Source organism: Agelaius tricolor, unplaced genomic scaffold, assembly GCF_023055355.1.
Source record: "Agelaius tricolor isolate 1412-34295 unplaced genomic scaffold, bAgeTri1.0.p SCAF_5, whole genome shotgun sequence".
NCBI lineage: Eukaryota > Metazoa > Chordata > Aves > Passeriformes > Icteridae > Agelaius > Agelaius tricolor.
This window is the reverse complement of record NW_027269265.1, coordinates 7,625,864-7,914,221: the sequence shown is the minus strand read 5'-3', so window position 1 is coordinate 7,914,221 and position 288,358 is coordinate 7,625,864. Positions and strand designations below refer to the sequence as shown.

At 43.1% G+C, this 288,358-nt stretch overlaps 2 protein-coding genes across 2 annotated transcripts; one reads left to right on the top strand and one right to left on the bottom strand.

The window, feature by feature from the left end:
• Window positions 1-110,765: 110,765 nt before the first annotated feature.
• On the bottom strand, window positions 110,766-284,529 carry BRF1 (BRF1 general transcription factor IIIB subunit). Its single transcript, XM_071426280.1, has 18 exons — window positions 284,192-284,529; window positions 270,459-270,539; window positions 241,405-241,578; window positions 215,202-215,233; window positions 206,286-206,358; window positions 197,086-197,235; window positions 195,473-195,566; window positions 185,612-185,738; window positions 184,602-184,641; window positions 184,420-184,512; window positions 183,456-183,734; window positions 159,089-159,150; window positions 156,876-156,957; window positions 156,722-156,777; window positions 154,658-154,914; window positions 119,861-119,912; window positions 116,602-116,770; window positions 110,766-114,436 (listed from the first exon to the last, which is right to left on the bottom strand). Exons 1-18 carry the CDS (start codon window positions 284,376-284,378, stop codon window positions 114,399-114,401), a joined length of 2,046 nt encoding a protein of 681 aa, XP_071282381.1. The 5' UTR covers window positions 284,379-284,529; the 3' UTR covers window positions 110,766-114,398.
• Window positions 201,727-204,421, top strand: BTBD6 (BTB domain containing 6). Its single transcript, XM_071426281.1, has 4 exons — window positions 201,727-202,094; window positions 202,306-202,396; window positions 202,679-202,797; window positions 203,031-204,421. Exons 1-4 carry the CDS (start codon window positions 201,727-201,729, stop codon window positions 204,061-204,063), a joined length of 1,611 nt encoding a protein of 536 aa, XP_071282382.1. The 3' UTR covers window positions 204,064-204,421.
• Window positions 284,530-288,358: the final 3,829 nt, after the last annotated feature.

Genomic DNA, 288,358 nt, shown 5'->3' with positions numbered 1-288,358 from the left:
CCAGTGCTGCTGGACCACAGACAGCCCTTGTGCTGCCCAAGCTCTTCCAGAGCTTCAGCAAGAAGATGTGGAAGACCTGAACACTCAAAATGCTAAAGGTTTCTCTAGTGGTGTGAGTGAGCAGAGCACCATCCACAAAATGAATCTGTCCTGAAAGCAAGGCCCATGTTGGGTCAAATACTGCCTGTCTGTCCACTGAGGGACTCAGAAATTCCAGGAAATCCCTGTCTTACCACACCAGGAAGGGGAAGAGCATGAAGGTTTGCTCTGGACTGGAGACTGATGTTTGCAACATTCATTTCTGCTAACTGCTGCTCCAGCAATCAGACAGACTTTCTTTTACTTTCAAATCAGCTAAAGAAGAAACTGAGAGAAATGTTCAGGTTTGGTGGGTAATGGGCACTTGACATCCACTCACTCAGGTGTTCTGTAACTAGCCAAGGTTCTTAGCACAGAGTGAATCAGAGTAAAATCACAGTCAATGTGAAAATTTTACAATAGGACAGCAGACATTCATATATTTTATTTAGCTTCTGCTGAAGGGAACAAGGCCAACCATTTCAGACAGCTCTCTGAGTTAGACCATGGACATAACTTGCAGACCCATGTGCATTTGTGACTGTAAAGACAGGGACAGGAGCAGAAAGGTCTGCAGCAAAGCACAGCCTTGGACATATTTCTTCCAGCTGGAAGCTTTGAATTGCTTAAATGCAGAACTATATTCCAGTCTGTTAAAGAAAATTTTAGAATCCACGTAATAAAAAATCTGTCTCCAAGCCAGGCTGTCACAACACAGTGGGAGGACAAACCCATAGTGAACAGAGCAGACTTTGCAGGCACTTCTCTTTGCCCACAATATACATAGTTACAAAGGAAGAGACCGAATCCTGTCCCTCTTCCCAGAGCTTCTCCAAATAGGCCAACAGAGTGGAAACTTTCACATTGCAAAGTGCTAAATCAGCTAAATCAGGGTTTTGTCAGGCACCAGATGTGCCAGGGAGGCAAATTCTCTTTCCAACTCTAGCTCCTAGCCTTGCTGGGTAAATCTCAGAACTCTCTCCTTGCCTTTAAGGGCTGTACAGTCCCTATGAGGGGCTTTATACAGCCAAGAAAGCAGTGTACAAACAAACATTGGCAGACTCCCTTTCTGGGAGGTGTTATCTGCCAGCCCAGGAGCAGAGACCCAGGATCTCCTTGATCTGGTACCAGCTCACCTCAAATGTCCTGAGATATCTGCAAATTTGCCCATTTAGACACACGCTGTTGGCCTGCAGCATCGTGCAGTGGGCTTAATAAAATCATACTCCAACAGAGAAGGCTCCAGAGTTCAGTACATTAAAGTAATGATCAGATAAACCTGGTGATCAGCTGCACACTATTTATCAGCACCTATTTGCATCAATGAGCTGTTGGCCAGGCTGGCTGGCCTGGCACAATGACACACGGCATCCCTGAGCTGCACTGTGCTGTCCCCCTCCTTCACAGGCAGTGCTGTGACAAAGGGGGACCCTAATGGCTCCAAAGGGCCTGCAGTGCACAGAGCAGATGATTTCTCCTCATTTTACCCTGCCAGAGGCAAAGCTAACTACAAGCCTTCCTGGGAAAATAGTTTACCCTCACTCACACAGGGTTTTATGCAATGCAGTCCTCTTGCAGTCACCCGTGGCTGGCTCTCTCTTGGGACAACAGAGGCAGCCTTTGCTGCTGGTAAAATTCTCCCACATAAAATGATGGAGAAATGAAATATCTAATAAATGAAATATCTAAAACCCATCTCCATTCCCATTTCCAACATCAGGAATGACTGCCCAGGTAAATCCTTTGGCTTTCAGATAACTTGTGCTCAGCCTAGCAAAACTCCATTCCTAACTAGTTAGGAGGACACCAACCAGACTTCTACTTCAGAATATCATTTTCAGGAGTTGATCCTGTGCTGATGAGAGGCTGTAAGACCTTTCCCAAGGCTTTTAGCAGATAAAATCTGTCCCTCTGGTAGCACAAAGACCAGAATGTAATTGCAGGATGACTACCATCCCCTGAGGAGAGAAAAAAATATCAGGATGCAGCAGAGCAGGAATTCTCCCAAGGAGCAAGGAAGAAAACATTTGTCATGATTTTAGGCAGGAGCACTCTCACCATTCTTTCAACCATTTTATGACTTTAATGACTGGCTTCTCATTGTCTCAGCAGCTTGCAGAATTTTCTTCTCCCTTCCCCTCATCTGCAGCCTGAAGATTTCATCTGCAGCTGCTCACAGAGGTATTGTCCATCTGAAAGGCAGTGGCTGCTAAACCCAAAGTTTCTTGTGGAGCTGCTGCTCTTAGCAAACTGCTTCTCACAAGCCTCGTGTTCCTCACCAGTTCCCTGGGACTCTTCCTAGTGGCATCTGGCAGCCCCTCCAGCCATAAGAGATCACACAGGGTCTCATTAGCAGCACAAGGCACTGCACAGCGGGGGCTCTGTGCATCACTTGCAGTGATGTCCTTAGCATTTATGTCCTGAAAGAAAGTGCAGAAATACAGGCAGTGGTGACACAGAACACTTCTTGCATGGGACTCTAAAATCTACAGCAACAGTCTCACCTACTGCACAACAAGGAAGAACCCCAAATCTCTCCTGTGTTTGAGTGTATGTCTATGTTTTTGTCAGCACATTTAATGCAACCCTCAGAACTGTTCTTAATGCACCTACCTCTGCACAGAAGGTGCAAAGTTTGACTGTTTCCACAGCAAAAGATTAAAAGCTTTTTTCTAGTGAAAGGGGACAAGGGGGGTTGAAACTAGATGATCTTAAAGGTCCCTTTCCACCCAAACCATTCTATGATTCTATGAAAAGCCAAATATAAGAGAGACTTCAAATGTCTACATCAGGTGGCTAATTTCTGCATGTGTCCAAAACTGTGACTTGGGTGTCCTTCCCACCCAGTCAGAAGTCATTGGCCACCTCCTTATCTTAGCCAAAGTTTCATTGGGCCCTCTGTTCTTCACGCTGTCTCCTTTGAAGAGAGACAAAAATGGATACATTACAAATCATATGTTTTTCAAACAAAAACTATTTATTAAAATATTCACTTCAGAACAGGACTTCTAGGTTTGAGGTTCTCTACAGCCTGAGACTACAAGCTCAGTTCCTCTCTTTACTCTGAGTCTCTTCTCCATTAAGCTGGTGTTTCTTCCTGGCTATACATCTTACCTGTCTTGCCAGAACCCACAAGAATAACAAATAGGGCCAACCTACAAGCCAGGAAGCACAAAGAGCTGTGACAGAGAAGCCTTGCCATCCCAGACATCATTCACACCAGTAGCAAAGAAACCCCTTGATGCTCAGATTACACCTCTTCAGCACTAGAAGATGTCTTTTCTATCATTTCAAACCAATTCATCTGTACAATTGCACACACTCTAAAGGATCCATTGAAGAAAATGTGTGTAATCTGGCTTTTGCTTCAGCATTTTCCCCAATACACAGGAGAAGAAGGTTCTCTGGCATTGGCCTCTCATTGGTAGAAAAGTCAGAAGGTTAAATGGCTTGAGTTCTCTGGACATATCAGACATTCCTCTTGGAAGGGAGCACAAGCATCCTGAAGCAAAGTTTCTCCTTCAAAAATTCAACCCACCAGTTCTGCCTCCTCCAAAAATACTTGCCCTATGAGTTGTATTCTGCTATAGAGAGTGAGAAAAGACCATCCACAATTTGTTACATCTTTTGCTCAAAGATCACTGCATAATGAAGAGAGAGACCAAATCAGACAGCAGGTCTTCCATAAACTGAGCATTTGCTTACACACCAGAAAAGGAGCTCATAAGACTATGTTTAACACCATCTGGGGATCCTTCCATACAATATTACCATCAATAATAACAGAAGCCTAGCTACAGATTGTTGTACTCTGTGACAGCTAAATATATCAGGCCTAATTAGATAACACAGGCCAAAAAGCAAAAATCTTCAAACACAAGGGAATGCAACCACAAGGACCAGGGAGATGAAAGAAACCCTGCAAATTAAGTGAAGGGATGAACCTGGATTGAAACCACCAGCCTCAACACTATAACTGAAATTTAGGAAAGGTCAGCTCTAAATAAGGAGCCTGGTTTGAACTGCACAGCTGGGGTCTCTCTGTGACTCAAACCAGAGAGCAGGCTCCAAACACTCCTTAGAGCTAGAAAGAATGCACTAGGGAATTTACCTCAGCTGGTGAATATCAGCCTGGCTCCATTGACTTCAATTAGTGTGATGTTAAATCTCCAGTGTTGACTTCAGTGGGATTACAGTGATTTACATCAGCTGAGGAGCTAGCATTTCACTTTGAGGCAGACTCTTCTGTAGCATCTTCATTAGTGGAAATTCCATATAAAGAGAAGAAAAGGAGCCATGCTCTGTTCTTACACCTCCAACTACCTCCTGTAATGGGTATATCACAAATGCAAGACATAGACTGGCAGCTGACCATAATTAGCCCTGTTTTGTTGCAGTTCAGTCTGTGGTTACAATTACCCTTTCTTTGCTATAAAGATCCAGCTAAGAATTGCTGGAGCCACTCCTTCCCCTTCCTGCCTCTCCCCTTTATTTAACAGCTCTAAAAGCAGGTTTTCATAAAGGCACAAGGTTCTTGCCCTTTCCTGTGCGTGCACAGCTGGCAATTATTGCTAGCAGCCAGCCTTCCCACTTCCCAGCTCCATCTTCCTGCCTGTTTTCCCTAAACCTGTAAACACAGGAATAACTATAATTTTGCTGGATATCACACATGTGATATTCAGGTTTGATTTCTCCAAGATACTTAAATCCAGTGCACTGTGAAACATGCAGCAAGGCACCGTGGTCCTCCCACAGGCTGCAGTGCCAGATGTTGCTGGAAAACAACATGCTGGTTCCTCCCAGATCCTAGATGAGCCATTGCTCGTTAAACATTGAAAATATTATCTGAAACACACAAATATGGCCTTTTGAGGAGTCCAGGGAAGGCATCCATGACTCCTAGGTACCCAATCTCAGCGGTGTGCTTAGGCTGCCTTACAGCCAGTGGAGACTTCAGAGACAATTTAAGAGCTAAACCAGGAGTTTACCTCTCCCCATGGAACATATAACATGCCTAAGCTCATAAATTAGGTGCCTTTATTAGAAAGCCTTAAGATGGCATGAATATTCTCAAAATACCTGTAAGATCCATTTCCCCCCTGAACTCTTTTTATCACCTGACAACACAAATCAGACAAAGTGAGGAGCTTTGCTCAGTCCAGGATTCTCTTAAAATATGAACTCCTTGAGATTTGCACAGCTGTTCAGCATCAGGTCCTGCTGCCCAGCACCAAAACTGTATTTTGGGTGGAATTGCATAAATCATGGACTTCACATTTCCCAGGCAAATTGCAGTGGTTTCAGACTGATCTAAAATGGAAGCTTGAATGTCTCAGTGAAATTGGCTATTTTAAATACTTTTTTCAGCTTGAAACAAAGGATTTCTCTTCAATGTTGTTTTGAATTTACATTTTGCTACAATTTGTCACAATGTTCCAAGGTTTAACTCAAAAATGCAGCATTTTAACTTAAAAAGAGTTCTCTTATGACTCATTTTTAATCTGAAACTATGAGACTCAACCCAGCTCTAACATGTCTAGTTTTCTCAAAAATTCATTTTCAGTAAATAAACAGGATGTTTAAAAGAAAAACATGCCACTCTGATTTGTGTATCAGTGAAAAATGCACACATAAAAGTACCAAAATCTTGTCCTTAATGTGTGCACAAATAGGGATGATTTCCGACCAGCTACTGGTCCTCTAAGGACTTCTTTGAAGAACAAAGTTTCTCTATGACCCAGGCAAATGCCCCTCAGAAGAAGAGTTGATTTCACAGAGAATGGCAAAATTCATAATCTGTCACCTTTTCATACCTTTTTTATATTCTTGACTGTCTAAGTATGGAACAAAGTCACATGCAGGCTCTAGTATAAAAATACTTCCCTTACTGGGACAGGCTGTGACTTGGCTACAGGAAAGGTGCAATAATTTCTCCTTGCACACACACTTTGCAAGCTATGATGCCTCAGATTCTCCTGTTTCCTCGTTTCCTCTTCTATCTTCCTGCCCTCAAGGGCCTAATACCCAGCCACTCATTCCTGGAAAATAACAAAAATCATACTCTCCATGGATACAAAGCTCTCCTTTCTGGTAATTAAACATATTTTCAATTTAATGGAATGTGAAGGATGGATTAAAACTGACTGCAGAAGGAAATAAAAGTGCACACACTACTTAGAACTTTTTAAAGCATAGTTCTATATGAAAAGGTTCATTTTCCCTCAGACGAAGTTTATTCCTTCCTTATGTATTTGTACAGCAGTTGTCATCTCACAATATTGGAGTTTAAGACTCTCTCCCCAGTTATTGGTCATCATCTCCTACAGAGAGGTTAAGCCCAAGAAAATGCCTTTTTGTGTCAAGAATAACTTTTGTCTGGAGTGTTTCCTGGGTAGTTGATGGGAGGATGAATTTACTTTTCTAGGAAAATGTCACTGAAACATCAGACATGCTGCCCACTTTGGTTGTTATTATCTCATTGTTTCTGGTTTTTTATTTCCCCTGGAAGCTTCCCATTTTCAGGACTTTTCCTCCTTCCCTCCTCCTCCTCCCACAGAGCTCACAGATTTTTCCTCTGGTTTTGCATCATGCCACTTTCCAGTCCTGGTGTGCATAACACATTCCTACTCTGCTGTGTTTCTAAGCCTCAAACTAAAGTAATTTTAATTTGAACCATACAACTGAATTTAGCTCTTCTGAAGGTCTCTTTAGTTTGATCCAATGGAAGTGGGACATTTTGACCTTCTTGCAAGACAGCTGCAAATGACATCAGGAACTGCCATTCAGCAGCTGCATCTGAAAAAAAAAAGAATATGGAATTATGACTAAAATTGCCAGAGATCAGAGAGAGAGGAGGCACGGATGACAGAGAGTCCCCAGTTTGTTAAAAATCACAGGAGAGGATAGGAAATGTTCTGGGCAGCTGCTCTGAAGTGAGATACTGACCTTCAGGAGCAGCTTAAAAATCATGCAGATTTTGTAATTCTAGTTCCTCTTACTTGTCCTTACAGTTCTAGTTCCTCTTACTTGCCTTTGAGTAGCTAAATACAGATTCTATTTCCAGGTTTTGAGACAGAGAAAGAAATCAGACTCTTGGCTGGTCACACGACCCCAGGAAGCTGGGATTCAATAAAAAACATTTGATCTTTTGACAAATCACGTGGATAATGGCTCAAGTACAGGTTCAATGGTGCCCTGAGCAACCTGATCTAGTGGGTGATGGAGATGTTCCTGACCATGGTGGGGAAAGCCTGGATCTACAGGACTGATGGCCCAACCATTCTAGGATTCTGTGATACCATGACTCACTGGAAGTGCAGCCAAGCAAAGCTCTGAAAGAGCTACACTCTAACAGCAATTAGGCAAAGAAAAATATTCTGCTCTTCATGTTTTCTAACCTGAAAAGGAGTGAAGGAAGCCCCAGAGCTTCTCCCCTTAAAAATGACTTGTTCTTTAAGCTGTTCTCTCTTTCTCAATCTTGCATCTCCCCTCTTTTGACTCCTCCTTTCTTAATTTCTCTGTTTCTTCCTCTTTTCTCAGTGATCTCACTCCAAGTTCAAATGTGATGCTTTTCCTGTTCTCCCTCTGCCCCAGGGCCCATCCCAGGGAGCCAAGGACAACTCCTGCTGCCATCACCAGACATTCCCAACAACCCTGGTACAGACTGGGGCTGTGCCCTTAACCTTCCTCTCCATGTAATACAATTTAATGACCTTTTGAGTTTACTTTGACAGAGAAATAAGGGATCCCCATCATTATAAATAATTTGCAAATATTACCTTTGTCTTATTGACAGCTTTATGTGTATTTGGCAGGCCTGTAAATACACAATAAATTAATATAAACTCTGTTTTAAGGTTATATATTGAAGATTTACCATGGAGCTGGAGAGTGGTAATCCAATTAATTACATGAAACCAATAACAACACTAAGATTTTGTACACATCTCAAATATCTCTTTTTGTCATGTCAAATGTTTTAAAATTCTTGATCTTTTTTTTAAAGACTGCCCATTCAAAAAAATCTTTTTTCTTTCTTTAATCCTTACCTCTGTGTTCCCTATTCAACATTTTAATGGCCTTTTTTCTAATACTGCATTCACCTCAAGTGACATTAAGCTGATGTAATAGAACCATTTTAATCAGTAACAATCAATTTTATTACTACAAAAACCTTAGGGACAGAACATTAAATACATACCATGTAATTAGTTTTGATAAAACAAGCCTTCATTTTAGCAAATCAAATATAATGAAAAGGAAATTTAACAACTATAAAAATCTATGGCATAAAGGAGGAGTGAATATGCATTCTATATGCACAGCAGTACAGCAGCACATTTCATTTCATCCACACACATAATCCATGTGAGGGCAAAGATGAATTCTGGAAAGTCTTTGGAAATGAAGGAATGCCCCAAATGTTCTTTTATTGGTAATATCTACTTTAATTGCTTTGTTTATAAGCTACACCAGTGATTGAATCATGGAATAGAGCTCAGCCTGCAAGGAGGCTGCAGAAGCACTCATTGACTGCACTTATTGATGCAATGATGCCAAGATGAGAAGCAGCACTGAGGAAAGCAGAGTAAATATCCACTGCCTAGCTAGTGATAAAGCCAGAGTTTCTACCTCTGTATTTATTCACAGGGTAATTAATACCTGACATGATCCTGCATCCTCTGTGCCACTAAGGCTGGAGGTGTTTACAAACAACCATTAGTGCTGTGTCAGGGGAGCAGCCTGGGCACATCACAGCCTCCCCTGGAGGCACAGACCAATATTTCTCCAGCAACCAGGAGTTCCAGCTGAGGTCACTAGCAGCATGAAGGCACTTTATTCTGTTTCTTACAAGGACCATGTTCTTGTGCAGCTCATGCTATTCCTCGAGCAGGACCACTTAATAGCACTGAGGGGATTTGGTGACGAATTTGTCTTTTTCATTAGGTAGGAGTTGCTTTGTTTTAAATTATTTGGAAAATATAAATAATGTTTTCACACTTAGTAATGGTCCACTGGGGGCATATTTAAGTTGCAATTCTTCAGCCTGGAGTTCTACCACACAGAGTGTAACACAAGCTACAGTCATGGAGACACCATCTTTCCAGGCAGGATTCAGCAGTCTCCTACTCCAGCCCTCTCTCCTTCATTCCTTGGCCAGGTGACCTCCTGGTCCTTGGGAAAGACTCAATTCAGTTTTCAGATAACCATTAAGATTACTTTATACTATTCCACCCCAGGGGAACTGAAGAGCTGCACCAGAATCGAGAACAATTGACACTATTTTCTTCTCAACAGAAAATTGGATTTTCTACTAAGCTTAAAATCTCTTCAAGGAAACCAGATTGTTTCAGAAAGTCTTCTGATTCTAAATCAGTTTTCCCAGAGCAGATTTTGATTCAATATTTTCGAGGGGTTCTCATCAAACAACCCAGAGCTTCAAAACAAAAAAAGTCCTTGCAACTTCCCAGGAGAAGTTCTTCACCAAATTCTGTCTATAAAAATTACTTTACTACTTTCCTTAATTCTTGCAACATGAAAACAAGGCATGTCCTAAGTAGTTCTACTGAAGCATTTTCAGGGCCTGGTTTTTCTCACTCTTCCCCACATAAATCAGGAGCCACACCACAGCCAAGAGGCTGTAACTACATCTCAGGAAACCCTTCACACTTTGCCAAAAATATCCTCTGCAGAAACCAAGGAATCTGATGCAATGGAAACCCTGTGGCCCAAGAACTGAGGAAATACACCTGAGTTTGGGGAACTGCAGTTTGGGGAACTGAAAAGCTTGGAGAACTGTGGAGTTCTAGGTTTGGGAAGGACCCATGAGATGGGTGATGTCAGGGCTGAGGATGGGATTTCCTGGGTCTCTGGATCTGGGGCATGGCACCCAGCACATCACTCCAGGGCAGAAGAGCCTTGGTCTCCAACTCTTGGCCATGGGATGGGATCTGGGACCTTTGGAGGTTCCAAACAGCCTCACAGGCTGCTGGCCCAGCCCTGGGCTAGATGCCCTCTGCAGGTTGCCCCAGGTCAGTGGTGCTGGGACAGCAGAGCAGCAGCCCCAGGGCATTGGTCTCTGGCAGAGAGCTGGGGCTGTGAGAGCCTGGCTGGCACTGGCACCAGCCCAGCCACAATTCCTGAGACACAGAGCAGCTGCTACCAGCAGCAAAACTGACAAGATCATCGATTTCTCTGAGAAGCTGCAGCATCTGGGGAGCAGATTTCATTACAGAAACGCTGTGTGTTGATGTGACAAAAACAGTCTTTCCTTGGCTTTTCTGGTTCATGTGAAATAAAGAGGAAGGCTTGTTTTAGACTGAGAGGGAAAAAAACCCGCCACAGTTTTCTGCCACCTGGAAACCCTGGGGGTTTAGCTGTCTATATTTGGCACAGTTTATGTCTGATGAAGGAATAGAATTGGGCTGAGAATCCTGCAGGATCAGCCTGAACCCATCCCTTTGCTGTGCCTTATTATCCTTCCGTCTGGGGCTGCTCAGAGCCTCGTGTGGGCCAGGTCAGCTCCACCAAGTGGGATGTGCAGTCACATCCTCAGCCTTATGTTCCTCTGAACTGCTGGTGACTCATGCACAGGGACAAAATTTTCCCAAGTCATTGCAAGCCCCACAAGCCAAAAATAAATGCTCGAAAGAAATGTTTGACACTCAAAACTGAATCCTTGATTCAAGGTGACCTGCAGTTTTTATTAATGCTTTGATCACCTCTGTGTCTATGAAATGACATGATTCGATTACCATGTGTTACATCCTCACATTTACTCATACCTCAGAGGGCCTAATTTGTGCCTCTGATGTATTTCTGAAGCAATTTCTATGGAAATATATTTTTTAAATTCCTTTAAGTGTATAAATTGTATTATTAATTCAACATACTACTTTTGCTTCATTGTTCTTTTTTTTTTTTCCTTTCCTAGCTGTTAGAATATGTGAGAGGAAATTTAAGCTGATGAGCCAGTAGGAATGTATCACCTCTTTTTATGACTGAAAGAAACATTCTGGTTCCAATCTGGAGCATGTGAAAATAATTCATGGGCTTAAATTCCTGCAGTTTGATAATTCAGGATGAAAATCCTGGTTTTGCCAAAGTCAGTAGCAAAATTCTTACTGATTTGAATGGGGTAGAATCAAACCTAGAGAGTGACGACAAGGCACCTCTGTTCAGCACGTTGGTCTCTCCTGTTATCTGTGCAACACATGGAGTTTGTTGATAACTTAATAGGAATAAAATATTCAGTGACATTTTTTATGTGTGTCTGCATATGCACTGCAGCTGGATGAAGAAGTCATCATTCCAGGATCCTAACTTTTTGTCTGATCACAAATTACCAGCCAAGGCAGTGGTTTTCATCACTTTTACTCTATTTTTCCTAAACGTGCAATGGATCAGTTTAGGAATGCAAGCTGCATTTTGTAACTAGCTCACAAATAGCCTGCACATGCCTGCCTTGATCCAAGAGAGAACTTAAACCTGTCCCCAGAAGGGGTTACATAAGATTTAAAATATTTCCTTGCATAGTGACCTGTGTGTGCTGGCTGGCCACAACAGTTCACTCATCCCAGCTTCACTAACAGACCTCACAGTTCCTCACAGGATCCAAGAATGGAAAGGTTGTACAGGGAAGAGTGGTAACTTGTCTCCATCAATGGACTACAGCAGATATATAGGAGAGGGCTCTAAAACAGGGCATTGAAACACTTCAAGAACACTCCCCTCATCACCAGCAGCCTGAGGCTCAGACTTCCAGCAGCAGAGGAGCTGGAGGTGCTTTGTTGGTGTTTACTAAATCTGCATGAATTCTTCTCCAATAACTTGTCCATTAACTGCCCATAATCATATATGGACTCCCAACAACCAGAATATCCTGCATCAAGGAGTTCCTCAGCTTCATGCCATGACACAAAAGACACTGACTTTTGCTACACCATCACCCACACAGGATGTGAACAGACAAGGCCTTAAAAAAATCTAAGGAAATATTTCAGACTTTTGAATAGAAAAGGTTATTGTTTCTTTGCCAGAGCAGTGGAAATCACACACTGTCAAAGGTGAGGGACACTGCATGATCCCAGCTTTGTCACTGCCCATGGGTAGATCCGTGCTCTTACATTTTCCTTGTGAGTTCCCCACATTACAAGTAAATTTCAGAAAGGACATGGCACCATTTGTTGTACAAACACTCTCATGGATAATTATTTGCTATATATTTCTGCTTTCTGCAGAAATTACGGAGGGATGAAATCTCACTTTCTCATCTGTTCACAAACAAACCAATAAGCAAGGCTGCAATTGCAGCCACTAGAAAATCAATCACTGACATTTCAGTTGGTTTAGCTCATTTGGAAGGACACACATGGATATATTTGTGCTGTATTTGCCCAATTCTAATATACATTCACGTGCCTGTATACATTCCCATGTAAAGATGCAGTAATTAGATCTGTGAAATACAAACAGCCAGGGTTTTATAGTGTTCTTCCTCCCTTCCTCCCCAACACTCCTACACTAGTAACTAGAAATAAATACACAGCAACATGAGGAAAATGGGGGAAGGGAAGGCTTTAAAAATGATCAACTGATTTCTGCATGGAGGGGGTGGTTAGGGTAGTACCAAACCCTGTCAGGGAAAACTTGCTAAGTGGATTTACTGCACCAAGGTGACCCAACACGCTACTCCTTAATTCCCAGTACAGGATGTGACATGTCACAGCACAGCTGTGGTGGCACTGTAATATACATCTGTCTCCAGCCAGCACCACCCTACAAGAGCAGTTTTCACAATGGATGTTACCTCCCTCTGGAAATAGGATTCAAAGGAACAATGGTTTTGGCTTCATCCTGGGTGAAGGCAGGGAAAGGGTAATACCTACACAGCCCCTTTATTATGTGGGATTTAGCTAGGACTTATGAAATATGATGAGCTAAACACTTCTGATAGCTGAAGCGCTTAGACTTTCAAATTAGCCATGTTTGTTTTAGAAAGATCTTCAAATAAAACTGGGATGAATTACCTTCTCCTGAGCAGAATCCAGTGTCATTTATTTTCCCTTAAAACAAAGAGAATCAGCAGGATTGGAGGGAATTGCTGTAAGCACGTCCAAAACCCAGGTATGCCTGTTTGTGTGTCTGTGTGTTTATTAGTAGACCAAGGAATTATTATTGGAAAACAGCTCTTGCTTTTTAAAGGCAATCTGACTTGTGAACCCTTCCACCAGGAATCAATATGCAAACCCTGATACAGATGTTACCTGAGGTACAAGCCAGATCAAAGCAATGCTTGCAAAACCTGACTCCTCTTTTTGGGAAAGGTGCTGATGGTGGAGAGGGATTAAAAATAAGTAGGGCATAACAATTCCAGCATGAAACTGCACTCCTTACAGGTAATGCACCAACCCACATAGAAGATTGCTGAAATGCTGAAACCAGCTAGACTGGCAGGGCTGATAGGGGAAATGGAGTCCATCACACTGAGACTTCAAACAGGGTCAGATAGCACAGGGATCTGCAGGCTGGGGCAGGAAAGGTAAGAGGATAGCAGAGGATCAGATACCAGGGACTTTATAGCTGGCCTGCTGCCAGCAGACAGGTCAGAGGCAGAAAATGACACAGTAAAGGAGAAGAGGGAAGGCATTGTCCAGCAGGAAAATGCATTATTGGGTTCTTTCTGTTCTCTGGAGGCTGTCATTCAAGCTGCTTCAATACCTGCAGAATGCAAAAGAAAAGGTGTCACCAGTGTTTTGGTTGTTTGGTTGGTCTAGCTATAGTTAAGGCTTCTTTGCCTGATATTTAGTAAGTCTGGTCTGAATCCTCAGTGCTTTTAACATGATAGACCTGATATGGTTGGACTAGATGATCTTGAAGGTCTCTTCCAGCCTTGACAACTCTGTGATTTCTGATAGCTGCACACAAACTGTATCAAAGAAACCATACACCATCGACCTTCATTAGAAGATTGTTTGCATCCCAGCAGATTCCAGATTCTCAGTCAAAAGATGGATTCTGAAGATGTTCCCCCCATTAAAGTATCCTGTAGAGGTCTTCTCTTACAGCCTCAGAGGTGCGAGAATGAGGCAGATTTTCAGGAAGAGATGTCTTTTAAAAGATAAAATTAAATTAATAAATGTCACACACAGAAAAGCAGCTGGAAAAGGCCCTGCAGATCATCCTCAGGTCTGAGACAGAAGCAAAAAACTTCAGGCTAAGAAGATTCTGAGACAAATATCCCAAGATTCACTTAATTGTACGAATTGCCTTGCCATCTGCTTTTGATAAATGCACAACAGTACTCAAAGCTGCCTGAATAACAAGGTGTATTAAAAGGTGGAAGGTGAGAAAAATTTAGTGTACTAAGAAAAATACATCTCAGTCATATTAAGCAATCCTCCTTTTGAGCTGGAGGTCTCTTACAGTAAAGTATTCTCAGCAGCTCTTACAGGGAGTAAGAATTGGGCCCATTGCCTTTTTTAAACAAGGTGTCAGGAAATAAATGTACATTGCACCTTTTATGTTTCTCCTCTCATTGTTCATATAATAATGAGCAGACCCTGTCACAGGACCCAGAAGATTACATTTCCCATCTGTTACAGAAAGCACAGAGCAATGGTTTTACATTACCATGTAGGGTTCAGGACCTGTGTTCACAAAAGTCTATTAAGAATGCACACTGTCAGGAGATTCCAATTAAGCAGCAGAGGAAAGGGGGAAAAAAGCTGGAAAAGAGACTGCAAAAGTTTGGCTTTGAGTCTTAATTTCCTGGAAAACTACAATGCTTTGGGCTGGTTCTTCTCCAGGTGAAAATGCAGAGCTCTCTGCACAGTAAGAGAAGCAACAAGAATGAGGCTGGCCACGTGGCCATGCACTATTGTCCAAGAGAAATAAAAATCAGCCTCTCGTGTGACTTTGCACAGAAAAGTCAATGAAACTTATTGACTGACTTACTTCACCCAAACAGGAAGGTCAGGGACTCTGCTCGAGGATGGCTGAGTTTGGATCACACCTGGTAAACAGGAAGGGCAGGGACCAGTGTGACAAGCCCAGACTGGGTATGCTGAAACCAGAGAACAAAATAGCAACAGGATGGGTCTGTCACTGCTTTGCAGGATACCTCATCCAACACAAGTCCCTGAGGACAGGTGACCTGGACAGCATGAACTCTAGCACACAGCCTATGATACTTGTCTCCTCCTTTAGTCTCTAGGCCACCATGGCAAGGCTGACCCTTTGTCCTGTTCTTGAAAAGAAACTGTCTCAGGAAGAGCCTCTGACATTAGCTGGTGTTTGTGAATAAAGTTGACACAGAGCTAAAGATCAAACCCCCCTCCCCCTTTTTATTCCCTTTTTCCATGCATCTTCTCCTTTTCACTTTTAATGTGTTTTCTAGCTTTTCTTTTATGTTCTGTTTAGCAAATAAAATAAAAAGCATCTAGTTTAGATGGCCACTACTGGTCATTCTCCAAAGCTACTGTGAGTTTGGGAGATGCAGGCAACATCTGGACATAGCACTTAAAGACATGATTTAATAGTGATTTAATGGTTGTGGGTTGATACTTGGATTTGGTCATCTTAAAGGTCTTTTCTAACCTTAAAAATTTTAGGATTCTGTGGTCTTTTATATTCTGTATATTTTATATTGCAAATACATTTGGTTTTGTCTGCCTTTAAAAAAAAGTCTGAAAGTGAACTGAGCAAGGTGAAGCCTTACATTCAAACCCATACCTGATGGAGGTGTTTAATGTGGCACAAGTGGCAGAATCTACATTCTGAGACTCTGAGTCCTTTCCAAACCTTAAAATCAAGCATGTGCAAGTGCACCTCTCCATGAACTGTGGCTGAGACTGAAAGCCACGTTCACAAAATAAAGCTGCTCCTGCCAACCCTTTGTGTCCAAGCAGAGCAGATAGGGCTCTAGATGTTTGTCTCTGCAGGGGCATCACTTGTCAAAGACCACGAAAGCCCCAGGGCAGCAAAAGCCTTGCCCCCAGGGCAGTGCAGGACTCAGAAGCCCCAGATCCCAACCCTGCCCCACTCTGCTCTGCAAACACAAACTTTGTGGCTGGTTGACTGTGGCCCAGCAGAGCAGTGTTGTAAGTAGGACACCCTGCAGCACAGAAATGGCAATGAGAGCACCATGCATGACCAGCATCAATCTGGGCACACACCAACCTCCCAGCCCTTTTTACAGGCTGGGGAGAGCACAGGGGGCTTGGAGGTTTGCTTGCAACCCTCTGCAAAACATGCTGTGAGCATCCCAGGGCTGGAGAGAGGAGCAGTGCAATAGTGTATTTACTCCCCAGCCATCGTGCGATGCAGAGAGTCTGAACATCAAAAAGAGAAGAGGTCATAGCCTTTAAATCATCCTCCCTAAAGCTTCACTTGATGGGCAATCAACAGCAGTGCTTTTGAAGAGAGCTGCAGGGCCAGAGAAGTTATGAAGCGAGGCAGCTGCTATTCCATTGCAGAACAAACGTCACAGATGAGCAGGCTCTGGGCTTCACCCTCCTGTGCCAGCCAGGGGAGGGACCTTGCAAGGGAGGCTTGCAGGATTTAAACTTTAAACTGCTACTCCATCTGCATACAAACCTGCTCCAGGCTTCAAAGCAAGGGCTACACATGGCCTGACTACACAATCAGGCTTTGTACACAAAAGAGGAGTTAAAAATTAACTGCGCCGGAAAGAAGGAAAGAAAGGAGGTCACCTGGCCAAGCTGTGAGCACAGGAGCAAAACACTCACAAGCAAACTTATTACACATAATGTGGTCACATATGTCACTAGCCAGAGCAGCCCCATGCCCTCCTAGAGCAGGAGAACAGATGTCTCTGAAATGAGATCACCTCAGCAACCTGTATTTTTTGGGCATCACCTTTTTTCCCTTGCTGCCAGATTTGAAAGTCCAATTTGCCAGGATAATATCCCCTGCATGGATGGAGGCTTTCAAAGTTGAAGCATTCGTCTCTTAGCAACTGGAGAGGCTTGAAGGATCTTTTTTTTTTTTTCCCTTTCCCTTGATCCCCACTGAGATATGTCAATTATTTAAATCTTCCCAAATAAAGATAAAGGACCAGATGTCCTCATCACACTCCCCATCCAAACAACATAATGCAAAGAAGAGAACTCCATGAAAGGGTTAACAAAACACCATTACCTAGTAAAGAAGGAAAAACCCAGTCTGTATCCTTCTGTTGGGTGGCAGAGGCCAGGGCAAGTGATTCCCACAGGTGCTTGGTCTATTGGAGAAGTGGCAATGCCAGGAGAGAAGGGACAAACCATGTGCTGAGATCTGAGACTCACACTCCCTGTAAATCTGATGGACATGGTCTGGATACTAAAGCACAGAGGTCCTGCTCTATGGTAGGTGTTCCTCAGGGGACAGCTCAAGGCTGGCAGGAGCAGCACTTTGGTGAGGGCATGGGCACTGGGAAGGGCCACACTACCCACTGGGGAGGAGCAGCAATATATTCATTGATATAAATCACCAATTTAATGAAGTGTGATAGCAAATGAGGCGGTTGTTTAACAAGATTTGATGGCAAGTATTTCCTTCATAGGGGAAACAAAACTGTCAGGGAGACCCTCCTGTTATGAGATGGGAAAAGTCATGAGGTTCAGAAAAGACCCCCCCCATGTGTCCTAAACATCTTTTCAAAGGACAGTTCAGGTGCAGCTGGATCCAGACTCAGTCCTAGACTTGGTCAATAATTTAAGACTAAGGGATTATATGTGCACAATCAATCCTTTATATGATTTAGCTAAGATTTCAAAGTTTATCATGCTAATAATCACTTACCAAGAATCTGCCGTGGCAAGAAACCTCTCATCCTCAAGGAGAGAGGTGTTCCCTCAAGGAGAGATCTGGTGTGCAGCCTACTGCTGTGCAGGAGAGCTCAAGAGGCCCTGGGCTGTCAGCTATTCATGGAGTAAGAAGGTTAAATTATGGAGATATTGACAAACAGCAAGAAATGTGGTTCACCATTCCAGCCAGTCCTTAGTTCCCACATTGCCCTCCATCCCCCCTGAGCTCCAGAGTAAGCTGGATGCAGCTGTCACAGCCCCACTGGTGGTTATGGCACGCGGGGAGGCAGCTGGGAAGGTCACAGGAGCAGAGAGCTCTGCAGAGCAGGGATGGCTGCTCCCCAGGCAGGAACACCCAGGAGCAAGGGGGACCCAGCCCTGGCAGTGCTCTCACCAGCTGGCACAGCCCCAGAGAGTCTGGACATGGTGAGCAGAGATGGATCCTGGTGTCTCTCCATGGTCCAAGCCCAGGCAGCTGGTGCAGCACATCCAGGGGAAAACCAGGGAGTCTAATGAGGAATAAATGGAATAAAGCCAAAGGAAGGACTGGAAACAGGGCTACTGTGCTGGTGTTCACAGGGGTCCCAGGATGAGGGAAGAGACGAGAATGTTGACTCCATGTTTCAGAAGGCTGATTTATTATTTTATGATATATATTATTGTGGGAACTCAGCACATCGTTCCCGATGTCCAGAGATGCCAGGAGAACCCTTGGGGGTCTCGGAAATCCTGGAATGTTGCCAAGAGTGTTTGGTGGCTTGATTTTGATCCATCCACAGAAGTGACAGCAGTCTGAGGACATGAGAATCACTTTAGAGTGAAGGGTGTAAAAGGGACACATTTAGAGGGTGAAATATAAACTTTAAGGTTTTTGGTACAGGGGGGTTATGGAGACAAGATGGAGGGATCAGGGCGTGTCTTGTCCTTCTTCTTTCTTCTTCTTGTCTTCCATCTCCTGTGGTGATGTTGGCACTTGGGGATTGGTTTATGGTGAAGGTGCACTTGCCAACATGGGTGAAAAGTATTGGAAAATAAAGGTAAATATCATGTACGTAGATTTTAGTATAAAAAGACATGACCGCCCTGTGGGTGGTCAGAGTGCCCTTGGCTGCCTTGCAGATCAGACCTCTGTTGGGCAGACAGAAAATTTTGTAGATAAGAAACAATAAACAATCTGAAGACCGAAAAGCTGAAGAGTCCAGACTCGTCCTTTGAATCGCGTGCCACCCAAGAACCACCCTGCCCGTGTCGGGGCAGAGACAGACAGACGGACCCAACATATTATATTAAAACTATACTAAAAGAATAGAAGAAAGGATTTCATCAGAAGGATAGCTAAGAATAGAAAAAGAATGAATAACAAAGGCTTGTGACTGACCGAGACAGTCTGGACAGCTGGACTGTGATTGGCCATTAATTAGAAACATCCAACATGGGCCAATCACAGATGCACCTGTTGCATTCCACAGCAGCAGATAATCATTGTTTACATTTTGTTCCTGAGGTCTCTCAGCCTCTCAGGAGAAAAACTCCTAAGGAAAGGATTTTTCATAAAACATGGCTGTGACAGGCTACAACATGGGTCCAAAGCCCATCTGGAAACAGAGGTGAAATACAAGCCTAGAAACAGCCTACAAGGAACATTCAGGATGTCCACACCCAAAAGCAGATCCCTACAGCCCAGCACCAAGGAGGTGGGTTCACCTACAGCAGAGTTCATGCAGAGACTGAAGGCATAGGCTTGAGCTCAAGCAGAGGCTCTGGCAGAGCCATTAAGATTCATTTATGCCCTCAGAGCCTTGACAACGTGTCTGGAAGCACTGGGGTATGGACAGCAGAAATCAGCTATGGACAGTATTTGAAATTTCTTCCTCCATGAATGCCTCTCTGCTAAATAACACCCTGCAGCACCATCCAGGTCATGCTGTTCCTTCTTCTTCACAGGCAGCTTGTGGCATCAGGAGAGGACCCACCTCACACAAATCACTGAGATTTGTGCCACAGAGCATCTTCTGCACTGAGTCATGGGACTGGAATCCCAAATTGACCCCCAAAATAACCCCAGTTTGGCCAAACCATGAGCATCCTCACCAGCCTTCGCTTCATATGGCCCAGGTAGCAACATGGGAAGCTCCTTCCCTGCTGCAGGTACAGCACTAGCAAAGGCCCTCACCATCTCCCTATTCCCTTAAAGCTAAAAATCAGTGTAAACTCACAGACTAGCATATGGTGTGTCTGACACCACAAAAACAGTTAAATTTGTCAGCATAATTTCAAGAGCTTTGCAGGGATCTTCAGTGTAAATAGCAGGGATCTCCAATGCAAGCAAGGGGAAGGTGGAACCTGAGGCAGCTGAGTCAAGCCTGGCATGAGGCAGGATTCAACACTGAATAACAGAAAATGGAGACATTTCCTCCTCTGCCTCACCCTCAATTGTGCTTTTAAATATCCCAGAGTGAAGGGATCAAGGGGGTCACATTCCTGGCTGGATTCCCAGCTCTGACTCAAGTGTAGCACTGTCCTCTACAGAGATTTTTAATGGTGCAAAATACACTTGAAATAATTTGTACTCTAATTAGAAACCTTGCCTGCAATTCTAATTGGAAAAAAAAAATTCATATCTAATAAACAGAACCTATTATATCCTCACTGCTGTGCCAAGGTTTTGTTATGCTGTATTTGCTATCTCTCTTCAACCCGTGGAAGCTTTAACAAGAGTGAAAATACAAGAGACAAAAATAAATCCATATCTACTTGTGTCCTTCTTTACACACACACAAGCACAGTAAAATGCAACTAACCTCAGCAACCAAACCTGACTTAATATCTTCTTGTAATAAAGAGGGTGAAAAGCAAAGAAGCATTTGCTTGCATGGGAAGAAGAATACATTTTTGGACATTTCTCCCTGAAAGCAATAGGACAGGCCAGAATTTTCTAGTTTAAGTTAGGAGATAGAAATAATTCAATGGTACTAGTGGAAACAGGTCTCCTCTGCTGCATTTACATCTCACAGTAACTCAACATGTGAGCACACATATTTGATGATGAAGTAAAGCCCAAGAACCTGCATGTGAAAAGAGACAAGGTCAGTGTTCAAAAGTGCTTCAAAACCCCATAATGTCAAGTGATCTGCTCAGGCAGGCTCAGCCAGCAGCCTGGAAGCACAGTAAGGTGTCAGCATCTCTGGCCAGTGAGCCATTGCCCTGCTGAATTCCCAGCAAGCAGCAAATGGGCAGGGCAGTCCCAGCCAAGACCTTATGGAGAGTGACAGGTTCAGCCTAATGCACCTCTCTGCTTTTAGCAGCACTGGTGATTCCTCCAAGGTCACCTCAGCCTTGGGTTAACAGCAGCAGCTGTCTCAGAGCTTGTCTCACACCCCCCAGTCCTTCTCTTATGGCTGGGCAGTGGCATTTGGCATGGTCACCCCACAACAAATGGACCTCCCTTCCCAGAGCAGGCAGTGAGCACACCAGGATGCTCTGCAGGCCCTGCCCTCTGCCTGAGCACCCTCTGGGGCTGAGGAGTCTCCAGAAAAGTTCTTGAGCTGCTCTTGCACAAGAAGCTCATGTGCTTTATCCCTCACTCCAAAGCTTTATCAGAGCCCTGTAGCTGCACACGTGGGAAGGACACCTGGACATAAAGAAGAGCAGGATGAAGGTTTGTCCACACCTAAAGAGTCACTGTGAACTCAAACAGATCTATTTTATGGGAAACAGAACAGAATACAAGGTGCAGTGAAAGCACACAATGTAGGACTGGTCTACTGGAATATGTACAAAATTAGAACACAAACCAAGTGTCTTTCCATTGTGTGCACCCCAGCAGAAATAAAAAGGCAAAAGTCCCAATCATCACCTGCCCTTTTTAAAATTATTTTTGACTCCTGTTTAAAACTGTGCAAGTTTACTATTGTGTATACTAGCTGCTGGAAAGATATAGGTTTTGGACTTGTAATTATTTGTGAAACTCAGAGAATATCAGCAATAAAAAGGGTGGCATTGTTTTGAGGTTATTTTTATTATTTCGTCAAAGGAACACAGCCCACCAAGGCTACGCAGTACCCATAAATCTTGTAATTTTTTTCTTACAAATGTGTACAGAAATATTTCCCAGTGTCTGCTGAACATGGTGATAGCAAATACATGTAGGCACAGCATGTAATTTAGAGAATAGTTTTGTTTTATTTATAACATGGAAGTGAACAGGACAGTCTGTTTGCAGTTGCCATGGAAATTGCTGGCATTAGCTCACTTCTTACCAAAGAGGAAGCAAAGAGCTTTTGACTTTTTTGCTATTTAACCTCTTTTAATATTAAAATTCTATATACTGCAGTAGTACAAATTTCTCCTCCTTGGAAGGTCAAGGGCATTCTAGAGCTATCATTGCTTAAAAGTAATTAGCTAATTTGAGTACTGTGCATATGCTTGGTGAACATGATATTTCTTGAAACAGACTGAGCTCCTCTGCTTAGAAGCATTTCCCTTTTTTTTTTTTTTTGCTTTGTAATATTTAAGAGAAGTCTTTGGATTGAGATTTGGAAAGCTACAAAAACTGGCAAAAGATGTGCAGAGGAAGTTAAAGCAAAGCACCTCCACATAATTTTTACTAACTTCTCCCTACCCTCTTGCTCACTAATACAATCCCAAAGGATTCTCACCAGTGACACACATTTGTATTTCATTGACCACCTTCTCCCCTCTTCAGGTTTAAATAACAAAAGTAACACAAAATCCTTCCTCCCTTGCAGAATTTTGACCTTGAAGAGGCAGAAGTAATTCTACCAAGTCTGTGGTATTTCACTTTTGCCTGTGCAGGTAATGGCAGGTAAAAAGTTCCCAGTTAATACAAAATTAGTTAACAACACAAAACCCCACTTGGACACGACAGCAAAATTCACTTTCTGTGAAGACCCATTCTACCTGTATCTGCACAATCCTGGAGTAGCAGAACTGAATCTTACACAGCCTCAAGCTCAGTGTTGTGAAGGCTGAGTGTCCTCAGGATGCAGCAAGGGACAGAGGAGAAGCATCCACCTTGTCTCAACCACTCGTATTTTATTGTTAGCAAAGATTAAAAGGCCTGGAGCATCCACTTTTTCCTGTAAGTCTGACCACTGGGGGAAAAAACACACAGAAAACAAACAAACATTTATTTAATCCCCAACTTGTCTTTTAGGAAAAGATTTGAAAGTTTCTGGTGATGGAAAATCCACCAGCCCCTTGGAGACTGGAAGAGGGGTTAATCCCTTTTTGGGGCAGAGAGGCTCATTTTGCCTATTTGGAGCAGGAAGGAAAGAGGTCAGCCCAGGGGAAGTAGGGAGGATAATTATTTGTTAAAACTTACAGTTCCTCCTCTCTCTCAGTATGGCCCAGATATCAAGGATGTAAAACTTTATCGTTCTAAAAAAAAAAAAAAAAGAAACAAGAAAGAGCATCAACAGCTTTAATGCCAAACCTAGTTTCCTTTTTATAACCAATCACAAGAAAGAACATCAACAGCTTTAATGCCAAACCTAGTTTCCTTTTTATAACCAATCACAGAAACTGAAAATATTTTTAAATACAGATTAAAAAAGGAACATCTCCAGCTAAGAAGTCAAAAAGTCATTCACCCACCCTGGTTTCATTAGTTGATGCACTTTAACACATTTCAACCATTCCCTGCACCTCTTTCTCCTGCTAAGCCCCCTGCCACTCATTTTTCAGCTGGCACCACGCTGTTTCCTGCAGGCCCTGCAGTAACACTCCGTGGTGCAGGGTGTGTGATGCTCCCTGATCCACCTCCAGCAGGCTGGGAGCGAGCTGAGCTCTGGAGTGCAGGGCTCAGAGCTGCTGCCTCTGGCCACAGAGCACCTCCTGCAACCCCTTCTGGGAAACACAGGAGACACCACTGGGCAGGGCAGGGCAGCCAGGACACTACAGACATCGCTGGTTCCAATTTTAGGTGAGGAAATAAAAAAGATATAGGAGAAAACAGGCTGGACTCATGTCATCCAGTTTAGAGGTGAGCCACAAATCATCTGTCACTAATGCAGGTGATGTGAGGCCATGTGTCAGGTGCCCTTCCCAGCACCTGCCCGTGCTTCCACCTCACTTCTCAAAGCAGTCACGTGTGTAAATGTGGATAAAAAGGGCAGTTTGTCTTTAATGGGGAATTCTTCAAGTCAATATATTGCTTAACTGGCAAATAACACAGAGCCTTGGACAGAGGTGAAATGTGGAGCTCATCTCTCTATTACAGGAGCCTGGCAGCAGCATTCAGCACCAGCTGGAAATTGTGCAGGGTCTTATCAGGCCAGGCTGTCAGGAGGCAGTGGCAATAATCTAATCTTGATGTGAGAAATGCACAGGTAACCAATTCAAGGTCAGGAGAGCCAGAGACCATAGATATTTGTTAAAAGATAAGGGAGCCTCTGGAATAACTTTTAAGATCTTGATTTGCTGAGGTAGGAAAAGTATCTAAAAAAAAAAAAATTAAAATCTGCTTTGCAGCAAGGAAAAGTGCAGGTAGCCATGATGGACAAAGAGCACTTCACCTCAGACAGAGCTGCCTTTCAGCACTGCTTCAGTCAGTGATCCATCTGCATCATTTGTAAGGAGCAGTAATAGGCTGCCAATATTTTAATAAGAAGCTGCCACAGAATTCCCTCTCAGCTGTGATAAATCTGCAGGCTCGAAGGAAGGCTTGTTTGTGGAAGGAACAGGCAAGAAATTAGAAATCTATCTATTTGTCTTCCCTTTCCCACTGAAACGTGCACTTCAGCAAGCCCAGCCCAGCAGAGGGGACACTGATACCCTGAGATACAGCCCTCCACCCACCCTGTGAGCTGGAAAGGCACGAGCTCCCTCCAGAAGCTATTTAGAGTCATCAGCACACAGTGTTCGGTGATAATGAGCCCTGTCCTGCAGCAGGGCTCCCCCAGGTACAGGGGTTTAAGCAGGAGGCAGCTGATGCCTGTGTGGCTGAGAGGGGCAGAGCTAACCTGCATCCCTGAGCCCAGCTGCACTGCCAACCCCCAGGAGACCAAAGCAGAAAATGGCAGGGGCTAGAGAGACCAGGAATGTACAGGCAAGTGGAAGGAAAGGTAAGCAGGATGTCAATCAGAAATGCAGGATTCAATGTCCTGAGCAACCTGGGCTGGTGCAAGGTGTCCCTCCCCACAGCAGTGAGGTTGGAATTAAGTCTTTAAGGTCCCTTCCAAACACTCCACAATTCTGTGGTTTCAGGACACTAATTGTTTGCTGGCACACCCTGCACTATCACTGCTCCTCTGGGGTTTTTTCCATATAGAAATCCCATGTCTCACAAAAATGAGCACACAACCACAAAACCATCTCTGCTCTGAGTTTAGAGTATAGATGTGCATCAGACCTTCAGGGCTTTGGGTCACCCCACTAGCAGCCCCCTAAAGCAATACCCTTGGCTTACCATCTGCTTTTGAATAAGTAGTTTGCATAGTGGGCAAGACTTCCTTGGGTTGGAATTAAAGGTCACAATTATCTATGCCAAGGAAGACAGGGACAGAGTGGAGGAAGTCAGAGCATCCATCCCAACCCAGATATCTGGAACAGAAAGTAAAAGCAATTCTTGGCAGCTGGCTAAATTAAGAGGGACAAAATGGGCCTCAAACAGACAATTAGTCAGTACTTTGCTGCTGCTGCTGACTGTCCCTGGTTGCAATGCATTACCACTATCTGCTATTATTATTATTATTATTATTAAGCTTCTGCAGTCAGATGCATACTAATATTTTATTTCTGAGGGACAATCAACTACTATAATGACAGTGCACAACCCTGTAAAATGCACCACTGATCAAGCTCACCAGCTGACACACAGCAGTTAGCTAATGGCTTTTTTATTTCTTCTTTCTTTTCCCTCTTTTAAAGGGATGATTGTTGGCATTTCAAGCTTTTCTTCCCAAATATTCAGTAAAAATGCAGGTATATAGAACGAGTCAGTGTTTGTTGAGAAATTTGTTTCTGAACATGATTCAAGACCTTTTTTTTAACCAAGTCATCCTATTCTCCCTGCTTCGAGTTTTTAGTCTAACACAAGAAGTCAGGTCATTCCACTTCTTTTAATTCTTTTACTTAGGTAAAAAAAAATATCTATAGAGGATGTTTTTCTTTCTAGCCATAGTAATGAAACACATTTGCTGGCTTCACACCAAGGATTGTAAACAGGTATCTGTCCTTGTTTAATTTCACAGTAAATAAGGGCTTCTGTACATTCTTACAGCTGAAGTAGTTAAAAGTAGATTTATTTCTATCTCTAGTTCTTATGGCTTGGTTTATACCCATAGAAAACTATGTTGGACTGCTACAAGGTAATCAGATCCCTGGTGGAAAAGCAAGAAGGGTTACAGAAACATATTGTTAAGTAAAAATGAAATAAAAAAAACTACCTAGAGAGAAGTGAAAATGCATTAACTTTGTCCCCTGTCCTCAACTCTCTGAGAGCCATGGGGATTCAGAGTTTATAGAGACTACCTTTCTTCAGCAAATGGTAGAAAAATTGAATTAGATGTATTTGCATGACGATGCTATCGAGTGGAAGGAGAGGAATGGGCAGAATATGGGAACAGCAACGAGCTCCCCTCTCTTTTTTTGTGGCAGAACAGAGAAAAGGCTGCTAGAAAAGGCCAGCGTGATCTGGTCCAAGGTCTATGGCCAGCATGGGGCAGGCATGATGATTTTTATGATTCACATTCTACAGCTGCAGTGCTCCATGTACTTCCAGCGAAGGTAATGATGCTTTATTAGTTTCCACAAAGTCCCTTTCCACTCTGTGGTCAGTTCTGTTCTGTAACTTCCATTTTTCCATTATTTCCTCCTTTCCATTTAGTTTGTAATTGCCGTTTTCCCCCTCCAAAGCCCCTGCCAGTCAACCATCATATTGGTGATTGGGGCTGAAGTGGCTCTGAGTGAGCTCTAATGACAGGCTGGGGCCCTGCTGCGCTCAGCAGCCTGCAGGCAGGGGAGGAAAGAGTCCTTTGCTGCAGCCTTGCAGTCCCAGCCCCTCCAGCCTATAAGGCTTTGTCTTCTGACTCTTCAAACCTTATTTAACAGCATCCAGACAAGGCATTGCTAAGGGCTGTGTAGCCCCCATGGGCACACACTCCTCAGGAGACCCACAGGTAGGGGACACTTCCAAACCAGTAACCACGTAGCCTCGCTTCATTCACAGCTCTCTTCATCCCTGCTTCTCTGAAGATGCATTCACCTCCCACAGGCTGGCTTTTCCATGAAACAACCTCTCCTCTGGAGTCTCCCAGCACCACCTTTTCTGTGCTGGGGCCTGTTTTATAACAGGCTCCTTGTTCTCCTGGCACTGTCCTGCACCTCAGGATTGCTTCCTGCCACTGCTGGCCAAACCCACTGCCTTAAAGGAATCTGGAGCTCCCCTGCATGCCTGGCTGCACCTCAGTGCTTCTGGGCATGGACAGCACAATCCAGGGCTTTATCCTCCCCAGCCCAGAGCTGGATGCATGGGACTTTTGTGTGTGTGTGTGGAGCTGAGTTTACTCGCTCCAGCCCCTAAAGTAAACGTGGCTGTGCAGCAGCACGCTGGAAGAGAGGAGAACACCCCACAGACATCAGCTGTGAGGCCCCAGTGATGAAGGCCCCCTGTGTTTTCATCACATCATAGGAACACAAAATCCTAGAATGCTTTGGGCTGGAAAGGACCTTAAAAAGCATCTGTTTCCAACCCCTCCTCTAGATGAAGTTGCCACCCACTGGATCAAGTTGCTCAGGGCCCCATCCAACTTGGCCTTGAACACTTTCTTCCTGATATCTATCCCAAACCTCTTCTAGTTTAAAGCCATTCCCACTTTTCCTATCACTCCGTGCCCATGGGCACAACAATTTAAACAGCCAGATAAGAAATGACAGAAAGCCTCTTCCCAACAGCATAATGATATTCTGTTGGATATCATCATATCAACAGGAAGCTTATCAATCCTGAGGTAGGACAGGAGAGATGGTGACCAAAGGTGACAGGGCCTAATGGCTTCTGAGGCTGAGAGCCAGTGCTGAAGACTCCAGCTCTGTGTATCAATTTCCAGTCACTAACATTAAACCACAGTGACCACAAAGATAAGTGCCCACACAGGAGCTAAATTAAATAGGGTCAAGAAGGGCAACATGGATACAGGGAGATAATCAATAAGCTGTGCTACCAACACAGATGGGACAGACTGGTGAATATTTTATGAAACAGTTACTTAAAAATGAAAAGGCCTTTGGTTTTCTCAGTGTTCAGGAGCTTTCTGATTAAATTCTGGAACTCTAATTTCATATCTTTATCTCCTTCTGAATAACCTGGTTTTTCCCTATTGTCCTTATATTGGCCCATATCAAGGTTAGCAGATACAAAAAATTTTCAACACTATTTTTAAAGGATAATTTTCAGCATTCTCCATTTCACCACTCTCTATGCAGTGATTTTTGTAGAGCACAACCCAAAGTCTGTAAATACCAGTAACAGCCACATATACCAACAGCACACTTTTGGGAAGGTATAGATCACCCAACATTATCAAGCTAGGGAAGAAAGCACAAAAAAATGTTTTCCAAAGGAAAAGATAACTAAGCCTTATATTGGAATCTATATTATGAGAATTTATATAAAACATTCCTAAAGGTAAAACTAATTACAGTCTGGAATAAATTTTTGCTGATGCTTGTATTGAAAACCGTACATTCAGATATGATGGAGAGCAAAAAAAAAAAATAGGGATGTTCCTTAGTCTGAAAACAAGTAACTCAGTTCTAATTACATAAACAATAAAACCAGGAGAAACCTTCCAAAGGCTTCAATATGTCTCTGGGCAAAACTCTGCAAGTTAACTAACAGTGGCAGAGCTTCAGGCTGACCAAGATCAAGGATTCACTGAGAACATTAAGCCCAGCAGAGCACCCCAACATCTTATCACAGAAACAAACTGACAGAAAAATGGATCTTTCAAAAGTCATGAGATTAATGGATTCCCAGCAGTCTGTGTCTTGTAAAGCAGGCAAAATCACCTGGTCAAGTTCAGCTAATTCTGACCTAAAAAATTCAGGATGGAAATGAGAATTAACTAGAAGACAAGGCCAAAGTGGAAAAGAAAGCATAATTCCAATCAGAACTGTTCATAACTTAGAATTTCTCTCCTACTGAAAAGCCCAACAATTCACAGTTTTTATTCAGAGTATAAATGAAAACTTGACATCTTGGTTCCCTGTAGGAAATAAAATATCCTAGCTATTTTTTTTCTGAAACATATTTTTCATCATTTTTTTTCTCCAAACCAGATGAAAAAGTTTGTTGCCCTGACTCCCAAAAATCCTCCAAACAGCCAGAAAACTGAGAGAGAACAAAATTGCCCACTGCTATCAAGACATCTCCCCCTGTCACAGCTGGGATGGCCACAATACACAGAGTATCACCATACAACTTCAGAAAGCTTCAAACCATACAGAAAAACACCAAATCATTTCAGAAGGCTTCGAGCATCTGCTCTTCTTGTTCTTTAGCCCAACCTTTTATGTCCTCATGTTCATGCATTGCACCTGTGTGCCCTCTGTTCCCTTGGGTGGTTGGTCAGTGCCCCTGGGCACTCCATGGCTCATTGCTGTCACTGCTGCTCACAGCTGCACCCACTGGGGATGAGGCTGGGCACAGCCCCACTCCCAATCACCACAAACTGTGTAACCCACATCCCACCATGAAACTAGAGTCTTTCTTTCAGCCCAGCATTCAGGTCTGCAGCCTCTGGCCCCAGTGCAGCTCTGCACACTGGTGCTGTTGATATTGACTGCTCTGGGTGAGTCCCTCTAGGTGCACGAGAAGCCCCTGCCCAAGACAACTTCACCTCTGTTTCAGTCAAGTCCACTGAAACATGGAAAGGGCAGGAGGTTCATCACAGACTTTAGTGCTGAGGAGCAAAGTGGGAGCAGTCCTGGCCAAAGGTCTGGGCTTGGAGCCAGCACACACAACGACGGACGGACACACAGCCACAGCCTTCTATTGCTGGCCAAGCAAGGAGCAGCTGCAGATGCTGCACTAAAGAAAGCTCGTGCTCCCCGCAGCTGTTTGCAGAGAAAGCACTCCCAGGACAGCCACAGCCCACATGAAAGAACCTAAATGTGCTTCAGCTGCAGAGGAGAGAGTCCAGAGCGAATCGCCCTTGTGTCGTCACAGCTCCAAACTGGTGGGTCCTGACCTTCTGTTGCAGGGTGCAGATGGTCCTCTGGAGATGTCAGTGGAGAGAAGGGACTGCTGAGAAGGTGGGAAGCATTGTCTTTACAGTGTTCTGCCCTCCAATCTCTGTAGTCCATGCCTTGCCCCAAACACTCACTCCATGCCTCTCTCATGAGATGAGGGCACCTGGTTCCCAGGTATTTCTTGCCTCACTGCTCTCTGAAGGGAGATATGTGCATCATCAGCTGCCAAAGCACTGGGTTGCTCTTCTCCTTGTTCTCCCAAAAGTGAGCTTCCAGCTTTTCCAGGGCCTGGCAGTGACGTGCTCCCCACTCTTCCAGGAGCTGTGCCATTACATGGTGGCGGTTGTTGGCCAGTGCTACCTTTAGCAAGAAGGGCCTGAAGGACATGAGCCAGCTCTGATCCAGCTTGACAGAACCCACACCAGAACCTCCAAACTACCTTCAGCTTATTTCTGAAGATGAATGTTTATCAGGACAAACACTGTATTTTCAGGAAAACCTGGTTACTTAGAGTAAAAGCAGAGGCCCTGTAGCAGATGAAGTAAAAGCTCACAAGCCTTTCCAGCACCATTAATACCAATTTAACAGGCTGGCTTCTTTTAAAGACAGTAATAGCAAATTCCCTCCCACCTCTCTAACTAAAAATTATTGTTTGAAACAAATGGTGCATTTGAAATCTCTTTTGATTTTAGAATCCCACACATCTTTACGCACAATGTTGGGATGCCCTAAAGTGTTAAATACTTCCCCACCATCCTCTTCCTTGCAGAAATATCTTCCCTGTATTCTTCCCTCCTCCTCCTCCTCCTTTGACATTAATGACTATAATTGACATTATTGTGCTGGCCTAGAACTCAGGCTGTCTTGTGCTAGGTCTTATCTTTGCCACAGATTTTTGTATGATTTTTTTGTATGAAAAGTCATTTCATATCCATGCATTGGCTTCCACGTGGATGGATGTAAGAAGTTTTATTTTGTCTAATCCTTCCCCTCTTTGGCACAGAAGATGCACAGTGCTTAAGAGAATGGGGCCCCACTCTAGGTTATCACCAATGGCCATTCCTGCTAAATAAACCCTGCTGTGCACCTTTCCCACAAGCACTGCCAAAAAGCCAACACAAAACCAAGTGAGCCATAACTTAAGCCTTCTGGAGGGAGAGACAAGGATGATTTTAGGACTCAGTTTCAAAGGGGTTTTCTCTTATAAAAGAGCTCCACGCTGAGTACTGGAAGACCTAATCATAAGATCCTCCAACAGATCACTGCTACAATCAGTTAAAAAACAGCACCTAAAGTAGTAAAATAGCCAAATGCTGCTGAATATCAGTTGGAACTCAGTGTCCAATTCCCTTCCTGCTGCTCTGAAAGGCTGGGGCGGAAGAACAGCTGAGAGCTCTTAGAGTTTCCATTATCCCTGCTCTCCATTGCCCCTTTTTTTGTATACTGGGCCCTTGTCAGTGATATCCATTTAACAGCACTCTCCTCAGCAAAGGCCAATAGCTGCACCTAAAATAAATTGCTCTACTAATCAGCACAAGCTGAAGTTAAAGGGCTGAGTGGCTCTGTGAATATCAAGAGTGGCATTCCATCTGTGGGATGCCATCTGTGGCTTAGGCTCAACCAGAGTGCCTATGTTTAATTAATGTGGCTGTAATTTGCTCAGATCTTAATAGATCATGGACAATTCCACTTAATCACAACACAAAATTTGGCATATTTGAGCCATCCCACATGATATTCTGTGGGCTAAGAGCTGATGTGATGCAGAGTTTGAACTAACTCTTACCCTTCATGGAAGTTTGGGTCATTGCAGAGGTCAGGGATGTGTAAAGCAGCACAGGAAATCTGAGATTGCTGTTGCCTGTCCTGTACCTGACCTGTAAATAAACAGAGGATTGATGTGTCTAACTTGGCCAGTGCCTTCACACTTAAAAAAAGCAGAGGTCTCTCACTTGAAACGTGAGAGCAAAGCCTGAAAGTGAGGAAGAGCTGCCAAAGGCCAGGAGCAAAGAGAACTCAGGGATAAACTCATTCCTTCTGGAGTGGCAAGTACAAGGTGAGAGTGGTGCTTGCAGCAGGGAAGAGGAGACCCCAGGCTGAGGGAGATGGATGTGACAGAACAGAGGATACAGAGAGGATCAAAAGCAGCATGAGGATGGATGGGATACAGTGAGAAGAAAGGAGATATATTCTTGCCCAGTACTTTTTTCATCAAGCATCTTCCTATACCTAAATTATTTTCTTGATTATGTGTGTGGTGAGACAGTGGAACAGGTTGCTCAGGAGAAGTTGTGTATGCCACATCCCTAGAAGTGTGAATTGCAGCAAATGGTTGCATTTCACCCTCTTAATCAGTAATGAAAAGGTGCCTATTTATAGGGATACTGAAAGTTTGATTTCCTTAAAGAAGTTTAATGAAAGCTGAGGAAGCGCAGAAGAAAAGTGTAGGGGGTGGTCAGATCAGAATAGTCTGTGAGGGCCTTTATTTTGTGGCATGAAACCCATGATGAGAAAATCAGAAATTGCTGGCCAGCATTTAAGCAATTTCTGACACAGAGAAAGGTCTCATTTGATTTCAGGGTCACCCAGCCCTGATTTCCCCAGGGAAAACCTCAAAGCACCCTGGTTTGTGCACAAACAGGAGGGTCTGCTGAAAAGCATAACAGGCTCCAAATCCACAGATATTACCTCTCCTCTGCTGACATATCAGGAGCCCTAAACAGCCAAAGTCAAGTATAAAGAAGAAATAAAGAAACTGCCATTTCCCTCCAGAGGCTGCATCCAAAGCAGAGATGGTGACTGAATGCATCTTTCCAGAGGTCTACACCTGAACTATTGGGAGGTCTTCCCTCAGTTTTTCATTTAAAACAAATTCAGGAAAAAGCCCACCCCATCTCAAATTGCCAGGATGCCCCTGCAGTAAGAATGCTTGACAGAGAAATGCAACACCCAATGCAACTGAAGGCTGCCTTCAAAGACCTGAATATCTTCATGTGATACAAAGATTTCTTTTCATCCAGCTGAGAAGACTCCAACACGAGGAGAGCTAGTGATACATAAACTCTGCCAGAAAATAAGCACTGAATAGTCCTTTGCTGCTGCTGCTGCTGTTTTACAAAAATAACACCTACCAGCAACACGGGAGATCTGCCATCACTTGAAGTCCAAATTCTTTCCTGAAGTGCTATTTCTGAGGTGTTTTCTCAAGTGCTGGTGTCTGTGCCACTGGTGGGAAGTGATGCAGCACAGAAGAGGGAGGGAGTCACAGAAAGCTGTGCCAGCTGCTGACCATGGCATCCTCAGCCCCACAGCCTCATCAGCTCTATGTCCCCAAAGGCAGAGCACAACGCAGGTTTGTAAGCAGCTCTGGAGGGCAGGGAGGCACTCAGAACACACCTCCAACTCTGCCTTCCTCAGACTACATTAAATTATTCTCTCTGGCCCCTCTAGCATGTGCCCACAGATCACCCTGTGCTGTCAGCACAAATGCTTCCCAGCAGCAGTAAATCCATCAGTTCTGCCCATGCCATGGCTGAGCTCCAGCCACTCCAGCTTGCTACAGCTGTTGGATTTGACACTTTCTCAGTGCTCCTTTTCACCACTCTTCCTGGGATTTGGAGATGTTTCCCTTTACTCTGAATGTGTGCCTTTCTAAATGGCAATAACACCCAGATACAGGGACAGTTTCATAACACTGCTGTCGTTTGCAGTTGTTGTTTCCAATTTGAGACACTTAAAGCCTCATTCTTATAAAGTACTCCATGAGCATGGCTCTGCACTGCACTGAGTGTAATGCAGAGCTTATCTCCCTTGCTATACCTGGCACTTCACACAGATGCCACTGACTTTCAGTGCCTAACATTCCTGTTTTCAGCAAGTGACAGCTTGTGCTGCACTAGTGGTGCTTCACCAAGCTACAACCAGGCCAGAAACCCATTCTGTAACCCTCCTTAGCAGATCATTCACAGGACTGGCATTGGTCCTTTCCACTCCACTGAATTACAGATAATTGAAATTAGTGGCAATATGCACTCACTGCAAACTGCTTAAATTTATGCCATGAAATTCTGGATCACTGTCAGAGCTAATATGACTATTGGAAGTAGATGTGACAGGACTCATCTCAGACTTTGCTGATCTTCTAGTAGGACAGTGTGATGATCTGCAGCACATTCAGCTTAGTGTGTCACTTTTTGTGGTGCATCACTTTGAACATCCCTTTTCTTACTCAGTCTCCTTTCCCAGAGAGTTCTGGATATCTGTGTGCTTTATGTATTTCATTTTAAGCTTGATAACTCCCTTTGCTTGTAAAATGCCAATTTTCACTGTTTAATGCTTTCCAGTTTATTTTGGCCCCATGCCTCAGTGAGGATATATGAGGGTCTCAAAGACCTAATCCTTCTGCTAAAACAGCAAAGTCCCAGATCAGTACCAGATCTGCCACAAACTCCAGATCTCCAATTTCTGTGCTTCATTTTTGCCCTCCTGAGTTACGGGGAAAAGATAAAAAACAAACAAACTAAAACCCAAAACCAACCAAACAAACAAACAAAAAACCCCAGCATAACTAGTGAAAACATCAAATGCTTGAGAAAAAGCTGTTATCAAAATCAGGTCACCTTCTGCCACATTCCTGCTTGCTGGCACTTGTACCTTGCAAATACAGAGTGAAATGGCTTTTATCTCCCAAATAACCTCTATAAAATGTTTAGCTCTAGCAGGACTTTTGGTTGTTTTGGTTTTTTGCTTAGTGTGATTTCTTGTTCCCTGGGTGGTTTCTTTTCCACCCCTGAACCCACAGGTTGTTCAGAACCACTCAGAGCAGAGGTGTTTGAGGCCATTCTGTTTGAACTGTTTCATCTCAAAGATCAGATCCCTGTGGCTCTGACCCTTCTGTGCATCAACATATGCCATAGAGGAGAGCAGTTTAGACAAAAAATGGATGGAAAAAAACTTGAACACTAAACACGGATAAATGTAGAGGGGGGAATGGAAAAATACAAGTGTTTAACAACAGAATTGTAATTTCCTAATGAAACAATCAGCAGAACAAAGAGCTTCTCTCCCAGCACAGGGAGAGGCAAATGGAGAGGGAGAGCCTTGGGGTGCCAGAGATAAGACAATCACATCTGTTGGACTCTCCTGATGGTGCTGGCCACCAGCCCTTAATGATCCCTAGCAAAGCTGTGTACATGTCACTAACCCAGTGTCCAAGCTTTACCAGCTGGAACAGTGAGCAGCAAAGTTCAAAATGAGCCAATTTTATCCCAGAACATCAACACTAAATTGTTCATGCCCAGCCATCAAAAGGATTTCATCCTAAACAGATGGAGTTTAAAGATGTAACAAATGGTCAGTATAACACAGTAGGGTCGCTGGAGTTTCTGCTCCTGGACACAAAGCCCTGGTGGTAGCTGTGCCCATGCTTGAACTTGCCATGGAGGCAGGGGGGTTTTCCCCTTCCCCCAGGCTCACCACTTGCTGTGAACACAAAGGGGAGCTGCAGGGTACAAGTCAAAGGGGCCACAGGGAATTACATATCTGCAGCACCCACGTCACACTGCCTGTAAGGAGAACATCCCAAAGACAGAGGGCTCAGGGGCACACAGCAAAGCTGACAAACCTGCCAGCCTGGCAGTGCTCATGGCAATGAAAGGGACACCACGGGTAGAGAAAAGGTTAAAAACACAGCAGACCAAGGGATGAGTTGGAAGGGATGCAGAGAGGGAAAGCAGAGATGTAAAGGCAAACCAGGACCCCAGATGATGTCGCGTTTACAGCAGCCAGGCAGCAACACTCCCACCCCTTTAGCAGCTGGAGCATCGGTCAGCTGAACTCTAATGGAGTCAATTTGCTGCTGGAAATAATGACTAAATTACTCCCATTTGACCACTGAAGAGGCTGAAGTCTAAGCAGATGAACATCAGGAGGTAACTGTTAGTGTCACCAAAACTGCAGGAAAAACAAAAACCCTCCAACAACATTTTTTAAAGTTAGAGAGCCAAGGCATTACTTTATTATCTGGGCCAGGATGTACCACAGAAATCATCTCATCCATATATAGCCTGGGTATGCAGAGAGAATCATTCCACGACACATGACTTTTACTAGATTTTTCAGATCTTTTATACAGTCAACACTCATAGAAACTAATTGGGTCAGTGTTTGTTGGTCCCAAGTTGTGTAGTTCTTAGTATTTGGTCCCCTATTAGATCTGAATTTCTTTGCTTCTGATGTTAGTTGGATCTTCATTCCTTGATTTTCTTATCAGTCACTTCCAGAGGAGATGTGTCCAACTCTGCCAGTAGCAGAGTCTGGGGTAGATGTTCATAGATGGGCACTGGTGTCCCTTTGTCTTTTGGGCTGCTCCCAGTCTGTTGATGTGTTGAATTCATCAGACCCCACCTGGTGGAACAAGGCCCTGGAAAGAAAGTTAAAATTCTTTTTTCCCCGGGGAAAAGGCAAACAAAACCCCTTGACTAAAGTTCTACAAAAATTTTTAAGCAGGTGTGTTTTCCAACATTAGGAGCAGGCTGATGTATTGTGAGGGTTTCTTTGCCTGCAAAGGGAATCCCCAGCACCCTTCAGCAGCACCAAACTTCTCTTCCTGCAGAGCCCTTCTTCAAGCTAAAGTTTCTATCTCAGTTCCTGCCAAGCCCCAAGGAAAGACAGCTGGGCCAAAATGCCAGCTGACAAATGAAAGGGTTTATTTGAGGAATAAACAAGGACAAGCCCTGCAGCAGCAGCAGCAGCACTTCCAACCCTGCCCTGGCCCACCCCCTGTTGACAGTGGGGGGAGAGGATCAGTCACTACAGAGGAGTGGGAGAGGGCTGTGTATTTATTGTTTCTGCTCAGGCAATGGCAGTCACAATCTTTGCTCTCACCCCTGGTGGGTGAAGCTGCTGAGGGTACAGCAGCTCCTGGGCAGTTCCTAGACCAGTGGCACAGCAGCCCTGTAAGAACTCGTGTGTCAGAAGATGTGTCCAATACAGCACTGCTGGAAGGTCTGAACAGCATGGGAGAACCAATTTGTTTCATGAGAGACCCCTACAAAATCCTGGTCCAGATGGATTCAGTTCAGCCATTTCACCTGGCTGCCTCTGCCCATTGCAGGGTGAAGGCAGGAGCCCAAAATGGAAACTAATGAAAAGGGCAGATGAATTCCCAAGTGCTCTAAAATAAGCAGAAGTTTTGCCAAGAGGCAGATCCAGAAAACCACTTAGGCACCAAAGCCCTCAGTATTTCCCTTGCAGGCTCTGACAGCAGGTGGGAGACATCTCCTGGCTAAGCCCCAGGGGCTGACCTGCCTCAGGCCCCACAGCCTGCTCTCACCAAATGCTGAATGGCAACAGGGGCCAAGCTCTTCTTATTTAGATGCTGCAATGCCTGGCTTTTAGAAGCTCTTTTTTTTATATTTTTTTAGGGGTCTTCTTTGAATCTTTTCCCAAGAGGCATCAAGGTGTTTATTTCCTTATCCTATATAGGCAATTATTCTGTTACTGCTCCCAGGATAAAACCAAGAGTGAGGCCCTGGCTATACAAGCCTTGTGTGACAAGCCCTGGGAGACCTGTCAAAAGAGAAATGAGACTGAAAGAGATGGTTGCCCACCCCACACACCCCTCCCCACCTCACTTCAGTACCAGTTGATGATTCATATGCTGCCTGTCACTCAGTGGGAAAGATATTGCAACACTCCATCAGCATCACCCAGCCCTGATCCACACAGACATCCCTCAGAGAGGCAAGCTTCAGAGTTAAAAGCAGCAGCACTCACAAGGGAGGGAGCCAAGATATTCCACAGTGAGCCTGCACCACCTGAAGATGTCTGAGTATACTCCTGTGGGTATACAGCAGTTCAATAGCAGGTCCCAGTCTGTGAATCCACTTGTCTCCCTTGTTCCTGTCATCTCTTCCACTCCATCTTCCCCATGCAACTGTCTGAGTGAAGGATCCCTGAACCCCCCTGCCAGTGACCAGCTTTGGTACTTTGCCATTTCAAGAGAGAGTGTTCATTTGATTTCTTACAGGAGCTCAGTAGCCCTAGGCCTCCCTAGTGATTTGGCAGGTTTGAACTCTTTTGAAAGGAGCCAGAAGAGAGTTGCAGCAATTCCCCACTCCTGAAGATGATGAGGAGCAAATCCTTGCACCTTGCAATAGCCAGGGCTGTGCACACAGAAATGGCCCTGGTACAGATTGCATTCACTGGGAGCCTCTCAGCTGCTTGGACCTGCTCCTTCAAATTAACAAAGCTCAGCCTGGAGAAGGAAGGGATCTCTCAGCCCTTACACGCTCTTAATGCAGTTGCATTTCCAAAGCACACTGCAGCTGGCAGCTGAAATGCTCCCTCCAGGCTCCAGGGCTCCCAGTCACCCACCAGGAGCCAGGAGCAGAGCCCCAGCAGGAGACAGTGACAGTGACAGTGACCTCACCACAGTGCTGCCCTGCCATAGCAGCAGAGATGCCCCAAGCACTGGGGCTGCAGCATCATCACTGGCTCAGAGGCTCAGCCCCAGGACCAGGGGCCACCATTGCTCAGAGGGGACTTCTCAGCCCCAGCATTCAGATCTGCCTTCATCATCTTTTGGCACGGGCCTGATGTGTGAGTCATGCCTTTAAACTGATTAGGGATACAGATTAGGTGCTCTGCACATTATTCATGGCAGAGCTGCAGGTAGTGCATGAGCAGAGCTGGTTTTGGTCATCTTCCTAACTGGAATGATCTTTGCCTGCTCATGGCCCAGCCTCCTGCCCTGCAGCATTAGTATGCAGGTCCCAGTGACACCAGGGTGAGTCACCAAGTGTAACACATCACAGTGCAACCCAAGCTTTAATAAACAGGGCTCTGGATTTTTAACTTTATCTCTATTTCCATTAGAAAAGCTTTCTGTTATTATCTGTGCACGTAGTTGTACTTGTCAAATCAGAATATTCACAGGGATATTTTTAATTCCCAACCACTCAATAACTTATAAGGAATGCAGAGCAGGCACGAAAGCCAGGACACCTGGGGTCCTGTGTCTTGGAGCACAAGCACAGCAATGTAACTCCAAGTGAATGTACTGCATATCTGCCCAGGAAGATTTTCCAGCCTGCTTCAGACTTATCCTTGCTGAGATTAAACCCTCCCAGCACCGGGCAGCTCTGCACTTGCACTGCACAAGGCTCAGTGGTACTTGGCACCACATTTGGGTAACTGGCATTCCCCAAGTTCATCTGTCAGACCCAAAGAAGGAGGAACAGCATCTTCTCAAAGGGAGAAAAAAAATCCATTCTGAGCTTTGTAGGAAAGTTGCCTTGAAGACATCTGCTTGTATTCCCCAAGGACTGTGCCACCTTTCTCACTGAGCAACAGCCACAGCATCCCAGAGTCCAGACCCTGCTGCAATCTGTGCTGTGCCACTGCTCCCAGGGTAACAGCCCCTAAAGCAGGGACTCTCTGCAGTCTCCTCACGTCTCCAGCTGTTCATTCAGTGTAGCCTGGCTCACCTTGGCATGGAGACAGACAAAAATCAATACCTGACCTATCTTTCTATGTCTCTGACATATTTCTCTTCAAGACTTCTCTCATATTTGTTTACCTCCAATGAACTAATGTTTTCCAGATTTTCTAATCAATATCAGCCAGGACTTGAAAAAGGTGCTGAGCAAGATTATTCAAAAATGATCCAAATGAATCAATGAAGACAGCTAGACTACAAAGTTATTGCTGTCATTGTATTGGAGAGACAGTGGGGGATGCTGGGCCAGGCTGGTGGTTTTGGGAGTTTGTTGTGTGACTGTGCAACAAAAGTCCTCAGGGCTGGGCTTTAGTGATACCTCCATAAATTCCTAATGCTCACAGTCATGGGATAGATAAGATAGGCAGTGGAGATCCATGAGAAAAGATTCACATTTAGAGCTGATTTGAAAATTGGTTTCAGGAAGTGCTGGAAGAATGAAAGGGTGAAGGGACTGGAGGGGCTGATGCTGGGATCTGTTCCAGAAACCCAGAGAGAGGAGAAATGAGGAAGAGAAGAAATGAGGACAGGAGGACATGGACAATTCAGGGTGAAATCCAGAGAGGGTCAGAGGGCCCAGAATGGAGTCAGGTCCCAAGGGGCATCTCCAGCAATTATTAGACTAATTGCCTCCTGACAACAAGCTGTTCCAGGAGGCTGCAGCTGTGCCCCTGGAACCTTGGCAGCCTGGTCCTGCCCCTGCTTTAGCCTTGGAGAGGTGCAGGGTGCCCTTCAGGGAACAGCACGGTGCCACAAGGGCAGGGGGCTCCTGACAGTGCCACCAGGCTGGAAAGTTCCAGGGCTCCTGCAGGTCCCACAGGTGCTGCAGGGCAGAGGAGAGAGGGTTTCTGCACTGCCAGAGGGTGTAATCACCTCTGTAATGCCACAGGAGTCCACTCAGAGGGAGCAGGGTACATTCAAACCATCTCACTACCTTTGAGAACTAAGGGCTTTTGCATTGCTTTCAAGGAGAGTTCTTTCCACAGGGTGAAAGGGAACACCCCAAGGACAGAAGGAGCTGCAGACTGGCCAAGGCCTGCTCCAACCCACAAAGCTGAGATGCAGAGATCCACAGATAAGGCTCAGGGCATGCTCTGACATCCTGGCACCGTGTGGAGTCTGTGCTGCTGCCTGCTGCCACAAACAATTTCCATGCCAGCTTTGTCCCTGCCCCCTTCTAGCCTCTGCCCCAGCCCTACTCCTTCTGCCATAATCCCACATATGTGCCCAACTCTGAAACTCTGCCTTTGCACTGTGTTTTTTCCCCTCTGCAGTCGAAATTTCTACAGCTTAACCTCAAGAGGGTGAATGTCCCAAAGAAGCAGAGAGGCACTGCCCTGCCTGCTAAACCCAGCCTGAGTCACCCCCAGCATCCCTGACACTGCACACCAGCTCACAGCCCTCAGATGTCTCACCCTAGGTGTCACAAACATTTCCTTCCGTCTCCTCCATCAAGCAGAGGCAAGTTCTGACTCTGTGACTCATTAAGGACTTTGTCTAATTATGTCTGGGATTGGTTTTCTGTCTGGACTTCAAAATTTCCAGAGGCAGGACCCCTGGAGATCTGACCCAAAGCTCTCTCTGACTGCACTGGATGTCCTCTTCCCTTGCAAAAGGTGAGCAGTAAGGATATCTCACTTTTTGGATGATGAAGGCCTCTGGCAACAGCACATAATCCTTTCAGGCATCCTAAATCTGGGGAGCTACAACTACACGAGGAAGTGAGCGCTTCAGGCTCAGGCTTCTCTCTCCAGCAAATCCCGGTTCAAGTTCTGAGAAATCCAGGCTTAGGGAAGCGATTTAGGAATGAGCTGCCCCTCAAGGGCACATGCAGGGAGAGGCTGGGTAGATGAGGAGTGAATTCAGAGACAAGGTAACTGCAGGGACTGCCTGTAGGGAACAGCCCCTGCAGCAAGGGTTCCCGAACAATGCTGGGATTTACATTCGAAGAGAAATAGCTGATTGCCTCCGAGGGCCTTTTTGACATTCATGGGGTGCTGGCAATCAAGAGATCAGGATGTGAGAGCAAACCATGGCACTGGTTTGTTGGACAATGCAGATAAAACCTCTGGGAGAAGGGTGACTTGTGGAAAATGCTGTTGCTTCTTAGAAAAGAAAGGGAGTGGAGGACCTGGCTTCTCCTTTGGCAAGACATCTATAAAAGGATGAAAATAGACCGTGACCATCCCCCCTGCCTTGGCCAAAGTCGTGCCCTGACCAGACTGACCCACAAGAAAGAGCAATTTCTATATTTCCTTCTGCTGTACCAATGGGAAAGTCCTTCACCTTTTTTGGATTCAGCTTGGGCATCTGCACAAGGCACTGTGACACACTGACAAGACATTCCTAAAGAGTCTTTTTATGTCCCTACTAATTACCTATATTTTTAATTGCAGAGGGGAAGTTTTGAAAGCCACACAAAGAGCAAAATCTAAAAGCAGATTAGTGAGGTGAAAGAGAAATGCCCTGAAAGTATAGATTCAGGTAGCAGTAAAAAGACTTTTTGTCATTGCTTAGAGGCATACACTAAAAGTATATTTTCAGTGCCTGGCTGCCACAAATAACTGTACTACAATTAGATGTGTGTATTATAAAATTGTGTGGGTGTGGTAATTATCACCCTTTGCAGCAGAATATATTTATACAGATCCTAAATTACAGCAGAAAGAAACATCATTTGCAAAGGTTTAAAAAAAAAAAGTGTTGAGAGGGAGGATTAAACTTTCCATTTTATTTTTGGGAAGTATTCTATGAAAAAGTAGAGTGCACCACATGTTGTGTTGGGCTAGGAATGGGTAACTGTGCAGTCAGAGGGAGGGGCAGCCTGTGCAGGTCTCTATTCATCACAGGAGTGTCTAAGTGTGCTTGTGTGTGTGCACACACCAGGAGGACCATTACAGAGGTGCTCTGCTGCTGCTGCTCTCTGCCTAAAATTCTCCTTGCAGCAAACTGTGTGTGATGTAGAAATCCAGACCTCTCATGGGTGCACAGCAGCCCATGCCTGCATACCCAGGATGAGGGTCAGGCCCTGTGTGTGCAGCAGAATCTCAGCTTTTGGTAGGAGTGCACCTGCAAATGCCCCTTCAGCACGTGGAAAGGTCACAGGTGCAGCTGTGGAGAGCAGCTGGATCCTAAGCCCACAGGATATTTTCTGCAAGAATCTTCCTTTTTCAGTTCTAACTTTTCAGTTCTAACCTTGCATTGGGTTTTCAAATGCAAAACATCCTTGATCCTCTAATCTACTCACTATCCAGCCTGAGATTGTTTTCTTATGCTGTAGTTCTTGCAGCAGACACAGATGAATCCATCACAGCTTCCACCTTTGCCTCTAGTGTGATTTTATGGGAAATTCTTTTTATCCCAAAAGTGTTTCTATTACACGTGGATCCATCACATTTATCTCTTATGTAAGACTGCTTAAGCACTTTCTTGCAACCTCTTAGCATCTGCCTAAAGCCACTACAGCTCATTGCAATGAGATGGAGCTTGACTGGGAGCTTTTCATTATTTGGAATCCAATATTCCCAGCTTGCATATTATATTTGCAGAAGCCTTGTGAAGCTTTATAAAAATTCTGTCACATATATTCTATTTTGATAGGGCTATTTTCATTGTGTTTCCAACTCTATTATTTAAAAATTGTCTAACTCTGTCTCCCAAATGCCATTTTCAGGCAATTTCTTCTCCTAATTTGATGAGCATCTCCTCTGTCTCTCTCTCACTTTTTACATAGCTCTGTTCAAATTTTCTAAGAGGTCAACTTAGAGGGCAGAACATGTTTTTTATAACTGGTGTATTCTGGGTTTTCCTGGCTGTTTAAACGAAATCAATATATTATCCTTCAGTGCTGTTGTATTGACTCTCCATCTGTTGAAGGCTGTAGCCTGATTTGGTCACAGTATTGTTTGTGTGAGCTGGGGGCCAGAGGTCAGCAAGGTCGTGACTCCACCACAATAGCACAGTCTTGGTGTGCCTCATTTCCTCCCTCAGCCATCAGCTTCTCAAAGGCCTGGCAGGCTGGGCTGATGAAACAGAGTTGGGCTGGTAAAACAGAGTTTTCTGCAAATTCAGGATGGAGCAAGACAAATCATTGGCTGCTCTTTGTGCTGATGCCACACAGCAGGATGGTGGAAGTTTTTTAGGGCATCCTTGAAGTAATTCCCAAAGTTACTGCCCTCTGCTGCTAGAGGAGCTCCCTCAAGGAGTGCTTTTATAGGATCCCCACAGCAAAGAACCAGAGGACACAGTCTCAAACTACATCAGGGAAGGTATAGGTTGGATATTAGGGAGAAATTTTTCACCAAAAGAATAATAAAGTACTGGAATGCCCTTCCCAGGGGGGTGGTAGAATCACCATCTCTGGATGTGTTTAATAAAAGTCTGGACATGGCACTTGGTGCTATAGTCTGGTTGAGGTGTTAGGGCATAGGTTGGACTCAATGATCTTAGAGGTCTCTTCCAACCTCATTATTCTGTGATTCTGTGATTCTGTGATTCTGTGAAAGCTGTAGTAGAAGGATCCAGAGCAGTGCACATCTGTGACAGCCCCACCAGCAGCAGAAGCCCCTGCTGCACCAGTGCCTGTCTCAGAGGCTGCAAGGAGGCTTACAAGACATGCAGGGGTGTTTGTGCTCTCAGCCTTCCTCGGGCTACAGGTCCCGTGTTACACAGGACAGACCTGGCTGAGGAGGTTCCAGGTGAGGTGTGTGGGCTGCAGGTACCATCTAGAACAGTAAATCTGTGTTTCCAGCCACATTTCTCAACAGAAATTTGTCAAGGCAGCTTTTCCAGCGTGCTTAGGAAAGATTTTCTTCCCTACCCTCAATGAACACCTGGTTTCTTACAGTGACACTGATCAGCAGGAGCCAGACCAACACTGTCCACACAGCTCTGGTCAGATCCAGCAAGTCTATGGACTTTTTTTTGTTAGATATGTATTGGAAGAAGCAGTAGTGCTGTGAAAGGTGTGTGAATGCTGTAGACACAAGGAAGGAAAGGAAACCAAACAATATCATCAGCCCATTCAGCTTGCACAAGAGCAGCTATAGCAATAAAGTCTGGGCCCACAAACTGGTGCTGCAGTGAAGCATCACTTCCAAATCTATCAGAGAAGTTGCACTGTTGATCAGACTTGAATGAACAGACAGACAAATATCCCAACATGGAAACACCAGGGACTCCTGAGCCCAGTGGAAAGGGCCAGCACTAGAGTCAGGCATCTGAGTTTGCTCACCAGCCATGGCATATCCTTTAAATCAGTGAACAGAGAGCCAGCAGGCTGGCAGAAACAGATAAACAGAATTTCAAATGGAAAATGTTAATGGCACTACCACTCATTCGAATTTTACGGTCAATGACATTTTTTCCCCTAAAAACTTCTTTTTAAAAAGTATTTGGGCAAAAAAAAAAAATAGAAGCTGTAGATCCTGATAGGAAGTCTAGTTCCCTTTTCTTTTTTTCCTGCTCATTCATCTACAGTGCCATGTCCTCAAATGTGTTGTATTTCCCATAAAGCATCAAAGCTCTGGGAGAGGATTTGTGAGTAGATTCAAGTATTGAAAAGGAGGGGGCACATCTGAGAAGCACAGAAGGACAGAGATTCAAGAAATACCTAAAACTCAAGCAAAGAACCACTGCCCTACTTGGGTCCCTTGACTGAACAGTTTAATAAAACCCACAATTTTCTCAAATTGTCTACACAAAAACCACCTAGATGCCTTCAAGGATTTAAGGTCAGAAGTTCATCCAGTCTGGATGAAGACTCACAGAAAGGGGCCCCAGGAGGAGCAGCACAGCACACAGCACTCTGCCTCTAGAGCCTTTTGGGAATCATGGAATCATTAAGGTTGGAAAACACCTTGAATATCACCAAGTTATGAGGCTGGGTGTCTCCCTACAGAGCAAAGGAGATTATTGCTGTGCTCCCCATGCCAGAGCCCTGCTCCACATCCAGTCTGGTGGCAGTGCAGTTGGGTCCCTGCCTCTAGGTTTCCTGAGTTATTTCAAGACCAATGAAGATATATTTTCCTTAGTGAGATGATACTGATTTATAAGATATTCTTCTGGAATGTATTTACATTTTTTAGTGAAGATGTTTTCCTTTGTGATGTAACACAGATTTATAAGATATTCTTCTGGAATATATTTACCTTTTTCACCCAGGAGGAAAAAAAAAGGCTAACAGCAATATTGATATGCTCTACAAACAACTATGGCAAAAATTAAAAAAAAACCAACAACAACAAACAAAATACAAACAAAACTTGAAAAGTTGTAGAAGTTTCATCTCAGAAGTTTTCCCTTTTTTGCTCAAACTTGAGGTTTGATGAAAGGAAGAAATTAAAAACCACTTCAGAAGAGAGCAAGACCATTCAGCCAAAACCCTTGAGATTTTTCATTGAAGATTTCAGGACTCTTATTATCATTGTTTCTATGTTGATGAAAAATCAAGCAAGAATGCTTTCCCCAGTGGGTTTTAAAAATTAAAATTAGAAGTTCCTTCTTCTTTTATTGCATTTTTTTTTCTCCTATGAGCCCTTCTCACCCAGGTTTACTATTTTTATATTGAGTCCCAGCTGCTAACTAAGCCTTGGCTTAGTGCTCTTACTGCAATGATGAGGCATTTCCATTTCTGATTTCTAGCATATGTTGCACTTAATATAACACTGCCCTTGTGCACCAGTTACCCTGGAATAATGGCTGTACCAGCAATAGAACAGGGGTACAGCCCCTCGAGAGCAGCCAGGGCATGAAACCTGTGCCAATATGCAGATGTCACAGTTAATAGAACAGTGATACATCCTTGAACTATACAGAGAGGTATTTTTGTGATGTATACAGAAATATGTTTGATACTGCAATGAAAGCTTCTTTTTTTAGATTTCTCTTAAATGAACTTGGAAAAAAATATCTGCAAAAGAGCCAAGAGATAATGACAAAAACCTGAACAATTAATTCTGGGGATGAGGCATCCACAGCCTGAGCTGATTATTTTTTGTTTCTTAGGTCTGGACTAGATGATTGCAAAGACCAAGCTCTTGTGCAGGATTTATGGGACTTGATCCTTTTCAAAGAGGAAGAGACATTACACTGCAAGATCTGCCTTTTGCAAGGCTTTTTACAGCTTCTCCTTCGGGAAACCAGAGCAGAACCTCTGAAAAGAGAAAACAAGCAATGGATTTGAAACCACTATTGGACACAACTAGCAAAGATTATTTGCTGATGGCTGGTGCTTTGTATGATGCTATGAGCAGTGTCACAGGAGGTTTTTGAAGCTGCCCTGTGCAAGATGCTGAGCCTCCTTCCCTTCTGGAGATGACAGTGGAGGCCACACCAGTCCCACCAGTGACCTGGCTGGGCTCTGCACCAGCCAGGCTTTGTGACCCAGATCCATTTTTGCTTTATTCTAGGAAAGACTTAGCTGAGCAAACATCTTCAGGACCACAAGGTGAAGTTTTCAGCTGCAGCTGAAGCAGAGCATCTCCTTGCCCTGGGACTCAGCCCAGGCAGCCTTTGGGAAGGTGCAAACTGGAATTTCTGGGTGGTTTGGCTAAATCTGCACACCAGACCTAGCACAACTTAAAGCCCAGCTTTTGGCTGGTGTAGAAGCCTTTGAGACCAGTGCTTACCTCCCATCCACACAGAGCAGCAGAGGCAAGCACAGGGCTGGGAGCACTTGCAGAAGGAGCAGCTTTCCCTGCTGCAGGAGTAATTGTTTCTGCTTCCAACTAAGTCAGAAGTCAAAAAGAAATTCTATCCAGGAGATAAACAGTGCATTACATAAGACTTAATAAAAAGTAAATTGTCATCAGATTTATTGCAGTTAGAAAAAGGCTCTTCTGTCTGTTGGCATAAAATGAGTACTAGGTTTTAAGAGGCTAGTGAGAATGAATGAAACAGTATATTTGGAGTTCCATGTCCTAAGGCTTTCTGTGCAGGGACCTGTCAAGCTTTTGGAGCAGAAATGTTTGAAAATAGTTTTTGAAAAGTCATAAAATTGTATAAGATATAACTCAGGAGCATCAGGTCTTGATCAATTTTGCTTGTATGTGTAGTATTAAAACAAAACAATAAAATCAGATTTAATATTCCATAGTGAATTCTGATCACTGGATGTTTGTTTTCCTCTCCAGGCTGGAGAAAAAGCTAAAATATCAAAGTTCTTTTCAGAATTTAAGTTCAAAGATTATTTAAATTATGAAAGATCTTATTTTAACATCATTAGAAACAGCTTGCTTCAAGGCTGCTTGGCACAACTGCATCAGCTTATGGTCCTTGGTGCCTACTACAAGTGGATGTTTGAGAGTTCATTGCTCTTATCCTTTCTGTGAGTTGGGCTCCATACCAAGCATATATCTCCTATGATGCCTCTGTAGGAACAAAACCCAGTCAAAGCAGAAAGATCAGTAAAGGAGCCAAGTCTGTGCTGTGGGCAGTGATTTTAGGACACAGACAGACCCAATCTAATAATGTTCAAAACAAGAAGCTTCAGTTCAACAAACTAAATATTTTTATTTGGATAAAAAAATACCACTTTAGGGATTTTTTTTCCCTCATGGATTTTTTTTTTTAAGAAACTATGTGTCCAACCAAAACCAAAATGCACAAGATTTTACCATTTGTTATAGACAGGAATATTGCATTTAATCTAAGGATCACTTAAAAACCCACCACTGTACAAAATTGTAATCTCAATTCTTTGTCCTTTAAGCTGATACTTTCCAGTAAATCCCACAAAAGTCTCAACAGGCAGGAAAGACAATGACTCTTGATTGGGAAGAGAAGGAAGCCAGTCAGTAACTCAGATCCCAATTAGCCCCAGCTTTAAGCCAAGCAAACTCCCCAGTTTAATGGTTCACAGAGGAATAAATCTATACAGTAAAAGCTACCAACCAAATAAATTCCATTGCCTTCCCCCAGACTCCTCTACTCCCATAGGTCCTTCAGACAAAAGTCTATTTTCCTCCTTAGTTGTTAAAAATATTTTTAGTGCTCTTCAAATACGGAAGGCAGAAAAGGAAATAAAAAAACCAATAGAATTTGACACAAAAGCACCCTTCTCATTAGGACTTTTTAAATAGCATTAGAGCTCATTGAATTTCATACACTATTAACATTCTTACTCAATCCAAGGCAAACCAGTCAAATCCAAATCTATCAGATTTTACAAGCAAAGGAATATTGCCAAGTTCTAATATTTCTCCTGTGTTCAATGTCAGAATGGGGTATGGAGTCTCTTCCAAACTCCAGATTTCCTCTTTTAAAAATCCTTTTTAAATCTACTACTCCATGGTGTTTTAAAAAACCCAAAAACTACAACAACAAAAAAACCAACCAACCAAAAAACAAAGGAAAAAAAAAAAAACACAGCAGCACAAAACCAGAGTTAAAAGGGAAGTTAAATCTTGAAAGCAACATCTATGGAGGATTCTCAGATAAACAATGTTTTGGGAGTGAAGCTGGCTTTAGCACAGCAATCAGCCAGGATTTGAGATTAAAAAGTAGCTAAGACCCTACCAGACAAAGCCTTTGCACAGATAAAGCTGACTGTGACAATAATAAAGCCCCCAAAGACACAGAGGCACGTCTGAATCCTTGGCCAGTCAGCACCAAGCTGCCTCTTCAACTGGGAAAAAGCAGCCAGGGATCCTGGTGCCACTGAAATCAGTGAGACCAGGCTTGGAGCCCAACAGGAGATGCTGCTGGGCTGGCTCCTTGCTGCACAGGCTCTGAAGGCTCACACAGATAACTGCAGGGATCTGCAGTCTCAGCCACCTCCACACAGCCTTGCTGGAAGTGCAGCCACTTGCTAAACCTTGGCGAGGTGCTGTGGCTGCAGGAACAGCTGCCTGGGGTGAGAATGTGTGTGTGTGTGTGTGTGTTTGATACATTTCCATTGAATGGCTGGCAAATAGAAGTGATAAGGAAGAATAAAGTCTGTAGTTAGAGCTCATTTTGTATGGTATGGGATGTCTTGGGGGTTTTATGGGTTTAATATATTCGCTGCTCCTGCTGGATCTCAGCACAGACCTCCAGATGAGAATGTCTACTTGAGATGCAGGTTGCACTACAACTCATTTATAATGAATATAACAACTTGTGAAGTGGATTTAGAAGTCATTGAGTTATAGATTATTTGGGTAAACGGGGCACAAGCGCTGCAGCAAGAAACCCATTTAAATATTAAGGCAAGCTATAAACTGAGAAAAGAACCGATGACAGGGTAATATCATGTCAGAACATGCCCTCCAGAGAGGGACCTCTACTGTGTATTGATCTGAAAGAGCTCCAGAAATCATTCTGCAAGCCCATAAAGCTCAGCAGTAAATGCAGAAAGGTGAGCTGCAAAGGCCAGCAGAGAGATGGGATGCACAAGCTGGACCAAACCCTGCCAGCCTCATCTCATGAGGAGTTTCTCTCCCCTGGTCTGTAGCACGCTCGCCAACCCAGTGTTAATCAGTGAGTAGGAGTAGGAAGAGTCACTCCCTTGAACTGAAAAGCCATTTCTGGGAGGATTTTCACCATCTGTGCATCAATTCTGTTACTGTTCACAGGCACCTTATTAAAATTATTGATAACAACTTGTCGTCCAAACGTTCCCGTATCAGAAGCAACAAACGGGGTTTTCAGACTTGCCTGGCACTCTGCTTAGTTCAGAATAGTTTCAGTGCAGTTTCAGAGACCCCCTTGAACCCAGCATTGTTCCTCCCTGCTGCATCACACACACAGCACATCCAGGTGAGGTTGTGTGATTCAGCAGGAAGGGCTCAGCAAGAGAGGTGAGCACAGTCAATTCAAGGACACGCAGCTCCTGAAAAACAAGAGGTTCCTGTTTGGCATGCAGTTTGCAACACAAGAGCACTGTTACACTTGTTTGTCGTCATCTTCCCTGCCTCCTGCCCTTGTTTAGAGAATGCTCTCCCGTTTTTTGCCGCATCAGGGGAAACACCACCTGGCTGATGGGCCAGGGGCACCCAGCATCACCCACACAAGGCTGGAGTGTTGCTTTTAGTGAGCACTCAAGCAGGCTCCTTGGATGGTGGAGCACTCTACACAACATTAAAAACGCCGAGGAGCACAATTCAGGGAGAAGTGCAGGAAACTGTGAAGGTGTGAGCTGTTGTGCAGTGAGCACAAAGAGAAACGTGGTCCCGGTGAGATGGGGACTGGGGAGAAGGAATGAACCCAGCCTCACTGCTACACCCAGTCTCATCCAATTTATAGCAGGACATTATAACCCGTAATAACAATCTAATAGGAGGGCATAGCTGGCACTTCTGAAACCCTCTGATCTGAAGGTCACTCATTTTATCATCGAGACAATCTTTTAAAAGCCCCGTTGGCGTGAAGCATTAACGGGAGGTGATCAAGGCTTTTAATCTAAAGCCTTTTATCCACAGCAGGCTGCGGTGGCGCATCGTGCACCTGGAGGCTGGGACACACCACCGAGCACACACAGCGTGGTGATGGCCCCCAAATTGGACTGCCCAGACATGCAGGAAGGGGTTCCACACCACATTTCCCCTTGTAACCCAGGAAGGGTCACAGCACATTTCCCCTTGCCATCCGCCCTGGCAAATTCCTGCACAGAATTCCATGGGAGCGCCGGGTCAGGCTGCGCTGGGGGCACCACGCCAAAGGGGGTGGCTTATATCGGGGCCAGACCTCTCCTACAGCAATTAGTGGCAAAGCCTAATAACAGGATTAATTAGGATATTGCCAGAAGAGACTAATTGTCTACTGCAAAACTGGCTCTTTAACCCATTTCTTGGCTGAAAAGCTTCCCAGGGACCTGGGTGAGAGCTCTGCAAGCCAAATGCAGGCACAGACCTGAAATGAAGCTGAGAAGGGAAAAGCATGGTGAAGGGCTGTGAAGAGAGAGAGGGAAAATATCTCCATTCATAGGGCTTCTTTATAAAGTATATGGGCAATGTCCCACTGAACCTTCTGATTAAAGACATTCCAACATTAATGGGTGACAGAGTTTCTTCTCTGATAATATTTCATGAGTTCCAGAACTCACAGTTTCCTAATGGATATCAGGGAGCAATTTATTTCTAATCATCACTGAACAACAACAAAACAGGACCCCTATTTTTCCCTCAGCTGTTACACTAATTTCTTTCAGGCCAAAATTAGAATCATGTTAATTACAGCTAATCTAATGGCTTGTATTCTGTGTTTTACCTTTACAGCCACCTTAACAGGAGACACATCACTGCCTTATTAAAAACCAAAACAAAACAAACAAAAAAAAAAAAAAACCAAAACAAAACCCACATTACTTTCTGCAGTACTTTTTGCATGTAAAGATGCAGAGATGTATATACACACACCAAATTCATGTCACTCTTACACTTTATAAAAATCTAGGGATTGGAAATCATATTACAGTTTAGAAATATGAACTATTGGATATTCCTTTTTCCCAAGACAATAAGAATGAGATATTCAGTTAGAGTTACATCCTGAAAATCTGGTGCCTAGTATTTTGCTGTTGCCCTGGGGTTGTGAATTAGAGGTGTCCTAAGACAGTAATACAATTCCATGGTACATCCGTCTCAGTCCTGCCTGGGATTGCATGGGAAAAATGCACTCCAGTTCCACACAGATCTGTGAAGGTTTTCAGAAACATTCCTCATCCTAAACTGTGGCAAGAGGCCAGCACTTCAAACATTTTTGGTTACAGTGAAATCCCCCAGGACCACAATTTGGAAACATCAAAGCTCAACATGCTCCCCAGCATTCTCCAGCTGCTAGTCTGGCACCCAACAGTAAAACCGGAGCTGCTGTGGATTAAAACTGGCATGGTTCCTCTCTCACCTATTCCTTGAAAACAGTTCAAAATCCATTGTTGTTGCTTCTTCAAAGGCCTGTACCTCTGAAAAGCACATTGCAATCCACAAGTGTGAATCAATGTCTTTGAATTTTGGTGATTCTGCCTTGTAGGGTGCTTAATCCCACCTGGGATTCCCAGCTCAGCAGCAGATAAGCAGCCAGACAGGTGATCTGTCAAATAGCTATCAGGAGTTCCTTAGATGAGTCTAGCCTTGAGAAAGACCTTCAAGAAAAGTCCAGGCCCTTGAGGAAATGTGATTAGTCACCAACAGCTCATCCTATCCTCGCCCACACCAAGTGACTGCAGTAAATCCACCAGTGGGAATTGCACACTATCCAGTTTCCTGGTATTGTGCCACTGCAAGAGCTCAGATCACACTAATTGCTACTTAATGTTCAGGACAAGGCAGAAAAGGGAAGAGGAAAAGGAGAAAACAAGGAGAGAGTCGTGGAAACTGGTAAGAGCTCAATGTGAGAGGGAAACATCTAGAATAGTCATGAGAACATTCTTCCAAATGGCTGTGAGTTGTCATTCCCTCCTAAGGGACCCATGAAAAAGGAACTGTGTGCAAGGGCAGCACTCACCCTGGCTTCCACCATGCAGAATCAGCTTTTAGAAAAAATTCTCTTTCAGACTTTGGAAAGAGAACTTGCCACTCTCTCTGCCCGAGCCTGACACTAGGACCTGATTCCCTGGCTCACAGGGAAGCTGCTGAATAAATAGGAAATTCTCGCTCCATCACCTGAGCAGTGAGGCTTCCCAGCAGGCTGAGCAATTGCTCTTAATCCTGACAGACCAAGCCAATTGCTAACCATCTCTCTTGACATGAAAAGTTTTGTTAACACTGCACATTTGGGATGCTGGATAATCACATATTCTCTCTCCCTTTTATTCCTTCTTTCACTTATCCATGTCAATATTTCATTGAGTTAGTTACTCTATTCTCCTTCACCTTTTCCCCCCTGCCACCACTATGATTTTACTAAAATTACTTACTTGTTTATTCCAGTAAAAATTTCCCCCACTCTGAAGCCAAACAAGAAGAAGAAAAGTTGAATTTAGAAAGATTTGAAATTCCCGAAATAGATGACAGCTGAGAAAAGACTGGTATGTTAAATCATTCAACTTCACAAACACCCTACTCTCATTTAGGCTTGACAGATGTAAATGCCAGCCAGGTACTACCTGCTAGTAATGCTATCTCTACTTAAATTAAGCAAATACATAATAGAAAATCCTTTTCATGTATGTTAGCCATCTGCAGAAGAGTGGCTCTCTAGCTGCTTTTTTCCCCCCAATTTTTCATTTATGTCATGTACAGTGGTGGGAGGACAGGCTTAACACTTTCTTCAGGTTAAATAACTAAGAAATCATCAAATGCTCCTAAATCATGTCAAAGTTCTGCCAGTGTCCTGTCCTGAATAGCATTTTTTTTTTTATGCAACCATGAATCAAAAATACTGACTAGGCCTGCAGTAACTGCAGTGATGAGATAGCAAGAGAAGGGCAATCTATAAGAAAGCCAGTCTTCACAAATGTACACAGTACAAAAATGCCTACCAGACAAAATAAGAAAATGAAGGATTTGATCCATTTAGAAACCAGGCAAAAAAACCCCCACATTCAATGCCAGATTGAAATTCAGATTGAACAGGAGGTTTCAAACCAATTGCCAGGTCCACCTAGAAGCAACACCTTCTGCTGTGCAGAGCAGACTCCTGGTGATATTGGCAGGTGCAGAGAGATCTGCTCGGGGCACGGCTCCCTGAAGGTCACTCTGAACACAATATACTCCAGAGACCTGGCTTATCTCTGCTGAAATTGCAAGGGGTGGAAGGATGGGATGCTGATAGGCTTCAAATAAAAAGATCCCCATGTTTGAGGTTTTTCACTAAAATAAGATTTTCTATCAGGAGAATTGCCAGTTGCAGTCTGAGACCCAGTGGCCCTTACTCACAAGGTGATTCATTCAAACAAGAGGCTCACAGACCATGATATTTTCTTGTTCAGTGTGTGAATGCCAAGCAAATACTCAGTCAAAACTGGTTGGTTTAGAGGTGGGAAATTGGATGATTGTAATGCTCACCCCTTTGTGGATGATGCCTTGCACTGGGAGGAGGGAATGGAAGCTTCTGAATAATGCTTTACACTGGGAGGAGGGAACAGAGCCTCTTCTCATTTTTATACTGTCCAGGCAAAGGAACAATCAAAAATGCAGGGACAAGAGATTCAACAGTGAAAAATCAGATAGTACCTTCCATCTGACAGTCCCCATGCCCAAGGAGGAAATCTTGGACATCCACCCTGGGGGCTCCAGGATTTATCAGGATCTGAGCCCCTCTGTGCCAGGCACTGTGCAGATTACAATAGCATCCATAAAACCAGCCCATACCCCAAAACACGTGCAGAATGTTTTTAAGATGCTGTCATTAAGTAGCAAGAAGGGGAAAGGCAAACAGGGGTCAGTATCTTGGGTTTGCTATCTGGAGTGAGACAGCCCCACCCAGTCACCCTCACACCAAAACCTTTATCTCCCACCTCTCCCCTTTCTTTAGCCTCATGTGCCAGGTGACACCAGTTATCCTGTTTGAGGCTGACAGAGACCCTTTCCCCATCATATCAGATCACTCAAAGTGCTTGGGAGAGAGAAAACACATCCCCAGGTCTGCACCTGATTTTCATTCTGATTCTCCCTGTACAACCCCCTCTGGAAAAAAACCTTGGGATTTGGCATAGGTAAATGCCTCCTAAAAAAAAGCCAAGGACCTCAGGATATGTCATAGGGATGACAGAAACCTGTGGCACAAACAAGTGGGCAGATCCAGTTCCCTGTCTTTAGCTCTATCTGCAGTGGTGCAGTTTTAACAGAATTGTTCAAGCTCCTTCTCAAGGTATACACTGACAACGAGAGATGAGTTCAACTCTTGTTAATTTTATCACTCACTGGTGGAATGTCCCAATGCCCAGACATCTTCCAAAAAACTTCAGGAAGGAAACCAAACACTTGCTTTCTCCACTTTCTCCTTAATTCAAATCAGTCACATTTTTTCTTCAGCTCTGTTTCTGTGTGGGTAAGAGAAACTCTTGTAAAGGGACAGAAAGAGGCTTGATGTGTCCTGAGAACTGCAGGTAGTTACCATGCAGCCAAAAATCCTGGGGGCAGCCATAGGAGAACAGCAGGTTTATGCCTACAGCAAGCTGTGGCAGCTCCATCCCAGGAGCCTTAGACATGCCAAGACTGAGCCAATATAAAAATCAGCTCAATAGAAATGTGTCTCAGAGCAGCAGCTCCAGTGCTCCACAGGGGCAAGCAGGGCAGCCACCAAATCCAAAATCCCCTGCAGGACCTATCCAAATGTCCTGCTGGGACAGGACCTGAGGATGTGTAATCTCTGGTGAGTTGCTGCTTGTGTGGCCCCTAGTGAGACCCCCAGATCCTCATCCCTGCCCAGGGGGTTCTTGTATACTGGTAAGGTCAAGACTTGGGCAAGCAGGAGCAGGGGCACTCAGTATCCAGCACAATTATGGCTGCAGCAAGTAAGAGCAAATGTTAGTGTGCTAGACACTGTACATAAACATCTCCAATAAAAAAAAAAATCTGAATATATAGGTTGTAAAACTGTATATAGGACATTATATACGTAGAATACCAAATTCTGCACTAGAGTTCCCCTTAGATTGCTGAAATGTGTCAGCTCCACTGTGTTTCAGACACACTCAGATGTGAGCTCAGGCTGGGATGTTTCCCTCCTACTCGGCAGTGTAGCCTATCCTCAGGGAAGAGTTCAGAGAGAGGTATTCCTCACTGCAGGGAAAACAGCAGTGCATTTTAAACCCACCTCTAAATAACCCTGACAGGCTCTCAGAAAAAAAGGATTTGGTTTTCTTTGGCAGCAACGTCTGCTGCACACCCAGATGCTTTCTGTGCCCACCCCAGCAGGCTCAGCCCAGCCCAAAATCTGTCAGAGTCTCTGACAGAAGCAAACACCAAAGAACAGCCCTTCACTTCTCCTGGAGATGCACAGAAAAATCCCTTCCTCTGCAATGCAAATTCCAGTTCTCTCCACACCTTTCACACGCCCTCCTCTCCGCTACCGTCCCTGAGCTCAGCTGCCACCAAATCTGACTGATGAAAGGTGGCAGCTCTATTATATTAATTCCTTCCAGAAGACAGAAAAAAAAGCCTCACATGCTTTTCATATCAAGCACATAGCACATTTCAGAGTTTCTCTGCCTGCTCTGGCTTTTCTTCTGCACAAAACGTGGCCATCGAGGGGAGTGCTCCCCAGACTGGGAGATGCTCTTGTCAAACAAATGGCAGATTTTCACTTACTGCTATTTTCATATTAGATTAAGATTAAGTATGCTTTTTGGCTGATCCAGTATGATAGCTGCCTGCAGCTGCTCCAGTCTGATGGACCCAAGCCCTGTCTGGGTGGCCTGAAAGGTGTGCTTGTAGAAGGCAGCCTAAGTAGTCCAGTACATGAACTCACACCAGAGGCAAAGTCTTAACAGAAAATTAACAAAAGACATACTCCCACATTTTCCCAAAGTAGGAATTTTTTACATACAAATTCTCATGCTGCATAAACTCAAATTGAAACACCTCCTGTAATTGCATCTTTATTTTAATGACAGCCTGCTTTCATCCTCATAATCTGCTGCCCATCGTACCACTATGGATGGTTTTTACAGCTTAAGCACCATCTTGACATCAGGTAATTGCACCAATCTGTGAAAAGTTTCCCCACACAACAGTAATTCCCAATAAACAGTCATTTGATCATCTGTATCTGTATCATTTTCTTTAGTTCCCTTTTACAAAGCCTGTGCTATCTTTTGTCCCAATACTGGGTGTTGGCAAAACCCCTTCACCACAAGATTAATCACAAGGAAAGGATCTGGACCAAAGAACCCATCTTGCCTGATAAAAAGGTAATTTATGGGCAATATTCACAATTTATTCAAGCCAAAACGCACTCTAGTGTCTTTAGGATTTAGTGTTTCCCCACACTACATTTGCTTTCTAAGCAAGGCAGCTCACTCACCCCCTCACCCTGGACTGGGTCTTTCTTGGAGGGCATCCTCAAGCTCAGAGCCATCTTTTCAAAACCTTCCCCACATTTTTGACCAAGCCTTCTGTCCCCAGAACAAGCTCAGCCCCAGCAGAAGCAAAGCAAATGTCCCCAGGACACCCAACCCACGTCAGAAAACTGGCCCAGGCAGCCAGCTTTGTAATGAGCACAAATCAGCCAGAAAAGCTGAAAACACTTGACCGTTGTCTTCTCCACCCTGCATAAAGGAAGGAGCAGAGCTCCCAGACTCCGGTCACAGCCGGGGGACTTGGAGGCACAGCAGGTCCCAGACGAGCCCCAGAGAACACAAGGCAGCAGGATATGGAAACTTCCCTTGGCATCCAGACATGCCTTTTACAAAGGCAGGGGAACTAAGTGCATTTTGCCACTCCTCAGTTTTGGGCCAGTTCCCAAAGGCTCTTTGTGCCCTGCCGGGCGGAGGAAGCCGACCACCCCCAGGAACAAAGGCTGGGGGACAGCCCCGGCTTCAGGCTGGTGCCGCTCTCCTTGGCAGCAGACTGTCCCCTGAAAATCCCCACCAAGCCTTTTCCTTTAAGACTTTGTCCAAAATCCTCTGCACACCATTCAATGGCCTCGGAGCCAGACCCTCCTTTGCATTACTCTACTGGCCACAGCAGTAGGGAATGGCTCTACAGCAATTCCTGGGAAACTGAGAGGAAAAGCAATGGGTGGCCAGACATGCATCACCTCCTTCACAGTTTTCTGGTGCAGGGTCCAGCCCTGCTGCTGGATGTAGGAGTCAGACTCTGACAGAAGAGGATTATTTTGAAATCTAACAATGAAAGACTGTTCTTCTCCTTGCAAAGTGAAAAAGAGAGTGAGAGAGGGAAAATCCCTTCTGCAGTAGTTTCTCAGGCAGAGAGAGAATATGAACAGGTTTTGCAGGAGCAAAAGGGGAATTGGGGTCACCCCGTTACTCTTGTACAGTACTTTGCCATGGAGAACAGCTGCACATTTAAGGAGTGATTAAAGTGGATGCACATATAGACATGCCCATTTATTCAGCACTGCTCCTGGGGGCACTGCAGCCTCAAAGCCCACACAGGAGTGTCTCTCCCTCCCAGCATGGTCCCCACACCCAGATGGGCTGGTTTGGGTCCCCAAGCACACAGGAAAGTAGGGCTCACCAAAATGAGCACTCTCTCTCTCTCTCTCTGTCAGACTGTATCTCCAGTTTCCACTCCCCAGCACAGCAACACCTCCCAGCCCACCCAAGTAGCCCTTTGACTGTGTCAATGAGACCAAAAACCTAGAAAAGGACAAGGGGAACACATTAGGTTGTTTTTACAGCAAGGAAAGACCCTCCCAAGTAACTTCACATTGCCAAGATGGCCAGTCAGAGAACAGAATTCACCCATTAGCCAGCTCTGCTGGCCTCAGAGGAGAGAAAAAATCCCAAAGCTTTTGGATGACAAACTGGAACATAACTGGAACATCTGCATCTAAGCCAAGCACAGGAGGCAGTGTGGGTGAGCAAAGGACAGGGAAGCACTTGGGGACAAATGTTTCTGCCATGGCTCCAGCACTGCTGTACCAGGCAGGCACTCCTGTTCCCAGGCTGCTCCATCCCAGGCTGCTCCATCCCAGGCTGCTCTAGCAGGGATGTGTTCTGCTGGAAGCTGGGAGTGATCTCAGCTGGAGTGGGTGCTCACATGAATTTACTGGTTCAGGAAACTCATTCACCAATGGGTTTGCTGAGGAAGAAGCTGCCACACTCTCAGGTCATCCAAACTCCTTTGTCAGGCCACTGCAGCATCACATGTCCTACCAAACCCAAATCTAAACAACATGGAAAAAAATTTATCGACAGCCACAAAAGTAAGAGGATGGTAAAGTCATTCACTTTGCCCAGTGCACTTTGAGTTTGGGAGGTTATTTCCTTGTTCCTGGGGAGATGTGGCTGTGCTTGGGATGGGGATTTTCTCCCTGTCACCCTCCTGCCCCAGGCCACACAGCTACACCAGGCAGTGATTACGGAGGGGTGAGACTTTGCAGCCCTCTCTGGGAAACCTTGATCTGATTTATTCAGTGTATCCTCTCTGTTTTCTATGTTAGGTGCCTGGCATTACTCTGTATTAGGAGTAGCAGTTCAGCCTCTGACTTGGAAGAAGTGGGGAAGACCAGGGTGGTGTTTTTTCCACAGCTGAGAGATCCCACATGCCTGAGGAATTTCCCTCTCCCTCTCTATTAGTAGCAGTAGGAGTGAGTGATGGGGGCAAAGCTGTTATCACATTACACTCTGAAGTGCCTGTGCTCTCTCCCAGCTTTCCCAGTGGATGAGAAGTGTAAACACCTCTCCCTCCCAGCCCTGCCCAGCACAGGGAGAGCAGCAGCTCCAGCGTGGAGGTGGCCAAGGACCAGGGCAGCAGGGGCTGGGTCTCCTGCCAAGGGAGTGCAGGGACAATCCAGCACAGTGAAAAATGATCTGAGGGGCTGCACTTCAAACTCCCCCTGCTCTGTCTCTGTCAACTCATTCCTCATCCAGCTGCTAGGAAAATACTCCTGGAGTGCTCAGAGGTTATGTACTATGGTTTGGCCATTTGCCAATTCCATGAGGCCTTTTTTTTTTTTTTTTTTTTTTAATATTACAGCCTTAAAACTACTATTAGGACTGGGTCCTACAGCACAAACCTTCATTGCTACAGCTTAGCTGCCAAAACATTGCATCAGCCATCACAATAGCCTGGCACCAACCAAAGAAATACAGCATCTTCTCCTTGTGCTCAGCTCAGAGCACAGATGTCAAAGTCATCGATGGCTGGAGCTGCTTGGAGATTTTGGGATGAGACTAAAGTTTTGTCAAAACATTCTTGTTCCCTGGAACAGGAATTGTTTTATTCAAAGCCTCTTCAGTCTGATAAACATTAGCTTGGTGCAAGGCAGAGGTTTCCAGTAGGTCAGCAATGAGAACTGGGACCAGTTCAAAAGCAGGTGATGGATGCAGGCAAAAGTGCAGGGCCCCAGCCAGCTGTATAATGTCATTGCAATGTTGGCCACCATCCTGATAACAAAGCTGCTTTACTGAGCAGCTGCATGGTCTAGGGACATCCACTTGCCAGAAAAATGGAAATATTTTACTAATGTTCATAGTGAGATCAAAAGCAGACATACAGAAACCAACATTTCTGGCCAAAGAGACAGCCTAGTTTCCAGACAACTGTCTTCACAATCTCAGATCCAACCTTCTGCCTCCAGTCTCTTTGCATTCCCTGCATCCTCACTCAGACATCTCACCTTCCTGAGGATTAATTTTCCTTTGGCTTCCATGCTACTCTTCTGTCCTGTTTCTACTCATACCTCTCACAATGTGTCTGAAGATCCTCCTCACCTCCCTTGTCTCCTGATGAGAGGACCCTGCTCTCAACACTGCCTTTTCCAAGACCACTCCCTTCCCAGACACAAGTTCAGCAACCCCATCCATGCAGGTGGCTCCTGGTCCAGCCCTGACCCCAGACTGCTCAAACAAAGCCATGCTCTGTCCTACAGCTGCAAGCTTAGACCACAGCACTGAGACAGGCTCCAGCCTGCCTCTTCTTTCCACACCAGAGCCAGCAAGGTCACCCTCACAGGGCATTTCCAGCTATAGATTCCCCCAGGATCATCACTGCCAAGCTGAACCTTCCAGGTTTAGTCCTAATACTGCTACACAGGCATGGCCTTTTCTGCCATTCTGAACAGCCAAGAACCTGGCCAAATTCTCAGCTTCTCAGTTACTGCAGCATCATCTCTTCCATCCCTCACAAATGCAATCCTCTCCCCTCCAGAGCCACTCTGAAGGCTGCTGCAGAGACACCCAATTTGCATCTCTGTGCCCTCAAAAACTCACCCCAGAGCACCAACTCCAACAGAGCCCACTTTCCTTTCTTTTCCACCCATTCTCCCCCACTACCTATTATCCCTGGGCCAAGACACCACCTCCTAAGAGCTCAGCCTGAGATACAGCTTTCCACAGCCACTCTTTCTGATGGGTACCCTGGTGCTTTACACTTCTGAGCTGATCCTTCAAGTTCCTCTTTGCTTCCTTTGAAGGAAGCTGGATCCTTCAAAGGTTTCTGCTGGCTGGCATCATGGCACTGATCCTTTCTGCTGCCTGATCTGTCTGTCCCCACCCACTGCTGCTAATGCTGTATTTAGGCTGCAAACTCTGATCCTGACACCAGCAAGTCCTGACTGAGTTAGGAAAATCAACTGATAATAATATCATCATACACCTATTCTGACTACTGGGCTTAATTCAGTTTTTCAAAAAGCTTTAAGGCACCTTGTATTTTATCAGCTCCATGGCCTCCCTAAAGCACTTTATCCTGAACACACCACTCTGGTCCCAGGGCAGCTTCCTGGAGCCCATCAGCAGTGGAATCACAGCAGAAACTGTGGACATGCCCACCTGCACTGCACTCAAATCAGGGAGAGGCAAAGATCCTGTACCCTGATAGCAGTTCCCAAGTACCCAAGAAAGTCCTACAAGGGAATCCAGCCTGCTTGAGAAAAGTGTTATTGTCCTACAGCTAAAGTAACATTTTATGGGCTTTGATGGTGTGCTGGGCATGGAGTTTCATGAGTCACCACACTTGCAGCAATGTCATTCCTGGGCAGGAAATAATTTGGACACTGCTTTAGGCTGTGTCCAAAACACTGTTGCTCATATTTATGATGCACAGTGTGTTAGTACAACAACACCAGGCATTTTTCAATGCACACAGAGTTGAGCAGAGACCAAGCTCTAAACTGAATTTTTTTGGGGTTGGCACAATTTGGATCTTGCCAAGCTGTCCAAGCTCAGGGTTGGCCAGTAGCTGTCCCCCATTTTGTGTCCAGGAAGGCCAGAGGTAGCTGTTCATTCTGGCTTTGCATGGCCAACCCACTGCTCCCTGCTCCATCCACTCACCATCAGACATTGTCAGCTTGGTTTCTGTGGGACCCACAGGGGCAGGAATTGGTCTGGAGGATGACTGGGGTGGCTGCAATGGCTACACAGTGCCAAGCTCTCTGCTCCTCATTGGAACAAACCAGCAGGAGCTGCAGTGCAGAGCTGCACCAGGCAGAACAGTTTTGCTACTGAGCAGGTCCTGGCCCTCAGCATGACCCATCCATCCCCTTCCAGGACCAGGCTGAGTTGCTGTGCAGCCCTGTGCCAAACAGCTGTGTCATCCTGCCCAAAGGCACCTGGTGAGCTCTGACTCACATCAGTTTGTCTGATGCAGACGTGCTCTCAGCCAGCCACAGCCATGATCCTGCCTGGAAGGGCTTTCAATGCCATCAGTCAGACAAGCAAATATGAATTTGGGTCACCTCTGCCTGTAGTATTTTTTCCTCATTCCAAATGCCCTTCTTCTCTCCTTCTCTCAGTCCCAAGGACTCTCCCTCCTTGTTGTTTTAGCAGGACAGGGAGTGCTGGAGCTGCCAAGCTGGGTATGTACCTTGGCTGCATCCTGACCTTGTGTTGGAATGAAACTTGTTTATCCAACTTCCTGCAACACCCATGTTTCCACCAGAAAAAGCCATCCAGACGTGGAAAATTGATTTACAAGTCCAAACCCCAAGTTTGTTTCCTGTGCAGGGCTAGTTTGCCTTAGCTCTAACAGGGTTGCCTGCTAGACCACGACAGAATGACAGTAAAAGCTGTGCCCTTAGAGTGGCCAGCAAACACTGACTTGTATCAGAAATAAATAAATAGATAGATAAATAAATAAATAAATAAAAGACACCTCAACCTGCTTCTAATTGGGAGAGTTGCAGAATGGAAAGAACTTGTGAGAAGCATTAGGAGCAAAGCAGGGCAGAACAAATGCCTTCTCCAGACACATTTTGGAAAAAAATCTGCTAATAAAGAACCCATGTTATTGTACAAGAGAGTCTCTGTCATATTATTCCCCAGCACCTGATGCACAGAACAGCAAAGGGCCTCCTGTATAAGCAACAACTCTGCCCAGACCATTTTTAGATCATGAAGTTGTTGCTGCTTCTGAGCCTGAACTTCAAAGCGGCCAGGACAAACAAGGTTCACACAAATGTACGTGAAGAGAAGGTAAACTGCCTAGGAAGCCAAAAAGTAAAGTCCAGGGAAAGGAAAATACTTTATGAGTTTTCTTGTAAAAAGAAACTTGCATGGATGGAGGAAACAATTTGGCATTTAGCTGAAAGACAGCACCAGATAAATGAGAGAGTCCCATAAAGACTTCACCCAAAGAGAAATGACTGCAGAAGGCTGATAAATCACCTCGGAGAAATGAGCTGGGGTGCAAACAAACAGGCAGTGCCACTGAAAGGAGATCAGCATCTGAGTGTGAAAGAAAAAGGCCCTGCACTCCTCAGCTTTTAGACAAGAGCAGAGTGTGCAGCCACTCTCAGGCAGAGGAGGTGACCATGCCCAGACCCAGGGACACCAGAGCAGGGCCCACATCCATGTATATACACACAGGTGTATTTCCATACCTGAGGAAAACTCACTGCTTTAATCAATGGCACCCAAAATCTGGCAATGACAACCTGGTGGGTGTGCAAAGAGGGGCACCAGGTTATCCTTTGGGTTTCACAGTAAACACACAAAGAAAATATTGCACAAGAGCCTTCATCCAGCTACTGCATGGAAATTGCCCACAGCTGACACCACAGCTTCTCCACCAGGACAGTCTGAGATGGCCCTTTTATAAAATATTGTCAACGTGCATCAACAGTTGTTCAGATCCCCAAGGCCTTCCACAAACACATTAAGGCTGGACAAATGATGCAAGGTAGATCTCCAACATCCCACCTGCACACCAATACTCCATCTAATGCTTTTTACCACATCCAGATAACATCTCTCCTGAATCAGGTTTGGCCAGTGTTTCCCCCTTTTTGCTGGAAAGGGGAGGAAGTCTGTCCCCACTGCTCTCAAGTTGACTTTGAGAAATACAATAGTTTTGTCTCAAATCTCCTCAATGTGTTGTATCAATTCACCTCCACTGCCATAAACCCCGTGAATGGGCCTCGGTGTGTGGGAGACAGACAAATACAGAAGGAGCAATTCTCAGGCTATGAAAGGAAAAGGCTTGGAAAGCTCCCAAAAAAAGGTCTCGTGCAGGTCAGTACAGGAGGCTCAGCTCTGCACCATTGAGGGAGGAAGCAGCTTCATGTTACTGATAGGTGAGGTGTGTGAAAGAACAATAAAATGCTTCAGTTGTGGGACACCTCAGGTTACACTGGGACGTTTCATGTCACACCTAAATTAGCAGACGTCAGAAGTGACATTTTCAATGGCACTAATGCCACTGAGCTGCTGCAGCAAAAGCTCAGGGTTTTATTACCCAGGGTTTTATGGAGCTCTCGCTTACAGAGAGGCCCCTTTACGCCTGTCTGGCACTGGAGAATGGCCCTACAGTGGGTGCAAACAACATCACATTCATCCTTGTGCCCTCCTCACTGGCAGAGGGCTGCAAAGGGGCCCTGTAGCAAAAACAAGACCTCAGTCCAACCTATTGTCTCAAGGAATTATATAGCCTAAATCGCCAGAGTACATATTTTCTTCCATTAAAAACTAGTTCAGAGCATGGTTTCACAAGAGACAAAACTTTAGTATGTATAAGCTGTAAGATGCTATGTCAGTTTTTTCGTTGGGTCATCACAAAAATTTCCATCCCTTTGTGCATCTTTGCTTTGTTAGCATGTTTTTAACATTGCTGATGAATCCATAGAGCACCTTCCAGATGTGCAGCTTGGTATTTCAGTTTAGGGGCATCAATATAGGTGGAGTCTTCCAGCTGAACTTGCTTTCCTCCAAATCAGAAAAATAAAATATACATACACATATATAAATAAATGCAGTAGTCTTCCCTGAGCTTAGGGCATTTCAGATCTAGGTTGCTTCTGAAAAATCAGTCATATTCATTCACACATATACATTCAAGTTCTGCTTTCCCAGATACTTCAATAAGAATCTTCCACCACCAGCCCCAAACTGCCCTTCCTTCCAGGCAGCACAGTCTGCTTTTGGGTAAGGCATACTACCACAGGCAGAGAAGATGTTTTTAGTGTAGCTCCCCCTCCCTCCACACACTCCTGCAGCCCCAGCAGTGCTGCTGCCAGCCTGTGCCTTCAGATCCAGATCTGTGAGGACACCAGGAGCAGGACAGGGTGCCCAGCAGCGTCTGGCTCACAGACACAGCCACGTTTGCACCAGCGCTGGGCTCGGGAATTGGGTTAGCGCTGATTGGGGCAGGCTGGCAGGAGCATCCTTTGCTTTACCCATAGACAGGCTGGTCACATGAGGAACAGCTGGAGTGCACACAGAGCCTTCTTTAATTAAAGTGCTACTCACCATTTTTCTGGCAGCATTCCCAGAAAAGCAATAAAATGGCAGCAGAGAAAACAAATACTACATAACACACTTCCACTCTCCTTTATGTTCCCAAGACCCCCCCTTCTCCCCCAAGCCTAATCTCCTTACTTTCTTTTTCTTTGTTTTTTTTTTTTTTTATTTTTAATTTTTATTTCAGTTAATAACCATTCCTCATTTGTGACAAGCTAGGAAAGGAAAAGGTCAAGAGGGAAGAAAAAAAGGGTCAGGAGAATTGAAGCAGCCATTCACTGCTGTTCATGATTAAACATGTGGAACAATGTACCTGCTTATTAGGACATCTCCTGCTCCCAGAGAACATCTGCAGAGCACACACACCCTTCTCGGAGCCGCGAACACCTCACGGGAACATCACAGCCTTCACGTGCCACTCATTATGGAAACATTCTCCTCTCCCCCCTTTCCTCCCTTGGATCCACTGTTTAAACAAGCTTGGGGTTGTCAACACACCAATAGCTGTTGTCTTATCCCAAATTAGCCAAAGTTGGTTGCGTTTCTCCAGCGCAACCCAAGGAGAGAGGAGCGGTGCCTGTCCTGCAGCACACGGACATTTCACAGGTGGATCTGCTCCCAGTGAGAAACCTGTGCAAGGATAATAATAGCCACAATGCTATTTTTGTTGTTGCTCTTGTATTATTAGGCTGTCTCCAGCACAGGGCACGGAAAGAAAAACACAGGGACGCACAGAACAAAAATGTGAAAGCAAAGACAGGTACACGTTGCTCCCACGATAGAGGAAATGCATAATCATCTTCTGAAGGGGACCAAGGTTATCAGGGACAGAGGTGCTGAAACACAAAGGGTGTTTCACTGCAGGAAAGCATGTTTGAGTTGAGAGAAATCAGGAGCTAACCCAGTCCATGAAGTTTAACTGGAGTGCAGTGGGAGATGGGGTGTGAGAGCCAATCCTCTCTGAAGGCAAGGAGAGAAGCTGGACCTAAATGAAAAACCAGTCCCAAATCCTCAAACCCAAAGCCCACAATGGAGCTGATCTGAAACAGAGAATGTCGGAAATCTGGATTTGAGGTTTTCAGCTTGAGCCCATCTCTGTGTCTGAGATTTACAGTTTGACATGTTTATATTGAAACAAGATGGCTATAAATACAGTATAAATACAGTATATTTTTCTCCCAGTAGATTCTAAGGAGAGGAATGTTTAAAGCACTCAGCAGGGGACTAGCACAGCTCCCAGTGAATTTAATTATAAACTCTCCCTGCTTTTGCTCCAACTAGTTTAGGCTGGGAGTAGTTAGACTGCTTTTGAAAATCCCGCTTTTATTTTTGAATAGCTGCAAATCATCTATATTTATATAGCTGGATGTGCATCCTAAGAACATACACAAGAACATATTTTTTATTAGCACAAATCAGAAATTTTCCAAGCAGAACTTTTTTAATTTAGAGGGTAAGGAAGAGAGGACAAAATTAATTCTGTGCATAGGGGGAAAAATAGCAATTTTGACAAAGCAAATTGATATTGTGACTAACCAAAGGAATTATTTCACTTTATAACAATTGGCCTGAACCATTACCCCTCAGAACTGCTGGCATAGCCTCAGGTGCTGTGGATGGAGGGATGGACCTATTCTCTGCCATGGGCTGGGATTTCTGGCCAGACCACATGCCCAGTCATGCACAAGTTTCATTAGTGCTTTAAAATCAGCCAGGTATCATTTCTGAATAAAAGCAACATGGCTATTAACTTATTGGGCAACACTGGCCTACTAAAGAGTTTTATCAGATCTGTCTGATGATCCATGGCAGGGACAAGAACCTCTTGCAAAATTTTATCTGTGGCCATGTAATCCTGTGTGATTATTTTTTCTCATTGTCTGAGCAGAATTATTTTGTCTCATAAGCATTTCTGGCATTTCACTCTGCCCAGAATGAACCAGTTTCAAAAATGGAAAAAGGTGGAAGGCAAAAAAGCTATTGTTGATGTACAGAGTCTTTAATTATAATACTTTACCTTTGGAGAAAACTATTTTTCATTAACTGAACGGGTGGTGGTATATGATGGTGATTAAGTTTAATGGAGCAGAGTCCAAGGTGGGGAAGATAAAGTTACAACTGAGAATCCACTTTAAGTGCAAAGCCAGCTTCTGTTTGGAGAGGTGTTTGATGGAAAACTGCACTGCTTCTAACTAAATGAGGCTTAGATAGGTATAATTTTGTATGTATTAAAATTAAGATTCCTCTAGGTATAAACTAGGAAAGTTTCCACACAATTACCACTCTTGAGGAGCACAGAGAGCACACAGCATAAAGAAAATGTCACTTTTTGATTTAATAAATGAGACCAAACACATGTTTTTCCATTGGGAGAAGAAAATAGAGCCATCAATGAGCCAGGTTTAACCAAAATAACAGAATAAACTTCAAAACCATTCACTCCAGTGAATTATGCCGGTTCCAGTCTAAGGGAAATGTTTTTCTTCCTCACCCTGGTTTTCCTGACTTGGGCTGTCTCTCCTCCTGCCTCCTGTGGACCCTCCAGCCCCTAAGCCCTGGATGGAGACTCAGGGCTGTGTATGAGCATGGCCTTTTCACCCCCTCTGCTCCCTGATTTAATCCAGAGGTTTATCTCCGGGAGGATAAGTGCAAGTGGGAATTTCTCCACCCCAGGCTCATCTGGAGCCAGCCCCCTCCAGCCAGGCAGTGACCTGCCCCCATCTCTCAAGCACCATGAAACACAGAGAAAAAGGCTCCAACTTCTCCATTAACCATTGTCAGCACAGGGAGCAGAATAATGCAGGAAAAAGGTGGGGAGGTAATAAACAGACACCATCTCCCAGGGATGTCTTGACGAGACAAATATCAGACACCGAACAAAATGCATCCCCTCTTAAGTGGCATTTCTATATTTAACACCATCTAAAATGTGATAATTTACACTGTCACAACATGTCTCTTAGAAACAGTCCCATTTTACTTGCAGTCAGCCAAAGTCTGGAACTCAAATTCCGACCTCCTTTCTCGTAGGAAAAAAATAGAAGGAAAGGAAAGAAAAGGAATAAAAAATAAAAGGAAAAGCTAACATCTGGCAGAGCTGGGTATTTATTAGACTTTATAAAACTCCACGCTTCTGTTGTACATAAGACAGGCACAAAAGGGGCCCCCAAAGTGTTATTTCCCCACCAGTGTGAAACAAGTGGCTTATTCAGTAAGTTTTCAAAGAACAGAGGCAAATGGATTATCTCAAGGAGAAGTTAAACACAGAGAAATGCACTGTAGCTCACTGTTGGGTTTAGCTGCCTGCTGGATGTGGAGGAAAGGGGGAAATCTATAAAATCTATCATCGTGGTGTCCAGCTGAGACTTTACACTTCTCAGGGAAATCTGAGCTGTGAAGCACCAACAGCTGCTTTTCTCCCAACTTGTGAAATCACCCACAGAACGAAAGTGTTTTCTTAAGAAATTCTCAAAACACAGCAAAGAGGAGCTCACTAAATCCTCTGGCTCCTGAGGCCGGGTCAGGATGACAAGGTTTTTCCAGCCTAGCTGTGACTGTCAGGCTCAATGAGGTGTGATTTGTGACCAGTGTAGCTGGGCTGGTGAAAGCCCCAATCCTGGGAGAATTACACAGGCTTTTGCTTGTTTTCCTTCATCCACCCTCTCCAAAACACAGGTTACCTGCTCAAAGCCAAGTTCTTCTCCAGGGGTGCTTGACCAGCTCCAATCCAGGGAGAATTACACAGGCTTTTGCTTGTTTTCCTTCATCCAGCCCCACCAAAACACAGGTTACCTGCTCAAAGCCAAGTCGCTCTCCAGGGGTGCTTGACCAGTTCCCCACTCCCAGCTTTCCAAACAGGGGCAGATCCAAGGTAGGATTGAGAGTCCTCTTCACTTTGCAGCCTGGCTCCTTCCTGGGATCTGCTCCCAGAGGTGTGCCCAGCACCCAGATCACACACAATCCCAATGTTTTCTTTGGTCTGTGGGGTGAAAGAAGCACCTTTTAGGTAAAAGTGTTCAGCTGCAAAGTCCAGGCAGTGAGAGCCAGGACCCAAGAGTGACCTTGTAACAAGAGCAATAATGTTCCTACCTAATTCAAAAGCAAAAAAAACTGTTAAAAATTTGGATTTGTGACTTATCTTTTGTCTTGCTGAGACTGAGATGTTTCTGATCTCTTCAGGATGAGGGATGCAAGGGAAGGCTGAGGATGATGGATAAAAGTGAAGGATGAGCAGTCCCATGGGATGATCAACACAGTACTTGGTCCAGATGCTGTTTACAGGGCACAAAAGTAAGAGAGTGGTACCAGAGCAAGGCAGAGCTGCTGGAGAGTGAGGGACAAAGTCCAGCCTGACCATGACACAAGTTCCCCAAGCCCTGGGGTCAGCTCAGGGAGCTTAGCTGAGCCTTTCCTGGCAGAACCCAGCAACTCTGTGCACTGTCTGGGCTAATTAGTTTTTCTTTAGACCAGAGAAATTCTGGCTGCCATTTTCCAAACCAAGCAGGTCCTTAACACAGAGATACCATCAACCAGTAAAATGAGTTTGAGGATTTCTGCTTGGCACAGCAGTGCAACAGGCTGGAGGAGGGAGACCTGATATGTGAGAAAGCAATTTTTTTTTTTCAAGTATACAGGGAAGCTACTAAAATATCCTGCTTCAGCCAACCTGAAACAGTTTGGGTTGCACTTACTGAGTACTCTTAAATGTATAAATAGTTTCAGGGCATTTGGCACCTTTCACAGATTGAGAGACACAGCTGATGTCTCTTCTGCTGCAGCATCTCAGGCATTAATCTCAGTTCAAATCGCATCCCTGTTGAATTCAAAGTCTTTCTCCTCCAAAAATAGCCTGATCATGCAGCTCCAGGGCATGTCCAGGGGTGGGCACAGCAGGGTATTCCCACACAGGGTAATCAGAGTTTCTTTCCTGAGCTTGGCTCACCAGACAGAGAGATGATCTGCCTCTTCACCCTTCTGCCCATTCATGTTTCACACAAATGGTAAAAGAGATGGAAATCAGCCCAATGCTTCATGGAGGGCAATGACTGAGACCCAAGCCCTCCTCCCAGGGTATGGTAAGAAAGGAGAGGGTCATGACAGGTATTAGTATCTGTTCTGAATGTCCAACCTTTCACTCTTATTTATAGGACTCAATTTTGGTCAAATAAAGCATCCATTTAACCCTGAAACACCTTTTTTTTCTTTTACTCCGCAAATCCCAAACCAGTCAATTTGGGGCCAATCTAAGTAATTACAATAATTGGTTTAATGTTGAACTATTCACTCAACCTAAAGTAATTTGTTCATTCCCCTTCACCTAGACTCCAGGTTTTACAGCACCCAGCAGGGGCGACACCCAGCCCAGGGTGCCTCTGTAGGGTCCCACCCCCGCTGAGGATGGTCCCCACAGGGAGCACCTTTGCTCTGCATCGAGTCGTGTCAAAACATCCAAAGAAAAAGACCAAAATAGCACCCTCAGTCCTTGTCTTACCCTGTCTGCAGCAGAGATGTGCCAGTTACCTAATGGCATCAAATTAACAAATGAACAGGTCTGGTAGACCAATTAGCAGAGAGTGCAAGCAATTTTCAAACAGGCTGCAATTGTCAGCTAATGACCTTGGAAAAAGCTTTTATTTTTCTGGCTCCCTCAGAAAAGCCCATATTTAAATTGTTGATAGCTGCTGAGTGTCACTTTTTGGGCTTTCATGTCATGGAAGTGAGCTGGGTAAAAAAAATTATCAAAAAAAGGGGAGGCCAAGTAGGTGTAATTCAAGCATCATCTCACTGCCTTGCCAGTCACTTAAGAGCACTGCATCTTTGCTCAGCAGGCATATCAGCTTCTCTCTAGGCCATTAACTTCTCAACACCCAGTAATGCACCATGCATCTGCTGGAGCACCACAGGACCAGCTGAAAAATCATCTCAGCAGCACCCTGCTCTTCCAGGCATCACTGGGGCTTTCCTTAGGGAAAGGCAGCTCCCTTCTTATGCTTCTCAAGGAAAAGCCTCAAACTGAGTCTTTCCCTCTGCCCCTCCTATTTCTTAAATAAAATCAAGCCAGTGTGTTGACCCACAGATGTCCATCCCCATCCAGGAATTGATAACTTGTGTGTTCCAAAGTTTGGTAACACCTCAGTGCCTCCCAGGAGAATGCAGTGCTGATCACAAGGTGGGATAAGACAGATTTCTGCATTTCACCAGAGCATTTCATGTGGGACCATGCTGATGTGTCACTTCATCTTACTTCAGCTTCCCAGGAGCTGCCATCAGTCCTGGGGCAGCCCAGGAATTAACAGCCAGTATCACAGGAGCCCTCTGGGCTGGAGAGGGAAGGTTTCCTCACCCAGAGGAAGCTGCTGTGGCTCTGTTGAAGCCAGCTGAGCCCCAATGGTTTGCAACAGGGAAGGGACATGACCTCATGAGGAAGCAAAATCCCAAGTGCCCAAGGCATGCAGGTTTTGGTCCTCATTCACATTCCTCCAAGGTGGCCCAGCAAAGTCTCAGTAAGATGGCCAGAAACACAGAGCATATCTTTGGTTGGCTTGGAACTCCCCAATCCTCAGGCAACTGGAGCCCATGACTCCCAGAGAGATCCCTCTAAAAAGGAGAGTGTAGAGAGGCAACAAAACAGTCCAGGAGAGCAGAACCACTGCTGGTTATTTTTCTTGATTTTGCCTGTGATTTTGATATATTCCTTTGCAACACACCCATGATATTTCAGGTGCTCCCCTCTCTAGCGCCGAACTTTGGCACACCTGGGAAGGTGACACTGGAGTCTCTGGTGATGATCCCTCAAGGGCTTCCTCGTGCTGCCAGTTCCACAAAACTGCCAAGATCTGAGTGTCTTGAGACCTCCATGCCTCTGTCAGCTGCAGTTGGAATCAACTGAGAGGCTCACCCTTATTAAAGGTCAAGAAGAAAGACTGTAGGTAGATAACTCCTGCAATTGTGTGTGCCTTGTTCCCTTAGGAAAGCAGGTTAAAGATGGAGTGGAAGGGATTAAATTCTCTGAAAATGCTTCAGAACATGCTTTTCTAAGAAATATACTGCATATCCACAACTCCTCACAGCAAAGAGCAAGATGAAAAGATTTTAATGGTAATTTGCCTCGGAGGAACAAATTATGAATTACTTCTGGCTCAGATGCTCCTGAGTAAGGGATCAGACCAAAATGAGCCTGACAAAGCCTTTGTAATTTCTCCCTACTATGAGGTAGTAATAGCATCATCTGTCCTGCAGCATCAGGGTCACAGATGATTGTGTAAATCTATAAAGTAGACAAGCATCTTTCATCTGAATCAGCTACTCTGTGTGCTCTGTTTATTGGGTACCACTGTGACTCAGAAAGCTTAATTCCTATTCTGTTACTGGACCTGGCCCAATACCTCAGCAAGCTCCTGTTCCTTAGCACAAGCCTCAGTTTCCCCACTATAAAATGGGGATATCAGCATCAACACAGTTTCAGAGAGGGCTTGAAAACAGACACTGATATTAAAAGGTGACCATGACAAATCCCCTGCTGTCACACAGCCTTCATTGTTCCACAATTTGCTATTGCAATGAAAAAAAACAGCAATTCAGTACATCTCCACACACAGGTGTTGACAACCTGTCCTTTAGGCACCCTGGGCACTTCCAGAAGCAAGAAGAGATCAAGATAAAGAGCAAAAATGGGCTGCTACCCCCTCCTTTAACTCTGCTGTCTTGCAGTAGGAGACTTGAAGGTGCCTGATGCCCTGGGCATCATTCCCAGCCTGCCTTAATCCCTCTCTGAGGGTGTTGGGATGGATCCAAAGCTTGGCTTTGGTCTGTCCCTCTTCTCTTACCGAAGAGTTATCAGGGTTGTAATGAAATTTCCACAGGCATGGCACAGAAATTGCCAGTCCTGGCTCACAGCCTGGGAATCAACACCAAAACTTCATAAAGACCCTCCCAGACTCGTTTTCTCGGGTCTGTTTTGGGCCAGGCATTTTCATACAGGCTCCATCCCCACATCACATCTGATAAGTAAAGGGCCAAATCATTCACCTAAATAAGAAGTGCAAGCCAAGAAGTTTCAAGTAAGAGAGAGGACGTTTTCTGCTGAGATAGGAAGAGAGATGATGAGCTGATAAGTAGGAGAGATTTCACGTGGCTATGAATGCGTTGTGTTTACATGGCCTTACACCATAAGGATGAGTTAATAAACAAGATGTGCTTATAGGGCTATCTCTCACGTCCAGGTGCTGATAAGTACATTGTGATGGCTAAACTCTACATCCCATATAACCAGATTAAAAGGCATTGCTTCTTTTAGCAACACACTGTACTCTTTCTGGACATAAATTTACTTTCTATTTACTATTTATTTATCATTTACTTGGTATTTATTTGGCATTCACCGCGTGTGTGTGTGCGACAACGATCACATTTCATCAATTTCTCTCTGTTTGCATGCATGTACTTATACTCCTATTGCAGACTTATTCAAACCTTTCAGGAGTCAAACATTCCCTGCTCCCGCTGCTGGAAATTTCACCTGCACACCTCACCAAAAACGCTGGGTTCAGAGCACTGCCAGACTGGCTTCACCACGTCAGGGAAATGAATACCCTGATTTAAGCTCATCATTTTCCAATCACACTTAGCACAAGCCAGGTTAAATTAAGCAAACAAACAACGTGTTACAAAATTAACCATAACATTTCAGAAGTCCATAGAAACATCCACCACCCCTAAAAATAAATAAATAAATAAATAAATAAATAGTCACTTCTAATAGTCACAAGACGCAAACTGAGAATGCAGAAGTGCATTCACACAGCAAGGGTGAGGGGAACAATCAAGAATTGGTGCAGCCTGTTGCTCCCCCTCCTTAAACTCCAGCTCCCTTTGGTCCCAGCACCAGTGATGCCCCACCAAGAGGAGGCAATTCCGCCAATTTTCCCGCGGGGCTGGGGAGAGCTCTGCTCTCTTTGGAAATGCAAATACGCGCTTGGGTGGCCAGGTGCAGCCATCTCCTGTGCTGGGAAGCCTTTAGCAGGTGATTTAAGCGCTGGAGGAGAAGCTGCTCATTCCCATCCGGCGGGAAGCCTTCCCCACCCTTTGTCCCGGGACAGCAAACTCGGGCTCAGCTCTGTCCCCGGCCATGCACATATGCTAATGCTCCCAAATGCTTCTCCTCCGGGCTGGACCCACCAGGAATCTGTCCCTTTGGCATGCAAATGGCCCTTGGAGGGGGCTGATACCCCCATTCTTATCTGGGACAAATTCTCCTGCTCTGTTGGAGATGAATCGCTTGTGCTGGGAAATGTGTTGCAGGTGTGAACACCTGCAGAAGGGTGCCCGCCTGTATTTTCCTTTGAAGTCTATCTCAAACAGCATTTGTCATTCATTTACAATGAAAAAACGATTTTTTTTTTTTTTTTTAATTGAAGTCCGCTCGAAATTTCCTGCAAATCGTGGTTTTATTCCTCCTGGCACAAGAAGGGGATCTGCAAAGGGGATGAAGGGGAATTTGCAAAACTGTGCTCATTTTCAACTTTCTTTCCTCAAAAATCTCAAAACTCCTGGCACGTTCTCCTTAGGTGTAATTCTGAAATAAGTGTTCTGGTTTAGAATTCAATAACAGTAAGTTTTGTTTTCTTTTAAGAGCATTAGCCAGGGGTTAAAATGACAAAAAGATCCCTTAAGCAACAGCTTTCAAATTTCCTTTTTTTGCAAGGAAGTATAACTAACCAACCCATTTCAGATAGTGGAATATTATAAATGATGGAGGGAAAATGCACACTTGGGTATGTACATGAAAGCAGTGAGTTGCCCCAAGGACAGCACTGCAAAAGCCCTTATTTTATACTGCCTTTGGCAGGGGGAGAAAATGTTTAAACACATTAACCAATTTAAATAGGCAAAAGGAAGGGAAGTTATTTCCCTTAGAAACGGTAATGCACTGTAAATCAAAGAAACTTTCTGGAAAATGTAGTAGACATGAGATAACAGATAAAAGACAAACCAAAAGAAACTCAACTAATTGCTACAGAAAACAAAAAAAAGTACATTCAAACTCTGTTGTGTTAGATCCCTGTTCCCTGGGAGCATGATTTTCCTTCAAAAAGAGAAAATAAAGAGGCATGTAGATCTGGTTTCTGTCTGCCTCAGTTCATCCAATGTGTGCCCAAAAGATAACCAAGAGAGTTTGGTCTGTGCTGTCATCCATCTTTAGCATCTCGACTAGCCAAGGGGATGCTGAGGATGTCAGGGAAAAGAGCAGCCCTGCTGGCCCACCTTTGATCTTTCATATGTGACTTACACAAATAAAACACTGCACATTAAAACTGGTTTATCTTTCCATTTTCTGTGATGGAGAGGCAGTGCTGAAGCACAGAGATGGCTGAAAGGAGAGAGGGTGCTGGGTCAGAGGATGCAGAGCTCGCCTGGAGAGATTTAAAGACCATTTTATGAACCAGGCTACAGCTGAACTTCATAGACCAATTTTACTGCAGTACTGCCCACTGAGCCACAATTAGCAGAACTCCTGTGTGGGGTGTAGGTTTCTGTGTCTGCCAGGTTACAGCCCATGATATCCCTGAAAATTGTTGTTCCTCTTTGTTAATGTTTTCATTATTGAAGAAATCCCTGAGAAATATGGTAGCTCAGGGACTAACAACCTGTTCAGCCAGCCCTGATTCAGAAGGGTCACACCAGGCAGAGGAGCTGTGTGGATAACTGTGGGTAGAACCTGCTTTGCCTCCCTCAGCCCACCCTGACAGGTTGCATGTATCACAGCTTCGTTTTGCCTGTCTTCACCTGCTTTTATCTACAATGTGGGAGAAGGATTTGTGATTTAAATGTCTGAGACCATTCAAATCGCACTTACCCCTGCTGAGAGCCTGAGACAGGTGCCAAGGATGCTGTTTGATAGTCAGCAACATCAAGGCTGACTCAGATGATGAGAGAAACCTGTCCTCTGCTGAAATCAATGAGATGCCTTTGCAAAGTGCCCTACAGTTCTGCTTGTGAAGCATGAGACCCTGGGAATACTGTGGGGTATATATATTTTGTTGGCATGTTTCATTATGTAGCCACTTGACATTTCCTCCAGAACAGCATTGCTCACCAGAACAAAGGTGTCTGAGCACTGAGTCAATGCCAGCCAGCCAAGAAGAGCATTTACTGCCTCCTCTGTCTGCAAGGTTAGAAAGCTGGGAGGAGAAGAGAAATCTATTTGTTCTAGCTGGGATCGTGGTGTGATCACCACTGGGGATGTGCTCAGCACAGTCCAGTCCCCAGAGGTCTATCTAAGGTTAGAAAGCTGGGAGGACAAGAGAAACCCATTTATTCTAGCTGGGACTGTGGTGTGATCACCACTGGGGATGTGCTCAGCACAGTCCAGTCCCCAGAGGTCTATCTAAGGTTAGAAAGCTGGGAGGACAAGAGAAACCCATTTATTCTAGCTGGGATTGTGGTGTGATCACCACTGGGGATGTGCTCAGCACAGCCCAGTCCCCAGAGGTCTGCAGGGGATGAGGGCTGAACTCTCTTGGGTACCACAGGACAGCAGGAGCTGTGGCAGGTGAAGTCCTGTGGCAGTTCAGGTGCACTGCAGGGAGGAACTGAGGCTCCTTGCAAACCTCTCAACATCTCTCCATCCCTCCATCGCTCACCTGGCAGCAACAGGCCCAAGAAAAACCCAAGAGAGTCAAAGCCAGCAGGAGCTCATGCCTGGGGCTGTGTGTGGAGCAATAAGGAGCCAAGTGTCTGCAATAGCTGCTCAGTAAGTGAGCACCACCTCTCCTCAGCTGAGACAGGCTGCAGTGGAAGAAATAGGTTGTGACAGAGCAAGTGGAGATGATATCATGGGCAATTAGGGTTGCATGAGCAACCCTGAACCTGGCCCTCCCTAATGCTGAGACCTGAGCAAGGCTCTGGGAGCAGCAGTGGGATTTCTGGGGAAGCAGCAGCCCACACTTAGTGTAAGAGTAATCATATGGTGAATAAAATACCCAAATTTTCTGGGTTTTGAAACCTCCTTATTTTCCTCAAAGACAGAAGGGATATAGGACCTTCATAGCACCATGTTGCCACATATATTACACAATTCCTCCCAAAAAATACTGCATTACACCAGGTCACATAGTCCTACAACATGCCAGATAACATCTAAGGTATGGGGCAAGCTGGATATCTCTGCTTTTTCAGCCAAAAAATATGCATTCACTGTTGTCTTAGGGCTTCTTCATCTGCTTGACTTTCCTATTCTTGTCTCAGCCCATTGTCTTCCAGAAAAGTGAAGGTTTCTGGTTAGAGGGGAAGGTTAGTTTGAGGTGTCATGCCCTGGTCTTAGTGCCCCTGGGATAACCCTGCCATGGCCCAGTGCACAGCCCTTCCCAAGCACACCCAGCTCATCCAGCAGTGGGATTAAAACCCAGAGGTATCTGTTGCCAATAGGACCTTTCAACTCCAAGCCTCAGCTCTGAACAGTTGTCTAAGACTATCTGGGTCTGTGAGTCCTCACCTTTACCCTTCCTCTGGAATGAGGTTTCAAATCAGCTCAGGTTTGCTCTCTCTGCAGACACCAGAGGACCCTCCTCTGCCACAGTGCATCAGGAAAAAAGAGATCAGTGAAATGGCTGAGACAAATCTAAATACAGCATCCTTCTCCATAAGTTAAATATTTTTAATAGCAGTCAAAAAGTCTAGTGCAAGTCCAGATTGTCTGGCCACCTCTTCCTGTTCTCCAGGCTGTTAAAGCAATGCCTGTGCTGAGTTGAGTTTTACTTTGTTAGCAGTAGCTCTTTCTTTTTTTCCAGACCACTGCTTCTCTTCTTCTTGGGGACATTTGCCATCTGTTCTATAATTTCACCATTATCTGATGGTAGGACTCAATGACCTTTCTAGACTTTAATTAAAGTTTCTTTCTTTTTAAATCATCTTCATCAAATTCATGTTTCCAAGCCACCTCTCTTGTGAATATTTTATCATCCTGACTGGAAGGATTACATGACAGAAATATATTAATTACTTTTTATTTTATCAAACTGATGAATTAATCTGTGATTGGGTATGAAAAGGGTAGAAAATGTCTCCTGAAGTCTACACAGATGTCATGTTAGTCATTCTATGAGTCACTTTACAATTTTTACACTATTTGAGTTTTCAACTGCAAATGCAGGCTTTAGCAGTTCAAACCCAACATGTGAGCACCCAGTTCAGCCTTGTTAAGCATTTACCACACTGAACCTGCATCCTGCACAGAGCAGGGGCATCACTCTCCCCTGCAGAACGTGCTGAAGGTGGTAGAAAGGAGCCAAGGAGGTCATTGCCTACCCCAGGTGGAGGGACCAGGATGGGAGCACCTGTGTTGTAGACATCTTTTATGAAAAATCCTTTCTTTAGGATTTTTCCTCCTGAGAAGCTGAGAGGCCTCAGGAACAAAATACAAACAATGATTATCTGCTGCTGTGGAATGCAACAGGTGCATCTGTGATTGGTCCATGTTGGATGTTTCTAATTAATGGCCAATCACAGCCCAGCTGGCTCAGACAGAGAGTCCGAGACAGCTGCCTTTGTTCTCATTCTTTCCTATTCTATTCTTAGCCAGCCTTCTGATGAAATCCTTTCTTCTATTCTTTTAGTATAGTTTTAATGTAATATATATCATAAAATAATAAATCAAGCATTCTGAAACATGGAGTCAGATCCTCCTCTCTTCCCTCAACCTGAGACCCCTGTGAACACAGTCACACACCTGGACATGAACTCCAAGTGGGTGACCTCTGAGCAGGGAGATGCTTGCCCAGAGCCAGATGGAGCCTTTCCTGGTGCTCACTGAGGCCCTTTGGCCAGTGCTGCAGGGCTTCTCTGCATGGAGCAGAAATACTCAGTGACAGGCTCCTTCCTCCACTGTGGAATTCTTTGATGGCTGCTGTCAAGACAGTCAGGCTGAGCTTTAGCATCTCTGCTCCACTCCTCATCCATAAAACAGAAGGAGAAGAGAGGAGCACACTCCTGTACGTCCCAGGGAGCTGTGGATAAACACATCAAACTCTGCTGTGCTGTCAGGCGCGGTGGCTGTGCGGGGACATCCAAAATCACAAGCTTAGAAAGTCAGCCTCTGCTTTTGAGTAATCAGCAGGACAGGAGTGATTAGTTTCCCCCTCTGCTAGCTGCAGACACAGACACTTCCCTCCAGGCTGGGGAGGAAGGGAGGAACCTTGGTTGCTCTGTTTCCTCTGCTGAAGGCAGCAGAGCCCCAGCGATGAGCTGTGAGTGCAGGCTGGGCTGCATCTGTTCACCTGCTCTCTCTGCCAGGGCTGCTGCTGCCCCAGTGCTTCCAGGGCACACAGCTGGAAGGGAAAACCTCTGCAGGGGCTGAGAGGTGTTACTCAAATCAGGAGCCACATTTATCACTGAACCACCTGGAATACATTGATCTCTTTATTGTGCTTCCACAGTAGCATCGCACAGAAGTGTCACAAGTCTGTTTGTTTAGTATTTTGTATTGCAGAGTGTGAGGTTTTACAAGAGTATGGCCAGAATGGAATTAGAGAAATAAGTAGCCTAATGTTCAGACTGATAGCTAAATCATGAAAAAAAGGAACTATTACTCAACAAATCTCTTAGGAAAGCAAGGAGCAGGTGAGATGAGTCCATCCCTCTCTGATCCCAAAGTATTCCATGGTCTCATGCAGCCCATCCCTGCCAGCAATGAGGGAAGGACTCTGAAGGCAGGTCTGGAGCAGTTTAACATCAGATGACACTGCATTTGTTCTGTGCCTTTCTGTCCCCCAGAAAAATCCCTATGGCAAGGGAACTCCACCTTGAGTTAATAGAGGTTTCCAGGTTCACCTGAGGGAAAGAGAAAAAGAAACTAGGAGATTAAGCCCTGGATATTAAAAATGGGGCCCTGGAACATCACAGCAAGTGTCCAGCTCCCTTACACATTCAAACACCACTAACAGAGTACATGCACACCTTGGCATGAAAATGGTCAGAACAGAGCTCAGGGAAGGAAGAAATGTCTTTCTCTGGCAGGGAGGAGCACACCTGAACCCCAAGGAGTTTGTGAAGGACACCAGTCATTTCTAACAACCAAAAGACCACCCACTGCTGGTACACCCATAGAATGCTGGGGTTTGGGCTGTACTGAGCCCCAGCACTGCACTCCTCTGTCTCTGTATCAGCTCTCCTTGGAGAAATCTGCCTTTGTCCGGAGGTACAACTGTACAACTGTGTACAGCTCTGAACAGCTGTGCAGAGGATACCTCAGTTATGCATGAAATGTGCATAAATTGATGCTTCAGTTGGGAGTTTTGGCACAGAAGGAGAGCCCTGGCTTTATGAGAGGCCTAGACCAGCAAGGGAACAGAGCATGGGCTGTCTCTCCTCAAAGGCATTGGCCTCTCAGGGTGAGTGAGAGCACCAGTAGTGCTGGAATACCTGGAATACCTGGTGGTGAGAGGATCCATGGAGGCATTCTGTGCCATCTGGAAGCCAGACTGATGCTAACTTCCAGTACACAACCCTCAGGGACACTTATGTCTTGGAAAATGTAGATGTGAAACTGACTTTAAAATTGAGGGAGCAAAGGGACACTGTTTTCACTAGAGCAGGACAGGGAGCAAGGATTCCTCTGCTCTCTTCTGTGGTTTCCTCTAAACCATCTGTGCTAATTGCTGAATTGTTTTGTGCCTTGGTTTCCCCTCCACCCCTGAGAAGTGTCCTAGAAGTTCACAGACCCTCAATAGGGACACGATGTTTTCTGAACTCTTCTGGCACTCTAACCAGACAGTGCTGTGCCTGTCCATCTGTCCATCCATCCCTCCATCTGCAGGAGGCATCACTCAGGTCTGCCCCTTGCTCTGGCAGGCTGTCTCTCTCCATGCACCCTACTGTGCCTCTGCTACTTCCAATTCCCTGTTTCCCTGCCCTGACTGCAGAGCAAAGGATTCCCTTTGGGACTGTGAGCTGCTCTGGAAACAAACCCTTCCCCTCCCATGCTGGAGTCTGCCTCACATCCCAGCACCTGGGGAAATAGCTCCAGTGCCTGCTGCTCACCTCCTGACCAGCTGACCCCACTGATGGTTCCCTTTCTGCTGAATTTATGGCACACTCCAAACATGTTGCACTTGGGTTTTTCCCCTCTTGCGGCTGCAGAAGGAGGAGTAATTGCGTTTGTCACCTCTGAGGGCACACCCAGAGCCCGGGGAAAGTGAGCCATTATTCTCATTTACAAACAGGTAGGTAATCTCTTCTCACACGGCTTCAAAAATCTTTGTGCTATCGGAGCAGGCTGTGCAGATCAGCCGATACTGGGAGATTGTCTTCAGCAAAGCAGTAAAAGCCTTAAGTGCACTAGATTGGTTTTTGATTGACTTTTGGAGGAATAGTATATCAGAAGAATCCCAATATGCTCTCCCTGTGGTACTTTAAGTGGATATAATGGTCAGAACTGACAGACAGTAATGAGCCTTGTAGACAGGGGCAACTGTATGTTATTTAATTTCCACTAAAGAACATATCTCAGCATGGAACCTCAGGTCTAAGACAACACACAAACACTCAACAGCCAGATTTTGTTTCTAACACTGCTGAAGCACAGGCTGGTGCAGTTCCCTCTACTGCTTAAAATTTGGGGGCAAAAATCCTATATGACACCAGGCAAGGAATGCAAATAAAAAATTACTTCCTCTTTGGAAAGGCTGAGTGAGAACTCTCTCATACACCCCACTTCCTACCATCTAATGGCTTTCACACAGATCATTTCAAGCTGAAAATGTGAGCTCACTGATTAGTATCTGGGGAATTTCAGCTTGGATGTGGGAGAATGAATCCCCTTTGCATCAAATGTCAGACAACAAGACACGGACACCCTGCAGCCAGGGATACGGTGGGGTTTTCTTTGAAGTTGTGAGACTTAAGTAGAGTTTCTTGGAGAACATGGGTTAATTACCTTGTTAGACACTCCACACCAGGTCTCAGGAGGGTCTCCTTGGCTTTCCACTATCTCCTGATTCAGAAAGAGGAGAAGCAAATTTTTAAATAACACTTTAATGAAAATTCCGGACGATCCATAAAACATTTGCTAAAATAAACAGCCTTGGTTGGGTGCTTTCATCCACTCTACCAAGATGTAAACAGACTCCTTTCTGACTCACAGCACTGCTGTTTTCTCATGGTTTCTTCCCAATGGACAGCAGGACACTGAATTTCAGCTCTCTCTGGCAGGGTCAGACGGGGCTGAAGGCAGAGCAGGCAGCTGAGAGGAGCCACTGCCCTGTGCATCCCCATCCCCATTCCCAGGAAAGAAGTGAAGCCAGCCCAAAATGCCTGCACTGCTCCAGCTCCCAGCCCATGGCAGGGTCTGTGTGAGCTCTGCTCCCAGCAGTGCTGCAGTCAGCACAGTGTCACCATCATATTTTCTGGAAAAATCCCCTTTCCCAGAATTTCTCTCCTGGGAAGCTGAGAAGCCTCAGAGAAAAAGGAAAACAATATTATCTCATTGCCTCTCCTCTGTTTTGCTCGTGTGGAATGTGTTTGGAGATCGTTTACCACAGGTGATTGTTTCATTGCATTCTGGTGTGAGTTGTTTTCACTCATTGGCCAATCGGGGCCAAGCTGTGTCAGGGCTCTGGAAGGAGTCAGGAGTTTTCATTATTAGCTTTTTAGCTTTCTGTAAGTGTCCTTTCTGTATTCTTTAGTACAGTTTGGTATAGTTTGGTTTAGTATTCTTTAATATAATATAGTATCATAAAATAATAAATTACCCTTCTAAGAATATGGAGTCAGATGCATCATTCCTTCCTTCATCTGGGAACCCCACAAATACAAGAGCACAGCAAACCCCTCTCTCCTGAGTCCCCTCCCAACACCTCATCCCACTGTCTGGCAGACCCCATCCACCATCCATCGCTTTTTCTCATGACAGGGCCTTTGAAGTGGCAGGGGAAAATATTACACTGCCCCTGTTCTCATAGTGTTGTAAATAGTTTTAATGGATTTATGACCTTCCCTTCAATTTCTATAGAGTTTGCCTTATGTGGCCCTAAAAGCTGGAGCTATTTTTGATGTTTCTTCCTGGTTTTCTCATATTCCTCTTGGTTGTCTCAGCAGTCACCCCATCGGTCTGTGCTGCAGCCCATCCACTTACTTCCCTGTCCTCTCATGTCCTCTTTTTAATTACATGCAGACAAAGATGTTAAATCTCTGACAGATTTGGATAAAATGAGCCCAAGCCTGGAGGTTTTCCTTTATGGCAGCTACAGCTTGTCCCCTCACCTAAGGTCAGTGCCAGCCAGCAGCCACCACGCCCTGCAAATGTGCTCAAAGTCCTGACACTGTTTGCCACTCGGATGGGGACCAGACTCATCCAGCCTGCTGTGGGAGGCACAGCAGATAAGAGGCTAATGCAAAATCTATAGGAAATTAGAAGGCAGTAAATCTGCTTGTTTAATGAGAGATTCGGGTGCTGAGGCTTGGTCTGCTTTCAAGAAAAGAGGAATTAGTCGCTGCTCAATCCGTCTGCTGCTGAAGCAGAAAGACCAATATTGAGAAAATGCTGTTTGTGTGCTCAAGATGTGTGTCCAAGGGGTTCTAGCTGAAATGCACTGAAATGTGTGGAGCCCTGTGCCAGTGACTGCCTGTGAGTCCCTGACAGCCCTGCCTGGAGCCACACACAGGGACACACTGTCCCACAGCAACCCTCAGCCCTCGTGGATTGGGTGGATAAATGATTCTGCATGTCCCCAAGGGAAGGGGGACATATGCCATATATCATTCTATATGTTCCCCAAGGGAAAACATCCTGTCAAGGAACTCCAGTGGAATTCAGGGCAGGCCTCAGCATGGCTCTGTGGAGTGGCCTTTTACTGTGCTGTTTTCCTCACACAGGTGTGAGAAACAACCACTCACTTTGAAAATTTAAAAAGGTTTATTAAATTTTAACAAAAATACAACAAAGGACTGCATAAGGAAAAAGCTGCAGTGCTGGGAACTGCCCACATGCATACCACAGTGGCTGGTTCATCTTCAAGATGGATGCTCAGTCTTTTATACCCCTGGGGGTTGCATCAGCCAGCCTGACCCCTCCCAAAGTCTGTCAGTCAGCTCTTCTGTGCCATTTATCAGTGGAGACTGCTTTCTTGGAACTGGGTTGGAGCTCAGGTGTTGCCATGCTGCACCCCCTAAGCACCCCCAAGCTTTTCCATTCCCCACTGCCCCATGCCAGGGACACATGTGCAGATTCTTTGTACCTGTCCTAGACAGCCCCAGCTGTCTGATGGTCACAGGGGGGGAAAGGAACTATGGGGAGAACAGAGGACATCTAAACTACAATAACATAGCTATACATCACTAAAGCTTTTATTAATATTCACACAATAGTTATCTTTTAATTGCGAGAGCCAATAATCTCATTATCCATCTATAACACAGGCAGGAAGAAGCCAGGTTTGGCCAGGGCTGGCCATCACCTCAAGGCTCTGCTGCTTCTGCAAGGGCTGAAACCACCCCTGCTCAGCTACAGCTGCTCTGAGGGGTGATGGCAACACCCCAGCATTTCACCCCCTAGTGCCATGTTTCTCCATGTCCTTCTTTCTGCTCATGTGCAAGTTCTGAGTAAATTAATTCACTGGTAGTGAATTAAGGGGTTAAAGGCTGCCTAAGAAGTGTATTTCTAATCCCACAAAGCCATCACAAGCTATTATTTTTCTTCAGTTTAATGTTTTACTTAATTTCTTTGATTTTTTTTTCCCCCTCAGATTTTGCAGCATTCTTTTCTCTCTAGAGATGGTTTGAGACTTGCTGCTTGTATGCCTGGGGATGCACTGCATATCTGTGACCCCACTCAACACAACCCCATCCTCCAGCCCACATAAAAACCCAAATCACATTTGCTGAACTGAGCCAGAGGTGGTAGAGAGACTTTTCTGGTTCTCTGGGGTAGCAGGGGGCTGTGGCAGCTGGGAGACCCAAGAGTCTCCATGATTTAAATGGGTTTCACTGATCAGACAAGAGCTGCAAAGCCAGCACGGGCAGTTCCAGAGCTTGCTATGACTGTATGTAGAATATTTAAATAACAAAAGACACATACATAAAACCCCTGGTTGTCCTGCCTCCTAATTACAATCCCAATATCCTAATACCTGCCACAGCATTCAGAAACAAAAATTCACACAGGAGCAGTAATTCAAGACACTGAGCTAGCTACAAAAATCTCCTTTCCACACTCATCTCCTGGTGCCTCCCCTTCCCCTCCCAGCAGGATGGGAGCTCTCACCTTCCCAGAGGCTTTGCAGAAAACCTCACGGTTTGTAAATTCATTTTTACCACGCTCTGCATCCCTCAGCACTGGCTCAATGGGCCTTGTCCTTAGAGGAAAGTTCAGGGAAATTAACCCACACAGGAAACAGCTAAGCAGGATTTGTCTTGCCTCTCACAGCTCTTGTTGGGAGTTGAATGACAGAGGAGATGTGATAAGGCTCTGAAAGCTCAGGAGTCTGGAGAGGGAGAGCAGGGACTGATGTCTCATTGCCTTCCACAGCACAGGAACAGGATGGCAGCAAACCAGTGGATGGCAGGTTAAAAACAAACAAAAAAGAGGGCTTAAAAAAAAAAAACCAACAAAGAAAAAGAATAAAACCAAAAAACCCAACCAACCAACCAAATAAAGAAACAACAACAACAAAAAAAAATTAAACCAGCTCTGGGAGTTTCTTGCAGCACTGCCCTGGGGATGCTGAGGATTTACCTGGCTTCAAGGAGAGAATGAAAGAATGAACACATCCACAGCAAATAAATCTGGGGGTGGTTAATCAGGCTTGGGAAGTGCCTGGTAGGGGCTGGGGGTTGTTGAGGGGAGCCCCTCTCTCACCTTTGCTCTGCTCTTACCCTTCTGCTGGTGTGACCAGGATCCAGGCACCCCTGGGGGACCCTGGGGCTGCTGCTGTGTCAGACCCAGCCATTCCATGGGCTGAGCTGGAGCAGCCCCCCCAGAGCAGGCCCTGAGACACTGCAGCAGCAGAGGCTGCAGGCACGGGCTGGTTCTTCAGGAGTGTCCTCAGGAAGCAGGAAAGGCACAGATCCATCAGATGGACTGAGCAGGGCACAGCCAGGCTGGGCTGGGGCTGCCCCCACACCCAGACACATCCCATGGCACCATCTCTGGCTGCCTCCATCTCCAGCTGCACACTCAAACGAAAAACAGCATCGAGTGCTTAGATAGTGGTTTTCACTTTCCACCACTTTTTAATCAGTGACTAATTAATTCTCAATGCCCCAGTGAGGTAAATATATCTGTTTCATGCATTAATACATATATATATTATGTTTGATCTTTCCTTAACAAGTCCCTATAGCCCTGGAAATCCACACTGAAAACTGAGAGAGGGGGGTAAAAACAGCACCAGCTTTGAAATCCAAAAGATCTTCATTTGTATGTGAGATTGAAAGGAAAAAGAAAATAGTTATTTGGCAGGTCTGTTTCCACTGAGGGATTGGTTTGCCTCAATTTGTATTTAATAAGTGTACCACCAAAAAGTATTTAATGCATAATGTATAATATAATACAACTAGCACTACACTAAATAATATCCTCTGACTTTAAACATTAATGACTGTGTGTGACTATTTCTTTTGAATTCCAAACTACACAGAAAATATTTGTCAGCAGTAAAAATAAGCTTGTGATGGATAAATAAAATATTGGTGCAATAAACCCGAGCCATGATGTGCCTATTTAAATGCATATATACCTCTGTTTAATGCACAACAGTGAATGCTGTTTTTGGATAATATTCTACTAATGTGTACACTACAATATAGTAATATTCAACATCTTTTTCCCTTCAGCTGCAGAAGGATTGCCAATTCAGTACAACACTTGCTGCTGAAGGATATGTTTATACCTTCTCATTTTTATAACTTCTTGGTTTTATGCAAAGATGAAAGAAATTGTTTCACCCACATACAGACGGGAGATTTCACACCAAAGAGTATTTAGATGACATAAATCCAATTATTGCCATTTTATTTAACTGTAGTTTTTACATTTCTGGGAACTGTGCACTAGGCTCATTCTCTTTACCCAGGGAGGCAACAGCTTTCATGGGAGCCTTTGGGACAGCAACAAACTGAGCTCTGGAAAACACATGGGCATTTTTAGAGCCATGCTTAGATCCAGTTTAAGTGCATTCCTAAGGCTGGGAACACATTTAAGTGCTGTCCTAGCTTGGGCTGAGTTCTTTCAACTTCACAACTGTTATCTGAGCTGGGACTTGAGCTCTTCTATTTTTATTTTTATTTTTTTCCAATTGGATCTGATATCACACTTGGCTGGCAAAATAAGATGCAGGACTACAGCAACACACAGGCTTGTCACTCTGGTGGTTATGTAGATCAGAGCCTCAAAGTTTGTCCCTCCCAACATTTTTTAGTCCTTCTGTTGTTCAGAAAATTCCTGGTCTCTGGGAAGCTGCCCTGAGCTGTCACAGGAGACCATCCTGAAGGACCTGATGCTTTTCAAGCCAAAGTCACACTTGACAGCACAAATGTCAGCTCACCCACAGCTTTCACATGGGGCATGGTGCCAGGGGCAAGACTTCAGGGTGTAAGATTGGGAGCTCCACACAGGAAAACCAGCCAGAAATATTAAGGTGCAAAAAAAAATTTTTTTTTTTTTTAATGAAGTTCTTAAGATGGCCAGATTTTATTAGCTTGGACTGAACTTCTTGGGTATGTTCCAAATTAAAAAAAAATAAAAATGAGGGGAGTGGAATTCTTGGAAATTCAAGCATGAAATACATGGCTTTGTTTCAAGCTTCATAATGAAAAAATAACAAAGTCAAGTACCAGAGCAGTCAGACTTTATGTTCTCAGTAAAACAAAATATTTTGCTTAATATTTCACCTTGCAAAAATACTTTTAAAAATCTACTTTGAACTGATCTAACCTGAGCTTCCTTCACATTTTGGCCAAAGAACAAAAAAATAGAAATCCAGTATTTGTACAGTTCCCTTGTGTTCATGTGGGTGTTCTATTTTGTTCTGACCCAAAAAAGATCTTTCAGTCCTCTGATACTTGGTGAAAGGGAGCACCTGTGCCTCCCACCTTGCTCTGCTCAGGATATGGGCACAGGCAAGTGTCTCAAATGTCTTAAAATGCCTCTAGAAATTCTGTTTCCAAAGAAAAGTTAAAAGTGTGGAACACTGGTGATGCAGAAATATTTCCTTGAGTGTGCTGAGAGGCTGGAACAAAGATCTGTGGGGTGCCTCTCTCAGCTGATGGAGAGATGGTTCTTTCTCCAGCTCATCAAGGCAGCATAGGAATAAATAACTAAATGTATAATCTGGCAATCCCTGTAAATAGCATTAGGTCAAGGACATGCTCGTTTTGGTACAAGGAGGCCTTTACAAGGCACTCAAGTTCTGAATGCTGTGAAAGTGCTGAGTTAACCTATCTGCTGGTAAGTGCAATTTTAAGCCAGGGTGCAGGCATTCTTGTGGCACACAGTTGTCAGGGTGGGGTCAAAGTCAGGAAAAGATGGTTTCTGAGGCATTCAGGTCTGTGCCACTGCTTTATTACATGAGAACCAGTGATAGCTCTGAAGTATGGGCCACATGCTGCTCTCTGTTAGACTGGATTAAATCTGTAACCCATAGGGTGCTAAATCTGGGTTTACACTTGCTTTGAAAATGCAGAGTCTGGTCTCTGCCCCTGCAGAGTGTCAGGAGGTGCAAACACTCAGACAGTCACTGCAGCATCCCTGGACTGCACTGAATGCAGCATCCTCTGCAACTCAATCCTCATTCATGAGCACCCAGCCCATTTTCCAACCAGCCTATCAGAAAAAAATGGCCACAGAAGAGCAGAAGTATTCCCAAACCATGAACCACTCAGTGTTTTCATTTGCTGCTGGGTTGATTTTAATGAGGTTTCTTCAAAGAGCTGCAGTGGACACTCCGTGCTTTTACAAAGAGCTGTGCAACCTCCATCACCTGAACTTCAATTATCCAATTTCCCTGGTACCTGGAAAGGCAATGCATGGTAATTACACTGAAAGTTATTTTAGTAACTCAATCATTCAAATTTTGCCAAGCTCCTCATAAATTCAGAGAAGCCAAGGTTATGCTATAGACATGGGTGTGTTCACATGTCAGCTTTAGGTATCTAAAAAATTAAAGACTTGACAGCAATTTAGAAAATGAGTTGCTGGGTTTTTTCAAACCCCAAGCAGATCAAAGGACTGATGCAATTTGGGGAGATGTTGTAATCGTTTACTATTTCAGAAGGGATCTCCCAGCCAAGTGCTCAGCTTGAGGAATTGTTTGGAAATGTACAGGATAGCTCTGCATCTCCCAGCCTCAGAACCAGCACAGAAATATGCATGGGATTTACTGTGACAGGGAAAAAAACCCTTCTCATTTGGAGTTGGGCTAATCTCAGAGCAGGACAGCTGAGGCAGGAAAAGCCATTTCAGTAATGTCGTGTTTAAAAGGCCTGCTCTGACCTTCATCTCTATCTGCTTTCTTGCAGGGCTGCCTCTGAAGTGCTGTACAACATAAATAGCATCTGCCCTGGGATTTTAGCCTGAGCTTAGCAGAAATGGCTCTGGTGGCTGTGCTGCACCTCTCACAGTGATTAGTCACCAAAGTTTTCCAGTTCTTCTGCCATTTGGGGCATATGTTACACTTCTATTTATCCAGACATGATTGGGGAGGCTGCTGATTAGTAGTGACTGAGGGCACTCTTACTCAGCAAACCTGTGTGCCAGATAAAAATAGCAGAAAGCACATAAAGGGGGAGGATGAGAAAGGGCCCAGAGAAGGCAGCTTTAGGACACAAAGTTTTCCTTCAGCCCCCAAGTCTGTTGGAGTTCAACTTGTCTGCAGAGCCCAGTGATCAGACTGGCAGGGACTGCAAGGACTTTGTTGCTCCCTCTGTAGCACAGGCAGCTTCCTAGGCTGAGTTACACAAGAAATTGCTGTTGCAGGCACTTCAGCATTGCTGATTTGCTCAACCTCCTCTGCACCTTTTCTGATGCATTTACTCTTTTTTAAAAAAGAAAGTCCTGGGTCCTGGAGGGTGTCAAGAAGTTTCTGTAACCTATGGCAGGGTATTATGTGGCTCCTCAAGGTGACTGCCTGGTTCAGGAAGAGGCCAGATGCAGGATCCCTGCAAACTTTTATGCACAGCTCAATCTGCAGCTGCTGCAGTTTTCATAATGCTTCTCCTCAGTTCATCACCTCCTGTCTGATCATGTTTGCACCATCATCCTTTCTCTGCTCTCTGAGTGATGTGGTTGTCACTGTCATATTTTTTGAAAAATCCCTTCTCCAGGATTTCTTCTCCTGGGAAGCTGAGAAGCCTCAGAGAAAAATGTAAATAATAATTATCTGATTTGCTTCTCCTGTGTTTGGCTGCTTTGGAATGTGGTCTGGAGATTGTTTACCAACAGGTGCATGTTTGATTGGTTTCATGTGAATTGTTTTAGCTTAATGACCAATCACCATCAGCTGTGTCAGACTCTGAGGAGTCAGTCACAGCTTTCATTATCATTCTTGTTACACCTTCTGATGTATCCTTTCTCTTTCTTCAGTATAGTTTTAGTATAGCATTTTAAAATATAACAATATAATAATATGATATAATATGATATAATATGATATAATATGATATGATATGATATAATATAATATAATATAATATAATATAATATAATATAATATAATATAATAATAAATCAGCCTTCTGAGAACATGGAGTCAGATTCTCATTTCCTCCTTCATCCTTGGCACCCCAGCAAACTCAGCAATGTGGTCACTGAGTGGAGCTGGGGAGCAGCAGGGGTGATGCTCACTCTTCCCTTGCACTGCACAAAATGTCCTGCAGCAAGGAAGGCAGAGGGGGACCTGCTGCTGATGGAGAGAGGGAGGCAGGGAGGGATGCAGAGCCCTCCAGGGATGCCCACATGGACATCAGGGCTTAGTGCAGACACAGGAGCAGGGATGAGTCTGCAGAAGCACAAAGGGAGGCTGATAAAACATCAAACCCTACCTGAAAGCAGAGCATAAAACAAACGGAGTGCCAGGCACATGGATGTCCTTATTGGCTTTAACAATATTATTCATTCATTTAAAAGCAAGCACACACACACTTTCCAGCCAAGGACCTCAGAGGGGCTGGCAGGCAGCTACAGAGCCTTCTTGGACGGGGCCTGGAACCAGAGGAGCAGCTCTAATTCCAGCAAAGATTTTGGGACAAATATTTCATGACATTTCCAAGCTTTGTCTGACCTTCTGGGAACCTCACAAAGTTTCTCAGAGCACTGGCAAGGACAGACTATATATTAAAGGCCTTTTAAAAGCCCAGCAATTCTTAGCACATCCAGCAAGCTGCCAGCACCTGATGGAGCAGAATCAACAGTCCTGACTGGACAGTGAAATCACTCAGAAACATTCAGCCTCAGGCACTCACTTGTAACAGCAATCTGGGCACTGAACAATTCAAGCATTTCTTCTCACCACATCTCACATGTTGTACAGGGGGAAAAAAAACAAACCACCAAACCATGAGACATCTTCTTAGTGCAAATCTACCTTGCCAGGTTCCTGATCCAGAGCTCTGGATAGCCAGGGGCATAATTTCTCCATAGGGTTACCTGATACACCAGGGGGTGGGATGATCCCACATGTATCCTCTGGGAAATCTTGGGATCCCCATTAGATATTTGTAAATCCATGTTTGAGGTTTCTCTTATCGTTCCTGCCTGGACATAGCAGGGTTTCTAAATGCTCCACACAAGTCCACAGGCCCCTCCTATGATACCTCATCCAGTCCCCTGGGTTTACAGTCTCCATCACCCAGACAATGAAGGAGGGGTGAGGAAAATTGCAGAAGTGAGGATTGAGTGAAGATTAAGCGCCCAGTTTTGAAATCCAGTTTCAAAAGTTCCTCCTTCCCATCGGACCCCACAGCTCCAGCTGCAAACGGGGCACTGAAATTACCCCAGGTTTGATCTGGTTTTAACCTGGGGTTAAAAGAACATGTATCCAAAAAGGATATCTTTAACCTGGATCAGGTCAGAGATTCAGTGCTCAATCATTGTCAGGGCAGAGCAGGGCATTGTGATCTGACCCTGACATGTCCCTGTTTCTGCCCCATCTAGACCTGGCCAGCTGAGCTCCCCCCTGGAGAAACCATTGGTCCCACAAAGGCACCTGGTGAGCAGAAAGGGTTTGCAGAGCTAGCAGAGACACTGAAGAGCATGAAAGTACTTTGGATTTCCCTAAAAATCAAAACACTGCTCAGCCTGGTGAGAACATAGGTTTGGTTGCTTCCTTCTGCCAAGATGGAAGTTCACATCCCTCTACAGAAAGACCTGGAGCAATGTGTGCCTCATCCAAAGTCAACTGTCATGAATGGGAGCTGGGTATTTACTGCCAAGGCCAAAAGTTCCAGTCCTTAAGCAAACAGAATATGAAATACAGACAGAAAGTGCTCACCATCTCCAGCATGTTTTCAAAGAGCAGCGTTCACTCCCTGAAATTGAGGAGAAATCTCACAAATAATAAAGTTTTTCCATGTGATTTTTATTTGGTGTCAAGTATCAGCCAGTTTGCCCATCTGGGATATTAATAATGCAAATAGTGCTAAAGGTTGCTTTGCTCAGAAAAAGCCACAGGAACTTATAGAGTTCATTAGACTCCCATATTTCCTCTCCTCCCATTTAAATAAAGAGAGGGGACGCCATGCCGTTTCCTTTCACACAAAAGTGTTGGGCTTTGGCAAGGTTTTTACATTATTTAATTAGCCCACTCAAATTTCACTGAATTGGGAATATTCTAGTGACAATAATGTCCCTCTCCAGCTGAGTATCAGAAGGTGGAAAATGAAAAGCTCTGTCATGCAAATGCAGCCTCAGCAAAGTGCCTAAGGTGGTTGGAAAATACCGTTTAGTCCAATTATTCTTCCTGCAATTCTTGTGAATTTGGGGAAATGAAACGAACCCGAGATGTTCCTTTCTCTGAAACCTGCTGCTGCCTCACCCCATGAAAAAAGCCACTCCACAGATCAGCCTTACCCACTGTTGGTGCAGTGCCCCAGGAACCCCTGCAAACACACCTTGCAGTCACCAAAAAGAAAAACAACCAACACAACAGGACCCAAAATATGATTAGCAGACAAAAGCCCTATCCAGAGCCTAATGTAAAATATCCTCCTGCCGTTCATGGGAGTTAGCAACAGACAGATGACTCACTGATTGATATATTATCCTGCCCTGCCAACACATCTGGGTACATGGCAAAGTGGAAAACAGTGCATTAATCTCTGTCAGAGGGAAATCAATGGGAATCAGGCACCTAATTCCCTTAGCTTCTTTGGGAAGTCCCGCCCTTTCTCCACTTATCATAAATCAAATTTAGAAGAAAATCTTTCTCTGCCTGTGAACATACTGCATCTGCCCAGCCATCATCTCTTCCCTCTGAAATTCATCCCTCAGCATCTGCTCCTGGGGCCTGAGGACCAGGTGCCTCCATGGTTCTTTCCAAGGTCCATGGATGATGCTGCAAGAGGCTGTTATGGTTTTGTTCCCTGAGTGAGAGGAGAGAGTCACCTCCTCTGCACCCAGTTTTCCCCGAGCTGGCAGGTACAGGGAAAGCAAAATGAAGGTGACACCTTAAAATAAATATAGACCTGAGAATCAATCATTAATTTTGCAGTCAGGTACCTGCTGGCTGAGCTGTTCTGCTCCTCCAAGCGCTGGAGCTTCTGCCTGCGGTAGGAGCATTAGTCAAAATCACTTTTGTTATTGGCCTGGTATCAGTTCAGGAATTTAGATACATATCTATGAGCAATCACTTCCTCATTCCATGTTCTGGGCAGGATTTTCATAAGAAAAGCTGATTAATCACAGGAATTTGAGGGTAACAGAAGGGCTGAGCAAGATGCACACCAGGTGGATTTGTCTTCTGCACAATATGGAGCTGGGTCCACAGAGTGGCAAAATGTATTCCCTGCAGCCAGGCTGCTGAAGTTCACTCCCAAATCTGTGTGTGGTGGGCTGAGCACATGCACATCCCCCTACATTTCCCACAGAGGGAAGAGTTACACATGGAGGAGGTTTCCTGAAGAAGAGGTGGTGTTGCCTTCAGACAAAGAGGAAAGAGATGATCATCTGTCCACCCCCCTTTCCCACACCTCTAGAAAGCATCTCAAACCAAACTCTGAAAGCACAAGGCAGCCAGTCTGGGGCCAAGTGGGTTTTACACCCAGCTCAGCCATGTCTACAGAACCCCCCTAGCCCTGCTTCTGCTCAGATCCCTCCACCAGAGAAGATGTGGGTCACTTCCAGCCTGGGCAGCAAAATCAGTCTCCAGTATCCACTGCTGAACAGCAGTACCACCACCATGCTAAAAGCAAACACATTTTCTTTTTTTTGGGTCCTCAGGTGGTGGTGTTTTGTTGTGGTGGGTTTTTTTTTCATCTTCAAAAGACATAAAGACATTGATTCATGTTAAATTGTATAGAAATAATTCTCCTTTCACAGCACTGCCAAAGTCCCTTTCTGTCACAAAGTCCCACCTCTATAAAACTGTTGGCTCCCTGCCTATTAATTTTCTCCTTCAGAAATCAGGAGATTTCTGAATCAGGAGGACAGGCAGAAGTTATCCCTGCAGAGATGTGAGCTCAGCCAGGAGCAGAGAGCACTTTAAGGCCCCAGCTGCACCCCAAAACCACAAGTGCTTCGACACAGAACAGTGATTTCTTATTTTACACTCTGATATTGCTGCTGCACCAAAGGAGCAGCAAAAACTTCCCAGACAAGAACAAAAGGCAGGAGAGGAGCAGGGGCATCTGGTGGTGTTGGGGGCAGAGGATGCAGAGCAGCTTTCTCAGTGCAGGAAGGAAATGCTTTGTTCAGAGCTTATGCAATTGAAAATGCAGATTCAGACAGACCCAAAGAGTTCACAGATGCATGTCAGGCTGGCTAAAGCAAAAGGGAGCTGGAAGGGTTGGCTGACAAAGGGGAGTTTGACTACAGTATAATCGATTTTTTTAAATTAAGTTTTCTTTGTGAAGCAGTGTTTTAAAAGTTTACACATGATCCCTTACTATAAATACTAGAGCAAGTGTGCATTAAATGAAACTTACATTTCAGGTGTGTGTGTGTGTAGTAAATATTAAAAATTACACAGTTTCTCTGAAGTGAAATCAGATATCTGGACTGAGATCAAAGGAAATGTTTAGAACAGCTTTTCTTTTTCTTTCCCCTTCAGTGTTTTAGCTCAGCTGGCAAATCTGAGCATCCATCATCGCCCTGCTTATTCTTCCGTCCTGTCTGATAATGCATCTCCACATGGGGATCAGAAGCTGTGGCTTCCCATAAAGCCCACCTTCCAAAAGTACAAGTAAATCAGCCTCAACAAGCCCCACAAGAGCTGCCAAGGAGCAGAAAAAACACACACATGAAAATGAACTAGATCAAATCAGGAGCTGTGCATTCGTTTGACAGGTTGTGTCCTCTGTAGTTAAAATAAACCTTCTGTAGCAGGGATGTTTTCTCTGTAGTGCACAAACATCAAGTGCTAAGAGCATTTCAGTTTATTGCAAAGAATCTGTTTCCCAGCAGCTGCTCCAAATCCAATTGCATTTTTCTCTGATCTTGCTATTTTTGCTTCTATCAGAGACTTTAGTCTCCTGCTACTTCTACAGGATCTTAAACCTGGCTCTGACAGGCTTCAGGAAGCAGGACAGCCCTGAGAAACCCCTGGCAGAGCAGGCCCTCCTCCTGCAAGCTGCTTTCCAGTTTGTTTGTGCTGTTGCTGAGTTAATGAGGGTTTGCAGGCATGTAAAAACCAGTGCATCATAGAACCAGAGAATCACAGATTGGTTTGTGTTGGAAGGGAACTTAAGGATTCTTCTAGTGCCAACCCCCCTGCTGTGTGCAGGGACATCTTCCACCAGACCAGGTTGCTCAGGGTCACATCCAGCCTGGCCTTGAGCACTGCCAGAGATGCAGCATCCACAGCTCTCCTGGGCAACCTGTTCCACAGGCTCACCACCCTCACAGTAAAGAATTTCTTCCTGCTATCCAATCTAAACTTATCCTCTCTCAGATTGAAGCCATTTCCCCTTGTTCTGTCACTCCATGCCCTTGTAAAAAGTCCCTCTGCAGCTCCCCTTATTTAGGCACTGGAAGGTGCTGTAAGGTCTCTCCAAACCCTTCTCTCCTCCAGGCTGAACAATCCCAACTCTCTCAGCCTTCCCTCACAGGAATGGTGCTGCAGCAGAGCAGTGTCCTGAGGGGATCCCAGCTCATCCACACCTCATCTTCACGGCAGAGCTGATAGCCCCTCCATCTTCACAGCCTTTCCTGAGTGTGCAGTTCATAAATTCAGGAGAAAACATGAAATCTAGCACTGTTTTGTTTCCTCGAGCCTCTGTGCTGGCCCAGCCCCAGGCCAGTCCTGTCCCACTTGCTGGCAGAACAGCATCATGGCAAAATAAGGATAAAATGCTTCCCCCAGCCATCTGAGCCTCCTCTGGCTGCTTTCCTGGGGGCAAAGGGATGAGCTCCATCAGAATAACAGTGCTGCCTGCATAATCCTACAGCAGGAGTAAACATTCAGGCTTAACTGTTTTGCAGGCACAAACTGAGCTGGCACAGCAGGAAGATGCTACCCCAGTGCATCAAGACTGCAGGTGGCAGGGCTTATCCCCAAGAACCTGAGCTCCTACAAAAGGAAGATAACCTCATTTAGTGTGAGGATCTTATTGCAAGTTGGGAAACTCCTGTTTCATTCATTCCAGCAAAGTCCCTTTGTCCTCATCCCTTGCAGAGCCTGTGGCAGCACAGGGAGGGAGAGTTCTGGCTGGGATATCACTGCTGGCAGGGTTTGAACCAAAGCTGGGGACACAGCTGCAAAATCAGATGGTGGCTTGGCAAACAGAATTAACTGAGTGTTATCACCTTCCTGGCCTCAGAGTGGCTTCCACAGCACATCAGCATTCCTGAGTTTTATCCCTGCCCATCCACAGCATCTCACCTTGCCTTTGTTTGCCAGCTCTGCTGCCATGGCACCCTGGCACACACCTGGAAATGCCATCAGAACTGAGGAAGCAAGGAAAAGTTTTTGCTTGAAAAAGAAATAAATGCAAAATAGGTCAAGTTCTTTTTAGGGAGGCTTTTGCCCAGGCCCCATCAGTGGCTCCTTCACCAAGTGATTGGTGTGAGGCTGCAATATGATGTGTGCTAGCAAGTGGTAGGTGGGAAAAGAGCTGGCAGGGAAAAAGCCAAGAGCTATAAAGGTGCAGGGGGAAAAAAAGGAGGTGAGATTTCAGCTGTTAACACGCAGTTTCATGTGTGCAAGCAGCACTTGGCACCCACAGTGTGAGGGGTGGGAGTCGTGCTCATTGCTTTCACAGGTCACCCCACCAGCCCTGCCCCTCCACTGGGGCCACAATCAAGGCAAAACTCCATGTACAGTCAAGGCAAAGCTCCATGTAGAGCCCATGGATTGGGTGCTGCAGGAGATCTGCAGGCCAGAGACCTCCATCTCCCAGGGGCTGGAGCCACCTGGGGTCCCACTCCCCTGCTGGATGGGCCCTGTGGGGACTGGATGCTGCTCCACAGGAGGACAGCTGGCTGAGAACCCTGTGCCCACCACAGAGCAAAACCAGTATTTGATCTAATTAATGCCAAGAGTGATCATGAAAATCAGTGCAATCACATCCCTCTTCCTGTGACATTGCTGCATCCACTTTAATTGGCTTTTCTGTTGGCCCAACATATCTTGGCTTCTAGGCAGGAGAGGTTTTGCATCACCAGTGCTTGACCCTATTGAAGACACTTCCAGGAGCCAGCCCCAGGCAGCCCTGGAGGTGGGATGGAGGGATGGTGATGCCTATCAGGGGTGCAGGGCAGGACCCAGGATTGTTCATAAGCACTTTCATTTTATGTTGCTGCCAGAAGCAATCAGCAGCAGGACAGTCAGAGATGTTGGCATGAACATGTTGGTCATTACATTCCAGACTCATCCTCTGGGATTCAGAGAGAGCAGCCTTTATCTCCCTCTCCTGAATAAACAGAACATAAAACCAGGAGAAACTCCCCAGAATACCAAAAAACCTTCCTGTTTTCAGCCTAGATTACTTCATGGTTAATTTATTCTTATTTATTCTTATGCAACCTTGGGGTTTTTTTGCTTTCTATTTTCCCTGGTGCCTACCCCTTTGAAGTATTTTTAGACTGAACTCAGATCCCCTCTTTGCCTTTGCTGGGTAAGACAAGACACACTCTTCTGAGTCTCTCCTAAGATAAATGCTCTATTTTCCTACCAGTCTGCTCTCATTAACAGCCACATCTCAGGAGTGACCAGGACATGAGATCTGCTAGTCCAGGGTCAGTCTCACACAACCAACTCCTTCTCCTTTGGGGCTGCACTTCATGGTGACTCTCCCTTGCTCAGCATCCCATGGGCCAGACATCCCTTTTGCAAAAGGGTCCCAGGCACTGGAGTGAGGATAAGGACACAATTTCTGTTCTGCAATGTGGTCCTGTCACAGAGCCACAGCATGGTTTGGACTGGGACAATAAAGATCATTTAGTTCCAAACCCCCTGCCATGGACAGGACACCTTCCACTTGTCCAGGTTGCTCCAAGCCCCATCCAGCCTGGCTGAGAACACTTGCAGGGATGGGGCACCCACAGCTTCTGTGGGCACCCTGTGCCAGGGCCTCACCACCCTCACAGCAAGGAGTTTCTTCCCAATATCTGCTCTAAATCTGTCCCCTTTCATTTTAAATCCATTCCCTCTTGTCCTATCAAGATGCCCTTGTGGAAGGTCCCTGTCCAGTTCTCTTGTAGCCCCTTTAGGGTGCTGTAAGCTCAGCTCAGTGCCTTCTCTTCTGCAGGCTGGACAGCCCCAGCTCTCCCAGCCTGTCTCCATCAGCAGAGGTGCCTCAGCCCTCCCTCTGAGCATCTTTGTGCCCTCCTCTAGACTGGCTCCAACAGCTCCATGTCCTTCTGTGTTGGGGCACTGTCCTGGTTCAGGGCAAATTTAGGAGAGAACCCCCAAAAGGGCTCCTCTAGGAAAGCAGATTCAATCGGCCCCTCCCCACAATGGTCCGGGAGAAAAATACCTCCTTGGAGAAAAGCGGAAAAAAACTCTTTATTAAACAACAAAACCTAAACAATATTAAACAATAAAACCCCTTGCTGCTCCAAAAGAGATGACAAACTGAGAAGGTCCCTCCCCAGGTTGCAGCTGAGCTCACTCAGTCTCTTGATGAATGGAAATGCCGTGGCCCAGGCCTGGCCTAGTGGGCCTCAGGTGGAGCTGTGGGTGTTCCTCTGAGTGTTCAGGCCAGAGCAGGTTTGAACAGGCCCAAAGAAAAGGGAAAAAACCCACAGTCCAGGGAACTTCTTTGCCTCAGCTAGCTAAACTAACTAAAACAAAGGAGAACTCTGTCCCTCTGTCTGTCCATCCACAGACAACACAGTCCAGGAGCAGGAATGTGGAGGAGTGAGTGCAGTGTCTGAAAACAAACTGCAGCTTCTTCTCTCCTCCCTTCACTCTCTGGAACAAGTCTTAAAGGTGCAAAACTTATTATTCAGCATCAACAGGACAAGATGATGGGGGATAAAAGCATCATAGAGTCAGCCCAGGACAGGGCACTCCAGAGCTGGGCCCAGTGCTGCAGGTGGGCAGAGCAGAGGGGCAGAACCCCCCCTCACCCTGCTGCCCACACTGCTCTTGAGCCAGCCCAGTTCATGTTTGCCCTTCTGGGCTGGGAGCACACATTGCTGGGTCACAGTGAGCTCCTTGTCAGCCAAGACCCCAAATCCCTCTCCTCAGGGCTGCTCTCTGTCCATTCTCTGCCCAGACTGAATTTGTCCCTGGGATTTTCCTGACCTTGCACTTGGCCTTGTTGAACTGTGCCCACAGCCCAGCAGGTGACTGGGAGCTCCTGAACCAACACCAAAGCTGAGGAAGGGAAGATGCAGAAGATCCAGGGATGCAACCAGGAACACCCAGCCCTCCTTTCTGCCAGCTGCTGTGAGAATCAGTGGTGGATGTCACCAAATGCCCTCTTGCTGCCCCTCAGGATCCAGTCCCTCCCAGCAGGATGCCCCAGGGTTTGCACAAAACTCCTCACCCAGAACCTTTTAGTGGCTGCCCCACTGAAACCCCAGCAGCTCTCAGCTCTGTGGTCCTGTCCCTACACATCTCATCTTTTCCTCTCTGTCAGGAGCATTTTTGAGAATTTCACAGTGAGGCAGCTCCATGGTGCTCAGCAGTGTTTGCCTGGGAAAGAGCAAGCAGCAGAAATGGTCTAAATACTTTCAGGCTTCTGGCCGTTCACAGAGCAATACCCCAGGCAAAGAAAAAGATATCTTGATTAGAATAATTATAATTGTCTTTTCCTTCGTTCTTTCTACAGAAATTCCAGTCTAAATTATCATCTAATTTCAGAGAGCTCCATGACCAAGATTATCTATGAGTCATTTGTAATTATGTGCCAGATTGTATTAAAGCATGAAAATACAAAGGTTTCTCATCAAATACTAAGGGGGTTGGGGAAAGAGAATCAAATTACATTGGAGCAAGATAACTGTTCCAGCCACTTTCTGATTCATGGCATCCAGCAAATGCAGAGGAAAAACATGGAGAAAATTGTCATTTTAATAATTGTATAATTGTGAAAACCGACAAATTACAGGAAATCTCAGTTTAAGGCTGACATGCCATTCCCTTCCAGTGCTGCTCTAGAAAACACTGCAAGGAGCTTTAGGACTCTCCTATTCTGACTCTGCACTAAATCCCATAGGAATTCCTGCAGCAGCTTCGCCTTGGGCCTGAGTTTAGTGTTAAAAAGTGGATAAAAACTGCCCGTTTAGAAATGCAGCCTGCATCTATTCCAAACAGCTTTAGCTGGGGGCAGCAAACACAGCAGCTGTCTTTCTGCACAAAAGAGAACACTCCAGCAGCAGGAAACATCCTGGGACTTCTGCATCTCTCTTTGGAGCCTCCCCAGCCCAGCTCTCCTGGGACAGGAGCTGGAAAACTGGGACTCCTCTCCCACATCCAGGCCCCAGCTCTGCAGCACCAGTGAGGAGCCCCAGGGTCAATCCAGGCATGCTGCAATTGAAATACCCAGAGGGAAGCAAAGGAGAAAATGTTCTCCATGTGGGAGGAGAGGAAGGAGGAGAGGGGATATTGGAATGAGGGTCATTGGCTGCAGGGGCAGAGTTTGGGGTTATGTGTCAAGGGAGACCCAGATGATGGCCTTGACAAGGCTCTAATGTGTTTGCTTCATAAACAAATGCACGCATGAATTATAAAAGAAATATTAACATACTGTAGAACTTGAATGGGACCAATTGTCCTTCCTGAGAGAACTGAGTCCTGTTTTCCCCATATAACTGAGCAGTCCTAAACAGGGAAAAGTCTCAAATCCCAACAGCCATGTCAAAAGAAAGCACAAGATGATGAGAGCTTCCATGTGACACAAAGGCCTGGGATGAGTGTCCCCACAGATTTTCACACCTTTGGTTAACTTGGATGCTGCCCATCCAGCCAGGGCTCCTGCACCTGCCTGCCACTTTCCATCCAGGGCAGCTCACACCTTCCTCTGCTCTCCACAGCCACAAACGTGGCAGGGAACTCATCCTCACCATCACAGGCACAGCTCTTCCAGAGAGCTGCTTGGGGAGGAAATGAACTTCTCTTGTTTTCCTTGACTTTGCTGATGGCCTCTCACAAACCTGCAGTCAGAGCTGTGCCACAACCCACAGGAATTCCCCATCACCCTGGGAAGGTGTTGCACTGGGATTCCTGCCCTGGAGCCCTGCTCACAGGTTTGCCCAGCTCCAGGGAGAGATCAGCTGTAGGGTTACACAGGTGCCTTCAACCATGCTTGGCTCACACAAGCCAGATGAAGCAAAGTGCCAATAACAGCACTTGTTTACTCAAGCAGCATCATCACAAATCTGTTTGTAAAATCCAGGGAGCAATTAAATTAAAAAAATATTGCCATCTAGCATCCCTAGCTTGCCATGGGAACCATCTCCCTCATTCCTGGGGGTTGCCCTGTGCCTTAAGCCACCCCTGCCAGCTGACCCCATGACACACCTCACTGTGGAAAGGAGAACTCTCCACATGTGCCCATAGCACAGCTTTGAAGCCTTCCAGGGGACCTGAAAACTTTGTCTTTTACTCAGAAACTCAGTCTCTTCCAGCTGCCAGGAGATATCCTGTTGTTTTACTCCACTGAAATGAGGACAGCTTGTTCTCTGTGGGATCAAGTGTTTCCTGGAGCCTCAGGTACCTGCCCTGCCCTTCAGTGACCCCCTGGCCCAGGGAAGGGCACTGACTCTCCTTTCCCTTCCCCATCACTCTGGTGTGCCTGAAAACAATGAGATCTTTCAGGTGAAGCATCATTTAAAAAAAGAGTTCCAGAGGCAGATGGAGCAGTCACTTCTGGAGGGATCAGAGCATCCTGGGGATCTCCCTGGATGGCTCCTGATGAGTCCAAGCTGCAGCACATGGACCCAGGCACCACAGCAGAGAGCCAAGGGACAGGCTGAATGCTGATCCACAGCATTCAGGATGTGGCTTAACTTGGCACACATGAACTTCAGATTTCACTGATGGAGCCCACATTAAACAAGCACAGGCACCAGGATGTGACACAACTTGAGTAATAAAGCTTCAGTGTGGGAACTGGCAGAGGAAGGAGCCAGCAGCAGCATCAATAAATGTGCAGGGCAAACGGGCCAGCTGCAATTTATTCTGCATGTGCTTCAGACATTTCACATTGTCTTCATTCCTCACAAAGTTTTTGTGATGCCTGTCTCATGAGCATGTTCTAAATGCCAAATTTAGCTGCAATGAGCATTGCTTAGCAGCCTTGTGAATGCTCCCCCTGCCTATTGTGGTGGGGAAAATAAACAAATTATTAATCTGAGATATTTATGGTGCAACATTTTACAATGACTAGTCAGCCTGGCTATACATTAAAAGCTCTTTTGTTTTGTTTTGTGGCTGGTTAATAGCAGGAGGGAGGCACTCCAGCCTTTCCTTTCCTCAGAACTATTAGGACCATAAAGAAAAGGTGAGGCAGGTGGGAATGGGATTTCCTCACCTCATTCCTGGTGCCTACAAGATTGACACTCTGTCCCAACAACTCACCAGCAGTTCCTTTACATTCAGTGGAGAGCAACAGGCAGCCCAGGGAGTCACCAAGCTAAGATGGATGGCTTTAAATGAAGGAAAATGTTCCTAGAGAGTAGACTGCCATATGTATACCTGTGGGTGTGGCTGGCACTGCCACACCTGAGAACACAGAATGGTGAATTTGGAAGCCAGTGAGATAAAAAGGCCACATCAATGGTGCACAGTCAAAACAGAGCAAGAACATGAGTCCCTGTATGTTTCTGTGTGACCATGGAGACACAGGTGTGCTTCTTCCCAGAACACCCTGGCATGGAAGCCTTCCCAACTGCAAAGGTGTTTCTTCACTCACCTGAATGCAGTGCTCCTTCCTGCCCCTTTGTCCCCTTGGCCACCACACAAGCCAGCACTGCAATCTGAGAGTTGGAAACTGCAACCTCTGCAGTGCCAAGCCTGGCAGAGATGTCAGGAGTGGGTTGACTGGAATTCTGCAGGAATCACAGAGCTGTGGGGGGCAATTTGCTGCTCATCAGCCCCGTGGCCACTTGAAGGCTGTATGCCAGGGCTGAGAGAAGCCCTCATCATGTAGGGCCTCTGCTGCAGGGGGCAGAGATGCTTCTTGTCTGTCCCTGGCAAAGGGAGGGGTTGTGTTTCTCTTGGCAAGTGACCCTTCTTTCAGGACAGGGCTCCACAGAAACACCCTCTGTTGGACAGAGAAAGCAGCAGAACATGACAAGTTTTGGTCTGTGTTACCAAAGAGCTGCTCAGGAGCTAATGGGGATGACTGCAGGGATAGTGACAAAATGACAGAGGATGCTTGCTATTTGGTATTAATATCACAAAGCAGGGGAGAAGATGAAGAGCTGGTGCTTCCCTTGATACATCCCTTCACTACTGGGATCCTGAAGGGCAGCTCACCCTGATCTCCACTTCCCAAGCTCCTCCTGAGCAGCTGGCAGGGAAACATTGCTTTTTGAGGAAGGAAACTTCATGACAAGTCTTTGAAGATCACAGGGCTTTTCAGACCCACTATTATTTTCCTCAGGTCTCATAAGTAGATAAATTCTCCTCTGCTGAGTGTTAATATCCCAGCAAACTGTCCTGTTTTCCCTTCTATGCATTGGTCAGGACATTTCTTACAAGTCTATCACTAGAGCTCCTACACACATTAGAGATGCTATTTCTTGCTGGTGTATAGTTGATCCTACACACTCTATCTGGAGAGAAAGTGGAAGGATTTCCTTGAGGACCTGTGCTTAGCTGTGAGGCTCTTCCAAATCTGAAAATAAAGCTTCTGAGATCAGATCAGCCAGATCTAGAAAAACCTGAAGGACAAAGGTCCCCAGCAGTGCAAAAAGCTGACACTGAAGCTTGGCCAGGTGTGACACGGTCAGCAGTGCAGGGGAGGAACAAAGGGTTGGACAGCCTAAGGAGGTAGCCAGGCAATTACTCATTTAGGAGGCATTTTTAATTGCTTTTGTGAAGCATGATTCATCTCTCAGTATGTGCATGGACAGTGGATCCTCTGGCTGCACAAATGAATCAGCACACGCTCCCCTCTCCCTGCTCCCATGAGGCTGAGACCCTGCACAGCCCAAACCAACCCTGGGAAGAAGCAGTTCTGAGAGACAGCAGCTGCTCACAACACCACAGACAAGAATTCACATGTTTAAAGGGATAGAAACCCCTCTTGTCATGGACTGGGTGTTGTGGATGTGAACATATTCCTGTGAGGCAGCTCACACATCCTAAGAACGTGGCCCTGGTTGCTCAAGAGGGAAATACAGAACTGGAAGAACCATCAAGGCTTTGAAAGGGCTTTTTGTCAGCCATGTTCCTACCTGCTTTCAGCACAAGCATCTTATGCCTCAGGAAATTTAGCCAGAGTGGGATAAGGAGGACAGGTTTTCATGGACAGGGTCTCAGTGCTCTCCAGCCTCATTTATCTCATCCCCACATGCTGCTGGTGCTGACAGCCAGAGATGTCCAGAGGGAGTTGGCACACTGCTGCACTGCCTGTCAGGGGGCTGCCTCTAAGCTTCCCAAAAAATGCCTTGGCTGCAGCAAGGGAATGAGGTGAATATACAAGAAATGTACTGTTTTTCCTGAATTGCATCAAGTTAATGATATTTTCCTCCCCCCTTGCACCTCTGTAAATCAGCACGTGACTGTGGGACTCAGCAATGTTACACTGATGTAGAACCACACTTGGGAGGGGACTGGTTGGTGTAAATCATCCCTTTCTATTTCCTAGTACATAATCTGGTGCCAAGTTCTGTCAAAAACACACAGAAAACATTCACTAGATTTTTCCAGTGGCAATAGTCTGTCTAAACACAACTTTAAATGCCTGCCATTAAAGTTTTCTTCATCTCATTAAAGAGACTTGCAAAACCATCTGCTAGCTAATGAAGAGTTTTTAAAGCTTTAATATTTTATTTTATAATGAAATATACAAAGGGGAAAACAGGACAGGTATTTAGAAAGACAATGGCAACAATCTGCTCTTCTTCCACAGAAAGCTGATGATGTTCACTCCCATGGCTAATTAAAGTGACAGAACACTTCAGCCCCTTGAATATTCCTTGTACAAATAATGCAATTCCTATTCTCAGGATACTTGCCTAACACACAGCAACTGAAAGCAGCACTTCCAGGAACTATTTCTCAGCATCCTTCTCTTCCAAAAATACCAGTGACTGGTACATTACAGAGAAGGGCAGTCAACATTTCTGCTCAGGGTCTACGTGCCCTTGCCAAAATCCCTTGGTGCTTCTGGATTCCCTCAGCCCTCCCATTCACTTCCCTGAGTTACTCAGAAATTGAACAAGGGATGAGAAATCCTGGTGAGATCATCAAGGACAGTGATCAGCCAGACTCAGAGCAGAGGCTGGGCCAAACCCAAGGGACAGCACTGCTCTTCCCAGGATCTGGCTGTGACCACCAGTAGGAGGAGAACAAACTGGGTTCATGGCCCTGTGAGCAATTAATGGCAAGGAGTAAGGGAAGTCATGGGGAGCCATCTGAGATGGTTCCACCACCCTCCTTAGCAATATTAGGGAACAGAGAGCCCATCTCAGAGCTGAAATGAGGAGGAATTTCAGGTCACAGCCTACCAGACCAGGTCTCCTCCACTTGCTGCTTGCTTCTTCACCTCTGATGTGGGACATCCCTGGCTCTGATACCTGGACCAACTGATACTTTCACACTTCATGTCTCACCATCATTCTCTGTGCTGCTTTCCCCTGCTTTTTGTCTCCTTTAACATCTCTGCTCCTCAGCAGTGATTGCTTACTCCTGCTGGGCACCAAGGACTCTGCTCAGAAGGAAAGTTGCAGTCCTAAGCATGGTCCTTGCAAAATATGGCAATAAAGGGAGTAACTTAAAAAAACAACATACATCCCACCCCAACCCCCCCCCCCCCCAAGCACTTTCTTGGATAGCAAGCTACCCCATTGCCCTATCAACCAAAGATATATCCAAGAATTTAATGACAGCTAAGCCTGACTGTGAAAGTAGGCTTGAAATTAACTGGCAGAGCTACAGCCTGCCTCCCAAAGCTCTGCTAAGTCCTGTAATGGCTGATTCTTCATCCTGTCTACTGCTGATCTTCACTTGAGGTGTCAGAGATAGCCTTAATTGCTTATCTCCTTCTGAGCTTCATACCTGCTGTGGTAGATTAACAGATGGGACTGATCAATGGGCTGAATGCAGCCCTTGGGACCCCCAAACTACCTCCCCACACAGTGAGTAGTGCAATGGTTCTCCCCACTCAAACAAATCTTGTAATCTTCTAACTGAGGTACTGTCACATCCCACCTTTGGTGCAGCCCCCTTCACTCTGTGCCACTTCCACAGGCAGTGACAATAGCTGGGGCTGTGCTGGGCAGCTTTACAGGGCTGGCACTACCCCTGCTGACAGAGACCTTTTGCCCACCAAGAGGCCAGGGGAGATCACAAAGTCCACACTTGCACGTGTGCCAAGAGCCCTGGCCAAAAGTTCTTCAGATGGCATCTTATTCATGCAGTGCAGCCAGCAACTCTGAACCAACATAAATTATACAGGGAAGATGAACAAGATGAAAGATCACTCATCTTACCATAGGCAGAAAATACACTCAGACTCTTCCTCATGGTGCCTGATGGCCCAGAAAGAAACACAATGATTCACATTGTGCTGATTTGCTGTTGGAGACCTCAGAGCTTATGGTAGATCCTCCTGATTTAATGCACCATGCAGCAGTAACTAACAGCTTCTCAGTGGCCTTGTGTAAGTTTGTTTGAAAGCAGAGAGCAGAGTTTTGAGAACATTTGCTTTAGCTGTATTTTATGCCATGCCAAGCCATGAATCTTACCTGAATGGTGCTGGTGTGTGTTGGACTCTCCTCTGCTGAGCTCCCAGAGCGTGGCAGGAATCACAGCCAAAACAAGGATTAATCTCTTTCCCACGATGCTGTGCTGAGGAACTCTTGTTCAATTACAGCACATCCACCTCAGAGTAAGGCTGTGACCACCTAGAAGGTTCTGACAACCTCAGCCATCCCCATTTATATCAAAAGCAGCACAACAGATAACTTCTCTTTGCTGTTTATTTAGGCATGGCTTGACAGAGTAAGAAGGAGACTTAGCACAGTATCTGATTTACAGCAGGACTGGTTTTACCCACAGTACTCTGGTTTTACCCCAGAGCACTTTTATCCCCTCCTTCACTACTGCTACCACCTCTAGAGACTGCTGGTAACAGCACAGATCCTGGAGAGATGGAGCAAAAACAGCAAAGCTCTTCCTGCCTCCTGCTCACTGCTCATTGCACAGCCCAGTGCACATCATAACAAAGAATATTCCGTCATCTTTCTGGTTTTAATGCAGCTTTTCTCCTTAACATCAAACTACAACCCTTAAACTCACTCTAAATAATTAATTCTTTTTTTTTTCACTTGAGAAACAATGATAGCTCACCATCTCTTCTTCCTCATCTGCCTTGGTGTCCTACCTCTTTCAGTACCCTCCAGTGGACTGCTCAGGCTGTAAATGATGAATATCATGCAGGATACACCATGAAACAGAAGAGTCTGGAACTCTTTTGTGGAAAAGGGACAACACTGCCTCACCTCTGCTGCTGCCAAGATGCAGCTTTTGCCCCTCTTAGTCTCTGTGTACAAATCCCTTCTACTTTTCCCACAGAAGAGCACTGAAGAAAAATTACCTGGAAATCAGAGTGCTGGTGCTGTTTCTTTTCATTGCTCTGTTCAAATTACTTTAATTTGCTGTATTTTTCTGCTTTTAAAGAATTGAGAAACTTTACTAGGAGCACTGAGAGCACTGAGAAAGCATTCTTGCTGCAATTTGGCAATAGAAATGGATAACACAGTGATTGCCATCCCTGTGCCCAGTACTGGGTGACTTACTGCACTCCCACACAATAAAAAATGTACATTTCAGGCTACAAGTTGTTAAATCCTGTGCTCCTGGAGTCCCACAGCAAGAAGGGAATTTCATTTTGCATTTTTATGAACTGTATGTGCCTCCCTAATTTCCATAAGAATGCACAACAGGTCTTGTAAGAAAAAAATAATTACAACAAAGCAACTCACCAAGTAAATTTGTTATGCCCTAAGTCCTGAATTCTCACTGAACCTCCTTTCTCCTGTACTTAACTCCTTTTGTTAAACAACCACCACTCACCAAGATCACTGCCAGGTATCAGGGTGGGCAAAAAACCCTGAATAATGTGCTGTAACTCTTTTTATAGACAAGACAGGAGTAGAAAACTGCAACAGCCTCTTCTGTATTACAAAACACGAACAAAAGAACAAATGTGCTATGACCTACTGGTGACAAATGAAGGTAAAAGAAAGCCTTGTAAGATTTCAGCTTTATTAGCATTATTTAACTTCTGAGACCATTAAAGGAGGCATATTTGATGAATGCAGCTGTAGGGACAGAATGGTTTTGGTTATGAAAGCCTGGTGTGGCACAGAAGAGAAAAATGAGAGGACAAAGCCAAGAGCTGTACAGCTTGGGAAGAGCAGAAAAGATGGGGCCAAGGTGGTCAGTACTTATTGACAGCTCAGATGTTAGCAGGGAGAGGGCAGCTGTGATGGACACTGCTGGAGAAGTTCCCAGCTCCCAGTGGAAATGGCTGGAAAAGCTGAAGAGAAATTCAGATAAAAACATCCCAATGTCAAAGAGAGCAGAAGTGTGCCTTGATCACACTATGGGAACATAGTGAAATGCTGGAATGACACACACTACCTTATCAAATCTACTGTTAATCATCCTTTTATAGGCTAAAACTTTGCAGGAGACACTCCTGAGGATCCAGCAGTACCTCTTTTTCCAGCAAAAACTAAAAGGAGCAAACACCCATCTGTACAAAGGGCAGATGAGGATTTTTGTCTCCAAACTGTGGCAGCCAGATGTTGATAAAATAACATGATTTTTAACTCAGCACACACCTTATTTATCAAGATACAGCTTTGAGAAACAAGCACTGGAACAGTTCCACTAAATACACACACCATATATTGTTCCCACAGTCAGTTAATTACACAGCTTAGTGGAAAAGCCTCGTTAATGTTATGCACTTTACAGAAAGCATCTACATCTATCAGTGGAACAGTATCTTGTAAAAAACACTTGCCTGATTGCTGTGTCTTCCCTTTCAGAGACAAAAGAAAGCTCTAAATGACAAATTTTGGCCATGACCAACCAATCATGCAGCAATCAAAACTGAACATTTTTAAGAACTAAGAAAAAATCAGAAATCATCAAGAGAGCATCACAGTAACAGATGGGCTATGTAAAGGTTTTATTTTTTATTTACAGCAAATATATTACAGTAAAAAAGGTTAACATGACTCGTGGTTGTGGAAGGATGGTACATATGCATACATCAAAAAGGTTTCATTTTCTTGGCACTAACTGAACTGAATACGAGGATTCAACACAAAAATAAGAAACAGAACTTTTATTAGGCAAACTCTAACTGTACACATCTGCAACTGGGGTTTCAATGCAATCCAAAGAACACAAACAAGTCATCAGGATGGCAAAGATGAACTTTTTTGATGAACATGTTGAACCCTCAAGACAAGGCTGTCTGGCACCATTTAAAAGCTGCTGTACTGAACACACTGAATTTAAAGAAATGTCACAGATGATTAAGACACTGAAAATGCACTCAGCACAGTGAAGAAGCCCATTATTTTCCTTATTTCTTTTTCTACTCCCACAGTACCAGAGTGTTAAAAGGCTGCATGGCAGACAAGCTGGATGCAACAGCTGGAGAATTTTGCCTGTCAAGCAAAGTGACTTGCAGCAAGAGATGTGCTTTCTGCAACAAACCCAATGATACACAGCTTGTGTGGCTTCAAGGAAGAAGATCTAAGAATACCAAATGTTGAAGCCTTATAAGCTCTTTACATCATAATCAGAATCCTGAGAAAAGCAGGATCCAAATTACTCCAAGTGAATTCGGGCTTACTTATACACAACAAAATTGTCCAGATATACCAACAGTAGTAAACAGAGTTAATGCAGTGTTAATCCTTTTACATTTTAATGACTAGCTATAAAAACAGCAACTAGCATGTTCAAATCTGTTTACATTTCCTGAGCTTAGTTAAATGAAGAAGGAATGAACGTTACAAAAATCCCGGTAAGTCACCAATAAATTAAAAATGTACATAAACACTACAGCTTAAGAAGCTCAGAGTGAAGTCTGCCTATCCAATATCCCTTCTTTAGGAATCCTGTACAGAAGCCATGCCATTAACTTCACCAGCAATATTGAGATGCTATGGAATTGTAGGTCTTTTTTTTTTCCCTTGCTCTTCCAGCAGATTGCCTGATGGCCTTTCCTAATCAAATCATATGAGAGCATTCAAAAACTGCAACCCTCTACTTGCAGTGCACAAAACAATGTTCTCAGCAACACAATGTACTACTGAAATTCAGATTTCCTAGCTGCAGTTATTGGGGTGGGCTCTCAGCTCTCACACACACCACCACCACCCTGGCAGCAGGTTTGGTACCCTTTGGGAGAACAAAGCAGGAGACTGGAGGAAAGACCCTCAGCAATATCCATCTTATTAGCCCATCTTAGAGGTTTCTTTAAGAGCCAACATCTTGCATTTGAGAAAAGCACTCGACCTACATGAGTCATACACATGTTTATTTATGCATGTTTATTTCCTGCATAGAGAATACTGTGTACCTTGGAATAAAACCCAAGTCTTGAGAATATACTGAGAGTATATTTGTAGCAGTGCTATGGAAGATTAATTCAAACCCAAACAATCAAACTCAACGGTCTCAAAGACTTGCAGAGCACAAACTTTGATAAAACAAACCACTTTTTAGAAAACTGTCTGCTTATAGCATACTTCTATTTTATGGTGTAGATAAAAGAGAGGTAGAAAGGTTTATCTCCTCAGTATCAGTTTCTGTGCAGTATTTATAAAATGTCAGAAAAAAAATCTATAGCTTTTCAGTGAAAATGCCAGCTTTTCTCCTAAGAATTATAAGGAATCTCTTCTTTCCACTTAAGTGCTGTAAACTAAGTAACTGGAATCTGGTTCAGAAGAGCTATTCTTTCCAGTAGCCTTACCACACCAATTTTGTTACCAAGTTCTGCTTCTAAGAAGTTATTACAGAAATACTCCTATACAGGGCTCAAAAATCCCTCACAGATACAACCCACCAAGCCATATTTACCAGCCAAATAGCATCAAGTCTGCTCCTTAAAAAATCACTCAACTCTTGCTCAACTTGCATGATCCAAGCCACCAGGAGGGACAGAGAAGAATGGAAGTATGGAAGGCTGTGTGGCCCTTCCCTCTTTAGTGATGATCTCATATGTGAGCACCATCATCACCCTGTCTGGCAGAGCATCCTGAAGCAGCTTCTCTTCCTGTCACAATCCAATCTCTGTAGCAGGAGGATGGATGGTGCTTTAGTAACCAGTGCTCCTGAAAAAAGGTAGGAAGGAAGACCGGACCAGGAGACACAGCTGAACAGAAACTGTGCTGGTAAGATAAATATCCATCTTTCCCTGGTGTTAAGAGAAGCCTACAGCACTACAGTTTTCATGATTGTCACCAGATAAGGGAGAGAGATGGAAACATCCAGAGTGTGATCCAGAGTGCCGTGCATTTCCCACGGAGCCGAGAGCCTCGGGCCCAGCAGTGCCAGGGGAAGGCAGGTCAGAGGCACCAGGGTGGGATGTGCCCACAGGGGCTCCACTCCTGACCCCTGCTCTCATGGCACTGCCAGAACTGATCCAGCTGTGACAGAGGACCTGCCTGCTGACATTTCAGGGCACACAGGGCTGGAGCTCCAGCTTTATTCACATAGCAACGACTGTTCAAGGATGGGATTTGAGCCATGAAAGTCAGGCTGCTGCATGGTGACCTTTAATTTACCCAGTGAATGCTAAGCAAATTACATTAAATTAAATTCAGTCAAAGCAGATGCTAGCTTATTTATTAAAAAGCTCAGCTTTCTCTTTCTTTCAACTGGTTTTAGAGACCAGCAGCTCTTGGGAACAGACCCTCACTCTAACTAAGTCAGGCAAGAGCAGCTCCACAGAGATGGCCTGAGTGACTCTCCTGCAGCAACACCAGCCTAAAGAAGACCTGGCTTTCCCTAAGGATGCCCAGCAACAGCTCATGAGCACAGCATGTTTGCCTCCTTGCTCCCTGCACTTCCTACCCAACCCAGGTGTTCTGCCTCCTTCCACAAAAACCACACTGGACTCACAATGGAAGACAATTCTTCATTGCCTTCTACTGTCAGATATTTTAAGAAATCTATGAATTTACTAATATAAAGAAGTATTTACTCTGTTTCAGAAAACCAGTACTGCTCTGCAAATATATAACTTGTCATTAACTTTTGACAGGGTTGGGTAAGGGAACTCGTATACAGTAACATGGTCACATTCACAATCCAGGTTGAAAACATTTCTTTCTGTCAGTTGTAGCATGATGAGACTGACTAATTTTCCTGTACTCAAATAATCAACAGGCCCTGTCCTTCAACCTGCTCCCTTTCAGCAGTATGCCTAAAAGCAGTCACATAAATAAGAGATGTGCTGCTTTCAGCCACACAGGCTTCATGCACAGTCTGTTTTGTCTCTTCTCTTTTGTTCTCTGGAAACATTACTCTCATTAATTTAATTCTCCAACTATGATCCACCAAAATAAAAATAAATTCAAGTAGGAATCCAAACTGGTTATTGCTGGGTTATGGGTCAATGTAAACTGACCAGACCCAATGCCAACCTTGAATTCACTTTACAAAAGTAAGGATTGTTCGATTACATTTGCTGACCATAGACAGCTTCTTTCACTATTCATACAGCTTGAAGACAGAAGATTTGCTGAGAACAAGACACAGTCCATGTCCCCTGGAAGTAAATGGAGCTAATAGCCATCATCTTCATCCATATCACAGCCATAATCTGAAACACACAAAGACAAGGGCATATAAAAATGCAAATATTCTGGGTAGATGGAAGACACAATAGAAGTATTGCTTCTTTAAGGTTGTTTTCTTGCTATGTAACTACAGGATAAGTTTTGCCTTAGGCAAGCATTTTAAAAATCATCTATTTTCTTAGGCCTAAATAAGTTCTTGCATGTACTTCCCTCAATGAAATAAAATTATTTTTAAGCATGTATGTGTAAATATCTCCTCTCACTTGTCACTAGACTCTCCTTTAGGAATACTTGGCACATGTATATGTGAAATACTTGGTTTAATTTAGAGGCAAAGGTGATCAAGCCTGATTGTCACAAGTGACTTGGCACACAGTGGCTGATAAGCAGTTTACAAGTAGGCACGTTTTTCACTAGATATAGGCACCAAGGAAAAAGCTGGTTTGTTTATATTATTCATGGATTTATGAGCTGAAATTACAAGGGTTCAGAGATAGCTCAGAGTTCCCATCAACATCAAAAGAGGCATGGAATGAATCCTGACCAATGCATCTGACTCAGATCTCCCTTATCTTCTTACTTCTAGACTTAAAATTTTTGCCCAGATTTTTCAATCCAGTTTTGTTTTCTTAAACAATGCTGAGTGCAAAGACTGTGTGCTGTGTGTCAGAAGGCAAGTCTGTATGTTTCTAATGCACCTCTTTCTCTTCTGTGTGCTTCTGAATGCACTGACACAGATACTTTCTGTTGTGTAGATGAACCTATGGATAATTATTGCATATGAGCACTGAGGAAAGTTAAACTTCATATTCCAAATCCAATACAGGGCAACATCTCACCCAAAGAGACAAGCAAATGCTCAGAAGCAGAATTAAGTGTAATCTATAATGATTTGTGTAGAATGGGTGACGTTCACCATCTGTAATTCAAGTTGTTATTCCAGGCAGGCAGGTCTAAAATCCACAGAGAAAGCACCAGGAAAGAGTTATTTGCTGTGGTGAGCAGCTCTGTACACCTGCATCTGAATTCTGGGAATACTCCTTTCCTTTTCCTTTTTATTTTTATTTTTTAACTCTAATTTTTCAGCTGTTGTCCAGGCCAGACAGGGAGTAGTGGAATGTTCTCAGAATGGTTCAAAATTAGTAACATTTACAAAGAAAAAAAACTCAGTGACCTTTATTCTATTTTTGTGGGGGGTTTATTAATAAACATAGACCCACCCTCCCCCACATGGATGCCTTTTCTTGGGAACGTTATTCTAATAATAAATGCAGGCAACAAACTGTTTTTCCTACAGTTCAGCAATTATTTTCCAGCAGAGAAATAAATTTAAAAGCAACAGACACTTTTGTGAAATGTATACAAATTGTCCATGAAAGCTAAATGAATAGTGATGGAAAGATTTTTGCAGTAAATAACATTTCACTAGGAAATTTATTCCCATCTTGAGTCTTCACAACCCATAATTAGCAGCTCCCATTTTAAAAATAATTTTGTGTATTTTCAAAGCTTAACTTCTAAAGGGAAATTTTTAATAAAGGATAAATGTGGATGTGTCCAGCTAGGAAAAACCACAGTGGAGAGGAGACTGCCTTTTCCTGCCAACAAAGAAATCTAATTAAACCAGTGGCTTTGCTGGGTAACCCAAAGAAATTAGCACACATCTGTGTACCATACATGCACCACCAATGCCATTCCTGCACTTGGGGAACAACTGCTTCCTCCTAACACCTTCCCCAGAAACAGAGTGTGATGATTTGTTGTGTTTTGAGCTGGACAGACACATCCCCAGCGCTCACGGACAGCCTGGACATCACTGCAGCTTCCACTGAGGAGGCACAAGGAGAAGGGAGGGGACGCTCAGGGGGCCCCAGGCACTGCTAATGGAGGGGTTACTGACCTCCTAACTCCTCAGATCCCCCTAAATAAACCTAATTCTGGAAAACACCCCACACTTCAGTTTGCTCTTGAGAAGATCTCTTAGCCTACAGCTCGAGATGCAAAGGTTACTCAGGAGGAGCCACCAAGGTCAGGTTTCAGACAAGGGTGATTCCAGGCTTCCCACAGGAACAGGCAATGCTGAAAAGGCAGCAGGAGCTCTGGGACAGGGACAAGCAGGGGAACCCTGTGTGTCCCCAGCCCTGGAAGAACAAAGCCCACAGCAGCAGAGATGGGAACCCCAGCTCACCATTTCCTCCCATTAACTGCAAGGCGCTCATGCAGTGATCTTCATCTTCTTCCACCTCTTCCTCTTCCACCTCTTCATCGGGGTTGTAAGCTACTGGGCCACTCTCCACAAGCACAGCTGCTGGTTTTTCTACATCAGAGGCTTCAGCCTGTGCATTTGGAAAGGTAACCTGCACAAAAGAAGAGAGAACAGTAGAGCAGCCCTTCCTTTGGTCCAATATTTGTACAGAACTTTAGCAGCTTCCAAACAATAAGGACAGGAGAGATGGAAGCTCATGTCCAGTGCTACAGCTTCAGCTGTTCTAATGGAAGTCTGAATGAAAGTCAGGCAAAACCACTCAGTTTTCATTTAGTCCAGAACCAGGCAACTGAAATACGCTGTAATGGTAACAGCAGAACAAGGATTCTCTGGCAAGCCCAAGAGAAGGAGAAATTTGGGAGCGAAGGCTCCTCTGTAGAGTTTTGTGTGAAAACAGTAGAGCTCTGTGGGAAAACTTAAACCTCTCCCACGGTGTGCTCAACTCACATCAGGCCTATTACAAAATAACAACGTTATTGACAATTTAATGGTAGCAAAAATGTACCCTTCAAATCAGAAAAAGCCCAACATGTATTAGTTTTGACAGCTCTGGTTGGATTTATTTGGCGGCGCAATGAGCTGTGGAACAAATAGCACTCTGAAGACAGCACTTAATGTGATGGCAGAGCACTCAGTTGATAATACACACTGGCACCTGTGCCATTACCTGTGGAACTCAGCAGAATAATGATCTCCAAACACTACCTTGGGCATCAATCATGGATGGGACCTGTTCTGTACGTGGTCCTCTCCAGCTGCTCCAAGGTTAGGCAGGACACAGCATGGAGGGAGAGAAAGGGCAACACCACAAGGGAACAGAGGTGAATTTGGAGTAGGTAATGCTGTCTTTGGTTCACTAAGGAGAGATCTGGGAACAGGGCAGGAAGCAGCAACAAAGCCCGTGCCAGCACAGCTTAGGCTCTGCTCTTTCTGTGTAAGCTTTCTTCTCATTTTCATGGTGTGCTCACTTTGGAGCTCCACCTCCTTCTCTCATCCAGGGAAGAAACATCGCAGGAGCTTTACCTCCATCAGCTCTGTAATAGGGCACTTTCCACACCCATTCTGTACTTGGACTGTTGGTTCATACATTAGAGCCCATGGCACACAAAACCAGCCAATTAGCAACTGGATGAACCTTAAAGATTATCCATGAATGCTGTGTTGTCATGTGAGGAATTCTGAGAAGGGAATATTGACAGTACCTGTCACCAGTCAGCTGTTACCAGCACCAAGTCATCTTCCCTAGTAAGAAAGATGGAAAAGACTGGGACCTCTTCCTTGGAAGGATCAGTGGTGAAGTGCTTCTAAAAATGAATGGTCCAAAGGAGACCAAAAATCCTCAACTCCTCTGGTCCATACCATGGGAAAAGTGCCACAGTGCTCTAGGTTTTAAATTACAGTACACAATTATGTACTGCTGCATGTTCTCCAATTCCACTGGCAGTAAGCTCTGATAAAATGCTGCAGTTCATTTTTTTTTATTTATTTATTTATTTACAAATGTATTTACTTGGGATGCAGTAGCTCCCAGAATCCCTGTAACTCCAGGCACTTCAGAGATACACTGTAAGAGAAAATCCCTGTACCAGAAAGTTGATAGTCTAATTATTCAAACATCAAAGCTGCTCCTGAACTTGTCATACACCATGACAGTCAACCTAAAGAATCTGCCTGAGTTTTTCAAAGTCACCTCAGGGTTTGCTGCAACAGCTCATTAATAGGGCAAAAGACACCCATTAATTTTAACAGAAAATCAAGTATTTAGATATTCGGATCAGTCAAAGACAGGTTTTCATTATTTTTTAATGCTCAAATTAATCATATTATTTAGAGGAACTTCCCTCCAGTTTATATTTCCTACCACTGCTTTTACCTCTGTGATCAAATTGAGTCTATCTTGGTATAAGCAGAAATAGACACAAGAGTTTGAAATAAATCAGCATCATAATATACATCAATTTATATGTTTAAAAGTATCCATCTGCTCTGAAAAAGTGGGTGAATATAAAGGAGCTACAATTGAGTCATTATTTTTTAAAATTGCTCCATGCTAATTAAAATGTGACCTTCTTCTAATTACCATGTCCACTTCCAGACTGCTGTACTTCTAAAAATGTGCAGAGTTTTCTAATGAGCATAGAATAAAAAGTGAAAATGTATTTCCCTAGGCAGGATATCAAACTGTTTCTGAAAATCAATGACTTTTAGTCATGTTAAAAAAAAAGGCAGTCAAACAACACCTTTAAATAGAACTTCCTGAATTCACTTCCAGACATCCTGGACTGGAGTTTGGCACTTAGCTTTATGTATGGATGGGCAATTGTCAAAGGTGTTAAACTACCTAAGGGACCTGGTTCACTTTCAGAAGCACACAGAAGAGAAATAGGTGCATTAGAAACATACAGTCACACATTGATGGGCAAGAGGGACAAATACCTTTGATATACTGAATTTTTAGATATGCAGTAGACATTTTGTTGTATACAAAATGCCTGTGAACACTCTGTATAGTGTGAAATTAATAGTGAAAGAGAGCAGCCATTATTGTCACCTGGTTTCACTGAAAATAGTAATGATCTGAAAATAATCATGATCCCTTTGGGAGGTGCACAAAGGCACACAAGAAGGGCTTCTGGCAGCGGCCAGGTACCAGCACCAACTTTTCTGTGGCATTATTACATTTTCAAACTAGACAAACCAAGAGTAAGTCAGGCTGCACAGGATAAGCTCCTTCCACACTGGCCTCTGACAGAAGCCCAGCCCATCCCTGGGGTCAGCTCTGGCTGCACAAAAGTGGAGTTTGCAAAGTCCCTCTCTGAGGACAGTCCAGGTGCTGGGAAACAGGCATGAGCTCTGCCCTCTCCTCCTCCTCCTGACCATTGATTTGACATGGACCTTTTTAGATGCTTGCAGGGAGTTTTCTCTTTTTTGCTGTCCAATGAAGCATCATGAGGCTGTGCTAATGTTCTTATGGATAAGTAAGGCAAGCCTGGGTTAGAAAACAGGCAATCTCAGCTTTGCAGTGTTCACAGTAACCAATTTCTGGCCTGATCAGACAAACAAGACTCATTTTTTTTTACCCTTATCTACCACATGACCAGAGCCAGGCTGAAAATAGCTTGTGGGAATTTCCAAACTCAACCTCTTGCACCAGGTTAGAGAAGTGCTGGACTTTTCTTACCTCTTCAGTGGCAGCCTTCTTAGCAAACTGGGTTGAAATCAAGGGTCTCAATCTGCAAAGAAAGAAAGAAAAAATGCTGAACATCAGAAAAGTTGCACAAGAGTATAACACAGAGTATTCATTCTCCAAACAGTGAAAGCACTTTGCTAGTGTTATGTTGTGCAATTACTTTTTTAATGATTTAAAATAAAGAGCAGAGAGCCACAAATGCCACGATAATTAACACACGCATTCCCTTGGAAGAGTCTGTCCCAGATCAAGGTAATAATAAAAGATGCCAGAACAGTAGCAAAACCTCATCTCAAAGTGCAGCCCCAGCTTCTCCCCAAGGTCTTTGAAATAGCTGTGTTTGTCACATTTTACAAAAATCAAAAGAAAACTGGTTTTTGGAAGAATGCAAACATGGCAAGACTGGGCCATGCTCTGATTACTGGTCTGCAACTGCTTCTCTGCATCTGATGATACATAGAGGATACCAGTAAGATTATGCATGCAGGATACCATAACCATCACAGGCAAGAAGTGAACATCCAGCTACAGAAATCATAAAAAAAACCCTGGGGACCCTGAACACCTTGAATGAGAAATGACAGAAATTGAACATAAACATTTTTAAAAACCCTGCATCAGATGTGAAAGAGACCTGTATGTTTGGGGGAGAAGAGCTGGATCAGTATAACTTTACAGCTAAGTGTTAAATATTATTACTTCTGAAAAGCATTTCATAGTCTGTTGTTTCCACACTGCCAAGGAGGCTGTTCTCAATCCATCATTTAGTGTTACTTTCTGGTCTCTCCTGCTCATCTAGATGGATCTAGTCACGAAGAGGATGACTTGCTTTCCACAGAAACACTGCTCAGACAGCTCCTCAAGCACGTCTTTTAACCAAGTCTAGGCAAACAACTTAATGAATACCAATTTATGCCTCCAGAGATACAGTCTTTTATGAGAAGCAGTATTTTACTCTCATTTTTCTCTTAGTCATTCCTCCTTGTTAACACACAGAAACTCGTTGTTTTCCTACTTATTTATTTATTTCAAATAATCAGCAGGAGGAAACAAAACCCCAGAGAATGAGCAGGGGAGACTCAGATCATTATCTCTGATGGTGGAGACAATATTAAAATACAAGATATTAGCTAAACTCCAGAAAGGTTCAAAAACTGGTCATCTCTGAAATGCTTTGCAGCACCCAAAAGGCATTTCAACAACTCAAGTAGCTGAAGGTGCCTCCTTCCAGCAGATCAAAACAAAAAGAAGCTAAGGGAATGTTTCAGGAGCAGTGCCACTGAAGAATCCAGAACACATTATTCTGCTACAGATACTTCTTGTCATATTACATAATTACAAAGAATTTAAAGAAAGAGAGTCACTTGACCTACATAAATATCTATTACTTACAAATCCTGGTCGACTTCTGGGCTCAAAGAGATTATATTTGAAGACATGGACACACTCCTCCCTATATGCTCAGCCTCGTCTTTCCATTATCTAACCCCAGCTGTAGAGTTTTCACCTTTAAATGCTGTCAAGTCCCACCTGCTGCAAGGAGCAGGGATACCTTCAACCTCACCAGGTTGCTCAGAGTCTGTCCAACCTGACCCTGAATGTTTCCAGGGACAGGGAATCCACCACCTCTCTGGGCCTGTGCCATTGCCTCACCACCCTCATAACAAAAAAGTTTCTTCCTTAATTCCCAAGATTTGAGAGTACCTACCTACTTTCAATCACTGTTTTCCTAAAAATCACCCAGTTTGGATGCTTATAAACTCATGGATGCAGCAAAGCCAAAAGGTTGCATAGCTGAAGGATTCTAATTATCAAACAGGTTGTGTTTCATTGACATGACTGAAAAACACCCAACATTGGTAAGAAATGAAAGACTTTTATTTTAAATTCATAGCCATGATTATTGCAATTAACATTGTACCAAAGATAGCACCTTTTCCCTCCTGCTACCCAAAGACATCAGACCTCCCTGGAGCACCCTGAAAATATTTCCTCCCCCCAATTAAAATCAAGCTGTTGAGTAAGACTCACAAGGTAATCAGAAACTGCTGACATTTCTTTTAGAGCAAATTATACATGTGCTCACACAGTGAAGAAAACAATCACAGCTACAGGAAGCAGAGTAAACATTCCAGTTTCATTTTAATTAAAATGGTCCCCTAATGAAAATAAAAAGATTCACATTTATGAAAAGCCTATTTGGAAGAACTTTAGTGCTACATCCAAGAGCCCTTCTATACCATTCCTCAGCAGCAAGGGATCCTCACACCCAAACTGAAATTAAAGCTGTATTTCTGTTCCACGAGAGCCACTCACAACGTGCACATCTTCACTTCCTTACAACAAATACAGCACTGCCATCTGATTTGACAATACAGTTTCTCTCTCAGCATAGTGTAAAATGCATCCAGAAGCAGTGGTGTGGATCCTGCTCCTGCCATGGATGGTCAGCACCTGCTGCAGGCCAGATCCAAGGGTGGATCTCATCACCTGGGTGGAATGGCTCAGCCCACTGCCCCTCCATACTACCTGCTTCCTAAAACGCTAACCACGACACTGGAAAAAGGTAAAACCATCACAAAAACTTATTTCCCTGCTGAAATAATGGCTTTGATTCAAACTACAGCTATAAAAGTTATAAATACATAACCCCCTTGGCTCTCCTTATGCCTAGGGAGAGCCTTACTATTACTGTACAAAACCATTTAAGAAGGTTTTATAGTCGGGGGTGTTGTTTTGTTTCTTAAATGCCCCAATGTCCTGACCTCCTTAAACCAGAGCAGCTGCTGCCACACCAGCCATATGGAGCAATAAATTACTGGCTGCCATGGCTACAGATACAGGCTCCTTCTGCTGTCTGGCTGCACCTCAGAGGGTGGAAAAAAGTGTCTTCATGGAGAAGCACGACCCCTTTTGAGGCTGGGACAGGTCTGAGTATTAATGATCAAAAAGCACCTTGAAAAAATAAGTAATTGAAGTATCTTATCCAACTTTCACTGGGCATGACTCAACCTCTATAGAAGGCTACCAAGGGACACACATGCACAGAAGAAAGATCCTGTCCATCAAAGTCCAGACTGAATTAGAGGTTCACTAATTCAATAAATAGCTCAATAAATAATAACAGCCTGCATTAAAGTACAATTCCATATATCCTGAAGTGACAACAGCATCCATTTAAAATGTAATGTTGTGACTGGGAAATAATGGGGCTCCTGGTCTTCCAAAGTGTGTCAGTTGTCGTTCACTATTTATGACGACTTTTAGTTTGGGGTATTTTCCTTTTGAACTTTGCAAATTAACACAGTACCTTGTGGGAGGGAAAAACAGAACAAGCAACTTTCTGAACAGCAATGTGATGCGTAAAAGGGGATAAAAAAATTTCACACAGCCCCAAGTGTGTTACATCCACACTTCAAACTACTTCAAAAATTATGCAGATCTACTAATGCTCATGTCAGCCAACACACATAACACTGGAAGCAGATTATCTTGACATGTTTGTGACAAAAACTAATGGCATGGTACAAGGCATCAGAGGCTGCTCCCTGCCGAATCTGCTCTGCTCTCAGCTGAGATGTGCATGATAACGTCTGGGTTTGTCCTCCAGCTTAACAATTTAAAAGAAGATTCAATATAATAGCTCCTGACAGGGCTGGAGATCACACAGACTGAACTTTCAAAGTGTTTTTCTCTGCAAAACAAGCTGGCTGTGACAAACAACAGTTTTTATTTTGCTTATTATTTAATAACAAAAGATTACACAGCATAGTACGTAAAAGAGAAAGAGCAGCGAGAGGTAATAAACCCACCTCACTTGCATCAGACTGTTCATCCACCAAAAAGTTTGACAATACCATAACAATCTCCTCAGTGCAATCCTACAAGTAATTTGGAAACTCACCCAAAGCTCTTTCCTTACTGAATTTTAATTTAATCCACCCATGTAGGGAACATCTTATTGCTGCTTACCGCCCATACTAATTTTATACACGGATGGTCCCAGAATACACAATGGGAAGCAGAGATCGAGCAGAGCCCACAGCCACAAGCCTGCAGTGTAATTATGCAGGTCATCCAAGACAACTGCCCATGAAACCTATATATCCATGCACAGGCCTTTCATGTGCAGGGACAGAAAAAACTATTGAGAAATGACTCAACAAGAGACAGGTCAGGTTCTTCACGCTGGCCGAGATCCTCCTCCCACCTGAGGCCAGATGGTTTTGCCTCAGGAGGTCAGTTTACTAGACATCTGTGTGAGAAGGAAATTAATACAAATGTTTACACAGGCTAAGAGTGCCCTTTAATTAGGTACCATCAATGTTATCCTTACCGGAAAGCTGGGAATTACCTCTCTGCAAGGATTTAAATCTCTTCTTGGAAACACAACAGCATCAGGAGACATTGCCTGCTGTCCTGAGATTGGGTCAGGACAAAGGGGTGACCCTCCCATACTTGGATGACTGCTGTTTTCCAGGGGGCAAAACCAAGGCTGCAATGATAACCATAACCCTGGAGCACTTCAGGGTTTGCACATCCAGCTGTGGATCCCACCATCTTCTACCTCTGCTTCTGCCTGAGAGCCAGATGCTCACAAGAGCCATTCCCTCTGCTCGAGAGGAAGTGGAGGCACCCAGCCAAGGCCAGGGCTGGCTGTGACACCCATGGACAGCAGCATGATGCCCTGAAGACAGGGGCTGGGGGTCAGGGTGCACTGCACCACCTCAGAAGTTCAGATGTAACCACAGACACCATCATGCTCTGCAGAATGACAAAGCACCTGTGATGCTCACACCTTGAAACCATGTGTGCCTGAATGTGAGGTAGGCAGGTGGTTTTGGCTTTCTCAAGACCAGGCTCTTTACCCTGTCCAGCTCACCATCGCTGTGAAAGCCCCAAGGAGTTTTCCTAAATTGTTCCCCCAAGTGCCAGGACTGCAGAGACCCCAGCTAATGGCAGAAAGAGCATGTCCAAACTGCAATGAGCTCAGCTCCCACACAGCTGGTCCCTTTGGAGATGGCTCAGTGCTGCCAGCTGTACAGATGTGACTGATGGGCAGCAGGCAGGGTGTGAACCCTCCTGGATACCAGCAGACAGCTGAGCCAGTCCCTGTTAACTCTGCTCCAACATCCCTGTGTGAACTCCAACTCCACCAACAGTCAGTGCCTTCATCCTGTTTCTGAGCAAGCAACACCATGGAAAGAGCCATTTCAAGCAGGAAAAAAGCAAACTGAAGTTGACACCAAAAACTAAAGTGAAATGAGGAATTGTTCCCACTTCTGATTCCCACTCAGTCCTCTTTCATGCTGGATCAGAGGAGCTTGGCTTTCATCAGTGCAGCACCAGACAACAGGGCACTGAGAACATCTTCAGTGCTAATGAGAGCAGCCTCTCCCAGCAAATGCCTGGAACTGAGCACTGAGGGACCAAAACTCACAGGAGGAAAATGGAAAAAACAGTAAGAACCTCTATCATTCACTAAGGAATAGATTTTCCACTGAGGAACTAAGCACCTACATCAGTCACCAACAGGCTTTTGAAAAGCAGGAACTTTGCTAGTGTGTCGTGAGTTAAACACCTACTCCAGGCTTTTCAGAGAGGGGCAGGGGTTGTAACATCTGTCTTCAGTAACCCAGCTCTGAGTGGGCAATATTTTTCTGCATAGCTGCAACACTTTTTCCTCAGTTAGATGCTGGAAAACAGCAACTTGCTATTCTTCCCACTGACTAAACCAACCAGCCTTTCAACAGCAAAAATGAAAAGAATGACATCTAAGGCCACCTCACTGGGACCAAATGAAATTATGCTCCTGCAGCAGATCCCAAACAATATCTCCACATATCTGCTTCTAAAGGAAATTGCTGCAGACCATGGGAAATTACAATTGCTTCAGGACAAGACAAGCTGACTGATCTAATATTTCTGGTTGACACACCTTCTTCCTGGGTTTGTCAATAAAGACACTGATGAGCTCATCTCTCCACAGGTCAGGAAAATATTAGTTGAAAATATGTTATTCCTTTCACCATGTAAGTTTTTCCAGATGAAATGATGGCAGCAAGGCAAATCTGCACCTTGCTGAGAAAAGCTACTTAAAATAAGGAAGCTATGAAGCATTTTAATGAAGGTAAATGAGTAATCATAATGGTCTCAGTTAAGCAAGTCTAATGGCAGTGTCACTTTTAAAACATGGGCGTGAGACAACTCATGTGGTGACAATCCATATGCCTTAACTATCGTGTAGTGCAGTCTTTCAAATGGCAACACTGCAGAATGCAACTGCTAGGGCAGAAAGAGCCATTATTAGCAGATAAGACAAATAAAAATAAATTTCAAACGGTGCTTGAAACTATAGTAACAAGAAGTGAAATTTAAAAAGTTAAATGAACACATTATCATCTCAACAGAAGGATTATGCTATTGAAAAAGTCTCAGCAGTAGCACTGCCGTCTGTTTCTGGTGCAAATGTATTTTTCTAGACTCAAGCAAGGAGGATTACAGATATTTGCTTTTGGACAAGTGTTTTGATCAATCTTAACCTCATGAAAGCTTCAAATGAGGCAAAAGATAAAAAGAAAACACCTTAGTAACCTGCAGTCTCTGGGAACAATTCATTGAGGTTGTTATACCCAGAGGTGATGCGAGATCGATCGCTGGATCTTCCCTGTTGACATTACAAGGACAAAAATCATGCCAGACAAAAGAGGAACTCACTTCTTCCACACCTCTAGCAGCCTATACCATGGGGCAAATTCAGCTTCTCTCATCCAATTATGGAGGCAAAACTAATACTTCAGAATTCAGGCAACTATAGATTCATACAAGTAGTCCATCAAGGAATAAAGATGGATGACTGATTTTTTTTTCCTTGTGTCTAGTCTATTATACATTAAAGAACAACTTCACTGGCAGCCATCTGGAAACCAATGTATTACAAGCTTTATTTTATGATTACCAACATTCCCCTTCGTAGCTCATTTCTAATTATAAGCAATAAATCATTCCTTCTTGCTTGTAATTTATAACAGCCAATTATGGCAAACCTCTTATTTAAATAGCAAATCTCACTGTAAAACATCACATATTTTGAGGTATGCACAGAACATCTAATCAGGCCAAATGGTAGAATGATTTAATGTGGGTTTTGCAACCACCAAGAAGGCACAAGTGGAAGAATCCACCCTCCCCTGTGACCTGTACACACCAGAACTTTTCAAAACTGAAACCACAGGCCTCATCTGCCTGACTTGATGTAGAGGAGAACTACATGCAGCAATAAGAGAGCCAGAACACAACTCAGAGAAGGCTGGTGTCAAGGATTCCCTTTACATGTCGGGAAATGAATGAAGAGGCTGTGGCACAAGAAGCTGTAGGTTGGTTAAGTAAGAACTTCTGGGCAATGTCTAGTTTCATTTTAGGAATGAATAGTGAAAGAACACAGCTCTAAATTTAATATTTAAAAAAAAACAACTCAAGTAGCTTTTCCCATGTCTGGATTTGTGTTTGAAATGGGCTGGCCCCCTCCTCCCAAGCCAAAGGACTCCCCCATGCACTGCCCAGGTGCTCAACATCACACCTACTCCCTGTTACAGAGGTTTTGTAGGTGTTAACATGGAGCATGAGCAAGGCACTCAGTCAGATCACTTCTCCCCATCCCTCCCAGCCAGGAGAGAATCAGGCAGAACAAAGGAATGAAACAGTAGGCAGAGAAAAAGTGTCACCAAATAAATCCAGATTCTTCCTTTGGGGAGAAGCCTTTAATGGTGGTTTGATATGGCAACCTTTACCAACAGAACACCAGCAAAGAAATGTTGAGGAGGATGTCAGATAAGACCAAACAGGGTCAGTCCAAAAGCACAGGCAAGGACACAGAAAAAAATTTAGTTATATTTGTTCTTCAGTGTAGGTCTGAGTAACAGGCATGTGAGTGCAAACACAAGAGAGAGGCTTCTTATAAATAGCTCTGCTGGGATTTGTCCGTTAGGAAAAAAACCTCACTCTTGTCAGAAAAGTATTTGATACAATTCTGGATACAGAATTTATTACATGAGAAACTGATCTCAGGAACGTGGAAGTGGTTCCCACTGAGATTTTATTCGGTCATCACACAGCCCGAGTCTGTTCCAGCTTCACATTGTGTCATCTGGTAAGCGTTTACAGTAGGAATCTAGGGAACTGGATTTGGAAAAAATCCATCACAACTGACCTAAATCTGATCTGACCTGAATAATCAAACTAAATACCAAATTCAAAAATGGCTAGACAAGAGAGAGGAGCGGGAATTCTTCAGCTGCAGGAGTTATCTCACGCTCTCCTCAGCCACACACTGGGTTAGGCACTCCACCTTTCCCAAACAGCCATGGTGATGGAGGCTATGGGAGCATCCCCTTGTTCCAAAGGTGTCAAAGACAAATGCACAAGTGCTGCAGGCTCCAATGTGTTCCCTTTCCTTTTGAGATACCATCCACTCATGAGAGAATGTGGTGGTGCATTCCTCCCTGCCAGGCTGCATATGATCTAAGTGAAGCACCTGGAAATGGGGAATGGAAAAGAGCAAGAGAGTAAGAAAATCCAAAGAGAATGCTTTGGAAGGGCAGTGGTGACCATGTCAGTACCATCTGGCTGTGTCTTTGCCACAGAGTCACCCCAGAGGGTGGCCTTGGCTGATGAGGTGCTGCAACATCCACTGGGGAATGTTTTGTTAGAGCCATGGTCACACCAGCCCATCCTACAACCACATGTCAGAGTCACAACCTGCCTTGTCACCAAGCCCTGCCTGTATTGCTGCTCCAGGGAGTTACACTACCAGCACTGCTTTATTGCAACACACTGAGCTGAGGATGTACAGGTGCAGCACCACCTAAGCAACACACAGCAACTCTCCATAGATGGATCATTATTCACAGAGACCTTGCAGTGATGTGTTCAACAAAAGGTTTCACCACTTTCAGGATTCCTTATCTTCTTTTTATGAGAGATCTAAGTATTATTTGTTAGTCTTCTCCGCACACAAAGCTCAAAGGCATTTTAACATCTGGTTTACTCTCTCAGCAGTGAGAACAAAAACACTCTGAAGGAAACTAAAAAATCACTGGCTTGATGTCGGTGAAACTTGGGTAGTATTTCTGGCAAAAACTTTGAACAAGGATGCAAAAAACAGCCTGTAGAAATCTGAAGGGAGGGAGAAACAGACACCAAAGCCTATAAATTTCATTTTGAAAATAAGGCGTCATTCTTATTATGCCTGTGGATGTGTATCTTCCCCATACAAAGTTTGAAAAGCTTTATATAAACTACACTTCTAAGCAAGCTTGTAATTAGCTAGGGGCAGGCTTGGCTTTAATTACAGCTTGGAGAGGCACACATTATGGAAATACTTAGCTAATAACCACAGCCATGCTCTGCTGATGGCTGAGGTCAGGCCAGCGTGTGATTGCCGTGGAAGCACCTGAGTACTTTGTGTCCTGTGTCAAGTGAGCAGGACCGGTCTGTCAGGTCTCCCTCCCTGCTCTGGCACACAGGCTAAGCCAGGCTTTGCTGGCAGCAGTGCTGAGCTGTCCTGAGTGCCTGCATCTGGCCTGCCTGCTCCTCACAAGAATCCTGTGGGATACTTGCTCTCACCTCACCTGGAGATGCTGTGCAAAAGGAACCTGACAGAGAGAGATGAGACTGCACCATTTCAGCATCAGGCAAGAACAGCCTGCAGCCAGTGCATGAACTGGTCAGGTATCAGCATACACTGTGAATACATGCACATTAACCTGTACAGCTTTGTTCAAAGTTAATATGAGGTTGATCCCACATCCCATCCCAAAAACCCAACAGGACAGTCAACAGGAAGAACAGACCTCTAACATACAAAATTCCTGCAAGATCATACAGCTCTCTCACAATTTTGGATCCAACCTTTACTGGCATAAGAAAGGACCAGAAAGCAAACTGTTCTTTATTCCAACCTCAGAAACTGCTTGCCTGGCAATCTCTACTTGGGTATAAGTATGCATGGATAATGAAGTGCAAAACCAATACAAATCACTGGGAAAATGGCTATTTACCATTGAATATGACACAAGCTTAAAATATGCATTGCTACACACTGTGGGTGCTTACTCATACACTCTGTTATGAACCAATGAATTGCTGAACTGGGTCACAGAAGCCCTTCATGATCCAGAAGTCCTGTCTCCTTCACAATGCATTTGGTACAGATAAAGAAATGAGTATAAAAATGCAGCCACATTTTTTGTTTTACAGAAAGAAAATTCCACATGGAAATGTTATGAAGGAAAATAATAATAATTGCTGTTTTAAAATCTGTGTACAATAAATGCAACTGCTTTTAAGAGATGAGAACACTGCTGCTGATGTGGGGAGCAGATAGCACCATCTTCTCCAGTGTGTGTAAGGTTGCACATCTGTGGTGAACTTAAGTGAGCTTTGCAGGGGAACCCATGGGTAAAGCAGACTTACTTGATAGTGTTTTGCTTTAATACAGCTTAATACTAGTGTTAACAGATAGAATTATCCAATAGAAAGCTCACTCTACCTGCAGGGGAGATGCCTCTCACAGCTGCTCACACTGGTTTAACTGGATCCATTGGAAAACCCGTCCAGGTGAAGACACAGTCAGCTGCATGTGGCTGGTGAACAGGGGGCAGCTCTGGGCCACCAGTCCCTAATCTGGCTCAGTCAAAACAAGCCAGGTCAGCCTGAGGAGAGCTCTGCTAACTATTACCTTTGAAATTGCTGGAGTTTTCACAATCAGTTGAAGAGCACTTGCACAAGCAGGTCAGGCAGCAGATCTGAGCACGGAGAAGCTGAGTTCAGCTGGGAAGATGTTTTCCTGACCTTGGCTTACAGCCAAGGCTCCCAACTCCTCCTCTGCACCAAGCCCTCACCTGGAGAGGGGGAAAGCTGACCCCAATCTCCAACACTCAGATGGCCAAAATTTCTGTAACTGGGAAGCAGCCCCTCCCCATCAAAGCAAACATGGTAAAATCCACGTGACGAGATCTATTTAAAAACCTTACTCCACCTCAATTTTTTACTGAGCCCTTCCAAGAAATTGTGGCCCCTTGTGTGTAGTTTTTCAGCCAACAAAAATCCAGCTTCTGAGAAGGGCCAATGTAAAAGCCAGGCAAGCAATTCCTCTTGCTGAACATCCTCTCCTCCACTTCACTGTAGCTATGGAAGATGCATTAAAAAGAAAATTACTGCAGCTACAAGGCTCCATTCAAAAACTGCTCATGCACATCCTCAGCTCTGTGTACACAGAAATACTGAGGGGCTGGAGTTGTCCTTCAGCATTGTGCTGCTCCATCTGAGAGGGAGTCACATAAATGCTGTGTAAGCTACACTCCTACCACAATTACTAAGATATGGGCCGTGAACAGTAAAAGAAGTTCAACTGACCATGAAATGTGCAAATAATACAATAAATAGATATTTATACATTGTCTTATTTATACAGATTTCCTCCTTCCCATCCAAGCATTCATATTTTGTCACTGTATTGTGTCTAGTTTTTCAGACAATTTTGGACGTACAACAGATTTTAGAACAACTCAAGTGACAATGTGTAAAATCTTAAACAAATTCTATCCATCTCAAGTAAAATCCCTGCTTTTTCCTTTGTACTTAGCAGAGCTTACTCTCCAACCCCATCGTGAAATAATTGTATTGAACAGAGAAGACAGCAAATTCCCACTGTAGTTCAGATCCCTCTAAATACTAACCTATATCTGAAGATCAATTTAAAATAAAAGTACTTTCAGGTTAATCTTCTGCCTTTTTTTTTTTTTTTTAATATTTTGAACTTCAACTCCTTGCAATAAAAAACCCCAGCAAAGGAACCAATACTCCTGCAGGACCTGGGCTACTTGCAGTGAAGTGCTGAGCAGCATTGTGAGGCTGGGTATGCACAGCCCCTTCCCAGGCTTTGTGCTGCATGAGCCCTGTCCAAAGGCAAGGGGCTCCCTCCCTGCTGCACACAAAGACCAGGCTGTTTGGGCTGAAGTCACAACTTCAAAGACCAGCAGCACAGAATTTGCCAACTCGCTTGGCCATTCAAGCAAATGTCAACCGAAACAAAAGCACACCGAGGAAAAGTTGTTACCGAACGCCACGCTGGGAAAATAATGCAAATTTGTATCAATGATCAACTTAGCTTTAACTGAGCCTAATGAGCAAGCTGTTTATGTTCTTTTTTATTTTTTTTCATCACCACACTCATTTTCCTCTCTAAAGGCATTTCTGAAGCATCCGTTTCAGAAAAAAAATGATTAAAAAAAAAAAACAATGACACCTTCCCCTGCTTTTTTAAGAAACTTCAATGCATAAAGTTAGTTTAGATCTCCTACATTCTGTACTTGGTCAAAATATGCAGCAAATGCCTAAGAAGTGCTTGGCCCCAGGGAGACAACAGTCTGCACAGACTCACTGTAACACACGCCCGCCTTTCAGCTGTTTAATCTCCGTACACTGGATTTCCTTTATCAGCACCACAGCATCGCTCCACTCTGCCTTAGTTTTTTGTGTCTGCAAAGTATCGTGAGAACATCAATACTTGGCAAGCTAACACTTGGGCTTTTAGCATGACATCACAGATCTCTGGGTTACTTTGCTCCCTTGGTTAGTAAAATGTTACAGCAAATAAATAGTTGTATAAAAGAGGGGTTTTTTTGTCGTGTGGGTTTTTTTAAAAATGCAATTTAAGTGCTATATTGCAACATAAACACTTTTTACTGTGCATGTTTTTATAGAAAAAGTTTTATAGAGTAAACTGCTTTAAAGAAACTGAATCAGATTTAACACATGCACAATAGACTTACATTAGAAATTAATTTGGCAGCAATTTGTGATCCTTTGGTGTGAATTTTCACAGTCATTTTTAGAGCAAGAATGTATAAGTTCAGAAGTGCTATGTTTTGCCTGGCCTCAATGGGGAAATTACAGTTCTAAGGTTCTTGTTACCTCTGGGCTTCTGAGTATTAATAATTATTTGAAAATCTTAATACAAGAGCACAAGAAAGCAGCCTAACCTCTTAAACAAAATACATGTTTGTACCATAAACACATTTCACACAAGGGTGCTAAAACCAATGCCAACACTGGCAGAAGCTGATCAATCCAATCCTGAATTCATTGACTGCCTCTACGTCCTCCCATTGAATTCTGATGCCCATGCAAGCAGTCCTAACCTTCAAATTCCCCATCCATCTCACAGGATAAATGATAAACATGAAAAAATACACTTCAGACACGGCATACGAGTGATGTGGTGTTTGCACCAAATGGCAGCACCACGCAGAGAGCCCGGGAGCAGATTTCTCTCATCTCCCAACAAAAGCAGTCTGGGGAGGTGCTGTCACTGCAGTTGTGCCCTGGGCTCCTGGCCCAGCAGCCCTGCTGGCAGCACAGGGAGTGTGTTTGTGTTTGGCAAATGCAGCCTGGAGCAGCTCCCCTCGCCTGCCATGCGCCGCTCCCTGCGATCCCCGCGGCCCCCAGCAACAGCTGCTGGTGTTTAATGCACTTCACAAACTCCATGGGGTGCTCCAGCTCCCAGGAAGCTCAGGGCACAGGCTCTGGGATGACCAATTGCTCTCCTGTAGACATCCCCTCAACAAATCCTCCAGGGCGATGCAGGAGAGGCCAGGCTGATGCTGGTGCCTGACCCACCAAACCCAGCTCTGCCCTCCTCTCCTTTCCCAGTTTTCAGGAGAGGTCTCCATCAGACCCACCTCAGCATCAGCAACAGCATCTCAGACCCAACCAAACCCAGCTCTGCCCTCCTCCCATGTCTCAGTAACAGCTGCTGGTGTTTAATGCACTTTAGTTCACAAAATCCATGGGGTGTTCCAGCTCCCAGGAAGCTCAGGGCACAGGCTCTGGGATCACCAATTGCTCTCCTGTAGACATCACCTCAACAAATCCTCCAGGGTGATGCAGGAGAGGCCAGGCTGATGCTCATGCCGATGCCTAACCCACCAAACCCAGCTCTGCCCTTCTCTCCTCTCCCAGTTTTCAGGAGAGGTCTCCATCAGGCTCACCCCAGCATCAGCAACAGCATCTCAGACCCGACCAAACCCGACTGCTCCCAAATGCTGGTATCCACCTTGGCCAGCAAGCAAGTCCAGGTGTGTGCCCTCTTACACAAACAGCATTTTTGCAGTCTGGCTTTTGCTTTCCTTCCCCTCACACATTTCAACATCACGGTTCAGATGAGAAGATGTGAAAGCCCCTTACATTTTTTTAAGGATAACAACACCCTGAGTAGGTATCTTTAGCAGCAAGAGCTAAAAAGTGAAGACTCTACATGTCAAACTGCAACTCAAAGTTGGCTTTAGTTCTGACATGAACAGCATGCAAGCCTCATATTTATTAAAAACAGATGAAACAAGTCCCAATTCTTTTTGAATAGCAAAACTACTGACGAGACGTGGTGGAGTTTAGCACAGTGGGAGGTTTAGTTGTCTATCACCACACGTTTAAACACTTGAGGTCTCTGCAATAAATGTTGAATTGAATTCACCATCAAAAGACAAAATCCATGTTCTATCTGCCAAAACCTTTAGCAGCCTAAACAGAAAATGTCACAATTGATTTTCAGGGAGGTATAGAAATAAAAACCAACATTTTCTAGTCTTTAGGGGACAGATAGATAGACAGATAAACAGCATGACACACAGATGAATTTATTGCTACAGGTAATTTTTTTATTCCTCCTAAGCAAAAATTAGGCTTCAAATGGATTGTTACAGCTAAACAGATTAAGAAAAAAAACCCCAACTAATGAGTAATTTTATAGTTAAATTCTCTGGTCTGTCACAACCATTGGCCTAGAGGTAGAAAGCAAGCAGATTTTTTTTTCTAAAACACTACTGTTTTATTTGCATTGAGGTTAAAGAGCTTCCTCTGTCCTTGACTGGTGTCAGATATAGTAAAATAAAACCATTTGAAAGGAGAAAAAAAACCCAAAACCTGCCCGGAGAGAGTAAAAGTGCTGTTTTGGAGGCTCCTTTCCTCCATCTGCACTTGTCTGACAAAGTCATGAACTACCTTTGGGCTCACTTCACACCACAGAGCTGCTGCTGGGCTTTGTCTGCAGAGCCCCCTGGCCAGCTCCAGCTCTCTCTGGCCAGGAGATGCTTTGCTGGCCATGCAATTCCAGCAACTGGAATTCCCTCTTCTCTCTAAATTTAGCCTGGGTTTAAAACTCCTGATTTCAAGAGTGCAGTGAAATCCAGAGCAAAGGAAACACGAGCCAGTGTCTGTAAACTCTCAAGGTTGACTCCCAGCATTTACTGAACACAGGATGCTGCAGAGGCTGCTGAGCTGATAAGCAGTCTGCTCTGCTCACAGCCAGGCTCCCACGTTTGAGAGGACTGTGAAATAAGCAACTTCACACACTGCTCTAAGTGAATTAATGCCAATATTAGAAAAACTCATTTGAATAATCAGGCTCTGCAAAATGCAGGCCTACTAAGCAGCAAGCTGGACCATTTTCAAAGCTACCACATAACCTGTTTTCATACAACCCTTTCAACATGAAAACTGACCTGCACCCAGCATCAGATTTTAGTTTCCCCCTTCTGTTTGCTACACTAAAAAACCCAAACAAACAAAAACCTTAAAACAACTGCTCCTACTTGAAATGGTAAATCATCTGTGAGAAGGGCCACCAGACTGGGGAAATAATTAGCTGATGATTTATTTCTTTAGGACTAAACCCACTTTAACAGGGTCAACAGGAGCAATGGTGGACAGAGGTCAAGACAGCTCCACTTCACACCAGCACAGCCCAGGGTTGCAGGCAGGAGCTTTCAGCTGCCCCCATTCCAAAGAGCATGTGACAGCCCCACTCGTGCAGGAGAAACAAACCAGCCCTGGTGATTTACAAACTCCTTTTACGATGTTTTCAAATCCCTTTTGCACCTCTACTTGTGTGAGTAGCCAGAATAAAAGAAACTTTTCAGGTGCTGACTTCAATGAAGGGAGATGAAACCGGCCCAGCCTGGCATCCTCATCCTGCCCTCTCACCCCTTAGTGGCTGGGACATGCAGCACCCTTTGACTGCCACAGTGATGGTTCACCCCCAGCTACAAATCATCCTTGGAAGTGAATAAATGCTTCACCATCACCACTTATCTCTTTCTTCCAGTTCATGAGTGCACTAAGGAAGAAATTCAGACTTCGTCTAATCAGATACAGCTCCAAAAGGAGACAAAGACCTTAATTCACTTCAGTATTTCTGATCTTGTATTTTGATGACACTGTCTTCCAACACAGCACCCCACTTACCACCACTGAGACTCCTGCTGTCCCACTGAAATCAGCCTTTTCCTCAGCTGTATCCCAGCTCTATCATGCCATGTGCTGCTGTTTCCATCATCTACATCCCAAAAGCTTGCACACTTCCCTGTCTGGGGGCTACTCACTCCGCACTCTGGATGGGGCTTCAGCATTTCCTCCAGATCAACACCACTATTTTCTCTCCTGCTGAAACCACACTAATGACTCCCATTCTCTCATCTGCAGAGGCAAATGGTTCTCCAAGACAGGCCTAATGCCTCCCTAATCTGTCACATGCTGTTCCTCCAATGCGTGGCCCAAATTGGTCTTTTTGTAGAGCCTCATATCTAATTTGCAGTCCACTATCTCTTTATCTTTTTCAGCCTTATGGCTTTTACAGCTTCTGCTCCCATGTTCCTCTGCATTTCAGATTGTATTTCTTTGGATGCATTAGCCTGGATGTTTTCCAAGATGCTCTTTTTTATCTCCTTCTCTCGGTTATATTTTTTTCCTTAGCAGCTCTACTTTGCACAGCCATTTTCAGTCGACTTTGCTGTATGACTCACTTTATTGTCTCCTGCAGATTTCATTAGTGAAGTTCTCCAAGTCATTATGGGGTAGGACTGAATTTGATGCATTGTTCAAGCTTTCCACAAAACATCTTCTTGCAAGTTAGCACCCTCCTTGCTGTTCACTTTGGCAGTTGTGGAACTGCTCCTCAAAAGGAAAGATTTTGGGGTAAGAGAATCTGCCTAAACAGAGCAACTTTCCTAAAGTGCTAGGAGGAAAATGCTAACAGAGGATCTGGGTGTGTTATCACCATTAGCTCCTGGAAGACTCTGGTTTTTCCCATGACCTGTTTTGTTAGGTATTTGAAGGTAACTCCTTGCCAGGAACAGATGGTGTTCAAGCAGACAACTGGCAAAGGATCCAGAAGAGTACACTGAGATGGTGGTGTGTGAAAGTCTGGCCCATTATCCAAAACAACGGTATGAATACAACAGGAGCTGCCAAAAGGCATTGTTTTGGAAAGAAAATGTATTAAGTAGGACAAAAAAACCCTGTAGGTGACGAAATTTAAGAAACTTTCTGATACAAGGATGGTGCCTTGGCTATTAGCTCAATTTTTGAATTTGTATCAAATAGTCTACAGATGGTTGGAAGTGAGTAATGCTTTGACACGTGCCTGCATAAAAGAATATGATAATGATCTTCCACAGATGTGATGGCACAATTAAAATAGCGGACAAGAGAAGCACTTTTTGAGAAACACTTAAAACCAAACAAATCTTAATGCTCCACCAAATGCCTTCAAGTGGCTGAATAAATTTCCTCCCCGTTTTTACTCCAATATTACCTTACTTCAGACCAAAAAAAGGATAACACAGGAGACCTTCAAAAGAATTACACTATGCATTATGTATGGGTTTCAGATAATTCCTGCTAACTCCAAAAACATTTCATTTTCAGAAATTGCATACTTCCCCAGCATAAACATTTCTAATGATGCAAAACAGAATCAGAAGGGATCCATCCCCTTTCTAGTGCTAAATATTGCACAAGTAACTACCATCTTTGTAATCTTAATGCTGCATCAACACAATATCCAAAATAGAATACAAAATTGAGAATAAATTGTTAGGAGATTACTCTTCAAGAAAACTATTGCCAGTAAGCTCCTAATAAGACCTGTCACTTTGACCTTCACGCATATTTTTTAACACCTTCACTTGCTGCAATGTTTGTGTGAGTCTGAGTGCAATGAAGAGCCCATTTAGGGAGCAGTCCCTTGGGCATTATGCCTCAGCAAGCCACAACCTTGAAATACCCATGGAACCATTTAAAATATTTACAGCCCCCAAGGTCAAGCTCTGGAGTGCCTGGACAGAAATCTATCACACTCTGAGAAATGGAAACATTTCTGCCAAACCTCCCTCCCTGAAAAAAGCATGGTTAACAACAATGTCAAAGAATTGTTTTAAGCAAACCCAGCAGACACAAGGAAACTCACATATTCCTTCTCATAACTCACCTCTCTGCAAAACACAGGTAACATTAATCTTTAGAATGCCCCCTATAAAATTTAGAAGGAAGCAGTCCTAAGCATAAGATTTCATGCCTTTATTTTGAATGGCTGTACTTCTGGGGAGCAGGGGAGGCTGCAGGTGGGAAGCCAGGGCCAGCATTACAACTCCAAGTGCCAAACAGAGCAGCAGAAAAGCCCCATAAAGCTGTTTACCAAAGACTGCCCTGTTACTCTATTACTCATCAGGGGGCAGTGGGGCCAGAGCAGCTGCTGCATTTCAGGCTGTGATGTAACTCACTGTATTGCTGCAAAGCCTCCCTGAATGCCCTCAGGTGTCATCATCCCTTCATGCCAGCTCCATATTTCTCTCCTATCAGTGCATGTATCTACCATGTAAGGGACATATAGGCAGCTCCACACTGTGCAACATCACAATCCATTTAGAATTCACTTTTTGCCCCTTAAGCATCCCTCCCTGCACATCATCTGTAAATTATTTTGATTAGGGCATCTTAAGTACAGTCAAATGATTTTGATTATGATATGATGTTCTCATAATTGAACAATTCGGGGAAAGTTCCAGTTTTATGCAGGCACCATTTTGAAAGAAGCTGTTCTCTCTGTTCCTCCCACTTAAACAGCAAGTTGATCTTTCTCATCCTAACCAACAACTGAAGGCTACTGAAGAGCTACAAAGCCCACAAAATGATACTTGCATGACCATTAACTGGATGTTTGCTGCAATCAAGGCAATAATTAAAAGCCATTAAAAACAAGCCACAGTCTGACCTAGCATCAGTCTCAATCCTTTCAGGCAATGAGAACTGTCACTAGAAGTGACAACTTTCTGGCTCATCAGGACACTGGCAAAAAAAAGGCCCCAAGAAATCTCGTCATTTTTTTTAACAAGATCCTAGTCTATCTCACAAGTGAGGTTTTCCACTGCCAGATGGTCGATAGGAATGCTAATGGAAAGAGTTGAAGCTGAAATAAATCTGCCACTTTTAATCAATCACAGACAACCGTGTCATCAATAAGGGACTCGTGTTATGACAAACTCCCTTAGGTTCTCTACAAGTGAAGTTGATAAAATGCATCACACCTATATATTCATTACCAATATTGGGCAACTCTAACATAGATGTTTTTGAGGGTTAAAGGTTATTTTTGAGATTATTCTTCCCCTAGCAATGCAGTGATTTTGGATTCATCCTGAAAAAACAACAGTTTCTAAATGTTAGAAGATATTTAGATAGTAAATCAGTTGGGGGGAAAAAAATGAACAAAAACCAACAAAACCAAACCCCACACCACTACAAGCTCAGAAAGTCCCATTAAATTATAGAATCATAAAACAATTTAGGTTGGAAGTGACCTTTAAGGCCATCTAGTCCAATCCCCAAAAATCAGCTACTACTTAAAAGAAATGCATTCCTTATTTCCAAGTCTTTGCCCACACAAACAGGGTGCACTCTCCACTGTTTTGAAAATACAATTATGCAAAATATAATAAAATATAATTATGAAAATATAAAATATAATTATGAAAAGATAACTATGCAATATCGTGACACTCCATTTATGTCGCTTACACTCCGCTCCAACCCTCCAAACATCTGCTGACCACAAAAAACTATAAAGGCAGAAGTCACCAAGATAAACAAGTTCCATTGTGAAAACTGGAAGTACAAAGGGGAGATTCAACAGAGCTCCCACCCCACCAAAGAGGAAGGAACCAACCACATCCCACACAGCCACCAGCTGTGGAACTGGGGATCTTGCTTCAGGAAAGGAAGGGAATGACCAAGGGAAATAAGATGCCAACCAAGTCTAGAAAATTAGACTTTGCTACTTCCATTGCTGACTGCTTGTTTTCCAGATATATTTTTAACAGAGACTTCCAGATTCAGCCTCAGTACGAATTGTATCTTTTTGCTTTCACTGACAATTGTCCATCACTGTTTCCAAATGTAATTGCAAAACCAAGACTCTACGATTAGGTGAAGGAAATCTAATATTTTCCCAGATTAGAGGCAATGTGGGATTCAGTTGCTTGAAAGAAAAAATAATAAATGACCAAAGTTACTATAGCACAGGAGCAAACAAGTCATTTCAAATCCATTTACAGAGACACAGGAAATTATAATTAGCCCAAACTTCATAACTTGTCTATCAGTACAGCAATAAATACATCACTAAAGATGCTTCTCCCTCCTCAACCAATTACAAACTCACAGTATCTAACAAACAAAGACCATAAGTCAACAGAAAAAAATGTGAAGGTGGATTTGCAGCTCTCACTGGGAAAAACCAGGCTGACACAGACACTCCTTTGCCTTCCCTTCATCAGCCAACTGAGAGATGACATCTTTGCAATGATGAGCAGCAGAAATGAAGCAGTCACAGTTTGCTTGGGTTTCTTGGTTTTTTTTTACATCCCCATCCAAGAGTAACTGTGCTGGACAGGATCACTGGAACAGCATGACCCTCCTTCAGTATAATTTTGAAGGAATATCGAACTGTGTCTGCACACAGAGAACACCGTGGATCCATTTTATGAAATAATGAATGCCAGGATGAGTATCCTGATATCTCCAAAATTTAAACCCAACAATTTTTATTCCAGTAATAATACTCTGAAAGATAATATGTTGGAGTTATTATAGACTCCTGCAGCATCATAGATTAGTTTCACAGTATTGATTCTCAGGAGACCAAAATGGCAGATACGTGAATGTTCCCTACAGTTAAATCAGTGAGCCCCTTTCAGCATCTCTGAATTATTTTTCTCTATTTTTTCTATTTAATTTTTTTATGCCTTTGAAGTTCTAAGGGACAGAAAAACACAGCTATTTTCTCCTCTTCATGCAAAATGAAAGGTTCTTTTTCCAGATTTTGAAAGAACTGCACTCAAAAAATCCATGCTTAGGAGCCTGTTAGAAAAATAATAAATCACATTGAGATATACTTGGTAAGAGCTGAAGAAAGATCATTAAAAACAAGGGTGATGCCCATCCTAAAAAGTCTCACAAAATAAGAAAGGAAATATTTACATCAATTGAATAGACAGCATTTACAGTAACTTAATTACCTGAGAAAGCTGCAGCATAAACTGGCAAAAATTCACATGTTTCAAAGTAGGTTGTTTCACCATTTTGTCCCAAAAGCATGCACAATGCCTGAGTACCTCTATTCAGTCAAAGGGCTGCCTTGTAAGGGACAGAGCCTCACCATTTTGTGTGGTGCCTGTATACATACCAAAAAATCTCATATACATACCAAAATACTCCAAAATACACATTGCTCAGGTGTGAGGGCATGAACCAAAATCCACCAAGGTCAGTGAGACAAACTCCAGGCTGAGGTAAGTACAGAAAATCTTCAGGTGATCCATTAACAGAAGATTTGGGAGATTGGAATCACAAATCACTTACCTAAAGCATTCCTTATCTCATCTTAATGACATTTTAAAAGCAGCTACATCTAAATACCTCCTCAAAAATTCTCTTGAGTATCAGTGCTTCTGCAGCTCCTGGCTTCGACCCTTTGGTTATGGTGGTAAATTGAGAGTGTTTAAATCATTTCAAATTTACCCTATTAAGTGAATTTAAACTGGAAGCTGGCCAGATATCTCTGGAGCAGTGATGTGGAGCAGAGTGCACAGGCAAGAGGAGCTCTGCTGTTCAGAGTGCTTTAGGAAAAGATAAGTCTTCCAATAAAAGCCTGAAAATCTTCATCAACTTTGAAAATTACTTGGAAGTAGAGCCTGAAATGGGTCACCTCTGCTCCACTGTGTCTCCCACAGCATATGGCAACACCCTGCCCAGCACAGGCAACCACAGCACAAACATCAGCTCCTAAAACTGTGGTCTGTAGAGAGGTAAGGTATTAAAGGTCTTGATTACTGTGCTAGAAAAACCCTTAGCTATTTCATTTGGTTTAAAATGGGTTTTAAAATGAAATCAGCAGATACTGAAATTGAAAAGAGAGGGAAAGTAATTTAGACAAAAATGCATCTGTTCCTGTGGTTGGCCTCTTACAAGCACTCTGCAAAAGCCATCTGAAGTCTGGACTTCCCTCAGTTGCAAATCCTATCAGCAAATGCTGAACCATAAACTTGAGTTTTCTAGTGTCTGGACTTCACCAAAAAGTTAATATAATGCTGTGCTTAATACCTGTGAGCTACTGAAGTAGTAACAAAATAATGAATATATACTATACTGCAAGCTCACTCAGTGCCTTGGATCTCAGGATTTCCTACTGCTTCATAATTTAAGACTTCCTTAAGCTTTAAGGAGTAATGTTAAACTGTGACCCAAAGCTAACAGAAAACTACAGCCTAGTAATCACTGGATCTCAGAAACGTTGTCAGTTCTCCCCACGAGATAGAAATAAATGCATGAAACCTGCATTTTCCTCCAATGAGTATCTGAAAATTTTTTTCTGTAAAAGCTCTGTGTGTGTGTGTGTGTGTGTGTGTGTGTATAACTGCATGTGTAAAAATATAATTTCTGTAAAAATCCAGACTCTGGGGATTACCATGTTGAAAGGCAAACTTTCAATGTGATGCAATTATATTCGTCTTTTCTGCCGCTGAACACAGAAGTTCTTTATCCACTCCTGGATAAAACACAGGAAGCACCTGAAAAATGTTGGCTCAATAAACCCAGCAAATCTTCCAAACAAGTTGGGGCAAATGAATCCCGGAGTCGGGTTTCCCATCCATCATGTCAGGAGCGGTGGGTTGTTTTTCCAAGGATGGCCAGGCTGACCTGCAGCCAGGGCTGCATTGTTGGTGCCAGCAGGGGAAGGCTCCGGAGCAGGGCCAGGCTGCTGCTTCCCGAGAAATCCCTCCTGAACACAATGGGGCTCCGGGACACAATGGTGGCTACGGCTCCTTTTGATGTTTGGAGTTGCTCTAATCTCTTCAGGTTAGATTAAGAGAGAGGCAGCCAGGGTCGGCAAAGGTCAGCGAGATGAGGTTATTTTTACAGAAACCTTTCCCTTCCATCCAAGATCTCTCGAGCTACTCAGTCATTTGCTATGTAGTTATTTTGCATTATACAGAATTTATGATTCCTTACAGCTTACACACACCACACTTTACATTCGACTCAGTTCGCTGGTTGCAAAAATGTCCAAACCTCAGTGGCTTTAAATCCTTAATTAGTCCTTTTTCTTTGTCTTTCTGCCCTTCACGGCTTCCCCACCCTCTTTTTTTTTTTTTTTTTTAATAGAACACAAGTAACTATTGTCATTTCATGCTTTTAGGTTTGCTACAGCAAACCTAAATTGGTACAGCATTAGGTTTATTTTCATGAAATCTATGACAAGGTCTATCTGAGCCATACAAGATCAATGCATGAAATCCAGTTAAACCAAATGATTTCATTACCCCAATGCTTTGCTCTTGAAAAGGAACAAGAATGTTTCAAGAAATAACAGGAAAATGAAAATAAGAATGGATAGAAAGTATCTCTATTCCTACAGGGATTTATGGAAATTTAAGGTATATATACTCTGGAGTTTTCCCATGATGAGACTAAAGCTTTCTCAGCAAGCTTCTCTCTTGTACTGTCGGAGTATTTATGCTCTGACTTGAAAAATAAATTACATGTAATCTGATAGTAAGGCCCAATAATATTTTATATTCCAGACTTCCCAGGGCTCCAAATCACATTTGGACTAGACCAGGTTGGTTGTAGGCAAAGCAAGCTCTTAACTCACCAGTGCCTTTAGATGGCTTTAGAGGTGGGGCAACAAATGAACATGTTGGCAAACAGCAATTTTTCTGCACTGCCACATCACTGAGAGCCATTGATGATCCAAATCTCCTGGACACTGTCCAGAGGTGGAGGAGAAAGCTCAGAAGGCACAGCCTGACATGAGAACACCCAGACAAAGCCCACAGGAGGCACCATCAGTGATATGAGCAACCCAAGCTGCTCTCCCAGACATCTTGTTCCACAAACAATCCACACAAAGGAGCTCACTGTTCTGCTGCTCTGTTCCCACCATATTTCTCTGTAATATTTCAATAGGTATGAATAAAGTGCAAACATGTCTAAGACGTGCTGTATTTGCATATCAAATTTTAAGCCAATATTGCTTGCACACAGTTTATCTGGCAGGAAAAAGAACAAGCTTCTAAACCACCTCCAGTTAAATAGCACCTTCACAGGCACAGAATTAACCCTTCCATTGACTTACTAAGCCCAGAGTGGATAGTCCCACTTGTGCCTCCCAGAACAGGGCAGCAAGTGACACTGCCCCATAATAACCTGCTGCAATGTTTTAAACTACCCTGATTTCTGTCTTGCTTCTCTTCATCTAATAATTTGATTCATTGTTGACTTTCATCTCTGTTATTAATTCATCAGATGACTGATTGATTCAACTACAGGTTTAATCTGATGATTATCTCGCTCAACTTCAGCAACAGCTTTAGTCAGGATTCCCAATTATTTTGTTTCTTTACTGCTCCATGATAAAATCCATACAGAAGTGTGCAAAGCCATTTTTCTCCTAAAACTACTGTGTTACCCCTCTAGACAGGCAAAGATAACCTCACAAAATAAATATGCCAGCCACTTCATTCCACTTCCAAATCTGTATGTGTGTCCTTCATACTTCAGATTAAATATCTCAAACCACTCAGATTAAATATGTTGATAACTTCTTAAAAGAACACTATGCTGTAACAGCATGTATTTCTTTCACATAAATACCACATCTAAAACCATTTCAGAATAAAGAGGTGACAGACTACTTAATACATATCTGAATACTTCTATTCTGCATGTGGTCTGAGAGGGCTCTCAATGTCCAACATCTTTCAGTGCTCCAATTCAGCAGGAAGGTTACACTCAACTCTGAGTATAAATAAAGATTTAAAATCTATCACACCATGCCATACTGTGGGCTGTTACAGCCTTGCTGTATCCTTTAAATTGCCTGGGTTTTGACAGCTGTTGAGCCAAGCAATGCCTGGGAAGAGTGCTCAGGGCCAGAGGTTCTGCACTGCACATGGACAGCAGGTCCTGAGGTCCACACATGCTGTACTCTACTCTGTGTCTTCTCATCTGATCTCTGTGGCAGCAAAAGTGTTCTGTTCATGGGCAAAACTCTGGGGGAGAGCAAAAGATCTATAAGAAGTTGGTGGTTTCCCTCCATCATACTTTGTAGGTGACAAGGAAGGGGCCTGTATGAGAGAAGAGGAGAGGAGCTGCTCCAGAGCAGGTCAGGAAGTGTCCTCAGTTCTGAACATCCCAAACACAGCAATGAGTTTTTCAATCCATGGTCTTGCAGCACTGAAGGAAAGGGAAAATGCTGGGCAGAGATTTCTGACTCACAATAAATTGGAAATCCAACAACAGAAGAAAAAGTTAAATTTGCTGCATGTATCTTCCAAGACCACATGTAAAGTTATCTCAGAATGTTTCAACCTATATTTAGCAACAACTGCACCAAGGTAAAATAGAACTCAGCGAGTGCCCCAGCAGCATCACTGGGCAATGGAACAGCACTTACATACATGACTGAGTTACAGCACACTGGCTGATTTAAAAATAATTATGTGGATGCTGTTAAATATCACGTGAGCAAATAGTTCTTCAAGTTTTGTAACAAACTGCTGCAACTTTCCAAGCCTTTACCCTGCCATGGGGAAAGAACTGCACTCCTAAGCACAGAATGGTGCCAGCCATCCCATCTGGAAATGCCTGCACACAGCAAGGAACAAGAAGCTTCGTGTGACTGCTCCCCTGGCTTGGGTATTGGCCTTGGTAAAATAATGTATTCCATATTGCTATGAGGGAAAGTTAATATTTTGTTTGGTTGGCTCCTTTCCCTTCAACATTTTACAAATACTCACTGAAGACTCAACTTCACTGACACATCTAAAACACATCAGACATTCACTTCCCGTGGTTTAGACCGGAAAAATGAGCAGACACACACTGTAAAGATCAACAAGCAGACCCTGCTAGAAAAGGGGTCAAAGAAAAATCAATTCAGAAACAAATCATTTTCCACCCATGAAAAAAAGAAAGAAAAAATAAATCAGAAAAATCTACAGACTGAGAACAAGCATTTCACAGTGCTGAAGCCCTCTCAGCCACAGGACATGCACCTCCAGGGTTTGATAACAAGACACATAACACTTCCAATTTTTTGTTTCTTCCCACTCTCCTCATCCCTGCACCACATATAACCATAAAACTATTTTTGCTAACACGCTATAAAGTTCAAGAGACTGCACATACATATTTATATTGTCTTCCATTAGACCCACTGAGTGTAATTTGGAAGAAAAAAGCTTGCAGAGTCTTTTCTTATAACCAACCTGAAAATGAGAACATAGATAAACAAGGCACTCACAATCCAACTGTCACACAAAATTATCTTCTGGGCTCAAATTGCTCCTATTTGGTTTTAAAATGCAAGAAGAAATTATTTCAGACAGTCACCAAAAACTCCTCTGCATCTTTGCGCTGCCCAGCCACCCTTCCCTGGAATTCAACACAGGGATGACTTTCTTGAGTGGGAGGCAGAAAAGAAATATCCAATTTATATTAAGCAAACAAAAAGGCTGCTGTAAAAATAAGGAGACTTGACCTGGGTCTGGGCCACAAGGTCGAGCTGGATCAATGCCTTTTTAGTTCTAAATTGAAGGCATTCTAATAATCTGGGATAAATGGAACAGAGCACTGGATTTGGCAGATTCCTGTTATTCCTGAAGCACTCACACAAGTCAAGATGTGTCCTCAACCAATCTTGAAGGGTTTATATATGTATATTTCTCAAAGGTTCTCATAACTCCCAGTAAATGACAGCTCAGGAACACTCCTCTGCAGTCCCAGCAGACAATGCTCCCTTATCCTTATCCTTACACTAAACCACATTCTGACAGCATTAGAAGTCTGTACTATAAAATTTGAAAGCTCTTAATGAATGATGTACAACTAGGGATGGATGATTTGCAGCATCACTGAACTTAAATAAATTGGTACAGGTCACATCAAGGAGGCTTCTTTACATTATTTCCCCTATCACCAAGCTATTTTTTCTCCAACTGTACTTTACAGAGTGAGGATATGGGTGGGTTAATTGCCATACTGAAATTCTGGCATTTCATTCCAGTATTCAGAAACTAATGAACCCCAAACTGGAATTTTTAAACAAGAATACTCATTTTACTGATATAACAGGCTAGAAAATATTTTAAAAGTTGATTTCTCTTGACTCACTGGCAGAACAGGCAAGAAAGGGGAAATGATTCACCTCCTACAGAAGGAAGGAAAGAACTGAGGGATGAAGGAATGAGTTTTTTGCTAACCTCACCCTAAGAAACATGACAAAAAGTTCAGAGATGCTGGAATGAGCAGGGAATGACTGTCAGCAGCAGCTCCTGCAGCAGGCTGGGGACACAAGCCATGCCAGGCAATGGCTGGGAGGGAGCTCCCTTCCCAGTGATGCACTATCCATACATGTTTCAGAGTTTATTGCAGCTGCATTTTGAGAGGTACTGAGCCTGACAGATGTAAAATAAAAATGCTATTGTATTGGGGGGATAAGGGAATTGATCCTCAAAATAGTCTGAATAATAAGAAAAAACATCAATTCCTGACAAACACCTGACAGCTTCTCTAAGGACAGGTTTGGGGAGAGTTGGGGAGGGGGTTGCTTTGTTGAGGCATTTTTTGGTTTTGTTTTGGGAATTTTTTAAAGAAAAAAAAATATTCTTTCCCCATCTTTCTGTCCTGGCTCAGTGCCAAGAGCTGTGAATTTCAGGGTAAAGTAACAACCTGCTGCATCACTGCCTGGACCCCAAGCTGGCTCCTGCCTCCCAGTCTCTCAGTGGCATTTGCCCAACTCTGCATCCTCTCAGAGAGTGGTGTCACATGCAGATGATGCCTTTTTCCTCCTGTGTCCTCACTTATTGGAGGAGGAAAGACTGCTGGTCACCACATTTCAGCGTTCAGACACTGAAACCACACGCTCTCCTTTAAAACATGTTGGGTCAGATCTGTTTCTCTCCCATTCCTGCCTCTGCTTTATCTCCTTATTACAAAAGGCTGCTTAGCTCACAGCAACAGCAGTAACCTGCAGCATTAGCCAGGTTACAACACTACAGGCTCGAGCAGATCCACTCCTCAAATCAACTGTGAACAAGCAAACTCCAGTGTCAGCTCCTTTCAAGGTCACTCAGGAGGCTCTCCCCCGAAGAGCTGACTTCAATAAGGAGATGCATGACTTAAAAGGCAGAACCTTGGAAGCCTTGAACTCATTTTTTTTTCCTTGTCTTAGCTTTTTGTAAATAAAATACTAAACATAATTGGTATAAGCTTGCCCCTCTAAAAGTTACAAGATTGGAAAATACTGGTAGGATTTATTTAAAGTGGAGGTACTTATCAAATGTCACCGTTTTCCTGTTCAAAACGAGTAATCATTTTGATTAACCTTTGATTTAAATGATTATATACCACAGCAAAGCAGAAACACACATGAAAATACACTCCAAAGAAACTCTCAAAGCTTAGATCACATAAGAAAACAGTTATGTCCAAGTGGTTAAGAGAATTTATTCCCCATGTACACAATATTCAAACCAAAAGCTGACTCCTCACACTCCCACCATGTGTGCCCAGGAATCCCAGTCTAGCCAGAATCCTGCAGCCAGCATGAGACTGCTTCCATACAGAACACTGAATAATATCAAATAACAACTAAGCTATAGAATAAACTCCTAACTACCATCTCAGCAAGGAATCACAGTATCTTCTGTAAGGAATTTTATTCCAAGTGGGAAATCACTGTTACCCCTTTAGTCACATATAAAAAGAAGGTCTAAAGTAGCACAAGAAAAGAAATAAAATTTAATATCTCACTTTGAGTAAATACACATGAATTCCAAACCCTGTATCAGAATTCAAAGCAGAGGGAGAAAAACAGGATATCAAATTAAATTAGACAAAGAACTAAAGGCAATTCTGAAAAATAAAAATATATGGTAGAAAATTAGAGCATATTAAGATCTCATCTGAAAGGGCCCATTTGTAGAGAGAATGCCCACCAAAGCCAGCATAGAAAAGACTCTCAAATGTTTCATTTCTATCAAACATAGGATCTGTCTCTCTTCAGGAGCTCTGCTTCATCACCAATTGCCAACCTGCAAGGACTGGTTGCAGACACCCACCAGACTCCACTGCACCACTTGCAGAGAAGGAACTTTTAAAATACCCATTCCCAAACTTTTAAATTATTACTGCAATGTCATTTTTCTTAACAAAGAGGGTTCTGAACCAACAACTCCCTTCTTGAGCTCTAACTTTTGTAATCACCTGGTTTAACTAATACAAAGGTTTTAAGATGCTTAGGAATCCCTTTGATTATTCAAGCTGAGCTTTGTTTCGTGCTGTTTTGGATTGGCCTCAGTCATCTGGGAAACATGAGCTGATGCTCCTCCCCTCCACAAATATCAGTCTCTTAATGCAGAACTAAAAACATTGTACATGGAAAAACCCATTTCCTTTGGTTTTATAAAATCAGTGACAAGACATGGCCAATGGAGAATAAGCATTCATAGAATCATGGAATCACAGAGTATTTTGCCTTGGAAAGGACTTTCAAGGGTCATCCAGTCCAGCCCAAGGCTGGACAGCTTTCACCAGACCAGGTTGTTCAGAGCCCCATCCAGCCTGGCCTAGAACACCTCCAGGGATGGGGCATCCACAGCTCCTCTGGGCAACATTCACACTTGCAGCTGAGTTTGTAGGACTCAACCTTACAGAGCAAAAACCCCATCCTGGACACCAAAAAGGGACAACTAAAAACAAGGGTGGAAGCTGGGGGAGGCAGCTGAGGGCCTCTCATTGTTTCCCCAGGCTCCCTGGCAGTGTGGCTCCTTGCAGGCTCCTCCAAAGCATCAAAATTAGGCTTCTGCCCATATTTTACTCTCCAGGGAAATATGATTCCAATTAGAGACCAAGAAAGCACCAAGCAATTTATCAGGGTAAACAAGATGTCGCATGCAAGGCTGCAGAAAAGCATCTCATACATTCTCTCTAATAAAGAAGATTTTTCTGGAGTTGTGACACCCATTGAAAACCTAACAAAAATTTAGCTGGAGCTAAAAATTTAACTAGAGCAGGAACTTGAGCAGCAGAACAAGCCCCTGGTACTGAGAGGGCACAATTCCCAATACCCAAATCCCATGGCTCTAAAGCACAGGTGGAGCCATGCACCAAGCTGTACTGGCAATATGGACAGTCAGCAAATACCAGTGAGACTGAGGAGACAATCTGGAGGTGAATTTTCAAATCTAATCAGATCTGAGATCACTACCAAGGGTTTTTGTCATACTCATAGCAGGCATGATTTGGTTTGCTATTATATATTCATATGGTTTCATTCAGAACAACCTTGTTTCATTACCACGGATTCCACTGTGCTTCACAGTCCTGCTTCATTTCTTCCAAGGCAAATTCTTCAGGAGATTAACCTGACACATTTACTCCCCTGATAATGGATCCTGTCTTTTCTGATATCATTACCAATTTCAAGCACATAGCAAGAAATAGGCATAACATTTTTTAAAAGTAGTGACTTGAAAGCTTTCTTGTTTCCACATTTTCTTGGTACAACACATTTCACTTTACACGTACTGTTGTAAAATTCAGCTCAAGTAAATATAAAATAAATTATTAAGCTTCTAGCCAAATACTTCCAGTCCTAAAACCCTCTTTATTGAACTAGAAGTGCTCCAGTGCACAGCACAGCTCTAACTAGAGTTCAGATTTTAAGGAGCTTGAAGCTGCAATTGTTCTTTTCTTGGAGTTCAATGTATTATTCTTATGTTTCATATGCACAGAAAACATTAGTGAAGATAAATTGTGCAACTGGTAATTGAAATTAGAGCTGCAACATCTATTATGGTAACATCCACTGTGCCACATCTTCCACACACTGGGAATCAAAAGGATTTTGCATATGAAGCACCAGTCATGATACTCACTGGAACAAAAATGCAATAAGAAACAGAATAAAATACATTTACACAATATAAAGTTCCCTAAAATTACTTACATTGTCATTACTAGTCTTCTACCATCTTTACAGATGAATTAAGTAAACCCTCAGTCCAATTCTGGGAGATGTGTCTGAGGAAAGTCAGGCTTCTTCTAAAGCTTGAAAAGTTCACAGTAAAGAAACCTGTTCAAAACATCAGCTTCCTTCTGAAAATACAGATGTATATAATATCTGCCCACCTAACAAAGGGAAACCTGCATGATCTTTGGAAGAATTCTTTGAACTACCTTCCTACCAAAATTGCAGAATTTACCAAACATTTCTGAGATTTCAAAACTAGGATAAAACTATATTGCCTTTGAAATCCAAGTAACCATTAAGTGATTATAGCATCAACAAAGCTCTAATAAAAGGGCCACCAACTGAAGACTATCCACTTCAAGCATATTCCTGGGACCTGCTTAGCATTTCAGCTCTTTATAAATTTCTTCCAAATCAACAACTTTTTACAAGACTGTAAAATTTGCCTATCATTATCACATCAGGAAACAAAAGCTTTTCTGTATTTTAACTGATTATCACAGTAACTGCTACTTCATGTGATATTAAAGACAAGAAAAAACCACAAAACACACAGACATTGCACCCTGTCTGGTTGGGGTACCCATTCTTTGGGGATAATCTAAAGTCCCTGTGTGGAAATAACAGCACAGACTATTTTAGAGCAAAAAGCAATTAGAAAGATGGAAATTAATATCAACTTCCTATTTTCAGAGTGCTTCAGACTGTATATGAAGATGATTTCTAAAACACATGACAAACTTGGCTACATCATCTGTCCAAATCTGGTGTGGTAAGTAAAATGACTTAAAAGGAAAGCAAGAAAGATATTTATCTATAAATATAAAAAAATTTCCATTTTTATACCATTACAGGAGCACTGCTTTAATCACCAAGAATGAGGATTCATTTCCCATCCTGTAACTTGGTACTGCCTGTACTGGCATCTTTTAATTGGGATCAGGACTAAAGAAACAGCTCTTTAAAATCTGACCACAACTCCAATGAACTAAAGGACTGGATCAAAGCCTGGTTATCCACAGTAATATTGCAGTCAGATGCAGCTTACTAAATATTTAAAATACATAAAGATAAATATGCAGGCCTGTAAATCACTACAAACCAAAACAAGAGATGATTTTTAAGGTCCCTTCCAACCCAAACCATATGATCCTATTTCTGCAAATGCCTCCTGGAAAAAGACAGATTATCTGCTTCATTCATTTTCTAATGAGCAATGTTCAGGAGTTTTATTATTATTAATTGCATATAAATTATCATGATTTTTGTATCCTTGGGAAAGTATTTAGCCATTCACCTCTCAAAGGAACAGTGCTGAACAAAGGCAATGAATGCAAGGCATATAAGAACAATGCAGAACACAGAAATTTATGCATGCCATTTAAAAGGCATGGCATTTAAAAAAATCAAAAGTATGTCATAAATCTTTAATTATAAGGGGGAAAAAAAAGCCCAACTAATGTTTGTCAAGTCCTTGATAATATTTAAGCAAGAGCACTGCCTACTTCAGGAGTGCAAAATCTTCTTAGCTCACTTATCTGCATGTATCCTCAACCTCCTCTGAAGTGTTCTGCTGCAAAATTCATTGTATCTGAGATCTGCTAATCATCATCAGGAAACTCTGTTATGCATCTTAAGGATGTACTTTAAGCTCTCAAGAGGAAAAATAAATACGTTTTATTAGCTGCTTTTGCAAAATACTGATTTGTATTTATTTAGAAACCTTTTTAAGTTGCACCACTGTTAAATTAAATATTTATGGCATGATTTTCCAAAGGGTTTAACACCTGTTAAGAGTTTTACATGCTGAATTCAACAGGAGTTCCAAGGGCTCAACATTTCTGCAAATCTCAGCGGTGACAATGCTGGGATGGAGCTTCAGCTTGGGTGACATTGCTGAGCTCTAAAATGCAACCAGGGTCCTGCCCAGCCCCTCCTTCCCACCCAGCAATGCATTTCAGACAACTGAATTGGTCCTACTTTACTTGAAATACCAGAAATATGACTCATTAATACCTGTTAACTGCAAATAAAGCACAAGCTAAATGCTCTTAAGTTAATCCTCAATGCATCTTCCCTGTCCTTTACCAGTGTAAAATTTACGTGCAACTTATAGGGGAGCCTAAAATCCCCAGTGAGTCAAAAGCTGGAAAGCAAAGCTTTTGATACTGAGAATGAGAAGCTGAATGAGAATGAAGCTAAAAAATACAGAATAAAGAAGAAAAGATGTCTGATACACTGTAAAAACCTGTATCTGGTGACAGTGGGGCCAGTGACTTTGGCATTTGGCTTCTCAGCTCAAACTGAAGCCTGTGCCTCTGGCCTCACTGTCAAATGAAGTCAAAATAAGGGGTTAGGTTTTGCCATCCTTATTTTCCTCAGCTTCTGAGAGATTTGCACTTAGTATCCTCCCCAGCATCACGTTTTCAGGTACCCCACATATCCTGTTCTTTCACAGATGTTTTCTCACACCTTGTAGGTGGCTGCTCTCCTGCCCTCCCAGGTCCCTTATCCAGTTTCAACACATGCCTAAATCTGAACAACTGTGCAGAGACAACATTTTATATTTAAAAATTAAATACTGAGATATCCTTGTGGCATTTGGCCTATAATTCTGGCAGTAATAAATAAATAACATCTAAGTAAGAAATTACTATATGTCAAAATTATTCAAATGATGATCCAACGTGACTTCATAAACCCCAGACAGATAAAACAGTAGAATATTGCAGATTGGGCACATCAATCTCCTTATATATTTTACTGCACACTACAAATCTGCCCAGCAAGTTCAGCATTTCTCTCATTAAAGCAGGAGCTTTCATCACACTATAAAACATTTTCAAATGCAGACCAGAAAACCAACAAGCATATTTACTGTAAAGCTTTGTATTTGTGTCATCAATTAACAACAAAAGTTTGGAATAAAACTAAAATAAAAGCTAATCAAAGCAGCTAGCTGTCAAAACAGATGGGAACTACAGTTTTCAAATCAAGCAAAAAGGAAAAGCTTTCGAACATTTAGTGTCATGTCAGCTCACACAGACAACTTAAAGGAAGGACAGCAAATGTCAGGATTTTATCAAGAAAAGGTGCCCCTGACTGATATATTCACATTTATGAATTTCCATTGATGTTGTGGGTTTTTTGGCTTTGGGATGATTAACCCACACCAAAGCAAACCTCTGAAATGTGAACTATAAATAAGGTGTCGCCATGACAGTGCAGGCAAAATAAATAAAAACAGAGCCTCAACATTATTTTAGCCTCAAACAAATATTTCAGTCCCTACATTGTCTGGCTCAGAAAGATACATAGACAGTCTCACAGACAGAGATATAAATGAACAATTGCAGTACCTTTTTCCCACACTGTTTACAGGGTTGGCTATATTCCTACTGGCAATAGATTTTCTTCTTGACAGCTTCTTGGTGTTGGTGCTGTCATCAGTGCTGTCATCCTCTTTCTTTGGTGTGTTACTTCCTTTGCTGTTCAGGTCCCTTAGCACATTATAATTAATTTTACTTGAGATTTTCTTCTGTTCTAACATCTTTTCAATTGCCTCTCCTGCTGTGCTGGCTTGAATTGGCTCCCGCTTCTTTGCAGATTTCTTTGGCTTAATTAAAATATAAAATTAGTGATGTAGGTACAAACAAAGTTTCCATGTAGCAGAGGGGCAAGCTGGAGTGCAGCAGTCCTGGCTCAGGTGCTGCTGATGTGATGGGGGGTGCAGGTGATGTGCCCAGGCTAAGCCAGTGCTCCCTCTCCTGCCACTCAATGAGATCAAAGGGTCTCTTTTCTCCAAGAGATGAATGTTTGCTTTTTTGCCAAATGCCCAGAGAGTTTATTAGAAATTCTTTACTTAATAAAAAGAGAGAAGAAGGATGGGCCATTTTTCACGTATGAAAAAAAAAAGGGGAGAGTGAGCTCCTGTTACAGGAATAGAGACCTCACAGCATCACTCATCATGGAAATAAAGAACCTCCCCTGCTAACACTGCCTTTAAAGTGAGAGTGGAGCTGGCTCACAACTCCCCAGAGCACTGACAGCACCACGGAACCGCGGCCGTGTTTCGGACCAAATCTGAAGGCAGCGTGGGACAGGCTCTGCCCAACTCCTCCTCCTCGCTGCCAAGGGCCCAGAGCAGGAGCAGCAGCAGCTTCCCAAGGCTGGGATGCCATGGCACAGGGAGCAGGAGGCTGCAGGCACGGGAGCTCTGTCACCTGCCTCTCCCAGGCACAGGCCGCGAGCCCGGCTGATGCTGTGCAGAGCCAGGCAAGCAGGAATGACAGCACAGAACCCTTCCAGCCGTGTCCCATGCCTGGGTAGGTAGGAAAAGGAAAACAACCCAGAAGCACTGTTTCTCATTTGGCATTTTCCTATTCAAAGGAAGGTTTTAACACCAAGCTCTGCAGGAGATTTATTTTTTAATGGATAATAGCCCCTCTGTTTACCTACATGGGTCAAGTGCTACCTTGAAATTGGAAAGCACCATATTAATCAAGTTCTACTCGAGCTGTCAGAAACAATAAAAGGTTAGAGAAAAACTCCTGTGTTGTCCGAACAAAAAAGTGGGTGTTTGGGCTACTTGGCAGTGCCAAGGAGTTATACAATTTTGAAAATTGCTGGTAGACTGCCACGTCTGCATAAACGCAGGATGAATGAGAAACTCTGAAGTCTAAAACAGTGTTTCATTGTCTGGTTTTGTTTTTATTGTTGAAATACCTAGGGGAAGCAGGAAACTCTGCCTTTCACATTAGTCAGAAAAAAAGATAGAGGATATACACGCTAAAAACTAACATGGGTTTAGCTGCATGTGGAAGATTGGAGTTGTCACTTGCTCAATTACACAAAATACTAATGCTGTAAATCGTGAATATACGGCCAATTAGGCTGCTTTAAACTGCTAAACATGGAGACAGGACATGCCATTTGTTAACATAACCGTTGCATTCTTTATGAAAGGTAGAACAAAATACCCCTTCAAGTGACTGTAACAAGGATCTGTTCAGTTCTTCATAAAGAAATCATTATTGTAAGAGCAAAGAAAGCCACTGAAGTTATGGCAAGTACAAACAAATTCCCCATGCACACGTTAAAAAAAAAAATCAGACGTCTTAAAACCTGTATTTTAATAAGCAAGCAATTAGAACAGCAATCATAAATGCAAAGAGCTAGCTCTGACTTTGACATGCTCAGAATTTTCTCATAATAGCGATTTAAAATAAAAGTTTGGGCAAGAAAGTGTTTTACTCATCACCTAAAAAAATACAGCCTTGCAATTCAGTAACAGCTAGATGTACTGTAGCTTTTGCTCCTTTAGTGGTGACCTGTACCACTATGCCCACACATCTACATGGAGCTGATCAGCAGATATATCCAAGACATTTTCAAACAGACACAATTAACACATAATTTAATACCTTGTGTTCCTTATAAATCCCAAGTTCTTTCTCTTTTGCTATTCTTGCTTCCTTTTCTGAAAGATGACAAAAGGGTAACCAGCATGAAAATTACACAAGACTGCATATTTCAGCAACACCAGCCAAAAGGCAAATTTCAGTCCTACATATTTACCTTTTTGTTCCTTCAAATAATCTGCATTTTCTTTCATCCATAGCTCTGCTTTTATCTGAGCTTCAGCTTCATTAAGTATATACTAAAAGAGAAAACAAATTTATGTACTTTCAGAAATCAAACTGAAAATCACAGAAAAAACTGAACTGAAGAAACACTGGCAAAGTCACTCCATGACCATTTTTAAAAATACATTAAAAGAAAACATGAGTGATATAAGACAATCAGAGAGTATTTCTAGTAACATCTGAAGCTGGCACAAGCAGCAACAACCTGTTTTCAAAAAACAGCGCTTGGTTTCCAAATTATGATGATGTGACCAAAAACCACCCAGGACTCATTATACATGGTCTGTTAATTAAACAAAAATGATCCTGGTTTTATGATCTTTTTCAGATGATACAAGAGGTTATCATGACAACGTGGTTGTCTGCAAGTAATTCTGTGTGTTGATGGTGGTCTGTAATTCAAAACAGGATGGGAACCATTGCCCTGTGCGACCAAAACAAAAACATGTGTCCTCTGGGTAGGCTTCTGTGAAGCTTTACACTGAGATTATTAATTCAAAGGCCACATCTGTGTGAAGGGAACCAGCTCAGACTGCTGGAGCTTCAGTCCTGTAGATTTCAGACAGCTGGGTTCAGTAACCACATGCAGACGTTTTGCAGTTAACTCCACCTAGTCTCGGTAACATCTTTAGTGGGAATGGAGCTGTAAAATACATCTAGGACTATTCAGATGAATCACAGAAATAAATAGACAGATAGGTAGCAATTACTTAATTGTAGATGACCTAAATGTAAAAATTAACCCAGTATTTAGCACAATTAGCAATGAAACTGAAGTTCTCTACAGGTGATGCTGTTTGGGAGTGAAGAACAGCAGAATGGAGAAGACAAATGAGGTAATCCATCATGAACAAGACACTTCAGTTTTAAGCAGTGCACCTGAGACTTGCAAAATTATGTTTAAGTGCAAGAAAAGCAATCTGAGGTTTCTCCATCTTTTGGGTCTGAGCATTCAAGATTTTCTCCAAAGTAAGATGTACATTTAGGATTTCATAAGAAAAATAATTCCAGTCAAATGAAACTAATGCAGTCCTTCCTCCAAGGGCTAAACAGGAGAGCAAATGGCTGTGCTAGTCCTGGTTTATCAGACCAGTATTTTCACTCTTTCATCTGCTTCTATTAAAAGTGGGCCATAACAGTAAAATACACTTTTCCTTAGCTCAGTTATTCATGCCTCTTAGGCTTTCAGAGATTTCATAATCTTGGACTTACAATATTACAGTCTATTGCCACAGAAATGAACATGAAGTCATAAAAACAGAGTTATGACCTCATCACAGAGCCTAGGAAGAGCAGAAAATGTGTTCTTCCCCTGTGATTGTTTTAATTATGGACTGGCTGTAGTGAAAAACCTCAGCCTTTGTGCTCCCTCCATTCAATGTCTGCTCAGACCGTGAGACCTTAATGCCCAGCCTAGCAAATCCCACCTCACAGCTACATTTTGGAGATCAGTAATTCCTGTGCAACCTCATCAGTCTCAGTGATTTTGTACCCCAAAGTGAGTTTTTAGCACTGGCATTATCTGTTCAGATGACTCTGTAAACCAGCATGGCAGCTGGAGAGGGCATCAGGCTCAGAGAGCTGGACTGTGGCGTGTCCATGTGCTGACCAGCTGTGGGGCCTCCAACAAGCCCTTTTCCACAGCCATCTCTGTCTGTCCCACTCAGCCTGTATGTTAAATGGTATTTTTTGCTGCCACACAAATAAAAATAAATCCAGGAAACATCACAGAAATCTTTGGAAGTACATAAGAGCTGCACATACTGGTTTTACAGTTTGGTTTCCATGGCAGCCTCCTATGTTGAATCTATCTTAATTAAATAATGAATGTAGAGCTCCACCAAACTTTTTAAAGTTCTCCTTTGGAAAAAAAGACATTCTAAAACATAATTATTTCAGCATGTTAAAAGCAAGCAGCAGCAGCAGCCTCATAAATATATATATATGTAACTTGGGCAAGGAACACCAAATTCACAGGTTTGCATGAACATTAGATTTCACATCACTGAAATTGCTCAAACCTCTCTATAGATCAGAGAGAAGAGGCAGTTGCAGAGAGGATAAACCAGCTTAAGGACCATTTTGTCTTTCCCAGTTATCCAGACAACCAGGATAAGAGACACCAGGGACAGCAGGGCACCTTACCCGATCTATTTCATTGTCATCGATTCCACTCAGATCTAATTCTCCATCCCCTGTGTTCTCACCTGGAGAAAAGAACACATTTTAATCAGCCCATATGTTTGTCCAACACCTATTGCAACTTAAGTTCTGCAGTAATGTAACACTTCAGGACTGTCCTTCAGAGATTTGCATCCTTCTGCCTTCATCTGGGAGGTTTAATGTGTTGCTGAGTATTTTCACTGCAGAACTTCATGCACAGAAATTCACCACATTGGATTAATTTAAAATTCAGGAACCAGCACAGTCTTCATCAGTACTAAAAATCTGCCAGAGACTTCCAGTCACCTTTTTTTCACCCACTTTAATTTACAGCCACAAATGTTCAGCAGGAAGCTGGGGAAACCATTTCAAAAAGATGACCACTTTTCTTTCATCATAACAAAAATTTCTCTGTTAGAGCATATAGGTCAGTAATTTATCTGTAAATTATGACTTAGGAAATGTTTTCTATTTTCAGGGAAGCAGCACAGACCACTGCTGACAGTTACACCACGGCTTTCTTCTTGACTTTCTATAATTACAATTTCACTGCAATTTTGCTAGTTTGGTAGTTATTAAGATTTCTGAAAACAAATTTTCAAATATTCCATCCATTAAAAAGCATAACAGCACAGAACTGAGGCTTAATTTGGGACTGGAACAGTGTACAGCTGCAAAACCTGATTTTCCACATCACATTAAAGAACTATAGCAATACACTATTAGGGTAGTCCAGGTAAAGAAGAAAACAAATTATTTAACAAAGACTTATGCTGGGGAATGAAGCAATCTTCTTGGTCATCTCCATTACATCTAATAAAGATCAAACAACAGATGACCTCACCAGTTCACTTGCAAAAAATATAAACAAATTAAGTTTCAACAATCAACAATAACAAATTAAAACCAAAGTGGTGCAAAACAGCTTGGCTTGTTCACAGCTCCCACTCCCCAATACTGGGGATGTGCCTCCCCACAAACCAAGACCTTTGCTGGATTGATTCCCCAGCCTGGTGCTCCTGCACAGTGCTGGACCAGCAGAGGGTGATGCCAGGATCCAGATCATGGCAACCAAATGATAAAGTCAAGCAAAGCTTGGAATTAAAAGCATACCCAGAAGATAAAACAATGATCTGCTTGGCAAAAGTCAGGGGTTTAAACCAGTAGCCTTTAGTATGTGAAATAACAGGGCTGGGTATCCAACCAAAACACCTGGTTAGGAATGAACTCTGAGCTTCCTGAGGTGGTACAAAGGGTATGGCTGCTCAAATCAACAGACATCCCCTGGGATCAGCCACTGAGCACTCACAAATGTCTTTTCAAAATCCACCTTAAACAACCAACAGAAAGTTTTATACTTTCCACCCCAAGCCACAAGCAAAAGGGGCTTTAATCCCCCAAAAATGTCCCATCACAAGGAACAGCACAGAACCACAGAATGGTCTGAGGTGGAAGGGACCTTAAAGATCATCCCGTTCCAACTCCCAGGCATGGCAGGGGCACCTTTCACCAGACCAGGTTGCTCAAAGCCCCATCCAACCTGGCTTTGAACATTTCCAGGAATGGGGCATCCACAGTTTCTCCAGGCAGCATATTCCAGTGTCTCACCATCCTCACAAACAATGAGGATAAACAATTTCTTCTTTTTAATATCCAGTTTAAACCTTCTATCAGTTTGAAGCCGTTCCCCATTGTTCAGTCACTCCATGCCCTTGTAAAAGGTCTCTCTCCAGTTCTTTTGTAGCTCTTTAAGGTACTGAAAGGCTGGAGATGGGTCATCCTGAAGCCTTCTCTTCTCCTACTGAGCTCAGCAATTTCAGTTTTTTCAGCCCTTCCTCAAGCAGAGGTGCTCCAGCCCTCTATAACACTATGGTTTGATTTTTTTCCTGATATTGTCTCATAAAAGCAATATCAAGTTTACCAGCTCAGATAATGTGGTGCTAATTTGACCAAAAAAGCTTTAAAGAACATTTCTCACTGTCGTCACATTTATAAATCTACCACATTAGTCCCAGGCACCAGATTTACTTCACAACCCTTTTTCCCCAAAATACTTTAGAAGTGCAGAAGATTTTATAATAACTACATAATTGATCAGTACATATGCTTTTCTTCTGCTGTGATCTCTGCACAGTGCAGTAAGAGCAGAACTTTCTGCACCAGTGCCAGCAGCTCCTCATGCAGGCACCCTGCTCCCAGCCAGGCAGGGATGCACCCCAGGACATGGCCAAGCACTCCCTGGCTTTAGGATGGGGAGGAAAAACGAGGGGACAAAACACATCCTGGTGGTTTGCTGCCTTTTTAATGCAACTGACTGACATTTTTTTTAGCAAAGCATAATCATTCAAAGCGTGGAGAGGAGTCACCCAAGGGAGGGCAGGGTATTCTTCAAGATAGGACTGCACATCTCTCCTGCTGGAACAGAGACAGAAACTTCCAGTGAGCTGGAGTGGCTGAATTTTCACGAAGGAAAGGAGCAAATAGTGTAGTCCACTGTCTGAGAAACATTCCCAGGAGCTGGTCTACTTGGGTGAAAGAAATGCTCCATCACACAAAATAAAACAGCTCAACAGCAGAGTGCAAGGGGAGTCCAGACCAGGATAACCTGGCTCCTAGGTTTGAAGGAGTTCATACAAAAATGGGACTTCAACTGGGTCTCCCATATTCTGGGTAGCACTTTAACCACCAATTTGTAGGACAGAAGGAGGGATGCCCTCCCCCTTCATTACATTATCTACCCCTTTTTTCCTCCCAAAAAAACCCCAAATTTTCAATTTGGTTTACCTGCACAAATAAAGGATTTATTTTTCTTCACTATTCATTGTACCAGATAAACTAAATTGGCCGCTATCTATAAAGGCTTGGAGTTATCGACAGAGAAAAATGGAGCCAATCTTGAAAATCACCAGTAAGTTCTGAAAATCACAAATTACAAAACCAAAACTTGGAAGTGGTGATGAACATACTCACTGTTCAACTTTACATAAATTGATCCCAATATTTATTGTAGTAAAAACTGCCAAAGCATCTTAAAAACAATAAAAGAGTAGTATCCCACTGAAGTATCCCACTGAAATCAAGCTGCCACTGCTTTTCATCATTATACACCTTGCTCCTCCTATACCCTGCTATATTTTTGGATCAGAGGTTTAAAATTTAATATGTCACAGTACAGTAGGTGCCTGTTTTCTTACACAGCCCTAACATGCCAGACTGAAAACGATGCAATTTCAGGCACCATGAACAATTTCACTTGTCATTTTAAATATAACTTGTTACTGAATTAGGTGCCAGTTTTTCTCATTGGATCAATTAGCAACAGGGACAGAAAACTCATTCTCCAACTGTTAAATTGCAGAGAAGAATCCAGAAGCAAGTTACACATAATAAGCATTTCTTAGACCCCCGTAACAGCAGCAGAGGGAGTAATTGCAGGATATCCCTCTGCCTGCAAATCTTCCTTTTTCCTGCCATGGCGATAGGCATTCATTAAATGGGTTTTTCAGAAGCCAAGGTGCCTTCAAATCCCTACTTTAATGCTTTCACTGAGAAAAAAAAAATGCACGTTTCATTACAGAATGCCAATTTGAAATAAAACACATCCATTTCGGCATGAAAATTTCCATGGCAATCGTTTCCAACAGGAGTAGACCCTACCAGCCACAAATATCTGTCTGCTTGATGCTACACAGCTCACTGCAGAGCATGGAAAGCAAACCCATTGCTTTTTTATAAACCAGAAAGATCTTCCTAGCTGGTAAACTTTTCAAAGTGATTTCTAAATTATCATTTTCTCTTTTAATAAAAGGGTCGAAATGAAATGTTCGACGAAATAAAAACACAGATGTGGCCAACATCTGGTCCAGCCTCTTAAGAGCTTATTTAAAAGCAGAAGCATCACGTGGCACAGCTCTGAGACATCATGGATTTCTTCTGTTAAGAAAAACAACCACTTTACTGCAGGGCACAGGCAAAAAATAAGTTGGGCATTAAGAACAACAACACCCCTTCCCTCCAAATCCAGTTGTTAAATGAAAGGATCACCAGGAAGAGCTTAGAGCAAGGACCAGCCTACTCCATCCTCACCCAACAGCTCTGTAGCAAGTGGAGGAGCACAGGCACTTCAAGAGCTTTCCATCAAGGTACTGAATCAGTACATTCATACCACCTAAAACCATCAATCATCCAGCGAGCTCCCCAAAAATTAAAAATAAACTCCCCCCAAAGCCCTCCCTTTCCAGCCTTCTAACATCTTTCCAACCAATTCCAGTAGACACGAGGGCTACAATCAGACACTGGGGATTAGGTCTGTAAACCTGTAGGATTATTTACTGTTCTTGTCATTACTAAATACCCACTAAATCATCTTTTAACATACACTCTGCCCCTCTCCCTGCCTCTGTGCAGCCAGTTAAATGTATACATAGTGCACTATTATGGGGATTTATTACAGAAGAATCATTCCACCCGATATATTTTAAACCCCACATTTTTAAAAACAGCCACGTGAAGAATATGTTTTTCTGTTTCTATTACAGGAGGTAGCACTATTTATTGCTCTGCCCAGATAAGAGGATTTCCTTACAGACAGAAATGGAGGCTGAACACTTCCCAGGAAATCCTCTAGAGCAGATATAATAGAAAGGCACTAGGTCCTCTGGTCCTATGGAGCAAATTCATCCTTCACCACAACGTTTCACAGCAAGGACTTTAAACAAAGAACCTTTCCACCTATTTGGCACAAAACCAGACACTAAGCACCTCCAGTATTCAAGAAATACTTTGGGGCTAGAGCACAACAAAATCTAAAAGGAGTTGGGAGATGCATTTTCAGTGACAAAAATCCTTATGCAACAAACCAAACAACCTGAGCCCGGGGCAGCAGAAACACTGGGAATGATTGCTGCTCTCCAGGGAGGGATTAAATCCAATGGGAGCCACAAAAAGCTCCCACAGACCATCAGAGAGACCCAATGGGCAGAAATGCTTTAACATCTCAAATTGATGAGCGACGCCGGTGCCACTTTGGGGAGCTGCAGTGAGTGCGAAGGGAAGGCAATGGCTTGGAGTCAAAAGAGGCACTGCACAAGCATGCCAGGATATAATTTGACTGGCTGATCAGAGGGGACACAAACCCATCTGGAGGGGGAGATAACTGATTTACCAGGGGGAGTGAAGGGAGCAGGCATTGAGGGTGGGTACCTGGGAGGGGAGCAGCGCCGGGCAGACAAAGTGCCGTGGCGATGGCGCTGCAGGGACCAGGCAGGGAAGAGAAATGGATGTGAAAATGCTGCAGCAGCAGCAGCAGCAGCAGCAGCAGCACAGGATGAAGTACAAGGATCGATGGGTGTGCAAACGAACACACCACACATCAAGCCATGAGCAGAGTCTGCAGGGCCATAAGAGCAGAGAACACTGTGAGTTTCACTAACACAGGGCAGGAGCCTCCCTCCAGAGCAGGCTGGGAGGTAATCCTGGCTGGTTTAAGCTGTTGCCAACCCCATTGCTCCAGGTAAGGAGCCTCTTTGTGCAATCCCAGCCGGCCCTGCCACGCTCCCATCCCACAGCAGGCACCCTGCAGCTGCCAAGGGCTCCAGCTCCCCCAGCTCACCTTCGGCAGTGCAATCATGTGCTGTCACAGAAGTATTCCACAAAAACAAAACGTAAGGACAGAACAAAATTAATTGCACTTGCTAACGAAATAAGGTCACAAAACACGATGTGTATGCTTGTATTTAGGAGAAAATGTTTTTTACTTTATTGTACCTGGAGCCACCTTGAAAATTACAGCCTACTCCTTCACAGTGCCAAATCTCAGTGCCAGGATTTAGGTCTGGTGGTGTACAGAGCACACGAGGCCACGCACACAGCATAAAGATAAATGAAGTCTGTCACTTTATTATTTCCTTCTGCCAAGGCAAGGTTAAGGGGTCCTCTCCAGCCAAAGCCAAGTTTCCAGCCTGCTAGTTCCTCAGAGAAAGCAAACACATCACACCACCCAGAGTGAGGCCCCATCTTCCCAGAAACATTCACTCCTGCCGAGGGATGGTGGGAAGCGCTCTCGGCTGGCACCCGGCTGCCCAGCACTGCCAGGGCACACAGCCCTGCCTCTGCAAGGTGCCCACGGGCCAGCTCCTCACCCTGGCACTGTGAGAAGTGCAGAGGCAAAGCCCCAAAACGGTGCAAATGAAGGGCAAAGAGGGAAAAGGCACAATTTTAAAAAGGCATCATTAAAATTAAAAACAAAAGAAATTCCACCTACTCTGCTATTGCAGCTGTGCAAGGTCAGCCTGTATAAAAGCTGGGATGTACAAGCTCATCAGCTATTTCCTCACTCCTGTCTACTCAAAATAGGACTTTCTCACAAAGCAAAGCAGTGTAACAGCCAGGGCCAGGGCACTGCATCGGGCTCATCTGCTGTAGGCAGGAGATTTTCCTACAACACTGGGCCTTAATGCAGCACAGAACTAGAAACCCATCCTTATTAAGTGCCTGCTTCCATTTCCCCACACTGAGACTCGAGCTGCAGATGTGCTCTGTCTGTCCTGCACAGCTGAGTGACACCCAACAGCCTTCCCCCATCAGCCACCTTCCTATGGTGGTCTCAGAACCATTACCCCGTCACAGGAACGGAATTTCAGATTTCTGCGCTTAATGATATATGGGAATAAATTATGAAAAAGCTTTTTCCTGCAGTCAATCACTCTCACAGAACTTTCATTACATAGTGAACATATTTTTTATAAATTAAATTTCAATTTTGAAAAAAAAAAGCACCTAACCACCAACCCTGCTGCTTTCCTGAGAGCATATCCATACTGAAACAAATGCTATTGTTTCACCTCATAGTCCATGGAGGATGAACCAAACCACGTATTTTATATCCAGTTAGAGGTTATACCACTCGTCTAACAGACATGGAAACTTGTTAACCTAAACTTAATGCTTCAGAGAAACAGTTAATCTCTCCATTCTTTCCAGAAATCCTCCCTGCAATATATATTTCTTCAAAGCAGGTAGTACAAAACCAGTCCAGCAATAAACAAAACCCTTCTGATTCTGAAGAATTTTCTTTGAAAAGGTAAGCTCATGTTCATTGAACTACGTAGCAACATAAAAAGCCCTTAAGAAAAAAAACCCTTTCAACCTCCCAAAAAATAAATACAGCTGAAAATTAGGCTTTTGAACAGAAGAACCTCTTGACACTGTCCTCAAAACCAGCAGCAGATGTTCTTCTTCTGGAATAACGTTCATGTTCCCCCAACACCTTTGGAAAACAATGAAAAAGAGCACGGTTTATGCAACCTACTTGTTTCAACCTGTTGTTCTCTTCTGATCTCACAACCCTGCTGCCATGACTGAGTGCTCAGAGAACGGCTGTTCTGAACAGTATCAAAAGAGTTATCTTGTGCTGATGGAACCAATTACCAATAGTCAAACTGACCAATACTCACCAGGAAACAGACTACCTAACTACCACAAATGACATTTTTCAGGGCCAAACCCTGGAAACTGTAAGAGCTTCCATGCACAGACACAAGTCTTCTCCAGCCTGTGATTTCTGCACCCAGCAGTGCCAGGACTGACCATGGCACTAGTGCCAAAAGTGCCAGACACTCACACCTCAGCCTACATTCACATATCCACCTCCTCCTGCCTGAACAGTTATGGACTTTAAACTTTTTAAAATGAAAACTATAAAGACAGATTTCCCCTGCTTATTGTGCTTTTCCAGCCGATCACAAATTCCCTGCTGTATTTTCCTCCTTTGCCTTTTATGCTGTTCTTGGCATCTTTTCTCCCCTTTCCCTTCCCCCAGCCTTCATTTTTTTTGGTGCCTTCTGGCCTGTATTTTCTGCATTTTTTAAAAAATCTGTGCAGGGGGATCCAAGAGTAACAGTTTATACAAAGGGAGAGAGCAAGGAGGAGAACTGATCAGCATGTGAATCAGCTCTTCTCTGCAAACCCCACAAGGGCAGAGCGCTGCCGCTATCTCTGGCAGAGGGCAAGGGCAGCCCAACACCCCGGAGAGCCGACAGCAAAAGCAGCCAGGCTCACATCCCACTCCAGCTTGCTTTCCCCATCCTGACAGAGCACTGTGTACAACAGCAAGAGCACTTTACACCCCAGCCAGCCACGGAGGGAACAGCTGGCTTCGTGTTTAAGTGCTGAAGCATCGTTTCTGTAACTCGCCAGGTCTCGCTGCGGGCGCTAAACGCTCTGCTGCCCGTCCCTGCAAGCCCAGGGTCCTTGGCTGGCCAGCACTCAGCCACCCCAGCACATGTGTCAGTGAGAAGTAAATCTCCTCCTGTAACCCCCCCACAGAATAAAACACAATGGTGAGCTCTGCACTACAGAGAACTTAAAAGCAAATCCTAGAATTTTGCTTGGACTATTACAGTTGGGGTTTTTTTTCTTTTTTAATTGTGAATCAATTTCTGTTCCACCAGGAAAAAAATTTAAATGTATACAGCCATATAGCAATAGAATATACACAACTTGATCTAGTGGGTGGCAAGCCAGCCCATGGCAGGGAGGTTGAACTAGATGATCTTTAAGGTCCCTTCCAACACAAACTGCACCAAAGAGCTGCTCCAGGTCAAAAACAGCCTACCAAAATAACTTGCCCAGCTGAGCAACAAGGTGAAATTAGTTGAACTTTCCACTTATAACTTGCATCTAGTCACCCTTACCATCTCTTAGCAAAGGTGGGATGATTCTACCCCCTCCTTTGAGGTTCAGAGCTCATCTATGGTCTATCTTGTGACAACCTCAGCACCAGCCACAAGCCACCCAGACCACAGAAATATTTCAGCAGAAAATTATTAGCATTAAGACAACATTAAAACATTGAGTATGAAATTATATACCCAAGTCCTTATTTAGAGGAAAAAAATCAATTTGTGGCCTGGCCATTTACCACACTGTCCGGGTGGGCTGAATGGTGAGAAGCTGTTAACTGAAAGAAAATTATTAGGTAAGAAATTTCTCATTTTGTTACCCAGCTTCTTCCTTCCTTCATTGCTAATGAGAAATAGCAAGCAGGGAATTACAGAGGTGGGGAGAGGAAAGAGAAGATAAAAAATATTCTTATTATTAAATACAGCAACAGACAAGAGCAGAAGCTCCCCTATCAAAAGCAAGGTGGGAACCTGGCCCACAGGAAATCCTCTGAGGTGGATGAGGGCTGGACTCAGAGCAGGTACCAGGCAGAGTTCCATGTTGCCAGGACCATCAGAGACATGGAGCAGAGAGGAAGGACACATAAGATCTTGACTGGTTTGGTGATCAGGATCACCAGTTGGGGTTGACAAACATGGAAGTAGGAGACACTTGGTTTGAATTCTCAAAAGGTGGCAGCTACAGAAATGCAGATCTGTGGTGAGAGCATCAGCCATTATGCAGCAGAAACTTGCAGCCAGCACAGACCATATTTTAAAATAAGAATTACAGCAGTTGCACTGTCTCTTGTTAGATGAAGTGCTCTCTTTTTGTCTCTGACCATGCCTAATGGCTGAGAAGCATGAAGGTGATAAAGTACTTCTCTGTCTTGCTATGGACCAAAGAGAGCTCTTGTAGGAGCCCTTCCCCAGGGACCAAGGCAGTTTTGTGTCCATTCAGGGAATTATCTATATACATGAAGCATATAAGGATGTCTGCAATCCAAAGTTTAGGCATTGCCTGCATGGCTCCAGGTGCCACAGCAAGGTCCCTTGGCCACCTGGGCACAGCACAGGCTGCAGCAGGAAGCTCAGCTCCTGCAGGAGCTCCTGGTGAGGACAGGCATGGGCTCTGCCCCTCACCTCCTCCTCCTCCTCCTCTACATTTTAGTGACTGCAATGAACTTTTTCCCCAGTGCACAGTAGACAGAGGAGAAGGATTTTAGCATTTTGCCTGCAGCAGCTCTGAGGCCTTGGCATTTGGACAGACTGATCCACAAGCACAGCACAATTAGCATGTGTACTCCATATGCTTGAGATCCATCCATCACAGCGCTGCAATGCCCTCTGACACTGCAACTCACCAAAAGAAGAAAGTTCTGGAGAAGTTCCTGAAGAATAATTTGTCTTATCCTCTAGGAACAGTGGAAAAAGGCACTTTTGTGCACAGGAGGTTTTGGTGGAGCTGCAGAAAGAACCTTTTCCCAACAAAGCCCAGCAGCCTGATTCACCTATAAAGCATGGAGCTGGTTTCAAAGCCAGCCTTTCAAGCTAATGGCTATCAGAGAGGCCAGCCATCTGCTTGTGCAACCTGTCCTTATGATTAATCTCAACATCTGACTTGTATATAAACTTTATATACTAACAGGGCTATACTTCATATGCCATTTTAGCTAAATTCTGCATTGCTGATTACAGTTTCTCCTCAATCTGGCCATCCTCTGCAGGTTACAGGCACACAAAGAACCCTGCTTAAATGTTGATTAGATGTACAGCAAAGCAAAGATTTTGGAAAGATTTTACTAAATCTCAAAAACTCAGTAAGCATTTCAAGGAGCTTACTGGAAAAGATAGGTCCCACATCCACATGTAATTAATTCTTTATTTAAATGTATTAGGCCTCTACTTAACACGGTGTTGCAAGGGCAGAAAGTAACAAATCATGTCTCAGTCTGGAAGGACTTGTAGCTCTTTCTGCCATGCAGCCATTTGATTGTACAGCATATGGCATAGTATCAGAGTTGTTCTTCTTTAACTGAATAATGATACTTTCTGGAGCACAATCCAGGTCCTCCATAATACACAGCATTTTAGCACCCATTTTCAGGAACATGACTACATGTCCACAGCCCACTGGGAGAGAGTGATGTTCTTTCCTTGTATGAATTCATTTAAACACATTCAGCACCACGGGTAACTAATTTCTCTGAAATCAGGAAAGTTTATTTTGAATTAATGAAACCAGAGTTGTCTTTTGGAAATAAGTTCTGAATAACATTTTATAATTTCATTACAAAATCCTGCCAGATCATTATTTCAAATTCAGATCTACCATCCTCTTCTATGGAATAGACATTTATTTATATATTATTTCTTTTGGTAAGAATGGATGGATTGTTCCTTATGCTAGTTTTAACCAGGCAAATTATTTCCACAGCAAACTTTAGCATCATGAGCTGTGCAGTGAAATAAGCCCAGGATAATGAGCTGACAGAAGGGACCAGTGAGGGAAGAGCTTGCAAGATGCACAGACAAAAGCCCTGTCTCCTGAAGGAGTAAGATTTTAAATCTTGCTAGCAAGATAAAGCAGAGAATACTAAAGTCCAGACAAAACACTCCCATGCAATTCCCTTCACGCCATCAAAACCAACATAAAAATCATTAAATGCTAAAATAAAGCCAAGCAAAGGAACATTTCTGTCAGCAACTGCCAACTGAAATGAATGACCTGGGTTGAAAGCGTTTGCTGACGTAGCTGCAAGTTGCCACAAAGGCTTGAGGGCTGTGGCAGCAAACTGGTTTGTGGAACAGCTCAAACCAGGGACCCAGGGGATGAAGCTGCAGCTTTGCCACTCAAGTGCCTTTTGGGAGCAGGACCACCTGCAGCCCTCCCTCCAAAATGGGAGTAAGAGACCCAACATCAGGCCAAGTCACTATTTCAGGCAGCAAAGGGAAAGATCCCAGGAATTGTGGCCTTTGCAGGTCAATGACAGCTCTGACCTTGTAGCTCTGACCCCCTGACAGGCACCGGTGGGGCTGTGCCAGGACCTTGGTACCCCAGCATCACCCGGGAAATCCAGCAAAGGAGCAGCCAGGGGCTGTGCCAGGAGCTTGGTACCCCAGCATCACCCGGGAAATCCAGCAAAGGAGCAGCCAGAGGCTGTGCCAGGACCTTGGTACCCCAGCATCACCCGGGAAATCCAGCAAAGGAGCAGCCAGAGGCTGTGCCAGGACCTTGGTACCCCAGCATCACCCGGGAAATCCAGCAAAGGAGCAGCCAGAGGCTGTGCCAGGACCTTGGTACCCCAGCATCACCCAGGAAATCCAGCAAAGGAGCAGCCAGGGGCTGTGCCAGAGGCACGGATCCCAACATCTGCAGCCACTAAAGTTTAATGCTCAAGGTGTTTCTCAGCTGCTACCCAGAGACAATTTCATCACTGCAGTGACACTGCAATCAACCAGCTGGGCTGACAGAAATGACACATCTACTGGCCATAAAAACTTACAGAATATGTTATTCTGCATTTTGCCCAAAAGGAGAGGACAGATTTGAACAATACAAGTCATATAAATCACAGCCTTAATTGTACAGGCACTTAAAAAAAAAAAGGAAAAGAAACAAGAACAACAATTTCAGGCTTTTGTGTTAATTTTAGATGTTACATTTTCCTTCACATTGTAGTAAAATCAACATTAGAAATCTTTGGATGCAGCAAAGAAAATGAGGAAACTTGCCAATTTTTAAAGAATCAACAATTAATATTACAGCAATTAATTCAGAAGAGTAACTACATGATATTGTAGGGTTCTATGAAAGTGATTGCTTAAAAATATTTTCAGCAACAAAATGAAGTAAAAATGTTCTGTTTATTTTTTTTTAACCTAAATTACCAGCATTGCAAACTCATGCTGGTATTTGAAAGTTAGTCTGAGGTCTCCTAGTTATACATCCTTATTATCATAAAGATTCCACAATTGGAAATTACTTTTCATGACACTTAAGCCAAAAAGAAAATAGCTCTATTGCATCTGCAGAACCAAAAGTAGTAAATTGTAATAAACATTCATCTTTGTCAGTGGCTCTGCAAACCAATCTGTTCAGCACGAAGGTGCCATTTTTACACAGTTGCTTTATTACTACATAATTATTGATGGATCAGCCAAGTGCTCTCTCAAGGAAGACCAATCTTAAAAACGAGCTTGTTAAAAATTTAAGTGTAAACCTTGGGATAGAAGCTAGCAGTTAGGTTTCATCTGATATAAACTTTTAAAGAGGGAAAAAAAATAAATTGGAGGGACAATTTTGAAAAATGCTACGTTTGAGACAGGCATGAAATTGAAGCAGACAAGAAACTTTAATGTGATAGAAAGAAAGAATTGGGGACATCTGTACTGAGAATAAGCTGTAAGAAGCAAGAGGAATTATCAATCTAGTGATGTGCCAGCTCTCTGCATTTCAATTGCTTCACAGGCCATACCATAAAAATTGTTTGCAATGAAAGAAGTATGAAGCATCCCTAGATTTTATTGCTCCCAGTGATATTTCCCCCATTTATGTGTGTACACCAGTTGAAGCCTTTCAAGTCCAACAGTGTTCCATATTAGTACCTGTTTAAATTACCTGCCCACAAACATTGTTCAGTGTTCAAAATGCCTCACTATTAAATTTTCTGTTTCAGTCAAAGTACTTCAAGAGTTTCTATCAAGCTTTCAAAGGCAAGGAAGTTTCATGCAAGTTTTCTAAAAGTCAAGATAAAGCAATAAACTTTGAATTTAAAAGGAGGCTTTTTCAGGAGAGAATTTGGTGCACCTTTTTGAATTCCCTCCCCACCTTCTTAAACCAAACTTCTTCACTGCTCCCAGATTTCTAAATGTTGCATTTCAGGAGCTGAACTCCCCAGCATCAACCTTACTCTCTAGAAAGACCCTGCATGTAAAGTGACCTTGGGTAAGAGCATACCTGAAATTGCCAATTCCAAGTCACTGACAGACTGCAAAATTTTTGCAGCACTGGAACCTCAGCACAAGCACAAATGCCACTCTTAGCCCCCAAAATACACGTTCTTTGCTGCTGCAGAGACATGCTGTGAAATGCTCTTCCAGCCCCAGCTGAACTGGGGGAGCTGGTTCATTCCCTCCTGACTCAGCCCTGTTCCCCTTCCTTCCACTGCACCTGCCAAGGTGTCATTCATAACACACATCCATCAAAACAGCCCTGCCATTAAAAACCTGCACAAACCTGTGACATCTCTGACAGAGCTGGGTGAGGGAGGCAACCACACATGCACTGATGCCAGCAGATAGGAGGGGATGAGCCAGCAGGGCAAGGAACCTCTTAACCCCAACCAACAGCACCCACAACATCCCAAAAAATCGGCTCTGCCTTAGACTGGGGCCAAATCCAAACAGTGCATTATAAAATAGGGAAAGCACTTGGGACAGGAGCTTTGAGGCAGTCTTGCAGCAGCTACCAAGCCATGAGACACAAAAGAAGTGCTCCCACTAAGAGCAAAAAACTCTGGGTTGAAGTGAAAAGAGAGACTTCATGGAAAAGCAACTTCTCACTGAAGTATGTTTTACTTAATGGAAGCCACTGCCAGAATATAATTCTGCCACCAGTGACATCATTTCATGTTGCTCAGATGCTGCTGCATTTCAATATGTGACTTTGATGGTAGCGTGGATTTGCATTTTTCACTTTTAGCTGGAAATTATTAAGAACCATTAAGCAGAACTCCCCAAATCAGCCATGTGCCCTGATCCCATGCTAGTGTTAAGGATCACAGAGCCCCATCTTGCTTCCTTCCCATCTGTGAGCACACAGGGCCTTCCCCACCATAACTAAATCAAACCTGGCATGTAAGTAGTGAATTTGCAGGAAAATGGTACCCTCTGCCCCCTGCACAGCTGTTTACTTCTGGCTTCTGTGCTTAGACCTGTCTCAAGAGCCCTGTTTCTTGCTCCAAATTTCTTTCCAGGTACTACTTAACAGCATTATTTACTCAGTCTTATTTCATATTCATTCCCTTATTCCTGCTACACAGTTGTAGATATCCAGGCCTTTCATAACAGAAAACAACTTCTACACTCTTATATGTTCATGTGTGTTTCAATAGGAGAGCTGAGCTTTACCTTAAAACTGCTAAATTCAAAAATAAAGTATCTTCTGCTTCCTGTCAGCAAAACTTGGCTGCAGAAACTCCCTAGAGGCAATTGTTTGCAATTTTCCCTTAATTTGCAGCTACCCCTCCCTTGGCAGCCTGCCAGCATCTCCTCCTCTGACCGCTTGGGACATTGGCCCAACGCAGTCCACCCAACCCGAGATAAAAGATCACAATTTTTGCTATTAATAACCAACCCAAAGTTGTTCTTATCTGCCCACTTCTTCAGCTCTGCACCACTGTAATTAATGAACACCCAAAACTCTACCCAGAATTTTTTCAGCCCTGCAGAATGCATTCTGGTGAGTGCCTATGAAATAAAATTGAATTGAAAAGCTGAAGACTGCAGTAGCCTCATGCTGACAGGTCACTCTGATTCCAGGTCAAAGCAGACTCTATATTTGGCTGCTTTGATTATAATTGCTTGCAGGATAAAAAATAAATAGCAATTATCTCATTGTCACACAAGGAAAAAAGACCTAATAAATGAACCAGTCCTAAAATAACACTGAAAAACAAATTATTTCAAAATCAATCAGGAGAGGTAAAATTCAGTTTCCAGGATTGTTTTTAATTGCTAACAGTGTCAACATTAATATTCTTCCTATTGGATAATAAATCCCTTTCAGTTATGAAAGCATTTAGCAAACTAAAAATGTCAAACTACAATTATACAAGGCTAAACTCAGGGCTGTTTTCATCCTGAGCCCACAGTGCCACAGCTGAAATCCCTAATTACAAGGGTCATCTACACAAGTCACAGTCCAGCCCATGCATCCTGCCTGCTGTGACAGTCCCACAGATTTAAGATCAACAAACAAAACAGATGAAGTGTTTAAGGGTGTGATGAAGTTAATCCTTAAGAGGATAGAGGAATTAGTTTTTCAAACTAAATTCAAAGCTACTGAACAAAAGCAAAACAGCACAACTGCTGCACAAAACCATTAAAACCTTGCAGAAGCAGCGCTCCATTTGAAGGGTTCACTTTGGTGGATTTTCAGTTTCCAGGTACCGCCTTCACCAGCTGAACCTGTACCACGAGAAAATAAAGCACTACATGGAGGATTATTTTAGTTTTTTCAGACTAACCCAAGTGGTCAGGATCCACCACAGCACTGCACACAGATTTATTACCCACGGTGTTAAACCCAGAGTAGCTAAGCCTTGCAAATCTCCCCGTGCTGTATTTCCCTCCTCCAAGGCCACGTTTTGTGGCTCCTTGACCTGGGTTAATAAGTCTTTATTCTCAATAACAACTGGGACCATGGAGACTCCCTGAATTGAACCCAGGCCTCCACTCCTGACATTTCAGATACTGTGATGAATTGCTTGGGTAACATCCCCCTCAGCAGTCAGCTTTCCCTGCAAACTCACTGTCCTTTCCGTAGCCTCCACACATTTCACTTTCCACAGCTCTCTAAAGAAAAATTTTGGTTATCACTTGAGTTTTTTGATGACTTTTCTTCCTTTTAGGCAGAAGGGCAGGGCAGGAATGTCTGTTTCTTCTGCAAAGGGGCCACCCACCAAAATAATTGTATTAATGGGCTCCAGCTCTGGCAGGTGCAGAAAAGGATCAAATAATTCTTATAGCAGCAGGGAGTTCTTTTAGCCAGGTTTTCTGAGTGCCTGTAGGTGTCTGAGTCATCACCACCAAACATCACCTCCCCAGTCTTGTTTCAGTCTGCAGTCTCTGGGGCTGAGGGTGGTAAAACACTGAACAGGTTGCCCTGGAAAGGGTGGTGGATGTCCCATGCTTGGAAACATCCAAGGTCAGGTTGGATGGGACTCTGAGCAACCTGATCTTGTTCAAGATGTCCCTGCCCATTGCAGGGGGCTTGGACTAGATGACCTTTGAAGGTCCTCTCCAACCCAAACCATTCTGTAACTCTATGATTCTATTTTAGCCAAGGTTTAAGAACAGGGTAGTGATTCTTTAGATGGTTACACTTCCACACTTGAAAACTGACCCCCAGAAAGACAGGAGAAATGATAAATGCTCCTGAAAGTATCTCCCATGCAGAGAACCAGCATCTTTTTCAGATGCTTGGGAGTGCAGTGATGAGAGAACCTTGAAAAGAAGCCCCAACAGAAGGAAAAGCTTAGACTGGCACCTACAAATGCTGAGGAATGTAAGTGAACCACAGAACACAATCCTCCCCCCCAATTTGGGGGACAATTTTTTATGCAGTTCTGGTTTTTAGGTACAGAATAAAGTCCATTTCTAAAGCCCCAGCTGAGCTTCTCCTCCCTGCTTGCCCAGCTCTGCGCTCCTTAATCCTAAACCTAGAGCAGGTACAGCAAAGCTGGACTTCCCATCAACACAATGGAAAACAATGGATAAAAAACCTGCTGGGGCTGGCTGCTTCTCCTTGCTCCACTAAAGCAGGATCAGTGCCACAGCACACACATGTCAATTATCTGCCACAGAATGACACCACAGAGCCCCTTTTCCATACATCCAACCTCTCCAAGCCAGAGACACAGCCCTGCTGCCACCTCCTCCTCCAAAGGGCCCGTGGCCAGCAGCCAGAGGAAAAAGCAGCTTTTTGCCCTTTTTCCCCTCAAGCAAGGGAGGATGAGACATTGAGAGGCTGGTTAGATTAATCAAAGAGCAATGCAAGGCTTTTATGCTGCTCAAACTGAAAATAAAGCTCATTTTCCACCATGCTTTTATTAGAGAAATTCAAGACACTGCAGTCACAACACAGCAGGCAAAAAAAAAAAAAAAAAAAAAAAAAAAAAAAAAAAAAAAAAAAAAAAAAAAAAAAATCCAAGCCTGGAAAATATTTCAGGATTTTAATATCCTCCATTCCAGATCAGAATTTTATCAAACCAACAAACCAGATAGCAGGAAGGCAAGAAAGAAGGAAAGAGAATGAGGGAAAGAAAGAGAGAAAGAAAGGGAAGGGGAAGAAGGGAAGGGAAGGAAAGGGGGAAGGGAAGGAAAGGGGGAAGGAGAGGAGAGGAGAGGAGAGGAGAGGAGAGGAGAGGAGAGGAGAGGAGAGGAGAGGAGAGGAGAGGAGAGGAGAGGAGAGGAGAGGAGAGGAGAGGAGAGGAGAGGAGAGGAGAGGAGAGGAGAGGAGAGGAGAGGAGAGGAGAGGAGAGGAGAGGAGAGGAGAGGAGAGGAGAGGAGAGGAGAGGAGAGGAGAGGAGAGGAGAGGAGAGGAGAGGAGAGGAGAGGAGAGGACCCTCTGCTCTAAAACAGTTGGGGTAGGAGGGGGATAACAGGACAGCCAGGCTGGTCAGCCAGGTGCCAAGGGCCTTTATTCACAGGGAACACAGACAAATAAGGTTTAACAGATGGGTCTTCTTCACTTGGCTCAGGAACCTGAACCCAAATTTCCAGTATCTTTTCCTGACCCCAGCACCCATTACTCCAGGGCACTTCTTTTCGACCAAAACTTCTGACAAAAATGACGCAAATTTTCCTATAGGGAGTGTCTGTATTGACAACCAATCCTTTGGAAAATTCATAAAACAGCCACAAATGCTATAAAAATGAATTCACATGATCCAGCTTATGCTTTCACTCAAATTTATCCCCTTGATGGCTCTAACAAACTGCAGGTCTCTCTCCAAAACCCCTCTCTAAATTTGTTTAAAAATCCTTCAGCCAAACTCTATGATTAGTTTTCATCCCTTAACCTTTCTAGTTACTCAAGGCATGAATATGGAATGAATTTATGGCATTCCTATCCCTTAATGAAATGCAAAGATCCTGCATGAAAAAGCACGCACATAGATTCTGCAGTGAGACACGCACACGCAGTACTTTTGAGTACAGTGTGAGTGACATACATAGCCAAGTAAGAAAATCCTGTCATCTGTAATTCACACCCAAGACTCCAGGTATCAAAAAACTGCACTCAAAGCAGCTGGTGGTCTTGCATTACCGTGCTGGCTGCAGCAAGCTCTTCACATCTCATTAACGGCGTAATGAAGGCTCAATCAGGGATACAGCCTATCAACCCTGCCAAGCACAGGCACACAGAGGCCAGAGGAGAAAGATCAGCTCGTACCAAGGTTTTTATTGTTTAGATCTTGGAATTGGGAAAGAGCTAGTCCTGCCACAGAAAATATTTTCCAGTGAGCAAACGGAACATGGAGACAAAGATCAAACCCTCAAAGTGCTCGGAAGGTTGCACACAAGGAAAGTGGCACCAAGCAGGTCATGCACAGGGCTCATTTCCACAGGTGGGGCATAAAACCACTGAAGCAATGGGGGTGCTGAAGCCAGAGGCCAGAAGAGCAATCAGGATGGGGACACGCACGCTTGCACTGATGACCAAGTGTCCCTTCAGTATGTAACACAATTAGCACAGCAGCTTTATCTCTCATGTATGCAGCCATTATTTGTAGTAGGGCTTCCTAATGTTCTCTCTACTGATTAGATCATAGAATCAAAGGATAACAGGTTGGAAGAGATATTAAGGATCATCTGGGCCAACTTTTCATAGTCTACACAAGATGGCCCAGCATTCTGTCCAGGCAAATCTTATGAGTGTTCTATTTTGGAGTATCCAGCATTTCCCTGGGGAGATTAATCCAAAGGATGATCTCACCATGAAAAAAAGTTCTCTTCTGTCCAATCAAAATCTCACCCATTACCCCTTGTCTTTTCCATTTGACTCCTTGCACAAAATCAATCTCCATGCTCTCTGTAGCCACCCTTTAAATACTGCAACATGGTGATAAGCCTCCCCTAACACATTTGTTCTCAAGATTGAACAACTGCAACAACTGAACAACCTTTTGTATGTAACATATACATCTATACATTTCCAAACAGATGTGTTCAGACAAAATCCAAGGAAGAAAGGATGCTGGAAGAAGAAATCAGCCCAAAGAGGGATCCAACACCCAACCACTGATGGAGCAACAACAGCAGCAGCAGTGAGCCTGCTGCTCACCACCCTGCAATCCATGCTGGGATCCCAGGTGGGGTCAACAACTCTCCTTGGCACCTGCCTGCAGACCCTCAAGCATCCTTCCATGGCAGCTCAGACCCTGCCAGAAATGTCCCATTTCTGCAATCTCCCCTGCCCACGGTGCTGCTGGCACTGGTCATCTGCTGCTGTCAAAGAAAGGAGGAGGACAGAGCACACATGTGTTCTTCTTGCTGGGTAAGGGAGCTGAATCTGCTCACAGAAGGACTGGTGAAACACCAAGGCCAGGATGAAGTGTGAGGTGGGAGCTGGAAGCTGCAGGGGATGAAATGCAGAAGACAAGAGTAAGACCCAGGAGGAGAAGCCCATCCCCACCTCATATCAGATCACCTTTAGCCATTTTTCACATCCTCCTTGAGTAAGCAGCTGAACAGAGGGACAAGGACCACGATCAATGAGCACTGCCTGCACGGGGCCTTTAACACCCCCAGAAATCAATGGAAAATCTTTCAACCTCAGCCCTGCCAGATCAGGCTTGCAGCAGTAACGGAGGCGTAAACACGAGCAGCAATAAATGAGCAAACTGCTAATTGTGAAGCTTTCCCATGTCTTGTCTGTGAAGCAGGAGTGAGTGCAGGGTGCCTGAGCAGGCACATGATGGTACTTGCACAGGGATTGCTCACTGCTCCAGCTGCTTGCTTTCATGGGGACGTGCAGGAGCACGTTACCACCCACTGCACACACTTTACTTGAAATTACTGCCCTGAACAACTGCATGTGAATTTTGACTCAAAACAAAACATAAATCAGGTCTCAAACCTTACCTAGATTATGAAGGGGAAGTTACAGAAAGTCATTTGGTAATTTACACCCTGTATTTTACCTTTATCTCTGCTATTATCAGACCTTCCCCACATTTTTATTCGTGTGGCAAGAGATGAACTGGCAGTGTACAGCCCAGTGTGGGAAGGACAAGGTGACAGCCAGCAAACAGCAAAATGACAGAAACACCAGGAAAGATGATAAAAAATTTGAAATGGTATAAAAGAAACATAAAATAAATTGCAGAGAGAAATTTCACACTAAGGGATGTTATTTCTTGAGAACAAACTCCATGATATTGACTGTGATAGTCTCCTAAGAGAAATGGTCTACTTTTTTTGGAGGAACTGAGAATCAGAAAGAGCATGTAGAGTGTGGAGAGGATGCTGAGATGCTGCATGGCCAGGAAAATGGACAGACTGATGCACCTCGTCTCAATCTCTGAAACTGAGATCTCACCATAAAGCACTTTTATCATGAAGAATAAGAGAGAAATAGTTTGCAAAGACTCAAACAGTTTTCAGCTTAAAGTCTCTGCAAATTAATACACTTTGTAGGAAAAAACAGTCAAATGCAGTGTTTATTCTAAGCACTTTAGTGCCTCAGACTCATTAACCCGGTACCTTACATGCTGTCTTTGTCATGCAAATTTGTTAAAATACTGTGCTTTTCATAAAACATTCATACAGACAAGCTCACACTGCACAAATACCAATTGTAAGTGGAGCAAAAATACACTTACTTTTTCCTAATATTTCAGCTCTGCACCTAAGTCTTATCCACATAAGCAGTTTGTGAGAAACCTGCTGCTGCTGCCACAGCACAAAGGTGGAAGATTTCCCAAAGCAGCTGATGTAGGCAATTATAAACTGAATACCCACATGCCAAAGCCAAACGAAAAGACTTTGTAGAAGGTACCTGCAGCAGAGGTGTTTTGAGGAAGAGATCATTACAGAGAGGAGGAGGAGAGATACCCTGCACTTAAGGAGGCCAAACATTGCACATACTGCACCTGTCTGCTGAGCTCCTATTTAGGAGCCACCTGCCCTGTAGAGTTTGCTGGGCATCCACACCATGCAGCACCAGGCATGCTGCTTCCAGCTGCTGAACTGGCTGGACAGGATTCACCCATCCAACAACACAGGGAGCCCAGCAGGAGATACAAAATCATCTCCATAAGGGCTCCAGCCAGCCTGACCCACACAGTGAGAGATGACTCAGGGCTGCAGAGGGTTAAGGGAAGGAAAAGTTCCTGATTTACAACTTACACAGCTGTGGAGAAGGACCAAAACATCACCTTCAGGGTTCAGTGCTATGACAGTACTCTCCCTCCTCCAGTGGACTTGGATCTTGGAACATGAGCTACCACAGCAAAGCCATAGCCAGCTGCAATTCACAATATAAACTGCACTAAACCAAATTCAAATACAGGATAAATGCAGGAAATTTTGTGAGCTTTTCCTCCTCCCTCCACACTTACAACTACTTTTGTTTCAAGACAATCTATAACTGTGTGTGCTATCTCAATTCATACTCTGAGCAACTGCTCTCATCCTGTACTTGGTTTTCAAAACTGTCATTTCTTTTTCAGGCCTGAAAAAGGGCCCACAAACCTGGAAAATGTCTAAGTTTTACAACTGTACCAGTTGGTTTGACAGAAGAAAATACTACCTTCCCAGACTTCCCAGAGCTATGAGGCAGAACTCAACAACACTGCCTGAGGTGCCACAATCATCCACGCTGGTTTTCATCAGGTTCAGAGCTATGACACAAAAGTAACCAACATGAGGCATCTTAACAAGAGGTTTTCTTTGTTCTGCATAATAACAAGCCAACTGCAAGCCAGGTATACCTCCCAACCTGTCTGCTAGACCTGGTTCCCACTCACCCAAAACACAAGGTTCCATTACTGCTCCTGAGCACAGATGACTTCCCAAAGGAAACCAGGTCCTCAGGGGGATGATGCACAAATCACTGGGATGCACCCACACCACACAGGCACCACATGGCAAGGGCCTGGAGACTGGGAACTGTACTCAGATTGACTACCCTGCAGTACAGGCATAACCAAAGTGAATTGCACTTAACAGAGAACTTCTAAATTGTTAAAATTAATTAGCAGAGTCACAAAACCAAACCAAAACACAACAACAAAGAAATCCACCCAGAACTCCCTCAAACACCCTCCTTACCACCCAAAGAAAAACTCCAAATCCAACACAGATTGGGGCAGGATCTATAATCAAAATAAAAACAAACCAGTAATTTTGCATATGTGCTTCATAACATGTTAAGAAAATAAGTACTTGTTCAAACACCTGCAATGATTTCTCAGATGCAGGAGAAGAGAGTGAACATACTGAAACCTGCTGGGTTTCGAAATTCAGTTCATTTGGCACATCCTCCACTTTTGCAAGAAAACAAACAGCAAAGGCAGGCAAGCCATGGCATGAGCAGCCCTGCACTCTCCTGCCCACCTGCCTGCAGCCCAACTCAGAGGAACCTCCCTGGCTGCACCAGCTTAGCTTCATCTTTACACTCAGTCCTCAGCCTGCCCATTAAAATGGTCAATAGCAATGCCAGCTGAGAAATGTCCATCACTGGGAACTCCTTTTTACAGGTCACTGGCCAACCAGACAACAACAGCTTCTAGCCATGAGTGACCTCTCTGCGACATGAACCGCTGATTTCCAGGAGAGAGACAAGCCATGAGCCATCCATTTTCTTAATCGTAATTATAACAAAACCAAAGCCACTCAGCTGTTTCTATATGAATTTGTTTGTACAGAATAAAAACGTGCAATCATCCTGCTATGCTCCTGGAGACTGAACACTAAAGTAATAAGAATCTGAATGTGTTTAGTTCATCTACTGTTGAACAGAAATCAGCATCACGACAGTTTGGGTAACAAAATGTTCTGCTGCACAGACCTCCAAGTAAGCTGACAAAACAGATTCAGATGGGTGTGTCTTATGATGGAAAAATTAACTGTGATAAAGAATAAAATGCCCCTTAGATATGTTGTTTTCAGTCATTAAGATGCAAAAGGAATTAAAAAAAAAAAAAGCCATCTCCCTAAAGTTCAAGCACATGTACAAAAAAGCAAACAAACAAACCTGCCTGGATGACTGACTGTTTGCAATACTGGCTCTGGCAAAACTGGCTTCTGTAGTTGATCAGTCCTGCTCCCACTGTGCTATACAGAGTTGTATGAGGCAAATAGATCTGTGGGTTTTAAGAAAAATGGAGCAAAACCAGCACAATACACATTGAAGTTCATATCAAAGAAAAAAGTATAACACCAGTTATTTTCTCTTGCAAACATTTTAAATGTTTGCCATTTGCGGAGATTCTCAATCAGAGACAGACTGCATCATGTTTGACTCCAGTAAAATGTCTCCTGAGAAAGTCTGCCTTGATCTAAGATTCTCATACTTGGGTTTTAATTTCCAGTCATATTTACAGGAATCTGCTTCCTCCAATTTCCTATTTGAGAGCGCATGGCTTGAAATATGCCCATCAGCTATCATATGACTGCAAATCAACTATCAGCTTAACCAAGAGATACACATTCTCAGGCTTCAGAAAATAATTAGTCACCCCAGATTTTCCTGCAGCTTCCAGAAGAGCAGATGTCAACAATCACATCAACAACCAAGACCACTGGTCCCATCCAGCCTCGCAGCTCCTGTACCCGGACATCTCAGTGATTCACGGAATTGCTACCACAGAAACCAACAGGATACATGGAAATGACACAACAAACCCACAGCTGGCTGCCTGAGTCCAGTTTCTGCTCTGAGCTGAACTCCTACTCACCAGGCTCTTGGTCCTTTGTGGATATGCACTCTTTGATGGACTCTGTTATGCCAAGACTAGCAGCGGTGGGCAGTGGGCCAAGCAAGGATTCCAGTGCAGGGGGTCTCACAAGAGTTTCACTTCCATTTCTGCATTCCCCATCTTCATTTCTTTTACCTCTATCCTTCTCATTAAGTTCATCATAAAAGCTCTTGTTTAAGTGATTAGCAGCTGCCTCTAGCTCCTCATCTTCTGCCTCCTCCTCTCCAAAAATGCTAGAGGCATTATCTTCTATAGAATCTGTAAGGGGAAGAAACCCAACAGATCATTGCATACCATCTGTTACAGAAACTAAATAAATAGGGAGACGGTCACTTAAAGAATAAAAATCTTTAGAGGAAATCTGTAAAAGAAATACACAATATTTTAGTTCAGTGTATGAATACATGGAGTTTCCAGATGCTCTTCAAATTCATTACCTTGACTATTAAAATGTATTTTTGTGACTATAGTCACCATTTAAAATAGAAAGCATCATCTTATCATATTAGGTAAAAGGGCTTTGTGAGAGAAGTCAGCTATTTCCTGGTATAATTACAAATTAAAAATAGCCAGTTAAACCAGCACAAAGCCCTTCCATATGGGAAGTCAACTGGGGAATTTGGTGACAGAAGGGTCTAGATACTGGTCTACTGCCCTTTTAGTGATAAAAAGAAACATTCTCAGGTGCCAGTGCCAAGCTTATACTGCACCAGGAGAGAAAAACAACTGAAATCATTAATGAACTATCCCTGCAATGAACAATGTGGTTGTTTTGAGGACTGATTTATGAACCACCTCTTTGGCAGAGAGAACCCCAACGTAAGAGATCTTGTACTATGCAAGATATATATGACCACATTTATCACCATAACATTCATTCACTCCAGACTGCCAGACCTGAGCTCAATACTATTTAAGGAGTCATAAGACTTTATGGACTTACCATCTTTAGTGAAATTTGCAAATACACCTTTTGCTTTTGGTCTGCTGTTTTCTAATTCACTCTCTATTTCATCTTGGTAGCTCGATATCTCTCCTGTGGTGTTGAAATAAAAATAAAACTCAGCGATCATCGATGCAATATTGAAGAAATGAGTGATATGTTACACTAAACACAACTCATACCTTCAAAATCCTCCAGCTTTTTTGATAATGCCTTTTCAAGCTGAAATGACAATAGACAAAATAAACATGAAATTACTAAAAAAATATGCACAATTTTAAACTGTTTGTGTGCTGTACATAGAGACAGAGAACGGCAGGGTATTTCAAAAGCATAAGCAGGTTTTGAATCACCACTGAAATTACTTTGTAGTGTCAGACAGGCATGACAGACAGGTCTCAAAACACTGACCAATTTCAAAATGTTATCTCCTCCATCTTTATACTTCAAAAAGAGCCTCCAGTCTGGCAAGCTGTAAATAAAAGGCCTCATTCTCCAGCAGTCAGACCCTGTGACTGTGCCTGTAGATGTGAGAAGTGCAAGGACAGGGCTGAGACTGGAGTGCCCACACCAGACAGAGCACACTGGTGATGGCAGAGTGAAGCTCTGACCTACAGCACCTGGCTGGTTCTTGACAACATCACTAACACCCCTACAGACCTTAAATGATAGCACAGTTACAGCAAGCAAAAACCCTAACAAACCAATAATATAAGAATTTACTAGGGCAGCAGTAAAATCTTCTCCTCTGCTGCCAGCTTTAGTTCATGATTTGTAAAGAAATTAGGCCACATGAGAACTAATCTCTGTGGAAGTGGGTGTTGTGCCACACAAACCCACCAGCAGTCTCATTAAAGTAAATGGGTTATTGTTTTCATATTTATTTTAAAAAGTTCTCTGCAATGGCACTTCTCCTAACCACAGGTATCACCTTAAAAGCAGCGCATGGTTTCTAATCCCATGACATTTTTAATGGGGAAACTATTCCTTTGCCAATAAACAAAAAAATATCTTCAGTTAATGGGTACCATACACACTAATGCTCATCCCTCTCTCAAAAACCTCAAAATAAATGTACTGAATCTTACCAAGGGTTGTTCAGTTAGGATTTAGCATTAACTAAATTCAAAAGGAAAGGCACAGAGGGAGGGGAGTGGAAAGAACCACAGAGAGGATCCAATTCAGGATTTACCTGCTGTATCTTCAATTTTTTTTGACCAGCTGTAAACGAAGGAGGATCACATTCTTCCTCCAAGTCAATCTTCATAAACTCATCTATGGTCAGCTGACTGGTTGGTGTATCTTGAAACTCTGTCAACCTACCAAAGCATACAGCACATGACCAAAACATCTATAAGAACTCCTCTGAAAGTAACAAAAATTGCCAACTGCCAAGCTATGGAATAAACATGTCACCCTCAGCAGCTCTGGCTCAAACACAGACTACATTAAAACTGAAGTGCTACTAATTGTTTCATCTGCTGCAAAAAAAGTATCTTTTCATATCCCAAATTAGCTTTTGATTTATTAGAGTATGTAACATACTTTTTTTTTTGATGAACAAAGACTGAACAGAAATACTGCAGCCCCTACAGTCAATTAAGTATAGACAAAACTAAGACAAGAAACACAGCTCATTCCTCCCCTCTCATTGCTTTTGTTATCAATAGCAACAACAAAATGGATTCACCAAATAAAATATCTGTCATCCTGGTTTAGGAGTTTCTCAAAAAATCTTGCTGATATGTCATCATGATTAATTTACACAAAGCAAATGTTAAAGTAACATCTCTTCAGCAGGCTGGAAGAGGGACAAGAAATAATCTTCCCAGGACACACAGAAGTAGTGGTAAAATAAATTGATCATTTGCACATCACACAGATTAAATAGATGGATGAACATAATTTGACAATAATAAACTTTGGATTTGTTTAATGTTTGCATTTTTAAGTTCCTACCTATGTGAGAGATCAGACTGGCTCCATGGGGAATTGCCATGAAAGCAGATGAGTCTTTCACAGGAATTCAATCTTAAATAAGACCACGTGGTCATAACTTAATCCACAAATACCAGCATTTTATGCAGGTGGCTGAGAATAAGCACATCCATTTTACAGATGGAGAAAATGAGACAAAAGGTTAAGTACAAAGCCAGGTCAGGAAACGTCTGGCAGAATGCTTCTCTGACAGAAAGTGCCCTTTTAATAATATCAACATTTTCCATGGGAAAATGGCAATGATGGGTCTGCAGCTGCTTCACTGGAATATTCCCATCTTTCAGAGGAAGCAGAGCTGACAACAGCTTCCATCTGCAAAGATAGGGAACTAAAAATGGTGATTCAGTGCTCTCAGCACAGGACCTTTCTGCATTTCTCTCCCCCTAAAAGCAGTTGTGGTTTTCTCCTCAGTTCTCTCCTCTACCTTTGGTTGCAATAAAAGTCTCTCTGAAGAGGGAATTTTCTCTAGGACAGAAATTCAGTTTCTAGCCAACACCAGGGTCAAAGCCAGGAGCACAGGGCCACACTCTCCTACTATATCCTCATCAGTCTCTGTGTTTCTTCCTTTATAAAGTGAGGAGCAAGACAAGACACCCATAAGGAGGGGTGCAGGCTGCCACTGCAGGACACTTTGCCTGGAGACATCCCACTCCTGGAGCAGGGGCCAGAGGCCACAGGCAGCATCTCATGACATGAAATGCACAGAGAGAGCCAGGCACCTCTGTGTGACTCCAACAGCAAGCAGCACACTAAGCCCATGCATGGCTACGCCAGCCAGAGTTAGTGCTGCTGTGGAGAAGAAAGCCTCTGAAAACCAGACTCACTTTTGGAATTCAAGCATCTCCACAAAGCCCCAAATTAGCCATGTACTTAAGAGTGACTGACAGCCCAAACCCTTCCCTCAGAGTACCAGGGACCAGCTCCCTCCTCCTCTCTTTCAGATCAAATTGGAAAGGAGAGGAGGATGCTGTTGGCAGCAGCAGCACCCAGCTTTTAATTAAAAGACTAGAAATCTTTCTTGGCGTTAACGGGCTTCCAGCATGCATTACCCACCTTCCAGGAGGGAGCCACATCTATCAGGTTAGAGGGAAAACCTGGCTAGGGCACTATTATTATTATTATTATTATTATTATTATTATTATTATTATTATTTAAATTCAGGATTCACTTAATGCCAAACCCATGTATCATTTGAGGAGCATGGATCTTCCCAGTCCCAATCATTAAAGAACAGCCATCCATCTCTCCACGAATGAATCATGGCAGCCCTACTTCAGCATGACTCTTCCTCCCAACCAGCCTCACCTTATTATAATACTCTCCTCCCAGTGTTAAAAGCCAAGGTGCACTTTGGCAAAAACACACAGTTTATTTATCCAACACTTGCTCTGAGCCTGAGATGAGCTGCCAGAGCCCCACTGAAGCAGCACCACCTCTGCGCATGCCGAGCAGCCAGGAAAACAGCAGGAGCAAAACCCATGAAGCCAGGCTGGGGACAAGATGACCATGCTGGGTGTCAGCACCTAAGGCCTGCAGACACCTCAGGCTCTGTCTGTCCCTCTCCTGCCCAGTGTCACCTGAGTCATGGCACGTACCCTGCACCCATCAGACACCAGCCCTGCGGTGAGACAGCGAGCCGGAGCTGGCACGAGCTCCAGCCCAAGCCCCAGCTCCACACAAGGCAGGATGGGTCCCTCCCAACACCTTCAGTGTGGCTGCCCTAGGACAGGGCAGAGCTACATCATGGTTACTGCCAAGGAGCTCAAACCCACAGCACAGCATGGTTCAGCCATTGACCAGGCCACCAGCACCCAGTGCCACAGCCCTGCCCTCCCTCCTTTCCTCAGTCCTGATCCAAGCCAAGCAGGCCAGGGCTGACCACCCCAGGGGGATGGCTGCCAGCATCACAGTGTAAGCACAGGCTGGTGGTGATGCAAATTTAGAGCAGAATGTTATTTTTTCACTTCTCTCAAGTCCTGTCCCCAAGGTTCTAACCCTTCTCCCAAAACGAGGAACCATTCCTGATGGTCAGGATCCCAGCTTGAGCATCATCTCCGTGGGAGAGCGAGCTGCACACTCAACATTTTCTCCTTGAGCATCATCTCCGTGGGAGAGCAAGCTGCACACTCAACATTTTCTCCTTTACACTCAACATTTTCTCCTTTAACTTGATATGATATAAATAAATACCTGTGTTTGCCAACCACTCGCCTGCCTCAACATTTTACACTGGCTGATATCCTGTCTACATATTTTTAAACATTCTTTAATTTTATCCACTGTTTGGACACATGCCACCAAGGCAACAAACTGATGCTGCAGCAGTCTGCACCACATGAAACAAAGCAACATTAGTTTGGCAGTTAAGAAAAACTGACACAACCTTAATTATAAACACAATAATTTCAGGGGCAAGGGAGTGGCTTCATGAAAAAAAAATAGCTACAGGCTATTTTTTAAGTCCCACATAAAAATGCTATCCAAGTTCATTTTTCACTTTTGTTAACCTAAAAAAATCTAATAAGAGTTGCCACTTTAAGTTATGCACAGACAGAGGGAAAATAAACAGATATACAAATTAAAATATTATTTCCTTGGCACAAAATCAAAAAGGCTTTAAAAACTGAAATTTGGCAGACAAGGATTTTCTATTTATAGTCAAAGCAGAGGCAACCACTAAAGCTCAGGCTAAGATTCAACTTCCAGTATAAACCGTCCTCTTACAGTTTCTCACAGCAAACTCTTTCAAGAAAATTCCTTTGGGAGAAAAGTTTTTCCAGAGCCTAGTGTCATCTGCCTCTAACCCCAACCATTTTTAAAAAGAAAAATTTCCACAGTTGTTGTTTCATCCATATACAGACAAAACCACACCTCTGCTTCTGATAAAGCACTTTGCACTTTTGTGCACAAACCAGTAAACTGATTCTATTCACACTTAATTTAACTCCCAATAAGGGAAAATGGGTCAACCATTTTGAAGTTACATGCAATGTCCTTTTTACTTTGTTTTGTTCCAGGGATACCCTCCAGTGGAGACTCTTGAATCCAGTCTGCAGTGATAGAAAAAACAAGATTTGTGTGTGCAGCTAAGGGCTCAGGTTTAGTGTTTAATTCTGCAGCAGTGGGGTGTGACAAAGAACACAAAAGAACAAGGACTTCTGGACTCCAACTCACAAATCCTTCAGGAGCCCAAGTTCAAAGCCCAAGAGGGACTTCTAAGCAGAGACTACTCAGGAACAGCCACGGTGTCCTTCTGCCCATACACAATCAGCATCCAGCTCTAGAAAGCAGGCAGCATGAGCAGAACTATCTCCATACAGAAGGGCAAACAAATTACAGCTGCAGAGAGAGCTGTTTTGTTAAAGAGGGAACATGAGGTTTAGCCTGAGCCATCAGCCTTTAAGTTACCTGTTGTGAGAGGTCTTTTTAAAGTACTTAAAGTATTTTACCAGTGGATTAGAAAAATAATAAACTGAATATGCCACACTGTTAGCAGAAATATATGAAAAAGAATCTTTATTGCAAGATAAACTGGTGCTAGCAACTAAACTCCCCTGAGTTTTCCCAAATTAACAATATAATTAAAACCATAAGTAATACCTTACATGATATCTATATAATCTTAACTGTGGTATCAACTACAAACATTCTAGCAATAGATCAGCTGATTTGACACCTCAGACAATTCCAGACTCTGGAAAAGTAAGGGATTTACTTTTGTGTCTTAGTGAAGAACCAAAATATTGCAGAACACCACCACTGTTTTAATTTAACCCTCATCAGTGCCTCCTGCCACTCCAAACCTGTGCACTCAAGAGAAGCTCAGAATTCACACTGGTGTTCAAACCATCTATACTATAAATCTAACAGTCTGTTGCATCATCCTTCTCTTCTTATTTTTTTCCAAGCCATACAATGTTTACACATGAACTATTTATGGAAGTTTGTAAACACATACCCTAAAAGTGATACTTAATATAGAACATATATCTGAAATAGTTATTAAATGCTTCCTACATGACATAACAAAAAGTTTTCCAGCAGCCACCACTAAGTAAATAAATAGAAATCTCCTGATATGTAAACATTGTACATAGAATTAATTTTACTTGTATTTGCAGGAATATAAAAGGTAGTTTTAAGCCTGTATGAATGAGTATCTCATTACTAAAGGTAAGGAGAAAATCAGAGGTGATCCAGCTGCTGTGGTTTTACAACTTACAACTTATCACCTGAGCTGTGCTAAATTATTCTGTCTGTTCCTAACCAAATGCAACTGTTAAAGAGAAATATTCTCCCTTTACACAACTTCCAACATTAATACACATCACCTCTTTTTGCAATGGACTAAGAGCATAGACACGGTCATTTACTTCCAATTAACAGATGACTGGTAATTTATGGAGCTCATTTGCTGGCAACTCTCTGATGTTTCTCTAAGTATTAAGAACAGGTACCTCTAAAGATTGTACTGAATAAAGCACCCTTTAGAATTAGTTCCTGTTACTTGCTCACACCAACACAGAGATTTAAAACGGTCACAAAGTCATAAGCATAAATTTTAAAGCCCTCATTCTACAAATGCTTACACACAGAGTTAACTTGCATTAACACTTGTGACCCACGATCAGCCCTGGATAATCCCACCAGCACCTCCCTGGCCATCCCAGAATTCTGTCAGTCTAAACCACCCAAAATTTTTTGTTCTTTTTTCCCCCTCTGATTCAAATGCTCACACCATGCTAATGAAACAAAATTTGTTAGCATTCCTTAAAATTCTGCTTCATTAGCATGTTCCTTTACTGTGTTCTGTCAAAAGCACTCTATGATCTCCTGGAAAAGAAAAATAGAGCTGTTTAATTTCTCAACAGCCACTCAGATGAGGAAAGTCAAACACAGGAAAACTATTTACAAGATCTAAGCCTGAGTTAGTGCAAACAAGTTACTGATTGTTTCAAAAGTAAGAGTCACCAAATAATTTTGAAATTATATTTTTAAGTATGATGTATTAAAATATATTAGGAATCTAACTAATGTATTAACTTGCTAACTGTATAGAAGCTAGATTTATAAAAAGGAACATTGCTTGTGAAATTGGATACCTCAGAAATAAAACCTTTTTTTTTTTAAATCAGACCATCCAACTTACAAAGGTATGCAGTATCAGCCCACATGGATCAAGTTGTATTTTACTCACCATACTAGAAAGGTTTCTGAAATCATCTGTAAGCCACTTGAATTGACTGAACTGGAGACATGAGATATTTCTCAATTTAACTTATGGCAGCCAGCAAAGGAGCTGCTCAGTTGCTGAGCTGAGATCAGAGCAGACACCACCACCAGGTCCTTTACATGAAATAAATCTCCTGGTGTTCTAAAAGCTTCTCTCCACATCACACTCCAAGCAAGAGCCCTTACATGACTCTGACATTCTGAGCATCCTCAGCCCCTCCATGCTGAAACACCTCAGGAGGCCAGCTCTCCCTGACCCACTGGATACCCTCCACAGAATTTCAGCAAGGCTGTACTTGGATCACAGCCCAACACTGACTCCTACACGCCTTTCCCTTCAGTCCTGGCCTTGACAGGGCTTTGGTGTTTTGAGTAACCACCTCACAGCCCCTCACAGCTGCCCATGTCCCTGTTACCTTCCCTTCTCATCCTGACTCAGGTATGGCTCCTCTCTTTGCCTTCTCTCTCAGGCATCCATCTGTCCAGCTTGAGAGACACAAGGTTTATGCCAGCCACACATTACAGAAATTAAAAAAAAAAATTTAAAAAATCTGCAGGCAGTACATTGAGAACACTTATCTCTACACATAAATCATTAATTTTTCCAGAAAATGATCACCTCAGTCATTGAAAGAGCTGTTACAGGGTCCCCAGGATATAAGCAAAGGACCCCATTTATGAAAGTCCCTGCAGCATCTACAACTGGTAAGTGAAGCTCCTTTGTAACAAGTCTTGTCTTCCTTCCCAAAACACTATGAGGTTGTGAGAAAAAAACAATCACCCCAAAACCAAGCAATTTAAACCCATTCTGGTCTTTCGTTCCAATTTTTTCTAAATGAAGCTTTACTGCTTCTGAAGTTCATCACAAAATAAGATTTTTAGCAGACGGGACTTTATGGAACTGAGAAGAAGTATTTTTTAATGCAAAAAGCAGTTCAATTTAAAGATAAAGTGAGCAAGTCAAAGCAGCAAAATGCAAATGTTAAGATAAGCTGATTTTTTTTTTTAATTCTATGGAAGAAGTGCCTAAGATCTTCAAACAGGCATAAGGACTGCACAGTATTAGATAATGCACAATGGACAAGTATCACAAAAATTACTCTTACTGAAGGTAACACAAAATGTAGAACACAGAGAAAGCATGCAAGAGGTGAATAAAAAGATGAAGGGGCAAAATATTTAAAGGTTAAAAATACAGAGGCAAAGACAGGTGCATTGAACACAGGCACAAATGTGAGGACTCAACTAAATAAAAGGACTGGGTTTATTAAAAGTTAATTTCTGCTACCTCCACGGATGATTACATAGAAAATAACAATTTGACTAATTAGCTAATATTTGTACAGTACTTTGAATATATGAAGTGATATATAAGTTAATATAATTTCAATTAGACTGGAAATGAGATAGAATTATCAGTGCATTTATTAATATTTAATAAGTTCGCTTTCAACAACAGCAACAAGCTTTACATTTTAATTGTGTGCTTCAAAACCTAAAGCTAGAAGGCCCTGCAAAGTGACTTCAAAGTTTTCTCTACCAATACTACCAAAAACCCACTCACATTAAAAATAAACAAGAACTGCTTTTTAACCAAACCAATGCCCAAATTAAGGACTCTTGACTGGAGGATGAGTGACAGCACACACAGGCTGTCACTTTTCCTTCCAAAACAGACTCCCCTTATGATCAGGTTGTGAATTTTTATGACCTGAAGATACCTCACATTTTTGTGAACCTCCTCCAGAGCTACTCCTCCAGCTGAGAGCAGAGAAAGAGGACACAGCCTCCAGGCAGGAGGGCTTGGTGCTCTCCAGCTGATGGACAATGGGGTGAATTAATCCAGAACCAGAAACAGGGCCCTTCCCAGGGGAGGGCTGCCACCCCTTGCTGAGGGTTTTCCCCAAGCATTCCCAGGAATTCCCAATCAGGATTTCTTAAGGAGCATCGTTCCTGCATCCTCATCCACACATTCCTGTCCCTCCCAGGAAAACACACACCACGTGGGACCTGCCCTTGCAGATTTCTGCCACGGGTACCAAAGCAAACCCAGCTTCCCAAGGTCTGTGCTTCCCCAGGAAGGCAGCTGGGAGCTAAATCAAACTACACAGCAGAACCTGCAGGCTGGAAGTGTCAGCATTATCTGGACTCATGTCGGGTTTCACTTCTGGAGCTGTCAGGGCAAAGCCATCAGCAGTGAGCACAGCATCCAACACCTTCATAAAACACAGCAGCAGCTACTCTTTACCAACCAGAGTAACTATAATTAAAAGGAAATAAAACTGCACATCAAACTGAGAAGTAAAGGAATTTTTAAGAATGTGAACTAAGTTCTTATTCATTTAGACAAATTCTATTTGATGGCATTTTGAAAGGAATTCTTGAAAGAAGAGGAAAAAAACTAGAGTGCAGAAAGAGTTATTCAAAGGTATTTTTTTTATTTGCCTTCCTTAAGTACTATATAACGTGCTCTTATTTGAAAAACATCAATCAAATTTATAGATTCGTGATAAATAGTTGTAATTATAGCTGCCTGAAAATAATTCAGCTGTCACGTTTACCCTGTCAAAGTAAATAAGGCTGTCATTTTAGTTGATGTGTGTGACTTGAGTAAACATTTCAAAGCATGAATTTTGAAGTAAGATTTTCTCGCTTGAAACAATTGTTCAAATTAATTTCCCTTCCAACCCTAATTTATTATGCTTATTTTCTTAGTAAGTACAAACTCTTGAGCTATTTAACCAAAGCATCTTGGAGCAGATTGTGGTGCATAACTCATTAATCATACAAAATGCACAACTGAAACACATGACCTATTGGCCAGAGAAAAAAAGGTGGCATTGGTACTGCTCCATCCTCATGGTTGTAGTACCTGGAAGCATTTAAAACACTTTATACCACCCATGCATAGCTGGAAAATAGCATCATTCCTGTTCCACCAATGAAGATCTGGCAGAAAACATTTTCCACAATTAAGAAGTGAATATTTTTAACAAGTATTATGTTCAATTGGATGTGCTTAAGCTGGATCCCAGCAAGGTGAAGAGAGACACTAAGGAAGCTTTCTAAAGACAGACCTTGGGGGAACAAATATCAGAATATATTGGTGATAGAAGAATTTCCAGCTGTAGGCAACAGAAATCATAGCATTTCTGTCAGGTCATTTTTAACTCAACCTATGGGGAAAGAGTATGTTACAACCTTTCAAAAGTAAAATGACAGACACTGGGTATCTGCTTGCATCATTAAACTATGGAAAATACTACTTGATCTTTAAAAAAATAAACACACAAAAGGTACTTGAAAAATTCCCATTTTCAGGGGATCCTTCACTGAACTTATAATTAGATTCACTGTGCTGTCTTCTATTTGTTAGCAGCGCAACACTACCAAAAATGAACACTTCAGCAAAATATTTTGGAAAGTTCTGTTCGATAACAGCTTAAAGACAAGACTTTTCATCACTTCGCTTCTGGATTAATGAAAAAAAAATCTCACAGCAGACTGTCAGCTTTGAGAATCAATAAATTATTTTTTCTGAGGACATGACAATACTGTTAATATTACTGACACAGCATTATTTTGCCTTCAAGTCTTCACCTGTTAAATAGGCACAGTGCTCCTTACCATCTTTGCTGAGCATTTGAGGCCTTACATAAGAGGCAAGGTGTTGGTACTTTAAAATGACCAGCTAAAACATACACTTATTTGATTCATGGCACTTACAAAAACAACCTGGTTTTCTCTAATATACATTTATTTTAGACTATATCACTGTTCAGTACTGCAAACCAAAGATAAAAGCAGTAAGACTGCACTGACCTTTTCCTTAATGTGGACTCACAAACCTTCACCACCCTGATGACCTCTTTAACAGTCCGTCGGAAATCATGCATTCTTGCTGCCACTAGCAGAGCTAGAGAACAAGCAGGGAAAGTTAATATCAAAAAGAGGGAAATTTCCTGAAGAAAAGCACGAAACAGTCAGGTTTTCTTTGTCCCTGCCTTCAGCTAAGGAGCTGTAAATGCTCATGGTCAGCTATGTCCCTGAATATTGGTGATGGACCTGACTTCACAAACTCTGCTTTCTACCCACTAAGCTGAGTGCAAGTTGTACCCTGAAAAATTCTGTGCTTTAACATTTGGGAAACAGTGGTTATCTACAGCACAAGAATATTTCAATGATCACTTATTTTCAGCTACCATTTTTTTAGCAGGACTCACTGAATTCTGTCCCAAATAAAAAGATCTCCAGAGAAACACTGAATATGCCTAAGCTGGTCTCCTCATTGCTGCCACTACTATCCTTGACTTGCTGGTGTCCAAGTGCTCTCCTGCAGGACCTTCTAAATGCCAGATAACCAGTTGCATTTACATGGTATCTTGATTCAGAGCACCACCCCCACTCATCATACAGTAGCTCCCTGCACAGAGCAGTTTTAAACATAAAAAATGCTTTTTTATAGAGGAAACTACACTAGAGCTCTACTTCTGGTATGTGTTTAGAGTGCTCCTAACAGGAACATCAGGGCTGAACTAACAATTGGTCATTGGAGCTGTGTGTGGCACAGACTTTTAAGCCAGGAAACCAAACTAAACCCAGTCCACAGTCCAACACATGAGCTGCATATTGCATGGATGGATGGAGGGGGCTCAGCACCACCTGCTCCCATCTATTGATCCATGTCTGTAGAATTAAATTACTTGCTCGTGTGGATAGAGCCCATGTAGCACATCAAAGAGCAGGCTGCTCTCCTATAGCCTATATTCAAATTTTTAGCAATGTGCAACATCAAGTTGTACCATTAACAAAAAGGGGCTAGAAATGCCAAAAAAATTTTGCATAGTCCTGGGTTCTCAAAGGTTTGAGCATTACTTCTCATTCATGCATAAACATGTAAGATCTTTCAAATAAAATAATGCACATACATGAACTCTGTGACTACCTACACTCTTCATTACTCTGACCCCACTGGCTACTGTCTTTTAACCTGGCCCTCCCAAACCCACAGGTTTTATGCAAGCATCATGACAGTGATGGATCTTGAAAAAAAGATGAAGAAGGAGAGAAAAATAGTTTCTCACAAAACAGGTCAAAGAGGACACTTCTTGCATAAGACTCTGTGTAAAGACACAAATCAAAGTGCTTGTACTAATGGTGTCATTTTAGCTGACAAAAAAAACCTTTTAGCAGCTAGAGCCTGCAGAGCGGGGGCAAGAAAAGCACCAGAAAGGAGCTTAAAAAAATTTCAAACCGTAAGCTACAAAGGGTCTGAGCAAGTACTGTAGGAGCAAGGGCAAAAATGAAGTTATAGTTCCAAAAACTATTTCCATGAAGACCTATATAATCTGTAGATGCCTGACAGAACAAAACTCCTACAAGATGGGTATCACCAGTGAGAAGGGGGGAAGGGGCACGGCCAGGCTCGGACGTACCCGCCCCGCAGAGCCCCGAGGGCCGGCGCCCCGTGTGCATCCAGTCCCTCTTCATCCTCTGCAGCAGCCTCAGAGCCGTCATGGACACCTCGTGGTTCTTATCCCCGAACTCCAGCATGTGTGCAAAACGGGGAATGTACAAACACGGATCTGCAACAGAAAGTAACACAGTTATGCCAAGCCCTAACATGGATTTGGGAAATGCAGCGCAGCAAGGCTGCCGGGCTGGTCTGGCTTCACCTCAGCAAACAGAGACCATGCTGCTGGGCAGATCCTCTACCACTAAGCTTTAGAAGCTTTTTTAGATAACCTAAAACAAAATAATTTCTTGCTCTCTACACAGGAGATCTTTAAAGCACTGCACAAACATTCCTACATGCTTTTCAGCATCCAAGGCTGCACATGCTGACAGTGACATGCGTGCAGTGTTACTGGTATCAGAGAAACCATGTCCAAAGTGAAACATTTACAAAAGCTTTTGCAGAATGAGGACGCAATTTAGGCCCAAAACTTCTAACATCTTTCCCAAAACTTCCAACATCTCTCAAAAAGTAACAAGGTAACTTGCATGTTTCATCTCAAACCTAACTACCAACTAAGCTTGAAAAAAATTCAGTTGCTTAAAATCCTCCCTAACAAAAATCTAGTTACCTTCCAAGATAATTCCAGCTGCTTCTCAGACTCACATTCCAAGAATACAAAACACTGCTTATTACAGACACTAAAGCAGACTTCCATCAGTATAAAGTGCTGGAACCCAATTAACATCATTAGCACTATGACAATTTACATCGGCCACAGATCTGCCTCCAGATGTATAAACTTATTTCAAGCGTTGGTGTTAAGAGCTTCAAACTAACCAAAATATGTCAGTACAGACTGTGCTCTGCCTAAACCAATTTATAATTTATCAAACAATCTTGTAAAAGCTACGCTTAACACATGTTTACTCTTAGTTGAGATATCAATTTCTCATTTCCTGCCAGCCTTTTATCACTTGACCGAAAATCCATGATGTACGGTAAATTGTTAACTATTAGTCTCAACTCAATTTCCTCTGCTGATCCCCTACGTGGGCACTTAAACCGATAAAGATGAAAATTCAGCTCAAAATACTGTAAAAATCTTAGGGATTTACAACTAATCAAAGCAGTTTCATTTAGCACCAAGTCCTAACAATGATGCCCTGTTGCTATCCATAATTACCAAGATCACACCATAGGTGATAATGCCTGTCAGCCCTGTAGAAGCATTTAAATGAAAGCACTTATAAAGCAAGAACTTCCAACCTCAAATTCCCCCAAAACTGAAGAAATTCCAGGCTGCAAACATGACTCAAAAATCAAAGGTTTAGGGGAACTTTATCAATCCCCATGATTCTAAGGACAGGTGTTCTGCACTTCCACGTATGACTTTATAAAGCTCTACTCTAGAGAAATGACATATTCCAAATTCAACAACAAAAAACCCAACCTTTCAGAAGCCATAGCCTGGGGTTCAACATACATCTAAATTTTGCTCTTGGTACTACAGGAACACGTAGCAATGCCTGGTTTGCTTTTCCATCTCTTCTTATCCAGAGACTGCCCAGCTTCAGCTCCTGCAGCTGCCAGAATGGAGCAGACAGTATCCTGGCCACATATTGCTTTAAATATATATCACTTATTCCATCCCCACACTAGGTTGAGAATTACATGGGGAAGGAATTCCAACATCAATTCAAAGGGAGATAACTGACTATCTCCTCTGGGTTTGGCCCTTATTCTTGCCAAAGCCAGTGGCAAGAGCTGTACCCATGGCATCTTAGTATCTATCACCAGCTTCAAAAGGGGTTTCTTTATTTTCATTTATGTCCATTCATTCTTTCAACCCAGCCCAAGCTCTGGGGGTGCCAGGGGATATGGAGGTTCCATTGTATTCCTAAAACAGTCATAACCCCTTGAAGGATCGTGTAAAATGAGTTCCCCTATCTGAGTCTATTGCTTCCATAATTTTGTATCTTGGAATTATTTGTTCCAAAAATACTTTAATAACTAATCCTGAAGTTGCTGAAATAGTTGGAAATGCTCCTGGCCACCCTGTTGGCTAACATACTATTACCAGAAAATACTTAAACCTTGCCACTTTGGGTATTTTGGTAAAATTCACCCGGCATCTCTGGGAGGGACATATAGCCCAAGACCTCCCTCCCCTGGCAATTTTCTTTGTAACCCTGTTATTGGTTTTTGCACAAATCAAGAAACCTTCAATAGCTCACTTTGAAGAGGTACAACAATTACACTTACCATGGGTAGGGGTACTCTCTAGAAATTGAACTGAATTAATAATAGTAATACACAATGCAAAGAAATAGGCTCACCTTTAGGAAAACCCCCTTTTCAGCTTTCATTCCTCCATCAATCCATTATTTATATGGAGTCAAACTTCACAGGATCAAACTTTGGCCAGTTTAATAATACTAGCAATTGGACCAGAACTACCTCCATTCTTTTCACCACATACCTCAACAGATTTCGAGGAGCAACTCTCAGCTCTGTCTCTGGAGCTGAGTTTCAGAGCTGAATTTTGGGAGCATTTACACATTTGCATTGTAGCTGTTCAGACATTTGTGCTGGCATTCATGCCCACAGGTCATTTGACAAAACATTGCACATCGTTAATTTGAATTCTGAAGCTACCAAACAGTCAGAAAATGAATACGTGGGTGGGTTTTAAATAGCAAGCCTTAAAGAAACCAAGTAAAGTAGGACAGTGAATAAATAAATCAGAGGCCAAGCCCAGGTTAGCATATACAGGTCCTGCATGGATGTAAACATTTGAAAATAAATAAATAAGAACTGTTAGAAGCTGCAAACCCCAAACACATTGCTTCGTTCCAGGGGCACCAAACCAGCAAGGATGCACCTGCTCACAGGAGGGTCCCCTTTGATTTTGGGTAACCTCTGGGGCTGCAACTCCACACACGAGAGCAAGTTACAGTCGGGCAAAACCCTGTCGGTTTCCCTCAAAGGGGATGTTGGGGGCCGTGAAGCAGACCACAAGAAAAACATTATTTCATGTTTTAAGCAAGGAGCATGTGCTTTGCTGAAAACTCCCTTCTCTCCTGATCCCAATTCTGACTTGGAACTTGGACTTTTGGAAGAACTTTGTGCCACATAGTCACTAAGAGGGATGTAAGAACAATTTCGAGTTGTGCTCCCAAGAGCGCTCCCCACCGAAAGCGGCAGGGCCCGCAGCGAAGCGAGCGCCGATCCCGCTGCAGGTCGCCCCCAGGGAACGGGCACAGAGAGGGGGACAGTCCTCCCCGAACGATCCCGGAGGACGGGCGGGACGGCCCGGGCGGGGACGGCGGGCACAGGGAGGGCACAGGGCTGCGGGGAGAGGGGTGGAAGGCCAGCAGCGTGTCCCTCATGGGGAGCAGCCCCGCCGCGGCCGTGCCCCCCTACTCCGGTGGGCGGCCCCGCGGGGCAGCGCTGCCCCCCCCGCCCAGCGCAGCGCGGAGCGGCGGCGCCCCCGCCCGGGCCGCCCGGGAACGGCGCTGCGCGCTCGGGGCCGCCCCCTCCGCCCCGCCGCGGTCCCCCCGCACTGCCCCGCGTCCCTCCGCGCCTGTCCCGCTGCGGCCGGAGCGGGGACACCGGGGGGTGCAGGGGGACAGATCGCGGGGGACCGCGGGGCTCGCTCCCGGCGGGCGCCCGGCGCTGCGCACGTAGGCGCCGGGGGGGCGGATGACGGGCGGGCAAGGGGCGGCCCTTTCCCCGCCGCGCCCCGGCGCTCGCCATTGGCGCGGGAGACCGTGACGCGCGGCGCGGCCGCTGCCTCTTAGTGCGGGAGGCGGAGGCAGGGCCCGGCAGAGCCGCGCCGAGCCCGGCCGCGTAGCGCTGCATCCCACCGCCAAGGGAGCGCCCAGGGCAGCGCCGCATCCCTCCCGCCCGCCGCGGAGGAGCCGGGGCGCCCCGCGGGCAGCAGCGCCCCTGGCGCGGGCGGGAGGAGCGCGGAGGAGCAGCAGCAGCAGCGACGGCGGCGGCGGCCGCCGCGGGGACCGGAGCAAAGTTGGTGCGAGCGGCGGCGGGGCCGCCCGGGAGCGGGACTGCAGGGAGCCGCCGCCTCGGCTCGGCCCGGCCGCCGCGGATGTGCCCCCGGCGGGCCGGGAAGGACGGAGCGGAGCACTGGCAGCGGGGATCGGGCGGCTGGCTGCGCTTCACCCTCGCCGGGCTGCTGCACTCGGAGGATTTGTGGATTGACTCTCGCTCCTGACCCACCGCCTCTGCTGGATTCCTGGGGTTTTGTTGCTGGATTTTGGATTTTTTTTTTGGTTTTTCCTTTTTTTTTTTTTTTTTTTCTTTTTTTTTTTTTTTTTTTCTCTCCCCGTTCCTTGGGGAAGGAACTGCCTGCCGGCCCCACTCGGGCTCCCCGCTGCAGTCGTGGCAGTGCCGTGGAGGCTGGGACCCCCCCACAAGCCAAGGTGAGCGCTGGCACTGATCCGACACAGCATCACCCCTTTCCCCCCGGAAAGGTGCGTCGGGCCGGTAACCAAAGAGCGGGCACACACTCCAAAAAAACCAAAGGCCACCCTGCATCTAGAAGCGTACAAAATATCCTGATAGTGGGACTCGCATTTGGGATCTGTTAGTTCTCTTGCTCATGCCACTGCCCCCTGGTTGCCTCAATGGCAGGATCATGAAGTGTTTGACTTTTTTTCTTCTGCTTCCAGAGACCTTAAAGAAGTCCAAAAAGAGTGTGAGGTCAAACGGCAAGGTGCCAGGATGCTATGAGATAGTGCCCCTGTCCCTGAAGAAGAAGATGGCTGCAGAACTTTACCCTGCCAGCACCAACACTAACATTGCAAACAGCAACGCCGCCGCCGCCGCCACCGCTGCCAACAGCAAGAAGAACGCCCTGCAGCTCCAGCAGAGCGCCCAGCCGCCCCCGCCGCCCCAGCTCCAAAACCTCAACAACAACAACTTGGAGAGCGCCAACTGGCAATCCTTCCATCCCACGCTGCGGGAGAGGTAAGGGCCAGGCCCGCCGGACCCTCCCCGGGCGGGCGGGAGAGAGAGAGAGAGAGAGAGGCGCCCGCCCTGTGGCCCTGTGCACCTGCGCCCCGGCCAGGCGAGAGCGCAGGGCTGGGCTGGAGCCGCGGGGGCCGCCGGCGGGAGGCTGGGGCACCGGGCGAGGGCAGCCCGCGGCTAACGGGGCTTCTCCCCCCTCCCCTGCTTGCAGGAACGCGCTGATGTTCAATAACGAACTCATGGCTGACGTTCACTTCATCGTGGGCCCGCCAGGGGCATCCAAGAAAGTTCCTGCCCATAAGGTTTGTGCAGATAATTTTTGGCTTTTTTAATGCTGCTGTGCAGGTCGCCTTTTCCCCCTGCCTTACAACTAGGTTCCACTTTTTTTTTTTCCCCCTAATTATAGCTCTTGTCTAATCCCAGAAGTAATTCGCATATACGCTGCAATTAAAGGGAGCAGTCTAAGGCAGTGTTCTCTTTCCACTGCAGCTTGTAACTTTCGCTAAATGTAGCTTTTAGGAAAGCCAGCACGCTCAGCTGTTCCTGATCCATGTTACTGAGGCTTCTCTCTCTTTATTTTCCAGTATGTTTTGGCAGTTGGTAGCTCTGTCTTCTATGCTATGTTTTATGGCGATCTCGCAGAGGTCAAATCTGAAATCCATATACCAGATGTGGAACCTGCAGCCTTTCTAATCCTATTAAAGTAAGTGGCCACTACAAGTCTGCTAATTACATGGACAGAATCAAAGTAGCTTATAAAATATACATCTCCTAATTGACATTGTGCAATACGCACTTATTGCTGTTTACTTAATGTGCTGACAAATACTGAACGTCAGATTCACTGCCAGCAAAGACGAATATAGATTATTTTCATGGCCTACTTTTTTTTTTTCCCTGAGAAACTAATTTTTTTTTTTTCACCCCTCCGTCTAGATACATGTATAGTGATGAAATAGACCTGGAAGCTGACACAGTTCTGGCTACACTCTATGCTGCCAAGAAGTACATCGTGCCGGCCCTAGCAAAGGCTTGCGTCAATTTTTTGGAGACCAGCTTAGAAGCGAAGAACGCTTGTGTCCTGCTGTCTCAGAGCAGGCTCTTCGAGGAGCCAGAGCTGACGCAGCGCTGCTGGGAAGTGATTGATGCTCAGGCAGAAATGGCACTGAAGTCAGAGGGCTTCTGTGAGATAGATCAACAAACACTAGAGATCATTGTAACCCGGGAAGCACTCAACACCAAGGAGGTGGTAGTTTTCGAGGCCGTTCTCAACTGGGCAGAGGCTGAATGCAAAAGGCAAGGGCTGCCGGTGACGCCACGCAACAAGAGGAATGTATTAGGGAAAGCTTTGTACTTGGTGCGGATTCCAACCATGACTTTGGAAGAGTTTGCCAACGGAGCTGCCCAGTCCGACATCCTCACCCTTGAGGAGACTCACAACATATTCCTATGGTACACAGCCGCAAATAAACCCAAACTAGAGTTCCCCCTGACGAAAAGAAAAGGACTCGTGCCTCAGCGCTGCCACCGGTTTCAGTCGTCTGCGTATCGCAGCAATCAGTGGAGGTACCGGGGCCGGTGTGACAGTATTCAGTTTGCCGTAGACAAACGGATATTTATAGCGGGACTGGGATTGTATGGCTCAAGCTGTGGCAAAGCTGAATACAGCGTCAAAATCGAACTGAAGCGCTTAGGTGTTGTCCTTGCTCAAAATCTGACAAAGTTTACCTCCGACGGCTCCAGTAACACCTTCTCGGTGTGGTTTGAACACCCCGTGCAGGTTGAGCAAGACACGTTTTACAATGTAAGTGCTATTCTGGACGGGAACGAACTCAGTTACTTTGGACAAGAGGGAATGACTGAAGTGCAGTGCGGGAAAGTGACGTTCCAGTTCCAGTGCTCCTCGGACAGTACTAATGGAACTGGAGTACAAGGAGGACAAATACCTGAGCTCATTTTCTATGCATGATGCATTTCACCTTGATTGTATTCCAGTGCTGCAATGATGCACATTAAGGGATTTTTCAGTTTTACTACGAACTCTGCAGCAGTATGGAATGTTATGCTACTTACCTATCTGCTACATCAGGCTATACAAATAAGTGAAGGAATGCTCTTGAATTTAATCTTATTTTATTTATTCATAAGCTATTTGACTTAATTATTAAGACTGCAACATGCAGAAAAATGTTAAATTTTGCACGTACTGTGCATTTATTTTGTATATAGATAACTAACTTGCAGACTGCAGCTGACTCAAACAGAATGTTCTAAACTAGAGCAGTTTACGGATCTGTGAAATATAAAACATTTTTACTTGCCCTAAATCCTGTGTACTTGATCTTTGCTGACCTTATGGCTCGTGTGTGTTAATTCATGTACAGCTAACAGGGGTGATGACACTGGAGTCTGGTCCCTGTGTGCATCCACACCCAGCAAATAGGAAGGTTCCCTCTCTTGGTAACTGAAACTATCCATCAGCAGCCTTTATTTTCCCTTCATGAGAAAAGGAGCTGACATTTGAGGAAGCTCAGGGTTTTTTGTGTGTTGCCCAAGCTGAAGATAGACAAACCATCAGTATAATCAAAGCTGATGAAAATCATCCTGTGGTTATATTTGAAAACTCCTAATGCCCCTTCACATGCAGCATCTCTGTTATCCTCCAGCCTGCCCACCAAACAGCAACACTGCCACTGCACCTGTCAAACTGTATCCCCCCTCGAAAGGCCAGAGTCAAGACACACAGATGAAGTTAATTAATTCAGTGACAGGGCTGCATCACAAATTTTGCCCAGGGCTGTATTACTGGCAGACACTATCTGAATTTACATCCCATCTTTATACAGAGCAGCAGGCATTAGAAAAATACTTGCAAGATGGTGTTAAGGTTCACTTAAGATTACGAATTAGAAATAAGCCACCTTAAAAAAAAGAAAAAAAAAGCTGTTGGATCTTTCCTCCTGCTCTTTTTTGGAAAACACAGTCCCAGGCATTATCAGCAATCATTCTCTGCTAGTACTTTCCTCAGAAAGTGATAAAAGTTTTTTCTCAAAGGTCTCATGATGATAGCTGAGCCAATTAGAAATATTAACTGGATTTTGTAAATCTTAGGATGGGCTTGGAAGTGAGTGCTCAAACAGCAGTCTAAACCAGTATTTTTTCCATGTATAACAAGTACCTCTACATCTAACAAGTTTGCCTTTTCCCAAGCTGCATTAATTTTCACCTTGAAACTAAGCTGCAATGCAAATCCTGCCTGTTTTCTCTCTCTAAAAAAAGGACCAAAAAAAGTAAGGAAAAGTAAGAAGGGGAGTGGATTACTGGGAACAAGACCTCTGTAGCAGAGCTGAGCTGTGCTGTGTGGTGCTCCGTGTGGGAGCTGCTGCTCCCCTTGCTGCAGGAGCAGCAGCCCTGTGCCAGCCCAGAACAGCTCAAGGGGTGTGCCTGTGTTGTCCTTCTGCAACACAGCCATCTGATTCTCTTGGTACAGATGAAAGAGAGTGGGAGTGAGAGTGGGTAAAGATGCAGGCAGATAATTCCTACACAGTGGTGGGTAACAGTCACAAGACCTCGCTATAAATGCACTCTTTTAACTGGAATTGGCACAAATCCCCTTGGCTTAAACCCACAACCTGGAGAATGGCTTGTATACCCTTTTGACAGGTTAAACCCCACCTTCCTATCACAGTTACAATTTCAGTGTTGACTTGTTTGAAGTTATTCACATGTTTGGAAAAAGTTGCTCATTTTCCACCAAGCCGCTCGTATTTCAAGCACTGATCAGCCCAGCTACAGGTGATGGACAAATAGTAAATTTGGCAAATACTTACCAAACGTTGCATCTGTGGAATTGAAGCGTGACAGGCCTGCAGGAGCTTGCTGACACACACAAATTTGTTACACGTCAGTCCATTGTCTTAGTATAGCCCAAATTACTCTTGGAAAAAGCAACAAAACTATTTGCAAAAGAAAACAGCATCTAGTTCCAAAAAAGCTCTTCCATAAAGGAGAACAGGCTCTTATAGTCAGCAATGCTCCTCGGCCTGGATTGATTCCAGCTTCACTATAAAGTTTCTACTTGAGTATTAATATACAATACTGTGTATATATACATACATACATATTTCTTTTCAAGTAACCATAGGAATAAAAGATTCAAATAGTCAAAAGTCATATCATTGAAAAAAATACCTATGGCTGGAGCATTTATGCAGAGTTCTCTGGCCAACACAAGGAAGGTTTTTCCCAGCACATAGACATTCACCTATTAAAAGACAAAAAAAGCATTATGTAGATCATAAACCACAAATGTTTTTAATAGAACATTTATATGGAAAGGAGAAAACCTCAACTTTCAAAATCTTAACCTGTTTAAAAAAAATTCAAGTTATACAAGCAATATTCATATGTACAGGATAATACTCAGTGCCTGTCAAAATCTGCACAAATTAGCATTGTAAATCAAAGCATAAGTTTATATTGAAAAAATTATAAAAAGTTGTTCATCATGCTCTTCAGTGGGCTCAGTGCTGCCTCTGTAGTACACTTTTTCAGTTGTCACATTACATCATAAGGTATTAAGAAGACTTCAATGTAATATCAGTATATATAAAGTTTCATTTATCTTGCACCATTACAAAACCTGAGCAAGTACAAGTCAGTACAAATTGCAGTTCTGCACCATCTGTAGTGGCATAATTAAGTATTGCACAAGCACACACCAAACTTTTCACCAAATCAAGGAGTGGTGCTACATGCCCCAAGGGTTGTCTGTCAGATCTTGCTGTTTGGATATTGCCTCAGATCGCATTAAAAACATTAAGAAGAAAACAAAAAACAACACAAAAAATAATCAGAAAAGCCCTAAACCACACCAAACCTGCTCAGGCACCAGGGACAGAGCTCTGCTCCCATCCCCTCCTTCACTGCTGCACCCAGGAGGATGCAAACTGAGGGTAGGAGTTACTCTTCATACTCCAATTTGCAATTTATAGCACAGACAGCCATATTTGTATTTTACAAGTCTGAGGAAGTTTTCTTTCTCTATCTTAAGTTGTGTTTTTGTGGTCAGCAAGAAAGGCAGGATGCACTCCAGTTCCCAATCAGTCTCAAACATTCCCACGGAGCTCCATGAACACCTTGCTTCCCCCAAGGCATATGTAAAGGTCAAGGTTAGAATACAAAACTCCATCCTCCTACAAGGTTTTGGGGCTGTTTTGAACAATGGTATATACTCTGTTGCTTTTATGGAACAAAACTGCCCCTCTCTTTCCTATGCCTGGGTAGTGAAGTGTTTACTTAGCAGCCAATTACACAACTGAGTGATGATTATGGCACAAGCTTATGGAATTAAAAAAATATTGCTCTTTCCATTTCATCAAAGAGCTTTGCCAACATCAGGTTAAAAGCAGACTTTCCTCCCAAGTGTATAGATGGTTCTACCAGCCTAGCTAAAATATATCTATCTATCTCAACAACAACCAAACCCCCAAACAACTGACATATTTTCACCTAGCCCTTCAAAATGTTTATGTGAAAATGTTCTTAATGTGTATTTTTCTCAAATATATTTTACAAATCAGAACTTAGAACTTCAAAGATATCGTCGGAATGATCACATATCCTGAAAGTGACTGTGCTATCAATTATACATGAGATGATGGTAATCCGTTCCATATTTAGTGAGAAATGAGTGTATTTCATGCTGTGTCTGACCAATGGTTGGAGTGGCCTACAAGATGCAAAAATATAGCCTTAAGTTTCACTGCCCTTTTTCTTCCTGAAACAGCAGACAACATAGAAACACTACTCTAGGGGAAGGAAAAGTGCAAAATATACCCTCTGAATGAGAAGTCTATTTTCTAGGAAATAAGTTATCAAATTTTATGCAGAAAAAAATCCACACCTACAGAATCTGGCAATTGATCCTGGAGCCTGAGAGTGTGTGACTTTCCATGAGCCACTGAGACAGAACAGATATCACTAAAGCAAAATGTCTGCAGCGTTTCAGCTGGCTTTAGATTCACTGCAAGCTCAAAAAGGGTTGTTTTGACCTTTTGTCTAAAAAATATTAACATAAAGAATGAGTGTTTGGCTGTAATTTCAGCCTTCTAAGCTGGCAGACCAAGTTACTATAAATCTTGAACCTCATCACTTAGATCTTGTTCTGCAAGGACGATTTCACTGCACAAATCAATAAAGCTACTTCAGTGGAGCCAAGTACATATGATGTTTCCATTAGAGGCTTCACAAACTCAACCAGTTCTCTCATATTAGTCTAGGGAAAAAAAAGAACATAAAATTCTAATCCAAACAAGTCTTTTTTCCTTCCAGCCTTTTTCCTTGTCATGACATCCAAACACTTGATGGTTGTCACCATCAAACCCCGTCACTCCCTAAAACTCCTCCCAAGCAAACTTTCCATAAACCCAATAATAAAGAGCAAATAAATATGAAGAGGCATAAAGAAGCATGTATTTTTTTCTAGTGAAGTTCTAACAATCAAAGTGATTTCCAAATTAAATCTAAAGCAAAGACAAATGAATAATAAATGTGCTCAAATACTATTTATCCTTCTTTCCTTGGACTAACTAAAAGTCTCCTGATCTATGGTTTATTTGAGAAGTAATGCACTTAAACCTAACCTGCTTTTCCACTTCACCCACATCATCAGTGTTTTGTGACTGACTTCAAGATGCAGGCAATGTATTTGCACAAAATAATAAATTAAAATAGAAATGGTAAATGAGGGAATTTCTTTCTTTTGCTCACAAGCCCATTTCTTTGTAGTTTCTGGTTACTACCTATTTAGAAAGAAAGCAAAATATACAGTACAGTCCATGTTCTGTATTGTTTTCCTCATGAAGCTCACATATTTTCAATGCCAGGGTCACAAAAAGAATCAGGAATATTTAATTGCTTCCAGTTTTTCTGGCAAATCAGTAGGAAAAATGACTTCAGGCCCTCTCAAACAATATGCTTCTCAACTTTGAAAGTTAACAGATACTCACAGGTTCTGGGGCACTTCTCATAAATGAAAAATTAAAGATGGCATAAAGTTCACTCAGAAATCTATAATGCCACTCAACTCCTGAAACATGATATTTAAGATCTCCTGGGTTTAGTGGAAGGTGGCCCTTTCACTAAAATTTTATTCCTCCATCACTGATTTCAGCTATTACTCACATGCACACACAGATCCCGTGACAGAAGAGATATGATATAAAATAGGCATTTAGAGAGGTCTTTCTTTACTCTCATCATTTGGTTTTTCTGCACTCCATTAAGCTTAGAAAATTAGGAGAATTAATTTAGAGGCCTACTTTAATTTCTAGTTCTTTCTTCATTAAGAACTTCTTATAAAAATTCATATACTCCAATCCATCAAAAGCCTAACGTTCCAAATTTAGAATCATATGACATTTGCATTTATAAAACCTAATTTTATATGAGTTCTTAGAATGGTGAATAAACAAAAATGCCCTTCTAAAAGGATGTCTCTGGCTTAAACTTGAATTGGTACAGCTTTAAAGCTTACCACATCAACTTCAGCCTCTTTTCCCCTTAATTTAAAAGGATCATACTGAAAAACAGTATTTCTCCAAACTCTCCCCAATCAAAACTATTGAAGTGAGACAATTGCTTTGTACACTTTCATACGACTTGTGCTCTTTTTTTGCAGATTTTCACCATCTATTAAAATTTAAATATAATTTAAAATTAAAACTTGATGTAATCACTAAGTTTAAGCATCAACACCCAATGCAAAAGAGGGGTGTCAACCTCTGCTAGAGGGGAGATTTTAAAATATCTGCATACCCTGATAGTTTTTACCATATTCTCTTACATTCAACTCATTTTTAACAGAGTAAGTTTACAAGCATGTGAACCCATCACAGATTTTTTTTAAATTAAAAGAAAAGGCAAAACAAAAAACCAAGTAGCTTCTTTAGCAGGAAGACATTTTTCAGACAAAGTATGTGCTCACCAAGGCACTGCAAAAACCTCTTTTTACAGGAGACCTTAAGATTGTCTAAGATGTTGTCCTTTACCAACAGTTAATTTCTGCTCTCATTATCAAACACATTATGTTAATTAAAAGGGGCATTTAGTGAAGGATTGGCTTCCAATTATTCAGTTACATCTTCACAACAAGATCCTTCTACTTGTTATGCTCTTTGCCCTTCACAGTATTTTTTGGAGACAGTCTTTTCATTTCACATCTGTCAGTCATCAGACACTGATTTCAAAGGGACACTTCCAGGGAGACTCTTTATCCTTTCATCATTTCCTCCTGCTTTCACATCATGCCTGATCTGTTCACAAATACAATATACTTCCACTTTCAGAAATAACAACAAACACCTCATTTCCGGTAACACAGGAATTCATCAGTCTAACACCTTCCAGAATTTTAAACTCTCCTGGGGAAACAGAGACTCTCCCATTCATACAGTTACCAGGTTACCAGGTCACGTTAACTTCTGGAGAGTAGCAAAAAATAAAGCTGCTACCATTGAATGGAAGTTTCTGTTGGACTGTAAGTTATAAAACAATAACCCCTCTACAAGCAATTTCCAAAAAGGCTTTTCAAGACCATAGTGTGGCATTCTGGCAGAGAACAACAAATGGTGACAGTGGTTAAGATATTCCTCTGGAAAGACAAAGACCGGGCAGTTGGAACACGATGAGAATTCACACTGTGAAACATCCATGGCTGCTTGCCTAAATAATTAAGCAAGCATGAAAAGCAAATGAGTTTTTAAGGAGAGTGTCTGTTGCTGGGGAAAGAGGCACCTGTGGTTATTTGATTCATTATTAACATTTCTAGTGTAGTAATGCCTGAAGGTCCCAAACAGGTTGTTTAAATTAACTCAATCAACAGCAATTTGCATAGGGGCAATAAAGGCAAATACAGTCAACATGTTAATAACTTTAAATGAACAAAGGGTATCAAAAACTGAAGCAAACCAGTACAGTCTTTAAAAGAATACTCTATTTTACCTTTCTCCATGCAGTAAACTGAAACATCCTAATTTTTTGGATCCATACTGCATTTAGAGCAGTCAAAAGGTAGCACACAAAAATACAAACAAGTACCAAACTCAGCTTGTCAGGCTGTCATTCAAAAGAGACACAAATCAAAACTAAGCAGCTTCCCTCTCATACTGGGCTTTAAAGCACTGCCTTCAGTCAGGGGACTCCAAAGGAGACTCTCCTCCTGCTAATCACATCCATGGCAGTCCTGGAGTTCCTCCTCCAATACCACAGCAGTACAATAAGCCATTATCAAACCATCTATGCAAGAAAGTCAGAGGGTAATAATTTGCAATAACCATAGAAGAGTCAGGGAGCCCAATGCTGCCTTTAGATTAAATAAATGAAAACAAGTGTTCAAAAGTAATCCACAATAAAAATCCTTCAAGACAAGCAAGAACCAGACAAACTGCAGATGAAGAAATAGGGGTGAGAGTTCTGTTCTGAAGTGGAAGAGAGACCAAGCAAGTACTAGTCCCTGATTTTCACTTCTTGGGCATCCCTCTTCCCTTACCTAGAACCACAGTGTAGTTCAGGTGGGAATGGATCTCATCAGGTCTCCAGCCCAACCTCCTGCTCCAAGCAGGCTCAGCCACAAGAACAGACCAGGTGGCTCTGGATCTTGAGAGCCTTGATGGATAAAAACTTCAAAACTGCTCTAAATGACCTGTTTCCACACTTGGCTGTCCTCACAGTGAAAAACCTTTTCTTGATATCAAGTAGAAACATCCTATTTTAATTAATTATATCCATTGCTGGTAATTTTCCTGCTGCACACTCCTATAAAGAGCCTGGCTCTTCAGATGTCTGAGATCTCTTCAGTGAACACCAGCCCTGTTTAATAACAGGACACACCACAAGGCATGCTAAAAATTATATTCTACTAGGCTGAAACTGGGGATCAGAGCAATGCCAAACCCTTCCCCAAAGCCTTCTGCGACCCCATTGCAAAGACCACGACACTGGAGATGACAAGAGACTAAAAAAACCCCAGCCATTTCTGAGGATGTGAAAGGCAGCCTTTCACCACACTGAGATGAAACTTCAGCCAAACAGTTCTCCAGGTGCAAGGAATGGGATGCTTGGAAAGATGGGAGAAAACCTAAACTGTTCAGAACTTGGCCAAGGCTAGACAGGCTTTGCAGCTCTCCTAAACAAGCCAGGCCTGTTGCTTACATTGGACTAACAAAAAAGCAAACAAAAGGCCTGATTGCAGACCTCTCTAAGGACTATATTTGCAAGTAAAATGCAGGATCTGAAAATATAAGCAAGTACTTTCCCTGTCCTTCCAACTCAATCAACAAGCAGCACGACTGCTCGGCACAAGGAAGGCGCCTGATTTGTAGCAGGGCTCTGGACATTTTCAGATCATTTCTGATCCTGCTTTGAAGTCCAAATGTATCAGAGGCATTCTAGATCCAACAACACTTTCAACAGGAGATTTCCAAGATGTAAGATGTATTTTACATGAAGATAAAACACCCAAGGAAATTGCCTTTCCAATTAAAAAAAAAAAAAAGACAAAAAAAAAAAGAAAAAAAGACTTTTTGTCTTTTCCCAAGATGGCAGCAATTTTGAAGCTCCAAAAATTCTTATGAAAATGCAGCAGTTCCCCAGTGGAACAAGACAAACTCCCACATCTCAGTCATCAGCATAAGAGGAAAACTGATATGACTTTTTAAACAGACTGCCATTAACAGTAAAAATTAGTCTCCTCTATTGCTAAGTTTTAGCAGCACAATACTATCCTAAAAGCACATTACACTGTAGGGGACTTTTTTAAAATTATATTTTATTTTTATTTTTTTATATTTTTAAGTCCCAAAGTAATTCAAGAAAGACAGGAAGAGGGGTTGTACAACAAGCACAAACCATAGCCTAAGAGGGCATTCTTAGAATTAATTCTACCACTTTTTTTCTAAAGAGCAGCAAGAGAAAAAGAATATAATATATATCATTAAACAAATACTGAGTTGTAGGGAACAGCAGATTCAGGACTTGGTTAAATGGTGGACATGGTGGTGGTTGATGGCTGGAGTTGGTGATCTTGGAGGTCTTTTGATTCTATGATTATTTCACCCTCAAATGCACTGAAACCTATTTCAGGGTGCTCAATAATTCAGTCAGCAGCCTCCATGGAGACAATCTGTAAGGATGTTTCATGTGGTGACTTTCTTACAAAATTCCTGCAGCCAGATGACAAAGGGCCCTGCAGGTCCCTCACCTCCCACTGCAACTGAGCTGCAGAAACATCCTTCCAGATTGTCTCCATCAGGAACATTCTGAAGAAAAAACTCAGCATATCTCAGCATTCACGATTAGTTTCTAAGCCAGAGTTGGTGCAGGTCAGCAGTAGCTCATTTTTTAGACTTCAGATGTGATTTTTTTGTGATATAAAATCAACACCTTTCTCATCTCACTAAGAAAAACAGTTACCTGGACCACTTATGAGAAATCTTGTACAGATGAGTATGAACAAATTAAGTAGTTTGGAAAGTAACTTGCTGCTACCACTACTACTGCTGCTCTGAACTCTTCTTCCTTAAGAACATTTATAGCCCAACTTCAGGATAGCAGAGTAGGCCTTGAAAAAAAGAGGCTCTTCAAAGTAAAATAGTACCATCTAATGAACTATTTTTAAAAAACTAATTCTTTTATAGGTTTTGTGGGCAAAGACTTATCTAAAGCAGAATGTACTGAATGTACTGAAATTTACTGCCTGGGCCACAAATGTTTTGCTACCAAGGTGGCTTGGGTGGGTTTTTTTGTTGGTTTTTTTTTTGGCTCGATTTGTAGTTGTGGTTTTCTGTGTGGTTTGTGGTTTTGCTTGTTTGATTTTTTTTTTTAAACAGACTTGTGAAGAAGGAAAAAAAACATCAAGCTAGAACCTGAAAAACTCATTTATGTATTCTTAAACAGGACTTTCTGGATAGGTAGAGTTAACAATAACATTCAACATTCCTGTTTGCTCAGATTCACCTTAAAGAAGCCATAAAGTAGAGCTCATCAGAAGACACAGAAGACAGTTAAATGCAAATCAAGACACTGAAATCTTGGATTTTTCTCTTTCAGGGGTTGATTATTTCCCTACTACTCATATATTTCTGTCTCTCCCATCTCCTCAGTTACCTCTCTTTAACCTTTTGGTCCCCTATTAGTCCCATCTCAGAATCTTTTCTGGCTGGAATGCACAGAGGGGAGAAGACAAATCAATTTTTCTTGTCTGTTTCTGCTGACAATACATTTTTCTTTTTCTTCTTACAGATACAATATCTCTTCTTCTAGTTCACATTGTGACTGTTCTTCATATTACTGTGATCATTCTATTTCAAAACCATCACCATGAAAAATTACCTGTGTTTAGAAGGAAAACAAACCTTCATTCTACACATGCACTGTTTGGTCGTGAGCAATCAAAATAATTCAATCAGAGTTTAGAAAAGAGAAGAAAGTTACTAAATTTCAGAATTAAAGATGCATTTGATTATTGCAATTCCAGCAGATTGCTTCAAGCAATAAATAGTCTTCAGAGGGATGCCATTTACCAAGACAGCTGGGAGGACAAAAATAGATGCAAGTAACCTACTCTCATTGTATGTAAAACAGTTGTAACAGAGAGAATGAGGGTAGGACAACATATGTCAGTAGAGCTCTCTATTTCTATTTCCATTTCTATTTCCACAGACAGAGCAAGTTCGTATTTCTCTCAAAATACATTTTATAAAACACAGTTCTGAAGTGCACGAATACGTTTATGCAGCATTACCTACCAAAAAGGTTATTTCTGTCGTCAACAACTGTTGTTTTAAAAATATGCAGCATCTGACCCTGTGCCACTGCAGTGACTCTGAATCCTGATGAAAGGATCATACCAACTCCTTCTACATTGTTTGCAGCATTAAGAGCAAAAAATTTTTCTGACATTTAATATTACTGGAAAATTACTCAGATTTCCAAACCCAGTGATTTTCCACTCAGATATTTTAAAGCAAAATTAAAACAAATTAAAAGTTTAAAAAATTAAACTTTAACAATTAATAAAAAAAGTCAAAATAAAAAAGGGTACAATACCTGAAGAAGGTCACTGAGGTCAAGTAACATGTCTGTGAAAGAAGTCAAGGAACATACATGCTTCTTGAATGTGACAGTATTTCTTAATTTCATTTCATTAGCCAGCCAAAGTAAAGGAAGAAATAAACCCAGGTTAACTGTTAAAGAAACCAAATATGGGTTAGGTCAATTCACCACTTATGCTAACAGCCAACATCCAGTTAATTGTTCAGCTGCCTACAACACCCTGCCAGCACCTGCTGAATGTACTGCTCAAGTTGACAGTAACAGAACGATCACAGTGGTGAGATGGTCTCAAAGAGCAAGCCAACAATCTGTGTGACCTACAACACTCACCACATCCTGCAGCCCAAGAAAGACCCAGGGGCAAGGGAGTCCTCTGCTCTGCTCAGACCCCACCCCAGCCTGGGATCCCAGCACAGGAAGGACACTGAACTGCTGGACAGAGTTCAGGGGAGGCCACCAAGATGATCAGAGGGATGGAGCAGCTCTGCTATGAGGAAAGGCTGAGATAATTTGGATTATTCAACTTGGAAAAGAGAAGGCTTTGGGATGACCGAATTGCTGCCTTCTGATACCTGAAAGGAGCCTACAAGAAAGATGGAGAAGAGCTTGTAGTGACAGGACAAGGGGGAGCGGCTTCAAACTGAGAGTAGGGTTAGGCTGGATATTGGGAATGAATTTGTTAGTGAGGGTGCTGAGGCCCTGGCACAGGTTACCCAGAGAAGCTGTGGATGCTCCATCCCTATATGTGTTCAAGGCCAGGCTGGATGGGGCTTGGAGCAACCTGGACTAGTGGAAGGTGTCCCTGCACAAGGCAGGGGGTGGAACTGGATGACCTTTAACTCCAACTCAGGCCATTCTATTATTCTATGATAACTAAAACCAGTAATAGCATCAAGATAGAACACCCTTATTACACCTAAATATAACATATCATCAGTCTCCTATGCCAGCTTAAGAGCCCAGAAACACAGATGGAAGAGCAAACTAAGAAAACTGATATAAGTTTCTATGAGGTCAAAGATCTGGGAAGGGAAAGCTGCTTTGGCTGCTCCCTTCTCCACCCAAGCAAATCCTGTGTTACCTTTCAGTTTTCACTCCCTTCATGATATCCTGTGCTGCTGCAAAATATTAGGCCACCATCTACTCATTATGGGCACACTTGGAAAACATAATAGTTAAAAACAAGCCAAACCACTACAAATTTCCATGAGATTTAACTGAAAGCAAGCACACTTATGGCTGCATTGTCTAAACATTGTCCAAAACAGAGGAGGAAAAAGTAAAAGAAAGCACCATGAAGCCCAAGGTGCAAAGGTAGCCCTTTTGCTGCTGTTAATGAGCACATGCTGGATATCCTATCAGCTACTCAGGTGTGGCTCACATGTTGTAAAAGGGTTTTATCATTAAAAGGAGTGTCAAGGTAAAGTGTGAGAGAAGGGGAGAGAGTGAGACACGCAAAGAAAAAATGTATGCAGGGCTGTGTGTGAGTTTTTGCATGCAGCAATGTGCTAAGAAATCCAGCATTAAATAAAATGCAAGGACACCAGTGTAGTTTGGTGCATGTTGTGGTAATATTAGTGTATTAGTGAATGTTCTTCAAGTAATCCAGGGTAATACATTTCTCCTAAACATTATCAGCTGTGTAAAGAGAGTAATTCAGATAACGTAATCAGTTTATACATAAACATTTTCCTTGCAAAGAACTTTTATCCTTGAGCATTTCTACCCTTAGTTTGCATTTGAAATTGTATGAATGTACTCCAAATTTGTTACAAAATTTAATACATTATGCTAATATTATTTGGTGGAAATTAATTTCCACATTAAAAACCACAGCAATGCTGGGTAGTTAATTAGCTGAAAATCCACTATGGCTCTGAAAAAAAAAAATCAGAAATCCATTATAGGTAGTATTATGCAAGACATTACATTAATCTGAAATTTTAACACAGTAAGGAAACTGCTAACAAAAACCATCTGTAAAATACACAGCTTAGAAATCTACACAGAGCAATACTGAATTCAGTGCAAATTTTTTGTAAAAGTGAAAAAAGAGAAAATGGAAAGACGTTAGCAATGCAATTGCCAAGGAACCATAATAATTGTCAGCTCATCAAACAGATCTAGGAAGAAATCACTATGCCAATTTCATGCTCAAGAAATATTCTAAGTCTGAAAATGTTCCCAGCTCATTATTGACTTAAAGTGCCTGATTATTCTATGCCCACCCTGAGATACTGGCCCCAATGAGACAAACCAAAATTATTACTCATATCTGATAGATCTCACCACCACATTTTAGGAGGGAAGAAAACTCTGAAACACCAAAAGAAATGCGTCTCATAGGTTATTGAGGCAGCTTATAGGTTATTGAAGTGAACAACTGAGTGGTCCTAGAGCATGGCTGCTGTCACTGGAGACAGAAGAGGAGCTGGAAGGAGCATCAGTGCCAAATGCTAATTCAGATTTTACATGAGCCAGTGAGGTGCTTTTCTAACCCAGTCATTTCACTTACAGTCATGAAATCTGCATACCAGAGTATTCTTCAACCTCCTCAAACTGTTGAACACACTTTGGTAGAAAATCTAAACTTACTAACACATTACAAATGCTGAGGCTTTATTACTCCAACGAAAACAAACCCACCTTTTTATGCATTTATAATGACACAAGATCAGAGCTAAGGATTGGGAAATTCACAAACAGGATTCAGGCAATTCTGAATCAATTTAGAGCTACACTATAGATGCTTTAACATACAGTTCCCTTGCAACTTAGAGAAGTTAGTTCAAATGTCCACCAAAATTGTAAGCAAAGGTCACAATAAAAATGTGGTGCTTCTGGATTTCATTTAAGGTAGCCCCCAGCATTCTCTCTCCCTGATTAGATGTGCAGCTACTACAGCAAAGCAAAAGGGGAAACTTGAGTCATGCAGTAGCACTGGGCTGGCCTTTACTATGAACATTGTGGGCACGATTATCAGCAGGAAGTGGTTGTAAAAACAGGCTGTTGTTTTCAAACTCCTTTTCAGAGCTGGAACAGTCCAGGAGAACATACAACAACAGCTGAAACCAGCAGATAATACTTAATATGTATTCAAAAATTATACAATCGTAATACAAATGTTTTCTTTGAGGCTGGAAGAAAACAATGATCATTTTACATATGGAGACTGCTACCCACATGGAAAAGCTCCTGAAGGGATGGAAAGCTACTGGTACTGTGGATATACCCATGCAAAAAACAGGGCACAAGGGGACTTAGGTTATAAATGTGCCCAAGTTAAAACAAATAAATGGAAAAGAAAAAGCATTAACAGTTTAAACTACTTTTCCTTTGCTATTAAGTCTTTAGGCAAGTTTCACCATGGTATGCAACTGTCTGTCCTTCACTAGAAATGTCTAAATCAAGATAAATCTAAAGACATAATTTCAAAAAATTAAATTGAAGGGAATCCTTTGGGCAACATGATGCAAAAGGTCAGACTGAGTGGCCAAAATGTTCCTTTTCTGCCTTTATAATGTGGATAATATGAGAACTCCATGATTCACAGCAATAATGATCTCATTCTCAGCACCAGAGGAAACAAAAGTTCATGAAGAAATGAATAGTACCGGAAACCTAAAACCCAAAATACCAAAACAAGCATGCATTTGTACTTCAGAGAGACCTACATTTTACATATTCCAGCAATCCTAAAGTACTTGTGCAGCAAAATCCCCCTGATTTTCAATAATAACATCTAGCAGGAAGCAAATCTGCCATTTGCAGGAATAAATTGTGCAAGATGCTGTTAAAATAACAACTATCATTTACAATACAGTTGTTACCCTTCCTAAAGAAATCTTTAAAAAATTAAAATCTTTAGTGTCTGACAATCTACAATAATCAGGAAATCTTCAGATTATTCCATGCTACTGTTCCAAAGTTCCTCCACTGAGTAGCATGTTGGATCTGGGAGACACAGGCCAGTATTAAGAATCAGGGAGAAGACAAAGGGTCTAGCATTTATTTTAGTTAGTTAGTTAGTTAGTTAGTTTTTGTAAATTACCCTTGGACCATTTTTGACTTATTTTTACAAGCTTACTACAAAAGCAGCCATACCATGGAAGGAGGACTGGTGTCAAGGAACTGTGACTGCAAGCCTCTCAGGAGAAATCTGACATCCATAAAAGTCCTGCTGACTGTAATAAAGTGTCACCTTTATTCAACTTAAACTAAAATGCTTTCTGTTTCTCACAAAAACTAAAACTAGATCCATTAAACATATAAAATATTTAAACATAATCTCACTTTCTGTACTCAACAGCAGCAATTCAGCTGGTTGCAAATAAAAAAGTGAAGCCTAATAGGAACCATGTCTGAAAAGTAAAATAAAAAAAAGTCTGAATATTACAACAAAATTTTCTCAAGTTCTTAACAAAAAGAAATATTTTCAATTTCAGTGTCAGGGTTCTGGATAAACTACATAACAAATGGGAACTTCCCAGAAGCACTTTCTTCAACAAACACACGGAGAAAAGACAAAAGGGAGTCTGAACACAAAGTGGGGTGATACCAGGGTGAAAATCTAGTGACAGCACTTGTCTGGCCCAGAACCCAGTTTCCAACCTTTCAGATCAACACCCAATTCACAACCTCCCCTTTCCATAATTTCATACACCATATGATTTCTGATTATGACTTGTCATGATTATACCTCTGCTGCTTTACAAACTTTCACCATTTTAATTAGCCATTAATTGAGAATGACTGACAATGCTAATTGTTTAAAGTAAACATTTCTCTTTCCAATGACACCGAACTAAAACAATTAGAAAATAATACCCAACTCAATTCTTTTGTAGAAAACTCATTTCTGACAACTCTAATGAAAGTTTTGCCTCAAGGCTGAATTCCCACAGAGCCAGCTTCCAAAATTTCTTCAGTCTCCAATTTTGCCTGTGCAAAGAAGTCCACACAGCACAGGCTGCACTTGAGTACACAAATAAAAACAGCACTTAACAAATGAAACTGCTAAGCACAAATGCTGTTTTTATAAAAAGCAATCTTTATTTATGTGTAGATTAATGCATGATAAAAAAAGAACTGCTTTTTGGTCTGAGGGCTTTTTTTCTTCTTTGCACACAGCTGTATGACTGTGCTTCCTAAAAGTGTATTGCTCCAAATTCTGCACTCTAAAATCCCCAATTTGAAAACAAAAACTCCTTCCCCATGTCTACCAGGATGTTTCTGCAGCAGTTCTCTTCCAGCACGTGCAGCCTCACTGCCTTCACAGCCAAGGCAGAGTCAGCAGCAGGAATTCAGCATCGTGCCAGCACCAGGCACATCAAAGGCATCTGGGGCTGCATTCAGCCTGCCTGACCCCGTGGCATTGACTGGAGGGTTACAAGGGGGCCTTTCTGGCCCACCTAAGACCTGAAGAGCCTTTGACACCAGGTCTCCCCACCTGCCTCTCCAGCAGCTGCAGACAGGAGGGATCCAAGCCTGAGAGCTACATCAGCCTTCAGACTCCAACACACGCACAGTTCACTCTTTCCTAAATTAATGCTGCAGCTTTTCTTTCTCAATAATTGTCTTCAGAGTCATTGCCATTTAGAGGAACATTTTTCAAAGCACCCAGGCTGGCTGAATATATGCAGGGAGCATTCAGCACTTCTGATAATGCTGCCCTTGGAGAACGTGGTCTCCAAAGGACAGGGGCTAAGCTGTGCTCCCAGTGTTACTGACTTCAAGTGAAAAAACCTGCTTTGTGGGGTAGTGCCAAGTATTTACACAGTCACATGTATATTTTTAATAGTCACATATACACTTACAGCACAGTGCAACACAACGGAAAAAAAGAAAGTAAAAACTATATTTCTTGTCTCAGAATGCTTGTACAGTCCACTTGCAATTACACAGGGTATCAAAGGGATAAAATATGCAAAGAATATCCATACTAAGCCCCTGAAAGATAATCTAGTTAGTATATTTGCTTAGGGCAAAGAAAATTTAGGCACAGAATGAAAATGTAAATATTAATTTAAAAGTTCTGAGAGACATGAGGTTAATCTTCAACTTGAATGATGTGGCCATGTATAAATAACAGTTGGCTATATTCAAACAACAAAAAGTCTCCAAACAAGAAAGAGAGACCCCATCCCCTGAACAGTAAATTGAACAAGCACTGGCAAGGGAAAACAAGAGAGGTTGCTAGGAGAAGCAAGGTTTAAGGAAGAACTTGAAAGAGCAGGGTTGGCAGATGAGAATGGGAGAGAGGCAGCAGGAAAGGAGCAAAGCTCAAGCTGCAAGGGGAAAAATAAACCAGAATAAATTGTAAAATCACTGCAGAAAACACACGCAGGTATGAAAGTGCACAGTCCAAAAATCTGCACAGAGTGACAATTTGATAATAAAGTGGGCTTTTACAAAGAAGCTGGGAAGGAGGACATTGATAGTAAAGATTTAAGTAAATGTAAAGGAGTTCAGTTCTCTCTCTTTTCTGTGTGTACAAAGTCTATAAAGGTTATGACTCTTGTACCAACAGTGAAAGAAGAGCTCCAAAGAAGTCAGAGGTGCAGACTTAGAAGAACTATTCTGAGATGGCTCTCAAGTATTCAGCACAGCAGCAGTGCACACATTTGGAAACGTGAAGCAGCTGGCCCAGAGAAGCAGCAGAGGAAAATCACTGCCTGCTCAGAGGGGGCACAGGAAAACCAGCAAAGTCATCAGCCTGACACTCTGCTTTTTCAGAAAACTCCAAATGCAAGGGTTTGGAAAGATGTAAAAGTATGAAAAAATAAAAAAAAAATCTGCCATAACTGTCTTGATTGCAGCTCATTACCATCCCCTCCCCATGGCTGCAATTTGTGCAGCAACCTGGCATACCAGCCAAAGGAACTGTCTGAAATTAAGAGTCTTGTCTTTTTGCCTGTTTTCAGCTGGATTAACTCCCCAGCTCACACATAACTGCATCAACACCTGGGCTGATAGAAGGCAGGGGATAGAAGGGAGGACTGAGAAAGCAAGGCCAAAGCAAGATAACTTCTTTCTGAGGCTGTGCCAGCTCACAATGGCTTAACACATTCTCCAGAACTGGAGCCTGAGACAATCCCTCTGTCACCCATCCTGCCTTCTCAAATTTCTCTTTAAAGTTTGCACAGTTTTTCCCAGCTTGCTCCAAAACACAAAGACCTACCTTATCTGAAAGAGAAGCCTTAAAACAAGTAAGGAGGAAAAACAAGTAAGCAGTTACTGCAGGGTAACTGCTTTATAGCAACCCAAAATGTTACAAACTGATAAAACCTCCCTTGTTTTAAGTACAAACACCGTTCCTGTGTCAGAGTTGTCACAGTACCCCTCTGGTTTTACCCCAGTAAGCCCTCACCTATACCTCTTTAAAAAGCAGCATTACAGTGCTCAATTAAATCAGAGTAAAACCAAATTCTGTGGACACAGAATGTTTTACATTTCCCACGCCAGAAGCCAAGTGTCACATCTTAGCTTTCATACCCACACTGAGGCAAATGCACTGGTATTAAGAGCTCCTGGGTGAATTATCTCAGCAGACCTTTGCTGGGATGGGAGCATGGCAGCTGTTGTCCCTGCACTGGGACACACACACACAAACTCAGATGCTGCTTTTCTGCCAGGATCAGTGGAGTTGATTTATCCAGGCATAGGCATGATCTAATATCATACACATAAAACACTGCCACTCATTTAGCAAAAAATAAAAAAAAAAAATCTGACACTAGAGCCTTTGTTTTAAGAGAAAATACAGCTTCAAAAGGAATTAATTGCATCCTTGCCCTTCCAAGGCTGCTGGCTCTTTAATGGCCTTTGGTGGGAAGTACAACAATGGGATGTGTTAAATTTCCCACTCTCAAAGGCCTTTAGAGAACCATCATATATCACATAACACAATGACAAACCCTTCTCCACCAGATGATCACAGGCACACACCTGCAGAAACCTTTCATTACCTGAACTGCACCAAAGGGAGCCCTTGTGTTCTGGAAGTGGGCACCACAGGAATACCTTTCCCCCCCACGGTGTATTCCTGCAGGTCAGGAAACCTCACCCTGCTCACCTGGGCAGGTGGAAGAGCTCTCTGCCTTCCCACCCTCCCTCACACCCAGAGCACTCCACTGGGAAATGTCAGGTGCCATGGCTCCATGCATGGGTGGAGCAATGCTTCCTCAGATGCTGCCAAACTGTTAATTACTATTCTTGCAGTAATCAAAGTTTGATTAGAGGCATTACAGTAACTCACAGCAACTTCCCCAATCATCTGTGTTTCTTACAGAACTTGAACTCAGCATGGAAATGGAAACAGCTCTCAGGACAAGCTCACCAGCAGTGCTTGGAAGTCAGGACAACACCCCACTCTTAGAGTGGCTGAACTCCTCAAAGCAGCCTGGTTTAGCTATTATCAATAAAATGAATACAAATACATGAGGCTGAACTGATGCACTGCATTGGTGGGTTGAAAATTCCTCAGCCCATGCTTTCACCTTAAGAAATGCCTACACTGAACCTAAAAAAAGATTCCTGCACGCTCACTGTAGCAGAAAACCACGTAAGTCATGGCAGCACTGAGGTTTGCTGAATTTGGTTTGTATTACAGAGCTGCCTTATGGTTCATAAATAGCAGCATATCCCAAATGAGTTACTAATAAAGCTTTTCCCCAAATTATATAATAATGTATCTTGCCCTTTAGAGTACCACTAGAGGAGTGTTCAGGGGAGGTTTATTGGGCAACAGGAGAGGAGAAAACTCAAATTACCTCCAGCATATCTTGGGAAATGATAACAGACAGAAGCACTGAGTTAGCACTCAGTCTGAAGTTACCAACCTATGGACAAGATGCAATACACAAACACGTCCTCACTTCTACTTCCCAGCAATGCACAAGTGAGACACTGCCTTTAGCTGTCACTGCCAGGGTAAGAAGATACTTTCACTGATACTTTCTGTTCAGCCCAACTGAGCAAAGCTCAGTAAGAACTATAAAAAACCTAAAAAGAACTGCAACAGCTTTTCTAACTTTCAAAATACCAAATACCAATTTAAAACACCTTTCAGGGCTAGGGAAAAGTGATGCATCATACTTTGAAATGAATACAATTCTCAACATGACACATTCTCTTCAAGGACCTAATATACTGGATTTTAAAGTTAAAACAAATTTATGTCTCAAAAGCTTCTCTCTGGAACAAGATTAAATTTGGTCCTTGAACCAGCATAATAGAGCAGGTGGAGGGAGGAGTTTGCATATCTGAGATTTTAAAGGCAGCTAACTTTTCAGAGAGTTAAATTACAAGAATAAATCTTTGAGGTGATCTATTAAGCAGGGAAAATACAGTCACAGGCATTTGATACACTTCGTATTTTATCTACACAAAAGGATGGGAAACAAATGCTTCCCTTTGGGAATCTATCTTTCCCAAGAAATTGAAAGGCACAACCCAGAGGGACTCTTGGCTGTGCCTCAGGACTCTGGATTTCTGTTTCCATTTTTGCCACTGCCCGACAAAAAACATTCAATCCTTTATAATGTTTTTGTAATGAAGATAACAGCTTCCCCTTCCTTGGTAAAATGCTCTGAAATATCCTGATTATCTATCTACTATAATAGTCTACTATTTTGACTCTGGGGTCCCCAAGTCTCCCCAAAAGGTCACAGAAACAAGCTTTCAAATGTATTTCAGCTATAATACCCCAGCAGGCGACTAACTTTATGGGCAAGAATTCTTTTTCAGACCAGCTCTCTGCCTTTGAAAGACCCAAGCTACAGCCTTTCTATGCAAATCAACAAAGAAATCTGTCCCCCTGTGCAAAACATGCAAAAGGGTCTAACAGCTAAGAGACATCCTGGACTTCTTACAATAAAGAGATATCACAGATTCAGTCACTCCTTTCAAGTAAGACAGTCCTAATTTTCATGCTTCTATTATCCAACACACATAGCTAAGCACCTCCTACAATAACTTTAAAATCCTTTATTCAGTTTAATATTTAATTCGATTTTGCATCAATTTGCTCTAAAATCACTTTGTGAGCACACATATCAATTTTCAGTGTTAAAAAAAAAAAGATTAAGTGAGTGTCAACTCCTTTGTTATTGGCTACACATCTTTAAGAAGGAATCATTAAGGATAAAGGAAAACTCTTCACTGGGGCAAGGTGTGTGGGGAGAACGGAGGGTAGGAAGGGGACAGAATACCCCCACTCATATCCTACTGAAAACTTGGGTATTCACTAAGCAATCTGGTACAATTCACTTGTCAAAGATATCGGAATTCTGTTGGCATTACTGTCAATATTTCCCTCACTTAGGTAGGAACTCTCAAAGCATCTCAAGACATTGTTGCACAGCATCAGTTAGTGAACATACTGAAGTTAATTTACTTGCAAATGGTATTTCCCATATTCTTAAAAGTTAACAACTTTCATTAAATAGCTTTAATCAAGCTGGAAAATAAGGTGTTTTCCTGAAGTGTCATTTTAAACTTTTATCCTTTTATTATCTTCTTTTGAACACTGCAGCAATGGCAAGCACTTATCTCACGTCTCTCTTACAGCACAGAGACTGCTCTGTCATTATCAGTTTTTAAGAAGCTGTAAACTTATCTCAGTGGCTGGAATTCTCCATGAGAGAAAGCAAAAAAAAAAAAGAAAAAAGTCAGTAATGATGTACATATCATCTGCCTCTGGGAAAATAAAAACTGCCAGTGATATGCTGGGAAAGATCTCCTTAGACGCCTTTCAGGGCGTCTTGCAGCAGTTTTATTGTAACCCAGCAGTGTGATTTCAAATAACATTATCCAGCAGGCTGATGGCAAGCTCCTAAAATACAGCTCTGCTCTGAACAACTGAGAATGCTATTGTGAGTCTCATGTTTACAGCTGCTCACTGATTGTGTCATATTTGCAAAGCTTTCGGAAAAAAAATGATAACTTTTTTCTCACCAGTGAGATTTATAAATTCAGCCTAGAATTTAGCTAACAAGCTCAGTGCAGAATTTGCTCCTCTTAGAAATTTTAACTAAAAATTCCAACATATTTAGACAATATACTTGGAAAAGTATAGTCTAGCATCTTAGAAAAATTAAACACAAAGCAATATGTACAACAGGGCTCCTACATTATGGGAGGCAGCAGTAAGAGGTATAGATGCACACAGGACACAAAAATATCTACATCTTGATGAACAAGTCATTTTGCTTCCCTTCTATGCCTCAGTTTCTCCAATCAGAAAATGAGAATACTGACCTTCTCCATAAAACAATATAAATTCTACACCTCCACCAACAGGACCCTCAGCTGGGAGGAGGCAAACTGGAATTACAGTCCTACTGCCACAACTGTTTATGCATTAGGTCAAGAGAATAAGATATAATTAATACATTTGTAAAAAAAGAAACACACAGGAGTAACCTTAGAGAAAGAAGCTGAACTAGGTATACCCACCCCCTCTTTAAGTTTGGCCATTCACCTACAAAAGATTCCACTTGTTTGACTTTCTCCTGGCCTCACAATTCCCATGTTTCAGATTGCACAGCAGCAACAGCCTCAAAAGGACAATGGGCAGTGTTCAGCCCTGACTCCCCTCTCAGCTTTTAACTCCCTTTACAGATGTGAATCTGGGGTTAGTGCAAGCCAGGAACAGGTTTTAGTCACAAGTACTTTAAAAAAACCTGAAATTATATCAATGAGCACCTGCTGTGTTGCCCATCAGAAGACAGACAGCTCCAGACTCTGAGCAAAGAGAAATTCTCCAAGCAGAGCACCAACCAAAAAAACCTGCTCTGTGCAGAGACACAGCTCAGCTGCACCCCTGTGCAAAGTGTCACCTACCCATGAGTTCCACATGGCCCCAGCCAACACCAGCTCAGGGACACTGGCACTGCAATGGGAGCTGCTCACTGTGACTTCAGCAAAGCTGAACACATGGTCTGCCACAGTGCTCCTAAAGCCAAGGGGCTGAGACATCATGGCCTGGCTTGCTGGCCTGGGCAAGCATTAAATTGGCTGCACTGCCAGGTTTGAAGGGCTGTGGTTAATAGAACAAAGTGCAATTAGCAGAGAGCTGCTGCAGGCAGCCCCTGGGGACAATGGTGTCTCCACCAGCAGTGAGACAGGGAGGCAGAGGCACCCCAGGCAGGAATGCAGATGGCACAGAGCTGGGAGCAGTCCTGCAGCACAGGGTGGGGCTGCACTCAGAGGGACTGTGGGCTCTCTCACTGCTCAGAGTGACCCCAAGAAAAGCTGGAAAGTCTCTTTTCCCAGCCCAGTGCTTGAAGAAGGAGTCAGGGCTCTCAATTTCTCAGTCTCAAGGTTGTTTATTGTTCCTTATTTATAAAATTCTTTCTCCTGCCCTGCTGAGGTCCCTCCAGCAGGGCAGTTCCAGGCACTCTGCCTGCCCCAGGGCAGTGTTATGTCTTTATACCAAAAACTACATGTACAATGTTTACAATTACTTTCCAATACCTATCACCTATGTTAGACAGTGAGCTTCTACTCTAAACCAATCCAAAAGTGCCAACATCACAGCAGAAGATGGAGGCCAAGAAGAAGAAGGAAGAAAGGCTGGATACACCCAGATCCCTCCATCTTGCCCTCTGAATCCCCATTCTAGAAAACCCCAAAATCTACTTTTTTTACCTTGTGATAAATTCACTATTATTCTACTTAATTTTTCGTGGCTTGCAGATCTTCATCTAAGGTTGGTCACTTGCTCCATGGGTCATAATCAAAACCACAGGGGCATCTTGGGCTCTGTGCCAGGGTCTCTGAGCCCCCTGGCAGGGTCTGGGCTGCTCAGGACAGCCAGAGGGATGTCCTGGGTCCTGACAAGGGACCTTAGAGGCTGAGGAACTGGGCTGACAGGAGCTGCATCTGTCTTCCAACTTCCTAAAAAGCCTCACACAAAGACAGAGTAACCCTTTGCTACAGTACTGGGGGGGGCTGAGCAGGGAAAGAAGAGCTGGCACAAAGGAGCTGCATGTCCCACAGAAAAGCTGAGCAGCAGCCAGCACTGGGCTCTTGCATTGAGAAAGGCCAAACAGGTACTGAGTTGTGTTAGCAAAAGTGCAGCCAGCAGTCCAGGGAAGTGGAAATTCCTCTCTACTGACTGCCAGTGAGGCTGCACCTGGAGATCTGGGTTCTCCAGTAGAACATTAGAGTGATGGTTGAGGGGCTGGAACATGTGATTTGCAAGGAAAAGCTGAGAGAGCCTGGCTTGTCAGCCTGGCTTTAGGGGACACCTAACACTGCCTGTCTAATGAGAGGGTACAGAGGAGCCAAATTCTTCTCAGAAGAAAACTGTAGCAAGAAAAAAATCTGTTCACATATTTGGAAAAAAACCCCTTTGGCATGATGGTAGTAAAGCCCAGAGAGAACATGACATGTCCATTGCTAAAGACAATCAACATTCATCCAGAGCAGGGCTTCAGGAATCTACTGAGGATGTAAGCAAGGAATGGAGAAATTACTTCCATAGGCCCCTTCTAATCTAAATTATTCTACAATCCTGCATAGGGCACAGGCTTTTCTACATATTTCATCACCTTCAGATACATTACCTATACAAACATTTCCTTGTATCACATCTCTGACTGCTGGAGTGGAAAATACACTGTATTGTCTTTCATCCTGCCCTAGAGCCTGTCAGTAGGCAGGACTGTTGTAATAAAACACTTTTGTCAAGCTACATTTTGAAGCTTCTTTTTTTGATGCTGCCCTCATGTTGTGGATAGTACCTCTCAGGCAATGTTCTCTGCTCCTGATGGTGCTCCCAAATTCTCCAGCTGAAACAGGAGGAAAAGTGACCAATTCACAGCTCTGCTGGGAGGGCTGCCAACATTATCAGCAGAAATCAAGGACTGGAGCATTCTCTTGTTTCACCATTGAATGACTGTGAGAAACAGCTGAGACACTGAAGCCACCCATTCAAAGCCTGAGGAATGAGAACAGCAGCAGAACTCAACACTTGAGTTGCTTTCCTCTGCCACAGGGAGAGTCTGGAGTCAAGGTGAATGATAATAAATATTAAACTGGACATTGACAAAAAATATTTTTCCACTGAAAAACTCTAATCTGAATATGCACTGGAAATAATTATTGGCAATGAACTGGGTCCTCCAGATGTGACAAGAATGCAGTGATCTGGGAGTCCCTCAGAGACAGCAGCACAGATGCAGTCCAGCTGGTGCATCCTCTAGAAGACTGATCCTTTAAGGACCAGAAGTTTTCAAATGGAAAGGAAAATTCATCTTAGATTGTGAAGAAGTTAAAAGCACTCACGTGGGAAAACCAAACTTTGAACTCCAGATAAATACAAATTGAATGTTCTCTGATCTCAGGTACCAAGTGAGAGGCAGCAGCTGCAACCTCCCAATGTCTCTTTAAAAGAAGACTTCCTCAGTAATGACTAAAAATTATTTTGCATTTCTTTCCTCATTTCCCTGGAGATCAAGGATGGTCCACTGGTGATTTCAATGGCAAATTTCAAAAGAAATAGTCTCAATTTAGACAGCCCAGGTCTTTTGTCCAAAAGCAAGAAAAGCATCTATAATCTCACAGCCTTCAGAGATGGATAGGCAAAACTGCATTACTCTGAAGCCATGGATTCATTAAGGAAAGGAAAAAAGTATTTTTAATGCAAGTGAACTAAAATGAGGAAAAACCTTGCAAAGCAAGGGCACAGTGGTGCCTTCTCAGAAACAAGCAGGTTCAGGTAACCTCTCAAATTTTCTGCAGTCTAATTTAAAACACCAGCTCCTTGTTTGCCCTAGAGTTGTACCACACATTACAGCCCCTGAAATGACAAAACCAACTTTGTTTTCCCTTGGAAGCTGCAAGGCACAATAAAAAGTTGAAAAGACCAATTGCAGAAGGCAAAATACTGTAAAACAGATAAGGTGAGAATTTCTCCTGACAATAAGACAGAGGCAATGTTTGGAGTTCTGGTTTTTATGTAATAAGGATTTTCCCATTTCAGTTAGTACATGTCATGTTGCTGAATATGCATTTACACTGCACACTCTTCTCTCCATATTAAAAATATTATAGCCCAGTAGAAGTTACATGCTATTTTTTGTCTACACTAAAAGCCTTCTTTTTATCAGTCTGTATATCTCCCCTTTTTCAAAATTTGCTTTCCATTATGATATATAACAACATAAAATACATTGTCCACCTTTCCTCCTTGCATATCAACACAAAAGGAATCTGAAGAGCACTCAGATTTCTACTCCCTGCCTAGGCATAAGCTAAGACTTTATTTTTGGGAGCCAAGCTGCTCCTTCATTGAAGAAACAGAAATATATCTCCATTTAAAAAATACTGATTAGCAAATCTTATAGCACTTTACTAACACATCAGCCAAAACATCACTGAGACTACTGTGTTTCTCCCAAACTGGAAGGATGTTGAAAACTTAAATGATTCACTTACAGCTGATCTAAAGATGAGAGCTCTGCAATTTATGTTTTATTGTCTAATGTTTAAGGGATTAAATCTAAATAAAATACACAATACACAAGCTTCAGAGCACACGTTATCTTTAACATCTTATTTCCAATTAGCAAGTCAAAATAAAGAAGATATGGGGAACATCTGGCTTCAAAAGAAAAGCTCTGGAAGAAATCAAGATTTTGGTTCTTTTGGGCCTCATTTAAGGCTGCTATTTTCCCAGACTCTTGAAACTGGATGAGATGGAAAGACTATTCTCTCTCTCAAAGAGGGGAAAATAGCAGACATACCACCATGTGATTGAGTATTACATCATTCATACTTACAACAATACTGAGCCAGTCTGGCAGTTGAACTGAAAAGACATTTTCTTTGCCTTCGAGGAAGGACGCGGACTCGCCGTAAAGGCAGAGGAACAGGGGAAGGTTAGAAAAGGCTCAGCTCCCCATTGCACTTGGCATGAGTTACAAAATGCTGAAAATGCTTCATTGACAAGCAATTCCAGTGTGAGGTTTAAGAAAATTATATCATGCAAACAAAATCCTAGTGACAAACATCTGAAGGAAAGAAGGCAGCTCTTGAGAAGGACCTTTACCCATTTTTAAAAGGCTTATACTTTACCAGGATGTGAGAAATCATTATCAAGACCACTTTCAAGATATAAGGCCGGGTCAGGTGTGAGAATGAATCCTGTTTTTACAAAACAAATTTGACAGGTAATATTGTTTCTCTGATATACCTTCACTTTGTTCTTAAGACATCAAAAACTGCCAAGACAGAAAAAGCTGCATAAGACTTAAGAATAGGATGAAAGTGGACACAATTTGAGAAAACCTCAAGCTAAAATATTTGCAGATAGCAAGCACAGAAGGGCTTATAGGTCTCAACACACTGGCTTTTGTTCACCCTATTTTGCATAACTGATCTTAATTAATCTAATAAAATGAATTTGTGTTCTGAGGCAGCATTCTTACTGCATTAAAATTCAAATACACAATCTCATATTTTAATGAAAGAAAGCATTTAATTCTCTAATTGACTTTTAAAGTATTAAAATGCATAAAATATTAGTGATGGCTACAACCAGGAATATTTTTCAATGACCGAATCAAAAACATCAACCATAATTGATCATGTTTGCTACCAAGATTTATTTAAACAAAGCATCAGCTTCTTTTTTTCTTTTTTTTTCTTTTTTTTTCCTTTAAGAGGAGCGTGGCCATGCAGGGAAGGAAGGGGAAGAGTCTCCTCCTCATTCCACACCACATCCAGCATATCCTCTGACAAAAGCAAGAATGTGCTGCACAATGACTGCCTGTACCCCACTGTTTTTATTCAGCTGGTGTTAGCAACATATTAGCTCCCATCAGGTCAAAACACCACCCAGTTATAATTCTGGTTTTGCTGACATAAGCCCCAAAATTCAGATGCAGAGATAAACCGTATTAAGCAGAGAGCCAACTTAATTATTTCCCCTTTTAAACAAGCTTTAAGAAGATTGTTAAATATTTATTTTCCCAAGCATGCAAGGATCGCTGAAGGTCAAAGACATCAGAGGTGTGATCCCTTCCTTATCATCCCTCCTTTGTATTTATTTCCCTGGAAGGAGGCCTCCCTGCCATCACACTTTCCTCCCCTCATCCATCACCCAGAACTCATCCTGGCATTGTTCCTGTGTTATCCCCCCTGCCCTTGCCACCCCCTTTCAGCTTCACCCCCTCAGTGCTGCCAGTGAGGGCTGTCCCCTCTATTTCTACCCCAGAGTTACTGATGTGTTTGCCTCTCTCCCACTCCCTGCTTCTGCTTCTCTCCTTGTTTCACCTTAACCATGAGAATGTCTCATCACTTCAGACACTCCAAACTGGAAGCTAATTACTAAGAGGACAGATCATGCAATTCATTTCATTAATTATTATTTCTATGCATGCAATAACAGGCCAGTATTGCACACATTAAAAATCTGGCTCAGATGTTTCTGCTGTAAGTATTTATGAGTTACACAAGGCCTGACGTGGTGATGGAGCACAGGGTTGCCAAACACTTCTCCTACCCACCCATCATGTAATTCAAGCCCACAGTCACAAAGGCTGCAGTGAATCTACTCCAGAACCCTTCCCTTCATTTCAAAAGGCAACAGTGATTCCTGTTTGTCCCAACACAGGAAGGTATGATGGGCAAGGGCAAAGGACCTCCAGAATTAAAACAACGTAGGTGCAGCAGCTCCACCGACTGTAAACCCCAAGGTTTTCAGCAGTCACGGAACATCCTGAGTTCAATAGGACCCACAAGAATCATCCAAGTCCACCTCCTGAGCCTGCACAGAACCCTCAACAATCACCCCACACGTGCAAGAGCATTGCCCAAGTGTTCCTTGAGCTCTGTCAGGCTTTGTGCTGTGATCACTTCCTTGGGCAGCTGCTCCAGTGCCCAGTGACTCTGGGTGAAGATCCTGATATCCAACCTAAACCTCCCCTGCCACAGCTTCAGGCCACTCCCTTGGCTCCTGTCACTGTCACCACAGAAAAGACATCAGTTCCTGCCCCTCCTCTTCCCCCATGAGGAGGTTTTAGGCTGCAATGAGATCTCCCCTCAGCCTCCTCTTTTCCAGGCTGAACAAGCCCGAGACCTCAGCTGCCCCTTGTGTGGCCTCCCCTCACAGCTGCTCACCTTTGGACACTAACAACTTCAGGTCTTTTTTATATTGTGGTGCCCAAAACTGCACCCAGGACTGGATGTGAGGCCACTCCAGTGCTGTGCTTTAAGAAAAAACTGCCCAGAGAGAGACTTGAAACACTCTGCTCTGCAAAGCAATAAAGTATTTCTGCATTCGGATTTCAAAAGAGTATTATTTTGACCTCTACTGTTTAAAATTTCCCTTAAATGAGGAAAACAAAGCTATCAACACCAGCCAAAACCTGTAATCTTGATAGGCCATCTTGTGACCCTGTCCCCCTCTCCATCTCTGCAGATGGTTTGTTTAATGCTGCATTATGGAAAAGCTGACAATTTGAGCCACCTGCTGTGTACCAACATCCTGAAAGGAAAAAAGTTGGTCACCCCTCTACACAAAAGCTGGTGAGAATTTCATCAGTGAATTTAATGGGGCATGATCAGGTCTCCCCTTGGCAGGACCAAAGGTCAAGCTCTATTTTATCCAGAGTTAGTAACAAGTGAACAGAAAAGCAAATTTTCAGAGTGTGCAGTTCTTAAACAAAACACTAGCCTGAGCACACACATATGCGTGCAAAATTGCAGTCCTCCTGCTTCTCTTGGATGATATATTTAGAAATCCTATTAGCTGGAGAGATCAACATTCTTATCTGAATTTCCAGGATGCTGTAACATGCAAAATTAGAGCAGCTCTCTTAAGTGGGTCAATTATCACTACTGCACTTACAGCAGCTTTTCCCCTCCCTCCCTGCAGCATCCGTGATGGGCATTTAGCACAAGGATTTAAACAGTCAGATGTTGAGTTGACACAAACCACAATGTAAAGTTCCCTTCCCCTTTTATATTTTCAGCATCTCAAAGGAACAAAGGAAATCACCCAAGTACAGAATCTCCACATTAAAATTGCAGGCTCCCAGCAGAAAGCTGCAATGATTCCCGAGCAGGGCACCCTGCAGGATAATTCCAGTCAGCAATCACACTCACTGTTCTCCTGCCACATCTGACTCAGGTTTATGGCTTTCCCCTCCAAGGGATGAGAGGAGAACCTGAGGGCCACTAATCATGTCCCCAGCCCTGTCCCCCAGGGTGCAGACCCACACAACCAGTTTGAAAGGCTTCAGGTTAACATCTCCTCAAGAAGGAATTCTCTTTAAAATTAAAAACACTGCAAAGCATCAGACACAAGTGGAGCAGTTCAAGTACCCAGCACCACTTCAGATGCTACAAAGACATCCAGAGGAAACACAGGCTCTTCTGCAACACAGCTGGAGGCCAGGTGAGATATCTGAGAGGCTCCTTCTGCCCCACTGCTGCCCACCCATGAGCAGCCCTGGCAGTAAGGGGATGCAGCAGGGAAGAGGACACAGCCACACAGTGGAATACACAATGTCAATGAGCACATGGAAAGGAAAATTTTACTTTCCCAGCAACTGGAAACACAAAACACGTGATTTTCTCAGCACCACACTCACTGTATACATCCTTCTTTATAGGGAAAAAAATGTGTGAGGCAGCACTGCAAGTGAAAGATGATATGATTCTCCTTTATTCCATGGAAAAGCAGACTGGATATGCAGGCTTCAGGTCATGAGCCCTGCTGTTGAAATTCAACAGATCCAGCCCTGGCTGGGGGAGAGGGTGATGGGGAGAAATTAAGGTGCAGAAATTAAATTTCTATTGCTGTCCCTGGCTGCCCTCTTCCCTACATCTCCAACATTTTCTCGTGTGGTACTAAATAGGAATGATCTCAAAAGCCAAGCATTACCAAACACCTAACTCTTTGGAAATCTATGCAAATGACATGGGGCAACAACAGCCACTCCCTATTTAAGGCAGCAATTTTTTCTTAATAGATGAAGCTCTTCCAGCTAAAATCCATCTGCTCAAAAACACAGCAATTTTAAGACTTCATTTTGAAATTAAGTGAACAAGGGTTTTGCAAGCCTTCAAGTTCAAGCAAATGCTTCATTAGGAAACATTTCTTCACCAAGAATGTGGTCAAACACTGGAACAGGGTTCCTAGAGAGGTGGTCAAAGCCCTCAGGCTGTCAGTGCTTAAGAAGCATTTGTAAAATGCCCTTAACAACATGGTGTAACTTTTGGTCATCCCTGAATTGGTCAAGCAGTTGGACTGGATAATCATTGTAGGTCAGTTCCAAATGAAAATATTCTATTCAACTTACTATGAAGATCTTGGCATCTCTTTCCACACAGTGAAATGAAGTCATTTGCCTCAGTAAATATTATATGTATTTTAACTGTGCAATTTAAAATCCATTTTTATTCTCACATGTCCTTGTCACACGCCACACTTGAACAAAACACATTTTCAATGCAACACCAGTTAAGAAAAAAAAGTAAAAGGTCAGTTACTAAAAAGAAAGTCCTTAAACAGAAAGAAATAGAAACTGCTTTTATTAACCTCCCTAACCACAGCTTTAAAATTTTTGTGATTAAAGCCTAATTTCAAAAGTTGACTTTTTAATCAGGAACACTAGGGCCTGCTGGCTCCAGGAAGTTTTAGTAGAGGTCAAAAGATTGCTGAAGATATAATTTTTCATTTCTAATAAAAAAGGAAGTCTTGCCCTTTTCCTTGCAAAGACAGACCTTGAAGCGTTAGTAGAGAAACAAAGATTTGTATCCATCAAAGGTTCTCATGGCGAGGCTGTACAAAGCTCCCCAAGACCACATGGAGCTGACAGAGCAGCTAATGCTTGCAGAGAATTAGCTGAACTCCTCTTGCAAAGACCAACATGGCAGAAAAGCCCAGGAGCTGCTGCCTAAGCAAGGATTAAAGAGGCCAGTTCCTCATTCCAGCACAGATTTTCTGGGTAACTCTGAATGTGTCACTTAGCCTCAGTTCTGCACCTGGAAATGAAGATAAATACTCCCAACTTCCCTTTCTGTGACATGAAAATAAACACATTAAAGCAGGAGACTTTCAAATAGCTTGGCAATAAAGTACAAGTACTGCAGACAGAGAGGAAATAACAAAGTGCTGCCCCATTCAGCTGCCCAGCTTTTTCCCAAACCTGCTGGGATCCAGCAATGCCTTCGTGATCTTCCCTCAAACAAAAGGGACGTTCACAGGGCAGAGGAAGCCAGGGAGGAAAAGCTCCTTGTGCTTTCCCACCCAGCTCAAGTTTACATCTCAAAGACTTGTAGGCACCAAAGGTTCTCCTGACAGCCTTCTGCTCCCCACACCCAAACTGAAGAGGTCATTTTTCTTATACATTTCTCAGAAATGTTCTTTTGCAAACAACTCAGGAGAGAGGCCTCACTTGGTTGCCTTGGTCTGACCCTGGGAGGATCCCACCTCTGTTCTCTGACAAAAAAAAGCTACCAAAAACCCCCTGAATAATTCAACCTCAGTCTCAGAGGCTGCCCAGCCCAGAGCCCCCATCATCGAGACTGATCAGCTTTACTGGAGGGAGAAAAAGCTGCCCTGAATTTACCTTCAGAGGCATTCAGAGGGATATTTACACAAGATAGCTAGTGAGGGAAATTTGCAGGGACTCTTCTCATGTGGAAAAGGTTTTATTTACTAGGCTCTGACAAGACAGGATTTGGTTAACAACTAAAGGTGCATTTTTCAGAGAGCTTCAAAGGAAAAGAATAAATAAACAGTATAAAAAAGGTGTATGTGTGTGTGGGATAAAAGACATTTACCATGTAAAATGTTGCTATAAAAGACCCCAGGTGGTAGCACTGGAAAACATTACACAAAGGAGTGGACAGTTGTACAGTTTTTCTAACTGCTGTGTACAGTAACAGGATCACAAACAGAATGAAATGTTCCTTGATTAAAACAAACTGATATCCCACCTGGAAAATCCTGGCCAGGCTGCCATTGTTCCTGAGTGAGCCTGGGGCAGGCACAGGTGACAGCTGAGCCCATAAGTCACTCAGACACCCTGCCTGCCTCTTCCCAAATCCCCTCTCTCGGGAACGGCGACATCAGCTACAGCGCCCTTTGTTTCCATTCTGACATGTGCAGGGGTGGAAAAGCTGCTCAAAACATGAGAGAGAAACAACTCTGGGCTGTTACTATTCCAAGAAACAATTAAAAGGCAGAGTCTGAACTGCCCAGAGCACTGGCAGTGCCAGACAAAGTCAGACATCACTGGAAAGGCTCAGCATCACTCAGTCCCTGGCAGAGGGACAACAGGTTCCATCACACCTGAGGGTCTAAAAACCACTGTCTCCTTCAGATGGAATTTTTGCATTATATCTTCTCTTCTGACACTGATAATAAAAACACATTGACACATTTTATAAAGAGAATAATAAACTGAAGTTTTTATAGGCAACTCATCAGAAGGATGAAACACCTCCTAGATCCAGCTAATAGTTAGCAAGCTGTTTTCCCTGGAAAACATTAACACTTACAAGCAATAAAGGAAGGCAAATGAAAAGCTATGCCAAAGTGGCTGCACTGGGAGGGTTTGTGTCACATATCCTAATAAAAACCATAAACTGATGCAAAATCTATTCACATCTCAAATAATACATACAAAACTTTCCAAAGGATTACAAATAAAAGCTGCTCTTCAGATTAATAAATTTTTATTTTCTCCTTAAGTTGTGGAACTATTTTTTCAGATCAAAAAAAATTGAGTTACCAGAATATTTTGCATTTTTGCATTAATTAAATAACACATAAGAACCAAGGAGAACATAATGTTTTCCTATTTCAGGCTGAGGTTTATTCAGGCATCATTCAGACTGCACTAGTAGACTTGGGCCAAAGTATTCTTCACATTTTCACAGAGGCTGGCTGGCAATATGTACATTATGACAAAAAAAGAAGACTAAGCAGATAATCATGTCAGATAAATACATTCCACTCCCTCAAAGTGAACTTGCAGACACAATTACATTCTCTTTTCCCTCTCCAAATGCTTCCCACTCCTTTGGTTGTGCCACAAGAACAGAACATTTCTTGTCACTTCAGTCCCTACTACATCTCCCTGTACCTCCCTAGACATTTTTGTTCCTTTCACCACACAACTTTTTCAGAAACATGGTGTCTTCTACTGCTAACACTGTTCTGTTCCCAGGTAACATCTCTTGCCTCCACAACTCCCAGGTCACTTGGATAACTCATTTGGGCCACCCAAAATTAGTGAGCTGTCCCTCAGTTCTGAGGATGCTGCTGCCCTTCGCTACTTCTTCCACGTCACCTCTTTCCTCTAAAATATTTCACCAATCTTCAGTTTTTAACTTCCTTTTCTAAATTTCTCCCACATTTTTTGTTAGAATTCTAGAATGAACACAATGACAATGAACACTAAACTCAGGAACATGGCTGAGCAGTGTATTTAAATGTTGAAGTGCTAAAAATACTGCAATTCTCCTTTGTACAGAATTATTCAGTGTTCTGCTCCTCTTTCCAAGCCCTCCTCATCACCTTCTCCAGAAGAACAAAACCAATGGCAAGTTTATTATCCTGAATATGGATTTTAATTCTTGTCAAAGCACTTTGTCCCTTGGCCATCCTCTCTACACCTGCTCTTGGCCCCTCTGCTCCAAAGGCCCTGGGCACAGCCCTGCCTCCTGTGGCCCAGGTCTGTAGTGCCAGATTTAAGCTGGGAACAATTATAACATGCTGATAATGATCATCATAATTAATCTACGGAGCCTTGAACATATTTGAATTTCAAAGGTCAGCAATTTGCACCCGTGGCCCTCGGGTTTTCAAGTTTCTTCTGAAAGGAGAAGATACCAGAAAAGGAACTTGTATTTCACTGTTGGGAATCCATAATTTATTTGGGCTTTGTTTTTTAAAGTACACTGGATTTTAAATAGCAATACAAAACAAAACAAACAAACAAACAAAGCCATGGCAGAACACAAGTAGAAGCTGAATGAACTCCCTCTCCCAAAGTGACAAAGGTTAAACTCTTAATATCAACTACAAAATGAGGTTTATCAAATAGATTAAAAAAAAAAAAAAACAAACAAAAAAAAAACCAACAAAAAAACCCACTAAACCAAAGAAAACCACTAAAAAAATTGAGCTTTATGGACATGCACAACAATCTTTTCATTCCCAGGCAGCACAGTAACTGTGCAAATGAGGGTGGATATTATTGATGTAGAAAGACAGAACTCATCTTTGCAGTTTTATTCATACTTTACTCCTAGTATTTTATGTGAAGTATCACACAGGACATTATCTCCATTTAACAAAGAAAGCTGGGAAATTCATTTAGGGATTTATTAAGTGTCAACCAGATCAGTACATCTTGCACATAAGTGAGATACATGCTGAAATACTTGAAAGAAGGTTAAAAAACAAGTAAATTATTTTTGCTTTATTTGTTTGCTATGTTAGCTGCACTTGCTGCAGAGATGGCTGTACATTGCAGTGCACCTACCTGCCTCTTACAGCCCACATTTCTTCAATGCCTTTTATCCCTATCAGTGGGGAAAAATGGATTTGGAAATTACAGCTGGGCTATCATTCAGAAGTATCAAATAACAACTGTAAAAAAATTACTTTTAACATGACGTGAGCATAAATATAACACAGAATCATAAAAGGGATCTTAGAGATAATTTATTTTCAACATCCCTGCTGTGGGCAGGGACACCTTCCAGGTTGTTTAAGCCCCATCCAGCCTGGCCTTGAACACTCCCAGGAATGGGGCAGCCACAGCTGCTCTGGGCACCTGTGCCAAGCCCTCAGTTTCCTCACTGTTCAGAATTTTTTAATAGCTAATCTAATCCCACCCTCTTGCAGGCAGTTACCTGGAAGATATATTATCAAAATACTGGTAACACCTTAAAATCAACACTATCTTTATGGCAATGAAGAGTGCTAATGTTCAAAGTTCACATGGAGACTTTACAGTAGGAAAAAAACAATGTACTAGGCAAGCCTGCCTTTTAATTCCATTATTCCTGCAAAACCGTATTTTTTTAAACATGCAAATACAATTACCACAACACTACTACAAGATCAGAAAGTACTACTTTTAGAATACTGAATATATTTTCTGAAATGACAAAAAAAAAAAAAAATCTCAGTCTTAAAAGGAAAGCTAAACTGTTCAAGTGCAAAAATATAGAACGAGAGCAGCAATCTAGAAAAAGCATCAAATCAGAATACTGAAGATGTGAACATACTATTTTAAAGTAGAAAAAAACTAAAGACAGAATTGTAGAATGATAAAATGATAGAATGGTTTGGGGCTTGGAAGGGGCCTTAAAATACATCCAGTCCCAATACCCCTGCATAGGCAGGGACACCTTTCACTAGACCAGGTTGCTCAGAGCCAGAGCAACAGAAGTAATTGTTTGATACTAAACTCTGAATTCCAGCAACTAAAACACAACATAGAAGAAATTAAAATATATAACAAAAATTAATTTGGATGGTCATGAGTATTTAAAGCTTATGTGGATTTTAGTTAAGTTCCCTAAGACAAAAATAGGGATAGTAAAGCAGGGAATACTCACTTGGAAATCTGTCCTGTGTGCACCTCCAGCCACTGATTTCCTGTATGATTTTTGAGCAAATTTCAGAATTTATGAAACTTTTTTTTTTCAAGAACTAAAAGAGGAGTGATACTGTCCTTCCTGCAAGTATCAGAAGAAGGAAATCCAAATATGTTGATGAAAAACCCACTGGAATTCTAATCTGTTCTTTGATGCTGACACTGCAGAAGGTTTGGGGATAACTGTCATTTACTTTAAAAGAGAAAAAAAAATAAACAAAAAATATAAATACTCCACAAATAATAAACCCTAGCAATGCACAGGGGAAGTGCAATTTTATACTTGAAGCAAATGTTGCAAAAGGAGAAATTCAGAGTTAGTGATGAGAGGCAGAGTGACATTTATAGCATTAAATACTAAATACTGTACATTTAGACAGGGAACAAATTTACTTGAACCATGGGAAACACTCCCATTCACTTCCATGTATAAACCCAGCCATGACCAAGCCAGCTCTTGAACACTTACCTTTTCACATTTTGAACCAAGGTCTGACTGGGATAGTTGACTTGCTAAAAGAGAGTCTTCTGTTTATTGATATTTTCTAACTGTGAAAGGATACGAGGAGTTCCCTCTGTCCTGCACACCAGGTAGAGGCAGGCAGCGATGACGTGGGTCCTCTTTCTGCCCCGTGTCAGATGTTTGCTCACAGCCATCTTGAAAAAATTAAAGGCAGTATCCAGACAATGCTGGTTGAGTTGGAGCTGGTTTCCCAAGTGGTGAATCTGACGCTTCCCTAGGAAAATTAACAAGGAAAACAACAGCTTAACAACTATGCTGTTAATGTGGTTTTAGGCTGGGGTCTTTTAGTGTTGGGGTGATTTTTTTAAGACAAAATTAAGGAGGCAGATTTTGGATTTCGTCTCTTTGTGAAATACAATGACCTCTCAAGTTTCAGGAACTATTCAGCCTGAACTCCTCAGAACAAAAAAAAAAAAAGGCAAAAAAAAAAAAAAGCCTTGTTTTGTTTTGGACTGCTAAAACTGAAACACATGCAATCAATGAACTCTGGAAAACTAAGCCACAAACATCAGTCCCACAGAGGATCCAAGCCATAGCCAAGACTTCTCAGACAAAAGATTATGCCCCTCTCCCTTAGAATCACTTGCCAATTAGCACTTGATCAGCTGCAGCCAAAAACCAGAGGTCATGATGTGTTTGACACTGACGTTTTTGCTGCAGCTCTCCAAGAAGGGATGGAGTTTGCTGTTCCTCTGACCACAAATGAAGTCCACAAGGACAGAGCTCTGCTCCTGCCTTGCCCATGATCCCAGTGAAGGGAGGCACTTCCTTCCTCCAAACACGTTCGCACCCCAGTCTTCATTTGAGGCTTGTCTGCCAGACTACTTAGATTAGCCTGTGGCTTCAGGAAACAAATGTGCCTTCACCCTTAAATAAAACAATAAAAAGAAAAAAAGTGTGTTTGGGATGATTCATGGCAGGAAATGGTCCAGCTGCTGGGACAGATGCGGGAAGCCAGGTCCAGCCCGTCCCCACAGCCCCAGCTTCAGAAGGATGTGCTGAAAAGACAGCTTAAGAAAAAGATGGGGGAAGTCATGAGGAAAACAGAGCACTCAAGTTCCTCAGCATACGGGGTCAGACAGCACATCAAGAAAAATCCTTTAATTCAATGTCCCGGGCAGATGTTTCCAGCACATGTATTTACAGGAAACCCTCATCTGCTCCCTTCAGACATGTCAGGAGCAGCTTGTGGAGGGGCACAAAGGTGCCTGCCATGCCCAGCACTGCTCACAGGAGGCAATGGCAACCACACAATGCTTCCCAGAACACCACCAGCTCCTGCACAAACCCACCTTAATTTAATGCAAACCCCTAACCATCATCACTAATACCATGGCAAAAAAGCTTCACCTCTGAGCACCCTTTTGCCAAAGATGCTGGTTCTAACAAGAAGTGGCTCCAGCCAGGCAGCTGGGCCAGTGGGACTCCAGCCAAACAGGAGCTGCCACAAAGCAGCAGCTTCTCCTTCCTGCACACGTGGCAATTGCTGCACTCACCACCAAGATATCCTTTAAGGCACATGGCTCAACCAGGTGTGACATGTTTGGACAGTGAAGTAAGAGCAGAGGAAGGAGCCATCACCCTCCAAGGGAGGTGTGGGAATGATAAGCTCCTCAAGGGTAATCCAAAGCCCAGCAGGTGAGCAGCTTTTCCACTGCCATCAGCAGGCCCTGCACTGGCACTCACCAGCCTTGAATACAAATACCACATCTTCCTAAAATTAAGGTACTAACTAGCACCTGGCCTTTCCAGAATTTTATGTCACTCTCTACAGTCTGTATGCTGCTTCTTCTGTCTCTAAGAAAAAAATCAGTTTGGGGGGGAAAAAAAATGCACTTGAGTACTAAAAACTCATTTTGCAGTGGCAGCAAACCAGCTTCCCTTCAAAAACAAAGAACACACCAAAAGAGGAAAAAAAGAATAACATAGAGGAAGATACTTGAAATTAATTTCTTTCATAAGCTATTTTCAGCACTGAGCTGTTCCCATCCCCAAGCTACCATTAATATTCTGAGTATTTAACCTTTTCCTAATTTCAAATGTTAAAATATAATTAATTCATCATAATCCATCCTAAGAAAACAGTATGCTGGTTTGAGTAATACATGCTCTTTTAGCTGAACTCTTCATCCACCATCAATATTTTAAAGTAGAATTACTTTAGGGGTAATTGTCTACTTAAAAAATACCAAAGAGATCTAAGAGAAAGGTACTTGTCTACTTAGGAAATGCTACTGAATGCTTTACTCAGCCTTCTACAGATCAGAGAAGGTTTTAATTCTGTGTTCTAGGACTCCCTCAAGCTGCCCTGTGGTATTATATCAGTCATACAGTCTGTGGAAAAACAAGACAACTGTTACACTGCTGCTTATCTCCAAAATGAACAACTTAATTCAGGACAAGAATCATCCTAGAAATTATGTGTATCTTGATGACTAACTTGGTATTGTCCTTATTTGTGAAAAGAGAAAAAGAAATGTACTGCTTACAGCATCATCTAAGACAAACATTTACATTCTGCAACCAGTCTCCTATTTACTAAAGAAAGATCAAAAGCTTTGTTGTTTCCCCATCACCACCTCCACCCCTTGAATTTAACATGACAACAAAATTCTATTTTTCTGGTATCTTATGTAAGACTAAGGAAAAAAAATACCTGGAAAAAGTTAGCATTAGCAACTGTGCTTCTAGAGTTCTCCACAGGAAACTTCAAGATACCCTTTACTCCTTCTGGTTCCTTCCCAGATTCAAGAATGCATTTCACAAAGCCCAAGAAAAGGCAGGTACCAGCTAGATGGCTGTCACCCAGTACTGCAGTACACAACCAAGCCATTGTAGAGTGCCCTCACCCTAGTCAGATGACAACCAAATGTATGTCATTTTGTGACTTCCAACCTTTTCTGCCTAGCTGGCCAACCTGACATTTCCAGAGCTGAAAAATGTGCCTCTGTAATATTTTATTTAACTATAAATACAGTGATTAATCTGTTGGTATCTGAAGAGCAGATGTTCATACAGAGAGAAACTGAGCTTTAAGAAAACAACTGATGAAAATAAACTCTCTATCCAATGCTTCAGTTACTGCTTACAAACAAGAACAGAGTCCAAATACTCATTCATACTGCCAGTGCTCAACATGAGAAGTCCCCAGAAGTGAGCAGTGGCAGCCAGAAGCCCTGCTAAGCATTGGGATGCTGCTCCCCCAGCAGCAGGGTCAGTGCAGGGAGGAGCAGCTGAGCAGCTGCAAGCTCCAGGCCTGGGAAGATGAGCAATTCCCTCCAGCAGACCTACAGCACTGCATTATGGCCCTCAGCCCTTGAGCATCCTCCCACTCCCACTGCTCCCTGCTAGCTGGGTGGCATTTCAGAACCTTGCATTTGCTGTTTCCCTCCTGTCCCCACCTTTGCTGTGACTGCCACTCTCACCGGGTGCTCCCAGTGAGCTGCAGGGATGCAGCAAGCCTGAGCATCTGAGGATCTCAGCCAAAACAGTGGGAATATCCAACAACACAGTGCAGTTTAGTAGCAATCTGCTCCACTCAGTGTTCACCTGATTCCATCACAGTGTTACAAACTCCAACGAATTGAGATTCTCTACTGGATGGAAAAGAACTGATACACCTTTAAACCCTATCATGATCTGGGTTATAGAACACTCACAACAACACCTTTCTGACTCTCTTATCCATTTTATCCTGCAGGACAGCTTTTAAAAAAGTTTCAATGTGACCCTGCTCTAAAAACCTGCAGCTGCTATCTCAGTACAATAAAGCAATATCATCACGTGGAACAGCCAGAATTAATTATTGCATTTTTTTTCTGAATTGCTATGTAGAAGCACAAATTATAAGACAAAATATATAGGGGTAAAACAAGTCTCTTAGTAGATGCATCTTTTATTAGTAACTTGCAATAAGCATTGTCTCTTTTGGGCCTTACAGGTTTCTGACAGATGCTGGGATTCTTTTTTTAAACAAGAAATAGCACCTTTGAGGTCAAAGCTTACACTTCATGCTGCCCTTGCAATTTAGTGATGGCAAGAAAATTGGTATCTAAGTACCTTTGGGAGAAGGGCAGGAAACAGTGTCTTTTTAAAAAGGCAGGACAAGCCCAACAGCAAGGTTTCGAAAATTCTCCCCTGTCCCTCACCAGTATAAAGCAATAAATTTCCTTTTACAGAGCAAAAGAACAAAAGTCTAGAAACTACAGAAATTTTGCAATGCACAGAGCACGCAATTCCCATTTATTTCTCAAAGGCTCATCATACCATCGGGTGGAGGGGGAGGCAGGGGGAGAAGTGAGAGAAAGAGAGAAGTTTGCACTTCTGTAATCAACACACAAAATCAAGTTCCCAGGCTACCAAGTAGTAAAGTTTATCACGCTCCTGAATCTGCAGCAAAAAACAAAAGGCTCTTTTCAGCTCTTAGTTCCAAGCCTACTAAAAAAAAAAAAAGTGTTTCTACCCATCTACTCCCAGCATGCTGAAAGAAACACCATCATCTTCTCATCCCATGCCAACCTCAATGCTTTGAACTGGCACAGCAGACCTGAAGTGACAAGTTCACATAGGACCACAGAACACTACTGTCCTTTTATTTCAGATAATTTCCATTCTTTTGACACAGGAAACTGTGGTTATTACAAAACAAAATGCGTAGGCCAGAAATCACTGTCAAAAAAAAATAGATTTGCAGAATATCTTGGTTCTATTAAATGCTTACACAAGAGACAGTTGAAAGCAAAACTGAAGCTTAAGTTATAATAGAAGCTAAGTAGAAAAGGAGGGAAAATCAGACATATTCTTTACAAGCAATTTTCTTTCTTTTATGATCTCGTTACTACAGAAACATCTTGTTCTCTTCCCCTATGGAAGAGGAATCATACCTTTTTTTGGACCCCTTAAAAGTCAGTAATGTCAAGCAGCTACAGCTCTACATTACTCTTATCTGGCTTCTGCCTGCTCATCTGCAGCCCTCCCTTCAGTCTGACAGAGGCTGTGACACTGCTATTTCATATATTTGCCAGGATGAATCATAAGTTTCTAGGGAAATAACAGGCAGTACAAAGCCAGAGCCTAAATGAATTGTTATTACGATACTAAAGTGCATCATCAAAATCCAGGCACATGGATTTTCCCCCCTTTCTGCAATTTGCTCCAGGGGCCCTGAAAACGAGTGCTACCTGAAGCAGGGAACAGAGTCATGTTAACAGCACTAATCCTTCTTTTGCAAAAAGGATTGTTATGGTAACAAACACTAGATTCTATTAAAAGAAACATTTTGGATGGTTTTCACTTGGATATTCATTTCCAGCATTTGAATTGCTTTACCAACTGAATTTTATGTGCAGATTTTGTTCTGCATTTGGGGTTTCGTCCCTTTTCTTTCTTTGAAAAGGCTGCCCAAAAGAACTCCAAAAAAAGGGGAAAAAGAGCAGTTTTTATGTGTGAGCATCCCTGCATGCTTTGTCACATCCTTCAATTTCAGCAATTCCCAGCTCAAAGCCTGAATGAATTTCCTGCTCTTTGCTCTATGCCAGGCTTCTATGTTATTTGTATTACAAATCAGTAAAACAAACAAACAAAGGCACAAAAGGGGCAGATCAGTGGGACTACACTCATGAAGGCTGGTCCCAGCAGCCTAATCAAGGGGAGAGTCCTGTGATCAAAGACAAGAGCACATTTAAAGGGAGGGAAGTGAGGCTGCAGGGCTCAACCGAGCATTTCCAGCCACACACGCAATACTGGGAGCAAGGAACAGCTTCATCCCTGGCAGCCTGTAAGGAAAAAGGCCAGTGAGCAGTAAAAGTAGCAGCACAGCAGGACACTGCAGCAGTGCTGACCCAGCACAATAACAAGTTTAATTTTATCAAGGTTAGCTAAGAGTTATTCCCAGTAACACCTAATTGCCCGTGAGGAAAGTGATGACCACGCTGGCCTTGTGCCCACGCTCTGCCTGGCTCCAAATCCTTATCCTGCCATCTGCTTGGGGGTGCACCCCACATCCCAAACCCAGCTCTTCCACACAAGAGCTCCCCAGTTCCCCTATGGGATGTGTCAGTCCCCAGGATGAGCAACCTGGAGCCCGGGAACACTTGGCCCTGCTCTGACGGATGCATCCCAGTGCCTGTGTCACCGGGCTGCCCAAGGGTACACTCTGTTCTGTTATCTCAGCAGGATGAAACAGCTCCTGGCCCTTTCCCTGAGATATTTCACCAACTGTGCCAGCAAAACTGTTTGTGGCAATGAACAGAAAACCAAACCAGTAAACTGACCTGTGTTAAAAACAACCTTGTGAAATAAAAAAGACTTAATCCAGACCTGTTAACTGAAGGATTGATGCCTCCTCTTTATCTCTGTATGACCAGACCCAGACTAGCTGAGTGCAGAGACCTGTATTCAATTTCTCTGCCTGCTGACAACAATCCAACCCCCATCCATTCTGCCTCCCATGAGAGCACCCCATCTACCAGGTGCAGGTCCCTTCTGTCCTGGTAAAGCCCTTCCAGAGCACATCAAAGGCTCATTCACTCATTCAGCTAAAGAGAACAACCATGCACCTTTAAGATTAATGTCTTAAAAATTCAGATGGTGGTCACTGCTGCAACCACTTTTTAAATATTTGATACTAAGCTACTTTTCTTTCACTCAGAAAATTTGCTGTTAACATCTCTTCTCAGCACTTCCCTGTACTTCTTTAAGTATTCATTCCCTCAAAATTGGCCCTTGTATTCCATTAATGCCAAAACATGCCTGCAAAGCACCCACACAACTTCTCCCACCCCTCCTCCTCAAGCACATTTTCTATTCCCTGATCCTATGATACCACTCCCTCTTTGCATATACAGCAACTGTCCATTTGAATTAATTTATTTTAACCACTCTGAAAAATCTGGCATCACAAGTGGTTGCTCTGATTTTCTGCATGCAGTTCCTGGAATTCTGCTTCCCTCACAGGTGGCACTTCTCCTACTGCCATTTCATTCCCATTATCCATCTAACTGCTACCCACGCTTCAACAACAGACTAGAAGCCATTCAGCTGATGCAGGGGCTGCATTTAACCTATTGCTAATCTTGCCCATCATCCTCAAGACAGCAGCTTGCTCATTTCTTAACTCTGCTTAATTATTCTTTTCAGCACAGCTCAAGAACTGCTTGCTCATAAAGTCCTTACTGAACTTCATTTATGGTGTCATGTTGGAAAACCACAGTCAATGCTGACATTAAAAGAAAACAAAAGCAAGAAAACCCCAACAAAACCCTTATCTGTTGAGTCACCAGCACTGAAGGAATTGGATCACAACTGTTTTAAGTGAAGCTCAAGCCCAACTGTTCCTGCAGACAGCATTTCCACCTCCAAAGTGACATTTACATGGCCATACACTGATACAGATGAGGGAATTTGCTGTGCTGAAAATCAACCCAAACAACCAAAAAAGCTGAATTTTCATTTGGACCAGCTCCCTCACGTAACTCAACCAGCAGCCTCGCAAGCCCCAACGGCGGCAGAATGTGGCAGGGGCGAGGAGGAATCCTGTCAGCAGCCACACACACGTGGATCAACTTAAAGAAATGTGAGACTGAAGCCTAAATGGGTCAAAGAGAAAAGTACACACCATCCCTACGCTTCCTCCTGCTTCCCTGCTACTGCTGCCAGCCCTCCCTGCTCCTCCTGTGCAAGGCAGCTTGCACAAAAGTCTGATTACCACAGTTTAAACAAATGCTATCGAGCTCATTAGTTATTTGTCTATTAGAATGATTCAGGTCATTTCAGATTCATTTTGGAAGAAAGCAAATATGGGCTTTTTTTATATCCAAAAGTTTAGCTAACTGAACTTTTTTTACTCACAGAAGATTTGCAGCTGTTTCAAAGTTGAAACAGCTGGAAAGCTGCACTACTGGCAAGAACTGTGAGCACATGTATGATTAATGTAGCATAACCCTTACCTGTCTCACATTAAGGGAATTGGAAAGAAAAAATGTAGCATAACCCTTACCTGTCTCACATTAAGGGAATTGGAAAGAAAAAAATTAAATACCAGGAACTTTCAGACAGTGGTAGCTTTTGGACATGCAAGATTTCCTTCTGAAAGCACCACCAGTTAGGCCTTGCTTTAATCTTCCTCTGTATTGTTTGGCCAGTGATTTTTTTTTTAAGATTACATTTTAAAGGACAGTTTTTCTTAGAGATTTTTCTATATATGTATATATGTAAACCTTTTCCCTTCCACTTATCAATTACCAGTTGCTACTCTTGTCACAACAAGAAATTGAACATTTCTGCTGTCACACAGCATTACTGCTGATCCAAACACTACCTTCAACCACCCAAAATCATTTTTACATCACTGCAAGAAAAATAAAGAAAAATATTTTCTCATCACATAATCTGACAGTTTTAAAAAAAATCATTTTCAAAAGTTTTAAAAACCTGCAATTCTAGCATTTTGAGAATGATAGAACCTATTTCATACTTTTACAACGTAAAAAAATATTTAACTAACAAAAAACTGTCATCAATCTACCCAGCTGGAAAAATCCACGAATACAGCACAATATAGGAGAAAAATCCCAAAAGTTATCAAAACCTTTAAAACAAAACCAAAACGAAGAGTGAACACAAAGGGCTCCGTTGCTGCAGTGGAAAACTTTGCAGAGGCGAGCAGCATATAAATCAGTGCAGTGTTATCTGCTCCCTGACAGGCAGCTCTGCTGCCTTCCCTGCAGAGTGAAAGCTGACAGGAGCCATTTCTCAGCCCTGCCAACGCCACGGAGCCGACAGGAGCCCCGGGAGTCACAGAGCAGTCTCAGGGAGCAGGAGGATGCAGGGGCTGATGGCATCCCCTGCCAGAACTGCCACTGAGACCGAGGGACAGGGACAGGAGCAGAAGTAATTGAGTTACCACAGCTGAACAATTACCACTTCCCAGCTGCACTGCAGCAGCCATTAGATAAGGTCACACATACTAAGATTGTCTTAAAAAAAACAACAAAACCAACCTTCCTGTTTAATCCATATTCCCTGCTATAAAAGCCAGTCCAGCCTTTCCCTTTTCCTGCCAAGAGGCCCCTGTATATCCCTGTGAATCTTCCCTACTTTCCTTGTCCACCTTTAACACTCACCTTTTATAACATGTCTGAGAATTTACTTGTCCTCAGACACATGCAGAACAATTCTCCTCTCCTAGAGTTCAGCCCTGCTCCTCTGCACACCAGTTGTTCTGTCAAAATACAACTGTCAGTGCTAAGTTATTTCCACTCTCCATCATCCAACTGTGCAGGCAAGGAGGACCATACAGACAGACACTAATACCCACTCTGCTCTCAGCCTCTACTTAAGGTTGCTGCTGCTTCCTCAGGACTGAAAAAGGCCTGAGAGCCCAAAGCTACTTTCAGGCTCTGATTTCCATTGTGGGGTTTGTTTTTTTGGGCTTTGAGGTTTTCTTTCCTTTCTCTTCCCCTGTAATTCACATACACATCCAACAAAGGGCACTCTCTCCACATCCAGACCCTACCCAGCTGGCAGTCAAAGAAGATGACACAGTCATTTCCTAAGTAAAAATTTCATAAATATAAACTAATTGGCAAATTTCTTAAATCATCAAAACACATGGAAATACAATGAGAAGATATCAAGGTAGAAGGATGCAGAGAGAAGTAGTTGAGGGGGTGAAGAAAAAGAGGGAGTTATTAAAGATATCAAAGGGATAAGAGATAAAACATGATCTAAAAATGGAAGCAGAAAGAGAGAACTGAAATCAAGCAGGGAAAGGCACAGAGCTGTTACAAAAGCAAGAAAGACTGTATTAGGTTAATACTTATTTAAGGTATTTTTATATGAAGCTGACGAGTGGTCAAATACTTATTCCTTTATACAGAAGGGATAAGAAACCTGGCAGTTAGGTAAGACAGCATCAATCTTTATCCAGGCTGCAGCTGAAGAATTAAATTCTGCCCTTAGCTTGTCCCTGGCAGCTGAGTCCATCAGCTACAGCATTCATGCAAGCAGAGTGATTGTGCAGGGGCTGCTCTCCTCTAGCACCACAAACGGCCTATTTAGATCAAAGCTACAGCTGCCCCTGGTAATTGCACCTCTGTCCTGCCCAGAGATGACAGAAGACATTATGGATAGGGCTTCAGCCTCTATTTTGCATTTCCTTCCCTTTTAAACTAAGCATAACTGAAGGTTGCCACACATCTCAGCTAAACCATGCAGTGAATCTGTGATGCCATTTATCAAGTCAGTCTCTTGTGGCACCTACTTCAGCCTGGAGTTGGAAAGAGATTTATGTTCAAAGACAGAATGCACATATTTCAGGAACAGCCTTGTATTTCTTTAAACAATAACATTTGTGTAACTAAGATGTACAGACTGTTTCAGTAAGGAATTAAAACTACAATGCCATTTACATATTTCTAGTAAGCCAACATGGCTCTCTTAGAAAGTATTTGGCATATCTGAATAATATTTATCTGTATGTTTGCGATGCCTTCCATTTATATGAGGCTACAATTTATGTATGGGATGTCATACATCAACAACTGTTTGGGATGAGGAAATTCTCACCAGACTTTGTTCTCCTCTGGAGCCCTGATCACCCTAGAATAAAAGATTAAGAGCATGGCTGGGAAATAGGGGGTGGATGTTTAAAGACCCAGGGTTTGAACTTAGAACCTCCACCTAATTATCAGACATGATTTATTAAGAGAAAAGCAGAAGATCACTAGATCTCTGGAAGATGAGGGAAGTTTAAGCCATAAATAGATATAAGCATGAGTTCATGCTTAAGGGCTAATAACATGAAATTAAAGGAAAATATAAGCACTATGTTAACAGGACCTTACAACAAAACTCACTGGACCTCATAATAGTTTCCCAAGGGGAACTGGTGGAAACTCCCACTGCTTGGAACATATGAATCCAGTAAGGGCAAAACACAAGAAAAATTCATGATATGGAATGATGCTATATAAGAGAAATGGGCTAAGATGATTTACTAGGTTAAAGGAAGTTCTTACGCTTTTGCAAAACTGTAACCTTCAGAGAGAGGCTGCTTTGCATGACAGAATCATTCTGTATTCTGAGTGGTCAGAACAAGGGAAAAAATCCCTCCACCCTTTCCTCCCCAAGTGGCCACCACTGCTGACTCTACAACAGCCTTCAGCCTGCTCAGTTTGACCCAGAACAGCAGAGCCACTGTCAGTCACACAGAACAGCCTGACCTGGACAGCAAACATCCACCTACTCAAGTTTCTGCCTCTTAAATTCTTTTTCCAGTCACCATTCCGTTCCAGTTTTCCTAAATTAAATATTTATTAAGTATTAAATGGCATTCATTATTTATTAAATATTGTATTAACAGCTCATGCCACCAAAAGAACCCAAAAAATCTCAACATTTGCTCATGCAACAAAATCTGAGAAATTTTCTCCATAACCAAATCCTCAGATACCAAACCCCAGATACTTTGCTCTTTTAGATAATCCACTTACCTTCTGTGTGCCAGTCCTTAGTAGTTAAAGGAAATTTTAGGTAAGCACAATTACATTTTTCTGTTCTTTATGTGCTGAACCTCAAAGATCAATTACAAAAGGGCTTTTTCTGTGCAGCCTGACTCCAAGATAGGATGTGAGATCATCCATTAAACATACATATCCAAGACTAGATGCATTATTAATTCCTTTTCCTCTAGGTAATATGGTATGGTGAAAAATAGCTACCAGAGAACATACTGACTACTAAAGACTTAAACAGAAATCAGTGGATTTATGTGATGATTGCTATGTAGCATCCTAACGGATCTCATTAAAGGAGACATGGATTCTTCTCCCCTGATACTGCCACTGCTCCTACAGGATGCTCAGCACAAGAAAGAGTATTGATTGCAGCAAACCCCCAAAATAGTTCTGAGACCAGCTGAGAGAATGATCTATCTGAATTTAATATTGCCCGGGTCTGACTACAGACAGGTCTAAATTTCACAGCATTTTCTGATTGGTGACCGTGTTTAGAAATATTTTTTTTTTAAGTGAGATGACTATAAAATGAACCTGCCTCAGCATTTCAATCAGACAGGTGCTGTGAACACCAAAATGAGCTTTTTCTTTGACTTTGTGGAGCTGTAATCAAAGAAGCTGCCCTAAGGAATCGCTTAACATCAGCATCATCTTGTACCTAACTAACATATTGCCTCAATGCAGTCCACAGAGTAAATTCTATTTACTGACCTATTCCAAGATCCACAAAAATAAACAAACACTTCAATCAGCTGCCTGCCTCAGACCTGTTTATGCTACAAGCAGTTCCTCACTGAAGGCCTCAGAAGTTCTATTGCTACATTAATCAGCCTCAAGGACCATGTTCTCCCTCCGCAGAACAATTATAATCTGGCCCTTCTTACCTTTTGAATTTTACTTGAGTGTTATGAAAAGCAGACAGGCTGATGAAATTCTGCCTGGCTTTGTGCAAGATAACCTTACATCCAGGTATCCATGTCCCTGGCAGCTACAAAAGCAACAGGACACACCCAAGTTCACATTTCTCTATGGTCAAATGCCATCCTACAGCACTGTCCTAAAAGAAGCATAGGTGCTGCTTTGTTTAACCCAGCTTTTATTATCTTAAGCACTCAATTCCTACTGAAAGCCATGCCCCTATGCATGGGAAGCTGAACTTGGTACAACCAAACATTTCTGAGGGCCTCAAATCAACTGTGGTTTTACCCTCTAGTAACAGTGCCTGTTATTATTTTGAAATCAGAGCTCTCAGACTTTAACAACATCTTCTTGCAAGTGGCTGTTATTATGTCATCTCCCTTTTATGCTTTCTACAGACTGAATCAGGAATGGATATGTGACACAAGGATCCTTCTTGGCTTAGCAGGGAACGAGTGCTCCTGGAGGAGATGGAAAACCACACACGATCCCCTGCGCCGAGCCATGGAGGCAGGTGACAGCCCTTGACTTCTGCTGCAAAATGCAGAGGAGACAATTCATCCCAAATGTACTTTTCTAAGAACTTGATTTTCATTTCCATGTGACTGCTTACATTCCCTTATGCTCCCCTTTTTCTTCTGCTGAAGTTTTCTTAGGATATTGAATTTGGTATGCAATATTCAGTGTCACTGTAATCCCACAGCTTGACTTTGCTGGCATGACAAATCAGTGTTTCTCAGAAATCCAAAACAACCTCAAAGCTTTTTTTCCCTCTATGTCAAAGACCTTGATCAACATCAAGTTTCCTCTTCTTAAAGCTGGAATCAAACACTGCAATGATCTCAGAATGAAATTTATCGTACACGTCAGATCAAAAAGCAAAGAGCAATGTTGGGGGTAACAAACTACCCACACATGCAGTAGGAACACTGTGTACCTCATGGCAAAAAGAGCATCTGAGCACCACTGTAATCCTGCAAAATGAACATTTTTTTCTATTCCCAGCTCCCCCAGATCTATAGTAGAGTGCAAACTACCCTTGAGGAGACCATGTGCCATCAATGCATGGTGGACTCACCATGGACAGAGAACACAAAGGGACAGAAGTATGTTTATGATCCACAGGATGTCTAACAACTTTATTTTGGCCAAAGCTACAGATACCCATTTGCTCTCAAGAAAGAAGCTGGCAGCAAGCAAGAGTTAACTCTTAGTATAGGGCCAGCTGGAATAACACAGACCACTCAGACAACAAACGTCACCTCACAAGCACCCTGGATTTGTTCCAAAAATCACTTGAAAAGTGGTATTCTTTCTTGACACACTCAAGGACTGATTCAGCTTGCACCAGAAGCAGTATTTTTTTTTCCTAGTGCTTGTCAGGAACCATAGTTTCTAAATCTACTTTGAGATGCCTTTGAATAGTCTCAAGATATACACATTTTTCCCACAGTATCACTAAGCAACCTTGTAAATTATTTTCCTTGTATTTAATTTTAAAAACAAGACTTCATGTAGCTAAATATGTCAGATTATTTCCCCACCTCCTACCTTCTAAAAAGAAGAAACCTTTAGATATAGAATTTTTTTAAGGTGGAAAGGGAGTGCATTTGCAAAGCTAGTCACCCACATTAGTACTGCCGTGAAATCACAAGATTTCTGCTGACATTCAATAATTTTATTTCTAGCTGTTTTCCCTGAGCTTTCACAATGAGGGAGCAAGCAAACAAAACACCTGCTTGGATTTGGCAAGTTGCATGGGGCTCAGGATAATAAGGCAACCCCTCTAAAATCTCCTAATTTATAGATGCTGATTTGCTGACAATAGGAGGACAGCTTCATCCTCACCTTTGAAAATGAGGATGAATTTGGATTAGCAAATTGTGAGGATTCATCTCACATTTAAAATGGAGGCTGGTAATTAGAGAGGAGTGAATGATAAATTAAGAGCTATTAGTGATTTACTGCATTTTCAAATAAAGTCTGTTTTCCCCTCTTCACTCCACAGCAAATGCAGAGTAAAAAGCAGGAGAGGACACACAAAAACCTCAGCCTGAAGACTAGATTCAACTGGACCAGCTAGGCCTGTACTTTGCATCATTTTATTTTTTTGTAAGAGTACTTTCCCTATCCTTCTTGGATTAGAAGAAATCTACTTTTTTCTTTCCTAATAAATCAGGTAAAATAGCAGAGGATGAAGCTGCTGGGGATAGTTGAAAGGGGAAGTCCAACATCCCCCCTATCCATCCCATCACCACCCCTGGCACCAGCTCCCAGTGCTCTGAAGATTTTGTGCTGAGACACAACCCAAGGAAAAAAGACAAAGTTCAATTTTCTACAGGCATCAGCCAGAGCAAGAAAGAGAAGTGAGACAAGCCTTGGCAAGAAGTGCAGCCACAAGCCTTGAGTGAAGCTCATCAGCAGCACACAACTTCTACGCTTTGTCCAAGGTTACAGAAACATCATGGCATCACAGAAGGGTTTGGGCTGCAAGGGACCTTAAAGATAATCAAGCTCCAACCCTCCCTGCCATGGGCAGGGACACCAGACCAGGTTGCTCCAACCCGGCCTTGAACACTTCCAGGGGTGGGGGCAGCCACAACATCTCCAAGCAGCATCAGCCACTGTCTCATCACCCTAAAATGGAAGAATTTCTTCCTATTATCTAATCTAGACCTAACCTCCTTCAGCTTAAAGCCATTCCCTCTTGTCCTGTCACTACATGCCAGGAGCAAAGACATCCATCTCCTGATCTAATTTACAAATTGTCTTTTCCCATGTAAAACTATTTCTGTGCATCTGAGCTTGCACACATATGCACATGTGCCCAGTGGAAGCAGGAATGCATCAACTGGCCCTGCCAAACTCTGGAAATAAGTACCAGGATGACTTCTAAGGATGATCACTCATGCTTCAGCACCTGTGCAAACCCATGAGAGTGTGGCTGGAAACCACATTATTTATGTCCCCCTTTTAGACAAGATAATGTGATGCTTTCTAAGAAGGAAGGACATTGAAGGTGGCTTTGTCTTATACATCAATTTTGTAAGGACAGGAAACAAAAAAAGCAGCCTCAGGTTCCATAGGTCTATACTGTTACCAAAAAACCCTCAAGCCTCAGACCAGACCTAATGACCAGTGTCTGTAGAGCAACCCATTCTCAGAAATTCACCCTAAGTGGATGGACTACAAAGCAAAGTAGCAAATTCATGATTCCTACTGTAAAAATGGACAGAGTGCTTTCCCTGACTACTGATTGATAAGAGCAATCAAATAGCATATCTAAGGTACAATGGAAACACCAATCAATACTTTCTCTCTATGGAATGACAGCCATACAGGAGAAGGTGTGGGTGTAATTCCTCTATATCCTAAGTGATTCCACAAACCCAGAAACTGGAACTGTGATCCTAATCTGTTTTCTTAATATTATGCATTTAATAATATACTACCCAAAAGTACCAAGAATCGACTGAATGACATTAGGGCACACAAAGGAAGAGTATACAGCTTTCTTCTAAAAATCCCATTTCTAATTGATTTTATTAAAAATGCATTTATATGCTCATTCACATAATGTAACTTCATAGGGAGTCACACATTTGGATATAATTAGCCACTTGTTTTGTGTCATTCAGTGCTAATGACCTTTCTTTGAAGAAAGATCCATGTTTGATTTTTCTATTGTTCAAACATAAGAGAAGCCTCTTTGGGTTGAAAAGGCAGGAATCCTCTGAACTGACATTAAACACCTAAGCAATCAATGGCCTTTCCAATTAATTTTCACTGTGTTTGTTTGGGACAGCTTTGTTGTAACAGCATGAAGGCTTTAAATCTTGGTGATTAAAGCCATCTTCTAGCTACATACTTGGTGTCCCAAGCAGCAATGCCAAGCAAATACAGCTCCTGCTGGCAGCCAGGGCAGGTTTACACAGCATGGATCAAAAACCAGGCTTAAGTATGCTAAACCCAGCTTGCCACACTGGAGCCTGGGTTTGAGGAGACCTTCTCTCTCTGTTTTTTGTGTCATTTGCTTACAATGTCTATTAGAAAAAAAAAGTTAAAAGAAAAATCCCTGTGTAGGAAAAGAATTTCATTCATTTTTCAAGTGTTACATTGTTAATGTAGGAAATTACATCTGAAATTACATCAATAATAACGCCTTCAGGAGGGGTATGCATTTGAGAATTCTTCCCCCCTCCTGCAATTACTTAAACTTCTTTCATTTCTATCTACATGTTTAGCACTACTTAGGTTTAGTCTAAGTAGGACAGCCTAGTATTTAGCTGCTTTTATTTTCCAAAATGATTCAATTATTTGAGTACAAAGAGGGGGAAAACGTCTTCATCTAAAGGAAGATTTTGCAATTTTAAACTCTTGATTCCCCATTCCACATTTAACCATAAACAGTTCTGCAAAGCCTTAGGAAAAAAGCAACTTTCTTTACAACGCTTAATTACTTCACAACTGCTGAGGGGGAAAAAATTACTACATTTTATAAGTATGTTGCAAAGTTTTTTTCTAAAGCATTACATTCACTGAAGACATTGAGAAGAAATTGTGCATTAGGAGCCTGGATTTCTTTTTTTTTTAAGAGAGTTCTTTCCACACCAGACTGGAGTTCTTGCCCTTCCAAATTCACCAGGTTAAATTACATCTCATTCATTAAACAGGTTATGTCCAGCTTATGAAGAGACATCACTTTTCAGCACTTCACTTTTGCTAAAACATTCAGTATTTGCATATTACACTCCTTCATTCCTTACTGCAAGCCTTCATAATCTCAGCACCCAAGAAGGAATCACACTGGCTACAGTCCAGACATGGTCCCACACAGCCAGCACCCAACCTCCTAAATTATCCCACAAAACATTTTTACATCAAACATGGTCGTAAACCATGTGAGAGAAAATTCTGCTCTGAGCAGCTCTCACAAGAGCAAACCCAAAATTTTCAGGAAAGGCTCTACTTTTAAGACATGGTTAAAGAAAGAAATTCTCTTTCTCACCATTCCTCTCCTGAAATTTCACTTGAGTAAGTATGGCAATGGTAGAATTGAAACTTATTTTCCAGGCATGTTTTGAGCAGTGTGTAACAGCACCATCTGGTGATTGAGGCTGTACAGGATTTTGAAAACATCCACAAAGTTAAGGCATAATCATCAGCACAGAAGAACAGCTTTTAAGTCTGGTTGGGTATAATTTGGCTTTTTTTCCCATTAAAAATACATGCAATTTTTACCAGCAAATGGTAAAATTTTGTGATTCTGTTGAAATATTAATCAAACTCCTCAGACCTAACATCAGCTGACTTCTGATAGTAAGTTAGGAAAACTCTTGTCATAGGAAAACTCAGTTGAGTAAAATACAGTAATTGGTTCAAATGTTTGAACATATTAGGTTAACCAAATGATTGTTTAAAGGTTTGCTTTGTAGTTCAGACAGATAGAAAAGCCACCTCAGAACCAGAAACAGTCAAGCCTGGGTTAATAAAATATTTGAAAAATATCAAACTGGATGTCATGTATGTTGTATTTTCTAAACTGATTAATATATAAATAGATTAGCATCTTGGTCCTAAAATGCATCACAAATTTTCCTGCTGCTCCATCGAAGCATCACAGAACATCTAATACACATTGCTGGAAAAAATCCTTAAGGATCCTGAAATGAAAATGTGCTCCCCAAAGATGTCATGAGCGACAAGAATTCTATTAGAGCTGAGCATTTCTTCTTCATCACTCCTTTTAAGTTGTGACTAAATTAGCACAGCCTGCACACTCCGGGGTGTGTGCTGGGAGGAGGGAGGGGGAGAAAACGGAAGATATCAAGGCCGGAGGCACTTCAAGCGGAGAGCATCCATCTGCCAGCAGCAGTCAATGAACAGAACACTGCTAAAAAGTCTTCCCACTCATATTAAGTCAAGCCAAAAGAACAGAAAACACCTTCCTTCACACTGACTGTGCAGGACTGAACGTAACAGGACAGCGAGTTATAAATAAATGTTTAAAAAACACTAAGAGAAAAAAGGAGAGAGAGAAGCTCACTGTGCAGCTCTGCGTTCAGCCTCTCGTGCTGCAGAACGGGTTTAAGAGGCTCCTGCTCATCTCTGCGTCACCCACTCCCTCCTCCAATCTCTGCTGGCATGTGGAGGAGTGAAATGATAAAAGGAAAACAAGGGTTGGTTCTGGTTTTTTTTTTCTTTATTTTGCTTGTGAAACCCAGATCTTTTCACTGCCCCATAAAGAGGTGCATTGCCCAAGCTACAGCCCAGCACATTTGGATGAAGGGGTGGGAAGGGGCAGCTGAGGGATGGGAAGGGCTGGGACTGAACTGGCTTTGTTGTTACAAGGTGGGCTGGACTCCAGAGCTGCAGGTTCTGAAGGCAAAACCACCCAGGGGAGCTCCCAACCCTTTACACAACAGCTCCTTCCACCCACAGCCTGCACCAAACCAGCCCTCTGGGCTGACAGCACAACCTGCAGGGAGGGCAGCAAAGCCCAGCACTGCAATCACCCAGCTCAAAGAGAACTTGCCTGTGTGCACAGAGCTGCTGCTCAGGCTGGGGCCAGAGTTTGGCTTGGAGGTTTTTGGTGGTTTCTTCTTTTGAGCAGGGGGCTGACAGAGGTCAGTCTGCTAATGAATTTGCTGGTGGTGCTGTACTGGATACAGGAAGCTCCCACTGACACACATTTCACACCTGATACAGAAACCCAGTGGTTTTTGAATTTTTTCTGTTGTTATTTCTACAGAGGTCCAGAAGTTTAATGCTGTGGCCATTATTTCAGAAAAGCAATCTTCCAAAAAATGCAATAGCTCCAAAAGCAAATCACACTTGCAGACCCTCAGGCTTAGGGAATGCTTTTCTGTGCTGACACATCACCAGCACTCCAATTTATTCCACAGAGCAAAACAAAAAGCACTTTCAACACATGACAAGAACTCAGCACTATCAGAGATCACAGCATTAAAAAGAAACAAAAACCTTCCTCCTCTCAGGTTTTGAGCCACAGTGCCTATAAAATGACACAAATACTTCAAAACTCACATTTCAATGTTTAAGACAGCCCTATGCCACAAAAGTGACGTACACATTCTTTCATTGTCAAGAAAGAAAGCAGCAGTTACAAGGAACTTAAACCAAAGTTATATTACCTGGAGTATTACCTGCTTGTCTGACAACATTGCAAAGTTAAAATGGCTTGATTCAGATGCTTGTTAGAAGAAATCTAGCTCTGAAATTTAAAGATATTACTAGAGGGGGAGGAAGGAGAGAGGCAGTCACCTATTTTCTGCCACACTGTACAAGAAGGAAGACAAACCTATTAATACCCAAGTTCATTTCCTTGTGAATAGTACTATAAAAAGCAAATGTTTTAAAAAACATTAGCCTACTAGGTAAACTATCTTTAACTAAAGAATTGCTCTCAAGAGAAATGACAAGTTTCAATTACCTACACAAGGCTGCAGGGAGATAAATCTCCATCAGAGAATTCCACAAATGGGATCAGTATCATGCTACTACTCTGTGTCAAAGAGAAACTGTCAAATTTAAGAGACAAATTTGGAAATAAAAAAGGCCAAAACTTTAATATCCAAGCCAGAAATTTCACAAGTGTGCAGAACTTTAGAGGGCATTTCTTCTCTTGTTTGATAAAATGAAGGAGAGATTTGTGCTTCCCTGCCACAAGAGCTGTCTTGCCCACAGTCAGCTAATAAACCAAGAGACAGAGCAGAGACCAGAGAGGAGACAGAGCAAAGGGATCATGAAAGATGCTTTTAACTCCAGAATCACAAACAGGCCAGTTCAAAGCAGCTGAACATGCAAATATTTCTAGTTATTAGTTAAGTCAACCCAAGTCATGTTAACTCATTTGATTAAGACTGCAATTTTATTTTTTTTCAACTTCAAAGACAACCTTCAAAATTAAAAGAAAAAGTAACAACAGAGACCATTCTCAGTCACAGGACAATCCCTCTGTTTGCTCAGTCACATACAGACTGAACCAACACCTCCAAGGAATTTCAGAAATGCCTTTTCTAATTTTTCCCTTTTCTGGCTAAGCAAACACAGGAACAAAGTTAGGAAGACCAGCAAAGCTTGACTCACATATTTAACCCAGTGGACTGCTGTGCTCAAAGTTTTAAGTTGTCAATCAGCCTCTGGGCAAAATCTGGGCATTATCTCCAGCAGATCCTCTACTCTTCAAGGATCCCAGATTTTCTTAGAAAATAACAGAACTCACTAAAGGACACAAGGACTCTTCTCCATTAAACTGTCCCTGTAAGGATAAAGAGCAGATCAAAAGCATCTCCTAGAGAGGTACTTTATTCATCATTCCCCAGCAAAACACAAAAATGGCCAAGATTTAAGATAATAAAAAAAGTTTCAAATTTCAACTCAAGTAGAAACTAATTAATCAATGTATAACCAAAAGGTCATCCCTGATCAGCTGAGGCACTCAACTGGTCTTTTAACAAAAGAAACTGAAGATGATGAAGGACAGGATCTCATCAGCAAAATGAGATTGGAGATTCTCCATATGCCTAAAGAGAAGCTAGAGTACCAACCAGAAGGATCCCAGCTTCCTCAGAGGCCTCTGAATCAAATTCTAGAGTAATAGGGAAACAGGCAGGGAAATACAATTTTCTGCTTTTACCCAAATTCTTGCAGTAACTCTTGCTGGCTGTAGGTTTTCTGCCGCTGAGGTTTATTGTTTGTTTTCCTTAAGTGTTTTTCCTATCTGTTCAAGTCTTTGCTGATTAGTGCAGTTGTCTGCAAACCCTGGAACACAAAGCTCTGAGAAAAGCGTGCAAGATACTGAGATACCCTGAAGATTCAGCCAGCAGGGAGTCCAGCATCAAGCTGTGGAACTTACCAGAGCCTGCACTGAAGCAGAGGACCAGGAAAGCCCACACTTACTGACATCCAAGCAAGCCTCAGAAGCACAGAGGTCCAGCAAGCTGGAGGTCAAACACAACAGCCCAGTAACACCAGGGAAGTTCCCTGTTGAATTGTTGTGTGATCAGTAACAGCAATCACAAATGTGAAAAGAGCAAACAAGCAGGGAAAACAACATTCCTTTAAAAATTGTTTGATGAAGAAGTTAAGGACCAAAGAATTAGCATTCCAGGTCACAACTTTTCTGCATTCCTGGCTCTGGAGCATGTTCTGATGAGAGAGAAAGAGTAATGAAAGTCAAGAAACACTTATTCAAGAAACAAATATGTGAATGTTATGGCTAGGACACATCCATGGTTTAGCAGACGCTGGAGAGGGTGGATCTACAAGACAGGAGGAAAGAAAGCTGTGAGTGGCCTCAGTGGGAAGAAGTTTGAACTTGTTAACATGCAAAAGGCCAGAACAGTCGGATGCAATTTGTAGTTCAGTTCTGGCCACGTTAACTCTATGTCAACAAGGAGATACACAAATACAGACAGATTCAGCAGACACCAAAGCCTACAATTCATCAGCCTTATCTTCAGAGATGAGTGACTGGGCTTAGTCAATATAGACTTCCTTTCAGTGAGTGAAGAGAAACAGACGCTTCAGAGAATGAGTCATTGACTTCCTTTCGGATTAAATTAATCACACCCTAAATCTGTCTGCCTCTATGCAGAGCCTCTGAAAGGAGATGAGAAACAGGAGCTCACACAGACATCCAAATTTTGCCACCCATGTCCAGCCATGACATAGGACTAGATGGAAGAGGTATGTTGAGGTTGAAGAAGTTTACCAAGGGAAAATGTTGCACTTGAAACATCAACCAGCAAACAAAACAAACAACAAAAAATCCACCACCCAACCAAACACACTCGTACATGAAAAACATGTAATATCATCCCAAATGAAAAGAAGAAGATGCCCCCTCATCCTCCTTCAAAGAGAGATGGGGGAAGTTAACATATAAAATGTGAAGATGAAGGAAATGGATGAGAGAGAAATTGCTAATGGTAAGAAAGGACTTGTAAGGGACAAGGCAGTAAGCGGATCAAAGGGTAAAACTGAAGCAACTGGCTAGAAGAGGAAGTCGTTCAAAGCCTTAGTGAGTAAAGAAATTTAGGAAGATATGAGGCAAAACCAGAAAAGGAGAACTTTAAGCAATTATAAGTTTAAAAGACAACAAGAGAAAACTCGATGTGGTGCTAATAAACACAGAGATGAGAGGATTAGGATTAGCTTCTATCACAAGAGAAATGAAGGCAAGGACAAGATGATGGCAGAGAGCCTAGACCACAAGTTTCATTATTGAAATCAAAGCCAGGGACAGGAATTGATATGGGAGGAAGAGTCAAAGAAAAGATTGCATCTAATGAAGGAAACAATCTGGAAGACTTCAAAGCCTATGCACAGCTGCAAAACTACAAATTCACTGGGGAGTTACAGACACACTGTGGAACAGCTCACGTGCCTATAGTAAGGAGATGGATGGTGACAGGCTGCACAAGGACAGACAGGGAAGGTGACAGGGATTCATTCTATACAGAGGAACAGCCTGAAAGTGGGAAGCTCTGCTGAAAAATGATTGACAGGCCAATAAAAAGTAAATAGGTCTGGATGAGAGGCAAGGCCAAAAGAAACAGTCACGAGCACCTGCCATAGACCATCTGATCCTGAAGATGAAGCTTTCTTTAGAAAGCAGGAAGACCTCCAGGTGAACTGCATCCACCCTAGCAGCTGCTGTGAGGAACCACAGGGGGTCACAGGCAGTCCAGTGGAATTCCAGAGCACATCAGGAACAGGTCAAGCAGAAGCTGTGACCTAGCACTCTTTGGAAAGGAAGAAGTGGCGGAGGATGTGAAGTCTGATGGCAGGCTTGGCTACAGCAACCCAAGATAAACAAGACCTTGAGGGGTGTGAGAAAGATGGGTAGCATAATTACAACACTGGATTTCAGAGGGCTTCAGTTGGTTCAGAAGAGGTAGGCAACTCTCCATGGTAAAGAAAGACTGAGCAAAGGCTCCCTTAAGCACAATCTACACACACGAGTTAAGTGGACTTGGTGGCACACATCTGAGAATGCAAAAGGACACAGTAAAAAGAGTAATCTCTGCCATCTTAAGTTTTAGGAATTTAAAGAGGTTCTCTCTCACTTGAAGGCAGCAAGTACCAGGCTTCTCTTCCAGAGGAAGAAGTAGGACTCCAAAGGTGAGTCAGGCTCCTCTCAGCCTCTTGGAAGGCTACAAATCTACCTGGAAACCATTTCCAGACACACAAAACCCAAGAAAGGAATCAGGAATTGCCAGCACAGATTCAATGAGGGTAGATCATGGCCAGCTGCAACAGCCAGAATGCAGTTAAGATAAATTCTAACTGCAGCTCTTCCCTCATCCCATTTCATCTTTCTCCCTGGTAGCCAAATTGCAGAGATCTGGACTAGGCCAGTGAACAGCAACTTGAGTGAGAGGCTGGCCTGGTTCAAAGGATAGTCCTCAGCACTTTCACCATCAGACTTACACAGGGATCAATACTGTTTAATGCCTCCATTAACAACATGAACAACAGGCCAGGAGGTTTCCTTTGCCAGCCTACAGATGATATCCCATTAGAACAGTGGCCATTATGCTGATGGGCAGAGCCACTATTCAGAGGAATCTTAAGATGCTGCAGAAATGAGCTGACAGAAGCCTCATGAGCCAAATGCAATTTTTCTGCACCTGGGACAGAAAAATGGCAGGGTAAAATTACAGGCTGGGGACTGCTTGACTTTTTTGCAGAAAAGGGTTTAGGTTCCTCATGGACAAAAAGCTGAACATGGCTCAGCAGCACCCAATCACAGTGGTGAAGGTTAATTTCATCCCAGAGCCACATTATTAAAACTGCAGCCAGCAGGTCCAGAGAAGTGATTATCATCCCCTGCTGAGCACTTATGAGACTATATTTAGAGTACTTTGTCCAGTTCAGGACTCCTCTGCAGAAGAGGCATTGGCATATTGGAGCAAGTCCAGCAGAGAATCTCTGTGATGATTGGAGACTGCAGCATGTGGATGAGGCTGACAGATGAATTTGCTGAGTCTCAAGAAAGCTGGAGAGGGAGAATTCTCTTTGGTGCCTTCAGCTTTGCAGGAGGAGGTTATAAAGATGCAGCCAGAGCTGCATCACCAGAGATGCACAGCAAAAGGACAAGAGGCAAGAGTTGCATTTCATCAAAATAAGTTCTGACTCGACACAAGGAAAAAATTCCTCACAGTGAGGGTAGGCAACCATTGGAAAACAGGTTGACCAGGGAAATCCTGTCATATCCTTCCTTGGTAAGAACTGGAGCTCAGCTGCCCTAGGCCCTCAGCAGCCTAATGCAACTTCAAAGCCACCGTTTGTCAGCCTCCAGAGGTCTCTTCCAATCTCAGTTATTCTAGGATTCCACCATTCCCCCTTCCCTTGCTCTTCTAGTTTTGTTAAACAGTGTTCTCTCTTCTTCCCCTTTGGATACTTCTGTTCTTCACATGTGTAATATATTGTCTCTTCTAATTCACAATGTATGGTTCTGGGAGGAAGCAGATCCCTCCATAATCACTTGTAACCAGCTATAAAAATGAGTGATGACAACAAATGTTAAAGAATTAAATAAATAGTTTAAATGCAAACAGTATAAAATGCAATACAGACCATCTTCAGAAACACTTTCCCGTTCAGCATTAAAATACTGTTACTTATGTTTTGGTATTTAAGAGGACTGAGGGAAAACACACATTCATTTAAAGAAATAACTAAAAACACAGCACAACAGTTCAGAAATTGGATTAAGCTAGATGCAGCTGCAATCTTCAAACTTAGTTTAGACCAAATTTGAGTATCTGCAACTGAAACTTTCAATAATCATATAATATATATAATCATGCCATTGACCCTCCTTGCCCTGTCCCTTTTCTTTTTGGTCACTGAAGACTATTGAAAGTATCAGAGCTCCAAGTCAAGAACAACTCCCTTGTAACAACGACTCTGACACTGATACAGCGAGAGCAGATTGCCTGCAAGGAAACAAGAATAAACTGGCTATTTAGAGAGATTATGTAATGCAGCACAGAACTGTAAAATGGGATTTAAAGAGACATCACTCTGCATTTCAGCTCTGGAACTAACTGTAAGTGTTGGCCAATACTGTAGAAATTTGAAGAGGCTCAGGAACAGAGGAAGATGTCTTGTCAAAGAGTCTCCCCTCTGAGCTGGTATTTTACTCATAATTCTTCTTCTTCAGAAAAGCAGTAGTATTCAGCTATTTTGCCATATCCATTCAAACAAAGTTGAAGCTGAAACATCACATCATCTCACAGATGTCCAGGTTTTTATTACAAAAATGAGGTCTGTATGTACAGATGCAAAACATTTTGTGGGCCTGAGCCTGTTGAACTTGTGGAGCTTCATACACTCAATTAGCACAGTACTGCACTCTGAAAATCAAAGTGATTATGAACAAATACAACAGTATTAAATCTTCCCTGCATAAATATTTTAGCAAGTGTAAACAAGACTCCAGTTTCTGTAAGCAGCCATTCCCAAACAAACACACACAAACATCAGCTGGTTCAGAAAAGAAAGGGAGAAACTGAACAGCCATGCCCTGCTGCATTATAAATAGTGAGGAAAGGTACAGCAAAGACATGTGTGGTAATGGAGACTATTTCTGTGTAATGGACATTCTTACACAAACCTGAAAACTACAAAATGGTCAGGGTTTGCCCATGGCTTTGTTTAGAGCATAATTATACATATTTATAAAAACGCCAATGCACACCATGATTTTGTAGAAGAGTCCGGAACTGATGAGCAGTTGCTGGGAGATTTTACTTTTGCATTTCTTCACTTTAGAATGCATGGAAAAAAAGTTATTACCTTAAGCATTCTAATGCAAAAACTGTTCTTAATCTAATTCTAAACATCCTTTCATTAAAAGCCTCAAAAAAACAGCAGCATCATACACTCAGCCAAGCCCAGCTGCTTTGCTGGTAATTAAGTAAGAGACAGTGAGTCCAGATCAACTCCCTTCCACCTCCCCTGGAAAGACAGACTTTACAGTAAAGAATAATTTGGCCCAAAGCACATGGGGAAGGAGTGGGGGGAAGGAGGGATAGCAGGGGAGGTGGTTGTTGTTTAGAACCCAGCGAGTCCCTGCTCCACAGCCGGACTTTTCCCCGCAGGTTGCTGGCGAGCAGAGCAGGCGCAGAGCGAGAGCTGCCAGCGCTCTCAGACCACACACGGGCTCTCAGCTGCTCCCCAGCACTCTGAGGACTGCATCCACAGCCCATCCCTGCTTCCCAGGGCCTGGCTCTCCCCTTCAGCAGGAGCACTGACAGTACAGGAGAGAAGAAAGCAGCAGCAGCAGCAGCCTTGACGTAAGAGCCACCAGTGGCCGCCCTCGCAGGCTGTCCTGCGCCAGCATCCCCGCGGGAGCGAGTTCAGCACTTCACCTGCAGCACAGCTAACTTTGGAAATGCCAACAGAGTGGCACCAGCAAATAAATAAGTAGCTCAGCATTTTATATAACTGTGCATTTTTCATACAGCCAACTACCAGTGCACTTCAATTCCATTCAATGAACAACTCCATACCTCTCCTTTAAAATACGTCCAGTAATTTAATTTACCTTGCTACACTTTCAAGTCTAACCATGATGGATATTTCACCCCAAAAAAAAAGCCATGATCATGGGCCCACAGTGACAGGGTGAGATTTTGTAAGCTCATTGCCATAGCTCAATTTGCAATTAAAAACTATGTAAAGACAGAAGTGTGATTAAAAGCAGCAGACAACCAGCTCATTATTCAGCGACAGAAAAGAAAAGCCTTTCAAACACCAATTGCTCTACCTGAAATATCAGCTGCTGTTGTCATGCCTGGGACTGAGCAAGAACAGCACTTAGCTCACTGAAAAGAACTTTCCCAGAGATAGATTGGCAGCATGACAAGTGCAGGTTGGCTACAGAAATCAAAGACCAAACACTTGCTCCTTATATAAAGGATAGACACAGGAAAAAAAATAGAAGAAAACCTGCAAAGAGCTTCAGAGAGGTGCAACTAAAAAGACAAATTATTTTCCTGTTTCAAGACTGTTTGGGAGATAAGTTCATGTAAAGCAAGTAAATGTTTTTCTCTACAATGCTGATATTCTTTAGCCAAGTCACAATCATTGTTGTTGATCAGGGAGGCCCCCCACACAAAGCTGTGGGGAAGGAAGATGCTCAGACATATTCCCCAGCAAACACTCATCCAAGAAAAAGCTGTGTTTAGATTCTAGAGAAACGCCTACGCTCTCTTTACTTGTGATTACCTTTTGGCATAACCAAAAGGGCTTTTGAAGGATTCAAACACTCCATGAAGCAACAAGACAGATTTCCTTCCATCAGCATTTTACTTTTTACAATTACAGACAACTGTGAAGTTCTTATGCACAAAAAGCCAATTTATTTTTAAAATGCCTGTTCAAAATTACAGTTTTGATTAAAGTGCCTTAATCCAAAACCAGACTTCATTAAGTTTAGTGGCTTTATCCCACTGCCTATATAGGTTACATGCTAGACAGGAAATTTAAATTCCAAAGATAGTAACTTCAGACCTGACACTGACACTAGCTCACCTGAAGTGCAAGCTTTACTTTGCCAAACAAACAGGGCTCAATACTCCTAAGTAAAAACAGCTGAATAAAACATTCTGTATATAAAACAACCTGTATATATATTAGCTGAATAATGCTGAGTAGAGTAATCTGACTATACTTCAATGACACAGATCAATCCTAGCCTCTCTATACCTAGGAAGTTATAATATCAGATCAATCTTACTCTTCATATACCTACAGAGGCATAATATAGGCAAGACTTTTCCGTGTTGAGTTGCAAATGTAAGATTGATTTAGGAAAACACCTTTCTCTAAAATATCTCCCCCAAATGAGTATCTTACCAGTAAAATCCATTTACATCTATGGTTAATTACATGTCAACTTCTGAGACTTTGCTATGACAGTCCATCAGCTGTCATCTCCAAGAGTCATGAGACAGGAGTATTAATTAACCAAAAAATGACAACTCCTGTCCCTTGATATGAGCAACAGCAAACTGGAAGACCATTCTTCTCCTGGAATAAAAGCTGGTTTTATTCATCCTCTTTAAAGAGTGTAGAATATGAAGATCTCAATTAAAATGTAAAGCATGTAATGAGAATATTTATTTTAATGTCATCTGTATGCTAAAACCTTTTTTCCATTTTTCCTCTCTCTATTCAATGATCCCATATTAAGCACATGATTACTTATATGCATTATCTCACACTTGCATTGCTTAAGACCAAAAATATTTGAAGAATTATACTTTTAAGTAAACATGAATAAAGTATTCCAAGAACCCTGAAAATGGACTAAATAAAAAGCCACAATAGGTTTAACAGATAATAAAAAGGTGCAATGGACGTGTCAAGCTTGAAAAAGCCCTTTTAAACCACAGTAATATTGTCAGGTGCCATTACCCTTTGTCAGTCAGCTGCATGAACTCATAAATCAGGTGCAGCAGCCAAATGAGAGCACAATGAAAAATCAGCACTAAGCAGACTTGTCCACTGAATAATGAGGGGCCTGCCAAGGTTTTGAGGTCACATTCAAAACTAAAAATTAATTGCATCAACCATAGTAATAAAAAGAATTCATATCAGCAAGACTAAAATTTGCTAGTACCATTCTGTAGAGTTTTTGCTCGTGACTCCTTTCCCAGGTTGGCGTGGAATCCTCCTCCTAAAGTCGGTGTTTTCCCTGCACCTATTAGGGGAAAAAAACAAAGAGCAGACATGTCAAAGAGAATAATTTAATTAAAATATTAAAATAAAACTTATTTTGCCAATATAGTCAGTATCTGTATCATCTACAACATGCCAAACTATATTAAGAAGGCCTTAAAGTACTTAAGACATCAAGTACCAATACTGTGCAAATTATTTCTTTCTTGAGATACCATAAGAATTACATGGCTCCATAAGCCCTCCCAATCTCAGTTCCAAAGAAACTACAAAAATCTCCCAATGTCTATTTTAAGCAGAACATGAAAATCAGTACTGTAAAACATTTCTCAAAATAACGGAGGAAAAAGTTGCTTAGTTAGTATTTTTGTCTGAAGAATATTCAATGAATAATTTACAGAATTTTAATAGGTAATTATTGGCTTTACAGAATATAAAACATGTTTAGCATTCAATAATGACTGTGTTGGCTACTACAGACCTAACACTTATTTTAAAGTAACTTCAGTTTGTCATTAGGTAAACACAGCAACACTCAGGCTACAAAAACTGCAAGTCTGGAACTGCTACTTTCACACCCAGAAAGGTTGGAGACTTAAAAGAAGTCTGAGCTGTAAATCAGCATAAACTAGAGGCTGGTTTGGCCATCCATGCCAATGCTAAGCAGCCTGAATGCAGAGATTGCTGGGAGTCAGTGGAGCTACTCATGCAAACCAATCTTGCAGAACAGGGAATTAAACTACCAAGGACAAAAATAGTCTCCCACTAGAGCAGGAAGGGTTTTTTTTAAAACAATGAGGGTACCTCAAGCAGGATATCTGAATCTATCAGCTTAACAGCAAGTGAGACCAAAAAGCTAAATTGCACAGGATTGAAAACAAGCAATTTGTTAGTTCAATTTGGAGTTCTACTTAATTCAAGTCTTCAGGATAGGGAAAAAGCCATCTTGTTGTCTATGATGCCTACAGCTTTTCCTCAAGTTCTTGTGGCTGTTTCCTCCTCTCAGACTAGCTCTTCAGAACAAACTAGAAAGGCTTTGGGATAGACACAGAGAGGGCAATGAAGTCGCTCTTTAAAGCAGTTCAGGGCATTTCTGGTACACACCTGAATAAGATATTTCCATGGCAGGATGAAAAACTGTAACCTAAACTGTTCACTCTTACTAGACATTTTAAGCTCTAGTCTCCTCTCAGTTGCACTTGATGTACATCAATACTGAGAAAAACAAACAAACAAAACAAAACCAAAAGCCAGAAAAGCTAATAAGCTAATATTCCTGCAGAATTACTATCAGCCCTCAAAGCTTATTTTTCCATATAACTTTTAAATTAGGTTTCCAGTGCTATCCACAACAGAAACCAACTTCATTAACAGATCCTTTAACAAACAATAATCAGCTCTTGTGGCAGTGCTGTCACACTGCAGCTGGTCTGCAGTTGGTCAAGGTAAATCTAGCCATAACACAAATCCAATTTGGCTAGCCTGGTTCTTTCCAGAAAAACAGATAAATGGTCCTCAGATAGGCTGGATTCAAACCTATACAGGGGACCCTCAGCCAACCCTGTTTAAGCCTAGGTGCAGAAATACCCCTGGCCAGAGATCTGGGCAGAGAGAGATCCCAGCTATCTGAGCCTGGGAAATTCAAACTCCCTATAAAAAGAAGATTTGAACAATAAAACACATTGTCCAAGACACTCAGTGAGTTTGTGTCATCTCTCATGTAACAAGCTCTCACCTAAATGCCCCACAGATTAAGTGATCTTAATCTAATAATAATCCTAATAAAAAGTGAAAAACATTCAATAGTGATCTCCTCACTGGGTACAGAGGTAACTCTCCCAACTCTGTGTTTGACTACCAGAGGCAGCAACACCTTCTTGCCATTCTTACAGGTACAGCCTTGTATTTCCACAAACACTTGAAACACCAAAAAAAAGCTAAAGCAGCAAACCAGAGAGAGGTTACCACACTACAAAAGAAGGCATAATATTTTTTGTGTACACTTAGTGAGAATGGTTTACCTGGCAGAAAATATATCAATTATGGAAATAGTTGTACATTCCTTTTCTTCAGTAGCAAATCTAAACAGAAATTCCACCTCCCATTTTCCTTTTTTTTAATTGTTTTAAGGTTTGCTTTTCTACAAGCTTCCTCACTAGCCTGATTTGCAGCAGGAGAGCCCACACAAGAGCATCAGTAGATGGGAGGAGGGCACCAACCACAAGGCAGGAGCAGGAGGAAGCAGCTGGAGGCAGAGGGCTCACCCAGGACCTGTGTCAAAGGCACTGTTGGCCCATCCTGAACACAAAAGCTCCACTTCCCAGTCCCCTCTATTCTTGAATATACCAAAATACTGAACTGCTTTGGACTATCATTGGCAAAACAACACTTTAATATGTTTTCCTGTTACTACTAAAAATCTTGCACAAAGCAATCTTACAGTGGTGATAAACAATACTAATAACTAAATAATTTTACTTACTCGGGAGTTAAAATCCAAAATAATATAAACAAAATGGAATTAAGTCAAGATTTCAATGATTTTGTTCTTTAAGACTCTTTTTCATTAGCTATCAAGCTATAACATCATACATAAAGTAATTTCTTTCCAAGCTATAGAGACTGCAGCAGATATCAGCAGAGCTCTCTGAAAGACAGATTCTGCTATCAGAATTGATGTACCCATTTTTCAGCAAGTTAACTGGAAAGGCTGAACAGCTCTACTTAGCATTTGTCTTTGAAAACTGACAGAGAACTAGTCTGTTGAGCACTTACACTCTCAGAACTGCAAACTAATGTTGCCATTGACTATGTAGTCTCACCATCAGCTTTAATCTTACAACCAAAATGCAAACCAAACTCATTATCATAACTGTTCAGCTGGGTAATAAAAAGATAAACTCTTAAAAAAAGAAAACTGAAATCATCAAATTCATTTAAAGACAAAAATCCCTACAAAGCTAGCAATTTAAAAAGTACAAAGGAAAGGAACAGCAATTGCTAGGCACAACCAAATTAACATCCCAGCTTAACTGCAATTTTTACATTTCTTGACCTTTTCCATTCTTCCCCCACAACTTCAAAAGTGAATTAAGCAGGCTTTTGGTTTTTCACATTCAGCTTTCAAGACATACAAAAATATATCTGAGAAGTATTTGGTGTCTTCAAGTACTGCCTGCCAAAACTTCAACATTAACACTACCATTTCCCTAAGGCAACTCAAATGCACTCCTTCAGGAGGTGGTGCCTCCCAAGGTCCATCGTCATCTACTTGCTCGTGCCACCTGATGAGGAGGGCCAGCTGTGTCCTGGGGACATCACCAGAACATCTGGGACAGCTGTGTCCAGCATCACCAGCCAGGTGAGGGACAGGACTGTCCCACTCTGCTCTGCACTGGGACAGCCTCACCTCCAGTCCTGGGGGCAGTTTTGGGCACCACAATGTTAAAAAGCCATGAGAGTGTCCAAAGGAGGGCCATGAAGACAGTGAAGGGCCCCGAGGTGAAGCAGCAGCTGAGGGCACTTGGTCTGTTCAGCCTGGAGGAGACTGAGGGGAGAGCTCACTGCAGGTACAGCTTCCTCCTGGGGGAACAGGAGGGGCACACATTGAGCTGTTCCCCCTGCTGACCTGTCCAGGACCTGAGGGAATGGCATGAAGGCCAGGGGAGGTTTAGGTTGGCTTTTAGGTAAAAGGTTTTCACCCAGAGGATGGCTGGGAACAGGAACAGGCTCCCTAGGGAAGTGGTCACAGCACCAAGAGTGGCAGAATTTAAGGGGCATTTGGACAATGCTCTCAGACATTTGCTGTGATTCTTAGGGTGTCCTGTGCAGGATTTTCATGATCCTTGTGGGTCCCCTTCCAACAAAGGATATTCTATGACTCTATGATTACTTTTAGAAACTCACTCAGATTTGCAGCTTCACATAACTGAAGCTTCCTTTTCAAGTTTGCTTCGGACATTTACATGAAATTTTGGACAACAGGTGTGGAGAGATGTGTTAGGCAGCTCAGAAACACAGCTACTACAGTTTTTGTGTGGTCCTCTCAGTGGGCTACACTGCCCTAACACAACAGACCTGAAGATGCAGGAGATCATGCCTGGAAACTTGATGGTACTCAGTCTAAGCTCACACAGGTCGAGACCCAGACCATAACCCTGCATCATTCAAGTGTTAAACAACTTGTCAGAGCTGGGTTAACATCTGGACTCTACAATCTTAAAGATCTTTTCCACCTAAACAATTACATGGTTCTACAGTGAATATCCCTCCATCAGCCAAAAGCAGCCATTCCCACTGCTGTTCACAGCACAAGCACCTCAGCAGCTTCTGTTTTGCTCCACCAACTCCCCAACTAAGTCACATCACTCCGCTTCTCCATAAAAATGCTCCTCAAGCTGTAAAAGGTGCAAGCAAAGCTTGCAGTCTGGGGTAATCCTGAACAGCAACAAAACCCCACAGGTAACAGGAACAGCACTTATCAAATCACTCCACACAGTGGAGGCAAAGAGCAGCCACCTGGACATCTGCAGCTTGAAGGGCACTTTTCTGTCAGGTAGTGACATGATGAGTTTCAGATTCCAGATTCAGTCCCAGCATTACAGATTTTGCTTCCTCTACGTAAATGAGCAAGTGAAGACAGGGTATGAAGCTGCTTGTAACCTGAACTGAAGTGTGCCTGCTATCTGATAGGACCAATCCTACCAAAATCCTTCTCTGTAAAATTAACCCCAAAAGCCACCAGTCTTTTCTTCAGGACAAGGTAGGGGCAAACCTTTTATTTCAAATATATGCATTTACAGATCCAGCATAAAATCTGGTAAAGTTTAGTAAAGAATGCAAACTGCATCACACCAATGGCATCATAATTGGGGAAGACAAGGTAACCTAATAAAAAAAAACTAATGAGCTTCCTACTGAAGTTAGACCATAGAAGTAAAAAGGAGGGTAAGTAAACCTCCCACTACAAATCTTACCTATAAAAGTAAAATTATGTGACTCAAGTTCTGAAGTTCGTAACTGAAACAATTCTTTTCTCACTAGTTTTCCAGGAAAATGAACAGGTCTGCAGGCACCAGAGCTTGCTGAAACAGTATTGCCACTTAAACTTACAAACTTTAAATCTATTCCACCATAGCTTATTTTCCTAACTACCAACTGTAGAGGTAAATATATCTGCATCCACCACAACCCAACTTAGGACTGCCAAGTCTAGGACTGCCAAGTCTATGAAATCAGTCTGCATCCAAGTTGTGTGCACTACTCTGCACTGCCACAGCTGACAGCAGCACCCTCTGTTGCTGCCATCCCAGGGACAGTATGGAAAAGACTCAATACCAGAAAAAGCTTCACATTAACTCTGGTGCACGATTGCCACCTGGAGGAATTGGGGAGAGAAGCAAAACTGATTTGATTCCTCTTACTGAAACATATAGCAGATGATCTTCCCCCTCTTCCTTCCCAACACAGCATGATTATGAATTAGTTTTGTAATCTGGCACAGGATAAATCAGGTAAATACTCTCAGGATTTCCATCAAAGGGTCTGTAAATCCAGCATACTTATATTTTCTTTCTCTGTATTGCTATTGAGATCCTGACCACTGTGCATAACTTAAAATTAACCATGAATTAGTGTCATCTCTAAAAAGCTGGGCCACAAATACAAGGAAACTTGTTGGTATTAATATTATTTTAACTTTTCAGTTCCAAGTGTTCCCATTTCAAGTTTAGCATGTGTATTATTGGCAGAGCCCAGTTCAGGACTCTTTGAGGCTGCACTATAGGAAACATTTAATATCAGGACTTGGTCTATCAATACCTTACAGGGAAACCAATTAACAACTACAAATTAAAAACAAAACCCTTACTCCTTTCACTTTTTTAATATTTGATAATATTTGAAAATACACAAGAATCCTTTATTGTACATAAGAGCCAAGTAGACAAAAGCACAGAATCCTACACAAATACAGAGTTCATCCCCTTTCCCAACTGTCTCACTAGCCATCACTGTGACAGGAATTGATCATCTTAAAATGTTCTACAGGACAAAAAGGTAGAGAAGATGACTAACTAGTAAGCTCAGCTTAAATTTTACATAGGTTTTTTTTCTCTGTTAGTCAGTCCATCTCTTCTTTCCAGTTTGCTGACCATAACTTTTCATGTCCACAATCCCCAAAAGACAAATATTTAGATCAAGGCAAACTCTTGTCAAGTTCTGCACACGAGGTCAATGTAGCTCACATGCCTTGATGTAAAAACAAAGATTTTAAGGATAAAATAGTACAGAAAATACTTCAGTAAGCTTCCACAGGTATACCTAAAACATTGAGCAAACCACAGCTTTACTAAAGAGCCAAAGATACAGTAAATCTGTCATGGGATACTGAAGAGTGTGAGTACACATTCAGGATTTGTGGCTGTGCTAATGGGTCTCTGTAGTAACTTCATTATAAATCACTTGCAAAAAAAAACCCTGTAATAATAGAAATAAACTCTTCCTTGAAGTTCTAAAATTTGAACCAGGCTACTTACAAATCTTGTAGAACCTCCTACACCAAAAACTTTACCAAACACTTGTTGGTGTGTTAAGTTCACAACTTCCCTTTCCCACTATGAGCAAAAGCAAGAAGATAACCTCCCACCAGCCTCAAATTAGTGCACTGCAAACTCATGTACATTTGGAGATGCAGAGTGTTAATGCATGTTTGCTGTACCAGAGCCAGAGAGCCTGACTCAGTGCTGGAGAACTGATGCTGTCAGTGCCCACTGCAGAATCCTGTTTCTGTGACTGTGCCTTTGTATTTGTCACTGCTCTAAAACCTCCAGGCTTAGTTATTAAGTTAAAAGATCTATTAATAATTCTTATTTAAATTTGTACTAGAGATGTGACTCTGAATTCTATAGCAGGGCAGGGACAGGCAGAGCTGAGGGCATCAGGCACCTCCATGGGTCCAGGGATGGGCTGAGGCCAGGCAGGACATCAGACTGCACAGGGGGGTCAGGGTCAGGCCCAGCAAAGGAACAAGGCCAGACACAGCCCCAGAATGTCCAAACAGGGCCACAAGGATGGGCTGAGGCCACACAGCACATGGGCCTGGCTCTACAGGGTCCATGAGGTGGGCAGGGCAAGGCAGTGGGGAGCTGGAGACTGGCCCTGCTGTGCAGTCCCTGGGACAGGGGCTGACATCCCTGAGGGCTGGGATGGGCTCCTGGGCCATGGGCAGCCTTGGGGGAACCCCAGAGAGAAGGTGGTCAGGAACAGCAAGAACCAGCAGTACCTGGTTTGTGACCAAGATGCTTATCAGATCTGTTTTTCTCAACTTACTGCCAAGCATTTAAAGGGAATTTCTGGAACAAAAGAAGCTGAGTTTCCCCAGACAGTAAGCTTGGGGATCACAAGCCCAGTACACCTTGCAGCATTGTTTCTTTGTGCTGTATTTCTCAGTTACATCTTCCAGCTTGCTGCTATGCTACCTGCACATCAACCCTCCCAGCTGGGACTTTTCTTCTCCCTTGATTAACGTCAGAAGTCCCAGCCTTCACCTTTCTCAGCTTCTTTAAACAAAAACCTGAAGAGAGATCTGGGCTGTCAGGTTTGCTCCATGCTCAGCTTTCTCTCACTCTCTTCAGCTTCAGTTTTTCTCCTGTCAGCTTAAAAAAAAAAACCACTTGTGAAAACAGTTCCTCCCAACAATTACCACAGGACAGGGGACTCCCACCCAGACACAGTGAAAGAGCAGAGAACTCCAGACCTTCAGACATGGCACACAACTCTTAACTTGCCTTTCTACAAAAGCAGCAGCCATCAAACCAGTGCAAACTGGCAAAGAGCTCGGTGTAACTCCATCCTCCAGGATGCAATTATAGCATAATGGAGAGGGAGAAATGTAGCTCACTCTCAGACCCTGTATTGCTGCACTTCCTGCTGGGATGTGTTCAAATGTAGCAACTGATAGGCTGTTAAGAACTTGGGTATGAAGAAAAAGAAAAAGCAAGACACATTCATTCCAATTAGCAGGATTCAAAAGCTCTCCAAATTTAAGTTAAGAAATCAGAGCAAACAATCTATTTGGCTAGTCTGAACTGGCTATCAATTATAAAGTGAATAGTTATTGTTCAAAACTAGACTCAGCTAGGAAAAGCTCATGCCTCAAACACTTTCTGTGCAAGCAACAGAGTTCCTTGGAGCTAAAATAAGCATGGTAACGCTTTTCCACTAATTCCTGACTTATCCAGGGTCAAATCAGTCAAACTCAGAAACCAAATTTCAAGGCAGCCTTCACAAGCTTCAAGACAGTAGCACAGGTAGGGTGCAGTGTTGAGGCTGGATTCATTCCTGACTGACCACTCACAAGAGAATTAAGAATTACAACCAGCTAGACCAGTATGGGGCATATCAAAGCTTTCAGAGGACTTTCCTCTCAAAAGATCAACAAAACAATACATAGCAGCTCCTTCTAGAAGGGGTTATTCCCTTGCTAGTGAAATAACTTAGCAATTCACAACCCAGGAAGTGACAGGTACCTTGCAAGAAGAGCTGACTTGCCAGTGTTTCAGACAGACAGCATTGAAAGGAATGGTGGGATTAGCTCTGGAAAGCTCCAAGAACAACATCTTCCTGTGAAGTCTCAAAAGAACAGCTGTGCCAAATCAGACTGAAAGACTAGTCCAGTATCCTACCTTTGAATGAGAAAGCCCATCAATATACATGCCTGCAAGGGTAGCACAAAATACAGGAGGAAAGTTTGTTGTGATAGTTGTCTCATATAGTCTCCCAGTTTCTAGAGATCTGTGGCTCAAGGATTTCCTGAACCAGAAATAATGCATTTTATTAATGGCCATGATACGTTTTTATTCTGTCTGCCCAATCATTTTAAGCTCATGTAAACTTTTAACATCCACAACTTCAGATTCACATGGAGTTTCTGTAAAAACCAAAACCAACCAGACAAAACCTCCTAATGCTTCTGAACCTCCTACCCACTACCTTGGCAATCAGTTAGCTGCTTGATTTCTTAGCATTCCCCAGCTTTTGCATTATGTGACCCTGAGCAGCTGCTCATCCTTGCTGTGTTATTTTACTGCATTTACAAATCTCTACTATGGCCCCATTCAATCATCTCTTTTCCAGTCTGAAGAGGCTGAGTCTATTCAGTCAGTCTAACTGAGAAGCTCTTCAGGAAGCTCTCCTCTTAATCACTCCATCTTCCTCTCTGTATCTTTTCTAGTTCTATTAGAGCTTTTCCTGGGGAGGGGGAAGAAAAGAGAAACCAACCAGAACTGCACACAGCAGCTGGAGGTAATGCTGTGTACAGACATGCTGCATGTGCTCTTTTAACTTCTAACATTCCCCTCCCCACCCAGGGTCTTTTGCACCATGAATGAGCATTGAGCAATTTGTTTTTATAAAGCTATCCATTATGACCTAGGGATTTCCTTCTAATGTCATCCTAGTCAGTCTGGATGTAGAAGAAGAAACCATCCCACATGTGGAAGAAAGGAAAAATGCTAACTCTAACAGCAACTCTTCATCCCATCTGCTATCCTACCACCCATCCACTAAAAGCAACAGGTCCTTCTGCAGTCTTTACTACCCCAAATGATTCAGTACTGCCCACAAACCCCATTAACTCACCAGTCACCTGTTTTGCAGATCATCAGTCCAGATTCTGTGGAATTTCACTGGCACCTCCTTCTGTACTCTCTACAGAGTATATTTGCTATCATTTGAAGACCTACTCCGCTCTGCAAAGAATTTTCCTTATCAATGACAGCTCAGATTCTATAAAAGTTTCTGGTGAAGGATCCTGCTGACTTTCCTTTGAAAATCCAACTTTCTGCTTTGTCCACTTACCAAAAAGATTTTTGGTGAAAGAACTTGCTGACCTTCCTTTGAAAATCCAACCATCTGCTTTGCCCTCTTACCAACTTCCTCAGAAAGCTCCAAAGGATTTTCAAGGCAAGACACTTTGCCAAAAAGCACTGTCACCCTATATTTACCTGTGCAGAACACCATATTTTTTGTCTTTCACTACTTCTACCTTCTTGGCTCATCCTGTGCATGTAGATGTGGCACTCAGGAACATGGCTCAGTGATGGACTTGGCAGTGCTGAGTTAACAGTTGAACTTGATAATCTTAAAAATCTAAAAAAAACCCTAAAAAAATCTTCTCCTATAACCTAAATGATTCTGTGATTCTACCCTCTTGTCCAACACACTTAACTATGCTGCATTTTCCCAACACTTCATGGAGAGCAAAGCAAACCCCCTCATTCACAGCCAAGCACAAGCCCAGGCTTTCTCAGCACACCAAAATCTCAGCTGCTAAAACATAAAAAAAAAAAAAAAAAATGGAAAGAAACTTTCCAAAGGACTCACACATCTGCACTGGAAAACACTGGCTACACCAAACTTCTCTTTGGAAGGCATCAGTGTTGAGGCTTCCTACACCAGGCACATAATTAGATCAATGTAAATACTGCCAGAGAAAACTTAACTGTGATCTCACACCTTCCTCCAACCCTGAGAGAGTAAAAAGAAGGGATTTCCAATGTTTTATAGGGATTCTACATGACTTATTAGCAAGGACTTGGCCATTTCATATTAATATAGAGAAGTAGAGGACTCACTCCTTCAGTAAACAGATTCAAGATTCTGAAATCTTAACATGTAGCTTGGCTGAATAAAAGGTTTTTCTACATGTAAAAAAGAAAAAATCAGTGTCTCAGGATTTTCCACTCCCTTTTGCTTTTTTATGATGAAGGTGAAAATAAATGATTAATAAATGCATTTGTATGCAAGATGTAATAACTCACCAACAGAAGCTGCTGTGGATCTTGAAAGGATTTGAGGAATATTTTTGCACAACCAGTAGCTCTGAACTCCACAAATACCAAAAGCCTCATTCAATTCCCAGCCCTGCAATAAAGAACCTGACATCCCTCATCCTTTGCAAACCTCAGATAACATTCCCCAAGACACCCAGCCCTACTAACCATGAGCCAGGGACTCAAAAACAGCACCCCAGGCACCTCTGACACTGCAAATGCTCCACAAAGCAACACTCTCTGAGATCATCAGACCACAGTCCAAGGAGCCTCAGACCAAGGCATTTCATTCAATTTAGTGCCAATTTACTAATATAATCAAAAGTCACTGAAAGGTGTAACTTACCAGAAAATGTTGCTTTCAGAAAGTATGTGGTTTCTGACTTAAAAGAAATATATATTCCTTTGTAAATTCTCCACTCTTTGGGGAAGATACAAAGTCCTTCTTACACAGTAAATTGCTTTTCTCCCCATTCCAGAGGATTTTAATCAGTCATAAACACATTAATAGACAAGCACACATGATGAAGACACTGTTATTGCAGCACAAATATATCTTTTCAGATTAGCTTACATCAATCAGTTTATGTTGAGGGAAAAAAAAATTCACAACAGAAGCATCTGTTTTGGAATGTAAAGAACTGCACCAGCATAAGTCATCCATCTCCTAATTTCCTTAAAATATTTCTGGTGTGAAACAGGGCCTGCACTCACAAAATCACAGACTCAAGACTTACAATCACATCTCAAGATTTAGACAAAAAGAAAGGCTATACCTTAAAGAAATTTTATTAAGTACTGTGCAATTCATCCACTAAAAAGCCTCAGTATGGTGCATTTCTTTCTTTTCCTTAGATTTATTTTTTAAGGATAAAGGCATCCCAAAATGAGCTCTAGCTTGCATGCCATCTGTCCTGCATAATTTTGGGTGGGAGGGAAAAAGCAGAACAAGCCCTTAAAAATGTAGTCTCCAAATCAAAACAGGAAAAAGTGAAGGATGCAAGAGCTGCTTATAAGCTGTAAAAAAAGTAATGCCAGCAGCCTGAGTTGGAAGACAGGAATGGCATCAGACAACTCCTAGCCTACAGTAAACTCCCAAACTCCAATTTGCAGAGCTGCATTCTCCACCACAGAAAGAATTCCTCCTTCTTCCCCACAGCTATACAATCCATCAGAGCCACTTGTTTCATTGCTAAGCTCTTTCCCATGCTTTTGCTTATGTTTCTTTCTCCTTATCCACCTTCCCCGTACAGATTTTCCATCTCTCCCCTTTCAAACACTACATCCTCCCCACATCCATTTTCCTTCTCTCTCTTTCTAAACACTGTTGTCTTCTTGATGTGGCTTTTTTCCATGTTTTATCCTCCAGAGCATTCACACCATCACCCCAACCCATCTACAGACAGGAGACTCTTGACCCTTCATGTCCAGCCTGTTTCTCCTCCTTGTGCCCCTATGTGTTCCCTCTCTCAATTAAACACCCAACCCAACCTTTCCTGTCCTCTAGCCCAAGTAATTTCATCTACCTCCCCATTTCCTGTGCACCCAACCCTTCCACAGAGCCCCAAACTTTCTCACACATCTGCCCCAGTCCCTCACACATGTACTCCATCACACTCAGAGCATCTCTCTCATCCTGCACAGCTCTTTTCTATTCATTGTAGCCTCCCCACCCCATTTCTGTCTCACCCTGCACAGCACGCTCTCCTTCTCCCCATGCATTGCCTCTCCCATTTCCACCCTGTGCAGCACCAGTTCCCACATGCACCATCCATATCCCTTCTTTGCACCACATGGTTTTCCACAGTCTGTCCTCACACCCTTTTCCCTCTACATTGTCCTTATCATCTCCCTATAAGCACAGTGTCCTTATCTCCCCTATACATTGCTCTCACTCCCCTGTAGCATGGCCATAACCCCAACCTCTGGCACAGCATCTCCCCATCCCTTTCCCCACATTGCCCAGTGTTCCCATGCCCTGTCTCTGAACTCACAGAATCTCACAATCAATGAGGTTGGAAAAGACCTCTAAGATCGCTGAGTGCAACCTATGACTGAACATCACCTTGTCACCCAGACCATGGCACAGAGCACTCGGCCAGCCTGTCCTCACACACCTCCCGGGACAGCGACTCCACCGCTGCTCTGGCCAGTCCATTCCAATGTTTAATCACCCCTTCCACAAGGAAATTCTTTCTTATGTCCAACCTAAACCTCCCCTGGTGTAGCAGAAGACTATGTCCCCTCGTCCTGTCACTTATTCCCTGGGAGCAGAGCCCGACCCCCACCTGGTTCCACCCTCCTGTCAAGGACTTGTGGAGTGGTAAGGTCCCCCCTGAGCCTCTCCTCCTCCAGGCTAAAGAGCCGCAGACTTGTGCTCCAGACCCTTCCCCGGCTCCGCTGCCCTTCCCTGGATGTGCTCCAGCCCCTCCATGTCCTTCCCGAATCGAGGGGCTCAGAACGGGGCACATCACTCAAAGTGCGGTCTCAGCAGTGCCCAGCACAGGGGTTCGATCACTGCCCTGGTCCTGCTGGCCACAATATTCCCGACAGAGGCCAGGATGCCCCTGCCCTTCCTACCCACCTGGGCACGCCTTGGGCTCATGTTCCGCCGCTGTCGATCAGCACCCCCAGGTCCTTTTCCGCTGGGTCCCTGATCCCACACCGCAGCCCCTTCGCCCTGTCCCTGCCCAGGCCACTTCCAGCGCCCTTTCCCTCCTGCCATGTGCCCCATGCCCGCAGCACCCTCTCTTCATAGACCGCCCGCTATTCCCCACACGCCGCTCCCTGTGCCCCCGGGCCCCCGCCCCGCCCCGCCCTGCCCCGGCCCGGCCGCACTCACCGTCCAGCGACACGAACTGCCCCACGGCGGAGGAGCCGCCGCCGCTGTTCTCCACGAACTGCACCTCGGACACGATGATGTTGTCCTCCAGCACGGAGCCGCAGCCCGTACACACCGCGTCCCCGCGCGCCGCGTCCACCTCGATCTCCGCGCACCCGCAGGCGCCGCACACCCGCCCGCCCGGCATCCTGCCCGCCGCACCGGGACGGGCCCGGCCGCCGCCCCCGCCGCTCGGCACCGCCCGGCACAGCCCGGCCCGGGCCCGCGCAGGCCTCGCTCGCCGGCACCGGCACGGGGAGGAGCGCGGCAGCCGCCGCCACCCCGCCCGCTCTCGCGAGGCTTCGCCCGGCGCTCCCGCCCCTCCGCGGCGCTCCCGCCCCTCCGCGGCGCTCCCGCCCTCACGGCCCGCGCGGTGCCCGTTCCTCGGGGATCGGTTCCTGCTCGCCCCCGGCTCCTGGTTCCAGCTCTCTGCCGCGGCCAGGGATGCCTTCCACAGGGCCAGGCTGCTCAGAGCCCCATCCAACCTGGCCCTGAACACTCCCAGGGATGCGGCATCCGCAGCTTCTCTGGGCAACCAGGCCCTCAGCACCCTCTGGGCATCAATCAAATTCATCAATCAAATTCATCACTTAAATCTATTCAATCGTTATGTAATGCTGAGATGAAAGTTGTTGAGGCCTAATGAATTTATTTCGTTACAGCACTTTGAGCCCTGCCTGACAAAGGCAGCATAAAGTTGAAGTGTGGTGTTTTGGAACTCTTGTTTACTATTGTAGAATTACAGAATGGTTTGGGTTAGAAGGGACCTTAGAGATCATCAAGTTCCAATCTGTCTGTCTTGGACACTTTCCACTATCCCAGCTTGCTCAGAGCCCCATCCAGCCTGGCCTTGAACACTCCCAGGGATGGAGCAGCCACAGCTGCTCTGGGCAACCTGTGCCAGGGCCTCAGCATGGCCACAGTAAAGGAATTTTTGCTAGTATTTAATCTAAACCTGCTGTGTCTCACTTTGAATCCATTCCCCCTTGTCCTGTCACTACATGCCCTTGTAAATAGTCTCTCTCCATCTTTCTTGTAGAGTCCTTTCAGGTACTGTAAGGCCACAATTAGATCACCCCAAAGCTTTCTCTTTTCCAGGCTGAACAATCCCCATTCTCCCAGGCTTTCCACGTAGAAGTACTCTACCCCTCTAATTGTCTTGGTGGCCTCCTCTGGACTTGCTCCAAGGGGTCGATGTCCTCAATGATTCACAGAATCACTGAATCAAAGAACTCAGTTTTCATCCAAGTTATTGCTCACTTTAGCACTCAGCCCACATGTAGCAAATCGGCACCATAACACAGATGGGAAGGAAGCTGAGCAGAATAGCTGCTGTAGCTGGATGTTTGTATAGACTTCCATCTGTCGGCTTTTGAAATGCAGAATTAATTAACAATTAATGCAGAAGCAGAAATGTTCACCTTGTAAAATTCAATACTGTCAGTATCTGTCTTCCACCTAATGACTCAGATGCAGCCAGGGATTAGAATCAGGACCTCCATGAACTCCATTTGTACCCAGTACAAAATTACTTGTTCATTTAGAGGCACACACTACAGCAATATCTTTCCATCCAGAAAGCTGAGCATCTTATAGTCCTCAAATTATGTCATTTGCCTAAAAATCTTAAGGTTCTGTGCTTAGGAAAAGAAAAACAGCAATATCATAATGGCGATTGTGCCACTATGTACACAGCTGGTCTTTCTTTTTATTCTATTCACAGAGGTGTATTTTTTAAAATAAGAATGTTGGGTATCTCCAAATTCCTTCTGCTTCTGGAGGTTATTTCCTTCCTGAAGTTCCTCCTGCTGATGATGAGATAATGAGTGCCACAGTAGCCAAGCATGATCTCATAAAATTATACACTGTGTAGATAATATCAGGGGAAAATTATATTCCTGATAAGCAATCCCTGATAGGCTCTGAACATGAACACAAGAAATCCTGCAGTGAGCAGTTTTGAAATATCTTTCCATTTAAAAATTTCTTTTTACCTCACTTAGGTAGAGACTAATGTAGTCCTGTCTCGTGAGGACAGGTTTTACATCCCTTTGAAAATTGCTGGTGCTTCAATTAAGTGTTGCAAGACTTTTTTTTTTTTTTTTTAAATCCCAAACAAGTTCAGAGTGTTTCACTTTGAATGTGGACAGCAGAGGGCCCTTGTGAAAGCCTAAGATACAGCTGCTGTCCAAAGAAAGAATCTCATTTAATGTCATACTGAAGAAGGATGTCTGTTCTAATTTTTATCTTATAAGGTGAGGTTAATGATGATGAAATAAAATGGGTTCCCAGTCCAGGAGACTTCAGTCTTTGCCTCCCACTCATGAAAGCTTTCATATACAATACCCTTAAATATTTCAAACATTTCCATAGGACTGTTTTCTACCAGCCAAAACAGAAGTAATTTTTCACCTCTTTAAGGTCTTTTTCTGTTCTGCTTGTTAGAGGATTAACTAAACTTCTTTTGACTTATAGCATTGAGCCTGCTGAATTAATAACCCCTAGGTCAGTTTATGTAGGCTAAAAAAATAACCTTTTAGTAAATTGTCCTAAGCATGAGAGTAAGAGCTGGTCATTTAAAAATTTGTATTGACAAAGCTCCTTTCCCCACCTTATTTTGTCCTTTTAGATAAGAGGAGGAAAGGACCTGTTTTCCATTTTACCTACTCATGTTTGATATCTCTTATTTTGGCTCCTAAGTGTGCCAAAAAGGTGATCAGGATGTCTGTTAGCCAAGACCAACCAATTTCCTTTCTGCTGTGCCTCCAAAAACATCAAATACAATCCACCTGTAGGTGTATGGTTTTGACATCCACTTGTTGAGGTTTCAAAGAGAAGAACTGTTCTCATTTGCTTGAAAATTATATCTATTTTTTTCCCCATCTGCTCTTACAGCATCAGGAAGAATGCAAATGGGCTGTACAAATCCAGCCTGGAGTGTGAGGGAATCCTGCTCTGCTCCTGCAAATGCTGTGCAGCACATCAGGAAATACACCAGGGCAAGCTGATGAACTTCCTCAAGAGACAGATCCTCCTCTGTGAACATTAAGATTGGAAGCAGATACTTCAGTGCCATATGACAGAAAAGCCAGAGAAAACAGAAAAGCCTTTCTGGCTTTTTGGTTGTAACTCAACTTTCTGGGCACTGAGTTTCCCAACACACCAGCCTGCATCAGAAATATTTTCATATTTGATGTGTACAAAACTTAATCCCTTAACTTGATCAGCTTCTGTGAGCATCCTCAGCTTTCTGGCATTTCAGCTGGAATTGTTCCTCTTAAAATCATGCCTAAGAGTGTTGATGAAGTCACTCAAGAAGTTTGAAAATGCACAAAACTTGAGGCAAAATACAAGCAGAGAAAGCCTTTTTTGGTTTTGGACAGTCCAAGATAAGGCATAAGCTACGCACTCAACCTGAAAGTTTACACTTTGGTGATGAAGTCATAGGATTACTAGACAGAGGGGTGGAAAAAAGGATTTTGAAATGAATTAACCTTATATGGTGATAGCAAGTGGATACTTGGGGTTTTTTGTCCGTGTCAGTTCAAACTGTAGCATTCGGCTACACTGGTGATGGACACGAGGGGGCACCCAAGGAAATGAAATCGTCGAGGAGCTGCAGTTCTCCCAAAGTTTCAGGCTGGTTTTCCGTTTCCCTTTTTTTTTTTTTTTTTTTTTTTTTTTGGGTTTGTGTATTTTGTAATTATTTCCTCACATTGTTTTCATGACGCTCATCAATGAATGATAACTGAAAAAGCCTTGAGGGGAACATTCCGAGAAGAAAAGATTTTGACATCGACTAAATCACATCACTGCTGACCAGATCTAGCGCTTGATGGCTCAGCTTTATTCCTGAGTGTGTGGCAGAGACCCCCTGGCTTTCCCAGTTTCTTTCCCAGGTTCTGTGCCTGGTACAATTCATAGTACATGAGGATAGCAGAAAGCACAAATTCTGTCACTTAGAAAATCTGCTGAGAAATTAGCAGAGGAAAAGTCCAAAGGTATTGAGCACAAAGATCCAGCAGCTACCACCACTTGAGGAAGTCTCTCATAAGCTGGAAGCTGTGAGCAGCTATTTTGCTCTGAACATCTGCCCCTGCCAACACACCACTTGAAGATGCATGACTT

Coding starts and splice junctions, on each gene's coding strand:
- BTBD6 (XM_071426281.1), top strand. CDS start 201,727: ATGCCACTGCCCCCTGGTTGCCTCAATGGCAGGATCATGAAGTGTTTG. Junction 202,095..202,305: donor CATCCCACGCTGCGGGAGAG/GTAAGGGCCAGG, acceptor CCCTGCTTGCAG/GAACGCGCTGATGTTCAATA. Junction 202,397..202,678: donor AGAAAGTTCCTGCCCATAAG/GTTTGTGCAGAT, acceptor TTTATTTTCCAG/TATGTTTTGGCAGTTGGTAG.
- BRF1 (XM_071426280.1), bottom strand. CDS start 284,378: ATGCCGGGCGGGCGGGTGTGCGGCGCCTGCGGGTGCGCGGAGATCGAG. Junction 270,540..284,191: donor GCAGTTCGTGTCGCTGGACG/GTGAGTGCGGCC, acceptor TTCCCCTAATAG/GTGCAGGGAAAACACCGACT. Junction 154,915..156,721: donor GGATTTATAAGGAACACAAG/GTATTAAATTAT, acceptor ATTTTAATTAAG/CCAAAGAAATCTGCAAAGAA.